Source organism: Dermacentor albipictus, chromosome 1, assembly GCF_038994185.2.
Source record: "Dermacentor albipictus isolate Rhodes 1998 colony chromosome 1, USDA_Dalb.pri_finalv2, whole genome shotgun sequence".
Taxonomy (NCBI): domain Eukaryota; kingdom Metazoa; phylum Arthropoda; class Arachnida; order Ixodida; family Ixodidae; genus Dermacentor; species Dermacentor albipictus.
In genome coordinates this window covers 433,628,547-433,916,904 of record NC_091821.1, presented here as the reverse complement: position 1 = coordinate 433,916,904, position 288,358 = coordinate 433,628,547, and the positions used below count along the sequence as shown (strand labels likewise).

Here is a 288,358-nt window from a genome sequence, read left to right as displayed (position 1 = left end):
GGTCGGCGCCCTACGGGCGGTGCTATGTTGCCAAGGTTAGGGTGGCTATTACCTTTAGTCGCGATAACTGCCACAGTAATTTTTGCTATACGACGTGCATGCGCAAAGCTTCAAATCTGTCACGTATCGCTGTACCGTATCGTGTAGCGAGCAAAAATAAATGTATCCAGTGTAGCCAATAATAAGACAGCTACGCGCGGAACTATATACCGCTGCGAAGGAATATTGCTTGTGAGACTAGTATCTTTGGCAGTGCTGCAACCTGTGGCCGAATCTTATAATGGTTCGGAAGAGGAACCGTTCCCTTGGCCTCACCCCATTGGTCAAAATTTTGGTCAGGTCACAGGTCGTCAGCGGCAGCAGGGCGGTATCGCAATTTATGAATACGTCACGCGTCTGTCAATCATCTTCAAAGCGAACCGGTTGTACGAACCGGTGAAGGGGTACTCACCTGCCGTGGCTGCTCAGTGGCTAAGGTGTTTGGGCGGCTGAGCACAAAGTTGCGGGATCGAATACCTGCCAAGGCGGCCCCATTTCGATGGGGCCGAAATGCGAAAACACCGGTGTGTTTAGATTTAGGTGCACGTTAAAGAACAGCACGTGGTCGAAATTTCCGGAGTCCTCCACTACGGCTTGCCGCATAATCAGAAAGTAGCTTTGGCACGTAAAACCCCATAACTTAGGAGGTAGTCCGCTTTGGGTTCCGATGCTGTGGCTTGGCTGTTAGCTTGCGACTATGGCCGTGCGCGCCGGGCGTGCCGCCTCCGAGACTCACGGGTGGTGTGCACGCGCGCATTGGTTATCTCTAATGCACGACAAACATGGCGGCGCCTCAAGTAGTTTGTCTCCGGATGCTCTCCCGGTCCCACCAATGACTCGACGTACGAGACGCGTTTTCACAGCTGACAGAACAGGAGCTTTGGCGTCACTATCTTCTTTCAAAGCGAACCGTCCAATGGCTGTGCGGTGAACTGGAGCAGATTGTCAGGTGCCAGCGATCTAGTGGCCTCTTCACAGAGAGTAAAGCCCTCTGCGCACTCCATTTTCTTGCCACCGGAAGCTTCCAGAAGTGTGTGGGTGTCGAAGTTTTCATAAGAATGGCGGAGTCCTCTGTAAGCGATGCTATTCACGAAGTTCCTCTTGCGATGAATGCCGTTGGCCAGCAGAAAGACTGGGTTTGTTCTCCTATGACTGCGGCTGCCAAAGCCAGCGGCAAGGCGGCGTTTGCACGCAGAGGGCGAATTGCGGATGGTGTCGCCAGCGTGGGCGGCACACTGATCGCCATCTATCAACCGAAAGGGCTTAGCCCAGGGGATACTGCGAGCTTCATGACCCGGAAAGATTACTATGCGCTCAACACCATGGTCGTATGCACTCATTGTATTTATCATTACTTGCTCGTTTTATTTCTCAGACGGGCCAGCCTTGACATCCAGCACGGCTATTTATACAGGTAAATAGCTACGAGCATATCAGTGTGCAGTCCACCAAATTTTGCTGTTTTTTTCCCAGTGTCCATATGTGTTTTCAGTGCAATTTTCATTGAACGTGTCGCATGATGTGCGCTACGTCTCGAAATCCATGTTTTCTGTTGTTTGTTTTTTAGTAGGGCAAAGTTAAAGTTTTTCATTTTTTTTCCGGTTGTGAGTAGCAATGATGGAGGCTACTTTTTGCCTACCCCAGATGGACAAGGTATAATGAACTGCCGCACCAATTTATATCACGTAGGTTTTTCGGTTACTATCGCGGCGCAAGTAGATTCATGTAGTTTTGCGTGATTTGCTATCCTTACTCCCAGTCCTTTCTTTTTCGCCACTTTGCTCTACATATGGCGCTGAAGGTGTGTGATGGCGACATGAACATCCTAGCTATCGGCCCCCGTTTCCCGGGGTCGTGCCACGACTCCTATGTCTGGCGGCACACCCCGCTGCGCAGCCGCCTTGAAACTCTCCTGAGACCTGGGGAAGTCGTTCTTGGTGAGTACTGCCAATCCACATACATATATACTCAGATATTATTTGGACATCAACAACAACCCAACATGCAACTGTAGTCGATCTTGCAGACATTACTTGCATGTGTGTGAGAGAGAGATATAATTTATTAGAAAGGCATAGAGGTCGGCCTGAGCTAGCATGCTCTAGCCTGCTGCTGTGCACAGGGAGAAAAGGAAAGCGGACAAAGAAGAGTGATTAAAAATGATGAGGACAGCAAGATATGATGTATTCATACACGAACACAGTGGCTTTCTTAACGCCTTGCGTATTGTCCAGTGATCTTCAAAGAGTACAGAGAAGCCCTTGCAGCTATTGATGCTTCTGTATGATCACACATTCCGGGCAAAGCAGTACTTTCAGACAATGTTTGCCTGCCAGTGCTTGCTAGCGTCGAAGCCAGTGTCTTCCGCTGTGATGCATAGAGCACGCTGTCGAGACAGATGTTGTCGTCTGAGACACTTGGCAGCGTTCGCAGTTTGGGCTTTCCACACCGCCGATAAACTGTGCGTAGCATTGAATGAAAGCGACGCCCAAGTCAAAAGTCCTGCCAAAGTCGATTTCCCAAAGGCGCCTGTACCGACCGTTGGTCTGGTCGAACACATTAATGTGCTGTGCAATCTTACATGAGCACAGCCAACGACGACTTGCATTGCTTCGACAGTATGGAATCTTAATGTCGACAGCTTTAGTGTTCTTGCTTGCACATCATATAGCATATTGCTGGCCAAGCCAAAGTGACAAGGTACTCATTTGGAGGTAATTGAGTGACCGCTCATTTTAACAATATAAAATAGTTGTAGGACGTCTAATGCTAGCGTGTAATAATGGCGTCTTCTCGAGGGAATGTATGGCTGGAAGAGCTGATTTTGTGTCAGAAAGTGTCGTCTATGTACGTGGTGTCAGGTAGGAGACAAAACGGACATCTTTAATGTGTGTGATGACATTAAAGATACATATTCGATGCATTCCTCAGATGCACCTATCACTGCCTTTTGCAGTTTCCAAAAATGAATATTACTTTCGCTGTAGACAGTGCACGGTAGATGCAATGTCCCACATATAGCATATACATTGTGTGCACACATAGCGTACACGTGGAAGGGCAGTGTGCCTCTCCTATTCCTCTGCTCTCTGCCAGGCACAAGTGGCACACTGAAGTAAGTTAATGGTTTGAGGTAGGTTGTGCCAGTATGGAAGCAAAGCATGCTTTACGTAGCTGTGTACATGATAGCTTCACCATATAATTTGAACATACTCGGACAGTTACCTCTCTCGAAATGAAACTCAAAACTAAGGGCTCTTGGAGGACCAGTCATATGTCGTCACTACAAGGTCTGCATGAAATAGCATAACCATGGCATGTTGGTCCAAACATTCGTGCACAATGACTCTATTTCTCCCACACACAGTCTTGTTATAAGGAATTAGTTTCTGTTACTAAATGACATTGGCACCTGTAAAATTTTCTTCTTGCAGGAGACTCCGGCTATCCTGGTGCCCTGGATACTAACACCTGTCCCGGGACACCCAGCTGCAGACACAACAAAGTGGTGGTACAATTGGGTCCATGTCTCCATGCCGGATGTTGTAGAATGGTGTACTCGGCTTCTGAAGAGCAGGTTCCGATGCCTTCAATGGTACCGGACCCTGCTCTACAGCCCTGAGAAATCAAATTTGATAGCGGCAGTCTCTGCAGCACTGCACAACATTGAGTTGGAGGCAGGCGAGCGACGTATTGTTGGTGATGATGATGACGATGTGGTGCAAGGCGTGCTGCAGCCCCATCAGAGCACGAGTATATAGTTGCCACCGGAAGTAGGTGACCCCCACCCCTACACGACTTGCTCTTGAGAGGAACACTGCAAAGGAACCTTGTGGTCAACCTTTTCAGAGGACGCCAGGGACCACACACAGCCTACCTGCATATGGTGCGGCAGCGCCTGCGCCCCTCCAGTGGCCGCCACTAGGGACCACCTACTCTTCCACGAGGCACACCTCCCATATGCTGGTAAGGTGAATTGTCTTGCTCAATTTATTCATTATAACAAATGTGAAAACAGTCCCTCCCTAAGATTTTGCCTGGTTTGGTGACAAGACTACACTAAATATGCATAAGGACCACATCACGGTGAGAGTGTCCATTTGTAGATCACATGTGGTCATAACGGGTGATTTTCACTGCAGAATCATTTTTACCCTAAAGAAGTGTATTGCCATTTTGACGGCCTATATAACATTTTGCATTCGTGCACAGTAAGCAGGCGATCAAAAGTGAATTTGGCAGGACCAATGCAGCCAAAAGTGATTGATGTAATAATTTAACTGATATTGTTAAAATTCCAATAGCCCCATGTGTATAATGTTTAGCAATTAGACTGTCATTTATAAAGCGGACAATGTGCAATGTAGAAAGTCACTACACTTTGAAACACTAGCATTAAAGGAGGAGTTGGGGTCAACTGAGGGTCCCGATTTTTATTAGTCATATTATAAGAAGCCAACGAACACTGACACCAAGGACAACATAGGGGAAATTACTTGTGCTTAATAAATGAAATAAAGTAATGATAAATTAATGGAAATTGATGTGGATGAGAAAACAACTTCCCACAGCCTTCGTACCACAACCTTCCCACCTACGGCAAGTTGTTTTTTCACCTACATTAATTTCCATTATTTATCATTTCTTGATTTCATTTATTAAGCACAAGTAATTTCCCCTATGTTGTCCTTGGTGTGAGTGTTTGCTGGCTTCTTATAATATAGCAATAAAGGAAACACACAAGGGCACGGTGGACGCTAAGTTGTGTTTATTTTCAAATAACAAGTTTGCAGGGCCGCCATTTATAACTTGCGGCAAAGTTACATCCTATGTACATGTCTTTGGAAGCTCAAACAGGAAATCAACCTTTATTCGTTGGTGGATTGCGATTATAGTGCCGTGTACCCTTTCAAATTGTTATGCACTCTACCTCTATGTCATTTACACCATTTATTTTGAAGCTTAGCAACTGCTGTCTGGCGGAGTGCTACATGCGCTCACTGGTGCATTATCACAACAACTTAGTGGTGACAACAAGCTACCTGAGGCAGCCTCACTAGTAAAGTATGACAGAACGAAGGCCAATTAGGCTCTTGTTTTAACAGTATGTAAAGCAGCTAGTGGAATTTCTTGCCCAAACACAAGGCATCGAAATTTTGAAATATTGATGTTGATAGAAAAATGAAACATGGCGCATTGCAAAGCTGCAGTTAGTGGCAGTTGGTGCTTCCTTGCCGTCATGCAGCCATTCTTTTCTGCACGATATCCTTCATGTTTGCAATAATATTGCGTATTGTAAACAACTGAAAAATGCATCCTGTAAATGGGATTGTACTTGAGAATGTGAGATGTGTGCTGGGGCCCATCACATATAGTGCTCTGTCGTACGAATGTGGGTATGACAGCGGCAATGTGGTACAACAAACATATGTAAGATGGCTGTACAGTTGGTGTGAATATATGTATAATTAGAAAAGTACATTCATTTCAATGTGTGTTTGGCTTTGACTGCAAAGTAATTTCATGTTACATAGCATTTCAACAACTTCTTTACTCCTTTGAAGCATTTATGCTCGCCTTTCTGCGTACAACAATATGTACATGTAAAGAGGTGTCACAGAGAGCCCTTTTAGAATGTATATATACCCGGCGTGGTTGCTCAGTGGCTATGGTGTCAGGCTGCTGAGCGCGAGGTCGCGAGATCGAATTCCGGCCACAGCGTTAAAAACGCGTTAAAGAACCTAAGCTGCTCGAAATTTCCGGAGCCCTCCACTACGGCGAGCCTCATGATCAGGAAGTGGTTTTGGCACGTAAAACCCCATAATGTAGTTTTTAAGATGTTTAGATGGAGATGTGCATAGATAACTTGGCAGTGGATGGCTTGAGTAGGGATCATACCCAAGTACAACAGCATCAATGTATATGACAGTAATGGTTTAAGTGAAGCAATCTGTAATGTCATATTGCAACTTTCACGGCATGTGTTAGCATTTATAAGTATGAAACACCACCTTGTCCTTCATTTTCTTTTTGTTTATCGCATATAATGACCGTGTATCATTCATCTTGAAATTGCTTCAGTTGTAATTTACACCCCTTTTGACACTGTGTGCTCATTTCTACATGCGAAGAAAATACTAAAGGCAATAAGAATATTTAGAACATCACAAACGCCTTGAAACAATTGTGATTAGACGTGGGCTCAAGTTTCGTTAAAATGTGCTATTTGCTCTAGTCATGCGATTTTTTTAGCAATACTGCAAGCCTTTACAGGCTCATACAAGAGTGGGTCATAAGCAATACAAAAGAAAACTGGAGAAAGAAATGAAATGTGGCAATTTTTACAAAACAAACAAATAAGTTGCAAACAGAAGGAACAGATCATACAAAACTGTGCAGGGCAGAGAATACAGACAAGGCGGTAGAGCTGCGAAAAGTGCAGACGTGTTGCAGACGTGACGTGAAGACAGAGCTGCGCAGCGCAACGTTGTAGCAGAGCATTTTGACGGTAAATACCTGAGTGTTCGCCCTTGCTACAAACATGTCGAGTAGCGGATCCACTTTTTTCAATGTTTTTCGCAATGCACTATGTCTACGATACATTTGAAGTGAATGGATGGGCGCTTTCCAAGTATGTAAGACGTGATACAGTCGATGCTCTTAATAAATGGTAAATTAGACATCCACACATTCATAGCAATTGCTACAAAGGAAACCCGTACGGGTTGCTCGAAAGAAAAGCTTCGCTGTAGAAGAAAAATTCATCCTGGTCCGGGACACGAACCCGGAACCACTACCTTTCCGGGGCAGCCGCTCTACCATCTGAGCTAACCAGGCTGCTAGCAGATGGCAGGGTGAAGTCGAATTTGTCAACTCGAAGCATAAGCAAGTTTGACGAAATAGTTCTGCGGAAACACTCAAGGTCGAGAGAGGTAATTGATAAAGGGAAAATTTGACATCCACGCTTTCCCAGCAACTGGTACAGAAGAAACTCATACAGGTTCCTCGAAAAAACAGCCTCGCAGTTGAAGAAAAATTTGTCCTGGTCCGGGACCACCGTCTTGCCGGGGCAGCTGCTCTACCACCTGAGCTAACTAGGTTGCTAGCACATGGCAGGGCGAAGTGAAAAATTGATGCTCTTGTATCTGACTTTCCTGGAGGTAGTTCTTGTGTGGAGTGTTGTGTAAGCTTGAGAAAACTCACTGAAATGTTGGGAATTCTTTGAAAAGCAGCATGATTTTCATTGTTCTGAAGATGCAAAAGGTCTGATGAAACTATATTTTCAAAATGGAGCGGTGGCTTATTACCCGTCGCATTAGCTGTTGCTTGGTAGGTACCCAAAAACAAACTACAGCACTCATTTTCAGTGACACAAATTACAGGCTCCAGTGATCAAATTACACCACTATAAAACATGGCATTGTCGTTTAAATGAGTGGTCATGGTAATTGCAGAAGTAGCTGCATAGGCACATTGTTCATGGTTGAAAAAGAAAACGTTCTCACCTATTACATCCTTGTGAACGCAGAAATGGACAAGAAATGAAAATAAATGAACTTATCAACTGACTAGTAGCAACCACTAGTTGCTCAGATAGCAAAAGAATGAATGAACATTTAGCGGTGCCATAACGTGAACAACATACACATTTATAAAAGAACCACACATCATGGGGACTGTTGCGAGTTTACATAAAATTGGTGTGCGTGACAATTCACATTACATTCAGCCATAAATATCAGGCTCGAACAAGAAGAAAAAAAAATGAAAACAAACATTCATCACATGACTAGAGCAACCACCAGGTGCTAAGATAGAACCAAATACCAAAGACTGAGTACACATTCAAAGTACCCATGCATGACATAAATAATGCACTGTTCATAAAACAACATGTCATATCACATTCTGATTAAACATATCATATTAACACCATTCATATGCAGCATTTCAAGTTACAATCACCTATCAAAATGAGCACACTCTGTAAGCCAAAAAATATAACATTTTTCATAATCTGTCTAGTAACGATAGCCAAGTTCTCAGATTGCAACAATGTGCACAAAATAATTGAGCCCTCATACTAGTAAGACGTATTGTTATGGCTGTCCATGGCATCAAGTTAAAAGGTGAATTGCAACAGTCTGTCTCACGTTCATCCATCAGGATAGCTTATGTGTAGGTAAGCTGTTTAAAAACCACTTAAAATCTCCCCTGGATGACATTGATAACATGCACACGAGTAGACCTCCTCTAGAAAAAAAAAACATGGGAAAAAATCCGTGGACTCCTACTTAATTTTACTGCGTTAGTAACTGTGTTATATGCGTTATATGGATCCTCCAGGTGCGATTAGTTTTTCATATATTTAGACAAAGTAGTTTTGTATAGCTGAACTTACTACACTCGAATGTATTTGTGATAAATTTTGGGGCCTACAAAATAATTGACCATACAGATCACTTCGCTGTAAATGTCGCACACCACACAGCTCACAATAGAACTGGGACAGATTAATTCTTTCGTTACACAGTTCATTGTATCGTAGAGCTGTTCGACTTTACAAAACATAAAAAAACTCCATGCTTTAGCAGTTCTTTCGTAAAGGGAGTATACGCAACAGTCAAGGGTAAAACGGACGCCGACCAGGAACATTAAAATCAAAAAAAGGCTGCACTACACTTGATGACAAATTCAGACGACAATGGAAAATAAATAAATAAATCCTAATTTTGTAGCCTTTGCTGCTCGGCAGCTGCAGCATTCCTTTCCGTAGAAGGGGCCAATTGCTGCACTGCTGGCAATAGCTGACGTAACATCTGCGGATGCATACATAGCTTGCCTGATAGCAATTTGTTATGTTTGCTTTGTCATATTTTGGTATCCACTTGTGATAAATCGAGCGTAACATTTATAAATCTAATGCGAAAGCTACACCAGTCACTACGCACTGCACAGAAATGACGTATAAACCTCCCCATGAGTAATGCTATTTCCTGGATGTTGCCACTATCAAGTTTTTTATTGTCTTGACTTTGAAGAAAATATTACACACATTTCTTAACGGCAGTAAGCACACTGCCAAAGTAGTGTCGTAATTCCATGGGCAAGACAGAATCGCTTCCCCTCTTGTATTAAAAGTACTTAAGAGGCACTGTCTAAGGCATAGGCTCCACTTTGTGCAGATGAGCTGAAAATAAAATGTGTTCTTGCTCCTAGAATCTATTTCTGTGAAACATAATAATTCATATTTCATGAAATGAAATTTGAAAATATATAACACTATATTTAGATAGGTAAGACTCCTGTACCTGACATTTCCAGAAAGAGCCTGCCGTTGATACCAGCTTCTTGCCGCCTTTCCAATATTTCCTATTGGTCCTACTACTATAACTGGGACAGGCACATAATTGATACAGAAATACATAATTTTGTTTGGTAGCAAAGAGTTAACACAATAACTGCAGTGATACTTCACAGATGTGGTGTTAATCTACGACGAGAAGTTGTGCCCTTTAAATTACCGTGCATTATGTAGCAGTGCACAAAATAATATGGAATAGTGCGCACAAAATTTTAGAACTGTACATTAATTCCAACATTTTATTACTTGCAGATATCTATGTGATAGTGCAAAATAGACATACCTGGTTATTTTCCTCAAGCAGCCTCACCGACTACACGTAGCTGTCGACGACGTCGCTCATCACCTCTTCGACGATTACACGAGCAGTTCGATTAAGACAACGTGCCTGGAGTGTAGGAACTGTGAACATGAAAATGGTACTTTCTAGAACACTCTAAAACCTTCACGCAAATACACTGACTTACAGCTAGCACAGTTAACAAAAACCTGGAAGCTTAGGAAATTGTGGATGTATATTCATTGCCCTACTATAAACCAAACAATGTCCCCATTCAGAAAACGTCTCAAGACAAATCGTCCTAAAAAGGGAACAATTTATGTATTTAGCAGCGTAGGTAACAAAGCAGTGTAGAACCAGACAACTACCACCATTTTTGATTTGTCATAAATCCTGCTGCTGAACACATACCTGACCTAAGCATTTGTGGCTAGTCTGGCTTTAGCTGAACAGATTTCTTATGGGCTTCCTAACGCAAAAAAAAATGGAGCAGCCTCAACGAATTCATTGTACCACAGTGACTTATGCTGCCATTCATGTTGCTTCACTGTTACACTGTCAGCAATTCATGTAGGGCTTTACATCAGTACGTAAGATATCTTAGGTGTGTGCAATGTAGACAGAAGGCACTACGAAAAGGGAGAATGGACACAGCCTTACTGCACATTCTTGTGAAACAAGCTTTTTGTTCAAAGCAGCGCGGATGGTAACTCCATGTATGACATGCATCCAGGACTGCTTTATAAATGCATGAGCGCACACTAGAAGAAAATAGCAACTGTTAAGCAATAATAAACAGTTTCTGGTACATAGTAATAGCACATTTTCAAGATTTCTGTGCAATATTTTCTTCAAGTATGCCTCTTCCATCCTTTCCTTGCATAGCAGTATGTACTTCATGAAAGGTTGTATGACTGCCTTGTACTTTAACAGTTATGTCTGTTGAAGGACAAGTTATTAACCTCATTTTTAGTACTAATAAATGGATAATCCGTGTGGCAAAAAGGTTTTCCTGTCGTTTTCTTTCACACCAACTTTTTTCTGCATATTGGCAGGGTGATGGCGGCTGTACCTAGAAGCGAAGAAAAATAGAACTGGCACGATACTAAGGGCCGGACAAGGCAACTTCCACGGAAGTACAACAATGCGACATCATACACTGCACTTCACCTTCACGTGCAAAGGTTATGGGCTATCCAGCGGACCCGGGCAGTGGTTGAAAGGCTATGCCTCACCGCATACAATGCCCGGGTGGCCTGAGCCCGGGCTGGCAACCTAGCAGGTAATTTTTCCATTAAAGTTTTTTCCCCCCGTAATCGCCATTTAAACAAACATTCAAAATTGACGCTACTGATGGTGATGACAATGTGACTATTGCTTTTGAATCGAGTGGTTACAATTTTTAACGCGTGGATTACCATCTGGCGACGAACAGTTAAACGAACGGTAACATTATATTTCCCAATGTGCAATAAGAAATATCTCAACGAGTGACGATACCAAAAACTTTTACGACAATAAATAACTAATAGTTCGCATTTATTGAACAAGCATAAGCATTCTGCAGTTCCTCGATTAGTTAGTCATACACACTAAAACAAACTACATGCTTTTGATTGTATCTCCCCACACAATAAACGTCATTTGTTTTGACCGCATTTTCTTGCTTTAACGCTGCGAGCCCGGTATTTCCCAGCAACGAACGCCATGGGCTTTATCAGATGACAAAGCATTCCCGACAGGAAAGAATCGGACGCAGCGTTTTCAAAAAAAGAAACGCAAGCAAGGCAGATGACGATTATCGTTGCATGGCATACATACACCCCAAAGGATGTACCTTTGTCTACACTCTAAGAAGAGTTTACACCCTTTGGAGTGCCCCTTCTGCCACACAACAATAATCATCATCTGCCTTTATGCGTTTCCTTTCTTTAACGCTGCGCGCCCGGTACTTTCCAGTAACGAACGGCATGCGCGTTATAAGCATGATAGCATTCCCGACAGGAAAGTAGTGGGCACGGCGTTTTCAAGAAAGGAAACGCGTCAAGGCAGAAGACGATTATCGTTGTGTGGCCAAAGGGGCACGCCACACTCTAAGAACAGTTTACACCCTTTGGCATGCCCCTTCTGCCACACAACGATAATCGTCATCTGCCTTGATGCGTTTCCTTTCTTTAACGCTGCGAGACTGGTACTTTCCTGTAACGAACGGCACGCGCGGTATCAGCATGATAGCGTTGCCGACAGGAAATGCTAACATGCTGATATCGGGCATGCCGTTTGTTGCTGGAAAGTACAGGGCTCGCAGCGTTAAAGAAATGAAACTCATCAAGGCAGATGATGATTATCGTTGTGTGGCAGTTCATTTCTATCTATTATCGTTCTGTCCCAGTTCTATTTAATCACAATTATTTAGACATACATATTATAGATTCATAAGTTAAGAGAAAGCAAGAAATGAATATTATGTTTACATTGATAACTATGGCTAATCCCCCCCTCGTGGGTACGTGCCATAATTGTGAAGGAGGAAGAAGAGAATATCCACGCGCGTCCTACAGCAACAACAACAACGCTGTCCTACCTTATCCAGAAGCGGCTGCATTCTAAAAATGGCATCCGCACAAGATGTGGTCAGCAACAAGAAGTTGCGAATGTTCACCCGTCTTACAGTGCTCGTCGTGATTTTCCTCGCGGGACATCTGTTGTGGACTAACGGTGAGCGACATCGAAGCGAAAGCACCCTCCTTGTGCTTTCTGACATATTTTTCATTAGATTATCAATGTTATTATCATTTTTAAGCACAGCTTTCTTTGCTTCATTCCTCGAGATTCCGCTGCTGCTGCTGCTGTGGTCCTGCATGCCGCTAACGCCGGTCGCGTCAGGACGGGGTTGAGACGTGGGTGTGTCACAATAGCATAAAAGGCATGCACTGTCGGTATTTCGTTTAGTGAAATTTCTATATGAGCTATCATTCTAAAAATTGCGAGGAGTAACTTTCTAAAGAATACTAGACAAGGTTTGCGCCACGTATGGGGTCCACGCCGTTGTGGTTATGAATGATTATTCACCAAGCGACGCTCGCGGCATGGACACCGGATTTCGCTGTGGCACAGGGCCCTTAACGCTATCGTGTTAGTACATGATAGGAGCGTGGCACGCAGGAAATAACTACATGAGTAGCTCGCGTGTCAGCATTTACGCCGCGTCGCATGTGTGCAACGTCCTCTGGACGCCGTACTGGATTTTTCGCTGGCAGAGGGCCCTTTACGCTATCGCGTTAGTTTTACAGGAGCGTGGCATGCAGGCCATACTACCCTAGAAACTCGAGTGTCAGCATTTACGCCATGTCGCATGCGCGCAATGTCCTCTGGACGCTTTAACTAGGCGTGACCCCCACAAATGCAATGCGGGAGCTGCCGCGCTTGCGTCCGTGCTCACCCGCAACAGCAACGACAGTAGAGCAAGAACGAGGGGAGAATCTTAGCGAGGAGATAGAGAGAGGGTGCGTGAGAGGATGTTGTGAGATATAACACTAGAACCCAGGATGGCGCCGAACCGTTCACGTAGGACCGAGGTGGAGGAGGCTCGCATAAAGCATCGAGCGGAGCAAGAGCAACCAACACAAGTGGAGCTGGCGAGGTAACATTTCAGATCCCGTAACGGCTGTCGTATGCCATCAGTATATTTTTATGGTGGAAAAAGAGGACAATGTCCGCGACGGTTAAGAACTTCGGGCGAACTCGAATTCCAGAAGGTGTTACGAGGCGGGGACGGCCAACGGCTCCGGCAGTGACGGTAAACGTGACCGATTAGGCCGGAGCACAAACCGATCGGCATGTCCTCAGTTTTACGCGAGTCCGATGTGTTTTGGGCAGTGTAGGGATAACGGGCACTGTAAGGTGGACTTTAATAGGACCAATGCATAGGAGCAGGGCTGGGGTCAGGACGACTCAAGGAGAAGACGATGGGAAGACTCATATCACCGAGTTCCTGGCGAACCACGGATTAAATCACGGATTCGACAGTGTAGTTCCAAGACGCCTGTTGAGGCGAGGCACGAAACGCTGCTTCGAGTGCACGGCGTAAAATGCGGGTCGCAAATGTGTAAATGGGGCGTAACTGCGTAAAAGCTATAGGTTGGTTGGTGGGGTCGGTACAAGAAGAAGTCGCTACCGTATTTGGAAGCTGTGTAACAGATTGTGTAGACGGCGACTCTTAGCCTGCTCAAAACGGCGAAATCACCTTCACAATGGCGTCGACAGACGATAGGTTTCTAAAGAACAGAAATAATGCGTCGTCCTCGATGCCTTCGATAATGTGTCCAACCTTGTGCGCTCTGGCATAAACGCGTCGATTCTATGACAAAGGGCCAGGACGACGTTTGGTGAGTGGTTGCTTGTCGACTAGCTGTCGACCGGTCGAATTGCCAAAAATGTCGGACAGCTTCTCTTTAAACAGCCCCCAGCTGGATAGCCCTTCCTCGTGTACGCAAAACCATGTTCGCGGTATTCCTTCGAGGTAGAACAGAACACTGGCTGGCATTAGGGTCAGATCACACCTGCTCACCTTGCTGACGCGCTTCTACATCCTGAACCATTCTTCTACGTAAGCACCATCAAGACCGGTGAACTCGTCGACAAATTGCGGCTGAGGTGCAGCAACGTACTTGCTATGCGTTGTCGGCAATGCAGCTCCAGACTCGGGGACTTTCGCTGGAAGCATGTTTCCAGGCTGGATGAGCTGTACGCTGCGGAGCTCCGTGGGGAACACGGGTACCCCTCAAGTCCAGCACTATGTCATGGTACAAAACCTTTTTACACGATGCATTTACAAGAGATATATAACCAGCAGCTGAGAATCCCCAGAGGCTGCTGCCACCTCGTCATATTCACCATCGTCGATCGCCTAATAACGTCAACGAACTCAAACAGCAGACAAAGCTTCGCCTACATCGATTCTCACAGTGCGTCGGATCTGCATGTTTTTTTTTGCCTACTGTAGGCATTTTGAGCATGTCTGTCTGTCTGTCTGTCTGTCTGTCTGTCTGTCTGTCTGTCTGTCTGTCTGTCTGTCTGTCTGTCTGTCTGTCTGTCTGTCTGTCTGTCTGTCTGTCTGTCTGTCTGTCTGTCTGTCTGTCTGTCTGTCTGTCTGTCTGTCTGTCTGTCTGTCTGTCTGTCTGTCTGTCTGTCTGTCTGTCTGTCTGTCTGTCTGTCTGTCTGTCTGTCTGTCTGTCTGTCTGTCTGTCTGTCTGTCTGTCTGTCTGTCTGTCTGTCTGTCTGTCTGTCTGTCTGTCTGTCTGTCTGTCTGTCTGTCTGTCTGTCTGTCTGTCTGTCTGTCTGTCTGTCTGTCTGTCTGTCTGTCTGTCTGTCTGTCTGTCTGTCTGTCTGTCTGTCTGTCTGTCTGTCTGTCTGTCTGTCTGTCTGTCTGTCTGTCTGTCTGTCTGTCTGTCTGTCTGTCTGTCTGTCTGTCTGTCTGTCTGTCTGTCTGTCTGTCTGTCTGTCTGTCTGTCTGTCTGTCTGTCTGTCTGTCTGTCTGTCTGTCTGTCTGTCTGTCTGTCTGTCTGTCTGTCTGTCTGTCTGTCTGTCTGTCTGTCTGTCTGTCTGTCTGTCTGTCTGTCTGTCTGTCTGTCTGTCTGTCTGTCTGTCTGTCTGTCTGTCTGTCTGTCTGTCTGTCTGTCTGTCTGTCTGTCTGTCTGTCTGTCTGTCTGTCTGTCTGTCTGTCTGTCTGTCTGTCTGTCTGTCTGTCTGTCTGTCTGTCTTGTCTTGTCTTGTCTTGTCTTGTCTTGTCTTGTCTTGTCTTGTCTTGTCTTGTCTTGTCTTGTCTTGTCTTGTCCAATCCAATCCAATCCAGCCTAGTCTAGTCTATTGCGCCTATCGAGCGGCCCAAGCTATAACTAGGCAAAAGCTTGTGGTCGTAATGCCACTATGGTCTTTCCATCATGGTCATTCCAGCTTCACAATGTCACTCTCGTCATGCTATTGTCATCAAACCTTTTACGAGGACCCAGTGGCCCAAACTGTCTACCATTTTGGGCCACTAGGTATAAGCTTGAGGCCGTGGTGCCGTCAGGGTTGTTGCATCGCGTGCATTTCAGCCTTTTCATCCCACTCTCGTCACGCTGTCGTCGTCAGGCCATCTTCATCATGCAACCATCATACATTCGTTGTCACATCGTGGTCGTTATGCCGTCTTGGTGATTCCATCATCCTCACTCGAGCTTCGTCATCGGTCTCTCGCCATGCCGTTTCGTCATGCTAGCCTTGGTGATACAGACGGCGTCGCACCATTGTCTTCATACATTTGTCATTATCTCATTTAGGATGCCGTCCAGGCCTCTCCATTGTCGTTCTAACTTCATTATCCAACTTACGCCATGCCATTGTCTTCACCCAGTCGTCGTCCTACCATTGTTGTCCTGACATCGTGGTCATGGTGTCGTTTAACAATTCTCCCCACTTCATTACCGTCATTAAATTGTCATGCCCTCGTCTTCAAACCGCATTCGTCAATTCATCGACGGCGTTCCATCTTCGTCATTCCATCGTAATCATGCTGTCGTCATTTAATCTGAATTATACACCGTTGACATGCCATCGTCGCCATTACGACGTCATCAGATGGTCGCGATCGCTCATCCCTTTTCAAACTGTCGTCGCCATCCCTTCGTGGTCGTGCCATCATCGTCCTTCTAGCTTTGTCATCTGGATGTCTTCTCAATCGTTCACTACCGTTCACTGCAGTCGTTCACTATCAGAAATATAAGCTCTAGGCCGGAGCTCCCAAAGTGCCTCCACGCAGAAGGCTTTATTTGAGCTACTGGAATTCCTGCAGTCCACAGACCTTCACAATACCTTTTAGGAACGCCGCCCCCCCCCCACACCTGTAACGTGTACGCGGTTTTTCTCGTCTTACTCTCACTTTCCCCTTCCACTTTCTTTCACTCATGATCCCCCTAGTCCTTCCGCCCGTGCTGGGTAGCCAACATCGGCTAGCACTGGTTAGCCTCTCCGCCTTTGTACGCATCCTTTCTCTTTCTTGATCACTTATCGCTTTCACTTATCTCTTGATCACTTATCGCTAATCGCATTTGGGCTTCCCGAAAAAGCACGCTGTGGTTCTTCCATCCGCAAGTGGTGGTCGCTGATGATGACGTCAGCCCTAGGCCTAAAGTCACGATTTACACTGATGGCATATGAGCGTGCAAGTGACGTCAGGGCCATTTATAAAAGAGCGACCCGGTCCTTCCCGTTTCAGTACGTATAAGGGCTGCACTGAGTCTCCAGTTCCTCCCATAGGACCGTTTCCTCACCAAAATCGCTCGCCCCAAGAAGTTTCTCATCTCAGCCGAATTCAATGAACGTCACCGTAAGCGCCCTTGTTATACGGCTCAAACAACTGAGGCTCGCACTGCCCTACAAAAACGAAAATGGATAGCCGAACGTGACTGGTAGAATCTATGAAATTAAGAAACCAGTGACCCAATGGACATTTCATATAAATATGTCAAAATAATGAACACGTATACTATAATGTCGCATATTTACAGAATCACCAATAGCACTTCAATGAAATCAAGCATGTTATTTGGGACAACCACTGTCTCCTGAACGGTGCACAGTCTTCCACCAGTTCTCACACATGCACGAAATTGCCGCCACCATCTCGCTCCAGATATGAACCAGGATTCGCGAGAGCCCTTTTAATAATGAGACACAACTTTTCACATCCCGTGGCGCTCAAGAGGAGCTCTGTGTAATGAATATTTGCAGTAATAATGACGTTCAGTAATGGCAATGCCACGTCATATAAATGATTTTCGTTGATAGCTATGTTAACGCCTTTCAAAATAAAGGCATTGAAAGCACTGAACAGAGGAAGTAGTCAACTTATGGCTCATTTCCGCAATTATGGGCGTGCCGAATATTTTGACCACCCTGTGATTGTGTCCCGGGATAGAGATCGCTATACGCGCGAGATCGGTGAGACAATGACGAGCGGTGATTATGACTGCGTGGACCCCTACCACAATCCAAATTTGGAGCCCAGTGGCGGCGTTCACTCGAGTCTTCTGCAAGCTTGAGGTATCTAAGCTGGCTGAACTGTGTCTAGTAACAATTCTCTCAGAAACTTGCACATTCTTCAATTTCTTTTTCTGCTAGCACGCCAGAAACATTAAAGGCGTTTTTTTTTGTCTGAATTCTAAAAGGGGCAATCGCCAAAACACTGGAAAGACAAGCCAAAAGGTTGTCCAAATCAAAGTTGAAGTGTCTGTTGAAGTGGAGTGAAAGTAACGCAACGTGGCTTGATGGCCATTTGGTCCCTGTCGATGCTCACATGGTGAGCCTGTGCGGTAGCACTGGTGTGATGAGAATAAGCAGAAGCAACGGCTGCAGCAACCTTTGTCAAACTGCTTTTAAGTACACGTCTTATATTTGCGCTCTATGTTTTGAATACGACCTAGGTGGTTAACGGTAAAGCCAATATAATATTCTTAATATTGCCGCTAGGTGTCACACGCCAGGGCTGCGAAAGAAGTGACTGGAACGCGCTCGGCAAAAGGTGGGCGCTGAAGAAGAAGTCGTAGAGGCTGAGGACGCCGGCTTGAGTTTTGTGTATGCCAACTTGTACAACTGTCTGCGGCAGCGGCAACTGCAGCGAAACAGGTATTTTTCATCCATAGATTTGAAGAGTGGATATTGGCAAATCGAAGTTGACGAACGAGATCGCGAAAAAACTGCCTTTGTTATCCCGGATGGACTGTATGAACTTAAAGTACTTCCATTCGGCCTGTGTTCTGCACCGGCCACATTCCAGAGAATTGTGGACACTGTTCTGACGGGTCTGAAGTGGCACAGTTGTTTAGTGTACTTAGATGACGTCGTCGTGTTTGCGGTGACCTTCGAAGAAAATCTGAAGCGTTTCGAGGTGGCACTTGAGGCGCTCCGCTCCGCTAACCTCACACTAAAGCCAGAAAAGTGTCACTCTGGTTCGGAAGAGTTGAAGTTTCTCGGACAGGTCGTGAATGCCGATGGCGTCCAGCCTGACCCAGACAAAACATCTGCTGTTGCTGGTTTTCCGACTCCTCGTGACAAGAAAGCAGCACATCGCTTCCTCAGTCTGTGTGCGTACTATCATCGCCTCATCGCTAACTTCTCCCGGATCGCCGAACCACTCATACGCATCACGCGAGAAGATACACCCTTCGTTTGGACGGATGAGCAGAACGCAGCTTTCACCGAGTTACGGCAGCGCCTGCAGGAATCACCCGTCCTCGCTCACTTTGACGAGGACGCTGACACGGAGGTACATACCGACGCAAGCAACATCAGTCTTTGCGCTGTACTCGTTCAACACCAGGAAGGCGTCGGGGAAGTGATCGCTTACGCCAGTCGCACCCATTCACGCACCGAAATCAACAGTTCCACTTCCGAGAAAGAGTGTCTAGCTGTTGTGTGGACCATCATGAAATTTCGGCCTAATCTCTCCGGTCACCCTTTCAAGGTGGTGACATACCACCATTCTTTGTGTTGGTTAGCCAACTTACAAGACCCGTCCGGACGACTTGCTCGAAGGAGTCTCCGTCTGCAGGAGTTCGATGTTACCATCGTCTACAAATCGGGCCGCAAACACGAAGATATGGACACGTTGTGGCGCGCTCCCGTCAAAACTTGTGATAAGGACTTGGACGAAGACGGCGCATTCCTTGGGGCCCTCACCGCGTCTGACCTGATCACACGGCAGCACGAGGACGCCGAAATACGCCCGCTCATCGATCACCTAGAAGGCAAGAATGTTACAATCCCACGACACATTTCTCGCAATCTATCCACCTTCTGCCTCCGAAAGGGTGTCCTCTACAAGAAAAACTCGAGTGCCAGCGACAAACAGTATCTATTGGTTGTACCTGCTGCACTCCGTGATGACATTCTCCTAGCCTGCCATGATGAGTCCACGTCTGGACACTTGGGATTTTCACGTACTTTGAAGAGTACGCCAGACGTACTACTGGCCCAGACTTTCTACCACGGTGAAGCGTTACGTGCAAAGCTGCCGTGAGTGTCGACGCAGGAAATCGCCGTCTTTGAAACACGGGGGGTTACTCCAACCCATCGCACCACCTAGCGCGCCGTTTGATCAAATCGGCATGGGTATTCTGGGACCCTTTCCCTTGTCAGCCAGCGGAAACAAGTGGATTATAGTCGCCACAGACTAACACGCTACGCCGAGACGAAAGCTGTACAACGTGCCACGGCCTACGAAATTGCCCAGTTCTTCATCGATCAGATAGTCCTCAGACATGGTGCCCCATCATACGTCATCACTGGCAGAGGAACTGCCTCTACAGCCCAACTAATAGAGGACATATTCGAGTTGAGCTGCACGCAGCATCCCAAGGCCACTGCCTATTATCCGCAGACCAACGGACTGACGGAACGGCTAAACAAAACCATTGCTGACATGCTGTCTATGTATGTAGATGTCCAGCACAAAATATGGGATCAAGTCCTGCCGTACGTTACATTCGCGTCCAACACCGCCATTCAGGAAACAGCACAATTCCCACCGTTCCGTCTTGTCTACGGGCGCGAGGTCCAGACCACGCTAGACGCAATGCCCCCGCACGACACCAACGCATCACTTACTTTCGACGCCGAGCAACTTACTCAACACGCAGAGGAAGCTCGTCAACTCGTGCGTATACACATCACGAAGCAGCAGAGTACAGACGCACGACACTATAACCTTCGACATCGGCAAGTTGAGTACCAGCTAGGTGACCAAATCTGGGTGTGGACTCCAATCCGTCGCCAGGGCTTATCTGAGAAGCTGCTTAGTAGATACTTTGGACCTTACAAAGTGATACGCCTCCGTTAGTGAAGTGAACTATGAGGTCATTCCCGACGGTGCCGCATCGCCTCGGCGTCGACAGCACCACTCGGAGATAGTGCATGTTATTCGCCTCAAACCGTATTTCGCGCGTTAAGGCGGCGCCAACCCGATGTGATACGACTTCCACACTTCCACTTTATTTTAGTAAGCATCGTAGTTTAGTAAGCATCGGGGTCCATGCTTTTTTTTTTGGCGGGGGAATAATGCCGCTAGGTGTCACGCGCCAGCGCTGCGAAAGAAGTGACTGGAACGCACGCTCGGCAAGAGGTGGGCGCTGAAGAAGAAGAAGTAGTAGAGACTGAGGACGTCGGCTTGAGTTTTGTGTACGCCATCTTGTACAACTGTCTGTCTCGCCTACGCCGGGTGCATCTTCATTTGTCTTTTCGTGACAATATTATTTCCCTCCGCTACGCTTGCAAACAGTACTAGTCGAACATGACATAGGACGAAAGCTTTCTAATTTAATGCCTACCCATTGGGGTAGCTGTATTATAGCACGGTTTGGCACAACACTGGAGGCCTAGCGGTTTCCTTCCATTGCAATGGCTAATATTTTTCTTAATACCGGTTGCTTTTAATGTTGGTGAGATGTTTCACTTGGTGCTGTTTGCCAATAATATCAACACTTATATTTCAGGTATACAGAAACAGCTACCAAGGTTCTTCAACGAGAAGTGGTACAACACGATACTAATTTCTGGCAAGTGAAGATTTTATGTACACACTTGAAGTCATGCCTGGTCTGAATATACTTAAACCGCATTATATATTATATTAGTTCTTGACCAGTCGGAAGAATAGCAAATAGATTGTACTATAATATGGTCAGCGCAACGTGTGATGTCATCTTCGTTTGCTCATCTGTAGATTCCACCACGTGTAAATTTTTCTCATCTGTAAACAGGAACATCCGCCCGCGTGGCGTCGTTTTCGTCGTCATAGCTCGAGCACGCTGAGAGAGAGACAAAAAAAACTTTATTTTCATGATGGTTGGTGTGATGGAAAGGCTCTCAGTCCAGAGCCTCGCTTGCGGCATTCTTCAGTGCAGCACTGAGACAATGTTGTTATGTAGAAGCGGTGCAGATTATTTCTGATACCCTTATGTGCTCTCACAGTTTCTCCGCGGCAACACACACAGACACACAGACACACATGCGCGCACGCAAACGCATATATGTATACACATATATTGGTAGATATCGTCGCGTTGCAGTGACTGTCAGGAACACCGTAGCGAAACTGTGAATGACGAGACTAACTCTTTATAGGGACTTGTGCCCCTAAATGCAAGTGACATAAAAAGACCAACGATAACGCGAACACCGTGGGGCTCGTCGAAGATCTGATCTTCGAGTCAAGCGCGTCGGCTTTTATAATTCCCTTGCCAAAGGTTCCGCCATAATCGCTTGCGGGCGCGTGCTTTCAAGAAAGTACGGCACAATTTGGGTCGCACACACAGTCTGACTACACAAGGTTTGGCGAGAACATACACAACAGGTTGAATAAAAGATAACATTAGAGTAATTTCGAAAACACGCCGTTGCGTATTGCGCATAGCCGTAACGTTAGACTGTCGGCGGGTCAAATGCAGTCCCCGGAAAAAGAATAAATAATTACACGTGTCAGTGCCCCTTGATAAGGATCGTCCACATGCTACAAACACGACATCCGAAACCATGCAAGATGCATCCTCGCGTGGTAGACATGTACCTGTCGTTTTATCCTCACCCATCATTGTCACGCGCGCCACGAATAACTTGTACAAGAGCGAGCTGGCCCACACAAACCGAATACTTGCACTCTACTGGCACAGGTCGCCTGGAAGCGCCACTTCGTTAAAGTTAACTCGCAGTAGAGTCTTCGTAGGACAAACCTTTCTTCTTTTGTCTTTTTCCTCTGCGAAACATACTGCTACGGAACCGCCGCCAATGCTGCTGCACTGAGAAGGAAGAAGACGACGTGGGCCCGCTTGATATAGTGTCGCCATTTTGGCCTTCCGTTATCTTCCCTGTAAATAATCATGTATATAGTATTGCGCTCCAGCTACACGTAACATTAATTTGGTGGAGGTGGACGTTCCCCGTACCCGTCATGGAGCTTCGCAGCGGTCGCAACGGCGACAGTGCAACTTCGGCTCCTGCTGGCGGCAGTTAATCTACGCCACCGTCTCCACCTGCAGCCCCGACCTACGTCGCTGTCCCCCCCCCCCCCTCCTAGAGATCCTGGTGTTTTAAACGGAGTCGGCAGTCCTGATGTTGCAACGAAGTCGGCAGACCCGACCTACTTGCCGCACCACCGACCGGAAAACGAGACAGTGCAGCTTCTGGAGGTGAAGCTGCAAAGACGACATTGGCACGAAATCCTCGCTTCACCTTACCCACGAACAAGAACCTTCTGGACGTTCTCGTCGACAATGTTCCTGTGTGCGCGTTGATTGACACTGGGGCGCATATGTCCATTATGAGTGCTGCTCTTCGCTGTCGGCTCAAGGAAGTTCTGACACCCGCCCCGAACCGATTTGTACAAGTCGCCGACGGAGGGACTGTCGCTATTGTTCGCATGTGCTCTGCCAGACTCACCATTGCTGAGAGACAAACCGCCGTTCTCTTCACCGTCATCGACCATTCCCTTCACGGTGTCCTTCTCGGTCTGGATTTCCTGGCCTATCATTCGTCCCTCATTGACTGTTCGGCCGGCTCACATCGCCTTGACTTGCCTCTTCTTGCCGACCCTGTGGACCCGCCTCCAAGCCGTTTCAGCTGCATGGATTTTATTCGCCTGCCGCCTCAATCTGTGACACACGTCGACTTGTTGTGCTCACCAGCTGTACCTGGTGGTAATTACGTGGTCGCACCAATTCCGGCAGTTATACTTACACATGGTGTTACCGTGCCGCACACTGTGCTGACAATTACTGGCAACCGCACCTGCCTTCCCCTTGTCAATTTCGCGCTAACCGCGCAAGTTATGGCTCAGGGGATTTCATTGTAATTAGTGCTTTGCAGGATGATGAGATCGAGTCATTCACAGTGGAAGATCGTCACAGCTCAGCCCGTACCGTGACGTCATCGCACGGTAATGACGTCGACATTGAGAAGATGGTTTCCTCTGTCCTTACACCTGTGCAAGCTGAAGCCCTTTGCCGCGTTCTTGACGGCTATCGGGACATTTTTTACTTTGACAATCCACCTTTAGGTCAAACGTCCGTCGTCATTCATCGCATAAACACTGGCGATGGGAACCCCATTCACCGATGTCCATATCGTGTTTCTGCGTCCGAATGAGCTGTTATGCAACAGGAAGTCAAAAAGATGCTTGAAAAGGACATTATCGAGCCTTCCTGTAGTCCCTGGGCTTCTCCCGTCATTCTTGTCAAAAAGAAAGATGGAACGTGGCGTTTTTGTGTAGATTATAGCCTCCTGAACAAAATCACAAAAAAGGACGTGTACCTTTTGGCACGTATTGATGACGCTCTAGACTGCTTGCACGATGCCACCTATTTTTTTTCTATCGACTTACGGTCCGGCTACTGGCAGATATCCGTCAATGACATGGACCAAGAGAAGACTTCATTTATTATCCCTGGCGGCCTTTATCAGTTCAAGGTGATGCCTTTCGGTCTCTGTAACGCGCCCGCCATGATGGACTCTTTGCTTCAGGGGTTCAAGTGGTCCACCTGTTTGTGCTATCTGGACGACGTCATCGTTTATTCGCCCACATTTGAAACACATCTAGACCGCCTTTCAGCGATTCTTGGCGTGTTTCGCCACGCCGGTCTCCAGTTGAACTCGTCAAAACGTCACTTCGCTCGCCACCAAATCACCGTCCTTGGACACCTCGTAGACGCCTGAGGCGTGCGACCTGATCCCGACAATATTCGCGCCGGTACGAACTTTCCTGTTCCGAAGTCTACCAAGGACGTTCGTAGTTTCGAATGGCTGTGATCATATTTCCGACGCTTTGTGAAGGATTTTGCGACTATCGCACGTCCCCTTACCGACCTCTTGAAGAAAGACGCCCCATTTTCTTGGGGATCTGACCATGCCGCATCTTTTTCGCAGCTCACTACTCTCCTTACCACGGCTCCAATTCTGGCCCACTTTGACCCGTCTGCCTAAATGGAAGTTCGAACTGATGCCAGTGGTTACGGCATAGGAGCAGTGTTAGCACAATGCCAGCGGGGACATGAATACGTTATAGCCTATGCCAGCCGCCTTCTATCACGCGCTGAGCGCAATTATTCAATCACAGAGCGCGAGTGCCTCGCTCTGTGTGGGCTGTTACGAAGTTTCATCCATACTTGTATGGACGGCCCTTCTGTGTTATCACTGATCACCACGCGCTCTGCTGGCTATCCTCACTCAAGGACCCCACGGAGCGACTCGCTCGCTGGGCATTACGCCTGAAAGAATATACCTTCTCCGTGGTATATAAGACGGGACGCTTGCACCAGGATGCCGGTTGTTTGTCCCGCTACCCCGTCGACGAACCCGCTGATGCGGACGCCATCGCTTGCGTTTTCGCTGTCTCCCAGTTGCTTGCAATCGGCAACGAGCAACGCCGCGATCCTTCATTACGAGCCCTCATCGACCATCTGGAGTCAACGCCTGGCGACGCCTCTCCCAGGATGTTTCTCCTTAAGGGGGGGACATTATACCGCCGCAATCTCGATCTGCACGGCCTTGACCTTCTGCTCGTAATCTCATCACACCTGCGTTCGAGTGTCCAAAAACAACTTCACGACGCTCCCTTGACTGGACACTTGGGCGTCTCGCGCACATACGACCGTGTACGCCGTCGATTCTTTTGGCCGGGTCTCGGCCACTCCGTGCGGCGCTACGTCGCCACTTGTGGGCCCTGTCAACGCCGGAAGAAGTCCTCCACACCTCCAGCTGGATGTCTCCAGCCGATCGACATCCTACCGGAACCCTTTTGCCGTGTTGGTCTAGACCTTCTTAGACCGTTTCCTCTCTCGGGCTCCGGAAATAAATGGGTCGCCGTCGCTACTGATTATGCGACGCGGTACGCAATCACCAGAGCCCTCCCGACAAGTTGTGCTACTGACGTTACTGACTTTCTGCTCTATGACATCATTTTAGTGCATGGTGCTCCGCTCCAATGACTCACTCACCATGGCCGCAGCTTTCTGTCGGCAGTCGTCGAGGACATCCTCCGCTCCTGCTCGACAAAACACAAGTTCAGCACGTCCTACCACCCACAGACCAACGGCCTCACGGAGCGCCTCAACCGGACCATCACCGAGATGCTTTCAAAGTACGTTGTGACCGACAACCACGACTTGGATCTTCACTTACCATATGTGACGTTCGCGTATAATTCATCGCGTCACGACACCGCCGGCTATTCACCATTCTAGCTCCTATATGGCCGAGAGCCCGCGTTGCCCTTGGATACATTGTTGCCCTCGACCACACGTTCAACCACTGAATACACCCACGACGCGATCGCACACGCCAACCACGCGCGCCAGCTCGCCCGCACCCGTCTCGAGGCCTCACAGGAGCACATTGCCACCATCGCGACGTGCACTTGACTCCGGGTTCTCTGTTGCTTCTCTGGTCACCCATTCAAGGTGTGGGCCTTTCAGAAAAGCTGCTGTCGCACTACACTGGTCCATACTGTGTGCTGCGACAAGTGACCGATCTCACGTGTGAAGTCATCCCCGCCGACCTGTCAGCGTCATCGTCGGCTGCAATTGACATCATTCACGTGGCGAGACTAAAGCGATACCGGACACCTTTCACCGCAGATGTGCAGATAAAGCCCCGGGACGGTGTTTCTACCACAGGGGGTGATGCTACGGAACAGCCGCCACAGTGAGGCTGCACTGAGGAGGAAGAAGACGACGTGGGCCCACTTCATATAGCGTCGCCATTATGGCCTTCGGTTACCTTCCCTGTAAATAAACTGTATACATCATTGGGCTCAAGCTAAACGTAACAATATAAAGCCACTCCGTCTGACAGCGTTCCTCACACAACACCTGGCTTTTTCTTCTGAGAGCAAAAATCTGGCACCTTATGCATAATGTTACAATCCTAACTCTCCGTCGCTACGCCACTAGGGTTTTGTGCAAGCGAAATGATAATATTTGAATTCTAATTCTTCTTCGATACTCGGAAAGTGTCAACAATGAGCAAAACAATAGTGCAACGAAAATTGTTTAATGTACACCTAGATAAGATGAACAGTGTGTACGGGCGCGATCTAGAAATCGTTAGCGGGATTACTTGCTCTGCCCTATGACATTCTTGTATAATTTCGGCTACTAATATTTCTGTCGCGTTCCTGTGTCATGATATTTCAGCGCAACTGCCAATTGCTTCGCCACGAGCTACTCGGAGCTGCCGGAGAGAACAGATTACGTTACTAAGAATAAATAATTTTCCCCAGCAGTATAACTTTGTAGCGCCCGCTCAGCACGTATACGACATCGCTCTACGAAATCTGCTGAGGATTCGGTATAGCGGCATCTTTTGTTTCTAACTCGTCGTTTCACACCGCCGCGATTTTCGACCAGCCGCCACAATCTAAGCAAGGGGAAGCGCACCAATCACAGACGTCGGCAATATTTTCCTCCAAAGTTTATCTGCTCTCACTGCGCCAGCTCAGCCCCACCGAAACCGTCTCCACTTTTATGTGCTCTTCACCTTTTGTGAGATAATTAAATAAGAAGGAGCTTTCAAAGTGGGAAATGATATTCGCGTTGAAAGCACACTAAACTAACCTCCTATTAACGAGAAGAGCGCTTGACTGGTATGTTCAAACAATGCTGTGGGCCCTCGGCTACTATTGAATGGCGTCAGGGGTTGCGTAAGTTTGACGTTAGAACATTGAAACAAAACTAAAATCAAATAGTTTCCTCATATATGGCCCCAGGATTAGCAAAATTTTACGAAAAATTCAAAGTCATGAGTATAAAAAGTACCAGGGTCCTCATTAAAATTAAGTGGGAATCTGACTACTATAAAGCGAGAAGCACCGAAGTGCTTTTCATAATGGTTAACATAAGGCTATCAATCTGTCACTGAAGCCTTTACCTTTCTTCTTGATTCTTATTGCAGAGTCTCTGAAGAACAACCAAAACCACATATGGTTCCTCGAAACATCCTATAGATGGAGACTCCACGCCAGGGAAGCCTGCAGCATTGAGTCAGCTTGCCGACACAATGCCGACTACACAGTGCATCTGCTTTCTACGGGAAACGTCAGCTCCTCTTACTGTCCTTACCATCGCCTACTTTCAAAACTGCCGAATTTTCGCTCGGCAAGGCTCAATGCCAGCAAAGAACTCGCGGGGACTCCGTTAGCCAAAATACATGCCAAAGAGGGAGCACTAAATCGGAGTCCTCATAAAGTGGAACACCTGAGTGACTTTCTGCGCTATGTCGTGCTCTGGAAGCGCGGCGGTGTATATTTGGACACGGACGTGATCGTAATGAAGTCGCTGAAAGGAATAAGAAATAGTGTCGTCTACCAGTACGAAAATGGGAGTTTGGCTAATGGTATACTATTCTTCGACAAGAAGCACCCCGTCCTCAGAGCGCTTATCGATGAATGCGCGCGCGTATACAATCCCGATGTTTGGACCTCATGCGGGCCCCTTTTGATGTCGCGGCTGCCTTCAGACGCAGTATTTTCTCGGCGCATAAATTTCCTGCACCCGTCCACCTTCTTCGGCGTTGGATTTCCATCCTGGCGGACATTGTTCGATCCCTCAAAAGTACCTGCGGTGTTCAGGGCAATAAACGGCAGCCGCGGTGTTCACATTTGGAACAAGGAAAGCGCAAAGAAACGGGTGGTAGCCGGATCTGGTTGTGCCATAGACATTCTCGCCCGTGTTCACTGTCCGCAAGTCTACAAGTTAGCCGCCTCAAAGAAATATATTTGAATAAATTTTATCCAGAAATCCTAGCCTACCTTGTGTAGGCGAAGGAATACCAAAGTAACTATTTCTTTTGATACATCCTGCCATGACGAATGCCTTCACTTGGTCCTAGCAAAAAATATTCCCCATGACCCCTTGTATGATGCTGGCAACGATTGAGTAGAAAATGTGCACATTAAAGCCTGCATTGCAATCATCCACTAATAAATGATGTCTTCTACACTAAAAAATCGCTTCTATTTTTTTTCTGGAATGTGATTTCCTGCTGATACTTGTCGTAGATACGATGCCAAAAGCGGATGATAATAAGGATTTTCATACGTTCCACAGTACACACCATAAATGCGCCTACATTATTCATTTTCTATGAAAGAAGTGGTTTCGCGAAAAGAGGTTTACTAAGTAAGCTCCTTAGTGAAGCATTGCAGGTGGCATGAGCATCGACATGTCACACGCTCCTCCAATGGACACAGCTGCTTCTGCCCTTGCAAAAATTTGTAGTAAGCTTGAATAAATGTTTTCTAGAGAAAAGTTTCTAGAAGCTACCAAAGGTTTACTAAATGTTTTCATACCGCTTTCTTAATTCCTAAATACTTCATACCAGCATTCTGTCGACTATTGGCCACCTATATTGAATAAAAAAATTATTAAGGAACGTTCTTTGAACCATGAATGAACATGCTTCAAACAATAAAAGCAGGATTTGCTTTCTTAATACGTCTTAGAAATCTTATAGCAACATCCTACCGACTTTTTATTCCTCGACCTATAGACATGCTAGTAACATTTTCTCCAACTTTATTACTAATTTTCTTTATCAAATTTCTTTATAAATTCTTTAACCATACACAATACTGATATTCAACAACAAATTCTAGCTGAACTAAATGCCATCAGGGAGGAAAAGAAACGCCTTCATGTGGAATACAAAAAACTTCGCAGGCACATTGCGGAACTATACGCCAGTCGTACTGCCACTCGGCAGTCTCCACCAATAAGCGCACTCTCAATGCCGTCATCTTCGGAACGTTCTGAACACATGATGCTCGCGGAATGTTCAAAACCGACAGAAATCGCACAAGTCGAGAAGAAAGTCGATGTACTGCAAAAGCAGCTGCTAGCAATGCAACAAAGAATCCAGCAATTGGCAAGTGTAATCGAAGAAACAGGGCTCTCAAAATACCAGCGACGTAAGAAAGTGAGAACATTGGCACAACAGGAATAAGTAGAGCAGGCACACCATGCCGATCCACCCGTAAACCCGGATGAACAGCGAAACTAACCATAGGGACAAAAACCCACTCCTCATCTGACAATGGAATTGTCGCACCTACAAACGCAAAGAAAGATCAGTGAGACAGTACATAAGTAAAGCGAAAATGACACCAAGCGTAATCGCACTGCGGGAAACGGGGGCTGGAAGCGCCAAAAACATATTCGCGAACTGAAACTACGTATAGTGAAACTCACGGCAACAGCAGAATATTAAGCTGCGGAGCTCACCCGTCACAACTGGCGACAACTATGAGAGAAGTTGCAGGGCATTCGTAGCACGGCCAAAACATGGTCGCTGCTACGCCATGTTACTTATCCCCCCCTTCCCCCAAAGCAGAGCAGGTAGCCAGCAAACAATCCAACGTATCAACCACAACCATTTGTGTTCTCATGACGCATCCTGGAGGAGTTTTGGGTGCGGTGCATAGGCCATTTCGAACCCGCACAGGGACAACCTCAAACGTACAGCGAGAGCGAGAACTACGGCCTCGGTGAGCCGATCACTCTCTCTGAGGTGCAACAAGCAGCCCATGCACTGACACGAAGCACCACCCCAGGCAAGGACAAAATATATAACAAGTTCCTGCGCAATTTGAATGACGGCACCATTCAATCTCTTACTTAGCTCTTTAATCATCTTTGGTAAGCGCGTACGCTACCAGCAAATTGGAATCATGCGAACATCTTACTCATTCCTAAGCGAGGCAAACCCTCCACCATGGAAAATAAGAGAACAATATCAGACTTCATGCCTAGGCAATATGTCATTTTGAACGGACTTCTACATTATCTATAATCCAGTGACCTCTTTCCCGAAACAATGTTTCGATTCCTGCCCTACCTTTCTAACCATGGCATCCTTCTTCAGCTGAAGGAACAAGTCCTTGAACGCATCTCGCCACACAACAACGGAGCAATTCTAGCACTCGACCTCAAAGGTGCTTTCGACAATGTGGCTCGCTATGCCATCCTTACACATCTGTCTCACGAACTGTGGTCGTAGGTCCTAAAATTACATACGCGCCTTTCTAAGCAAAGACACGGCCACAGTAGGCATTGGCTCACTCCGAACCCCGGCGTTACCTACCCGCAACAATGGAACCTCACAAGATTCGGTTCTATCACCCACCCTTTCCAACATTGCTGTGAGTAAATTTGCTGACAAACTCAACGCAATACCAGGAATCAAGCATGCAGTTTACACCGATGATATCACCATTTGGAGCACCACTGGTTCCGAAGGAGATAAATAAGACTCTCTCCAACAAGCGACCGACGTCGTCCAGCAATATGCAAAAACAAGTGGTCTCCGATGCTCCCCCGAGAAGTCGGAACTATTAGTCTTCGACAGGAATCACGATGAAAGCTCAATAAAATGCCCCACGTCACACCCACACTCGACGGCAAAGTAATACGGCAAGTAACCACACTCGACGGCAACTCACACTCCAACTCACACTCGACGGCAAGTAAGCGCGTCCGCAACCTCGGCCTCCACATGCAACAGGACGGCAGAGGCGAATACACCATCCAACCTCTCAAGCAGACCATCGTCCAAATCGTGCGAATCGTCAGCTGCCTTCAGACCTCCCAGGGAGACCTCACAGACGACGCGCGCTAGTCTGGTGCCATCTCGTAGCCATCGGCGCCTATCTTGCGCGGTACTACGCTTTTCGTATCACGCTTTCGCCATACCCTCCTCCTCAGCTTCCCGCCTCCTGGTACCGCTGCACGGTCCCCCACTGCTTTCTTCCTCGTACACTCTCCGTTTCCGGGGTATTTCATCTTCCGCGGTGCTCTGCTTTCGCTCCTTCATTCTTCGTCGTGCTCGTTCGCTTGGTAACGCCGGCACTGACGCTCGCCGCAGGAACGGGCTCCTGAGAGCTGCACTTTAAAAGACAGTCTTGCCGCCAGTGGGAGCCTAAACCGCATCTGCAACAATATGTACGAGATGCTCTATGAATTGAGCTACGGCTCAGGCTATGCTCCCGTCCACTGTCTTGGGCAATTTTGTAATCGGCACTACGTACAGTTGTCGAACGAAAGTTATGCAAGTTTATACTTCCAGGAAATACTAGATGTGATAAGCGGGCGAATTTTGAAGTTTGCGTGTTATTTATGAAGTGCGTAAAAATTGCTTCAGCATTCTTTATCGCCTATTTAGAGGGTCATATGAACCAACCAGTTTCCCACTGCCCTAGAAGGACTGAATACTGAAGGAATTTCATATTAAAAAAAGGGCAATGCACTATGAATGACGCGCAGCGAAAGTTCCATGTGTGTATGGAACTTTCGCTGCGCGTCATTCGTAGTGTAAACAAGCTTTGAAAATAATTGGTGCAGATCAAATGCACATCTTGGGCTACATTCATCTAGAGAACTATTCAAGTACGCGAATCCGATTACACTGTGCACTTACTCAAAGTGCATACTTCCTGGCAAATACCACATTGCTACTGGATATGACAGTAAGGAAAGTTGGTGTCGAAGAGGATCGTTGAAAGAGGATCGTTGAGGATCGTTGAAACGTACTCAGTGACACGTATTCAATGGCGGATAACCCGTGACCTAGGTTGGGACACACATTTTCATTCTGCAGTATCTTTGAAATCGGTCTATATAATGAGTTAGATAGATATATAGCCAGAAAAATATGTGGATGGGAATGCCGACGAATCTTTTTCGCATTAATATTGAATAAGCATTAACTCGCTATTTCAGTCCTAGCGGTGTAGCTGATCTCACAGGACTCCTTGGTTGACTATGCAGTGCAAGTTGTTTATATTTCGTTGAAGTAGAAAGTGCACGAACGATGAATGTTTAAGCTGTTTGCGTTAATTATAGCCGTCATGGAAAATTGTTTACTCAAGCATTCTCCCATGTCACACTGCCACTGTCCGTAATGTGTACCCGAGCCATAAGGCAACTGTACGAGACGCTGATATCAAATTCGGTTATAACCGCTGGCATGTTACTGAAATATATTGAGTAAATTGAGTTTTGAATGCCCATTTAGGAGTTTTGGAAGTAATCACTGAACCTTTGTTCTTTTCTTTATTTTTTTGCCATACTGAGGAATTTTGCACGTTTTCCCTTCCGCATTCTGCCGAACTTCGCTGTGTTGAAAGAGCGTAACTTGATGGGCAGCATTGTTTTGCTAAACTTTAGGTTAGCTCAATTAGTGTAATGTTGCTTATTGTGTATCCTTACCCATAATTTGGATAATGGGAATTGAACCTGCAAATTTCCATACACATGAAATTCTTGAAAATTTATCTGAATGATTGAACACAACTAAAACGTCATTACTGGATTCCAAAATGTTTTTTTGTCAAAAAGTAGGGTACACCACCTGATACTGAGCCGGAATCTGGCACTCGTTCCGTGATTTCAGCCAATTCTCAAATATAAACCTTATGCAATCAACAGATAGATTTCGCAATTTGAAACTTTATTGACAAGAGATAAATGCATCTTATTTCTAATCCCTTCACAATTCCTTCCTATGACTCAGTCAGTTCTCGACTACATAATACTACAGAGTCAATATTGGTTGGTCGCATAATTGCTTGTCTACTATGTATACGAAGAAAAGTCAACGATGGAAGCTCGTCTTCTGCCTGCCAGAAGATCAGTGCTTGAAGTCATAGTGTTCTTCCACTCTGCAAACTGTATGTTCTAAAATGTCTTCAAAGCTGCGAAATCTTTCCCGTTTTCGGAACACAGGTTATCTAATAACTTTCCGCGCCGCTTTTTTTAAAGGGAAGCTTTCGCTTCATCTTCCTTCAATATATACACTACTGCTGCTGCTGCTGTCTGGCACACCGCATCGGGGGGTGGTACAGAGTGTGTGTACACATGACAGAAGCGCGACAGAGAATAAAGGCGGTGAGAGAAACACTCTTGAACCTTTGCACCACGTCGAATGTACACAGTGTCCGGTGGAGATCCCAGGGCGTCGCCACATTAGCGTCTTGAGGGGTATATTTAACCGTGGCCTCGCAGAAATTGCAGCGCTTACCTTTCGACTAACGTGCAAGTGCAGAGTGAAGCTAGATGGAATGGTAAAGAGGAGGAGGAGAGGAAACAGAGAATGAGCAGAAGCGACGCAGTCGCGAAATGAGTGAATAACAAGCAACCTTACCCCTCTTCGCTCGCAGTTCTCATACAAGGAGGGGGGTGGTAATAGTAAAAAGATGACGTGAGAAGGCAAGGTAGCGCTACTACTATAGACACAAGAATGGTAGCAGATAAATGTGATAGATTTAGGTTGAAGGTAGAGTACGTTTCTGCTATTTATGAAAAATAAACACCATAAATATATGTCAAGCGGACAACTTACGCAGGGTGTACTAAAGCACAGCGGCATTAAAGCTCATCGTGCCGGTATAGACGACACTGTAGTAGCGGTCACACGTCAAATCAGCATTTGTGTCCTTGCAGCGACAGCTTTGCGGCTATGGCATTGCTCGGCATCGCGGGTTTCATCACGACCGTGGCAGCCGTATTTCGACGGGGGTGAAATAAAAACAACTCTGGTGCACCTAGATTTACGGACACGTTAATGAACACTAAGGTTTTAAAATTAATCCGGAGTACTCAACTACGGCTGGCCTCGCAATCCGATTGTGGTTTTGGCACATATAGCCCCATATTTCAAATAAAATTTTCAACTTTCACCACGATAAAATGTACCATGTCAGGCAACGAATATACTAAACCCTTTATGAGGTTATAAAGTACAGTGTGCTAGAACGCCTCGAGCTAACACCTCCCCCTATGTGTTTTGTGTACTGTGCAGACAATCAGCAGTGGTACACGCAAAGTAAAGTTTAACATTAACTCACCCCTCTGGGTTGGACAAAGAGCTGAATAAATTAATCATGCGCCGTGAACATCATCGCTAATTATGGCCAGTCAAAACAAACAGCAAAGAAAACTTCGCGCTCATCGAATCCCACAGCGCCTGGGATGCACATTTTTTTGGGGGGGAAACACGACCGTGTAAATAAAGCCACAAGTATGCTATCTTCGTCTGGTCGTTTCTGAGCGCTCTGGAGCGCTCTCGCGAGCGGCGTTGTCTTCGGCTGGTTGAAAGAGTGTGCGCGCCCTGCGTTCGGTTGGTTCTTCTCGTTTGCTCTCCTCCATCTTGGAGCGCTCTGAGGCGCTCCGAGCCCTGTCGTCGGAGCAGTCATCGAGATTGAAACGTCATCGCAGCGCCGCGTCGCTGCTGTTGGCGACGGTCCCCCGTAACCTTGGCAACCAAGGCCACTGCATGCTGGCGTCTCGACGAACGCTCGTCCCACCGGCACGTCCGCCGGTTCCGGCAGCGCCGGGAGCTTTGGAGAGGCGAATCATCGGACGTTGGCAGTTGTCACGTGGTTTCGCATCAGCAATTCCCTCCTCCGAGAGCGAGTCGCACTTTCGGCTTGCGCGCTTGTCCTCTACCTTTGAGCTTGGGAAACGCACGATCTACCCGACTCTGCTTCGGGGAATACAGGCGACCAGTCGAAGATAGCAGTAGTGTACTGACACGGGAACTCGTTTATCTTTTACAGGTGAGCGCTTTTGCCATCTAAGAAATGTTATCGCTCAGCGCAGGAAGCGCCACATGTATTGGAAGTTTCTAGGATGTTATCGATGCTTCTATCTGCTGTCTGTTGTCACCGAACATTGTGTAGTCTAATTGCATGTATGCTCGATGCGAATGGTGCAGAACTTTGGCGAAGGCACGCGTGTTCCAGCGATTACTCTGCAACGTTCGACGACTGATATATAAAAGCCGACGCGCTTGACCCGTTGATCAGGTTTAGATGACCGCAAACTGTGTTCGCTGCTGTCGCCGTTCTTGGAGCGTAGCCTGTTTTCGTTGGGAGAGTTTCACCCAATAAAAGTTAGTTTTGTCTTTTAAAGTATTGCTACTGTGTTCTTTAAAGTCCCTACCACGTGACATTTGGTGGAGATGCTTCGCGTTCATGTACCGGACTCCCCCACAAAGCCGTGATCCAAGCCCAAACGCGAAAGACAACACCAACGTCGCCAAGAACCAGTGAGGTGGCCGCAGGCTGCAACAACTGCCCCTCGAGCACGGACTTTTGCCTGAGACGACAAGGAACATTGTCACCAAGTCATCCCCAATGGCAGCCCTGGCATAACCCATCGTGGTAAAGATAAAGCCTCTCCATTTTTCAAAAGTAGCGCCATTCTTAGATCTTTCCCTTACCGCACTCGCCCTGGCGCCTCCTCCTCCACGCCTCCTGTGCTTACGCCTAGCCACAGCAGCTCCCTCATACAGACTCCGCAAGCCAAGAGGCCGTGGGGGCAAATGCAGGTAAGAGGTAAGAAGCAATAGCACTGGTATCGACATTCATCTAATTTCTTTCTTTTTCTTTCGTTTAGGCAGCCAGCACACGTCGAACAGCCACCTTGACTGCGGATCTGTCACCGTAGTCGCCAAGGAAACATTTGAGTGAAAGCGACAGGCAATGTGAACAGCCACTTCTCCATGTAAACGATACTCTTTCTCTCGGATGACTCCTACGCCTCGCCACGCCAGCACACTTGTGCACAAAGATGCCGCGGAGGCACGTGCAGGTCAGAGACAAGAAGCAGTGGCACTGGTGTCGACATTCACCCAATTTCTTGTTCTTACACTGAGGCAGCCAGCACACCTCGAACAGCCACCTTGACTGCGGGTGGGTCAGTAGATTCCTGTTGAACATATGCTCATAATAAACTTCAGTAAACTTGAACTTGATAATAAACTTGAAGGCAAATGGGACATTGATGCATTGTATTTTTGAACATCTATTGTTCACATAGAATATATGTTATACTTTGAAGTGCTACAGAGCGTATTTTGAAGCTTCCGCCTATATTTTGCACCTTTAATTATGTATATGTCGTGTGGCCCTCAATGCAGTTCATGTTGTAGCAGCTGCTTTGTGTATCGCACATTGGCTTAAGATCGTGATATCCACATGCTTCTCTTACATATACAAAATAGAGTTCTACGTAGTCCTCAGTGTTACAATAAAAATGAAAGTAAACAATCCGATCGTGGAATTGTTTATTACAGTGATTCCTATGACAGTTACTGATAAATTGACAACTTGAACTGGTCAATCTGTTCACAGCCTCCTCTATTTTTCAAAAATAAAGCAGGCTGTGATCCGTCATGGCAAAGAATTGTATGTATACATTAAAAAAAAGGGGGGCATGTGTTTGTGTTTGTAGTGGGGGGTATAGCATTAGGGTGGTACGAAAATATGCGCCAACACCGTCCTCTAGTACCGTAACAAAGCGTAGTATGCATATAGTTCGTACAACCAACTCTGATATTACTACACACGCCAGGCGACGCGAGCTACATTTGCAATGACGCATTCGCGACTGCACCGGATGCCCTCCATATTCTCGTTAATCGTGCTCACTGCGCCGAGGCTAAAGAAAGATCATGGGCGCAGGTGCCTTTAGAGTATCTCGACCTTGCGAGGCACTGCTGCGCGTGCCAGGGAAGCTGTCCGTGCGAACACTCCCTGGCACACACCTGCCTCGGCGGCCCCAACCTACGTACCGTTCTGCTTCGAGCTTTGATCCCCCCCACTGTCCCTTGGGTGCCCTGGAGTTCTTGCGCCGCCTGCTTTTTTATTATTTCAGGTGCTCTCCAGAGACTACCGTTTGTCGGTTACACATGCCCTACAGGTGGATCAGTACTTGTAAGAATAAAAAAAACTATCTATCGTCGCGACGATAGATCGCGAAAGCGGCTTTTGCAACATACCGCGCTCGTGCGAAGAGAATTACGGAACGCCAACGAGGAATCTGACCACATCTTCTAGCTCGTAACCTTGTCGAGTGACACTCCTGCAACAGGCGTGACCGCTAAAAACCGCATACCGCCGGAAACTTCAACAGGATCATCCCTTGCTTGCATAACTGCCACCTGTACGGCCAACATGGACAACACCCACACCGTCATAGAACAAGAATAACATAGAATAGAACATAGAATCACAACATAGAATAAAGAACCAACTTATAAAGCCCATACACACGGCTGCACGCACGCATCGCGACACAACAAGCGAGACGCCGTGCTGCTACCACTGCTACGCTGCTACGGTTGCCGGATTAAAACTGACTGCTGTCACCAAGTCTAGGAAGCGTCTCAGGAGCTGGCAACATCGGCGCGTAGCAACATGGCGGTGCTCTTGCGGTTCCCGATTTCAAAGCATGGACCCTATGGGTAGCTTGTCCTCTAGAGTCAGTATAGTAATTCTATGCTTATTTCCATAGCACTGTGGAAGGTGCAGTTTCCCTTCTCTAAGTTTGTGTAGGTGTTCTGTGGCCGCGCTTTTCTCTACACATTCTGTATATTTTTTCTTTCCAGCGCGCGCCGACCTCCATTGTTGGGCCTGCGCGACGAAACTACGGCAGGCGGACTGACGAAGTGCGTTAGCGTAATAGAATGTGTAGGGCCGAGAACTTAATTGCGATGCCATGCTGCTGCGCCTTCGGTTGCCGCAACAGACACAGCGAGGGCAAAAAGCTTTTTGTTTTGCCGTCCAGCGGGCGCAACGCAAGAAGAAGTGTGGATTCGATGGATCGGGCGGGCTGACTTCGGGGAAGTGGCAAAGAGCGCACGGCTTCGTGAAGTAAAGCCCAGGCCACACGTACGCTTGCGGACGCGCGCAAGCTCGCGTTCACGCGCCCACGCATGCGCACACGGTGCGGCATAGCTCGTACGTGTCGAAACGCGGCGTGATCTCGGGGAACAGCTCCTCTCTGTTATCGCGCGCTTGGGTTGCCTCGCGTCGGCGCGCCTGGCTACGCAGCTACGGCGCGGAGCGTTCAACTCTCAGTGAAGCAGATTTATATAGTGCAAGAATGTGCTTCTTCCTTCCTTTTTGCACTGATCTAACAGACATAAAAATATAACAATTACGTTTATAAATATCGAAGCATCTTGAAACGCTGTCAGTAACAAAGTACGAAGCGGCGCTTGCGGACGCGTATGTGGGTGAGCTACGGAGGAAGGAAACTAAGGAGAGGCCCTACCCCCTCCGCGCGCTAGGAGAAAAGTGTGGCGGAAATGACGTAGTAGGTTCTCATTTTTTGCTGCTTTCTTATTTTTTTTGCTGCATGGCCCCGCCTTTTGGGCCACAATGGCGGCGTTGTTCTGATTTTTTGAGCGCTCACACGTGTTGCTCTGGTAGGTTTCGTGCCGTGACAAAGGCGCTGTGTGGGCGGGTTTGCGTTAGTCACCGTGTCTTGTTGCGCTGTGTTACCTGCACCGTGCTCTGCCGGATGTTGCGGGAGCGCGCGCGCTCCGCGCGCGATACCACGCGCAGCGCGGCGTGGTTTCGCGAAAGATGTAAACAAGAGAGGAGGGTGGCACAAAAGGCGGAGCATCGCCATGAGCAACGCCAACTTCCGGCTTCACTTTTGCTTCACAAAGAGTGACGTCAGGGCCTCTCCTTAGTTTCCTTCCTCCGTGGGGTGAGCCCAGTGAGCGCGAGCTGTCGCGCATCTTTGTGGATGCAAACCGCCATTACTCGCGAGGCGCGGCAGGCGCTAGGCGCGCGGACGCGAGCTAGTGCGCGTCCGCAAGCGTACGTGTGGTCACGGCATAAGGGCCACGGCTACTCACAACTTCTTATTTTGAGCCTAGTTCACACCTTCCCGCTCGAAAAAGTGTGTGTTCATGCTCTGCGTGGCTTTTGGCGCGTTGTTTGACTTTATTATTTCGAATGTGCACTCTTTGTTTCATGTAGTTTCGTCTTGCGGTGAAATGCACGCATCTGCAGCTGGCCTGTGACATAAAAGCGACTTCATTCAGGGCGTGTTTTGAGCTTCACCAGAAGCTAGCACATTCTCGACGCTTTTGCAAGCCTCACTATGACTTACGATGCAGTCTTTTAGCTTCGAATGTACGCCCGCATGTATTGATTTGGTTTGTGGTGATTAACGTTTTTAACGTTCCGAAGCGACTAAAGCTAGGATGGAAGTCATAGTGGATGGCTCCGGATAACTTTCTCTAGCTCGCCTGGGGATGTTTAACGTGCACTTTGATCGTAAAGTCGTACGGGGGCAGGTAAATTCCTCGTTGGCGTTTCATAATACTCGCGCGGGCGCGCTAGCGCTGCTTTAGCAAATGGTGCCTCGGCGCGATTGTATTTCTTCAATAAATTTTATTTACTATTTGTAACAACTTGTCATTATTTCGTATTACTGACGGCGCCTCCAGGGCACCAAAGCGGCAACGGGAACACCAAAGCTTGAACCAGGGCTGGATGGGGCTCGCCGAAGCGTGTGCATGCCAAGGGGGTATAAGATCGCGGACAGTCATTTTTGTATGCGAACACGGCCTGCCACGTCTGCATTATTGTAATGTCACGTGCTCTTCAGAGGCCTTCGTTAGCCATTACCTGTGCTCTCCTGGAGCAGTACTTGTAAAAAAAAAACAATATATCGTCACGATTACCGAAGCACCCCGCAATTAAAAAAACTGCCCTGTTGCCAGGCATTGCTGACCGCACACAGCCGGAATCTCTCACTCGCCGGCCGAACAAAAGTATCCCGCAGGTCGGTAAATGAACCTACGAAACCACGTACACATACTTTTACGCTGACAACGCCTGAAACTTTGGAAATTACGCGCGTATTTGAATACACCGCGTGCTTCCGTCGTGTTTCAGCAACGCGAACTCTCAACGTCGCGCGCTTTACGCCTTAAGTACGCCTTGAATAATGGTCCTTTTCTTTATTTCTTCCGTAATTCCAACACGAAATTCTTAAGGCCAGTTACCGACTGACGAAGAAAGATGTAAGTTGAAAAAACTGCTCCGCAGGGCTCGAACAAACTTCTCTGCGGATTTCCTCCCGTAGGGTGTTAGCCGTCGTCTGCTACGGCAGGCCCACCACCAGCGGCGCCACCAACGAGGCCGAGCCGAGCGGAAGAGGAGGCAAGTGAATGGCGCTACTTTGGGAGATTGAGGGGTTTTAGGTACAGCAGCCCAGGGAGCCTCCGAACTTCCGAGGTTCAACATTCGAAGATCCGGAAAGCTGGCTTGAGACGTACGAGAGCCTCGCTACGTTTAACAACTGGAACAGCGACGACAAGCTACTCCTTGTCTTTTTCGCATTGGAAGATGCCGCCAGGACGTGGTTCGAGAATTGAGAAGCCACCTTAACGACGTGGGAGCTGTTCCGCAGCGGCTTCCTGCAGACGTCTACAAGCGTCGTCCGAAAAGAGCGAGCCCAAGTTCTACTAGAAACCAGAGCGCAGCTGCCCAAAGAGACGATCGCGATCTTCAGCGAGGAGATGGCCCGTCTATTCCGCCACGTCGACCCGGAAATGTATGAAGAGAAGAAAGTCCACCTACTCATGCGTGGTGTAAATGAGGAACATTTCGCTGGAATGCTAAGAAGCCCACCAAATACCGTTTACGAATTTCTTCGCAAGGCCACGAGCATCGAGAAGACACTGGAAATGCGCAACCGAAATTCGACCGCCGCAGCAACTCAACAAACTACGCAGGAGTTCAATCACTTGCCACCGACGACCTGCGTAAGACAATCAGGGCAGTCGTACAGGAGGAGCTTCAGAAGCTCTTCCCTTCATCGCCGGCTCAAGTGGCCTCAATCGCCTCAATCGTCAAATAAGAGGTCCAGCGATCGCTTGGAGTTCCCGAGGTGCAACCACAATCACCACAGCTCCAACCTACGCCGCCGTCGCCCGCCGTCTAGATCCCCCTCCGCGACCGCGCCACGGCCCTTCAACGCCGCGATTCCGTCGTTCACCGCCGCCGTCGTTCACCTTGCACAGCTGCGCGAGGAAGACGGACATTTGGCGCGCCCCCGACCACCGCCCGCTGTGCTACCGCTGCGGCGAAGCCGGCCACATGTATCGCCGAAGCCCATACCGCGACCTATAATCGCGAGGCTTCGCTGTCAACGCACCGCGCCTTCGTGAAGGTGAACGCCCTCGTGACATTGCCGACTACCTCGCCGCTACTGACTGTAGCGCTCGACGACCGTCCTGTTCACTGTAACCAGGCTGCTACCTGTCACCGCAGCGCCGTCCATACATTGGCCCATCCCGGGGCCGGTCCGTGAGCCCATATCAGGAAAACTAAAGGGAGCAACCGATGGAGATGCGGTTGCTGTTCGTCGAACTGATGAAGGTCCTCCGCCACCTATGAAGATTACGAAGAGACTAATTCGATGATATAACAACGACACGCCGCCGTCCCGACGAAGTCTGGAAGCAAAGAATACGCCGACGAAAGACAACCTGACGACGCCACGTACCAGGCACAGGTCAACGCGACGCAGCCTTGATCCGGCGCTAAGGCCTAACTGTAACGCAAGACAAAGAACCACCGACCTCGATGTGCTTCTCGACGGCCATGCAGTCACCGCCTTAGTAGACAAAGGAGCCGCTTACTCCGTCGTGAGTGAAAAGAAATAAGGGACTACCACGGTGGCATTTACGATGCTATTAGCCATGAACTTTCCTCCTTCCTTCATACCTTAATTCCAACCTACAATGACCAGCCCGTCGAAGAACTTTGGAATTTTTCTAGAACAAAAGCAGTTGATCGTACTAACAAATTTTTTCTTTTACGAGCTGTTTACGACAAGAACGCTTCCTGGTACAACAGATATCTCGAGCGGTTATCGAATAAAAAAAAAAAAGCAGGCTGTTTCGCAGTGGGAAGAAATAGCCGAACCCGGAGAGATAAATGGGCTGTATACAAAGCCGATTCTACGGCATATTCAGAGGCACTGAAAACGGCAAAATTGGAATTTTTCGAATCAACGCTTCCGTCCTTACTCAAAACTGACCCTAAACGCTTTTGGAATATAATGAAAAACAGCAACAACGACGTATTTCTCAACAACAATGATGAACCAGTTCCGAAGCATCTTTGCGCCTCAATCTTTAATGACACCTTTACAAACTTGTTCTGGGACCCAATATTCACTGTTCTTTCGTATCCGAGAGTACATCTTACAGAAATGGATCCCATCATGCTTAACCCAGGCGGCATACGTGCTATTATTAACAGACTAAACCGATCATCTTCATGTGGCCGGGATGGCATCAACGCTAAGTTCTTGCAAATCATTAATGACTACAGCTCTATCATTCTGAATTACATTTTCACCAAATCGCTCAGCGATGGATGCTTACCCAAAGATTGGAAAATAGCCAAGGTCGCGCCTTTCTACAAGTCTGGTGACGCACACAACCCAAGTAATTATCGTGCGAAATCGCTAACATCTGTTCCTTGCAAAATATTAGAACACGTCATCTCTACTCACTTAGTTAACTTCTTGGAGTCGAATAACTTGTTTCATCCATGCCTGGTTCTCGTAAACATTTTTCTTTTGAAACATTGCCCCTTGCATTTACTAATGACCTTCGCATTCCTTGACGCCGGCCTCATCACTGATCGCATATACTTGGATTTTGCGAAAGCCTTTGATAGTGTAAACCATGAGCTCCTTATGCTAAAACTAACCAGCCAAAACGTTAACCCTTTAGTACAACCCTGGATGCGCGACTTTCTTTTTAACCGCCTTCAATTCGTCATGGTGAATGGAACCGATTCTCTAGAGGCGTCTGTTTCCTCCGGAGTGCCATAGGGCTCAGCTTTATGCCCCTTACTATTTTTGATTTCACATAGTGATTTACCTACTACCATCGCTTCTGTCTGTCTTTTTGCTGATGATTGCGTTATCTACCACACCATTTCTAAATATACTGACACAATAATCCTTCAAGCCGACCTAAATAATATTTATGCTTGGTGCGAAATGTGGAAAATGAAACAACATTCTTAAATGTAAATCAATGAGAGTATCGCCTAATAACATGCCTTCCCCCAACTCCTTCTTCACAACGTGGCGCTTGAATCCGTAACTACATATAAATACCTCGGTGTACATATTACTAATGACCTTTCATGGAAGTACCTCATCAAGCACGTAACATCAAAGGCCAATCACCTGCTTGGTTACGCGAAAAAGAAACATGTCCCTTGCACCTTCATCATATCGGACATATCACTTATGTCCGATATAATCTCAAATATGCCTCATAAATCTGGCACCCTGGCCTTGCAACTCTCACTAATAACTTAGAGGCAATGCAGAATCGTTCAGCAGGTTTTATCCTAAGTAAATACCATCGAACTTCCCTCGTAACTAACATGAAATCGGTACTTAATCTGCCCCCGCTTGCAGATAGACGAAAACTATCTCGACTTGTTTCATAAGATCTATCATCAAAACCATGTTCTTAGGACCCGAGTAATTAAACCGCCTAATTTTGTTTCATCTCGACTTGATCACCACCATAAAGTCCATGTCCCTCACCAAAACACTAAGATAATCACAGTCTTCCTGCCCAAAAGTAGTCTTCACTGGAACCATCTTCCCGCCTCATTAGTTAGCATTACCAACTGTGAACATTTTCGTGAAACTCTTGCCAGCGCAATTTAACGCATTCCAACATTGCTTTTTTTTTTCTATGACCGTTTTCTATGTCGGTTGGAAACTTCATCTTTTAGTGTCTTAATCGGCTGCAATAGTATTTTCTTGCCATATTTATTGTACAAGCCTTGCATGACAGTGTGAATTTTATTGTTATTACAAATTACATTCGTTGGAATTTTTGAAATTTTCAATTGTGTATTTGCAAATAACTGTATATATGTTGCATGATTGACCCCTACCCTCTATGATGCTTGTATGCCTTGAGGGTATTATAAACAAACAAACAAACAAACAAACAAACAAACAAACAAACAAACAAACAAACAAACAAACAAACAAACAAACAAACAAACAAACAAACAAGCAAACAAACAAACAAACAAACAAATTAATAAATAAACAAATAATTTCTTATAGTGCTCCGCGTCCTCTACGCATCACTAATGCTAACGCAGTGGCGCCATCGAGTAAGTTGAAATCAAATCTGTTTTACGGCTCAGTGCCGTGTCGCTAGTCCTATCAGAGTGAACACAAACAGCCGATCTCAATTTGCGACAAAACATGCCAATTATATGACCTCAGCGTGAGATGAGATTTAGTGATGACAGATTTTACGGCGAAGCTAGCGGTCGGCGCCTTACGGGCGGTGCCATGCTGCCAAGGTTAGGGTGGCTATTACCTTTAGTCGCGATAACTGCCACAGTAATTTTTGCTATACGACGTGCATGCGCAAAGCTTCCAACCTGTCACGTATCGCTGTACCGTATCGTGTAGCGAGCAAAAATAAATGTATCCAGTGTAGCCAATAATCAGACAGTTACGCGCGGAACTATATACCGCTGCGAAGGAATATTGCTTGTGAGCCTAGTATCTTTGGCAGTGCTAACACCTGTGGCCGAATCTTATAATGGTTCGGAAGGGGAACCGTTCGCTTGGCCTCACCTCATTGGTCAAAATTTTGCTCAGGTCACAGGTCGTCAGCGGCAGCAGGGCGGTATCGCAATTTATGAATACGTCACGCGTCTGTCAATCTTCTTCAAAGCGAACCGGTTGTACGAACTGGTGAAGTGGTACTCACCTGCCGTGGCTGCTCAGTGGTTATGGTGTTTGGGCCGCTGAGCACAAAGTTGCGGGATCGAATCCCTGCCAAGGCGGCCGTATTTCGATGGGGGCGAAATGCGAAAACACCGGTGTGTTTAGATTTAGGTGCGCGTTAAAGAACCTAAGCTGCTAGAAATTTCCGGAGCCCTCCACTACGGCGAGCCTCATGATCAGAAAGTGGTTTTGGCACGTAAAACCCCATAATTTAGTTTTTAAAATGTTTAGATGGAGATGTGCATAGATAACTTGGTAGTGGATGGCTTGAGTGGGGATCATACCTAAGTACAACTGCATTAATGTATATGACAGTAATGGTTTAAGTGAAGCGATCTGCAATGTCTTATTGCAACTTTCACGGGATGTGTTAGCATTTATAAGTATGAAACACCACCTTGTCGTTCGTTTTCTTTTTGTTTATCGCATATAATGACCGTGTATCATTCATCTTGAAATTGCTTCAGTAGTTATTTACACCCCTTTTGACATTGTGTGCTCATTTCTGCATGCGAAGACAATACCAAAGGCAATAAGAATATTTAGAACATCACAAACGCCTTGAAACAATTGTGATTAGACGTGGGCTCAAGTTTGGTTAAAATGTGCTATTTGCTCTAGTCATGCGATTTTTTTAGCAATACTGCAAGCCTTTACAGGCTCATATAAGAGTGGGTCATAAGCAATACAAAACAAAACTGGAGAAAGCAATGAAATGTGGTAATTTTTACAAAACAAACAAATAACTTGCAAACAGAAGGAACATCTGTTCCTTCTACAAAACAAACATACATAACATACATACAGACATACAAACATACAAACAAAACATACATACATACGAAACAGTGCAGGGCAGAGAATACGGGCAAGGCGGTAGAGCTGCGAAAAGTGCAGACGTGTTGGGAAACAATGAAGACAGAGCTGCGCAGCGCAACGTTGTAGCAGAGCATTTTGACGGTATATACCTGGGTGTTCGCCCTTGTAGCGGATTCACTTTTTCAATGTTTTTCGCAATGCACTATGTCTACGATACATTTGAAGTGAATGGATGGGGGCTTTCCAAGTATTTAAGACGTGATACAGTCGATGCTCTTAATAAATGGAAAATTAGACATCCACACATTCATAGCAATTGCTACAAAGGAAACCCGTACGGGTTCCTCGAAAGAAAAGCCTCGCTGTAGAAGAAAAACTCATCCTGGTCCGGGACACGAACCCGGAACCACTACCTTTCCGGGGCAGCCGCTCTACCATCTGAGCTAACCAGGATGCTAGCAGATGGCAGGGCGAAGTCGAATTTGTCAACTCGAAGCAAAGGCAAGTTTGACAAAATAGTTCTGGGGGAACACTCAAGGTCGAGAGAGGTAATTTATAAAGGGAAAATTTGACATCCACGCTTTCCTAGCAACTGGTACAGAAGAAACTCATACAGGCTCCTCGAAAAAAAAGCCTCGCAGTTGAAGAAAAATTTGTCCTGGTCCGGGACCACCGTCTTGCCAGGGCAGCTGCTCTACCATCTGAGCTAACTAGGTTGCTAGCACATGGCAGGGCGAAGTGAAAAGTTGATGCTCTTGTATCTGACTTTCCCGCAGGTAGTTCTTGTGTGGAGTGTTATGTAAGCTTGAGAAAACTCACTGAAATGTTGGGAATTCTTTGAAAAGCAGCATGATTTTCATGGTTCTGAAGATGCAAAAGGTCTGATGAGACTATATTTTCAATGCGCAGAATGGAGCGGTGGCTTATTAGCCGTCGCATTTGCTGTTGCTTGGTAGGTACCCAAAAACAAACTACAGCACTCATTTTCAGTGACACAAATTACAGGCTCAAGTGATCACATTACACCACTATAAGACATGGCATTGTCTTGTAAATGAGTGGTCATGGTAACTGCAGAAGTTGCTGCATAGGGACATTGCTCATGGTTGAAAAAGAAAACGTTCTCACCTATTACATGGCCGAAAATGCCATTTTCGCAAAGACTCAATCGTCTACCTGGGCCATCGCATTGACAAAGACGGCTTGCATCCGCTTGAAAAGAACCTGGCAGCAATACGCGACTCGCCACGGCCTACGAATGTGGGCGAACTGCGCTGCACTGCAAGAAAACGTTCTCACCTATTACATCCTTGTGAACGCAGAAATGGACAACAAATGAAAAAAATGAACTTATCAACTGACTGAAACTGAACTTATCAACATTTAGCGGTGCCATAACGTGAACAACATACACATTCACAAATGAACCACACATCATGGAGACTGTTACGAGTTTACATAAAATTGGTGTGAGTGAGAATTCACGTTACATTCAGCCATAAATATCAGGGTCACACAGGAAGATAAAAACAAACTGAAAACAAACATTCATCATATGACTAGAGTAACCACCAGGTGCTAAGATAGAACCAAATGACAAAGAATGAGTACACATTCAAAGTACCCATGCATGATATAAATAATGCACTGTTCATAAAACAACATGTCATATCACATTCTGATTAAACATATCACATTATCACAATTCATATGAAATGGAATAGGACTATTTGATACAGCATTTAAAGTTACATTCACCTATCAAAATGAGAACACTCTGTAAGCCAAAAAATATAACATTTTTCATGACCTGTCTAGTAACGATCGCCATGTTCTCAGATTGCAACAAAGTGCACAAAATAATTGAGCCCTCATAGTAGCAAGATGTATTGTTATGGCTGTCCAGGGCATCAAGTTAAAAGGTGAATTGCAACAGTGTATCTCACGTTCATCCATCAGGATAGCTTATCTGTAGGTAAGCTGTTGAAAAACCACTTAAAATCTCCCCTGGATGACATTGATAACATGCACACGAGTAGACCTCCTCTAGAAAAAAAAAAACAAGGGAAAACATCCATGGACTCTTACTTAATTTTACTGCGTTAGTAACTGTGTTATATGCGTTATATGGATCCTCCAGGTGCGCTTAGTTTTTCATATATTTAGACAAAGTAGTTTTGTATAGCTGAACTTACTACGCTCGAATGTATTTGTGATAAATTTTGGGGCCTACAAAATAATTGACCATACAGATCACTTCGCTGTAAATGTCGTACACCACATAACTCATAATAGAACTGGGACATATTAATTCTTTCGTTACACAGGTCATTGTATCGTAGAGCTGCTCGACATTACAAAACATAAAAAAACTCCATGCTTTAGCAGTTCTTTCGTAAAGGGAGTCTAAACAACAGTCAAGGGTAAAACGGACGCCGACCAGGAACATTAAAAGAAAAAAAAGCCTGAACTACACTTGATGACAAATTGAGACGACAATGGAAAATAAATAAATAAATCATAATTTTGTAGCCTTTGCTACTCGGCAGCTGCAGCATTCCTTTCTGTAGAAGGGGCCATTTGCTGCACTGCTGGCAATAGCTGACGTAACTGATATGAAGTGCTGTGCTACACGTGTCAAACATGATTCGTTCTTTTTATGTTACGTCATAGGCAAGCAGCCTATATATATAGTTCGCTGTCACTGAAATAAAACAGTGCGGTACGTGCTCTTGGATCGTCTCCGTTACTCTGCCACCCGCTACAACAGTGGCGACGAGGATGACCACCCCGCGGAGCCCTCGCCACGAATAGCGGCATCTTGGTAGCGCTCGGAGTCGTGCTGGGTACTGAAAGTAATCGAGTCTACGGAGCATCGGCAGTCATGGCCCTGGCTACGAACCTCGGTACACCATGTAGACCAGCGGCGCATGGAAACGGTCCTGGCCGGTCTTCCAGCCGTGCAGGTGTATTTGGACGATGTATTGATAGCGGAACGTCAAGACGATAATGGCTGAGTGCTTCGGGACGTTTTGCGCAGGCTTCAAGAAAATGGTATCAAGCTGAAGGCCGAAAAATGCCATTTTCGCAAAGACTCAATCGTCTACCTGGGCCATCGCATTGACAAAGACGGCTTGCATCCGCTTGAAAAGAACCTGGCAGCAATACGCGACTCGCCACGGCCTACGAATGTGGGCGAACTGCGCTCGTTTTTGGGTCTGTTGACTTATTATCACCGGTTCTTGCCACACATGTCAACGATGCTGGCCCCGTTGCATCTTCTCCTTGAAAATGAGCGTAAATGGCACTGGGGAACGGCGCAGGAAAATTCGTATCGCAAGGCTAAACAAACACTTCTGAGTTCGCCTGTTCTGACGTATTTCGATCCCAGCCAACCAGTGCGTTTGGAATGCGATGCGTCACCTTCGGGTTTAGGTGCCGTAATCTCACACCGAATTGGAAAAGTGGATAAGCCCATTGCCTTCCGTTCACGCACGTTAACACACGCCGAAAAGAATTATTCTCAGCTCGAGAAGGAAGCGCTCGCACTGGTATTCGGAGTAACAAAGTTTCGAGACTACCTGCTGGGCCGCGAGTTTGTCTTGGTCACGGACCACCAACCCCTGGTGGGACTTCTACGAGAAGATCGACCTGTGCCCCCAATGGCGTCGGCACGTATTCAGAGATGGGCTCTGTTTCTAAGCCAATATAGCTACCGCATAGAGTACAAGGCCGGCAAGGAAAACGCCAACGCGGACGCACTCAGCCGCTTGCCCTTGCAGATAACAGACGTTTGTCGATCGGACACCTTACCAGAATACGTGTTGTCTTCAGAGACCCTTGACAGCTCGTTCGTGCCAGCGGATGCCATACGGACGCTGACGAACGGCGATGAAAACCTTAGCGTTGTGCAGCACTTTGTACTGAATGGATGGCCTAAACGCTTGTCACCGTGTCAAAATCACCTTCAACCTTATTTTTGCAGAAGACTGGAACTGTCAAGCGTAGAAGGCCTGCTCTACTGGGGTCATCGCATCGTCGTACCCCGCAAAGCACGAGTCTCCATGCTCGCTGAGCTACATCGGTCACACCAGGGTGCATCTGCGATGAAAAGACTGGCTTGGACGCTGTTCTGGTGGCCTGGGCTGGATGGTGAGATCGAAAGCCTTGCACGTTCGTGCATCTCATGTGTGCAAGCTCAGCCAATGCCCCATCGACAGGTTCCTATCTGTTGGCCAGAAACGGGAACCAAATGGTCAAGGCTTCACATTGATTACGCCGGACCGATAGAGGGGCGCATGCTGCTTCGACTCGCATACTAAATGGATTGAGGCACTTCCCGTCAAGTCGGCGACCACAGAAGTCACAATCGCGCGGCTTCGAGAATTGTTTGCGCGTTTTGGCTTGCCGCATACAGTTGTATCAGATAATGGGCCTCAGTTTGCAAGTCAGCAGTTTTCCCAGTTCATGACTGTCAACAACATAACTCATCTACGTAGTGCACCGTACCACCCACAATCTAATGGTCTGGCAGAGCGTGCGGTCCGCACAATAAAGGATGGCCTTCTTAAGCACTCGATGGTGAACGATCTCGAAACAAAACTAGGGGGGAACGACGACGACGAAGTTTCCCTGCTAAGGTGGCTGCTCACCGCTCCTGTGAAAAATCTCGCCTTCCGCGTAAATACGTTCCATACATCAAGAGATTGGGCCCCAAGACATCTGAGGACGCCCCGGACGCTCATGCGCAGTCTGGTTTTCTGACATTCAGCGAATGTCACTCCATCGGCCCTGCAGATGAATTGTACACCGGGACTAGGCCTAGTGCCTCCGGTGACGCGCTGGCGGCGGTAGATTCTCCGGCAGCGCTCGTCACGACGGCGTTACCGGCCGCACAATTGACACCTGAGCCTGAATCCCAGCTCCTGGTTCCTGCTCCAAGTCCTTCGGCTACAGCCCACCCATCGCCTTCCCAAAATGCACATCAGACCGTGAGTGATCTGCCCACAGGGCGGAGCCCCGCGATGGCTTCCCAGACACCGATCGGGAATGGGGCTCCAGTTGTTCTGCATGACGAACCGAGTACCCCTATGGACTTGTCTTCTGCGCTACCATCTGTGGCCTCGGCACCCCGTGGTTCTCAGAAGCGTCCTTCGGAGCAATCTGCACCAGATTCGTGTTCGGCCAACAGCGGCTCCCAAGGCAAGCGTTCCTGTCTAACGACTGACCACCCAGTTGTGTCGACACCGGGCTCGGCTTGCTATAAAGCAACCATTAAGGCTCTGGCCCCAACAAGCCTCACGGAAATTCCGAACAGGATTATTCAGGCGAACCTAGACGCTTGTCTTGGCACCACAGGCTTCCGCGGCTTCGCGGCCCGGAAGAAGTCAAATACCATCGCTGTGTGGCTCCCGACATTGGCTGCTGTCGAGCGTTTGCAAACGCTTCAACGTCTCTCGATAACGAGCGAGGTCACCGTGCCGGTCCAGGTGTACCTGGTAGAGGGCTCGGATCTACAGCGCTGTGTCGTTTACAACGTTGACGTTGGCGAGGACCAGACTGCTCTCCAGCGTGAGCTCTACTGTCCTACTCACCGTGTCATTCAGGCGCGTTACATGGGAAAGGGGCGCTCTTGCATCGTCACCTTGCAGGGCCCACCAACTCCTCCAGCCCGCCTGTACTACTATGGCTGCATTCTACGACCTCGGCCATATAAACCCAGTGTCGTCTATTGTTACAACTGTTTCCGACCGGGCCACATGCGCCGATCCTGTCCATTTACAGCGCCAGATGAAGCTGTATTAGCTGGCGCAGTGTCCTATCGATGTGGACTCTGCAAGACCGACGACCACGAGATCACTTCTCCAACTTGTCCCACAAAGCAAAAGGCCACTCAGAAGGTTCGTCGCGGGATCCCTAAGCAATGGCCTCAGCATGCTGCAACACAACCAGTGCCGACATCAAACAGATTTGCGGCGCTCCAGTGGGATGACGACGACTGGCCAGAGCTTTCCGAGCCCGACCCGCCTGCACCCCATTCCCAACAGACTTACAGTGACAAAGTTCGCAGAGACCGCCGTCGCCCGCTGGTTATACAGAAGCAGAGCGGGCCGGAACATCCGCGTGATAATATGGCAGCAGTTGACAATCAAATTTCCCGCCTTTTTGCGGAGGTATCCAAGCTCCGACAGCACCGTGAGCTACTTGCGCGTCGGCGACGTTCAGTGCATTCTCACACCAATACAAGTATCGATTCCGCTGCATCATCGTCTCTGTCACGCCCTGCTGTATCGGTCGCAGAGTCTACCAGATCTCCAGCTCCGTTGCCGGATAACTCTACAACATCCCTTTTGCGGTTCATGGTCAGCCAGTTATCCAACCTGACATCTGTGATTTTGCAACGCCTGGACTCGTAATCAAAATGGCGGGCACAGGTGTTTGTGGCGTGCTTCAGTGGAACTGTAGAGGGCTCTCCACGAAAGTGGGGGAGCTTAAATCCCGTCTACGTATGAACAAGCTGCAGGTGTGGGCCCTGTTACTACAGGAGACCAACGCCTTGCCTGCCATTCCGGGCTTCACTGGATACGTGTCTCCTTCGATGAGTGACCGTCGCGTGCACACAGCTGCGCCTCCAGGAAAGGCGGCAGTGTATGTTGATACGCGCTATCCTCAGGTCTGCCTTTCTCTTGAAAACTGGTGTAACTCATATCAGGAGGTAGTGGCAGTAGCTGTGAAGTTACCCAAGACAACTGTTGTGGTAGTGTCATACTACATAAGACCAGCCGGTGGCTCTGCTTCAAGAATTAATCTGGGCTGGTTAGTGAATGTCCGTCGCCAATACCCAGCTTGTCCTATTTTAGTTGGTGGTGATTTCAACGCCCCTCACCCAGATTGGGGGTACCCTACTTCTAGCCCTCGAGGTAGGCGTGTGCGGGACGCCTTCGCGGATGCGTTGTTTGTACTACTGAACCATCCCGATTCAGCAACGCGAGCTGTGCCTCAAGCTCGACGTACAGCATACGCACCGGATCTTACGTGGTCGTCGGGTCCCGGCACTCCTACTTGGCACCTGGAGCCCGATTGCTGGGGTAGTGACCACCACCCTATCATCATTGGCCTTCATCCGTCGCAGGCCCGCCGATTGCACCGCAAGTGTTCTGTGGTCAATTGGGACAAATTTCGCGCCGTTCTCCAAGACACCTCTGTGGACTCGTCATCACTACTTGTTGACCGCATACAAAGCGCGCTCAATGAAGCCACAACCATCAGCTGGGTAGACGTCAATCGACCGGCACCGGATATCGGCCTGCTCAACTTGTGGGCTGCTCGAAGACAAGCTGAGCTGGCAGCATCCCGAGACCCCACTTCTGCACAAGCACGTACAAGACTGAATTTCCTTACTGCTAAAGCGCGCAGATATGAACGCGACCTCTCGCGGAGGCACTGGCATACGTGGTGTGAACGGTTTTCATCCAAGACATCGAATGCTTCTCTCTGGCGAACCTTCCGCGCCATGGAACACGGTGGTAGCCGTCCAGACGCGGCAGCCACAGCCTGCTTTGCTGCTGGCTTGTCGCCGGATGATTTCGCCAGAGAAGCAGCCCGGAGGTTCTTCCCGCAGTACGACGTGTTGCCTCAAACAGCCAATGGTGCTTCCTTGGCAGGCATTCCGACACATATCGACAGGTTACCATCTACGGCAGACTCCGAGGGGATTGCAAGCTCTTTCACCATGCCTGAGTTGCTTGCAGCGATCGATGGTACCAGTCGCAAGACAGCACCAGGTCCAGACTCTATTACTTATGAGGCCTACAAGAACCTAAGCTCCGCTGTGCTGCCTCAACTCCTCGACACCATTAACAAGGTATGGCTAGATGGCGTTGTCCTTCCAGGCTGGAAGTCAGCTATTGTGATCCCGATTCCGAAACCAAGCAAGCCTCCGACTGACCTTGGCAACTTCCAACCCATTTCCCTAACGTCAACGTTGTGCAAGCTTGCTGAGAAAATGCTTGCCACACGAATGTCGCGGTGGCTAGAGCACCACGGTTTCTACCACCCTGCTCAAATTGGCTTCCGTCCATCCATAGGTACTGAAGATGGGCTGGCTGTCTTGGCATCCTCGGTTTTATCGTCAACTCGTAGCCACAGTGTCCGTACTGTCCTCGCTATGGACGTCGAAAAGGCGTATGATAACATCAGTCATGCTGCCATCTTGGCTTCAATTGACATGCTGCATTTTCCCCCCAGAGTACGGAATTTTGTCAAATCTTTCCTTGAAGACCGACATTTTGCAATTCGCCTCAGTGGTGACGCCGTCGGCTCATTTGTCCCTCTTCGTGGCGTACCCCAGGGATCTGTATTATCACCCACATTATTCAATATTGCTTTCATCCCGCTTGCATGGCGCTTACACGATGTACCCGACATAAAGTTCTTGTTGTACGCTGATGACATCACGGTATGGAGCACTCATCACGACCTGCTGACTCAAGCCGCTGCCCTTCAATCAGCTTTAGATATCACGGCGACTTGCGCTTCTTCGGTCGGCCTTAGGCTTTCCGTCAGCAAATCTGCTTACATGTCAGTCGCCAATCGCTGGGGCCGGCGTAAACTCTCTGCAACACCCATTCGTCTTCATCTATCCGGAACCCCTCTTCAACAATGTTCAACTATAAAAATTCTGGGTCTGACGGTACACGAGTCGGGAACCGGAACTGCTTGGCTCTCCAGCGCTAAAAAGCAGGCAATTCAAACGTTGGGTCTGATTAGGCGCATTGCTCCTAAAATGGGCGGCGCCAGCTCATATGTTGCGCGACAATTGGTAAAGGCGGTAGTGCAACCACGCCTTATTTATCAAGCCCAATTCCAGCATTTGACGAGGGCACAATGGGATCGCCTTGAGGCTGTTAATCGCGAGGCAATGAGGATCATCACTTGCCTTCCCCGCATCACCCCGATCGTGGCTCTCCAAGAAAATGCGCAGCTCAACACACTAGATGAGCTGGTGCAGCAGCGGCGTGATGCTCGCAGGCTTAAGGCCAGCCTTTCACACGCAACGAGTGCTCTCAGGGCTTACGCTTTCTCGAACTCGCTTCTACCACCACCATCGCCAGTTCTTCCTCCCTGGAGTTTTGTACAGCTGAGTGACAACAAGCCAACTGATATACATCGCCCGACATCAACTCACGCGGCGGCATCGCTTCGTGACCGAATTTTAGATCAAGATGCCCACCTGCCACTTGGCTCCATCGTCCTTTACGTTGATGCAAGCATTACGGGCTGTGAAACAACCACTGCAATTTATTGCCCATGCGCGCCTGCCCTTAATAAGACGACCCGGTTTGAAGTCCAAGAACCTCCTTCCTCCTTTTGTGCTGAGCTCCTTGCTGTCCGAGAAGCGTTGTGCTCTGTGGCCGCCTTTCCCTTGGTCCCCACGGCCCGCATCGTCATCCGCACTGATGCTCTCCAGGCGACGCGGCTTCTGCGACGCGTCAGTCGCAGCCCTGACATATGCCAACAGATCCATCTTCTGGCGGCACGCATCCCGCAGTCAATATCTGTCGAGTGGATCCCACGCGACCTTCTAAGCTTCCAAAGCCGTGCGGATTCTGCGACCCGTCTAACGACCTCTCCATCGTCACCGCCTCAACTCTTTCACCTAGATGATGCCACCCTCCTTTTAACAAGAAAGGAGCACCTCCGGCGCCGCACACGTGCTCTCATACCTCCGTGTGCGGTAAACCTTCCCCGCGGTCTTACCCGTGCAGAGGAGGTTGCGCTTCGGAGGATCCGGGTCGGGGTTGCCCTCACTCCTGCCGTGACTAGGAAGTGGCCGCACTTTCGCCCGCTATATCCTCGTCCTGAGTGCCCACTCTGCAAGTCGCCCAACGTTGAAGCCGACATCCACCACCTGCTGTGGGTTTGCCCTGCTCTGAAACCGACGAGGCTCCGGCACCTCGCAGCAGCGGGACTCTCGCCGCATAATCTGAGCCATTACACTGCTTGGACGCAGGAACCACATTATCGATCCCTCTTGGACATCATTAGGTCAGCAAATCTATTCTCAGTCATTTAATCATCCTTGTTCACCCCCATCCCATACCCTTGTATGCCCTGAGGCATTTATCCTCGCAAAAAAAAAACAAAAAAAAAACTAGCGCGAGTGCTTCTAGGATATCGACGTACCCCACTACCGTGCGGCAAGTCTCCTTCAGAGATGCTGCTGAACTACCAAATTCGTTCGCGCTTGGATACTTGCGTCCCGTCTTTACCTCGAACTTGCTCGCAGCCTCCCAGGTTCCAGTCCGGAGACCAGGTGTGGGTGCGCAACTTTGGCCAAGGGAAGCGTTGGCGTCCAGGCATCGTCAAGAGCACAGAGGGTTCACGCCTTGTAACGGTCGACACTCCAAGTGGCCTAGCCAGACGTCACTTCGACCAAATTTTCCGTCGCGTGCCTGCGTCACCCGTGACCCCAAAAGCGAAGGCTCCCGACTCGCTTCAACCCAGCCCGGACAACAATACTCGGCCCACGTCAACGCCAGAAGGCCGGTGCAGCCTGGCCACTCCAGAAGCAACTGGCGCTGCGCCTGTTCCTTGGACAACACCTCCAACGTCCCTCCCAGCCGACCAGGCTCTCTGTCCCCCAAGTCCGCCGGTCTTACGGAGGTCTACCCGACAACGAAGACCCGTGCAAAGACTTCAGTTTTAAAAGAAAGGGAAAAGTGATATGAAGTGCTGTGCTACACGTGTCAAACATGATTCGTTCTTTTTATGTTACGTCATGGGCAAGCAGCCTATATATATAATTCGCTGTCACTGAAATAAAACAGTGCGGTACGTGCTCTTGGATCGTCTCCGTTACTCTGCCACCCGCTACAACAGTAACATCTGCGGATGCATACATAGCTTGCCTGATAGCAATTTGTTATGTTTGCTTTGTCATATTTTGGTATCCACTTGTGATAAATCGAGCGTAACATTTATAAATCTAATGCGAAAGCTACACCAGTCACTAAGCACTGCACAGAAATGACGTATAAACCTCCCCATGAGTAATGCTATTTCCTGGATGTTGCCACTATCAAGTTTTTCATTGTCTTGACTTTGAAGAAAATATTAAACACATTTCTTAACGGCAGTAAGCACACTGTCAAAGTAGTGTCGTAATTCCATGGGCAAGACAGAATCGCTTCCCCTCTTGTATTAAGAGTACTTAAGAGGCACTGTCTAAGGCATAGGCTCCACTTTGTGCAGATGAGCTGAAAATAAAATGTGTTCTTGTTCCTAGAATCTATTTCTGTGAAGCATAATAATTCATATTTCATGAAATGAAATTTGAAAATATATTACACTATATTTAGATAGGTAAGACTCCTGTACCTGACATATTCAGAAACAGCTTGCCGTTGATACCGGCTTCTTGCCGCCTTTCCAATATTTCCTAATTGGTCCTACAACTATAACTGCGACAGGCACAGAATTGATAAAAAAATACATAATTTTGTTTGGTAGCAAAGGGTTAACACAATAACTGCAGTGATACTTCACAGATGTGGTGTTAATCTACGACGAGAAGTTGTGCCCTTTAAATTACCGTGGATTATGTAGCAGTGCACAAAATAAGATGGAATAGTGCGCACAAAATTGTAGAACTGTACATTAATTGCAACATTTTTTTATTGCAGATATCTATGTGATAGTGCAAAATAGACATACCTGGTTATTTTCCTCAAGCAGCCTCACCGACTACACGTAGTTGTCGACGACGTCGCTCATCACCTCTTCGATGATTACACGAGCAGTTCGATTAAGACAACGTGCCTGGAGTGTAGGAACTGTGAACATGAAAATGGTACTTTCTAGAACACCCTAAAACCTTCACGCAAATACACTGACTTACAGCAAGCACAGTTAACAAAAACCTGGAAGCTTAGGAAATTGTGGATGTATATTCATTGCCCTACTATAAACCAAACAATGTCCCCATTCAGAAAACGTCTCAAGACAAATCGTCCTAAAAAGGAAACAATTTATGTATTTAGCAGCGCAGGTAACAAAGCAGTGTAGAACCAGACAACTACCACCACTTTGTCCTTTTTGATTTGTCATAAATCCTGCTCCTGAACACATACCTGACCTAAGCATTTGTGGCTAGTCTGGCTTAAGCTGAACAGATTTCTTATGGGCTTCCTAACGCAAAAAAATGGAGCAACCTCAACCAATTCATTCTACCACAGTGACTTATGCTGCCATTCATGATGCTTCACTGTTGCACTGTCAGCACTTCATGTAGGGCTTTACATCAGTACGTAAGATATCTTAGGTGTGTGCAATGTAGACAGAAGGCACTACGAAAAGGGAGAATGGACACAGTCTAAATGCACATTCTTGTGAAACAAGCTTTTTGTTCAAAGCAGCGCGGATGGTAACTCCATGTATGACATGCATCCAGGACTGATTTATAAATGCATGAGCGCACACTAGAAGAAAATAGCAACTATTAAGCAATAATAAACAGTTTCTGGTACATAGTAATAGCACATTTTCAAGATTTCTGTGCAATATTTTCTTCAAGTATGCTTCTTACATCCTTACCTTGCATAGCAGTATGTACTTCATGAAAGGTTGTATGACTGCCTTGTACTTTAACAGTTATGTCTGTTGAAGGACAAGTTATTAACCTCATTTGTAGTACTAATAAAGGGTAAATAAGTGCGGCAAAAAGGTTTTCCTGTCGTTTTCTTTCACACCCACTTTTTTCTGCATATTGGCATGGTGATAGCGGCTGTACCTAGAAGCTAAGAAAAATAGAACTCGCACGATACTAAGGGCCGGACAAGGCGTATTCCACGGAAGTACAACAATGCGACATCATACAGTGCACTTCGCCTTCACGTGCAAAGGTTATGGGCTATCCAGCGGGCCCGGGCAGCGGTCGAAAGGCTATGCCTCACCGCACACAATGCCTGGGTGGCCTGAGCCCGGGCTGGCAACCTCGCAGGTCATTTTTCCAATAAAGTTTTTTCCGTCCGTAATCGCCGTTTAAACAAACATTCAAAATTGACGCTACTGATGGTGATGCCAATTTGACTATTGCTTTTGAATCGAGTGGTTACAATTTTTAACGCGTGGATTACCATCTGGCGACGAACAGTTAAACGAACGGTAACATTATATTTCCCAATGAGCAATGAAAAATATCTCAACGAGTGACGATACCAAAAACTTTTACGACAATAATTAACTAATAGTTCGCATTTATTGAACAAGCATAAGCATTCTGCAGTTCCTCGATTAGTTAGCCATACACACTAAAACAAACTACATGCTTTTGATTGTATCTCCCCATACAATAAACGTCATTTGTTTGGACCGCATTTTCTTGCTTTAACGCTGCGAGCCCGTTATTTCCCAGCAACGAACGCCATGGGCTTTATCAGATGACACAGCATTCCCGACAGGAAAGAACCGGACGCAGCGTTTTCAAAAAAAGAAACGCAAGCAAGGCAGATGACGATTATCGTTGCATGGCATACATACACCCCAAAGGATGTACCTTTGTCTACACTCTAAGAAGAGTTTACACCCTTTGGAGTGCCCCTTCTGCCACACAACAATAATCATCATCTGCCTTTATGCGTTTCCTTTCTTTAACGCTGCGCGCCCTGTACTTTCCAGTAACGAACGGTATGCGCGTTATCAGCATGATAGCGTTGCCGACAGGAAATGCTAACATGCTGATATCGGGCATGCCGTTTGTTGCTGGAAAGTACCGGGCTCGCTGCGTTAAAGAAAGGAAACGCGTCAAGGCAGAAGACGATTATCGTTGTGTGGCCAAAGGGGCACGCCACACTCTAAGAAGAGTTTACACGCTTTGGCGTGCCCCTTCTGCCACACAACGATAATCGTCATCAGCCTTGATGCGTTTCCTTTCTTTAACGCTGCGAGCCTGGTACTTTCCTGTAACGAACGGCACGCGCGTTATCAGCATGATAGCGTTGCCGACAGGAAATGCTAACATGCTGATATCGGGGATGCCGTTTGTTGCTGGAAAGTACCGGGCTCGCTGCGTTAAAGAAATGAAACGCATCAAGGCAGATGATGATTATCGTTGTAAGGCAGTTCAATTCTATCTATTATCGCTCTGTCCCAGTTCTATTTAATCACAATTATTTAGACATACATATTATACATTCATAATTTAAGAGAAAGCAAGAAATGAATATTATGTTTACATTGATAACTATGGCTAATCCGCCCTCGTGGGTACGTGCCATAATTGTGAAGGAGAAAGAAGAAGCTTTCTCGGTGTATATCCCACGCGCGTCCTACAGCAACAACAACAACAACGCTGTCCTACCTTATCCAGAAGCGGCTGCATTCGAAAAATGGCGTCCGCACAAGATGTGGTCAGCAACAAGAAGTTGCGAATGTTCACCTGTCTTACAGTGCTCGTCCTGATTTTCCTCGCGGGACATCTGTTGTGGACTAACGGTGAGCGACATCGAAGCGAAAGCACCCTCCTTGTGCCTTCTGACATATTTTTCATTAGTTTATCAATGTTATTATCATTTTGAAGCACAGCTTTCTTTGCCTCATTCTTTGACATTCCGCTGCTGCTGCTGCTGTGCTGTCGCGTCAGGACGGGGTTGAGACGTGGGTATGTCACAGAAACCTAAAAGGAATGCGCATTCGGTGTTTCGTTAAGTGAAACTTCTTTATGAGCGATCATTCTTAAAATTGCGAGGAATAACTTTCTAAGGAATATAAGACAAGATATGCGCCACGTATGGGGAACACGCCGTTGTGGTTATGAATGATTATTCACCAAGGGACGCCCGCGGCGTCGACACCGGATTTTGCTGTGGCACAGGGCCCTTAACGCTATCGTGTTAGTACATGATAGGAGCGTGGCACGCAGGAAATAATTAAGTGAGAAGCTCGCGTGTCAGCATTTTCGCCGCGTCGCATGTGTTCAAAGTCCCCTGGACGCCCTACTGGATTTTTCGCTATCCTTTACGCTATCGCGTTAGTGCTTTACAGGCGCGTGGCATGCAGGCCATACTACCCTAGAAACTCGAGTGTCAGCATTTACGCCACGTCGCATGCGCGCAATGTCCTCTGGACGCTGTAACTAGGCGTGACCCCCACAAATGCAGCGCGGGAGCTGCCGCGCTTGCGTCCGTGCTCACCCGCAACAGCAACGACAGTAGAGCAAGAACGTGGGGAGAATCTTAGCGAGGAGATAGAGATAGGGTGCGTGAGAGGATGTTGTGAGATATAACACTAGAACCCAGGATGGCGCCGAAGCGTTCACGTAGGACCGAGGAGGAGGAGGCTCGCATAAGGCATCGAGCGGAGCAAGAGCAACCAACACAAGTGGAGCAGGCAAGGTAACATTTCAGATCCCGTAACGGCTGTCGCATGCCGTCAGTATATTTTTACGGTGGAAAAAGAGGACAACGTCCGCGACGGTTAAGAACTTCGGGCGAACTCGAATTCCAGAAGGTGTTTCGAGGCGGGGACGGCCAACGGCTCCGGCAGTGAGGGTAAACGTGACCGATTCGGCCGGAGCACAAACACATCGGCCTGTGCTCAGTTGTATGCGAGTCCGATCTATTTTGGGCAGGGTAGGGATAACGGGCACTAAGGTGGACTTCGATAGGACCAATGCATAGGAGCAGGGCCGGTGTTAGGACGACTCAAGGAGAAGACGATGGGAAGACTCATATCACCGAGTTCCTGGCGAACCACGGATTCAATCACGGATTCAACAGTGTAGTTCCAAGACGCCTGTTGAGGCGAGGCACGAAACGCTGCTTCGAGTACACGGCGTAAAATGCAGGTCGCAAATGTGTAAATGGGGCGTAACTGCGTAAAAGCAATAGGTTGGTCGGTGGGGTCGGTACAAGAAGAAGTCGCTACAGTATTTGGAAGCTGTGTAACAGATTGTGTAGACGGCGACTCTTAGCCTGCTCAAAACGGCGAAATCACCTTCACAATGGCTTCGACAGACGATAGGTTTCTAAAGAACAGAAATAATGCGTCGTCCTCGATGCCTTCGATAATGTGTCCAACCTTGTGCGCTCTGGCATGGACGCGTCGATTCTGTGACAGAGGGCCAGGATGACGTTTGGTGAGTGGTTGCTTGTCGACTAGCTGTCGACCGGTCGAATTGCCAAAAATGTCGGACAGCTTCTCTTTAAACAAACCCCAGCTGGATAGCCCTTCCTCTTGTATGTAAAATCATGCTCGCGGTATTCCGTCGAGGTAGAACAGAACATTGGCTTGCATTAGGGTCAGATCACACCTGCTCACCTTGCTGACGCGCTTCTACATCCTGAACCATTTTTCTACGTAAGCACCATCAAGACCGGTGAACTCGTCACCACATTGCGGCTGAGGTGCAGCAACGTACTTGCTATGCGTTGTCGGCAGTGCAGCTCCAGACGCGGGGACTTTCGCTGGAAGCATGTTTCCAGGCTGAATGAGCTGTACGCTGCGGAGGTCCGTGGGGAACACGGATACCCCTCAAGTCCACCATTATGTCATGGTACAAAACCTTTTACACGATGTATTTACAAGAGATACATAACCAGCAGCTGAGAATCCCGAGAGGCTGCTGCCACCTCGTCATATTCACCATCGTCGATCGCCTAATAACGTCAACGAACTCAAACAGCACACAAAGCTTCGCCTACATCCATTCTCACAGTGCGTGGGATCTGCATGCTTTTTTTTGCCTACTCCAGGCATTTTGAGCATGTCTGTCTGTCTGTCTGTCTGTCTGTCTGTCTGTCTGTCTGTCTGTCTGTCTGTCTGTCTGTCTGTCTGTCTGTCTGTCTGTCTGTCTGTCTGTCTGTCTGTCTGTCTGTCTTGTCTTGTCTTGTCTTGCCTTGCCTTGCCTTGCCTTGCCTTGCCTTGCCTTGCCTTGCCTTGTCCAGTCCAATCCAATCCAGCCTAGTCTAGTCTATTGCGCCTATCGTGCGGCCCAAGCTACAACTAGGCAAAAGCTTGTGGTCGTAATGCCACTATGGTCTTTCCATCATGGTCATTCCAGCTTCACAATGTCACTCGCGTCATGCTATTGTCCTCAAACCTTTTACGAGGACCCAGTGGCCCAAACTGTCTACCATTTTGGGCCCCTAGGTATAAGCTTGAGGCCGTGGTGCCGTCAGGGTTGTTGCATCGCGTGCATTTCAGCCTTTTCATCCCACTCTCGTCACGCTGTCGTCGTCAGGCCATCTTCATCATGCAACCATCATACATTCGTTGTCACTTCCTGGTCGTTATGCCGTCTTGGTGATTCCATCATCCTCACTCGAGCTTCGTCATGGGTCTCTCGCCACGCCGTTTCGTCATGCTAGCCTTGGTGATACAGACGGCGTCGCACCATTTTCTTCATACACTTGTCATTATCTCATTTAGGGTGCCGTCCAGGCCTTTCCATTGTCATTCCAACTTAATTATTCATCTTACGCCATGCCGTCGTCGTCACCCAGTCGTCGTCCTACCATTGTTGTCCGGACATCGTGGTTATGGTGTCGTTTAATAATTCTCCCCACTTCATTAACGTCATTACAATGCCATGCCCTCGTCTTCAAACCGCCTTCGTCAATTTATCGACGGCTTTCCTTCTTCGTGATTTTATCGTAATCATGCTGTCGTTATTTAATCGGAATTATATACCGTTGACATGCCATCGTCGCCATTACGTCGCCGTCAGACGGTCGCGATCACTCATCCCTTTTCAAACCGTCGTCGCCATCCCTTCGTGGCCGTGCCATCATCGTCCTTCTAGCTTTGTCATCTGGATGTCTTCTCAATCGTGCACTACCGTTCACTGCAGTCGTTCACTATCAGAAATATAAGCTCTATTCCAGAGCTCCCAAAGAACCTCCACGCAGAAGGCTTTATTTGAGCTACTGGAGTTCCTGCAGTCCACAGACATTCCCAATGCCTTTTAGGAACGCCGCCCCCCACACCTGTAACGTGTACGCGGTTTTTCTCGTCTTACTCTCACTTTCCCCTTCCACTCTCTCTCACTCATGATCCCCTTAGTTATTCCGTCCGTGCTGGGTAGCCAACATCGGCTAGCACTGGTTAGCCTCTGCGCCTTTCTACGCATCCTTTCTCTCTCTTGATCACTTATCGCTTGACAAATCGCATTTCGGCATCCCGAAAAAGCACGCCGTGGTTCTTCCATACGCAAATGGCAGTCGCTGATGTTGACGTCAGCCCTAGGCGTAAAGTCACGATTTACACTGATCGCATATGAGCATGCAAGTGACATCAGGGCCATCTATAAAAAAGCGACCCGTTCCTTCCCGTTTCAGTACGTATAAGGGCTGCACTGAGTCTCCAGTTCCTCCCATAGGACCATTTCCTCACCAAAATCGCTCCCCCCAAGAAGTTTCTTATCTCAGCCGAATTCAATGAACGTCACCGTAAGCGTCCTTGTTATACGGCTCAAACAACTGAGGCTCGCGCTGCCCTACAAAAACGAAAATGGATAGCCGAACGTGAATGGTAGAATCTATGAAATTAAGAAACCAGTGACCCCATGGACATTAAATAAAAATATGTCAAAATAATGAACACGTATACTATAATGTCGCGTATTTACAGAATCAGCAATAGCACTTTAATAAAATCAAGCATGCTATTTGAGACAACCACTGTCTCCTGAACGGTGCACAGTCTCCACCAGTTCTCACACATGCACGAAATTGCGGCCACCATCTCGCTCCAGATATGAACCAGGATTCGCGAGAGCCCTTTTAATAATGAGACACAACTTTTCACATCCCGTGGCGCTCAAGAGGAGCTGTGGGTAATGAATACTTGCAGTAATAATGACGTTCAGTAATGGCATTGCCACGTCATATAAATGAATTGCGTTGATATCTATGTTAACACCGTTCAAAATAAAGGCATTGAAAGCACTGAACAGAGGAAGCACTCAACTTATGGCTCATTTCCGCAAATATGGGCGTGCCCAATATTTTGACCACCCTGTGATTGTGTCCCGGGATAGAGATCGCTATACGCGTGAGATTGGTGAGGCAATGACGAGCGGTGATTATGACTGCATGGGCCCCTACCCAGATCCAAATTTGGAGCCCAATGGCGGCGTTCCCTCGAGTCTTCTGCAAGCTTGAGGTATCTAAGCTGGCTGAACTGTGTCTAGTCTAGTAAAATTCTCTCAGAAACCTGCACATTCTTCTCTTTTTTTTTCTGCTAGCACGTCAGAAACCTTAAAGGAGTTTTTGTTGTCTGAATCCTAAAAGGGGCAGTCACCAAAACTCTGGAAAGACAAGCCCAAAGGTTGTCCACACCAAGTTAAAGTGTCTGTTGAAGTGGAGTGAAGGTAACGCAACGTGGCTTGATGGCCATTTGGACCCTGTCGATGCTCACGTGGTGAGCCTGTGCGGTAGCACTAATGTGATGAAATAAACCGAAGCAACGGCTGCAGCAAACTTTGTGAAACTGCTTTTGTGGACACGTCTTATATTTGCGCTCTGTGTTTTGAATATGACCTAGGTGGTTTACGGGAAAGCCAATTATGAAGTAGAGGGAGCATACTATAATATTCTTAATATTGCCGCTAGGTGTCACGCGCCAGCGCTGCGAAAGAAGTGACTGGAACGCGCGCTCGGCAAGAGGTGGGCGCTGAAGGAGTAGTAGTAGAGGCTGAGGACGCCGGCTTGAGTTTTGTGTATGCCATCTTGTACAACTGTCTGTCTCGCCGACGCCGGGTACATCTTCATTTGTCTTTTCGTGACAAAACTGGTGGAGGTGCGGGGTACGGTTCATCCGATGCCAGAAACCCCTCCAGGCAGCACGAGTACCAGCCCTATACTAGTGGACAGCAGGAGAATCCGAGGATTGCCTCCGGAGCTTGATCATCGCTCCGCAACAACATCGACGCCCCCACGGACCAGGATGGAAGGAACATCAACGTCTCTATCGACGATTATGCAAGGTACGGCCACAACGGCAACTCAGTACCTGCTGCAGAATCTCCGACTGCCGAAAGTCTTTCACGGGGATATCTTCAAGGATGTAGAAGACTGGTTAGCCCTATTTGAGCACGTTGCCGAGATAAACGAATGGAGTGACGTGGCGAAGTTGAGAAATGTCTACTTCAGCTTGGAGGACGGTGCTCGCACTTGGTACGAGAACCGAGAGGGGCTCAAATCGCTGCTCGAGTTCCGCCGTGCCTTGCTGGATACATACACCGATGCTGATCGGCGCGAACGAGCCGAACGGGCGCTCCGATCCCGCATTCATCTGCCGAATGAAAGCGTGACGTCGTATGTAGAGGACATGACGCGCCTCCTCCGTCGGGTGGACCCTACCATGTCAGAGGGAGAGAAGCTGCGCCCTCTAATGCGGCGAGTTAAGGAACAGCTATTTGCTGGCCTGGTTCGATGCCCGCCGAAGACCGTGGCTGAATTTTTAACCGAAGCCACCACGATGGAAAAGATACTGCACCAGCGCTCAGCTTTCTATGAAAGGCAAATGAACGCTACTTCACCTTCGGACCAGCGCTCCGCTACGTTTGACAGGCAAGCGAATGCTGCTTCACTGACGGACGCGGTTGCCTTTGGGAACCTGGACGTTCTCCAAGACATTATCCGCTCGGTGGTGCGTGATGAGCTTTAACGGTTCAGCTGCCCACCTCAGCCCATGCTGGGTTCCATTTCTGCCCTCGTGAGAATTGAAGAAGTGAAGCCTGTGACAACACAGTTGCAGCGGCCGTCATATGCGGAAGTATTGGGGCGAATCTCTGTCCGCGCTCCGACCCATTTCGTCCCCGCCACTTTTTACGCCGCGTCATACGTCCCGCTGCTCCTATCAGTGCAACCGATCTAACGTATGGAGGATCGGCGCCCGCTCGAAAGGAAATCTGACGTCTGGCGTACCGCGGACGGAAGGCCTCTGTGTTTTCACTGCGGAGAAGCCGGTCACGTATACCGGGAGTGCCCATACCGCCGCCTCGGATTGCAAGGTTTTGCCGCGGATTCCCAAAGGATCAGATATGGCGAAAGGCCTAAGGCGATTGAAGAGTACCTGAACCAGCAGGGTGTGCCACTGTTCCCGCGGCGGCAGTCGCGCTCCTAACACCTTTGGGCATGCGCAAGGTCAGAGTACAAATTCGTAGGTGTACGTTTCCAGCCAGCTGCCTTATACTCCGCCATTGTTCTCGGGACTTCAACTTGGGTCTCGACTTTCTGCGAGAGTATGGTGCCATTATAGAACTCCGGGAGCGCACAGTGACTTTTTCGACAGAGAGAGCAGCGAACATTCGCGACAACTGCCGACGTAACTCACTTCGGGTTTACGCCGAAAGTGTAACTTTACCACTACGCGCAAGTGTCCTGGTAGCGGTCGTATGCGACAATCTGCGCGACGGCGAAGCTGTTGCAGAGGGCAATTCCTCCCTTATGCTGACTCATGGTGCATGTGCAGACCGCAGTCTCATATGCTTCGAGGTGAACATTCTTCGCTCCTCGTGACGAACTTCAGCCAGGAACATCGCCACCTGTTTCGTCGTACTACAATCGCTTTTGCTGAGCCCATAGCAGACGTTCCTGAATGCTTTGCGTCTATGACAAAGGAAAACCCAGCTCAGACACTCAGCAACATCGACATCAATTCAGGCCTTTCGGAGGAAAAGCAAAAACCGCTGCGCGAATTGCTACTTCGGTTCAAGGAGGGCTTCGCATCTTCTTCCAAGGTACGCCAGACACCCATCACGATACACCGAATAATCACGTATGATTCTCGTCCAATACGACAACTGCCTTATCGCGTATCGGCGAAAGAGCGCAACGTGATTAATGCACAAGCGAAAGAAATGCTTGAAGATGACGTCATTCAACCATCCCAAAGCCCTTGGTCCTCTCCGGTGGTCCTTGTCAAAGAGAAAGACGGAACGCTTCTGTTCTGGGTTGACTATAGAAAGTTGAATAATGTCACAAAAGAAGACGTTTACCCGCTTTCGCGGATCGATGATTCATTCGGTCGACTGCGGCGAAACAGGTATTTTTCATCCATAGATTTGAAGAGTGGATATTGGCAAATTGAAGCTGACGAACGAGATCGCGAAAAAACTGCCTTTGTTACCCCGAATGGACTGTATGAATTTATAGTACTTCCATTCGGCCTGTGTTCTGCACCGGGCACATTCCAGAGAATGATGGACACTGTTCTGACGGGTCTGAAGTGGCACAGTTGTTTAGTATACTTAGATGACGTCGTCGTGTTTGCGGTGACCTTCGAAGAAAATCTGAACCGTTTAGAGGCGGTACTTGAGGCGCTCCGCTCCGCTAATCTCACACTAAAGCCAGAAAAGTGTCACTTCGGTTACGGAGAGTTGAAGTTTCTCGGACATGTCGTGAATGCCGATGGCGTCCAGCCTGACCCAGACAAAACGTCTGCTGTTGCTGCTTTTCCGACTCGTCGTGACAAGAAAGCAGTACACCGCTTCCTCGGTCTGTGTGCGTACTATCGTCGCCTCATCGCTAACTTCTCCCGGATCGCCGAACCACTCATACGCATCACGCGAGAAGATACACCCTTCGTTTGGACGGATGAGGTGGACGCAACTTTCACCGAGTTACGGCAGCGCCTGCAGGAATCACCCGTCCTCGCTCACTTTGACGAGGACGCTGACACCGAGGTACATACCGACGCAAGCAACATCGGTCTTGGCGCAGTACTCGTTCAACACCAGGAAGGCGTCGAGGAAGTGATCGCTTATGCCAGTCGCACCCTTTCACGCGCCGAAATCAACTACTCCACTTCCGAGAAAGAGTGTCTAGCGGTTGTGTGGGCCATCATGAAATTTCGGCCTTATCTCGACGGTCGCCCTTTCAAGGTGTTCACAGACCACCATTCCTTGTGTTGGTTAGCCAACACGAGACCCGTCCGGACGACTTGCTCGATGGAGTCTTCGTCTGCAGGAGTTCGATGTTACCATCGTCTACAAATCGGGCCGCAAGCACGAAGACGCGGACACGTTGTCGCGCGCTCCCGTGAAAACTTGTGATGAGGACATGGACGAAGACGGCGCATTCCTTGGGGCCCTCACCGCATCTGACCTGATCACGGCAGCGCGAGGACACCGAAATACGACCTCTCATCGATCACCTTGAAGGCAAGAATGTTACGATTCCACGACACATTTCTCGCAATCAATTGACCTTCTGCCTCCGAAAGGATGTCCGCTACATGAAAAACTTGAGTGCCAGCGACAAAGAGTATCTATTGGTTGTACCTGCTGCACTCCGTGATGACATTCTCCTAGCCTGCCATGATGAATCCACGGCTGCACACTTGGGATTTTCACGTACTTTTAAGAGTTCGCCAGACGTACTACTGGCGCAGACTTTCTACCACTGTGAAGCGTTACGTGCAATGCTGCCGTGAGTGTCAACGCAGGAAATCGCCGTCTTTGTAACACGGGGGGTTAATCCAACCCATCGCACCACCTAGCGCGCCGTTTGATCAAATCGGCAGGGATATTCTGGGAACCTTTCACTTGTCAGCCAGCGGAAACAAGTGGATTATAGTCGCCACAGACTAACACGCTACGCCGAGACGAAAGCTGTACAACGTGCCACGGCCTACGAAGTTGCCCAGTTCTTCATCGATCAGATAGTCCTCAGACATGGTGCCCCATCATACGCCATCACTGGCAGAGGAACTGTCTTTACAGCCCAACTGATAGAGGACATATTCGAGTTGAGCTGCACGCAGCATCGCAAGGCCACTGCCTATCATCCGCAGACCAACGGACTGACGGAACAGCTAAACAAAACCATTGCTGACATGCTGTCTATGTATGTAGATGTCCAGCACAAAACATGGGATCAAGTCATGCCGTACGTTACATTCGCGTACAACACCGCCATTCAGGAAACAACACAATTCCCACCGTTCCGTCTTGTCTACGGGTGCGAGATCCAGACCACGCTAGACGCAATGCCCCCGCACGACACCAACGCATCACTTACTTTCGACGGCAAGCAACTTACTCAACACGCAGAGGAAGCTCGTCAACTAGCGCGCATACACATCACGAAGAAGCAGAGTACAGACGCACGACGCTACAACCTTCGACATCGGCAAGTTGACTACCAGCCAGGTGACCAAATCTGGGTGTGGACTCCAATCCGTCGCCAGGGCTTATCTGAAAAGCTGCTTAGTAGATACTTTGGACCCTACTAAATGATACGCCGCGTTAGTGAACCATGAGGTCATTCCCAACGGTGCCGCGTCGCCTCGGCGTCGACAGCACCACTCGGAGACAGTGCATGTTATTCGCCTCAAACCGTATTTCGCGCGTTAAGGCGGCGCCAACCCGATGTCATACGACTTCCACACTTCCACTTTCGTTTAGTAAGCATCGTAGTTTAGTAAGCATCGGGGTCGATGCTTTTTTTTTTGGCGGGGGAATAATGCCGCTAGGTGTCACGCGCCAGCGCTGCGAAAGAAGTGACTGGAACGCACGCTCGGCAAGAGGTGGGCGCTGAAGAAGAAGTAGTAGAGACTGAGGACGCCGGCTTGAGTTTTGCGTACGCCATCTTGTACAACGGTCTGTCTCGCCTACGCCGGGTGCATCTTCATTTGTCTTTTCGTGACAATATTATTTCTCTCCGCTACGCTTGCAAACAGTACTAGTCGAACATGAGATAGGACGAACGCTTTCTAATTTAATGCCTACCCATTGGGGTAGCTGTATTATAGCACGGTTTGGCACAACACTGGAGGCCTAGCGGTTTCCTTCCATTGCAATGGCTAATATTTTTCTTAATACCGGTTGCTTTTAATGTTGGTGAGATGTTTCACTTGGTGCTGTTTGCCAATAATATCAACACTTATATTTCAGGTATACAGAAACAGCTACCAAGGTCCCTGTTCTTCAACGAGAAGTGGCACAACAAGATACTAACTTCTGGCAAGTGAAGATTTTATGTACACACTTGAAGTCATGCCTGGTCTGAATATACTTAAGCCGGATTAAATATTATATTAGTTCTTGACCAGTGGGAAGAATAGTAAATAGATTGTACTATAATATGGTCAGCGCAACGTGTGATGAAGTCTTCGTTTGCTCATCCGTAGATTCGACCACGCGTAAATTTTTCTCATCTGTAAAACGGAACACCCGCGCGCGCCGCGTCGTGTTCATCGTCATAGCTCGAGCACGGTGAGATAATGTGGTTATGTAGAAGGGTATGGTTATGTAGATATAGTGGTTATGAAGATGTATGTAATGTGTAATGTGTAGTTCTCCACGCACACACGCACACACACACACACACATATGCGCGCACGCACGCACACACACACGCACGCACGCACGCACACACACACACACACACACACACACACACTCACACACACACACAAACGCGCGCGCGCGCACGCACGCACGCAAACGCATATATGTATACACATATATTGGTATATATTGTCGCGTTGCAGTGACTGTCAGAAACACCGTAGTAAAACTGTGAATGACGGGACTAACTCTTTATTGGGACTTGTGCCCCTAAAAGCAAGTGACATAAAAAGACCGACGATAACGCGAACACCGTGGGGTTCGTCGAACATCTGATCTTCAAATCAAGCCCATCGGCTTTTATAATTGCCTTTCGAAAGGTTCCGCCTTAACCGCTTGCGTGCGCGTGCCTTCAAGCAAGTACTACACAATTTGGGTCGCACACACAGTCTAACTACACAAGGTGCGGCGAGAACATACACAACAGGTTGAATAAAAGATAACATTCAAGTAATTTCAAAATGATGCCGGCGCGTATTGCGCATAGCCATAACGATAGGTTGTTAGCGGGTCAAATGCAGTCCCCGGAAAAAGGATACATAATTACACCTGTCAGTGCCCCTTGATAAAAGGCATCGTCCAGATGCTACAAACACGCGATCCGAAACCATGCAAGATGGATCCTCGCGTGGTAGACATGTAGCTGTCGCTTTATCCTCATCCATCTTTGTCACACGCGCCAAGAAGAACTTGTACAATAGCGAGCTGGCCCACACAAATCGAATACTTGCACCCTACTGGCACAGGTCGCCTGGAAGCGCCATTTCCTCAAGCAAACTTAACACACAGTAGAGTCTTCGTATGATAAAGCTTTCTTCTCTTGTCTTCTTCCACTGCGAAACATATAAAGCCACTCCGTCTGACAGCGTTCCTCACACAAAACACCTGGCTTTCTCTAGTGATAGTAAAAATCTGGCACCTTATGCATAATGTTACAACCGTAACTCTCAGTAGCTACGCCTCTAGAGTTCTGTGCAAGCGAAATGATAATACTTGAATTCTAATTCTTCTTTGATACTCGGAAAGTGTCAACAATGAGCAAAACAATAGTGCCACAAAAATTGTTTAATGTACACCTAGATGAGGTGAACAGTGTCTACGGGTGCGATCTAGTAATCGCTAGCCGGATTACTTGCTCTGTCCAATGACATTCTTGTACAACCTCGGCTACTAGTATTTCTGTCGCGTTCCGGTGTCTTACTATTTTAGCGCAACTGCCAATTGCTTCGCCACGAGCTACTCGGAGCTGCCGGAGAGAATGGATTCCTTTACTAGGAATAAATCATTTTCCGTAGCAGTAAAACGTTGCAGAGCACGCTCAGCACGTATACGACATCGCTCTACGAACTCTCTGCTGAGGATTCGGTATAGCGGCACCTTTTTTTTTTCTTTTCTAACTCATCATTTCACACCGCCGCGATTTTCGACCAGCCGCCACAATCTAATCACGGGGAAGCGAACCAATCGCAGACGTCGGCACCATTTTCCTCCAAAGTTTATCTGCTCTGACTGCGCCAGCTCAGCCCCACCGAAACCATTTCCCCTTTTACGTGCTCCTCACCTTTTGTGAGATAATTAGATAAGATGAAGCTGTCAAAGTAGGCCGTGATACTCGCGTTGAAAGCACACTAAACTAACCTCCTATTAATGAGAAGGGTGCTTGCCTAATCTGTTCAAACAACGCTGTGTGCCCTCGGCTACTATTGCATCGCGTCAGGGGTTGCGTAAGTTTGACGTTAGAACATTGACACAAAATTAAAATGATATTGTTTCCTCATATATGGCCGAAGCATTAGGAAAATTTTACGAAAAGTTCAAAGTCATGGGTTTAAAAAATACCTGCGGTCCTCTATAAGATAAAGTGGGAATGTGACTGCTATAATGCGAGAAGCACCGAAGTGCTTTTCATAATAGTTAACATAAGGATATCAAGCTGTCACTGGAGCCTTTACCTTTCTTCTTTATTCTTATTGCAGAGTCTTTGAAGAACAACAAAGACCACATATGGTTCCTCGAAACATCCTACAGACGGAGACTCAAGGCCAGGGAAGCCTGCAGCATTGAGTCGGCTTGCCGACACAATGCCGACTACACGGTGCATCTGCTTTCTACAGGAAACATCAGCTCCTCTTACTGTCCTTATCATCGCCTACTTTCAAAACTGCCGAATTTTCGCTCGGCGGGGCTCAATGCGAGGAAGGAACTTGCGGCGACTCCATTAGCCAAACTGCACGCCAAAGAGGGAGCACTAAATCGGAGTCCTGATAAAGTGGAACATCTGAGTGACTTTCTGCGCTGTGTCGTGCTTTGGAAGCGCGGTGGCGTATATTTGGACATGGACGTGATCGTAATGAAGTCGCTGAAAGGAATAAGAAATAGTGTCGTCTACGAGAACGAAAACGGGAGTGTGGCTAATAGTATACTATTCTTCGACAAGAAGCACCCAGTGCTCAGAGCGCTTATCGATGAATGCGCGCGCGTATACAATCCCGGTGTTTGGACCTCATGCGGGCCCCTTTTGATGTCGCGGCTGCCTTCAGACGCAGTATTCTCTCGGCGCATAAATTTCCTGCACCCGTCCACCTTCTTCGGCGTTGGATTTCCATCCTGGCGGATATTGTTCGATCCCTCAAAAGTACCCGCGGTGTTTAGGGCAATAAACGGCAGCCACGGCGTTCACATTTGGAACAAGCTGAGCGCAAAGAAACGGGTGGTAGCCGGATCTGGTTGTGCCATAGACATTCTCGCCCATGAACACTGTCCGCAAGTCTACAAGTTAGCCGCCTTAAAGAAATATATTTGAATAAATTTTATCCAGAAATTCTAGCCTACCTTGTGTAGGCGAAGGAATGCCATAGTAATTATTTCTTTTGATACATCCTGCCATGACGAATACCTTCACTTGGTCCTAGCAAAAAATGTTTCCCATGACCGCTTGTGTGATGCTGGCAATGAGTGAGCAGAAAATGTGCACATTAAAGCCTGCATTGCAATCATCCACTAATAAATGACGTCTTCCAAACTAAAAAATCGCTTGTATTTTTTTTTCTGGAATGTGATTTCGTGCTGTTACTTGTACATACGATGCCAAAAGCGGATGATAATAAGGATTTTCAGACGTTCCACAGTACACACTATAAATGCGCCTACATTATTCATCTTCTATGAAAGAAATGGTTTCGCGGAAAGAGGTTTAATAAATAGGCTCCTTAGTGAAGTATTGCAGGTGGCATGAGCATTGGTATGTCACACGCGCGTCCATTGGACACAGCTGCTTCTGCCCTTACAAAAATTTGTAGTAAGCTAGAATAAATGTTTTCTAGAGAAACGTTTCTAGAAGCTACCAAATGTTAATAAATGTTTTCATACCGTTTTCTAAATTCCTAAAAACTTCATACCAGAATTCGGTCGACTATTGGCCACCTATATTGAATAAAAAGAAATAATAGGGAACTTTCTTTCAACCATGAATGAACATGCTTCAAGCAATAAAAGCAGGATTTACTATCTTAGTACGTAGAAATCTTGTAGCAACATCCTACCGACTTTTTGTTCCTGGACCTATAAACATGCTAGTAACATTATTTTGAACTTTATTCCTAATTCTCTTTATCTATTTCCTTTATTAATTCTTTACCCATACACAATACTGATATTCAAAAACAAATTCTAGCTGAACTAAATGCCATCAGAGAGGAAAAGAAACGCCTTCATGTGGAATACAACAAACTTCGCAGGCACATTGCGGAACTATACGCCAGTCGTACTGCCACTCGGCAGTCTACACCAATAAGCGCACCCTCAATGCCGTCATCTTCGGAACGTTCTGAACACATGTTTCTCGCGGAATGTTCAAAACCAAGAGAAATCGCACAAGTCGAGAAGAAAGTTGATGTACTGCAAAAGCAGCTGCTAGCACTGCAACAAAGAATCCAGCAATTGGCAAGTGTAATCGAAGAAACAGGGCTCGCAAAATACCCGCGACGTAAGAAAGTGGGAACATTGGCACAACAGGAATAAGTAGAGCAGGCACACCCTGCCGATCCACCCGTAAACCAGGATGAACAGCAAAACTAACCATAGGGACCAAAACCCACTCCTCATGTGACAATGGAATTGTCGCACCTACAAACGCAAGGAAAGATCAGTGAGACAGTACATAAATAAAGCCAAAATGACACCAAGCGTAATCGCACTGCTGGAAACGGGAGATGGACGCGCCAAAAACATAATCGCGTACTGAAACTACGTATAGCGATACTCAAGGCAACAGCAGAATTTTAAGCTGGGCAGCTCACCCGCCACAACTGGCGACAACTATGAAACAAGTTGCAGGACATTCGTAGCACGGCCAAAACATGGTCGCTGCTACGCTATGTTACTGATCCCCCCCCTTCCCCCAAAGCAAAGCAGGCAGCCAGCAAACAATCCAACGTATCATCCACAACCATTTGTGTTCTGATGACGCATCCTGGAGGAGTTTTGGGTGCGGTACATAGGCCATTTCGAACCCGTACAGGGACAACCTCAAACGTACAACGAGAGCGATAACTACGGCCTCGACGAGCCAATCACTCTCTCTGAGGTGCAACAAGCAACCCATGCACTGACACGAAGCACCACCCCAGGCAAGGACAAAATATAGAACAAGTTTCTGCGCAATTTGAATGACGGCACCATTCAATCTCTTACTTAGCTCTTTAATCACCTTTGGTAAGCGCGTACGCTACCAGCAAATTGGAATCATGCGGACATCCTACTCATTCCAAAGCGAGGCAAACCCTCCACCATAGAGAATATGAGAACAATATCAGACTTCATGCCTAGGCAATATGTCATTCTGAACCGACTTCTGCATTATCTATAATCCAGTGACCTCTTTCCCGAAACAATGTTTTTATTCCTGCCATACCTTTCTAACCACGACATCCTTCTTCAGCTGAAGGAACAAGTCCTTGCACGCATCTCGCCACACAACACCGGAGCAATTCTAGCACTCGACCTCAAAGATGCTTTCGACAATGTGGCTCACCATGCCATCCTTACACATCTGTCTCACGAACTGTGGTCGTAGTACCTAAAATTACATACGCACCTTTCTAAGCAAAGACACGGCCACAGTAGGCATTGGCTCACTCCGAACCCCGGCGTTACCTACCCGCCACAATAGAACCCCACAAGATGCGGTTCTATCACCCACCCTTTCCAACATTGCTGTGAGTAAATTTGCTGACAAACTCAACGCAATACCAGGAATCAAGCATGCAGTTTACACCGATGATATCACTATGTGGAGCACCACTGATTCCAAAGGAGATAAATAAGACTCTCTCCAACAAGTGACCGACGTCGTCCAGCAATATACAAAAACAAGTGGTCTCCGATGCTGCCCCGAGAAGTCGTAACTCTAAGTTGCTCGACAGAAATCACGAAGAAAGCTCAATCGAATGCCCCACATCACACTCACTCTCGACGGCAAAGAACTTCCCGCAGTAAACCGCGTCCATAACCTCGTGCTCCACACGACAGGACGGCGGAGGCGAATGCACCATCCAACGTCACAAGCAGCCCACCTTGGAAATCATGCGAATGGTCAGCTGCATCACCACCAAACAATGGGGATTGAAAGAACACGACATAACACAATTCGTCCACGCCCTGATAATCAGCCACATTCCCTACGCCTGCCTCACACCTATCTCTCACTCCGAGAGAGAAATATCAGTTAAACGTGCTTCTACAGAAAGTATACAAGCAAGCGTTCGGCCTACCACCGGGAACAGCAACACTCAAGCTCGAAGCCCTAGGAGTCCATAACATAATAAGAGAAATCATAGACCTCCACTTCATAAGCCAACGAGAACGCCTAGCCATCACACCAACTGGAAGAACAGTCCTAGCACGCCTTGGCTAACCCACACACGAAAAAGGCCACCAACAAGCGAAATATCTGGCCCCCAGCATCCGGGAGCACATCAAGATAGCCCCTTTCCCCAGAAGCATGTACCCGGAATATCATGCCGGTCGTCACCAAGCTCGGGCAAAAACTCTCCAGACAAGATATGGCAGTGGAAGAAGAAGAAGAAGCCGGAGGGAGCGGATGCACATCACGTCGGCTCCGTATTCTACGAATGTTCTTCTAGCGCAAATCGCCAAAAAGCCACCCGCTATTGCACGCCAACGGACTCAGCTCGTTCCCAGGAACAAGTGGATACCGAAAACCAGGTGGGATTCCCATTTTTCAAGCCTCTACGACAGTATTTTGGCCGGACCTCGTGGCGGCAGAGCCGCGAGGCCACGCGCCGGAGCCGGCTTCCTCAACATTTGCCGATCATTCTCTCAATGATGGAAGTCACCGTAGTGGGGCTCAGCATATCCCAGGAAGAAATGGATACAAGCAAGGGATGGAAGGAGGTCAGACACAAAAGATCAGACCGGCGAACCTCCCAACATCGCGAGAGCACCTTGTCGCCGACGCGGCTCGACAAGCGCAACAATAACCCATGGAAAGGCCGGCTAGAGCAAATACGCAAGGCAAGCAGAATGCCACATTTGCCAAGAGGTGATTACAAGGTTGTGATCAGACCACGTGGAGGACTCAAATTATCCGAGCACGGTATAGTTCCCCTCACAGCTGCGGTACAAGATGCGGCAGGTATTCCTCGAGACGAAAGGGAGGAGGACATTGTCTGCCCCAACAATTATCAAAATATCCTCATCGTCAGTACCTCGGATCAAGAGCGGGCAAACAAATATCAGGAAGTAGCACGTATCAAGATTCAAGACAAGTTTTACGAGACCAATGCTTACGAGACAGCGCCTGACATGACGGCCAAAGGAGTCATCAGAGGAATCCCACTCGACGAGGTCCCAAGAGACATCATAGCAGCGGTGGTTACGAGTAAAAACCCAACGGCGAAAGCAGCAAAAAGACTCAGTAACACTACCACAGTGATTGTGCTCTTTGAAGGACACAAAGTGCCCACGTACGTCCGATACAGGGCAGCGCTACTCCCTTGCTCCCTGTACAGGAAACAAGTGGATTTCTGTCATCAATGCAACAGACTTGGACATAGAGGAGATGTATGTCCCAACCCTGACAACAAGATTTGTGCGGGATGTGGAACATCAAACCCAGATAAAGACCACAGGTGCCAACCTAAATGTCAGTTATGCGGCGAGGACCATCCGACCGCAGACAAGACGTGCAAAGCTAAATTCAAGAAGCCCTTCATCGTTAAACAGAGACAATGGCACAGACTGCAACGAGAACGACAAGAAGAACATGAAGACGCTATCTCAAGAGAAGACAGAGCAGAGTCTCGCGGAACACTTGGCCTCCTAAACGCCAGGGAACGACGCTCCAGATCGAGAACAAGGTCTCCATCCACCACCAGATCCTTATCCCGGTCCGGCTCCAGGACACCGGGTACACGATCCAGATCCAGGTCCAGAACTAGGCCATCCTCTTCAGCAAACCAGACTAACACGGTGAGCTGGGCAGACGTGGTCGATGGCGTGCGCCCGGGGGCTGGTGAGGAGACTGCCATTAATAACGAGATCAAGCAACTAAAACACGAGAACGCACAGTTGAGGATTTTGCTAGCACGTATGAGCGATGAAATCAAAATTCTCAAGGAAGGAAAAAACCAAATAAATCAGGTAACTCCCGCTCCACAGGCGAGCACGAAAGAGCCATTTGAAATTCCGGACAATAAGATGGACGAAGGGGATGACCCCCCTCCACTCAAACGCAAGGCCCAAGCCATCAGTGATAAACAAGATAACGCAGTGGTAGATAAAGCATTAGCCGATATTCAAAAGAGCCTAGGAGAAATACAGAAGTCAAATGAAAAACGGGACGAATTGATGAATCAAATGGCTAAGGCAATAGCAGCAATTATGAGTAGATTAGACATCCTAGAGGCAAACCACTCACCAGGTAATGGACTCCCCTCCGTTGCGTCAGAAGCACCACAATCCTCACCTACTTCACAAGCACATAATTATATAAGATCAGCTTCTCTCCAACCTCCGGTCTCCCTCCCATGGTCGCACCCGAAATGAGGCGCGCTAAAGAAGGGTTCAGGATATGGCAGTGAAATTGTAGAAGTTACGAAAACAAAAACTCAGTTTTGCAACAGTATTTGAAAGACAAGGATACACCGGACGTCATAATTCTGCAGGAAACACACGGGATTGCGAAGCTAGCAGGATACAGATCTTTTGGCTATGCCGAAGGGGACACCAGGGCATTAACTACGCTGGTAAAAAGAAACATAACTTGCATGCAGCACAACACAGGAATAACGCACATTGACAATATTCTATTGGAACTCATCCCACAAAAAAAGACAGGACATAGCTTATTTATTCTCAATATTTATAGTAACCCCCTGCTACATAAGCACAAATTCAAGAACCTATTCCAGAAAACACTCAGACTTGCTGGAGAAAATCCGGTAGTTATAGGAGGAGACTTCAATGCCCCACACACCACGTGGGGATACTTATATACCAGAGCAAAAGGAAGGGACTTATGGAACGACTCGCAAGAATTAGGCCTCACGCTCGTCACAGACCCCGCCACTCCAACCAGAGTAGGCACGGCACTAAACAGGGACACAACCCCAGACCTAACCTTTACCAAGAATATTGAAAAGGCGACGTGGCACAACACACTGGAAGATTTGGGTAGTGACCACCGCATATTAGAGTTACACGTCAGAGAAGGGCCGAATAGACCCAAGGAACGACAAATTAAATTAGTAGACTGGGAACTATTTCGTAGAACGCGAGAGAAGACACAGCAACGATCAATCGCAGACATAGAACAATGGACTAAGGAGCTCAGTGATGACGTCAAAGCTGCCACAAAAATAGCACCACCTGAATCCAACTTGGATAAATGCGACAGCAGACTTCTCCACATGTGGGAAGCTAAGCAGTCGCTTCAGAATAGACTTAGCGGTCAGAAGCATAACAGAAAGTTAAGAAAGCGCATAGCACTCCTCAACAAAAAAATAGAAGAACATGCTAAGCAATTGACCAAACAACAATGGGACGAGATATGTAATTCCATGGATGGACAATCAAACACCGGCAAAACGTGGCACATGCTCAGGTTCCTGCTTGACCATGACAATAACAAGAAAAATCACATGCAAGCCATTAATAAGTTAATACACGCATATGAGGGTACAGAAGAGGAATTTCTCAATGAATTACAGCAGAAATACTTAAAACAGGCACCCCCTTGCATCTATCCTATCTACAGCGGGAATACAAACGCAAAATTAGACGAGGAACTCACGGAGGCAGAAATCCGCGCGGCCCTACAAAAGTTAAACACCAAATCCGCCCCAGGCCCAGACGGTATAACCAACAAGACTCTCAGGAACCTGGATGATGAATCGATAGCCAAACTAGCAGAATACATAAACGAGTGTTGGGTAAAGGGAGAAGTGCCAGCTCAATGGAAGAAAGCGACGATAACGCTTATTCCAAAACCTGGTAAGAAGCTTGAGATAGACAACCTCAGACCAATCTCCCTAACATCCTGCGTCGGAAAATTAATGGAACATGTCATTTTAAACAGAGTAGACAACTTCTTGGAGGATAATAACATATACCCAGATACAATGATAGGATTTCGCAAAAATCTTTCGACACAAGATGCGATGCTCCAACTTAAGCATCAGATAATCGATTATAACACGCGCTCGACAAGGGCCATCTTGGGCCTTGATCTTAAAAAAGCTTTCGATAATGCCAACCACGGGAAACCGTAAAGAAATTAGACACAAAGGTAACAAACACCATGAGATTAATCAAACGAATTACTAACAAGCACCAAGGTATGAAGGAAGAAAGTATCATACGGCTTACACAATCATTCGTAATCAGTCAGATCACATACATAGCAGCCTTCCACAATTGGTTTGCAGCTGAAAAGCGTAAAATTAACAACATGATAAAAAAAGCATACAAACTAGCTCTAGGGATTCCCATCAGTACGAGCACGGATCTCTTGCTAAAGTTAGGACTCCACAACACACTGGACGAACTCATAGAAGCACAACAAACATCTCAAGCAGAGAGACTAACCAAAACCAAAACGGGACGGCATATACTAAGCAAACTAGGAATGAATTATCACAATCTATACGGGGAAAAGAGGACGATAACGAGAGAAATTTGTGACAAACTCCTAGTACCAAATATACCCAAGAACATGCATCCAGGTTACAACGACGGCAGACGCAAGAGTAGAGCAGAGAAAATTATCCGAAGCTTTGGGTCAGACGACAGAGCAATCTTCGTAGACGCGGCTGAATACCCAGACAGAAATAGCTATGTAGCAGTAATCGTAGATCACACCCAAAAACCCCTTACAAGCGTATCAGTTAATACCAAACACTCCGAGACCGCAGAGGAGGTAGCCATTGCACTAGCATTGGTCTCCACGAATGCTCAATACATCATAGGCGATTCTCAAGCGGCCATTAGAAATTATGCAAAAGGTAGGATCTCTCCTGAGGCATGGCACATCATCAGAGTCAATGAAGCGAAGTTCTCCGATGCAGAGAAGAACGGCAGGCAATTGCTCTGGTTCCCAGCGCATACGACTCCAGACATTCCCGCAGTCAACCTCAACGAGGTAGCACACCGCGAAGCTCGAGGTCTTACTCGCCGAGCTGAGCAAAGAGTGACTTCCATCGGTCAGGAGAACGCGGAGGAGGAAATCTGGAGAGAAAAAGATATATTAACAAGATTTAGTGATATTACCAAATTCTATCAAAATCGGAGGCGAGTATTACCACCGCCTCACACTAAACTGAACAGAGCTGAGTCCGTTACTTGGAGGCGACTACAAACAGAAACTTATACGAGTCCCGTGCAGCTAAAAACTTTCTACCCCGATATATACGAGAGCGATATGTGCAAGCTATGCAAGTCTGTTAGGGCCACCCTTCAACACATGTTGTGGGGATGTGAAATATACCAAAATAAAATGGCAGTCTCCCCAGAAAATCTACGGGCGCGGTGGTCGGCCGTGCTGCTCAGCTCAGAACTCCAAGACCAACTTTGGGCCGTCCAGCGAGCCAAGGAAGCCGCACGGGAGCAGCAGCTCCCAGTGGCCATCTAGGCGGCCCCAGGCCCGGGCCTCCCAATCACCGGATTCCAAATAAATTTATCACATCATCATCAAGATATGGCAGTCCCTCCACCACACTATACACATATGCCGCGCAGTGCCCCCAAAAAGAAGCCATGACGGTCAGCGTTTTCGATCATAACCTTCGACAGGTAGTCTCGATGACGGTCCACATTGCCAGCACCCTCGAAGCAGTGGACACAGCCATCGCCTTGGCCATCACCTCTCGTCTAACCAAGGAGCACGCCACAATTATTACTGGCTCCCAGGCAGCTTGGCATAGCTACGCGAGAGGCAGAATATTTTTCATCTCCCACCGACTCCTCAAACACGCCTCCCAATTCCCGGACGTTTAAGTAGTATGGACTCCCTCCGTGAAAATCAGCGTGCGCACGCTGTAGCCCGAGCTCATGCCTCCCGGGCGCCGCAAGAGAGGGATACGGCCACATCTACAGACCATACAACACCATACAACACCATACTACAACACCACTGGTAGAACAGACGACAATACCCACCTTTACACACGACCCTATCACGCGAAGACGCCATAGCATGGCGAATATTACAAACCAACACATACGCCCATTTAAGCCGACGACACGCAATGCACCCTGCACTAAACTCATACAAATGGCCCCTTTGTTATGACTACGCCTCGCTATATCACACCACATGGGCGTGCCCTAACGTAAAGGCAGCCTCACAAATACCCCACGCCCGAGCATTGCGAAGCGGCGCTGACTAGCTTGGACACTCGTATACAGCAGCAACTGGTGCGGCGGTCTTGGAGATAGCAAGAGCCGCATGAGGCCCTGACAGAGGGCGCCTCCCCACACAAACAGAGAGACAACTACTTGTTCTTTTTTTCGCAATAAATGTAGTTCCTCCTCCTCCTGCTGTAGCTCACCCTAGAAGCATCCTTGTAACTTTCTTGTACGTTTCAGAACTATCCTGGTGGCACTTCCAGCTTTCTCCAGAATTTTTTGAAGTATTCCGGTACTATTCTGCTGTAATCTTGAACACGAATAGGATATAAGTGTATCCGTTAGCGACACACAACAATCTTTTCAAACACTGATGTTTATTTTGCAGCATTTTCATGCATGCCTTTAGAAGCCACAACTAAGCAGCGACGGTAATGCATTTGTTGGAAGCTCGCATTAATGGAGGCAAGTAATACACGTTTTGATAAGTTGAGAACTAAAAGTCGACTGGTAGCATGTTTGCCGAGTGGCTGGGGTGGCGTTCCTGTCGGGCAGCCACCTGATTTCAGGCAAGAGCAGGGGCCAATGACCCTCACGCGGAGGTTGGGCAGGGTAACTGAATTTCACAGAAGCGGGGGACAACGCACAGTGATGGACGGACGCTACACATTCTTCATGTCCCCATGGTCAAATTAGGATGCCTTGCTGTGAGCCTAAGGGAGGAAAAAATGCAGTAATAGTTATAACAATCTGATGCATCGTGTCAGCTGGTGTATGTGGAGGAGACAGTATGTAGCAGCCATGAAAAAAAAAAGAACTTCAAATGACCTACAATGAAAGTACAGATTTCAACTGACTGCTTTACCACAAATGCTTAGGATGGCATTCAAACGTATGGGGCCGAAAGCCTATTTTTGGGCAAGGTCTTTGTGGGCGTTGCGACACCGCCCAAAAAGCAAATGATGCGGTACTGCTGCACAGAATATGCACCCGTTGCATGTAGGAATCATGCAATTGTGTGAAGTAGCCCTAAATCAGTTGCAGCAAGCATATTCGGATTCTTAAGAACGCTTCATCTAGACATGCCTAACTGCCAATAAATGCGATGACATTACTTATACAGTTTACAACTTTACAGACAAACATGAAAGGTCCTTCAAACAGTCCTTGTTACTACAATTTTCTTGTATTTAGCAGCAATAAACTGATCAGTACAAAGTGCAGCCGCTTGGAATGCTCAGCTATGGAATATCAGTAATAACGGTGTGTTAAAAAGAGTATTGAGCATTGTTTTTGACAGATAATAGACAATAGGTGCCCATTCTGTTGTTTGTGTTCTTAGTCCCTGCTAAATTTGCGCTCAAAAGTGGGCCTTAATCACGAATGTGAAGGTGGTTCCGTTGCACAAATTCAGTAACACCCATTCTTCCATCAACTACAGGCCTTGCCGTTGCTAGTAAGCAAACGGCATGAGGCCAGGCAGAGTATGCAGTTTCATATCATTAGCACCATGACGAAAAAGAATATTCGGCACCTCAACATTATGAGCAGCTTGGGTGCAGGCAAACATGCTTTCTTTTTATTTTTTTCTCTAGGCAGAAATGCTACTTGAGAAATTTATTCACACATATATGTGCTCGCGCATATATGTTAACTCAGTTGTAAACCTTTTTTCATGTCTATGCCGCATGTCTTTGCAACATCTCATTGGGCACAAAATCAAATCTATAAGAACCTGGCAAGAAGCTAAATAAATCAGAGAGCAATCCCAGTGACAAACCATGCTAAACCAACGCGACAACTATCCCAATAACAAACTATCAAAAATTTTAACGCGACACGAAATTTCAGCTCGGGCCCAACTACGACGCGACCTATTAAATGCATGTAAAACGCAAACACCTTTTCTTGAGATAACCCCTGGACTGATTTTAATAAAATTTGTTGCATTTGAGAGAGAAAGTTCAATTCTAGTGATTGTTGGAAGCGTAATTTCGATTTAGCGCTTGAAGTTTGTTAAAAAGATTTTTAAAAATCTGAAAATCTGAAAAAAATATAGAAGCGCGAAGTTGACAAATTCATATCTCTGAATCAAGAATAGATATTGACACGTATACTTATCTTGATCGGGCGACCACGTTTGGCCGCCTAACAAATGTTATCGCACAGCGCGGGACGCGCCTGCATGTATCCGAACTTTCTGGAAAGTTATCGATGCTTCTATCCGCTGTCTGTTATCGCCGAACCTTGTGTTATCTGATTTCATCACTTGACGCGAATGGTGTACAACTTTGTAGAAGGCATGCGGGTCCCAACGATTAGTCTGGAACATTCGATGACTGCTGTATAAAAGCCGACGCGCTTGACCCGCTGATCAGATTTTCGACGATCGCCGACCGTGTTCGCCGCTATCGTTCTGCTATAAGTGTAGCCTCTTTTGTGGGCACAGGTTCGCCCAATAAAAGTTAGGTTTGTGCTTCACAGTATTGCTACTGTGTTCTTTGACGTCACGACCACGTGACATCTGGTGGAGGTGCTTGTGCGTTCATGTACCGCACGCCCCCGCAAAGCCGCGATCCAAGCCCGAAGCCCGACGACAAAACCAACATCGCCCAAGACCAGCGTGCTAGCCGCCTACTGCAAGGACTGCCCCCAGAGCACGGACTTCTACCTGAGACGAGCAGGAAGATTGCCACCAAGTCTACCCCAATGGCAGCCCCAACGTCCCCCATCGTGCTGCAGCAGCCCAGGGAGCCTCCAACGTTCCGCGGTTCAACTTTCGAGGACCCGGAAAGCTGGCTTGAGACGTACGAGAGGGTCGCTACGTTTAACAACTGGAGCAGCGAAGACAAACTGCGATATATGTCTTCTTCGTATTCGAAGACGCGGCCAGGACGTGGATCGAGAACCGAGAAGCCACCTTAACGACCTGGCATTTTTCCGTAGCGGCTTCTTGCAAACATTTACAAGCGTCGTGCGAAAAGAGCGAGCCCAAGCTCTACTGGAGACCAGAGCGCAGCTGCCGAATGAGACGATTGCAATCTTCACTGAGGAAATGAGCCGTCTGTTCCGCCACGCCGACCCGGAAATGTACGAGGAGAAGAAAGTCCGCCTGCTGATGCGTGGTGTAAAGGAGGAACTTTTCGGCGCAATGATACGAAGCCCACCGACGACCGTAGAAGAGTTCCTTCGCGAGGCAACGAGCATTGAGAAGACACTCGAAATGCGGAACCAGCAATTCAACCACTGCACGAGCTCGACAAACTACGCCGGAGTTCAGTCACTGGCCACCGACGACCCGCGCGAGACCATCAGGGCAGTCGTACGAGAGGAGCTTCAAAGGATATTCCCTTCATCGCAACCTCAAGTGGCCACAGTCGCCGAAATTGTCAAAGAAGAAGTTCAGCGATCACTCTGGAGTTCCCGAGTTACAACCACAATCATCGCAGCCCCAGCCAGAAGCGATGACCTACGCCACCGTCGCCCGCCGTCAAGGTCCCCCTCCATGACCGCGCCAGGGCCCCGTAACACCGCAATTCCGTCGACCACCACCGCCGCCGCCAGCACGACCACCCGTCACCGAGCGCAGCTACCCGAGGAAGACGGACATTTGGCGCGCCCCCGACCACCGCCCGCTCTGCTACCACTGCGGCGAAGCCAGCCACGTCTACCGACGATGCCCATACCGGGAGATGGGACTGCGAGGTTTCGCCGTGAACGCTCCGCGCCTGCAGCAAGGTGAACGCCCTCGCGATATCACCGACTACCTCGACGCTACTCAGTGGACCTCTCGACGACCGTCGCGTTCGCCATCACCAGGCCGTTACCTGTCGCCGCAGGGCCGACCATACACTGGCCCAGCCCGGGGCTGGTCAGCGAGCCCATATCCGGAAAATTAAAAGCAGCAACCCATGGAGGTGCGGTTGCTGTTCGTCGAACTGACGAAGACCCTCCGCCGCCGACGAAGACGCCGAAGAAACTACCTCGACGACATAACGACACGCCGCCGTCCCGACGAAGTCTGGAAGTAAAGAATACGACGACCAAAGACAACCTGACGACGCGACGTTCCAGCTTCAGTTTTACACGACGCAGCCGTGATCCGACGCCAAGACCCAACTGCAACGCCAGACAAAGAACCACCGACCTCGACGCACTTCTCGACGGCCACGCAGTCACTGCCTTAGTCGACACAGGGGCCGATTACTCCGTAATGAGTGGACACATCGCCGCCCAGTTGAAAAAGGTTAAGACTGCATGGGAAGGCCCTCAAGTTCGCACCGCTGGAGGACACCTGATTACGCCGACTGGATTCTGCACGGAAAGAATAACCATTCATGACCGTACTTACCCTGCCACCTTCGTTATCCTCCAACAGTGTTCACGAGACGTCATTCTCGGTATGGACTTCCTGAACAAACACGGCGCAATCATCGATCTGAAGTCGAAGCCAATAACGCTGTCGGAAGATAAAGCGATACCGCTAGAGAGCCTTCGTAGTCACCACGCCTTGAGTGTGCTCGAAGATCAAGTAAGCATCCCGCCTCGCTCCAGCATTGTTATTTCGGTCGGCACCGAAATACCCGCTGACGTAGAAGGCTTCATCGAAGGCGACCAACGTCTACTGCTCGACCGTGAAATATGCGTCGCAAGATGGATCGCTCGACTGCACGGAGGAAACACGAAAGTGTTATTGACAAACTTCAGCCAGGAGTTCAAGCACATCAACAAGGGCACGACGATCGCATACATCGAGGAAATTCTGGAAACGAGCAATGCGTTTGTCCTCTCGGATTCTGTCGCATCCACCCTAACGACCGTAGTTCCCGAGCCAGACTTCGACATAAATCCAAGTCTCCCCGTGATTAAGAAGCAACAGCTCAGAAGTCTGCTTCGACGATACAAAGACTGCTTTTCGACGTCATCGAGGATTCGACAAACACCAGTCGCAAAGCATCGCATAATAACCGAAGAGTGCGCTCGACCACTCCGCCAGAGCCCTTACCGAGTTTCGACGCGAGAACGCGAAGCTATAAGACACCAAGTCGACGAAATGCTGCGCGACGACATCATCCAGCCGTCGAAAAGCCCGTGGGCGTCTCCAGTTGTTTAAGTGAAGAAAAAGGACGGAACCCTACGTTTCTGCGTCGATTATCGTCGATTGAACAAAATCACGAAGAAAGACGTATACCCCCTCCCACGGATAGACGACGCATTGGATCGGCTCTGCAATGCTAAATACTTCTCATCGATGGACCTCAAGTCTGGCTACTGGCAAATAGAAGTCGACGAAAGGGATCGCGAAAAGACCGCCTTCATCACGCCAGACGGCCTCTACGAGTTCAAGGTTATGCCATTCGGACTGTGCTCGGCGCCTGCAACGTTCCAGCGCGTCATGGACACAGTATTAGCAGGATTAAAGTGGCAGACCTGTCTCGTTTACTTGGATGACGTCGTCGTCTTCGCCGCAAATTTCGACGATCACCTCAAGCGGCTTGCGACAGTACTAGAAGCCATCAAGTCGTCAGGGCTTACCCTGAAGCCGGAAAAATGCCGCTTCGCTTACGATGAGCTTCTGTTCCTGGGTCACGTAATCAGCAAATCTGGTGTCCGTCCAGACCCACAAAAGACAGCAGGAATCGCACAGTTCCCGCAACCCATCAACAAGAAGGCAGTGCGTAGATTCCTTGGCATGTGTACCTACTATAGGCGCTTTGTCAAGGACTTTTCATGCATCGCCGAGGCGTTGACACGTCTAACTAAATGTGATGTTGAGTTCAAGTGGGAAACACCGCAAGCCGACGCATTTGAAGAACTCAAACGACGCATGCAGTCGCCGCCGGTGCTTGCGCACTTCGACGAGTACGCCGATACAGAAATCCATACTAACGCCAGTAGCCTAGGCCTCGGTGCCGTTCTAGTCCAGAGGAGAAACGGAGTCGAACAGGTGATAGCTTAAGCTAGCCGGTCGCTGTCAAAAGCGGAAGGCAACTATTCTACGACCGAAAAGGAATGCCTCGCCATCGTTTGGGCTACAGCTAAATTTCGCCCTTATCTTTATGGCAGGCCATTCAAAGTCGTCAGTGACCATCACGCGTTGTGTTGGCTAGCGAATATAAAGGATCCTTCAGGACGACTCGCGAGGTGTAGCCTCAGACTAGAAGAATACGACATCACTGTCACCTACAAGTCCGGGCGAAAAAACTCCGATGCCGATTGCCTATCGCGCGCCCCCATTGACCCGCCGCCGCAAGACGACGAGAATGACGACGCCTTCCTTGGAATGATAAGCGCGGAAGACTTCGCTGCACAGCAACGGGCAGACGCGGAGCTAAAAGGCCTCGTCGAATATTTGGAAGGGCACACCGACGTTGTCCCCAGGGCATTTAAGCGCGGATTAGCTTCCTTCACGCTTCAAAGCAATCTACTCGTGAAGAACTTCTCCCCAGTCCGCGCCAACTACCTTCTTCTTATCCCGTCAGGACTTCGTCCAGAAGTATTGCACGCCCTACATCACGATCCGACCGCTGGACACCTATGATTTTCCCGGACACTATCAAGGATACAAGAAAAGTATTATTGGCCGCACCTGACCGCCGACGTCGCCCGTTATGTCAGAACATGCCGAGACTGTCAGCGACGCAAGACACCGCCGACAAGGCCAGCCGGATTACTTCAGCCAATCGAGCCTCCTTGCCGACCATTCCATCAGATCGGGATGGACTTGCTGGGACCCTTTCCGACGTCGACAACTGGAAATAAGTGGATCGTCGTGGCGACGGACTACCTCACCCGCTTCGCTGAAACTAAAGCACTGCGGTAAGGTAGCGCAGCCGAAGTGGCGAAATTCTTTGTCGAAAACATCCTGCTGCGACGTGGCGCCCCAGAAGTCCTCATCACCGACAGAGGAACGGCCTTTACAGCGGAGCTCACTCAAGCCATTCTGAACTACGGTCAGACAAGGCACAGGATGACAACGGCCTACCCCCCGCAGACGAATGGTCTTACGGAGCGGCTGAATAAGACCCTCGCCGACATGCTAGCGATATACGTCGACGTCGAACACAAGACGTGGGATGCCGTCCTGCCGTACGTAACATTCGCTTACAACACGGCGGTGCAAGAAACAACACAGATCACGCCGTTCAAGTTGGTTTACGGCAGGAACCCGACGATGACGCTCTACACCGTGTTGCCGCACGTCACTGACGAAGAGAATCTTGACGTCGCTACCTATCTCCAGCGCGCCGAAGAAGCCCGACAACTCGCCCGCCTACGGATCAAAAACCAGCAGCGTACCGACAGCCGACACTACAACCTCCGACGACGCTTCGTCGAGTACCAGCCCGGCGACCGTGTTTGGGTATGGACCCCGATACGCCGACGAGGACTGAGTGAGAAACTACTGCGACGCCATTTCGGACCCTACAAGGTCATCCGACGTATTGGCGCACTGGACTATGAGGTCGTGCCAGACGGCATTTCGCATTCACAGCGGCGCCGCGCACGACCTGAAGTGGTCCACGTGGTGCGTCTTAAACCGTTTTACGGACGCTAACGAACTTCCCTTATTTTTTGTTTTCTTTGCTACGAGTGCTTATTTATTACTTTCCTTTGTTTGCAGCATCGGGTCGATGCTTTTTAAGAGGGGGGTAATGACACGTATACTTATCTTTATCGGGCGACCACGTTTGGCCGCCTAACAAATGTTATCGCACAGCGCGGGACGCGCCTGCATGTATCCGAACTTTCTGGAAAGTTATCGATGCTTCTATCCGCTGTCTGTTGTCGCTGAACCTTGTGTTATCTGATTTCATCGCTTGACGCGAATGGTGTAGAACTTTGTAGAAATCATGCGGGTCCCAACGATTAGTCTGGAACATTCGATGATTGCTGTATAAAACCGACGCGCTTGACCCGCTGATCAGATTTTCGACGATCGCCGACCGTGTTCGCCGCTATCGTTGTGCTATAAGTGTAGCCTCTTTTGTGGGCACAGGTTCGCCCAATAAAAGTTAGGTTTGTGCTTCACAGTATTGCTACTGTGTTCTTTGACGTCACGACCACGTGACAATATCGCGGTTCCGTAAATGGAATTCACTAGACCACTGAAAGCGAACAAATGTGATATGCCGATTTATATCTTACATCAATTCGTTGCGTTCTGTACATTGGTTCCGCGAAAGCTGTTTTTCCATATTACAATTTTTTTTATATTCGCTTGTAACATCAATTTTGTCCGCTTTAGATTTACTATTAGGTGCAATTCACGTAATTGTGATATCACTTTTTATTGCTGAGTTACAGAATCCTAAACTTGATAGTTTCGTTTTCTGAAAATTTTAGATTTTTTTCCACTTTTTACTAAAATGCTGCCCCGACCTAGTCTAAATGAAAACTTCGGAACTAAGTCACTAGATTTTAAGTTTTTCTTTTAAGTGCAATAAACGTCGTCACATTTGGTGCAGTGGTTGCCAAGGAAAACGAATCCTCCTTTTACATGTTTTTAGATAGGAGTACCCAAGCTAAAGCCTCCTCTAAGCGCACCGTGTCGCAGAAAATCCGGCATCGGCGTCCGTCGCCCAGCGTCGGTAGTCGCTTCGGCTAAGATAATTTCAAGCCAAATTCCAAACCATGCATACCCAACCACTCTTATACCATCAAAATTGCTCACATCTCGACTTTTATTCTTTATAAAGCCATTCCTCGGAATTTTGAGAATGGGAGCCAACAAACAAATGTAATGAGAAAAAAGAACACCGAGAGCGCACATCCTTTATGTTAGTTCTTGTCAGAGCGAAATTTTAAAAGCATGAAACAATAGCAGGAGATTGACCCACGACAGAGGCCGCGTTTCTACCAGAAAGCTTGCCTTCGCGCACAGCGTTGACCGCCAGCATTCCTCTATAAACGTTACGGTCAGATAAGTTGCTGCTGTCGGGAAGCATGAAAATCAGTCAGGGGTCTTTTAAAGCTATCGCATTCCACTCTTAAAGGCGATGCTCAGGCGTTCTACAAATTTTACTGACATAAATTGTGAGCTTTGCGACAAAATACGTGTATACGACGCTGTCTTAATCGAGGAGATAGGCAACTCTAAACAGATACGCCAACATCAGAACGACGTGCATAAGAGAGGTATTTGATGCTTTGGCAGAGCATGCAGCAACGAATAAATACAATAGTGGCTGGTTGGATACTAGTATAATGGGCCAGGGAAGAAACTGAAAGCCCCGCCTTCACCCGCAGCCCTTAGAGGCGCAATCAACAGGAGACACGCTCAACTGAAACCAAAGAACACTCTCCCGCCTTATGCGCGGTGCTTGCGTCAAATGATAAAACCTCCTTAAATAAGCACTTATACTTTTCTTGCCCCATTGTGAACACGGCTTTTGTACGGAAGCCGAAATGCATTGATTTTCTAAATTTATTTGGTTGATCTATGTTTTTGTCACGTTTCAACCTGACCACACAGGCTTCTGTGTAACTAGCAATCATACAAATTTTGTGCGAAAGCATTGCTTCAAGCACTTTTTTCCTAGACCATGTCTTTAGGTGGTAGAACTCATTTTTCTAAACACTCTAGAACGCATTATTCGCAGTATGAAACCTCAATTCGCGGTTCTTAAAGGCGATTTGCCTATATAAATGTAGAGTATATGTGGTATATCATCTTCCTATGGGTGGGCAGTGCAACCCGGACGAAAGACGAGAGAAAGTACACGATACTACGCTTCTATCGCAGTATCGAGTATCGCAGCACACGATACCGAGTATAGTATCGCAGTACCGCAGTAGGAAGATGTTCAATCACCAACTCGTCCAGCTTGCCGTGTTAAGTCAGTAGAATATTAAGCATAATTACTTGAGCACTAATTATATTCACGTAAGTTCATTAAACTGCGAGCACTCCAGTTCACCAAATGATACAACTCGTCACCTACCACTAGAAGTTATGAAAATGGCACGCACAGTAAACTGACTGCATGTTACACAAACGTATCCTACAACTCACAAGGTAGCGAACGTTTTGTACAAACCTTTATGAAAACACGCAGATCAGATGTTTCATCGTTCTGCTGTCCAGCTTTCAGCAGTGAAACAGGTTCCTGCAGGTTGTAGGGATGCTTTTAGAACCCCGATAGCCTTCAAAATAAGAAATGTTTAATTTATTGCTCTGTCAACCTGAAAATCTGTGATTTACTAGTGTCACTGCAAAAAGAGCCCCGCAGAGAGAGCTGCACCAATCTGCATCTGGCTGTACAGATGTCTCTTAATTATTTCCCAGGAGAACACTGCTATTTTGTAACAACTAATATTCCAGGAAGGAATGAAAGCAGCAGTAAACATCCGGCTACCAGGACAATCATCAACAAAACTCAGATGTGTAGTAAAACATAAAGCATTGGATTAAGAAAAAAAATACTGAGCACATGAAAACCATTCTAAAAGCTAGGCCGCAATTTTTAGCGAAGCTATTCCTGTTCAGTTTTCGTTACTGGTCCGACCGGGGCCCCGGCCCGCCTTACGTACTGGAACAGCCGGCCCTTAACGGTGGGCAATAACGGTGCCATAGAATCGAGTGGTAGGTATCGCTACAAAATCGCAGTGCTTACTTTATTACTCTGCACCCTATCCTATGATTGCAAGAGCTGACATCATTTTCTTAAGATTATTATATATGTGTGACATAATAAAGGCCAGCGTCTGATTGAAATGTCTCGATTGAAAAGAAGCCTCCTTATCGTAATATTGGGCTGTACCTCCCTGCAATATAGAAGACAAATACGCGAAGACACCCAAGAAAATAAACAATTCAGACAGGTTCTCGCGACTTGGGCCTTCAAACTAAATTGTATACATAAAAAAAAATCTTCATGCATGCTGATATCTGCTCAAGCGTCAAACATACCGATTGTGTGCCAAAGCGCGAAGCACATGACGCATCGACGTATACATAACGCATACACTACACTTGTGGGAATGCCTATATAAGGAAGAATTGCTTCTATGAAAATTACCGAACAAACAGAAACTTTCAGTGTTTTCATAACTGCGTGCTCATTCAGTGATATCAATCAGGGCGAGTAGAATGCAAGTACGCGGTAATATTAGAGGAAGCTTTCGTGAAATTCCTTGCCAAATGTGCACAGTAACACGGACAACCTACGCTCAGAAACCGCTCTGCTCTAGTTACACAAAGCTCGTTACATGGACCGTAAGATACAAATGCGCGCAAGCACCCACACTTGCTTAGCTTTCAAGACGTATAGTCAGCAAACGCTCCTTCGTCTCGCAGGTACCGCGGCGCCGGAGCTTTTCCGGCGCAAACACTGTAGAACTTCCGATAAACTCCTACTCCACGAAAGCACAACCTTCAACAAATTCTTCCATACACTATGATTCGAAGCCCCACTACCACACTTTTCACGAGAGAGCGCGGGCAGGCAGATCGGCAGAACAAAGGCAGCTCGGCCGGGCACTGTAGTAGGAAACTGTTCACACTGGTGGATCGCACACAAGACACGGTGAACTAATGGCGTTACACGAGTCCAGTGATTTCGCAAGGGTTAATGCACACGATAAGAAGCACATTTTGTCTAGGCACTTCTAAAATATAATTCAATTACCACCTTACTGCAATAAGCACTCAGAACAAGCCAATGTAGTTTGTGGACCAAGCAATGGATGAATGGATGGATGGGTGTTATGAGCGTCCCCTTTGGAAGGGGGCGGTGGGTTGCGCTAGCAAGGTCTTGTTATTTTATTGCCTAATGTCCTACGTATGTTAAATTAGAAAAAAAGAAAAGGAAAACAAAAACCACGATGAATTCCTATGACCCCAGTTTCTGAACCCCTATTTTGAACTTTGTTTTTATACGCCTCCGTTGTTTGTCCTTTCCCTACTTTTCTTCCGCAAATCTTCCAATTGCCTCTTACTAATCTTACTAATCTCTACGGATGGATAGATGGAAGGATGGATATTATGAGCGTCCCTTTTGGAACAGGGCAGTGGGTTAAGCCACCAAGCTCTTGCTATTATACTGCCTAATGTCCTCCCTAGGTTAAAAAAAGAAAACAAAATCTTACTCTCCTACTCCAGCAGCGCCACACTGCGGTCAGCGAAGCGGGTTTTGCCTCCAAGATTCGTAACCCGATTCAGGCGCATGCAGTTTGTGAAAGCACTGCCTTCAAGACTGGCTGTTGTTACCCAAAGGAAATCGTAGCTTGGAGGAGGGCAGGTATGTAGGCCTCCCCTGTTGAGCTTACAGTACCTTAGTAGGCTTCTTTATTCCAATGGCGACCGGACAGGCCACCATTGGAGTATGAACCTGGCAACGTTTACTACTAGAACATTATCAAATGAGGCGAGTCTGGTAGTGCTATTGGAGGAGTTAGAGGGCAGTAAATGGGATATAATAAGGCTCAGTGAAGTTGGGAGGCCAAAAGAAGAATATACAGTGCTGAAAAGTGGGCACGTCCTGTGCTACCGGGGCTTAGCGGAGAGACGAGAACTAGGAGTCGGATTTCTGATTAATAAGAATATAGCTGGTAACATGCAGAAGTTCTATAGCATTCACGAGAGGGTGGCAGGTCTTGTTGTGAAACTTAATAAGAGGTACAAAATGAAGTTTGTACAGGCCTACGCCCCTACATCCAGTCATGATGGCCTGGAAGTCGAAATCTTTTATGAAGACGTGGAATCGGCCATGGGTAAAGTCAAAACAAAATACACTATACTGATGGGTGACTTCAATGCCAAGGTAGGCAAGCAACCGGCTGGAGACTAGGCAGTGGGGAATATGGCATAGGCGCTAGGAATAGCAGGGGAGAGTTATTAGTAGAGTTTGCGGAACAGAATAATATGCGTATAATGAATACCTTCTTCCGCAAGCGGGAGAGCGGAAAGTGGACGTGGAGGAGCCCGAACGGCGAGACTAGAAATGAAATAGACTTCATACTCTGCGCTAACCGTGGCATCATACAAGATGTGGACGTGCTCAGCAAGGTGCGCTGCAGTGACCATAGGATGGTAAGAACTCGAATTAGCCTAGACCTGAGGAGGGAACGAAAGAAACTGGTACATAAGAAGCTGATCAGTTAGTTAGCGGTAAGAGGGAAAATAGAGTAATTCCAGATCAAGCTACAGAACAGGTATTCGGCTTTAACTCAGGAAGAGGACTATAGTGTTGAAGCTATGAACGACAATCTTGTGGACATCATTAAGGAGTGTGCAATAGAAGTCGGTGGTAACTCCGTTAGACAGGATACCAGTAAGCTATTGCAGGAGACGCAAGATCTAATCAAGAAACGCCAACCCTACAGCTAGAATAGAACTGGCAGAACTTTCGAAGTTAATCAACAAGCGTAAGACAGCTGACATAAGGAAGTATAATATGGATAGAATTGAACATGCTCTCAGAAACGGAGGAAGCCTAAAAGCAGTGAAGAAACTAGGAATTGGCACGAATCATATGTATGCGTTAAGAGACAAAGCCGGCAATATCATTACTAATATGGATGAAATAGTTCAAGTGGCTGAGGAGTTCTATAGAGACTTATACAGTACCAGTGGCACCCACGATCATAATGGAAGAGAGAGTAGTGTAGAGGAATTCGAAATCCCGCAGGTAACGCCGGAAGAAGTAAAGAAAGCCTTGGGAGCTATGGAAAGGGGGAAGACAGCTGGGGAGAATCAGGTAACAGCAGATTTGTTGAAGGATGGTGGTCAGATTGTTCTAGAGAAACTAGCCACCCTGTATACGCAATGCCTCGTGGCTTCGAGCGTACCGGATTCTTGGAAAAACGCTAACATAATCCTAATCCATAAGAAAGGGGACTCCAAAGACTTGAAAAATTATAGACCGATCAGCTTACTGTCCGTTGTCTACGAAGTATTTACTAAGGTAATTGCGAATAGAATCAGGAACACCTTAGACTTCCGTCAACCAAACGACCAGGCAGGATTCCATAAAGGCTACTCAACAACAGACCATATTCACACTATCAATCATGTGATAGAAAAATGTGCGGAATATTACCAACCTTTCATTATAGCTTTCAATGATTACGAGAAAGCGTTTGATCCTGTCGAAACCTTAGCAGTCACCGAGGCATTGCGGAATCAGGGTGTAGACGAGCCGTATGTAAAAATACTGAAAGATTTCTATAGCGGCGCCACAGTCACCGTAGTCCTCCACAAAGAAAGCAACAAAATCCCAATAAAGAAAGGCGTCAGGCAGGGAGATACGATCTCTCCAATGCTATTCAGAGCGTGTTTACAGGAGGTATTCAGAAATCTGGACTGGGGATAATTGGGGTTAATAGTTAATGGAGAATACCTTAGTAACTTGCGATTCGCTGATGATATTGCCTTGCTTAGTAACTCAGGGGACCAAATGCAATGCATGTTCAGTGACCTGGAGAGGCAAAGCGGAAGGGTGGGTCTAAAAATTAATCTGCAGAAAACTAAAGTAATGTTTAACAGTCTCGGAAGAGAACAGCAGTTTACGATAGGTAGTGAGGCACTGGAAGTGGTAAGAGAATACATCTACTTAGGACAGGTAGTGACTGCGGATCCGGATCATGAGAATGGAATAATCAGAAAAATAAGAATGGGCCGGGGTGCGTTTGGCAGGCGTTCTCAGATCATGACCACCAGGTTGCCATTATCCCCGAAGAGAAAAGTTTATAACAGCTGTGTCTTACCAGTACTCACGTACGGGGCAGAAACCTGGACGCTTATGAAAAGGGTTCTACTTAAATTGAGCACGACGCAACGAGTTATGGAAAGAAGAATGATAGGCCTAACGTTAAGGGATAAGAAAAGAGCAGATTGGGTGAGGGAACAAACGCGAGTTAATGATATCTTAGTTGAAATCAAGAAAAGGAAATGGGTATTGGCAGGACACGTAATGAGGAGGGAAGATAACCGATGGTCATTAAGAGTTACAGAATGGATTCCAAGGAAAGGGAAGCGTAGCGGAGCACGGCAGAAAGTTAGGTGGGCGGATGAGATTAGGTTTGCAGGGACATGACCGAGGTAGTTGGAGTAGTATGGGAGAGGCCTTAGCCCAGTAGTGGGCGTAACCAGGGTGGTTATTATTATTATTATTATTATTATTATTATTATTATTATTATTATTATTATTATTATTATTATTATTATTATTATTATTATTATTATTATTATTATTATTATTATTATTATTATTATTATTATTTATAAAACATATACAGGGATTTAGGTCGAACCACGAGTGAACTTTAGTGGGCGCCCACGAGCCAATCTGTGCGCCGGCCGTGGAGCTCCGTCAGCTCGCAATGGTGGGCGGCCTACCGGGTACAAACTAGTACAGAGTACTAGGGACCTCTTGACACCCACCGAGCACAAATTAATCATCACCACACATATACACAGTTTATTGGCGCCAAGTGTCGTCTTTTTCAGAATATGCGCCCTCATCTTGAATTGGCGAGACCATATTTCCTCTTAGCGTCAGGAATAAAGACAACAAAACGTGGCGATGGCTGGTATGCTACAGCAGCTGGAGCTTCGGCCGAAGTGCAACAAGCGTACTGTTTGCACGCACGCGTAAACAAACAGATAGGGCCGTTCTAGGTGCGCAACTTTCACTACTCAGTCAGCTGACAATCATGAATCATTCACTTGTATGCCCAAGCAAGCATTTACGGAATTCGTGCTGCCGTACTTCTCTTCGACCACCAATCTAAAAGATAGCGATCACCGGCATTTATGAAAAGTACTTCTAACAGCGACCGTAGGTACTGCATTTGGAAGAGAGAGAGAGAAACAACTTTATTTGTCATTGTAGGGTAGGAAATTAGGGCAGGTAGGCCTAGTGTGGCTCCCAGGTGGGGGCGACGTCTTGGGCCCACGGGACCAGTGCGAGTTGCGTTTTCTTGTCTGCTCTTGTCAGCAGAAGACAGCCAAGATTTGTGCATAATTTGCATCGAATAGTCGAGGAAAGGTTTACCAATACGAGGTAAAAAAAATAGCATCCCGAACAAAATTCAAAAGCCTTACAATAAGTCAAAAGTCTAATAGTGCCAATGTCTTAGGCGGAGCAGAGGTAGCGTCTTTGCCTCACACGGAGAAAGGGTGCGACTCCCGATTTATAGAAGTCTCTTTTTAGAGTAGAAGAAAGGTCATAAATAGACAATTTCACTAGGGCAGCCAAATATATATTGCCCTTGCTTCTGTTGATTACATTTGCATTCGCAGAAAAAAGTATTGTGCGATTGCTTTGTTTTAAACTGCAGGAACAAATTATCACTATGACACACTAGTATTCCTACTCATCATTGTATTACTGATTTTGCATGTAAAGCTTCTTTTTCGCATTGTTAAATAAGCAACTGAATAGCAAATACAATTTTTATAATATTCTTCAAAGCAAACTACAAATGCCGCTAACCAAACTTTCTTCATACGAAAGTAGACACAGAGGCTACCAACTGTTTTAAAACTTTCTTGAAATGAAAGGAAAGACAAAGCCTACTAACCTTTTTAAAACTTTCTTTTAACAAACTTTCCTCAAACGAAAGTAAGAATGGAGCCTACCAGCTTTCTTGTAACATGCGTTAATAGGAAGTTAAACTAAATATGATGTTAATAAAGTTGATAGAAAGTTGGAAAAGTTATAAAAAAATTGAGGATGCCTTTTTGTATGAGTGGCTTCGCACGCGCTTGCAGTGAAACCTGATATTACCTATCTTGACTTTTACAAACTTAGCCTGCCAAACATATATACGACCAAAGCTTGAGTATGTAACGAATATTTGCATACCTCACAAGCAAGCCTCACCAATTATTTAGAAGCCACATTATCTTGCACTCCTTGATTCAGCGCCTCACTGAATTCCAAGGGAATGAGCGTGCCCAGAAGCAAACGCACCAGCTTGCTTCAATGGCCTACATCAAGTCGCTTCGTATAGGTCCTCTCTGTCGACTGCGTTCCTTCCATTACCCTCCAGAACCACGCCATTGTTAAATGTCCCGTAAGGATGTCACTCCGCACGAGTCGCAGTAGCCTCATGTCACGAATCAGCAGCCGCATATTAGCAATGAGTGCAGCTACTCATTGCTGTCGCGCAGCAGGTGAGAGTCAGCGTGCTCGACCAAATGGACCGCTTGATCTATGCAACATAGCCCGCAGCAAACTCGAACACATTATTCGCTGCGCAAAACTCGAAGTATTTCTCAGTTGCGTTAAATTGCACATTAATGCTTTTGCATTCGCAACTCAGAAGAAGTGATTAGGTGTCCTCGGTTGTATTTAGTTTTACACTTCTTAAATCGTTTTCTTCATCAAGTGGGATCTGCTCCCTGATTGCTTTTCATTGATTTTTCTAGCTGGCTGGCACAGGGAACTTATACATGGCGTTTTGCCTTTTTTTCCCCAGCCTTATAAGCTTTATGACTGCAAATGAAAATAAACGTAGTGTGCTCACAGTATTTTCTGCTTAACTCGTCCCGTCGTGAGCGCATTTGAGCGCAGATGGTTAGTAAATCTTCCTTTTAATGCTTCAAACTTGTTCATTCGTCGCTTAAAGAAAGTTTGTTAATAAAATTATTATTCAATATTCGGTGGCCAATAGTCAACAGGATGTTGGTATGAAGCTTGTAGGAAGTTTAAAAATGGTTTGAAAACATTCAGTAAACCGCTGGTATCTTCCAGTAACATTTGTCTAAAAAAGTTTATTCACAGTTACTAGAAATTTTTGTAAGAAAGAAAGTATTGTAAGAAATTTTGTAAATGATAATTTTTTGCATTTGACCTGCTTACAAACATCTAACATTTGCTTAGCGAAACCTGTGTCATCCAGCCCTCCTTTGCGCTGCAATGGCTGCCTTCTTCTAGCTAAGTTTCTGACGTTGTGCATCTATACTGCGCTCCTGGTCTTGCACAGAGGAACTATGCAAAGCAGGCTCCAATACATTTCTTTAAGTGTGATATGTTACCTTATCTGTCTTGTCTTGCATGTCGCTCAGTGTGTTGTCTCGACCAGCTCAAAGCAGCAATACGGACCTATTCGCACTTCTATTTCAATATGTTAATTTTACATGCAGCATGGGCCTGACCAGCGTGATCGGTCATTTCTACTCCAAATTCGATTGCATATCACAAAAAAGGGAAAAAACACATTTCACTTAAAATTCAACAGGTAGGAATACCAGTGACCTCTCTGTACAAGGTACAGCCGGCACGCACATTGAAAGCATATCTGTTAACGTCCGATTCAAGCGCTCGCTGAGCCCGCTCATCTCGAGCTGGTATGACCTGGTAATCTTGTCCTGTGTGGAGCAGCAGAGCATGATATCGTCGATGACTGTCGACATGAAGCTATGGCCTCGGTCAGTCAGAGATTGACGTGGACAACCCTGTACTAAAATTACATCATGGAGGAGAAAGTCCGCCATGTCTGTAGGACCACTGGTCGCTAGCGCTCATGTCATTTCTTTGCCGGCAGCGGCGGGAACCTATTTGTTTCCATAAGTAGATGTAGGAAAGGGTCTTAGAAGGTCCTACCCGACACGGAAGAAGCGCTCAGGTGGGCCGTCGATGGGCTGAAGATACCCAGCAGGAAGCCTGGACGGTTTCTTTCACAGTTGACAGAGCTCGCAGGCGCTGATTTTGTGCTGAGCAGCGCAACACCATAGCTACTATGGCTACTTGCTGTTCTGGGCTACTAAGCAGAGAACAGCAAACTTTAGCAATTCCTACGACTCTGAAGTAATTAGTAATTCACTGGAAAAACAGTATTAGCCCTCAGTGATAACCACTATTTCATTTTCGCTTGCATGCTTTTCCGTGGTTACTTGCGTTTGCTCACTACGAGGAACTGGACAAGAACCCAGCCATTAGAGGACGCTGTGTGCGGGGGAGGAGTACAAGTTTTTTGCGCATTTTGTAGATGCTCAGCCTGTTCTTGCTCTTAGTGCAGTGACTCCTGTTCACCTAAAGGCGTGAGTCGTCTGGGCTACACGGATGCCCGGCACCTGAGCCCGCCTACTGTCCCACGTACACTTCTATCGACGCTGAGGCCTCGGGACCTGGATGCCTGCTGCCTTCCTACCAAGTAACGAGGCCTCATATTCGAGTCATGATTTCCTTTTTTCTATGTGACGCGAGAAGAACGCAAAATCTTTCGAACTGGCCTCTTTTTCGTTCTCTTCATCCACACTGATATACTCTCCCCCTCCTCAGAAGTGAGGAGGGGGAGAGTATATTTTTTAACCATTATATAAAACATGATAGACGACGCTTAAGTTTCGCCTTTAAGAGTGGAACGTGGTAGCGTTTAAAGAACCCTGACTGCTTATCACGCTTCCCGGCCACTGAAGAATATGTAAGCGCAATGTTTACCGCGAAACGCTGGCCGCTGAGTTGAGTTGTTGCAACTCAACTCAACTCAACTAGCTGGCCGCTTTCTTTACATTTTGTAGAGAGAGAGAGGTAAAGAGAGAGAGAAGGGAGGAAAGAAAGGCGTGGAGGTTAACGCGACTTGGTCCAATTTGCTGTCCTACCCGTGGGGAGAAGGACGGGGAGTGAAAGACAGCGGATTGTGCATCGGTAACTGGAGCTTTACTCAAGGCAGCGCCGAGTCACAAATATCCACATCAAGAATCATGGTTGTCAGAAGACAGTGCAAATTGTCAGGTGAAGACTATGTCATGCTTACGTAAAGTGTGACCGGCAACTCATACTTCCAAAGCCCGTTATTAGATTACCAGATGTTGAATTACAGCATCACAGCAGCTATTGCCGGGAATGAGCAGTTTCGCTCGAAAGGCAAAGCATCGATTGCGATAGCAAACTAGTGGAAAGCTATATGAAGTAAGGATAGTAGTTTCATCGGTCGTATAAACTTGCAAACACAAGCATGTAACTAAATTAACAATCATGGTGTCACGCGCGCACATGCAAACATAACGCGTCTCACTCAATGACCGCGTTACCTTGCTGTAGAAAATGCTGGAGTGAGGAAGCACGGCAGCAGCAGCGAGCGAATACACCTTCGTGCTGCGTCTCGCATCAACGCAAACTAAGCCGGCAAATCACAGCGCGCAGCGGACTGCGTCCCCGTCGCAGATGGCATTCGATATACAGCCGCCTGCGCGGGTTCATACTGCAGCCGGCTAGATAAACCTTTGCAACCTCACCGACTACAATTCGTAAATTGCAATATGTGCCATAAAACAATTAATTTAAAAGATAATTAGTGATTCTTGTAAATTAGTTCAATATGTGTTTTGATTTCTCGTGCAAGTAATGTCCGCGTGTTTGAATTATTCAGCTCAAGAACTAAATCATGTTATGATGGAAAGGCTTTTTTTTACTCTAGAAAACTTAAAAGTTATCACCCTGCATGTAATGTACCTGATCAGCTCAAGCTGGCTAGGTGACTATGTCACCGCCACGTTTCATAGGTGAGGCCAATAAATCACCACCATCAGCATCATCATAGTTAAGTGGGCTGACATTATCAGGCTTGCAGCCTTCAACGCAAGCACATTGAAACAAGGGGGCCAGACGCGTGTCACTGGCTTGGGTTGTTTATTCTTTCGCAGCCGATGGCCGTTTGTGTCTTTAGAACTGCGCTGCTTTTCGGGACAGGGACGGCTGGGGATGGCGCACGTTCACTGCGGTATGATACGGACATCTTTCTTTCTTTCTTTCTTTCTTTCTTCCTTTCTTTCTTTCTTTCTTTCTTTCTTTCTTTCTTTCTTTCTTCATTTATTCAAGACGATCCTTACAGAAACGCCTTGGGGGACGCGACAAAAGGCACTGGGCTTCGCCACCCTTGGCAGCTGCGGTCACACAAGCACATAAATTAATAACAAAAAGTATAGAATACAATAGCCGCAATTTGAAACATGGAAAAACTTAAACATCAATAAGTGTTGTTTCGTTTTTTTTTTACATCAGTAACATAAATACAGATACAAGCAGGTAAATTGTACAGGTATGTCGAAACAGTCGTCCGGTTACAGAAAATATATCGGACTTTCACACTGAAAAGCCAAGACACACACACAGTAAGCGGAAACCAACTGCGATCAGTCCGGCACGATTTTCAGTCTGTGTTAAGAAAAAAATTTCTGGGCATTTTTCTGAAAATGTGCACTGAGGTAGCTGTAACGAGTGCTTCAGCTATTTCCGCATATTCATTGAGAAGGTCTGGTATGTTAAAACTTAGTTTTTGATCGCCATATTTTGTACGATAACGTGACCTGGGTAATAAATTCTTTCGTAGGCAGTACGGACTAGGTTTCACTTGATATTTGGTTTGGAAAGGTGTTGTTTGGTGCTGATGCAATATTTCTAGGGCCAGTTTATATTTATACAATTTAAGAATAGGCAGTATTTTATTTGATATAAATGGCTGCAGTGTCTTCCGAAAGTTCTAAATTTCCGATTGCACGCACCACCCGCTTTTGCAAGGAAAAAAGACCGTCTAGGTTTGTCTTAGTCGTTGTTGACCAAACTAAGAAACAGTAACATAACCGGGAATGAATAAGCGCGTAGTATATCTGCCTTTTCACCGCAGACGGGATATAATGTCTTACTTTATTTAAGATTCCAACACCTCGCCCTAGCTCACTTCGGAGGTTGTCAACGTGAGGCGTCCATGAGAGGTTTTCTTGAAATGTCACCCCCCAAAAATCTAGCTGATACAGATTGTTCGATGGTAACGTCCTGAAATGTTAAATCCAAGTTTGCAGTCGGGTGGTTTCCTCGCGGCCGGAAGAGTAAGTATTTCGTTTTACTGATGTTTAATTGAAGTGTATTAGATTGAAGCCACAAATCCAGACCTGTTAGCCATTCGTTAGCTCGATGAAACACCTCTCTTACATGAGCACCTGAGAACAATACATTCGTATCGTCTGCATATAAAATTAACTTTGTATTTTTGTTAATGTTTACATCTAACAGAGAAGCGCACGTAACGAGAGGCCAAGCAGCCGCCTCACCGGGCGCATGTCGCTCAACGGCATACAGGCACGACATACAGGCATGCAGGCACTGCCGTGGGTGGCGGCATTCCTGTTGCGGTGTGGGAGATACACAGTTTACGCCATCGAGCATGCGTATGTAACGGGTGGCCTGTCGGCGACGTCGCGCGTGATTACGATCCTGCAGCATGTCCGGGGTTAATGGTTCACGCGGTGATTTGTGTGTGCCATTGCACTAGGCCGGCTGCACTGAGGCGTGCGAACCTCGAGTAAAAGGACCAGGTGGCGTTCGTTTAAGTGATGTTGGTCTGCGTATTCGAAAAAAACGGACTAAAAAGGAGGGGGGGGGGGGGGGGTAGGCGGTCACAGTGTGTTGTTGATGGTCCTGCCTACTTTGAAAAAAGAAAGAAAAGAATGATTGGTTGAATTTGAGCGAGGAGACAGACCTAAAGTAGGGATGCCACCCCATTTCGCAAGGGTATTTAAAAGAGTGTGTAGAGATGAAAAGGGAAAGCGAGCGAGTCGATAATGGGCCGCCGCTAGTCGGTGTATGCGACTTTGTCTCAATAAACAGATGAATTCTTAAATTGGCCTCCCTGAGTGCAAAGAGTCGCCGGGCGGTGTCGAAGACTCTTTGAAGAATCGTCAGCAAGGCCTGGAGAAGAAACTTACCTGTCATCATGATCATCTTTAGCATCGTATCGCACCACTTGCCCTGCGAAGTGGGACGAGCGTCGCGTAGCGTCTATACGTGCGCCCTTTGCATTGCAATTGCATGTAATTAAACCAGGTGACACGCCATGTAGCAGTTATACAGGCAGCGTACAAGGTAGATAGAGAAGTATTCAGGAAGAAACAGATTATGGAGATCTATAAATACTGATGTAATGAAAAAAAATATGGCCGGCGATTACGCTTCTTGGTAATGCGATGTTTGAGCACAGCTGCTGCCTTGTTTCAACATGCAACCACATACAGAACACGTAGCGCCGAAAGGAGGCGGTTCTGCATTTCGGTTTGGGCAGCACACACCGCGATCCGCCACTATCGAGCCGGCGCTCCTCATAGTGGGTGACTGCCGCAGAGAGCGGGGACAGATTAGCAATTATTATTTAAAGTTTCTTCTGAGGTGGGATGAGGAAACGAGTGGAAACCAGTGGTATTGAGTAGAAGTCACACATTCATTCACTCATAGACAGGCCTCAGCGTGGCCGTACAAGGTTGTGGTGCGAAGTGGAAGAGGACGAAACGTTAGAACTGTCTTTCTAGTCACCAAGCAGTCTCTGCTGCTCGGATTTATTCACCATAGGAACTTTAACAGTAATTCAGTGGAACTGCTTTTTTATACTTTCAGCCGCAACAGGTTTATTATATCTTATTTCTACATATTCTCCAGATATTATTATTTTACAGGAAACTTGGCTTGCTGGTAGTCAATCTTTTCATCTAAAAAATTTCCGATGTTTTCGATTGGATCGCCCATCCCGAGGCGGTGGTTTAGTGTTGTTTGTCTCATCAAAAATCTGCCATAGAGCTAATATAGCATACCAGATAATGTCTCCAGACTGTGAAATCCTAGCACTGGATATAATACGACCTGGTTGCACACCATTTTCTATAATTAACACGTACTTCCCCGCTAGAGGACAAGATACCCGTTATCTAGATACCTCTATTGCTCGCAGTCAGAAGAACATCATACTGACACGTATACTTATCTTTATCGGGCAACCACGTTTCGCAGCCTAACAAAAGTAATCGCACAGCGTGGGACGCGCCTGTATGTAACGAAGTTTCTGGAACGTTATCGATGCTTCTATCTGCTGTCTGTTGTCGCTGAGCGTTATGTTATCTGATTGCATCACTTGACGCGAATGGTGTAGAACTTTGTGGAAGGCATGCGGGTCCGAACGATTAGTCTGGAACATTCGATGACTGCTCTATAAAAGCCGACGCGCTTGACCCGCTGATCAGATTTTCGACGATCGCCGACTGTGTTCGCCGCTTTCGTTGTGCTATAAGTGTAGCCTGTTTTGTGGGCACAAGTTCGCCCAATAAAAGCTAGTTTTGTACTCCACCGTACTGCTTCTTTCTTCGCCGTCACTACCACGTGACATCTGGTGGAGGTGCTAGTGCGTTCATGTACCGAACGCCCCCGCAAAGTCGCGATCCAAGCCCAAAGCCCGAGGACAAAACTAACATCGCCGAAGACCAGCGTGCTAGCCGCAGACTGCAAAGACTGCCCCCAGAGCACGGACTTCTGCCTGAAACGACAAAGAAGATAGTGATCAAGACAACGCAAATGGCTGCCCCAGTGTCCCCCGTTATCCTACAGCAACCTCGGGACCCACCAACTTTCCATGGAGCAGCAACTGAGGACCCGGAATACTGGCTGGAGACGTACGAGCGAATCGCGACTTTCAACAACTGGGACTCCGACGACAAGTTGCGGCACGTATACTTCGCCCTAGAAGACGCCGCCAGAACGTGGTTCGAGAACAGGGAGTCGACATTGACAACATGGGACCTGTTCCGTACCGGCTTCATGCGCACCTTTACAAGCGTCGTGCGCAAGGAAAGGGCCGAAGCCATGCTGGACGCCCGAGTGCAACTACCGAACGAGAACGTTGCCATCTTCACAGAGGAAATGAAGCGTCTCTTCCGCCACGCCGACCCGGATATGCCCGAGGAGAAGAAAGTCCGCCTTCTCATGCGTGGTGTGAAGCAAGAACTTTTCGGCGCAATGGTACGAATCCCACCGAAGACCGTAGAAGAGTTCCTTCGCGAGGCAACCAGCATCGAGAAGACACTCGAGATGCGAAACCGGCAATTCGACCGCCGCACGAACGCGACAAACTACGCCGGACTTCAGTCACTGGCCACCGACGACCTGCGCGAGACTATCCGAGTTGTCGTGCGGGAGGAGCTACAAAAGCTGTTCTCATCATCACAGCCTCAGGTGGCTTCGATTGCCGATGTCGTGCGTGAGGAACTCCAACAACAACTTGGAGTAGCCTCTGAATCGCCGCAGCCCGAGCCGCAAGCAATGACCTACGCCGCCGTCGCACGCCGTCAAGGCCCCCCTCCGCGACCGCGCCAGGGCCCTGTCACGCCGCAGTTTCGTCGTCCGCCGCCGCCGCCGCCAGCACGACCACCCATCGCCCAGCGCACCTACCCGAGGAAGACAGACGTTTGGCGCGCTCCTGACCACCGCCCGCTCTGCTACCACTGCGGGGAAGCCGGCCATGTGTACCGCCGATGCCCATACCGGGAGATGGGACTGCGAGGTTTCGCCGTTAACGCGCCGCGGCCACAGATTGGCGAACGACCTCGCGATATCGCCGACTACCTCGCCGCCACTCAGTGGAGCCATCGACGAGCTTCCCGTTCGCCGTCACCAGGCCGCTACCTGTCGCCGCAGCGCCGACCATACACTGGCCCAGCCCGCGGCCGGTCCGTCAGCCCATATCCGGAAAACTAAAAGCAGCAACCGATGGAGGTGCGGTTGCTGTTCGTCGAACTGACGAAGATCCTCCGCCGCCGACGAAGACGACGAAGCAACCATCTCGACGACCTAATGACGACACGCCGCCGTCCCGACGAAGTCAGGAAGCCAAAACTACACCGACGAAAGACGACTTGACGACGCGACGTTCAAGCTTCAGTTTAACACGACGCAGCCGTGATCCGACGCCAAGACCCAACTGCAACGCCAGACAAAGAACCACCGACCTCGACGTGCTTCTCGACGGACACGCGGTTACCGCCTTAGTGGACACAGGGGCTGATTACTCCGTCATGAGTGGACACATCGCCGCCCAGCTGAAGAAGGTTAAGACTGCATGGGAAGGCCCTCAAATTCGCACCGCAGGAGGACACCTCATCACGCCGACTGGAATCTGCACGGCAAGAATAACCATTCATGACCGAACTTACCCTGCCACTTTCGTTATCCTCCAACAGTGTTCACGAGACGTCATTCTCGGTATGGACTTCCTGAACCAACACGGCGCAATCATCGACCTGAAGTCGAAGTCAATAACGCTGTCGGAAGATCAAGCGATACCGCCGGAGAGCCCTCGTAGTCACCACGCCTTGAGGGTGCTCGAAGATCAAGTGAGCATCCCGCCTCGCTCCAGCATTGTCATTTCGGTCGTCCCCGAATCACCCGTTGACGTAGAAGGCGTCATCGAAGGCGACCAACGTCTTCTGCTCGACCGTGAAATTTGCGTCGCAAGAGGGATCGCTCGACTGCACGGAGGAAACACGAAAGTGTTGCTGACAAACTTCAGCAAGGAGTTCAAGCACATCGACAAGGGCACGACCATCGCATACATCGAGGAAATTGTGGAAACCAGCGATGCCTTTGTCCTCTCGGATTCTGTCGCATCTACCCCGACGACTGTAGTTCCCGAGCCAGACTTCGACATAAGTCCAAGTCTCCCCGTGATTAAGCAGCAACAGCTCAGAAGTCTGCTTCGACGATACAAAAGCTGCTTTTCGACGTCATCGAGGATTCGACAAACACCAGTCGCAAAGCATCGCATAATAACCGAAGAATGCGCTCGACCACTACGCCAGAGCCCTTACCGAGTTTCGACGCGGGAACGTGAAGCTATAAGAGAACAAGTCGACGAAATGCTGCGCGACGACATCATCCAGCCGTCGAAAAGCCCGTGGGCATCCCCTGTTGTCCTGGTAAAGAAAAAGGACGGAAGCCTACGTTTCTGTGTCGATTATCGTCGACTGAACAAGATCACGAAGAAGGATGTATACCCCCTCCCACGGATAGACGACGCATTGGATCGGCTCTGCAATGCTAAATACTTCTCGTCGATGGACCTCAAGTCTGGCTATTGGCAAATAGAAGTCGACGAAAGAGATCGTGAAAAGACCGCCTTCATCACCCCAGACGGCCTCTACGAGTTCAAGGTTATGCCATTTGGACTGTGCTCGGCACCTGCAACGTTCCAGCGCGTCATGGACACGGTTTTAGCAGGATTGAAGTGGCAGACCTGTCTCGTTTACTTGGATGACGTCGTTGTCTTCGCCGAAAATTTCAACGATCACCTTAGGCGGCTTGCAACAGTACTCGAGGCCATCAAGTCATCAGGGCTCACTCTGAAGCCAGAAAAGTGCCGCTTCGCCTACGATGAGCTTCTGTTCCTAGGCCACGTGATCAGCAAGTCTGGAGTCCGCCCCGACCCGCAGAAGACAGCTGCCATCGCAAAGTTCCCGCAGCCCACCGACAAGAAGGCAGTGCGTAGATTTCTTGGCATGTGTGCTTACTACAGGCGATTTGTCAAGGACTTTTCACGCATCGCTGAGCCGCTGACACAGCTAACTAAATGTGACATTGAGTTCAAGTGGGAAACGCCGCAGGCCGACGCATTTGAAGAACTCAAATGACGCATGCAGACTCCGCCCGTACTTGCGCACTTCGACGAGCACGCCGATACCGAAATTCACACTGACGCCAGTAGCCTAGGCCTCGGTGCCGTCCTAGTCCAGAGAAAAGATGGACATGAACACGTGATAGCTTACGCTAGCCGGTCGTTGTCAAAAGCGGAAGGCAATTATTCCACAACGGAAAAGGAATGCCTCGCGATCGTTTGGGCTACAGCGAAATTTCGCCCCTACCTATATGGGAGGCCATTCAGAGTGGTCAGCGACCATCACGCGTTGTGTTGGCTAGCTAACTTAAAGGACCCTTCAGGACGGCTGGCACGGTGGAGCCTCAGACTACAAGAATACGACATTACTGTAACATACAAGTCCGGACGAAAACACTCAGATGCCGATTGCCTATCACGCGCCCCCATTGACCCGCCGCCGCAAAATAACGAGGATGACGACGCCTTCCTTGGAATAATAAGCGCGGAAGACTTCGCTGATCAACAACGAGGGGACCCGGAGCTAAAAGCCCTTGTCGAGTATTTGGAAGGGCACACCGACGTTGTCCCTAGGGCATTTAAGCGTGGACTATCTTCGTTCACGCTTCAAAACAACCTACTCGTGAAGAAAAACTTTTCACCAGTCCACGCCAACTACCTTCTTGTTGTTCCGTCGGCGCTGCGTCCAGAAGTACTGCACGCCTTACACGACGATCCAACCGCTGGGCACCTCGGATTCTCCCGGACGCTGTCGAGAATACAGGAAAGGTATTACTGGCCGCGTCTGACCGCCGACGTCGCCCGTTACGTTAAGACATGCCGAGACTGTCAACGACGCAAGACACCACCGACAAGGCCAGCAGGGTTACTACAACCGATCGAACCTCCTCGTCGACCATTCGAGCAGATTGGGATGGATTTGTTGGGGCCGTTTCCGACGTCAACATCCGGGAATAAGTGGATCGTCGTGGCGACGGACTATCTCACCCGCTTCGCTGAAACAAAAGCTCTACCGAAAGGCAGCGCAGCCGAGGTGGCGAAATTTTTCGTCGAGAACATCCTGCTGCGACATGGCGCCCCAAAAGTCCTCATTACCGACAGAGGAACGGCTTTTACAGCAGAGCTCACCCAAGCCATTCTGCAATATAGCCAGACAAGCCACAGGAGGACAACTGCCTACCATCCGCAAACGAATGGTCTCACGGAGCGCCTGAATAAGACCCTCGCCGACATGCTAGCGATGTACGTCGACGTTGAGCACAAGACGTGGGACGCGGTCCTGCCGTATGTAACCATCGCTTACAACACGGTGGTGCAAGAAACAACACAGATCACGCCGTTTAAGCTGGTTTACGGCAGGAACCCGACGACGACGCTCGACGCCATGCTGCCCCACGTCACTGACGAAGAGAATGTTGACGTCGCTAGCTATCTCCAGCACGCCGAAGAAGCCCGACAGCTCGCCCGCCTGCGGATCAAGGACCAACAGAGGACCGACAGCCGATACTACAACCTCCGACGACGCTTCGTCGAGTACCAGCCCGGCGACCGTGTTTGGGTATGGACCCCGATACGCCGACGAGGGCTCAGTGAGAAACTACTCCGACGCTATTTCGGACCCTACAAGGTCATCCGACGCATTGGCGCTCTGGACTATGAGGTCGTGCCAGACGGCATTTCGCATTCACAGCGGCGCCGCGCACGATCTGAAGTGGTCCACGTGGTGCGCCTTAAACCCTTTTACGGACGCTGACAAACTTCGCCATTTTTAACGCGATAGCGTTAAGGAGCTCGTGTCGCATAAAAGCCGGTGTCGTCGGCGTCGGTGTCGGTATCGGCGTCGGGTGTCGGCGTCGGTGTCGGCGTCAGCGTTTCGCGGCGTTGACCGTGAGCGATAAATCACGGCAGGCACTCCATAAATAAAAAGCAACTTCCAAGATGGGCTGGGTGGGAATCGAACCAGGGTCTCCGGAGTGTGAGGCGGAGACGCTACCACTCAGCCACGATTTCGATGCTTCCAAACGGTACAAACGCGCCTCTAGTGAATGCGGTGTTGCCTTCGAAACGAGCCGTGGAAAGTTATACTGTGGTGTATATCGGTAATTATGAACATGTAACTTACAGAAGTCGCAATTACACGAGTAGCGAAGTGCGTTTCGCTGCATTTCTTCTGCGCTTTCCGCACACGGAGAGCCATCTTGCGGCAAACACAGAAGACCCCCTCCTCTCCATGTACGGCGCTGCCCCGACAGATGGCGCGCCACGCGCGCATTGGAGCTGTCGCGGCTCGGACTCTCTCCCCTGACAACGCCTCGCCCTCTGTAGAATCAAGCGTCCTTCCTTTCTTTAGATCACTATCTCTCTATCTCTCTGCCCGTGCCGATCACGGCGTTTGGCTGGCGTGCATCATTTCCCCCTCCGGGATACCGAGTTCTTTGGTTCGCTCCGCTTGCTCAGGCGCACGTTTCGTTGCTGCGCCGAACGCCGCGTTGCTCGACCATATGGCTCGACACTCACCGCGTCTGATGCGGGGCGCCTCGTAAGTGATGGCTGCCCTGTAGCCCATTGTCTTACACCCATTGGCGGGTCGACGGGAACGCTATCGCGTTCCACTCTTGAAGGCGAAGCTTAAGCGTCCTCCAATTTTTGTTCTTTTCTTTGCTACGAGTGCTTTTGTTCATTACCTTCGTTTCTTTGCAGCATCGGGTCGATGCTTTTTAAGAGGGGGGTATTGACACGTATACTTATCTTTATCGGGCAACCACGTTTCGCAGCCTAACAAAAGTAATCGCACAGCGTGGGACGCGCCTGTATGTACCGAAGTTTCTGGAACGTTATCGATGCTTCTATCTGCTGTCTGTTGTCGCTGAGCGTTATGTTATCTGATTGCATCACTTGACGCGAATGGTGTAGAACTTTGTGGAAGGCATGCGGGTCCGAACGATTAGTCTGGAACATTCGATGACTGCTCTATAAAAGCCGACGCGCTTGACCCGCTGATCAGATTTTTGACGATCGCCGACTGTGTTCGCCGCTTTCGTTGTGCTACAAGTGTAGCCTGTTTTGTGGGCACAAGTTCGCCCAATAAAAGCTAGTTTTGTACTCCACCGTACTGCTTCTTTCTTCGCCGTCACTACCACGTGACAATACTAGTGGGAGATTTTAATTCTCATCATGTATCGTGGGGTTTCCGAACGGACACTTGTGGCAAACGCCTGTGGGATTGGGTCTTAATGAATCATTTCTCCTGCTTAAATTCGAGAGCACATACTTTCGTGCGTGGTCAGTCGTGATCTGCCCTAGATCTTACGTCTGCTACCCCGAGCATGACAGTCACCTCCTGGAAGACCGTAGATTCCGGAACTAACAGTGATCACCTTCCTATAATTTTTGAACTCCTTACTCCGTTAACTAGTTTAAATAATAATATGCGTACTTTTGTTAACTACGAAAAATTAAAATGCTTTAAAATCAGCTTTACAAGCCCAGGAGGGCATGGAGATGGATATTAAAGCAATGAGCCTATGTTCAATACTAGAACAGTCATAAAAAAAACTAAATTTTCTGTGAAATCTTATAAGGATGGATCATATTCTCCCTGGTGGAATTCTGAGTGCGAACGAGATTTTAGACGTAGAAAAGCTGCATGGAAAAAGCTTTTATACAACCAGTGTCCTGTTAATTGGGCTGATTATACATATATAGCTACCACATTTAAACGAACAGTCTCAAAAGCTAAGGAGGATTACGATTCCAGGCACTACACATACCTTTCGAAGTCTAGCGATAAAAAAGCCCTGTTTAAATTTCTTCGATCTCGCAAAGCTATACCAGCCCCCGTGAACATCGAATCTGCCATTCTGTCAACAAAAGAATTATCAGAATCACTTGAGAAAATTGCTCAAGAACTTGCGCGACGTTTCACGCATCAATTGCCAATAGGACTAAAGAAACCTCCCTTGGTAGACGACTTTGTAGCAGTAACAGCGAGAGAGCTTGAAGGCATTGAGTTCGGCAGCAGCGCATTTAAGTGTGCACACGCTAAAGACAAATCTGCATCCTTTGCAGCCATCTCAAGAAGCAGCCGGGATAATCAGCGCTACAGGCAAGATCTGCGACCGTCAAGGCTCTACCAGCTCTACCACGTGACGAAGATAGCTGGGGGCGTCGCTGTACCTTCCCGACGGCGGACGGCTTAAATACGGTCCCACTGAGCCCAGGCGTCCAGTTCGGCAGCAGCGCATTGAAGTGTGCACACGCTAAAGACAAATCTGCATCCTTTGCAGCCATCTCAAGAAGCAGCCGGGATAATCAGCGCTACAGGCAAGATCTGCGACCGTCAAGGCTCTACCAGCTCTACCACGTGACGAAGATAGCTGGGGGCGTCGCTGTACCTTCCCGACGGCGGACGGCTTAAATACGGTCCCACTGAGCCCAGGCGTCCAGTTCGGCAGCAGCGCATTGAAGTGTGCACACGCTAAAGACAAATCTGCATCCTTTGCAGGTGAGGAATTAGTGTCGATTTGCTTCGAAATCGTCTTTGCTACTCTGCGCTGCTGCCGAACACGCCTGTTGTCGTTGTCTTTTTTGTATGAAAGTGATTAAGTTGATACCTGTGCTATCGTACAATGACGCCGGGGAAAGGGAAAGAGGGGGAAAGTGATGTAGCAGCCTTGATTGCAGAATTTAAGCGGGAAATGCGTGCTGAACTCAGGGAACTGAGAAAGTCTGTTCAGCACTGCAGTGACACGTGTGACGATGTCAAAGACGTGACCCGGGATCTAAAGGCGCTAAGAGATGAATTAAAAAGCTTGGTATCTGAGAATCAAAAACTAAAAACTGAAAACAAACAGTTAACTCTGAAATTACAAGAGTTGGAACAATATCAAAGAAGTAACAACCTTGAGATAAAGGGTGTTCCGGACGAGTGCGACTCTTTAGTGGCCGTTCGAAAGATCTGTGAAATAGTCAGAGAGGCAGTTGACGAGAGGGACATTGATATATGCCATAGAGTTCCAACTTCGAACTCAACAACCAAGAACATTGTTGTTCGTTTTGTCAGGCGTGCTAAGAGAGACTCGATATTAGCCAAGGCTAAGAAAATGAGAATTGCCGCAAAAGACGTTGGCCTGGCTGGTGTTAACAGTGCGATTTTTGTCAATGAACATTTGACACGCCACAACAAGCAGCTGCTTGGAGCAACAGTGGCAAAGAAGAAAGAGCTCAAGTGGAAGTTTGTGTGGACAGCAGGTGGCAAGATCCTAGCAAGGAAAAACGAAGATAGTCCTGTCCTGCGAATCACTTCTTCCGATGACCTTGCCAAAATGAACTAAAGATTGTATCCGCTAATTATAAACTTGCTTTCTTTTTACTATAGATGGGCACGTGTGATGTCTACACAGCAGAAGTATTTAACACCGCATTTAAGACCAAGCAAAGTAACTTCTCTCTGATTCATTTCAACACTAGAAGCATAAAAAACAAGCTTGACAGCCTACAAATTTTCTTGGAGTCTCTCGTTCTGAGATTTGACGTAATTGTTCTTACGGAGACTTGGCTGACGATTACCGATGATACACCCGACATTAATAATTACACCTGTATACGCTTGGACCGCGTAGGGAAAAGAGGAGGGGGCGTGGCGGTATATATCAGTCATAGCTATGCTTACACCATTATTGAGGAATACACAATTACAAATGCAAATGTTGAATGCTTAGTTATAAAAACATCTCAATTTCAGCTTGCTGCCATATATAGGCAACCAGCTGGTTCTAAACGCGAGTTCTTAGATTTTCTTGAGCAATTGATGCAGGTTTTTCAGACAAACAAGTTACCTCTTTTTGTTGTTGGTGATATAAATATAAACACAGCTAGTAATGACCAGTACGCGATGAATTACAAGAGCCTGATTATGTCATACGGATGTGAAAATTTGATTTCGGTTCCCACACGCATTGGCCCTAAAACAGCTACAGCCATAGACATCTGTGTTACGAATATCAGTGTATCAGAATTAATAGGTGCAGTGATAGTTTGCGATATAAGTGATCATCTACCCGTGTTCTGCGTTACTGATCAGTTCACACGCAGACATCTCGAAGTAAGCAAATATCGAGTGATAAACGACAAATCGCTTGAAAATTTTTTTTCGTTAGTGGAGGCCATAAATTGGTCTAGCGTGTATGACTGCAGTGATCCTAATAATGCTTACAAGGAATTCTACAAGAAGTTAAAAGTAAGCTATGATGACGCGTTTCCTTTACAATGTGGCCGAAAGAATAAAAAAGCAATAAGAAAACCTTGGATTAACCCTGCACTATACAGAAGAATAAGAGAAAAAAACGCGATGTATCACACTTTTATTAGTACGCGCGATGTAAACCAATTTAAAGAGTTCAAGAAGCTTCGAAATAAGCTAACTTCAGATCTAAAGAAAGCAAAAGAAAATTATTATGAAAGTTTATTTCTTCGCCATCAAACTAATGTAAAAAAGATATGGGAAACAGTAAACGGATTGACAAGCAGAAAGAATGCCATAACCAGCGTACAAGAGATTGAGATCAATGGAAATGCGATAACAGGCCAGTGTTTGGCTAACACATTCAATGAATACTTTATACAGTCAGGAAAGGCAGATACCGCAATTTTAGGTAGTCAACAACCAACAAGACACATCAGTTCTTTACCAAATTCGTTTGTTTTGTATCACGTCTCCCCGCAAGAGACTGAAGAGTTAATTAATAGAATAAAGAATGTCGCCGCTGGTTATGACGAATTTAGGGCTGAGCCAGTAAAGTATGTTTCCAAGTTGCTAAAAAACGTTCTCACTTATATTATTAACCTAATGTTCGATACTGGTATCTTCCCTGACCAACTGAAAATAGCAAGGGTTGTTCCGATATACAAATCCGGAGACAAAAACGCCCTTACAAATTATCGGCCAATATCGGTATTACCTGTTTTATCAAAAGTCTTTGAGTGGGCAATTAATGATCGCGTAACAAAGTTCTTAGAGAAATATAATATCATATCTAGTTCGCAATTCGGATTTCAAAAACACAAGTCAACTGAACAGGCACTACTTCGTGCAAAGGAGAAAATTATTCAAGGTATTGAAAATAAGGATTTTACTTTAGGTCTCTTTCTAGATTTGCGGAAAGCATTTGATTCGGTGAATCATGATATTCTACTTCTAAAACTGCAGTGTTATGGAATACGTGCCATGTCATTGAAATTAATAACCAGCTACCTTGAGAAACGCTTCCAATTTACAGATGTTAATAATTATTCCTCGACGTCGTTAAATGTAACAAATGGAGTACCCCAAGGATCAGTATTAGGTCCTACCCTGTTTTTGTTATACATTAACGACATAACTCAGATTGACATCACCCTTGATATAGTAATGTTTGCGGACGATACTAACGTATTTTTTACTTCACGGACAAAACGTGAACTTCAAGAAAAGACTAATCATTATCTACAAAACCTATCCAAATGGCTAAATGATAATTGTCTACAATTAAATGCCTCTAAAACTAAATACATCGTTTTTTCCCCACCAAATAAACGCGACCAACATGACATGCATATTACGTATAGAACCGAGATTATTCAGCAAACACCTGAGCAAAAATTCCTAGGTGTTTGGTTCCAAGAGTCTTTGGTATGGTCATGTCACGTCGACCATTTGGTAGTCGATATAGCTCGATCAATAGGATGTATTAGAAAAATTTCTACATTAATACCTCTTCGGCTAAAAAAAACTCTTTATTACACTCTAGTATATTCTAAGATTGCCTACTGTTCGCTAGTATGGGGCACCACCACTCAGCGCAACTATAATAGATTAACGGTACTACAAAAGCGCGTGCTACGTATATTTGAAAATTATGCAGGAGATATGCGTGACTTACCTACCAGGGAGTTATTTCTGAAACACAACATGCTTATGGCCAATCAAATTTATCTCTATAAATTAGTGCAACATATGCACACAACAAACATATACAAAGACTGTGATATGGTAGTTGAACATAAGTACGGGTTTAGGCAGCATAGGAGGACGCTTCCGAAGATTAGGACAAATTACGGGAAACAATCGGTAACGTATCAAGCTATACAGATTCTAAATAAACAGAAAGACATAATAAATTGGGCAGACAGCCGTAGTAAACTTAAAAGAATGTACAAAACGTTCCTTGTCAGAACAGGATGTGTATTGTAGACTGTTTTACATTACTTTCTACTATGACCATGACATTCCTGATTTTCTTTTTTTTTGTTTTGTCAGCACAATGTACTGGTGTATATAGTCGTTATCTACATATCTGTAACAGGATAAAGGGTCTCCTAGCTATATAACACATGAATCCTGTGTGACCTTTTCTGTATGTATATCTATCTGCGTGATCTATGTACACATGTATGCATTTCATACTTCTTATCTGATGTATTAGAAGTCACTTTCTTTCCTTCATCGGCTGTACATTGAGTGCAACTGTAATTTTAATATAATGTGCACGTTACTGTATATGTTATTGTACGCGTAAACGCTGTATGAACTGAACGGGGGCAGGGGCCCAGTCAGGCTATTTCAGCCTTTAGTCTCTGTCTCCGCAGGAAATACCCTGAAATAAAGCGATTTTGATTTGATTTTGATTATTAATTCTTTGCCGGCGTCAGCCCCTAGTCCAGATGAAATTACAACAGGAATGCTAAAAGTTTTATTTGATCATGCACCTCAGGACCTACTAAACATAATAAATTTCTCTCTCAAGAATTCATGGGTTCCAAGAGAGTGGAGAGTAGCTAAAATTATCCCACTATTAAAGAAAAAATCATCCGGACTTGACTTAGGAAGCATAAAACCAATTTCTCTTACCTCAAATGTGGTCAAATTAATAGAAAGGGTTCTTCACGGCCGTATAACAAATTTTATGCAGGATGATAACCTTCTCAGTCCTTGTCAGATTGGATTTCGTCCGGGCCACTCCATATGGTGCGCCCATGTAGATTTAGAGAGCCGCATTAAACTTGCTCGCCGCAAACGAGTACGCAGCTTTGGTGATGCTAGATTTAGCAAAAGCATACGACTCTGTAGAACTTTGCATTCTATTCGATAAGCTTCGCTCTACGAATTTCCCAAAATATATAACCACTTGGATCTGTGAATTTATAAGGGATAGGGAATTTTATTGTTACCAACACGGTATTTCGACGTCTAAACACAAGCAGACAAGAGGTGTACCACAGGGTTCCGTTCTCTCCCCTATATTATTTAACATTTTGCTAAGCACCATTCCTTTGTCTCCGGAAGTACATGTTTATGTTTATGCGGACGATATCGCATTTTTTACCTCCGCAAGCAATATACATTCTCGACAACAGTCGTTGCGAAATTACTTAGGAATGCTGGAGACATGGCTGGAGAGATTAAGTATGTCATTAAATATTAGCAAAAATGCGGTCTTAGTCTTCCCATTAACTGCACAAGTACATATATCTTTGCAATACCGACAGGAAATCATTCCTCAATTTGACGAAGTCAGGTACCTTGGTGTTATTTACGATGGCAAACTCACCTGGCGGAGTCACATTGAACATATTAAAACAAAGGCAGAACGAGCCGTAGCTATGCTTCACCGGCTCCGCCACCGCCACTCTGGACTACGCAGGGATACCTTACTGATTATTTATAAAATGTATGTTCGGCCCGTATTAGAATTTGGCTGCGTAATATTTTCTGGTGGCCCCGCCTACAAAATTAAACCTCTCATACTTTTAGAAAGGGAACCTCTACGGTCATGCCTCGGGCTTCCTAGATTTGTTGCCTAAGCTGTTTTATATCAGGAAGCCCATATACCCACCCTAGATTGCAGATTCCGCATGCTTACGGTTCAGACATATTTAAAAATTTATGAGTTTTCAAAAAGGCGTACGCAATATGCTTTTATCACTGCACCATCTGAGTTTTTTTTCAGGTATACCGTGGTCAAGATTCAACAGTGTTCAGATATTATTTGTGCAAGCACAGTTACAACAATTAGATGTGCCCATACGCCAAGTTTGTCATTCAAATAATGACTTAACAGACCTCGAAATTGAGTTCGAAGACATATTTCCGAATCATGTAAACTGTTACCAAGGCGAGATTTAATTAATATCTTACACGACCACCTATACCAAATAACCACTGAAATAACCACTGAAAGCCACTGACGCTTCTGTATGCAATGATAAGGCAGGAGTGGAGATCTTCTCTGAATCTCTACAATGGTCTTACTCGCTTCGCCTTCCCGATTTCACACCCATATTTCAAGCAGAATTATTAGCCATTATATTAGCGTTACGAAAACTTCCCTAAAACGACACATTAGCTGTTATTGTGACCGACTCACTATCTGTATGTGCAGCACTGACTGCATCTTTAGATACAAGAATTCAAAGAACCTTTCGTTCGATGGTACCTCCGTACTTACGGAAAGTATGTTTGCTTTGGGTACCGGGACATCATGGGTTACACTTGAATGAAATGGCCGATTCACTCGCAAGAGCATCCCTCAACGGCCCTATCACATCTGTTTTGCCGACATCAGCTTATGTCACCGCGGCTAGGTACAGAAATTTCGCTATGTCTCAAAACTCTGCAACATCCATACTAACACCGTCTTCTGATTTCCACCATCTTGGCTTCCCATGGAATACTAATTGGTGTCCTTCAAGACAATTGGAAGTTTCTTTTACAAAATTGAGATGCCGTATACCTCCTCTAAATTTTTACTTACACAGGTCTGGTCTCGCTATGTCCGCTCTGTGTTCTTTTTGCAGTACACCTGAAACTATCGAACATTATTTTCTCTCCTGCCGCCTCTTTATAAGACAAAGAAAATTGTTAGTACTCTCATTCACCAAACTTGGGCTATCGCTAACCTCACCAAACATTCTTTCTTTTTGTACGACCTCACTGGGATCTAGCCACAGGGATGCTTTTTTGCAATTTACAATTTTATTAGATATACAGAAAGAGTACCTTGCTGACTTTCTATAATTATCAATATTTTCTATTATTTCATTTATTTACGTTAACTTACTTTATCAAAATTTTTCACAATATTTTCATCACACGTTTAAATTACAGTTCTAGTCTCACGCTCCACAATTTAGATCTAGTTTGGCTTTACTTCTAAGCATACAAAAAACCGCCTGCTTCTTGGCCAATCCCCCATAGGGGATATGCGCCACTGTCTGGGACACAAGACAAGACAAGTCACCGCAACGACACTGCTCCAGGTAAGGGGAGGTATAGGGAAAGAGTTGAGGCGGGAGAAGGACAGCAATGCGCAAGCACCGCCAGAGGGGAGGGATGCCACTGATGAACGTGCCCCGCAAACGCCGTGCAGCCACGGGAGGCGGAGACGGAGGAGCGGAGACCCGTGGATCAAGCACGAGGAGACAAGGAACGCCCGCCGCCGGCACGACGGCAGTGCCGCGACAGCGGGAGTAGAGACGACGTGGGCGGAGTGGACAGTAGCGGCGAAAGTCACCGCAACGGCGCTGCGCGGAGGAAGGGGCCGAGTGGATAGGTAAGAACACGTGATGCGACTTTGGAGGACAAGGGGAGAGCAAGGCTCGTGCTGTGCGCGAGAGATGGCGCCAGGAGCGCGCGTAGCTAGAGCAGCGCGCTGGCCCCGGCTACGGAGCTCGTTATGGCGAGGCACAACGGCGAGGCCGACGGCGATGCGGAACGCGGGAAGGGGCGCCGACGAGCGGTAGTCTAAAGCGTGTGTGGCATGCTTGATTAATTTAAGCAGGCTAGGTAACTGTTTGTCACCATCCCGTTTTAAAGGGAATTCCAGTAAATAGTAATCATCGTCATTAGCATCGCATTGTGCCAGTTAACATGCGCGCTGCATAGCGTCGATACTTATAAACTTTGCATTGTAGCTCCATTATATGCCACCAATTGTCCCCGTTTCGAAGGCAATGACAATAAACCATCATTATCATAATGATGTCCATTAGTGTCAGAAGTAAATGTCATAAAAAATTAAATTATGAGGTTTTACGTGCCAAAACCATTTTCCAATTATGAGGCACGCTGAAGTGGAGAACTCCGGAAATTTTGGCCACCTGGGGTTCGCTAACGTGCAGCAAAGTCTAAGCACACCGGTGTTCTCGCATTTCGCCCACATCGCAATGCAGCCGCCGTGGCCAGGATTCGATCCCACGACCGCAAGCGCAGCAATTCCAGCCCATAGCCACTGAGCAACAACGGCAGGTTAGTATGTCAGTAGTAACTGGCACCGTTATTAAATGAAGCCCGCTTGTGTCACTCGCCCTGACGGACTCAGGGGGGATCCGTCAGTGCGAGTCAATACGCCAACTGACAGTATTAAGTAGCGACACGCTTGTATTAAGATATGTACAAATGAGGTTCGAAACTAGAAAAAAAGTTCCTGCAGTCCTAACACAAATCACTTCGCGCACAATACACATGCATGCTCTTGCGACCTGAAAGGGCTTCATCAAGAGCCTGTTTTGAGAAAAATCAATTTAGTGAAGTGGCTTTTCCCATAGAGGCGAATGTAGGCAGTGCATTTGCTGTGTGTGTTACGGAACATGCAAAATTATATTTACTTTCCTCTTTTTTTTGCGCTGTGCGATTTGTACAATAGGCACAGCTTAAAGAACACTTTTTGGAAAAGGGGGTCACGTGAACGAAGATAATTATTATTGACAAATTAGAGATCTATTACAACGGGCACACTTTGTGTGAAATCGCAAGCAGCGTGACGCAATGCCTTATTACGGGAGGAGGAGTACGTAACATTTATTTTAAATACTGTACTGGTACCTAGTCAAGTCACTTGTTCAGGCATGGTATAGCAGGGAAATTACTGCGGTGGAATTCTCTAGCGTGGACACAATGTACTCAAAAGTACCCCTCAGTGGAGGCTCGTCTGTAAACTTCGGGGCAGTGGGTGCTCGCGAGAACGTCCACAGCGCAACCAGATCCGGGCACCACTCGCGTATTCTCGCTGAGATGGTTCCACAAGTGGACACCGTAGCTGACGTTCGTCGCTCTGAGTACCACTGGCGCCTTCTCGGGTTGGAACAAGTCCGTCCAGTTTTGCCACCGAACAGGGAAAAACACCGACTCATTAAAGAACGAGATGCGGCGAGAAAATTCAGTGTCTAAAGGAAGCGACGACATTAGTGCAGGACCGCATGTTATCCGATTAACAGGATCGTACACGCGTGCGCACCTATCAATAATGGCTGCGAGTACGGGATGCCGCTTCTCGAAGAACAGTATACCATTTGCAACGGCATCGCGCTTCTTTCTGCACTGGTAGAACACGGCATTCCTTATTCCTTTCAAGGACTTCGTCACGATCAAGTCACTGTCCAAATAAATACCGCCGTGCTTCCAAAGCACGATGTATCGCAGGAAATCGCTTAGATGCACCACCTTGTGCGTACTTCGATTTAGCGCTGCTTCTACGGCACGCAACGCAGTCCCCGCTAGTTCGACGCTCACATTCAGCCTCGCCGAGCGAAAGTTTGGCAACTTTGAAAGCATGCGATGGTAAGGACAGTGAGAGGAGCTGATGTTTCCGGTAAAGAGCAGGTGCACGTTGTAGTCGCCATTGTGCCGGCAAGCTGACTCGATGCTGCAGGCTTGCCTCGCGGTGAGTTTTTGTTTATCGGATGTTTCGATGAACCATATGTCATTTTGTGTATCGTTCACGGATTCTGCGGAAAGAAATAAAAGACATAGGTCACTATTTGATTCCCGTAATTAAGTCACTCTTGAACAGCAGATATTTCTTTCTGACTCCCCAATACACTTACATCCCACTTCATCTTCAGAGTACTAACGGTGTACTCCAGGAATTAAGCTTACTTGATTCGTTCTTTGTGTACACCTTACCCAATTTCATCTTAACTGTTGATTGACTGGCTCATTCATTCATTCATTTATTCATTGACGAGATTAATGAACTATAAGAAAGCATATATATATATATACATATACATATATACATATATATATATATATATATATATATATATATATATATATATATATATATATATATATATATATATATATATATATATACAAGGGAGAGAGAGAGATGCCGTAGGTGAGGGCCCTGGATTAGGTAAGAACGCCGGGTGGTATTTAACGGCCAACTAAATCACAGTACGAGTGTTTTCGCTTATCGTCCCCATAGAAAGGCGGACTCCGCGGCTGGGAACAGCCAACTTCTCAAATCTACGTTTTGTCCGATATAATGCTTGTCTGTCCTCGAGCAGGATGTTCTAGCTGCGTCCAATACTCTGTCTTCGTTTTACGCAGGTGTACTGGAAATTGATTAAAGGACAATTTTAATTTTGCTAAATCGGAAGAGCTTGCGAACACAGAGGACGGAATTGAATTCAAGTATTATAAGTTTCCTTGCGTGAAGCCACTGCGGCGGAATGGTTTAAACGTTCGGTTTCAAACTCTCTACTCATGAAACTACCTCCTTTATTTTGAGTAAAAAAGGTGAGCTGCCTTCTGCAACAAATGCTGTTGCCAATAGAGACTCGAGGGCTTTCGACAAACGAATAATGAATGAACAGAAGGTGTGCCGAGGAGGTGGTTCCAAATCACTGTTTTAAATTACAATCTGTTCTACTGAACTTCTACGTGAGCAAGCAATTCATTTCATTATTGGCTGTTGTACTTGCACAGAATGCGCATAGTGCACCGTGAGGAAGCTGGCGAGAAGAGGGAAGTATAGGCCGACATATGGCAGCTTCTCTCTCATAATAAATGTATCTCGAACACCGAGTGGCCCCACTGAGATTGTTCTACTCAATTTCTAGGTGAGTAAGCGATTCATTTCATTATTGGCTGTTGTACTCGCACAGAATGCCCATAGTGTACCGTGAGGAAGCTGACGAGAAGAGGGAAGTATATGCCGACATATGGCATCTTCTCTCTCATAATAAATGTATCTCGACCACCGAGTGGCCCCACTGAGACTGTTCTACTTAATTTCTAGGTGAGTAAGCGATTCATTTTATTATTGCCTGTTGTACTTGCACAGAATGCGCATAGTGTACCATGAGGAAGCTGGCCAGAAGACGGAAGTATAGGCCGACATATAGTAGCTTCTCTCTCATAATAAATGTATCTCTACCACCGAGTGGCCCCACTGAGACTGTTCTACTTAATTTCTAGGTGAGTAAGCGATTCATTTTATGATTGCCTGTTGTACTTGCACAGAATGCGCATAGTGTACCGTGAGGGAGCTGGCCAGAAGACGGAAGTATAGGCCGACATATAGTAGCTTCTCTCTCATAATAAATGTATCTCGACCACCGAGTGGCCCCACTGAGACTTTGGACGTTGCCGCGATGCTAATGCGCTGTACTGTAAAAGTGAAGAGGAAACGGGCAGTGCAGCGGTATACCTTCGATTGGCGCGATGGTGCGATAACGCCAAGCGAGCAACGTGACGTCACACATGTTCAAGAAGCCCGTGGAGCAAAGTCTGAAAAGTCACTGTGCACCATCTCTATGAGCAGCCTCGCTTACTCCAGCACATCTTCATCGCTTCAGTACGGTGTGTGGCGACAGTAATAATGGCATCGCTGGCAGGATAACTAGTGCTAACTGGCATAACATGGTTCTAGTAGTGTAGGGCGGTATAATGTATTTTCAGCATGGTGGTTAGTGAAAGTTAACTCTCATTTGGTTATGCGCGTGACGCTAAGTGAAAAACGTTTTCCTAATTTTTCCACTCCAAGAATGGAGCGCTGGCCTTACACAAGGGCGGGCCTCACACGAGTAAATGAGGTATATTGACACGTGTACTAATATATGTTTTTTTTTTCTGGGGACTGCATGTCACCCACTGACAAATTCAAGTTGCCCTTCAGGGAAACAAAACGCTTGCATGATTTGGAGATCACGGGTATGTTGAATGTTACGGGAATGAACGTTGATTTTAGCTGTTGTGCATGTTGTGTTGTATGGACGGCGGCGGTAGCTGAGCCGTCAATTTCTTACAAGCGCGAAAGGTTCAAACCATGTCTGACTGATCGAAGATGGCACCACTGTAGGTTAAATGAGGCATACAGCTCCCAACTCCCTAGCGCTTAGGCTCGCTGCGTTCCCAGAAAAAACTACGAACACTACGAAACTACGGAACCCCGCCTCCTTTTCCTCCTTCTCATTAGCCCTAGTACAAGCGCTCTCCAAAGCTGTAGAAAGGATGAAGACATCACTGGGAGCTGTCAAGTTCGCATGCCTTGTGCGACGTTCAGAGCGGTATTGAGACGGCGGGGCGAATGACCATCCTGAATAGCTACCCCGGAGCGCTCGGTTCTCAGACGCTAGGGGACAAGCAGATGCAACGAGCGTATCATACGCAACACGGGGCCTCTCGGTAAGCGCTGAAAAACTTTTCCCTTTTTTATTTTTACGCACAAGTGTTAAGTGCTGTTCAAATTCAGCGAAAATATATCGTGTACCTAGGCGCGCTCAAGAGCGCGTGCATGCTTGAGATTCGGGAAACAGGAGGTTAGAGCCACCGAGAATTGACACTTGTACACGTACTTGTACCCTGGCCGGCAAGGTCACCGGATGTGACACTGATGGATTTCTTCTAGTGGGGCTACGTGAAAGATCACCCGTACAGTAGCGAAACTACCACACAGGACGCCCAAAGGGCAAAGATAAGCAGTGTGTCGCGAGATTCCAAGGTCGTTGGTCAAAACTGCAACAGCACAAGTGTTTGAAAGAAGCAAGTACTGTATTACTTCAGACAGTGAACTCTTTGAGCGCGTGCTATAAGTGCTCTGGAAAACAACCGCTAAAAACTGGAGGGAAATGCACCTTCATGATGTCGCCCTATCCTTACATTAAAAAAAAAGCTTGCGAGAAAGATAGAAATAGGGGCAAAACTGCTTCGCTTTGCCTCTTTTCCGGAGTTCAAGAGAAAGATAGGATAAATGGCTAAACCAGTTGTGCCTTTGGATGTGTCTTTGGGCCACTGAGGCGCCTGACGTGCTTATGGTTTATTCTTTGTAGAAATAAACTCCTGAGTAGCTCTTGCCGGCTCTTCTGAGAGCTACTTTTTTTTTCTTTTTTCGTGCTGTTCGGCGCGCTTTCTCTTTTTTTTTAAAGAATGGATGAATTTTTTCTTTTAGCTTTCTCTTATCATACGCGAAGGCTAAACTATCCCGAGTGCTTCATGATCGAACACAACATTCTTCCGTCTGCAGATGCTCGCGCTTATCACACCACGCTAGTTAGCTCGCAAAGCCTCTCGAGCCATCCTACACGACGAAGCCTTATACGATGCGGCGATGAAAAAGTACAGCAGTATATCTTTCAAAGGTTGCTCGGAGGTGCTTGCGTAGCGGCGTGAGTGCGCATCTTATCCATATTTCGCGTATTACGCGGGCTTTTGCTTTTTCTTAGAAAAAACAACCACGCTCAGTTCAGCACGATATATATGCTTGATTCAAAGGTTATTTCAGGTTCTCTTCAACTTTGTAATTGACATGTTTGTTATTGAAGCAATTATAAAAAAGTTCAGTAAATAAAAGCACTAAGTTAATTAATACTTCGTGATGAAAGAAATACTGGCTGTAAGTACACACCGCTGCCGCTACTATGCAGTCGGTACGATTTCTCTAGATCTCCTAGCACTTTTTTTAAAATCTTGGTTCAAGTTGACTGGGACACCCGGTATAGGTCCACATGGGCCGTGCGTTTATGAAGTGGACACAGTCTGCACTTGCCTTTAGGTAAGTTCGTGTTGTGCCACGTGACATTGAAGTACAGAAACCTTGGTGGCTGCATTGTTATGCCTGAAATAAAAGATTTACGTTTTGTCATTGCAGTGTTTACATAAAATTGAAGACACTTAATGTGACCGTTTTTAATTATTAATATAGATGCGCACCTACGTTTTCTTTCGTCTTCACTTTCTCCCACTCTTTTCGTTCCCGTTCCTCCTGACCTCAACGATTAGCGCGCATTAAAGCGGGCCAGTAGCCTTTTAATGAACCTCTCGTCGATGTTTATTTGTATACAGAGTAAAAGCTCATGATAAAAACGTTGAAGGGGCCGCCAAAGTTACTTTCTTATACGCGAAACTTCGGTATATTCATTATTGCATGTACTGCATTCTGAATGCCTAAAGAGATTTGCACGAAAATTTCACTTCCTGCATTTTATCTATTATTTCACTATAACGAAGTTTGACTTTAAACCAGGGTGCATTCGATGTCTCTAACGTGCTCTTCACAAGGATTATTTTTGTTGAAGTGACTTATATCAAGTACTGTTTTAACAATGTATATCCCCTCGTCTCTAATATGCTTACAACAATGTAAGATATGAGAGTATTGCAAATAAATAAATAAGCGAAGCGATTTTAGCACTTCGAAAAATGTGTTTAGTGGCTGTCTCCCGCAGCTGAGTCTGGAGGCGAATGGGTGCTTGCCTCGACCGAATCCTTAGACACTTATTCTTTAATTAGAGCAATCAGACATGCATTGAGAGGGCATGCGTTTTCAAGGAGATAGGTCTTTTTGCCAGTATAGCAAACGACAATACCGTGTTACAAGGGAGAATATAGAAGACAAGCCTGTACTTCGACGAAGACAAGTGCGCGAATTCGCTTCTTAAACCCTTTAGTCTGTGTACTGGTGATACTGGAGTCGTCGTCGTCATCAAAGTGTCGACTGTTCAGCGTATCTGCTGGCGAATGGCTCACGATATGTGAGCGCCGAATCTTCCTACTTTGATGGCATTTTTGATCCCACAACTCCTGCGCGCTGCTGCTCGCAAGCTGCCAAGCGGCTTATTAAATGAAGCAGGCTTGCTATTTGGTGTCTTAAAGCTGATATTGGCGCACTTTACACTTATCGCGACGCGCCCATTCATCCGTATACGTTGCGGCGTAACGTAGCGCTCTTCTTACACCTTAACAGCCTCGACATATTTTGTACCTTGAATAAGGGTTTCATCACACTGTGTTCCGATAGTTAAAGCGCGCGAGAGAGCCACTTAGGAGCCTTCAAAAATATACGAAAGTCAGCCCGGAGTTTGTTTAAATATTTTGCGACTTTTCTCTTTGTCGTTTATCGGTGTAACACTTCCCATATACGGTCATACACGCGTGAACTACTCTACTGTATGGTTGCAATTTTGACAGGCCTTAAAACATGTGGCGCATAGCTATGAGCGCTAGGTTTCAGCGTGCAGCTCTTAGGCGCCCGTTCGTAGGTTGAACGTCGGCGTCCCTCGATTGGCGTAGCCACGCGAACGCGTTCATGCCACTGCTCGCGCTTTCGTCGTCGTGCTCTACAGCAGCTGGCTCCGGTGCCGTTCATCATGCCAGCATTCCCATACTGCCCCTTCCTCTGCTAAAGCACTGACGGCACCGGCCCGATGCCAGTAGTGAGTTTGATGATTTCGGTTTCGAATTCTTTGCCTCAATATGTCACGAAATGAAAATCATGCATTTTGGAGAATCGTAATCTTCGGAAACATTTTTATACATAGAAAACTACTAGCAAGAACTGTCGAAAACAGGAGGGAGAATACTTGCTGTCAAAATAAATGATAGATAGATAGATAGATAGATAGATAGATAGATAGATAGATAGATAGATAGATAGATAGATAGATAGATAGATAGATAGATAGATAGATAGATAGATAGATAGATAGATAGATAGATAGATAGATAGATAGATAGATAGATAGATAGATAGATAGATAGATAGATAGATAGATAGATAGATAGATAGATAGATAGATAGATAGATAGATAGATAGATAGATAGATAGATAGATAGATAGATAGATAGATAGATAGATAGATAGATAGATAGATAGATAGATAGATAGATAGATAGATAGATAGATAGATAGATAGATAGATAGATAGATAGATAGATAGATAGATAGATAGATAGATAGATAGATAGATAGATAGATAGATAGATAGATAGATAGATAGATAGATAGATAGATAGATAGATAGATAGATAGATAGATAGATAGATAGATTGGTGGATGGATGGATGGATGGATGGATGGATGGATGGATGGATGGATGGATGGACGGACGGATCGTAGATGGACGAAAAGATAGAGCCCGGGAAGGAGGAGAAGGAGGATGAACAGGAAGGATAGGAAGGCAGGGAGGTCAACCAGACGCACGTTCGGTTCCCTACCCGGCAAACGGCACAATGAGGGTGCCTTCGCTTCGCTTCGATGTTACTCACCCTCAGTCAGCAGTAGATGTCCCGCGATGAAAAGAACCGAGAGCACTGAAATGCAGGCAAGCATTGTAAACTTCTTGTTGCCGAGTACATCTTGTTGGAATGCCATGCTTCCAACGCCCTCTCTCATGGAACACACAGAGGAAACTCAGCTACCTAAAATGATGATAATGATGATGATGATGATGATGATGATGATGCTGATGATGATGATGATGTGCTTTCAAGATCTGGAACGTACCCGTTGCGAGGCATGGGCCACCACTCATTTGGTTAGAACCCACTGATATGTAGGTGAACGACTGGTTCAATAATAAATTTGAGAATTTTTGGAAGAAACTCGAACGCGATGAGTTGATAATAGTGAGACTTTGCGATTTCTGTGCGGTTTGGTCTTGGAGCAAGAATTACTTGCGGCCAGAGGGCACCTGTTCATTTGGTCACATGAGCGGTCGAGCCTGCAAATGATGATGATGATGATAGCCTCATATTATGGCTCGTACCCACACTGGGGCATTGGCCAAGAATTGCGTGCTGAAGCGATTACCTATTTTTTTTTAATTGTTACTTATTCGGTGAAAAAAAATAAGAAACAAAGGTAAGGAAACATGCAAAGCCAAATAAATTATAATAGGCCAGCTCTTCTTCGCCTTCATCAAAAGTCGTTATTCGTGTCGGCGCCCATCTGGCTCCCGTATGTTTATTTTTGGCGCCGCCATCCCGGCGAGCCCTTCTCCTGTGTTTCGGCGCCGACATCACAGATAGCAACTGAGCAGAAAAGTATATCTGCTTTCTCTGCTTCTTCTTATCCTGTGACGATGGGGCTCGTGACAATTAGTTGCCTAATGCTTCGTCTTGAATGTATGCTTTTACCCCCTTTCCGTATTTCATTCGATCCATTTTTCAATCCACCTAGTGTGGCCAAACGCTCTTGTGGGTGCGAGCCATGTTTCCAGCCAACGACAACATCGTGGTTCATGCCTTATAGTGGATTGGCCAAGACACAGCTAAATAGTTCTACTTAATATATTCGTTAACCAGCACGAGTCGTAATAGAAAAGTTGAAGTCCTGTTGACGAAATACCGATGCCGAATACCCGTATTAAACTATTATCTGCATCGCTCTGGTCTGGCGCCCTCCTCCTTGTGCTGATACTGTGGGGAAGACAAAACAATAGAACACTTCTTCCTGCCATGCCGTCCTTTTTGCGCATCAAGAAAACACACTTCAGAAGGAAAATTGCACAGTGCAGGATTCAATATAGCGATTCCTGATATTATAGTATCTCTGGGAGCCTCTTTTCTGGGACATGGGGATGTTGGTGTACCTGTTGTGGGGTTTTTAATTGAATCAGGACAACTTACTCTTTAATTTCTTAAAATTGATTTGACTTCATTCCTTTAGCCCGTACAACATTTCTCAATAGTGATTCTCTTCAGACTCCGATAATCTTTCTTTTTTTTTCCCTTAAATCACGCCATTCAGGGCCAATTCGCTATAGTGGGCTTGAGGCACTCTCGAAGACAGGCAAGCAAAACAAAAGAAAAGAAGCGTGCCGCACGGGCGCCTGCTCTCGCGTCTCGCACCAGCTCGAGACGAGAGCAACCGCCGGTTCGATCCTCGTCCTCATCGTCGATCCGGCCGTCGCCATTTGCAACCGCGAACCGTCCGGCGAACGACGCGTCTCCTCGACCGTCCCCCTGAGATCCTCTACCGCACTCGCAGTTCCTGGGCCACTGTGCTCAGGCCTTACGGCAGCAGCTCTCCGTCGCAGCTTCCGTCGCGCCCTTCGGCCAACAGCGCGGCCTCTCGTCGGAAAAGCCTCCCGGCGCTCTTCCTAAGCCTCGCGTCGTAAACCATCCCCTGAAGCCTTATCGTCGGTCCATGGACGCAGCTATGCCGCCTCAGCCGCAGGTTGTGCAGGTGAGCCATGCGCATCTCCCCCTCTTTTGCCAGGGAAGTCCCACCACGCATAAGCGCGTTATATGAAACACCTGTACTTGCATTGGCACTAAAGGCGCATTGATCCCCTGCGATCCCCTTTTTTCATAGTCTTCTCGTAAGAACGAGCCAATTGTACAGTTACTATTTCTATTTTTATATAATTCTTTTTGTAACGACCAGTCGCTATACTTTAGCCTGCCCGAGTTTGTGAGTGGACTAGAGCGTTGATGGCTAGAGTGAACTCAGGAAGGCGCGTCCTTGGGGGCTCTTTAAGTTGATCTTATATACGGTTGTTTACACGAGACCTAAACGGTTGAAATTCAAAGTAAGTTGTTCGTCAACTGCTCTTAAAAGTTATAGCTATTACTTGGGAAAATTTACATATTGGGAAAAATATAGTCCACGTTGAGAGTGGTCTTTTCCGTTAGGCACGGTATATGTTGCTGGCCTAGTGCACAGCTAAAGGCACCGTTCCCGCAGCGTTTACTTTGAGCTTGCGTAAATGTAGCTGTACTTGACAATCCAAAGGAGTTTCACGACATCCTGTTCTTCATTTTGGCCTCAATAATTTTGCACACGTCGCTGTTATAGGCTATTGACTCTATAGCATAGCCTGTTGTCGGGAACATCGATCTGAACCAGTGGCGCTAGCTTTTTTCTTTATTATGACTTTAATTAGCTACATTACTTTGCTTCACACTGGTGAAAGCTAGGAACGCTAGGTTTTAGTTTAAACTTTTGTAGTTTAGGGCTAACCTTTGCTTCGCGTTCCTTCATATATTAGGACATTGTGCGTTCTTCTCATGATTTTTTTTCCGTAAGTCACAAGGAGTCGTCGTTTGCTTGCTTCGTCGAGGTTTTAACCATCTACATTCCTTAACCCTCTTAAAGGGTTGAGGCCTTCCAAAGGTGGTGGTACCACTAGTGGCCATCGGAGTAAGCGGGCAGTAAAAGCAGCCGGTGAATGAACAGATTTCGAGCCCTTTGTGACGTTCGTTTCGATGAAGTGCAGTGAAAATGGCGCCGCTAAGTTTCTCCATATATATATATATATATATATATATATATATATATATATATATAGTAGGCAAAGAGGGTTTCTTCAGGCTACCTTTCAAACGTAAAGAACTTGAGTGGTGCTACAAGGTAAACAGAACAAGTATTTAATTTCGACAGTTTCGATCGGTGGACCGATCTTCGTCAGGGTTTACAAAAAAATGGCAGTTCGGCCGTGGTAGGGAAGACACCAGACCGGGTACCCGGTCGTTCTTACATACATATATATATATATATATGTATGTATATATATATGTATGTATGTATGTATATATATATATATATATATATATATATATATATATATATATATATATATATATATATATATATATATATATATATATATAGGGGGTTTCTTCAAAGTTCAGCACCCAGGAACCGACGTAACGTACGCAGGAAGGGGACGATGCACATTTTGGAAGACATTTTAACGTTTACGGCTGGTGGACCAGCCTTCGTTATTGTACTCTGACGAAGGCTGGCCCAACCGGCCAAAACGTTAATAAATACGTCTTCCAAAAGGTTCGTCATCTCTTTCTTCGCTGTGTGTGTGTCTATATATAAAGGTATTTCTGCGGGCACGTTCACGAAATTTCAAAGATTGCCTGTGGCAGATGGCACAATTTTAGTTCGTTAACTGATCTACTCGGACAGCCGGATATTACTTGCACGTAAAATTGACATTCATAATCAACTAATTAACGAAATATTCCTAACTAAGTTTTGAACTAACTACCGCGTGGCACATATTGCAATTAACGAATGTTAGCGCGTGAGACTGCAAGACACATCCACTCCAAGAAAGAATCATGCGGATGGCGCCATTTACGAAATATGCTCCGTCCACCTTGCGGCAAAAATGCAGTGTCGTTCCACTTACTTTCTTAACGAAACGTCGTTTTACGCGCTGAAGCACAAAAGTAGCTGCAACTCCAACGCACTTATCCGCAAGTTTCGGGAACAAATACCTTGAAACTGTTGTCATCTTCAGAACTCGTTCCTAGTGGATCCGCCTTGCGAACTCCCCGGCTAGAATTCGTTAATTGCGTTAGGTGACTTATAAGCGGGCTGCGCAAGATGCCCAAGGAGAAAAGACGACAGGAAAGAGCCCAGACTACCAAGTTTATTTTATGAAACGACCGAAAGCTTTTCTATAGGCAACCTAAAATGAACGTGAAAGTCCGCTTCAAAGGTAAAAGGAATGTAGCCTTACGGCGAAGGAAAGGAATAAGAAGTCAATTCAAGTTATCACGTACGTGCACAATATCTCCCACAATTTCAAGAAGGTCGCGAATGTGTACGGCGTGAACGTGGTGCTTTCAGCGCTTTGAAAGTTAGGGCAGATTTTGCTCGATGATGCTCAAACAGAAACGCGTGTGAGTGCGCGAAGAAGCATGCAACATTTTTTCATCAATTGTGCATCCGCTGTTTACCGTATTCCTTCATCTTGTGGGGCTGTGCACATTGGGCAAACGAGGCACTGCATCAGTGATGGGACGCGCGAGCACAGTCTGGCTGCAAGGAGTAACGATGGTCGGCATTTAGCTGACCATTGCAGGAGTTGCGCGACTGCTCACCACAGTTTCACTAAATCGGGGTCATGGCATAAGCGCGTGATGAGACGGAAAGGGAAATCGCTGAAGCTTTCTTCATCAGGCAACAGAGGGACAAGTGCGTAGGCACGCCTTCGATTTCACTCTCAAACAGGGAAGTCGCTTCTCTCGATAGCGACGTATCCGTTTTATTATTTTGCATTCCTTTGGTCGTGTTGTTTTCACCATTGTCTGCTCTACTGTTATGGGCGTCAGTTATTGTTGACTTTGTATATGCTTTCCGTGAAGTGGTTCTTGTTGGTTTCCTTTCTTTTCGTTTTTACGAGGTACTCTATTGTCTTTCTTCCTTTTTTTGGTTTATTTTGATTTTGCTATTGGTGCTCTTTAAGATGGCCTTTGATCATCATCATCATCAGCAGCAGCAGCAGCAGCAGCAGCCTGTTTTGTGTCCACTCCAGGACGAAGGCCTCTTCCTGTGATTTCCAATTACCCCTGTCCTGTGCCAACCGATTTCCCTTCTCTTGGTATCCATTCTGTAACCCTAATGGTCCGGCCGTTACCTAACCGGCGCATTACATGACCTGCCCAGCTCCATTTTTTTCTCTGGATGTCAATTAGAATATCGTCTATTGGCGGCTAGGAGTTACGGAGTCGCCCTCTATCGGAAGCGCCTCGCTGGCGTACTATGAGGGATCACGTGGCGCGCTCCTCATAGGTTTTGCTGTCAGCGCTCACTGAAAACACCACGCGCGAGCTCTCCCGGACATTTCTGTAAATACTTTCGAAACAAGAGAAGTTTCTTACTGTCTAAATAATAATCTTGGGCAAACTGAAAGCACACAATCGTTTACCGCCGCTATCTCTTTACCAAATACGTACAGTGAACGCCACTGCGCGCGGTCGCCGCGATGGAGTCTCCCGAACCGGCTTGTTGCGTGAAAGGTAGATAAACGCTGAGAGCGAACCATGTGAAATATGTTCTTATAGTGTTTGTATAACTAAATGGAGCGTAACAGAACGAAGCCTCAATGCAGCGATCGCGCAGATTCGCAGCGACCGACTAGGCGTCTGCATGCTTGTCCGCGCACCGTTTCGGTTTCTCCGCGTGCGCGTTTTCGCACCGTGCCATGAGCTTTAGGCCGCAGAATATGAGCATTTGACAGTATACAAGCAACCGTTGTTCCGTGGGCGCTATCAGAGCTGTTCAAAAATAATTTCATAGCAGAGACTTCGACGCCTACGGGGACTGTGATGTGCCGTCGCGACGATTGAATCTTTTTTTTTTCTTCTAAATTCTTTGACATTTCGATACTATTTCTCGAGTTGCGTCGCACTGTATGTTTATCGGCGTTCTCAGCGTGCAATTTCCCGCTGCTCCTTTTTTGTAATCCAGTGCATTAATTCATAACATAAACATGACCATATGCCATGCTTTCTTTAAATATGCTTCTTACCGCTGCCTTTCCCCTCCACTGAACTTGCCAGTATCTATAGCATCGACAAGTTCATAGACCAAACCATCATGACATTAGTCGAGCAGCGGACTGGGGCGAGCGTCTCAGTGCGCGTTTTCAGAACATTGCAGACCGGGCGCCGTAGCAGAAATCTTCCTCGCGTCTGTGTTTGCTGCATACCCGAGTTGTAGCCGATGACTCTTTGCCGGTTTTATGTTTCACGAGCCAAGCTTCACGCAGCTTCTTGTCCTGCGGGTACGTTTGAATAAGGCTGACACCGGCCTCCGTTACGTGCGTCCGGCCCTGCGGCACCGAGCAGTAGCCTACCATGTCGCGCGCCTTCAAAAGCAGCCACTACCTATTGTAGTGCTTTCAAGCGTTGTAAAGGAGACACTCGAAGTGGGTAAATTTCGCCACTAAATGAAAACCGCAGCGTACGAGGGAATTTAAACTCGTTTTCAGCTCGCTTCGGCCCGCCCGAAGCAGCCGACGCGGCCGCTATGTCCACGTGATCCCTCCTAGCACGTCACACCGACGGTGGCGCCAGCTTTTCCAGTGGTGGAGCTCGAGGCCAATACCCGCTTGCTCTCTGGTCCAAACCGCTCTCTTTCTGTCTCTTAACGTTATACCGAGCAATCTTCGTTAGATCTATCGCTCTTTGCGTGGCTCTTAACTTGTTCTCAACCTTTTTTGTCAGTCTCCAAGCCTCTGCCCCATATGTCAGCACGGGTAACTTGTGCAACATTCGCAGAACATTTATAATTCAACTCTGAACCAACCAACCCGCTAGAGAGTATTATTGCAATGTGTGCCTAAGGTAATTAGTTAAACGAGTGAATTTTTTCTCATTATTCGATTATCCGTTCCAATTTTTCTGCGAGTGATGTCCACCTCTTCGATATACATATATAGGCTAGAATTGTACTATTTTCCAAAGGCGTTCTTTTTTTTCTCATCTTTGATAGCGTTCCCTGAAACACCCAGTATATTATCAGAGTCCTTCCATGCTTTTTTCTGGTCACGAAACTGCCGCCTCAGTTTCATATAGCGCCAGCGCCCGCCGCTAGAGGCGCAACCGTGCATGAGAGGGCATGCGAACGCCGCTACCGCTGTGGTGGTGTGTGGGGCAGCCTCGGTATTCCAGCTTTCTCAACTTCCTCAACGATCGCTTTAGTTTCACGTAACTATTTTTAACATTGAATCTAATTAAGTTACTGCCTGAGCGTGTCTTCTGCGATGATATGAGCGCACGGGACGAAAAAAAAGCCACTCATAACATGGAGCTTGCGGCGGTCTCAGACCGAAAAAAAAGAAAGATCTGGAATTTTAAGAGCCAGAACCGCAATACGATTATGAGGCACGCCGTAGTGGGGGACTCGGGATTAGTTTTGACCACCTGGGATTCTTTAAAATGCACCTAAATTTAAATAAACGGGTGTTTTGCATTTCGCCCCCGTCGAAGTGCGTCTGCTGTACACGGCCGGGCGGTCTCGGTCCGGATTTCTTCGTCATCGCCGTTCGCCTCAACGCTTCGGTGGGCTCCGCTTTTTAATATTTGCCTTAAATTAAACACCGCGCATTCGCAACAAAACGCCAGTGGTCCCACTTATCACCAGATGAGTAAGCGCCAATTCTCCGTTGCGCATAGCGCCAGATTGTTCGCCGAGCACAGCTGTTCAGTTTCTGTTAAACTGTGGCAGAGAAGGACTCTGTGGGCAGTATCTTATAACGAGATCAAAAGAATGAAATTGCTATTGCGAAGGGCTGCTACCGTAGAGTACTTAATGACAAAGAAAAGGGAACTGAGCTGCTCCATGCGCTTAAGATTTCTTGCAAAGCGATGGCATTTTCTGAATAAGATTTAGGTAGAATTAATGCAAGACTAACTTCGCTACTAAATGTCTTCGGTGCGGCTTTTAACAACGGATTAAGGCGAACCTGAAGTGTTAGGACCTGCACAGTTGAAACTAGCTGTAATTAGGCAATAGCCTTAGCAAGCAGTCGTTTAGAAGCGTCAGTAAGCCCAGCACTTATTCACGCTGCTCGTGGTTTCGACGCAGAAACGACGAGACTAGGTATTTGGGTTCTTAATTCGCAACTATATACAATATGTTAAAATGTTGCAATCACCGGTCCTGATATTCTTATCATGGTCGAAAAATGAAAAAAACAACAACTTCATAATTCGATTAAGAAAAGAAAGAAAACGTGTTGGTGCAAAAACAAAATACAAGCACCATCATTTATTTATCATGTAAAATAAGCGGAGCGAAATACAGATAGCACAGAAGCGTCCGGTCATAAATGGTCCACCATTCACAATGCAAGAAGTTTGTTAAAAGCATGACACTTATATAATACGCATAAAGAAATAAGATTAAACGTGAGAGGTATGCATTGGGAGGCAGGAAACAAACAGCAGCAAACGAATGGCAATAAGTACAGAATGCATAGTCGATTGTTTCTATAAACAAGAAAGTGTCGAACTGTCGATGAGCGGGACCGAGGTTTGGGCTTCGTCAGGTACGCTGGAAGGCCTTCAAAAATCTTTGGAACGGCGTTAGTCTTCAGCGTCGGCTTCAGCGACAGCCCAACACTCGAAAAATAGCACAGCACATGCACAGAACGCACCCTATCACTCGGCTCGCCTCGCACTGCGCACGCGTTTCGGTACGCGAACGATGCCCTCTGTGGCACAGTGGCGCCGCGTCGCGGCACCTTTGGGCAGTATATGAACCTCTCCCATAGCGTGACGGCGGAGTTTCGTGACCAGAAAAACATGGAAGGACTCTGATATTATATAGCATATATCGAGCGCATTTATGTTCTTAAGTTCAGGAGCGCATGGAACAGCATCTTGCTTTTTTTTTGTAAGACTAGCACATACGTTAATGTGGGCAGGCACGGAAGCAAGCTCTGCGTGTCCATCCCGCGTCACATGACCACTGGGAGCCGTAATGGAGCCGTGGGAAACAACAATTTTCCCTAATGAATCTGTCACGAGACTCCGCGCAGACATTTTGTTTTTGTGCACGGCGACAGCTTTGCTGAGCGTTCTAGCTTCAGAAGCCTGTCATCGCGCTTGCAACGATAAATAAGAAATGTAATTATTAAATTGCATTTATTGCCACCCACCGCGGTGGCATAGCGGATGTGGCGCTGCGCTGCTAAGCACGAGGTCGTGGGATCGAATCCCGGCCCCGGCGGCCTCATTTCCATGGGGTCGAAAAGAAAAGAAAAAAAAACGCACATGTGCACGCTGTGTATTGGTCGCACGTTAAAAATCACCAGGTCGTCAAAATAATTTAAGCAGGCTCTCCACTACGGCGTGCCTCGCATTCATATCCTATTCATATTCATAGCGGAATATTGTTACGAAAGATGTTTATTTACAGGGTAAAACGAGGTCCCGGAGGAAGCCACAGGCACGGCCCAACCGGCGCAGATTACCCCGAGCCAACGCGCGCGCCCTTTACTTCCTCTTTCGCGGCCTCAGTCGCTCAGTGTTGCTACAATATGATTAATTTGTTACTCTGATCATAAGGTAACATTTGGAATAATAATGAATGCAAATCACATCACAGAAAGAAAAATAACAATGTTGACATACATGATTTACTTATACATCTTCGCAGTGCGAAGGAAAAAAGTTAGCTCAAAAACGAGCGACTGGTCCACTTACTTCTCGCCCGCTCCGCATAAATGAAAGAGCAACAGCGAAATAAATCCGGCGTTCCAGATAGCACTTCTACAAGTGGCTTGTCCCACGTAAAAAGAACGCTTGCTCCAGATTTGGTACTAATAATGCCGCATAATCGGCCTAGTATCAGTAGTCTCAGGTGTGCTTACAAGAAAACCGCTCTTTTCAAGACTCTTTGTCAGGCCGATCGTGCGTTATGAATGGCGTCAGATGTCCTGTGTAACAGCAAAAAAATATTATAGGGTTTTACGTGCCAAAACCACTTTCTGATTATGAGGCACGCCGTAGTGGAGGACTCCGGAAATTTCGACCACCCGGGGTTCTTTAACGTGCACCTAAATCTAAGTACACGGGTGTTTTCGCATTTCGCCCCCATCGAAATGCGGCCGCCGTGGCCGGGATTCGATGCCGCGACCTCGTGCTCAGCAGCCCAACACCATAGCCACTGAGCAACCACGGCGGGTGTGTATAACAGCAAGGGTAGCGCTTAAGCTCATTGTATAGCGTCTAGGTCAATTTTCACTCACGTCAACCTTATAGCTTTATACCTAACGAAGAATAATGACAGGATGCGCAAGCCCTCGTGGCAGTTGCCGAAAGTTAAGAGCAATGGTCGCATCTAAGACGTGAAAATGCATACCTTCGCGAAAAGTATCCATAGAGTCCGATGGCAGGTGTCGTACATACCTGTCGAGAGCGGCTTCGAAAACGTTCGACAGAGGCCGCATTTCTGAGTAGCCGCTCTAGGGGCGAATGCACACCGCCTCGCGACTTCGCGTCGCGCATGATTCCAGTTTGTACGAGAAATTAACTGGCAAATTTTCTTTTGTGACCCGCTGACAGCAGCCAGGGGCGAAAGCATGGGCACCAGGGACCAGTCCGAACAAAGGCCGGTCGCCCATCTTTGTGATCCTGCTTCTCTCGCTCATTCCGGTCATGTTCGGCTGCGCTCTGGCCATCCGCTACGCAACACGGGGCCCACGGGTTGTACGCACCGAAGCGGCGCCTACCACAGTGGCGCCTACCACCGCGGCGGTCGCAATCACCACGACCCCATTACTCTGGCCATCGGCTACGTCATCGGAATCCCATGATACGGAACCCCATGTTACGGTACCCCATGTTACAGAACCCACTGTTACGCAAACCGCTGTTAAGGACGCCACTGGTACGGAAGCCACTGTTCCGGAAACCAGTGTTACGGCAACCGATGTTAAAGGGACCCTGAAACGCTTTTGACGATTTTCTACAAACATACTGAGTCGTTAGAGTAGGTCCTTCTGATCATTAATTGACACATCTAAGTGCTCTGCATAAAGCGTGTAATTTATTATAAGGTTTTAAAAATGCACATCGCTGCCGATCGCAGCGCACTGCTCGGCGGAATTTTAAGCCGCCCCTACCCATATGACCGAAATAACCCATATGACGTCAGTGGGGTGAGCTATCCGATTGGCTGACCAGGGCGCGTGATCGATAATTTTTCCAACTTTATGGTAAACAAATGATCTTCGTAATAGTTGGAATGTTAGTTAATTTGTTTTTATGGAAAGAAAGTAGCATAAAGAGAATGCACAAGAACAATTTTTCAGTACACTTCAGCACTTCCGGCACACAGCAAGTGTCGTCTGCTTGTGTTACAACGTACTCCATTTTGACGAGAACCCAGCGGTCAGAGTTGGTCTCAGTCTTTTCGCGAGCACTATGATTCGACTTTGTTGCCTTGTAGACTGCAAACGTAGCGACTGGCAATATGTCAAGCTGCGACATCGTGTCCCTCTGCAGGGCAGCGTACCAGCGAACTGGCTGCTGCGCATCGGACTGCCGCTATCCGATCGGCGCTAGGATTTGCACGTTTGTGGCCGTAACTTTACACCGGAAGATTACGAACGCACTAGCGTTTCGCGGGTCCCGTATTAGGGCAAACGTATAGCGCAAGGGGACAGGGTCTGGCCGCTTGACTGTGCCGTAACGGGATGAGCCGAGATGAGCAGAAGGGCAAAGGTGAATGGTCTGCATGGTGCAGCCACCTGGTGGCATAGAGCTCAACCATATACAGTAGCAGCAACGAAGCGCATTCTTTTTTGCAGCTGGTGCGTATTTTTCGCAGGAGTGTAATCATCAACACGTTGTTTTCATAAATGTTTAAAGTGTTTTACACTTGGTTAGAGCAATATTAGCGCTTTGTTTGGCTGGTTAAGCGCTGCGCCAACAAGTGTCTGGACCGTGCAGACCGATCAGGCCGCTCACGTACGTCTGCGCCAAAGTTCCTTCATCAGCTTGAGTTTATGCCTCCAGTCATTTGCCGATATGACCAGCTTGCCTGTGGCTAACGGAATACCAGACACGTTCGGCACTACAACAGAATGCTCGAAACGCACGTTGCTTCGATAGCTCTTGCTTGGGGTCGACAGCCAAGCGGCTAGCGAAGAGGTTTCGCGCGGGTGGGCGCGGGCTTCAAAACAACCGGAAGTGGACGATGTGACGTCGCATCGTGACGCAGGACCAGTGAAGGCGGAGCTTAGCCCCACTCGCTCGGCGAACGAGTTGAGGAGGAAAAACGTGGCTGGGGAGGAGGGTAACTTCTAATCGCTTGTAGCTCCATTAATACGTAACGCTTCACTTAAATTGTGGTGCGAATGTTCTACTTAAGCTGTACCCTACGCGTCTACAAAATTTGTCCGAACCGTTTCAGGGGCCCTTTAAGGAAACGACTGCTACGAAAGCCACTGTTCCGGAAACCAGTGTTACGGCAAGCGATGTTACGGACACCAGTACTGTTGAAGGAATCACTGTTCCGGAAACCAGTGATACGGCAACCTATGTTACGGACACCACTACTGTTGAGGGAATCACTCTTCCGGAAACCAGTGATACGTCAAGCGATGTTACGCAAACCACTACTGTTGAGGTAATCACTGTTCCGGAAACCAGTGATACGGCAACCCATGTTACGGACACCACTACTGTTGAGGGAATCACTGTTCCGGAAACCAGTGATACGTCAAGCGATGTTACGGAAACCACTACTGTTGAGGAAATCACTGTTCCGGAAACCAGTGATACGGCAAAGGCTGTTACGGACACCACTACTATTAAAGCAGCCACTGTTGAGAGATCCATTATTGACCTGACCAAGCCGTACGCGCCGAGAAGGGGCTCTGAAGTCTATCCCGAAGATCATCTGCCAAAAGACGTCACGCCGGAGGGTTATGAGCTCACGATTGCCCTGAACGGTGAGAGCAACATTCGTAATGCATAATGGCGCGGGTGGAGTTGCAGAGGCGAAATTACAAACAACCATTGCTGCGCGCGGCGGTGCTAGCGGTTAGTATGTTTGGTATTGGAAAAAACCTTCCAAAGGGAAAAAACATAACTGTGCTCGGGAGACCACATAGTTAGGCCTCGAAGGAGATGTTCCTGTCATGAGAAACCATTGTTTGTCACTCCATTGTTCAATTACAACTACACCTTGCGATGCGCGTAACGTCGCCGTCGTCTACAAGCCTTGCTGACCATTGCAGCCTCCGAAATGCTCCGACGCGCGCCCACGCTGGCTCCGTGACGCCCGAAACATTGCCCATATTGCAAAGCCCTAAACTCTGACGATAGCCTATACAATGTTTTTAAGTAGCGAGAAATGCTGGGAAAGCTAGCGAGACTTTCTGCAGAGGCTGCGTTTGTTGTTTGTGCCAGCACCTTGGTGAAACCGTTTTAACGCGAGCGGATTCCCTTCCTTACTTCAGCCCTTTTGAGTCTACCTATCTAGCCTCTTATAAGCCGACAAAGTGAGCCTTGGTGAAACCGTTTTAACGCGAGCGGCATCCTTTCCTTACTTCAGCCCTTTTGAGTCTACCTATCTAGCCTCTTATAAGCCGACAAAGTGACCCTTGTTGAAACCGTTTTAACGCGAGCGGCATCCTTTCCTTACTTCAGCCCTTTTGAGTCTACCTATCTAGCCTCTCATAAGCCGACAAAGTGAGCCTTGGTGAAACCGTTTTAACGCGAGCGGCATCCTTTCCTTACTTCAGCCCTTTTGAGTCTACCTATCTAGCCTCTTATAAGCCGACAAAGTGAGCCTTGGTGAAACCGTTTTAACGCGAGCGGCATCCTTTCCTTACTTCAGCCCTTTTGAGTCTACCTATCTAGCCTCTTATAAGCCGACAAAGTGAGCCTTGGTGAAACCGTTTTAACGCGAGCGACATCCCTTCCTTACTTCAGCCCTTTTGAGTCTACCTACCTAGCCTCTTATAAGCCGACAAAGTGACCCTTGTTGAAACCGTTTTAACGCGAGCGGCATCCTTTCCTTACTTCAGCCCTTTTGAGTCTACCTATCTAGCCTCTTATAAGCCGACAAAGTGAGCCTTGGTGAAACCGTTTTAACGCGACCGGCATCCCTTCCTTACTTCAGCCTTTTTGAGTCTACCTATCTAGCCTCTTATAAGCCGACAAAGTGAGCCTTGGTGAAACCGTTTTAACGCGAGCGGCATCCTTTCCTTACTTCAGCCCTTTTGAGTCTACCTATCTAGCCTCTTATAAGCCGACAAAGTGACCCTTGTTGAAACCGTTTTAACGCGAGCGGCATCCTTTCCTTACTTCAGCCCTTTTGAGTCTACCTATCTAGCCTCTTATAAGCCGACAAAGTGAGCCTTGGTGAAACCGTTTTAACGCGAGCGGCATCCTTTCCTTACTTCAGCCCTTTTGAGTCTACCTATCTAGCCTCTTATAAGCCGACAAAGTGAGCCTTGGTGAAACCGTTTTAACGCGAGCGGCATCCCTTCCTTACTTCAGCCTTTTTGAGTCTACCTATCTAGCCTCTTATAAGCCGACAAAGTGAGCCTTGGTGAAACCGTTTTAACGCGAGCGGCATCCTTTCCTTACTTCAGCCCTTTTGAGTCTACCTATCTAGCCTCTTATAAGCCGACAAAGTGACCCTTGTTGAAACCGTTTTAACGCGAGCGGCATCCTTTCCTTACTTCAGCCCTTTTGAGTCTACCTATCTAGCCTCTTATAAGCCGACAAAGTGACCCTTGTTGAAACCGTTTTAACGCGAGCGGCATCCTTTCCTTACTTCAGCCCTTTTGAGTCTACCTATCTAGCCTCTTATAAGCCGACAAAGTGAGCCTTGGTGAAACCGTTTTAACGCGAGCGGCATCCTTTCCTTACTTCAGCCCTTTTGAGTCTACCTATCTAGCCTCTTATAAGCCGACAAAGTGACCCTTGTTGAAACCGTTTTAACGCGAGCGGCATCCTTTCCTTACTTCAGCCCTTTTGAGTCTACCTATCTAGCCTCTTATAAGCCGACAAAGTGAGCCTTGGTGAAACCGTTTTAACGCGAGCGGCATCCCTTCCTTACTTCAGCCTTTTTGAGTCTACCTATCTAGCCTCTTATAAGCCGACAAAGTGAGCCTTGGTGAAACCGTTTTAACGCGAGCGGCATCCTTTCCTTACTTCAGCCCTTTTGAGTCTACCTATCTAGCCTCTTATAAGCCGACAAAGTGAGCCTTGGTGAAACCGTTTTAACGCGAGCGGCATCCCTTCCTTACTTCAGCCTTTTTGAGTCTACCTATCTAGCCTCTTATAAGCCGACAAAGTGAGCCTTGGTGAAACCGTTTTAACGCGAGCGGCATCCTTTCCTTACTTCAGCCCTTTTGAGTCTACCTATCTAGCCTCTTATAAGCCGACAAAGTGACCCTTGTTGAAACCGTTTTAACGCGAGCGGCATCCTTTCCTTACTTCAGCCCTTTTGAGTCTACCTATCTAGCCTCTTATAAGCCGACAAAGTGAGCCTTGGTGAAACCGTTTTAACGCGAGCGGCATCCCTTCCTTACTTCAGCCTTTTTGAGTCTACCTATCTAGCCTCTTATAAGCCGACAAAGTGAGCCTTGGTGAAACCGTTTTAACGCGAGCGGCATCCTTTCCTTACTTCAGCCCTTTTGAGTCTACCTATCTAGCCTCTTATAAGCCGACAAAGTGACCCTTGTTGAAACCGTTTTAACGCGAGCGGCATCCTTTCCTTACTTCAGCCCTTTTGAGTCTACCTATCTAGCCTCTTATAAGCCGACAAAGTGAGCCTTGGTGAAACCGTTTTAACGCGAGCGGCATCCTTTCCTTACTTCAGCCCTTTTGAGTCTACCTATCTAGCCTCTTATAAGCCGACAAAGTGAGCCTTGGTGAAACCGTTTTAACGCGAGCGGCATCCCTTCCTTACTTCAGCCTTTTTGAGTCTACCTATCTAGCCTCTTATAAGCCGACAAAGTGAGCCTTGGTGAAACCGTTTTAACGCGAGCGACATCCTTTCCTTACTTCAGCCCTTTTGAGTCTACCTATCTAGCCTCTTATAAGCCGACAAAGTGACCCTTGTTGAAACCGTTTTAACGCGAGCGGCATCCTTTCCTTACTTCAGCCCTTTTGAGTCTACCTATCTAGCCTCTTATAAGCCGACAAAGTGAGCCTTGGTGAAACCGTTTTAACGCGAGCGGCATCCTTTCCTTACTTCAGCCCTTTTGAGTCTACCTATCTAGCCTCTTATAAGCCGACAAAGTGACCCTTGTTGAAACCGTTTTAACGCGAGCGGCATCCTTTCCTTACTTCAGCCCTTTTGAGTCTACCTATCTAGCCTCTTATAAGCCGACAAAGTGAGCCTTGGTGAAACCGTTTTAACGCGAGCGGCATCCTTTCCTTACTTCAGCCCTTTTGAGTCTACCTATCTAGCCTCTTATAAGCCGACAAAGTGACCCTTGTTGAAACCGTTTTAACGCGAGCGGCATCCTTTCCTTACTTCAGCCCTTTTGAGTCTACCTATCTAGCCTCTTATAAGCCGACAAAGTGACCCTTGGTGAAACCGTTTTAACGCGAGCGACATCCCTTCCTTACTTCAGCCTTTTTGAGTCTACCTATCTAGCCTCTTATAAGCCGACAAAGTGAGCCTTGGTGAAACCGTTTTAACGCGAGCGGCATCCTTTCCTTACTTCAGCCCTTTTGAGTCTACCTATCTAGCCTCTTATAAGCCGACAAAGTGACCCTTGTTGAAACCGTTTTAACGCGAGCGGCATCCTTTCCTTACTTCAGCCCTTTTGAGTCTACCTATCTAGCCTCTTATAAGCCGACAAAGTGACCCTTGTTGAAACCGTTTTAACGCGAGCGGCATCCTTTCCTTACTTCAGCCCTTTTGAGTCTACCTATCTAGCCTCTTATAAGCCGACAAAGTGAGCCTTGGTGAAACCGTTTTAACGCGAGCGGCATCCTTTCCTTACTTCAGCCCTTTTGAGTCTACCTATCTAGCCTCTTATAAGCCGACAAAGTGACCCTTGTTGAAACCGTTTTAACGCGAGCGGCATCCTTTCCTTACTTCAGCCCTTTTGAGTCTACCTATCTAGCCTCTTATAAGCCGACAAAGTGAGCCTTGGTGAAACCGTTTTAACGCGAGCGGCATCCTTTCCTTACTTCAGCCCTTTTGAGTCTACCTATCTAGCCTCTTATAAGCCGACAAAGTGACCCTTGTTGAAACCGTTTTAACGCGAGCGGCATCCTTTCCTTACTTCAGCCCTTTTGAGTCTACCTATCTAGCCTCTTATAAGCCGACAAAGTGACCCTTGTTGAAACCGTTTTAACGCGAGCGGCATCCTTTCCTTACTTCAGCCCTTTTGAGTCTACCTATCTAGCCTCTTATAAGCCGACAAAGTGAGCCTTGGTGAAACCGTTTTAACGCGAGCGGCATCCTTTCCTTACTTCAGCCCTTTTGAGTCTACCTATCTAGCCTCTTATAAGCCGACAAAGTGACCCTTGTTGAAACCGTTTTAACGCGAGCGGCATCCTTTCCTTACTTCAGCCCTTTTGAGTCTACCTATCTAGCCTCTTATAAGCCGACAAAGTGACCCTTGTTGAAACCGTTTTAACGCGAGCGGCATCCTTTCCTTACTTCAGCCCTTTTGAGTCTACCTATCTAGCCTCTTATAAGCCGACAAAGTGACCCTTGTTGAAACCGTTTTAACGCGAGCGGCATCCTTTCCTTACTTCAGCCCTTTTGAGTCTACCTATCTAGCCTCTTATAAGCCGACAAAGTGACCCTTGTTGAAACCGTTTTAACGCGAGCGGCATCCTTTCCTTACTTCAGCCCTTTTGAGTCTACCTATCTAGCCTCTTATAAGCCGACAAAGTGACCCTTGTTGAAACCGTTTTAACGCGAGCGGCATCCTTTCCTTACTTCAGCCCTTTTGAGTCTACCTATCTAGCCTCTTATAAGCCGACAAAGTGACCCTTGTTGAAACCGTTTTAACGCGAGCGGCATCCTTTCCTTACTTCAGCCCTTTTGAGTCTACCTATCTAGCCTCTTATAAGCCGACAAAGTGAGCCTTGGTGAAACCGTTTTAACGCGAGCGGCATCCTTTCCTTACTTCAGCCCTTTTGAGTCTACCTATCTAGCCTCTTATAAGCCGACAAAGTGACCCTTGTTGAAACCGTTTTAACGCGAGCGGCATCCTTTCCTTACTTCAGCCCTTTTGAGTCTACCTATCTAGCCTCTTATAAGCCGACAAAGTGACCCTTGTTGAAACCGTTTTAACGCGAGCGGCATCCTTTCCTTACTTCAGCCCTTTTGAGTCTACCTATCTAGCCTCTTATAAGCCGACAAAGTGACCCTTGTTGAAACCGTTTTAACGCGAGCGGCATCCTTTCCTTACTTCAGCCCTTTTGAGTCTACCTATCTAGCCTCTTATAAGCCGACAAAGTGACCCTTGTTGAAACCGTTTTAACGCGAGCGGCATCCTTTCCTTACTTCAGCCCTTTTGAGTCTACCTATCTAGCCTCTTATAAGCCGACAAAGTGAGCCTTGGTGAAACCGTTTTAACGCGAGCGGCATCCTTTCCTTACTTCAGCCCTTTTGAGTCTACCTATCTAGCCTCTTATAAGCCGACAAAGTGAGCCTTGGTGAAACCGTTTTAACGCGAGCGACATCCTTTCCTTACTTCAGCCCTTTTGAGTCTACCTATCTAGCCTCTTATACGCCGACAAAGTGAGCCTTGTTGAAACCGTTTTAACGCGAGCGGCATCCTTTCCTTACTTCAGCCCTTTTGAGTCTACCTATCTAGCCTCTTATAAGCCGACAAAGTGAGCCTTGTTGAAACCGTTTTAACGCGAGCGACATCCTTTCCTTACTTCAGCCCTTTTGAGTCTACCTATCTAGCCTCTTATAAGCCGACAAAGTGACCCTTGTTGAAACCGTTTTAACGCGAGCGGCATCCTTTCCTTACTTCAGCCCTTTTGAGTCTACCTATCTAGCCTCTTATAAGCCGACAAAGTGACCCTTGTTGAAACCGTTTTAACGCGAGCGGCATCCTTTCCTTACTTCAGCCCTTTTGAGTCTACCTATCTAGCCTCTTATAAGCCGACAAAGTGAGCCTTGGTGAAACCGTTTTAACGCGAGCGGCATCCTTTCCTTACTTCAGCCCTTTTGAGTCTACCTATCTAGCCTCTTATAAGCCGACAAAGTGACCCTTGTTGAAACCGTTTTAACGCGAGCGACATCCTTTCCTTACTTCAGCCCTTTTGAGTCTACCTATCTAGCCTCTTATAAGCCGACAAAGTGACCCTTGTTGAAACCGTTTTAACGCGAGCGGCATCCTTTCCTTACTTCAGCCCTTTTGAGTCTACCTATCTAGCCTCTTATAAGCCGACAAAGTGACCCTTGTTGAAACCGTTTTAACGCGAGCGGCATCCTTTCCTTACTTCAGCCCTTTTGAGTCTACCTATCTAGCCTCTTATAAGCCGACAAAGTGAGCCTTGGTGAAACCGTTTTAACGCGAGCGGCATCCTTTCCTTACTTCAGCCCTTTTGAGTCTACCTATCTAGCCTCTTATAAGCCGACAAAGTGACCCTTGTTGAAACCGTTTTAACGCGAGCGGCATCCTTTCCTTACTTCAGCCCTTTTGAGTCTACCTATCTGGCCTCTTATAAGCCGACAAAGTGAGCCTTGGTGAAACCGTTTTTACGCGAGCGACATCCCTTCCTTACTTCAGCCTTTTTGAGTCTACCTATCTAGCCTCTTATAAGCCGACAAAGTGACCCTTGTTGAAACCGTTTTAACGCGAGCGGCATCCTTTCCTTACTTCAGCCCTTTTGAGTCTACCTATCTAGCCTCTTATAAGCCGACAAAGTGACCCTTGTTGAAACCGTTTTAACGCGAGCGGCATCCTTTCCTTACTTCAGCCCTTTTGAGTCTACCTATCTAGCCTCTTATAAGCCGACAAAGTGAGCCTTGGTGAAACCGTTTTAACGCGAGCGGCATCCTTTCCTTACTTCAGCCCTTTTGAGTCTACCTATCTAGCCTCTTATAAGCCGACAAAGTGAGCCTTGGTGAAACCGTTTTAACGCGAGCGGCATCCTTTCCTTACTTCAGCCCTTTTGAGTCTACCTATCTAGCCTCTTATAAGCCGACAAAGTGACCCTTGTTGAAACCGTTTTAACGCGAGCGGCATCCTTTCCTTACTTCAGCCCTTTTGAGTCTACCTATCTAGCCTCTTATAAGCCGACAAAGTGAGCCTTGGTGAAACCGTTTTAACGCGAGCGGCATCCTTTCCTTACTTCAGCCCTTTTGAGTCTATCTATCTAGCCTCTTATAAGCCGACAAAGTGAGCCTTGGTGAAACCGTTTTAACGCGAGCGACATCCTTTCCTTACTTCAGCCCTTTTGAGTCTACCTATCTAGCCTCTTATACGCCGACAAAGTGAGCCTTGTTGAAACCGTTTTAACGCGAGCGGCATCCTTTCCTTACTTCAGCCCTTTTGAGTCTACCTATCTAGCCTCTTATAAGCCGACAAAGTGAGCCTTGTTGAAACCGTTTTAACGCGAGCGACATCCTTTCCTTACTTCAGCCCTTTTGAGTCTACCTATCTAGCCTCTTATAAGCCGACAAAGTGAGCCTTGGTGAAACCGTCTTAACGCGAGCGGCATCCTTTCCTTACTTCAGCCCTTTTGAGTCTACCTATCTAGCCTCTTATAAGCCGACAAAGTGAGCCTTGGTGAAACCGTTTTAACGCGAGCGGCATCCTTTCCTTACTTCAGCCCTTTTGAGTCTACCTATCTAGCCTCTTATAAGCCGACAAAGTGAGCCTTGGTGAAACCGTTTTAACGCGAGCGGCATCCTTTCCTTACTTCAGCCCTTTTGAGTCTACCTATCTAGCCTCTTATAAGCCGACAAAGTGAGCCTTGTTGAAACCGTTTTAACGCGAGCGACATCCTTTCCTTACTTCAGCCCTTTTGAGTCTACCTATCTAGCCTCTTATAAGCCGACAAAGTGAGCCTTGTTGAAACCGTTTTAACGCGAGCGACATCCTTTCCTTACTTCAGCCCTTTTGAGTCTACCTATCTAGCCTCTTATAAGCCGACAAAGTGAGCCTTGGTGAAACCGTTTTAACGCGAGCGGCATCCTTTCCTTACTTCAGCCCTTTTGAGTCTACCTATCTAGCCTCTTATAAGCCGACAAAGTGAGCCTTGTTGAAACCGTTTTAACGCGAGCGGCATCCTTTCCTTACTTCAGCCCTTTTGAGTCTACCTATCTAGCCTCTTATACGCCGACAAAGTGTCCCTTGGTGAAACCGTTTTAACGCGAGCGACATCCTTTCCTTACTTCAGCCCTTTTGAGTCTACCTATCTAGCCTCTTATAAGCCGACAAAGTGACCCTTGGTGAAACCGTTTTAACGCGAGCGGCATCATTTCCTTACTTCAGCCCTTTTGAGTCTACCTATCTAGCCTCTTATAAGCCGACAAAGTGACCCTTGGTGAAACCGTTTTAACGCGAGCGGCATCATTTCCTTACTTCAGCCCTTTTGAGTCTACCCATTTAGCCTCTGATTCACCGAAAAAGTGACCCAAGTTGTCTATCTGCTTTGTCCGCTAGGTTTGGGCTCCTGGTCGTGACGAAGTCGTGGTCGTTCCATCGTCGTTAATCCAGCTTCGGTGTCTTACTCTCGTCATGCTGTCACGCTTTCTACTCGGACTATGTGACACGAGTTGTCTAATAGCTTGGTCTACTGACCGTGATGCCGTCGCGGACGTTGCATCGCCGTCATTACAGCTTCGCTATCCGACTGTAGCGTCATGCCGCCTTCATCAAGTCACAATCGTCGTAGAATCGTCATACGTCCGTTGTCTCACAACCATCGTCGTGTCGTCGTAGTCATTCGATCGTTGTCACTCTAGCTTCGCGATCTGATTTTCGTCGTGCCGTCGCTGATACGATTTCCACTCCGGCACAGTGGTCCAAGCTGTCTAAAGCTTGGGTCACTAGGTATGTGTTCAAGGTCGTGATGACGCCGTCATTGTTTCATCGTTGTCATTCCAGCTTTGTCGTCCAATCGTCGTCATGCCGTTGTCATCGCAGCTGTCCTTTTATCATTGAAGGCACGTCCATGCTAGCGGCAGACGTGCAGTAACGGCGAACCGGCCTCCAGTGCCGTAGAGCGTGTGCCGCGCGAGAGCTGCCTCCGCCACCGGCGATGACGCACATCGGCTGCAGCTTCCGTTCCAAACAAAATAACTTCCGCCCGATAAAGCGATTCGCAGATTGTCCATTTTATGAAAAACGACATCCACTGTCAAACGTTGAACACGAAAGAGAGCTCCGATACTTGTCGAGCTCGGCTGCAGATCGCGGCTACCCATTGCAGACGACCGGCTCGGCTGTGCTCGCATCGCAGCCGACGGCGTCGCTAGTAACAGCCTATTTTCTTCTCTGTGTATAACTATTACGAAGAGCGACACCAACGGTAAGAAAATATTGTGGCTTGTGAGAGTCGGTGATTCATTCTGATGCGCCGCCAGCTTTATAGCTTTGAAGTGAACCGGAGCAGGCCTAGCAACGATATCGGCGCCGCTGAGCGATCAGCGGTGGTGAGGCTGCCGTTGGTGCCAGGGTGACCACACCTCGGTCGCTGATTGGCCATTTCGTCGTACGGCTTCCGCATAAATGGGCCCCTCCCTTCCTCTCTACGGCCGGGAACTCTCGCCGTTCACTAGCAAAACTACCGTCGAAGGGCACACGGCATGCGGTGAGTTGCCGTGCCGGTAATGTGGACGGGCCTCAGCACTTAGTAACGTCATCCGATTGTCGTCATTGCACCGTCGTCATACGCCTTCGTTACATCCACACCTATCTTTCTTCGTCAATGTATTGCCATCATACTATTGTCATTCGATCATGATTATGCCAGCCATGGCATGCCGTCATCGTTAGACGGCCGCTATCGTGTATTCGTTGTCTTGCCTTTAAACCGGCAAGAAGACTGGGATGAAGCCGTCAAGAGCAACGACCTTCACGTCCAGCTTCGGGCTGTCCAAAGGGCCTGCGACAGGGCTGAAGATCACGGTCTTCCGCCCCCGGCGCAGGTGCGGCCCGCGACTACGACACGGTAGTCCCTTAGGACCAATTAAAGTTTCTTGTCTGTCTGTCTGTCTGTTGTCAGACTCTCGTCGTCATGCCGTCGCAGTGGTGTCATTGTCATCATGCAAGTTGCATGACGCAGTCAGTGTCACGCCATTGCCATCGTAGACTTGTGGTCATTGTCGCCATACATTCGAATCGATGCCATCGCTGTCGTTTAATCGTCGTTATTGTAACTTTGACATCCAACTCTCGCCAAGCTGTCGTCATGCCTTCGTTTCACCGTCGTCATCACTTGAGGAATGCGGTCTTCAGGAATGCGGTTTGTCGCTACATTGCTGGAATGTTATTCTTATTAGTGTCGACAGTCGTCGCGAGGCGAGTTCTCCCGTATTTTATTTAGATTCAGTATTTAGTGAAAAAAGAAAGAATAAGTATTTGAAGAACATTGTTCTTGTACGGCTTCTGGTACGTGGGTTGAGAAAAATTTGCTTTTCGTTCTTTTTCTTTGCGGATTTTTTTTTTTTTTTGAGGCCGTCGCGGCAACCACACGTGCGCGTGTTTTTGCTCGGGATTTTACGATTTTACGAATTTAGGAATTTAGGAATTTTACGATTTTACAGATGTTGCGTCAAGCCTTAAGGAAAATAGCTTCGCCAAAATGTTTTAGAGGTGCTAAAGGACGGGGTCGGTGCAAGATTGCCAGGAATTTATGCAAGAACGAATAATACGACGGTTCCCATGTTGCACTTTTGTGGCAGCGCAATACACCCTACCAGATGGCTGTACTTCGTTCCAGCAAGCTTATTCAGACGAGTCCTTGACACAGACGAAATCTGCAACAGAGTTAGCTGTTGCTGCATAAGTAACTGTGACGTAAAAACAACCCGTAGCTTTTTACTCTTTGTGGTTTCCGTAATTTGCTGCTGCTTGTGGGCCGTAACCATAAGTATATCATCGTAAATAAAGCGCGTTTATGTCCTACAAACGGTATGAGCACAGAAAATGAAATTCAAGCTACACGTAACTTCCCCCACCCTCTCATTGTCATATATCGGTGGCGTTTCTGCGAATTTCACTGTTCGCAGGTTGGCACGTATAACCTCGGCGCATTTTTGAGAAATTGGTAACGAGTAATGTGACGCAGCAGCATCCTATGTGCTACACCTCTATGACGAAACCATGATGTAATTCACTCTTCCCTGAAAGCTATGTTATTGTGATTACGCATAGGAACCCACCATGCGCGGGTATTTATCGTAATTCTTTGATTAAAGAGAGCAGAGATAAGGTGCACTGGCACCACCCGGATGGGTCGGTGGAAATTTATTTCTATTTACGTATAGTCCTTTTTGCTGACGCTCAGAGTAGACAGCGCTAGCAGCGTAGTAATGGTGCTGGAGAAGCTTTTTCTTGTATAGCTATTCGCCGGATGTTTAGAATATTGAGGATGTAGCCCTTCGACAACACAAGTTGATTACAGAGACGGCCGTCAGTGTACAACGGAAAGCGCGGACGGACGGTTAAAGCAGCAATCCCAGTTCTTTTTTTTATTTTCTTTCTTTTTTTTGGATGCGTGCTTCAGCAGCGAAATGGAAGCTGCTTAAGGTACCGACAACCAATCAAGTTTAGTCAGATACCGGTTTAAACCAGGATGCGCTGCATGGATGTAACAGGTTGTTAGCGGTCTTCGCTATGACACGCAGACAACTCTATCCCCGTTGAATGCGACGTTCTCTCTATTTAGCCCGTTCTGGCCTAATAATGGCAATAAATAGAAAGGCCTTTCTTCATTTTATATGTACATCTTTAGTGCTCTCCCGCAGACCACCGGCACCATCAACAAAAATGTGACGTCAACATATATATGTTTTACTCTCTCCGACAAGTCGCCGGCGCCGTCATTAACAACGCGACGTCAACGCACTAACGCTATGCGGGAGGATCTCTTTGATTTTTGCGGAATATTTAAGGATGCGTGGCCCGTGGCACATAGCATAATTCTTGTCCTTCAGCTGAATTATTCGAAGATGCGGACATAACTAGCACAAAAAATCAGTACATATTTAACTAATTAACAAAAATTACGAATGAAGTTCCTGACTAATTACTTTACGCAATATGACAATTTACAAATTGTTAGCCGGTGAGTCTGGAAGGCGTATCCACTTGGAATGAAATTATTGAGTGACACCAGTTTGGATATATCCGCCATCAAACTCGCCACAAAATTGCACCGTTGTTCCACTCAACATTTCAAGACAATGCTCTTTCATGCATTGAAGCACAAAGCTCACTGAAATGCCCATGTATTTTGTCCCACACTGGAAATAATAGTTCGAAACAAGTGTAATCCTGAAAATTCATTTCAAATGGATACGTCCTGCAAGATAACCGGCTACAATTAGTAAATTGCAACGTGTCCTGTGAAGTAATGACTTGACAAATATTAAGCGAATTTTCGTTACTAAGTTGAACATGTGTTCCGATTTTGCGCGCTAGTAATGTCCACCTCTTCAAACAATACAGCTGCAGGACAGGAATTATGCTATCTGCCATAGGTGATATTTAGAAATCTTGCGAAACTTAAATGGTCACCCTGTATACAAAACTAACTCCTTTGGGATGACACGGATGACATGGCTGGCCGATCTGACACGCCCAAGTGTACATATTCCACTGCGGGTCTCCATCGTTAGTCCACGTCGTGTGCTATTTTGTTTGTTACCCACCATGGCTGGCCGAGCAATAGCTTGGGCGTATTCTTACCTCTGGGGCCGTGGCATGTGAACATCCTTTCCTGCAGTTCTATACCCGTCTTATAAGGTAGACAACACAGGTGACAGCGAAGGCCTGTATTCATGCCAGCCAATTAGGAAATCCAACGAAAACGCCTTGCGTATTTCTAACCGAGATCACTTTGAGAGCACGCTCACTCAGACAATTTCGGTGTTTGCTCCTAATAATCTACCGCAGCTGGTGCTCGGCGATTGGGAACAGCGTCCCTGGCATCTTGTTTCCACTGCTCGTGAAGTGGCGTCCTGGCGCTGGTGTCACCATAGATGCAAAACATTTGCGAAAGGCTTTCACCTCGCCGCCGAACTACGCTATTGTACGATAACTTCAGCGCACACACTGGCTTGGACCAGGACGACATCTGCCTCACGCGCGCCTTCCGGCCTAATGCTCCATCTGGTGTGGCATGGCTGTAGCATGACAACGGCTTCCGTGGTGGCCAAGTTCTCCGTTTGTTCTGGCAAATGAAAATGAATGGGAGTGAATGGCTTTGAAAGGAGACACCGAGCTCATTTACCCTACGCCTGAGGTCGCACAGCCGCTTAATGTAACGCAGCTCTTAGGGCTCCTGCAAATACTTTTTTTTTCTTTGGCACAAACCAGGAGGCGCTGCCGGCAGTTGCGGGCAGTAAAAATTATATGTCAAGGCCGAACATGCAATGGAGCAGTAAAAATTCACCAAGGACTGAACCAAAGATGCCCTCAGTCTCCATGGTAGAGTACGTAAGCGCGACTGTACGAAGACGTAGGAAGAAACAGATACACAGACACAGCGGAGATACAGACACGTCCTCGTAGAGTCGCGCTTATACGCTCTACCATGGTATCTGACCAACTAGCCCGCCAACGTGTTTTAACCTCAGTCTCCATTGTTGCTCACACTTTATGTTAAGGGCATAGATAGGCAACTGGAAAACGGTCAACTGGGATTTTATGTATCATGCACGCTTAACGGACAAAATGGTGCAACGGCAAGCCCCCCCTTCGCCCCCTCACTTATGTATGCTGACGACGTAGTGCTACTTGCAGACAACGCAGGAGATTTACAGGCACTTGCCAATATGTGTGGCAATGCGACGACAAATCTAGGCCTAAAATTTAGCGCAGAGAAATAGGGAATGACGAGACGAGTAACTGCGCGGTGTCGATTCAGCAGGAAGTCATACCCATAGTCGTACCAATATGAGTACCTCTGTGTACACGTAAACGAAGGAAATTAACACTTACGCAACCACCAAGATAATCTGAGAATAAAAAAAAAAAAGCCGACTGCCGCAATAATGAAACATAGGGCACTTTGGGGCCATAATAAATGAGGTGGTGCTTGGAATCTGGAAAGGAGTCATGGTGCCTGCGCTGACGTTCGCAAATGCCACTCTGTGCCTAAAATGGGATGTATTGTCAGATTTGGAAGTTAGGCAACGATCGGCGGGTCGGTTCGCTTTGGGAGCCCACGGCAGAACCGCAGATGGGCCGGTGCAAGGGGAAATCGGTTGGGCCTCTTTTGAAGCGAGAGAAGCGCAGAGGAAAATTATTTTTGAAGAAAGATTCAGGAACATGGATCAAAATAAATGGGCGGCTAAAGTGCACAAGTACCTGCACTTAAAAAGCAGGGACACAGAATGGAGGAAGAGGTCAAGAAAGTTCTCAACCAAGTACAGAGTAATTGAAAGTGTGGACAGACAACCAGGAGTAATCAGAAACTGAGAGTGACAGACAGGGAGTCGGATGCAAGGAATGAAAACGAAACAGACCATGGAGATTTACAAGTACGGGAAAAAGAAATTAGAAGGAAAATCTGCACGATAACACGAAGGTAAGTGCCTTGCTGTTTGAGGCTCGAACTGGTTGCCAAAGGGCAAAAACGTACCGGAGCAAATATTCGCAACTAGACAATGCCTGTGAATGCTGCAGGAAAAATCCGGAGACCACTCAGCACGTACTAATGGAATGCGAAGGGAATCGCCCAGCGAGACCAGCGCGTAACGTACACCTTTCAGAAGAGCTTGTATTGGCAACGGTGCACATTTAGGTGCACATTAGAGAACTCCAGGTGGTCCAGGTGGTCCAAACTTCCCCCACTACGGCGCGCCTCATTATCAGATCGTGGTTGTAACACGTTAAACCCGATAAATTTATTAATACCTTATATTTAAAGTAGAAGGAAGTATCAACCGTTCAGCAGTCGAGGTAAACAAGAGACGTTTAGAGTGTTGGTGGGGAAAAAAAACGGAAGGAACTTAAACGGCGGGATCCATTACAGGCACAGGTAGTGGTACAAGGTAGAAAATAATATTAAGAAATGTATACAAGAATGCCAGAAGGGAAAACATTGAGAGCATACTTGAGTGCTTCAAACAAACTAGGTGAGGATGTGTCTCCGCCCCGTTTCAAATGGGATGCTAATAAATCATCATCATCATCATCACCATCATCATCCACTTTTCGACCTAAGAGTTTTGCTCAGAATGGTCAAGGAGAATTTGCATATATAGGGTTAATTATTAAGGGTTTATTATAACCACTAGGGGTTTTGAGTCCTTTTGTGGTCCCCTTTGTTTCCGTCTGCCCTCGGTACGAAATATTTACGCGAAAGTTCGCCTACTTTATGGCAGCACGCTCTTTGGCATTCACACACAGGGTGGCTCATGCATATCGCGTTTGCATCTTCTTTATCCGCAAAATAACAATTGCAGTGGTAACCGCTTGTACAAAATATTTAAAGGTGCGTCGTAACGGCAGAAACAAACAACTGTCGCACGTATAACGGCCATGCAATTCATGAATGCTCTTCACTCTCACAGACAGCTCAGTTTAAGTAAGTATGGCGACAACATCGGTATCCTTACGTTCACTAGAAAAATTTGTGAGGGCTTTTCAATCGCTTCATTTTGAGCCAGGAAGACTGTGATCGTATGACGCACATTTAAGGTCATTTCTTTGAAAATATCAATAAGGTGATTGCGCTAGTTACCAGGTGAATTCGAGAAACTTAGTTAAAGCATGGCTTTCAGCTTACGCGTGTATCCAAATAAGTCAAATATATAAAAATCCAATATATAACACCCGTTTTCAAACCTAATGTATTCTGCGATGCCCTGTACAGGGAATACCGAGCTTTAGTGCAACAGTTCCTGAGGCTGTCTTAGCTAGAATGTGTGTAAAGAAATTGTTCGCGACAAACAAAAAAACAGAAAAGGCTAATTACTGCAACTCCTTTATCGCGTGAGGTCCATTGCTGCGGACATAGGTAATGTGAGGCTACCGGCGTGGCGCTTTATATTCTGGATGAAGGTGTGCATCAATTTATTTTTTCTTTTTTTTTGTAGGCATATGGTTAGCGATAAACGGCGCGTAGCTTTTTTGTACTCATCTCTAGTCTCGCACGAACTATGCTAGACCCTTTCGTTCTTCTATGCATCATTCTGCGCAGCCCTGAGACCTCCTCAACCCACACACGTTCAGCCTATTTCTCGGCTTATAACGCTTAACCACACTAGAAGGTGGGCGAGTGGCAGCGGAGTAGTACTCGACAGAAAGTTACATAAGCACTCATTCTGTTTCAGACTAAGCGCAACCTTTCTTTGTGCAATATTTCCAAAATTATTGTGGACGGATGAATCCTAAGATTCTGTTAACATGAGCTAAGAATGTTCTGTTGATTTTTTTTGTCACCGCTGCTGTTGTCATACAAACAAACAAACACGAGATCTATCGCTACAAGCAGCTCTTAGCCGTTTCGCTGATGGGGTGATGGTGCGTAAGAAATATTTCCAAAGGTGGCTTAAGTCATTCATTGTGTAAATATTACACCGCCAAAAGCAGTAGCCATAGGTGTGGCTGTTGCCGCATCTACATGCTCCCCGTTTGCACAGCTACGTGTGGCCATATTGAAGGCAACCATTTTCTTAATCGCCGTCAGGAACAAGACTGGCCGACGACAAGATGCAAGTGACCGGCAAAGCAGTGGTCTCGTACAAGGTAGTCCAGGCCACCTCAAAGCTTGTCCTGAAGGCCTCGTCGACGACCATCAAGCATGTGAAATTGGCACTCCTCGAGGCTCGCCCGGCTGATGGAAAGGCCAAGGGTCTGAATATCACGACTCTGAGCTTCAGTCGCCAGTTCATGATCGCAAGGCTCGAAAAACCGTTGACAAAGAACAGCTTGTACACTTTGGTCGTGGAGTACGAGTACGACAAGGCTGCGCAAGGAGGACCGATCAAGCTGGCGGCAAGGTGAGTAAATAGATCGTTTTAGATTTATAAGCATTGTATTACATTTCACGGAAGACCTAGCTGTTAACCGCAGATGTGGACAACAGTAATGACGAGGAATGAGAAAGAGAGAAGACCCGCGCGACATCGGAGAACCACAGCCCCATTTTTTTACAGGGATGGTGTTTCAGTCGAGCAGTCGCATCAATACCGCCAAATAATTTTAAAACATTTTAACACGTTGCCCGCATATAATGCTTTCTGGAAGTTGTCACGGGAAGTCTCACAACGGCCTCGGTAACGATTTAGAGCTTTCGATAAAGAAAAATGTTGCAGTGGCCCCTTACTTGATTCACGCGCAGATGTAACTTCGTATAAGGAATTAAGCTTTTTCATAAAATTTTCAAAATGTTTCCCTTGGTGGCATATATAGCTTCCCCAGAACAGTCGAATAAATTCTGCTCTAGGCGAGTTGAATATGTAATTTTTGTGCAAGAACCGTAATTAGCCCACACACTTCCAACTTTTCTTACACGTCACACACAACAGCTCCATATTTTAACCAGATATAGACAAGGTGCGTTCTTCAGCTCAGCGAAGCAGCCGGGGAAAGTTATCGCTAAGCTACGACATGTAGAAATATGGGGGCCGGGGGGGAAGGCATGTGAGAAGTCAACAATAATAATTTTGGAAGCTTCTAACCGGAAAGAAACACTATAGGCTTCACCGCATATTATAAGCATAACATGACCGCCTTCTCGACAACTGTAAGCTCGCTGTGATATCTTCAATTAACCAATGGACCTCAGTCCCCAGCAGCTACGAAGCACCTGACCACGGCGGCGGTCAAACCTGTAACGCAGCAGGGAATGTTAAGAATCACTGGATCCGGACAGGCCGCGAATGGAAACTGACCCTTGCAACGTTTAACACCCGAACCCTCTCGAGTGAGGCTACCTTAGCAGGACTCTTCGAGGAAATATCAGACATTGTTTGGGATATTATCGGCCTTAGTGAGGTTAGAAGAATTGGTGAGGCTTACACATTGCTGAATAACGGCCATGTCCTCTGCTATAGAGGTCTCCCTGATAAGAAACAATACGGGGTACGTAGGATTCCTAATCCATAAGAACATTAGCGGGCAACATTGACGAATTCTACGAAATTAATGAGAGGGTAGCAACAGTCGTAATCAAACTTAATAAGAGGTATAGATTAAAGATCGTACAATCCTACGCTCCAACATCCAGTCATGACGATGAGAAAGTAGATCAGTTTTATGAAGATGTTGAATTATCGATGAGAAAAGTGCAAACTCGGTATACAGTAGTAATGGGTGACTTCAATGCAAGAGTGGGGAAAAAGCAGACGAGTGAACAGGAAATTGGCAACTACTGCGTCTATTCTAGAAACGCTGGAGGAGACATGCTGGTAGAATTTGCAGAAAGTAATAAGCTGTCAATAATGAACACCTTTTTCAGGAAACGTAGCAACAGAAAGTGGACCTGGAAAAGCCCTAATGGTGAAACAAGAAATGAAATTGATCTCATACTTTCTGCTGATCCCAGTATAGTGCAGGCTGTAGTAGTGATAGGTAAAGTGCAGTGATCATAGGATAGTGAGGGCTAGTATTCAGCTCAATTTGAAAGGAAAAAGAGTAAAATTGCTCAAGAAAAAACACGTCAGCTTAGAGACTGTAAGGGTAAAAGTAGACAAATTTAGGCTGGTACTAGCAAACAAATGTGCAGCCTTAGAACAGCAAGATGATGATGGTGACCTAGAGGTAATCTGTGAAACGGTGACAAGGCTAGCATCAGAGGCAGCAATTGAAGTGGGAGGCAAGGCACCAAGGCAACCAGTAGGCAAGCTCTCCCAAGTAACAAAGAATGAAAGTGTCCAACTAAAGAGAAAAATTAGAATTCGCGGAACTGTCAAAACGGATCAACAAAGCGAAGTGATATTCAAAATTATAACTTGAGAAAGACTGAAGAAGCCGTAAAGAGTGGACGTAGCCTGAAATCTGAGACAAGAAAACTTGGCATAGAGGGAACCAAGATGTATGCACTGAAAGATAAACAGGGTAATATAATCAGGAATCTCGAAGGTATAATAAAAGCAGCGGTAGAATTCTATACTCACCTGTACTATGCCCAGAGGAGTCGGGATACCTCCTTTAGAAACAGTAATGAACAGGATACAGAAACACTTCCTATAACTAGCGATGAGGTCAGAAGGGCCTTGCAAGGCATGAAATGGGGAAAGCGGCAGAAGAGGATGGAATAACAGTTGATTTAATCAAAGATGGAGGAGTCATAATTCTAGGAAAACTGGCGGCTCTATATACGATGTGTCTATTGACTGCAAGGGTCCGAGAAAACTAGAAGATCATAGTACCTTGCTGGTGAAGCAGCGCACAAACACGGACACAGTGAAGACAAGCAGGAATAGACGACACTTGCTGCACTCGCAACTATATCACTCACCAACTAGCCCAACTTTCCACGTTACATAACTAGAAGAGTGCAAACATTACACTTATCCACAAAAAGGAAGATGTTAAAGAACTAAAAAATAATAGGCCCATTAACTTAATCTCAGTATTATATAAAATATTTACCGAAATAATCTCCAATAGAATAAGGGCAACACTGGACTTTAGTCAATTAAGGTAACAGGCTGGCTTGAGGAAGGGATACTCTACAATGGATCACATCCAGGTCATTAATCAGGTTATCGAGAAATCCGCAGAGCATAATAAGCCTCTCTGTATATCTTTCGTAGATTAAGAAAAAGCATTTAATTCAGTACAAATACGATCAGTCATAGAGGCATTGCGTAATCAAGGAGTACAGAGCGCTTACATAAATGCCCTGGAAAATATATACAGAGATTCCACAGCCACCTTAATTCAACAGAAGAAAAGTAGGAAGAAGCCCATAAAGACAGGGGTCAGACAAGGATACACAATCTCTCCATTGCTATTACTGCGTGATTGGAAGAAGTATTCAATCTATTAAACTGGGTAGGTTTAGGTGTAAGGATCGACGCCGAATACCTCAGCAACCTTCGATTTGCTGATGACGTTGTTCGATTCAGCAACACTGCGGACGAGTTACAACAAATGATTGAGGGCCCTAACAGGGAGAGTGTAAAAGTGGGGTTGAAGATTAACATGCAGAAGACAAAGGTAATGATAAATAACCGTGCAAGGGAACAAGAGTTCAAGATCGCAATTCAGCCTCTAGATTCTGTGAAGGAGTACGTTTACCTTGATCAACCAAACACAGGGAACCCTGACCATGAGAAGGAAATACAGAGAAGAATAAAAATGGGTTGGATCGCATACTGCAGACATCGTGAACTCCTGACTGGGAGCTTACCGCTATCATTGAAAAGGAAAGTATACAATCTGTGCACTTTACCGGTGCTGACATATGGGGCAGAGACTTGGAGACTGACAAAGAAGCTTGAGAACAAGTTAAAGACCGTGCAAAGAGCGATGAAACGAAGGATGCTAGGCATTACTTAAGAGAGAGAAAGAGAGCGGTTTGTATCAGAGAGCAAACGGGTATAGACGATATTCTAACATGCTTTAGGAGAAAAAAAAAGGCGCTGGGCAGGTCATGTAATGCGCAGATCAGGTAACCGTGTGAACATTAGGGTGACAGCATGGATACCAAGAGAAGGGAAGCGCAGTAGAGAAAGGCAGAAGACCAGGTGGTGCGACGAAATTAGGAAATTTGCGGGTGCTAGTTGGAATCTGTTGGCGCATGACAAGGGTAATTGGAGATCGCAGGTAGAGGCCTTCGTCCTGCAGTGGACCTAAACTAGGATGATGAATATGATGATAATAATGATTATGAGGCTTGCTGTGAAGCAGAGCTTTCACGAAAGAAAGGGAAACCTGCCGGATAACGGTGGTGTTACGCTAAATGAGGTCTTGGTGGCATTTATATACGGCAGGGCAGCGGGCTAAACTCTGTGCTGTCCGTAAAACACACCTATAACGCTAAGAAGTGCTTACATAGGTATTTTCGTACCAAGGGCCGTAATTAATCCGTGCACCTTGAACTTTGCGTAAACATCACCCATGCACGCTTGCCGGTAGAAAAACGCGATTTATTTCTCTAAATTTAGCTTGAGGAGCTTGAGGCTTCAGATACGCATTTTCCTTCTTTTTGGTCGCGCCGCACAGAAATGCTGAAAAGAAAGGCTAGGGACACGGCTGGCGGTCTGTTGTCGAGGGCCCTTGCTTCACGAGTGCGTTATAAGCACATTTGGATAATTGGTTTTCAGCGGTGCGTGCTTATCGCCGTGCCCGCCGCCGAGACGGGAAAGGCGCGCAGCTCACGACACTGTCCGATTCTACCCGCCACGAGGAGCGGCGATGAGCGTTTATATGGGCCTTATAATGTAAAACTATTCGAACGTGTTTCTATTCCAATCTCCTAATGTCAAATTTCCGCAACTGCCGACGCAAGCATCGGGCGGTCACCCGCAGGGTTGTCTGAAGAGACCAATCAAAGGCTGTTTTCGTTCATAGGAGGTCAGTTTTGTTTGCTTGAACGAATAACATTGCCTACACTGAGCGGCTTGTCTTATCTAACTGGCTGACAAGGGGCGAGGAGCACGCTCAAGTGGAGGGGGATTTGATGGGGCCGAGCCACTGCAATGCAAATCGATAAGCGGGTGAAGAGGGGGGTGCCGGCGTCTGCGATTGGTCCGCTTTCCCTTACTTGGCTTGAAGCGGCTGGTCGAAAATCACCGCGGCATGCAATGGAAGGTTATTGCTGCTAAGATAAACCTGCTCAAGAACGTTACACGGCCACGCAAAAGGTTTTATTATACGCAAATGAACCCATGCTCTCCGGCAGGTGCGAGTAGCGAGTGCCTGAGCGATCGGCGGCCGCCACCTTTTATTCCTTTCTGAAGGGGGCAGCCTGCGGCTATTCAGAAGAAAATCCAGTTTTGTTCGGCATAATAATGCATCTGAAGTTGTTCCTTACTGCTTAAAAAGCTACCAATCATCTAGATTCATACTATCATAACGAATTAATCTCTTTGCAAATTATGCATGTTAGTGAAGATACAAGGTATTCGCACGTTTCACGTGACACGGCTGGAGGACTCGGCAAACGAAGCTTACGCTTTAAAAAAAGCTGCGCCAATATCTTTTTAACAGCTTCAGAGTCTGCAAACGAGCTTTGCAATAAAGAATGGCTGCTGTGCTATACTACCCTTTCTAAAATGCAATATAGTTGTCGGCAAACAAAGATGAAAAGTTGTGACAAAAAAGATGCTGAACGGCTTGTGTTTCGTAGACACATCTGAATCTGCCTGTGCAAGCTAAAATCACTGGTTTCCATTAAGGCTTCCGCAGCGAAAACTATAACAATGCTTGCACTGCCCGTGTTGTTTGTACAGTGCTTCAAAAACATTTCTCGTTGCCGCACTTTTGATGATTTCCGATACTTATTTACTAGATGGATAATAGTTAACCGGACTTAACGAGCGAAATATTTAGTTTGTTTCCAATAGTCGAAAATACCGATTCAAAAGTTCCTTTTTGAATACCGATAGAGGCAGCTAAAGTGTAGTATTCGGTACATAGAATATTCACCCATCTCAATTTACTAGTCCTAAATAAGCTGTGCAAGACAGGAAGAATAAATCTGCTAAAATGGGGGCAGGCTAAATTAAGTATGTGCTGAAAGATTTCCCGTTCCGTTCTTAATTGGAGGTGTTGCAAATAATTACTCAACCATTTGTGTGTTTGGTTTCTTTTTTTCTCTCAGTTGCGTATACGAAGTTCGTAGTGGATTTCCTCGGTGTCCTCGTTAGACAGACCAATGCACCTTTTAAGTTTCGTTGAGATTAGGCAGAGTTTACGCTAAAGTCCAAGTGTGTATTATTCACATCTCAAGAATCCGTTACTTTTGGCCATTGTTCGGTTACATGGAACACTCCATTACAACGCCTGTTCTCGCCAAGTAAAATTTTTGTGGTGGACTTACTCCCTCCGTAAAAAAAAAGTCTTTGTGGAAGCGTTTGAAAGCCTTATACGTGAGAAAGATTTCAGGTGGGCCAGTTATATGCACGCACTGCTTAAAAATGAGCGATGTAATTGCAGGGAACTGAAATTCTTATTGCAACTGTTCGAAATACACAGGGCTCATATTTGCAAAAAAAAAGCTATTGCGCTGGAAATATGCGGGAGATAAAATTCATAGCCGATCCTCCTGCTGGACATATTATTAGCGAAATGTGATGGCCGATGTGAAAGAGCCCTTACGGACGAATACCTTTGTGAATATCGGCCCAACTACGTTGGAAACGGGCTTGTGATTCTACTAAGTCGCCCCCGTCTGTTGTGTTTTTGTCAAGTATGGGAATTTTTTTCGGTGATTCCTTCCTTTTGTTTTGTTAAGTGTGTTGCTGGAGTAAATTTTCCTTAATGGCAGCTTTTAGAATTGCCTGTGTAACATTTTTTTTCTCACACCGGCAATCTTTTTGTAAATGTGGGGGTGTTTGTTTTGCCACAGCTACATTGGCCATTGTTCGGTTATATGGAACACTCCATTACAACGCCTGTTCTCGCCAAGTAAATTTTTTTGTTTCATTGAGGTATTTGATCGAGCTTAACCTTTATAGTAGTAAGGGTCTTCCTACATGAGTTTTGTCTGCTAGATTTTGCGTAAGTTTAGCACCGAAGATTCTGTCTTCTCTTGTCTCCCGCAAGTTCTAATTTTTTTTTAATACTGCTAAATCCGTCTTTTTCTCCATATTTGTAAATAATGTTGCAAGATTCGCAGCTTTTCTTGCCCGGATTGTTGCTGCTCGTGACACGTTGAAAGCGTATGTGCCATCTTTAGTTTATATTTATTTGTAGTGTTTAGTTCGGCGCTGCGGTATTATACCGCGTTCGTTAAATGTATTCTAAAAACACGCAATTTTGTGTCTAGTGTTGGTCCATTATCAACTGCATGCGGCGAACGTTTTGATTTCGTCCCGTCTTGCTCGGGGAAAGCGTCTAATTGCATTACATACCATGACTCTTCGTTCAAGTGGGTCCGACAATAACACGAACAACGGCGCCGACAACTCAGCTTTCCTCCTTTCCTCCTTACTCCTCTTGCCATCTCCTCCGGTGAGGTAGTCTTCTAATTTATAATTATATAGACATCAAATCTGGTAATCTATTGGGTCGCGTGCCTTAAGGAGTTGTTATTCTGTTGGCGTACGGTTCGGTGAGCGTGATCTCTTCGCGCACTAACGAGGGACGCCCGCGAGATGGCAAATGAAAAAAAGCCCGTTAAGCCCTTCAGACACGTGGTGGGCGCCCGGTATTTCCGATGCCGCAGGCTCCCCAACATGGTGCTGGCGAAGGGCCAGGCGCACTCCTTGTTTCCGTGCTCCGAAGAGCAAGGCTGGAATGTCCCCATTAATCTGACACTAAAGACGCCCAATGGCTTGGTGGCTGTCTCAAATGCGCCCCTGGATGGGGATCCAACAGAGTGAGTACTCCGCACTTATTACGCCTAGTGTCTTTCTTTACGTTTACCATGGTCATGGTATTACATTTATTTACTTAGTGAAATAAAACGAACACTCGCCAATGGGAAGACGTGTGTAGGAAAATAAAACTTGACGTTCCGGGTCCCGTACGGACCCTTGATTACATTAAAGGCAAATACAGTGACTGTTGTTTAAATATGTTTAAATGTGTTTAAATAAGAGCCACTGTGTTGGCTTTTATTGTGATCAAGGGTCCCGTATGAGACCCTAAACGTCAAGTTTTATTTTCCTACACACGTCTTTCCATTGGCGAGTGTTCGTTTTATTTCACTATGCTCATTCCTCGCCAGACGGGTTTCCGTGGAACTCTGGATTATGCATTTATATACTGTGTCAAGGCTTGTTTTAGTGCTTGCTTACGTAATGCTTGTTTATCTAACGACTTATTTTGTCGGAACTTGTTCATTTAATGTGACGTTTATATAGATCACTTGATTTTTAGATTTCAGTATATTTTTAACGTTGTCCTTCCCCCTTTGTGCCCTACCTCTTATTCATATTACTGAAGCGGCCTTTACGGGTACAATCAATTGATCATGATTACCATAATATTTTAATAATTGCCTGCAATAATAAATGAGCATGGCTTTTGCATGGCATTTAGTTCTATCAATATTGTTGGATGTAACGTATATATATATATATATATATATATATATATATATATATATATATATATATATATATATATATATATATATATATATATATATATATATATATATATATATATATATATATATATATATATATATATATATATAAATGAGCTCTGACACCTGTCGAAATTACTATGGAGGTCGCTTTGCGGGCTGTTCTGAGTGAAAATTTACCATAGACGCCATTTGCCAGTTCTCACCGATTCACGCGAAGGCTGCGTTGCTGGACTTCTCTATCATATTTCAGCGCCGCAGTGGTACAAACTTCTGATGGACCTACAACGTGCAGCCGCTTAAACACGATGTTAGAAACAAAAAAAAGATACAAATTACAGGCTGGAGGAAATAAAGAAGCGCGCAAGGTGTTCTTGTCTAGCCGAGTCGAGTATACGCGAGGTAGGATCAATTTTGTAATCATCATAATTACGTTTCCAGGCGAAAAATTCGGCACTTTGATGCAGGTTGTATTTCTGGCTCTTCTTTGACCTTCATACGGAGAGCACGGCCACCGCATGGCGTCGCCCCGCAAAAAACGGTTGGGGAGGTCCATTTAACATCTTCGCTACCTTGCGCAGATGCGACTCTTGCTCTATACTTCTTTGTCATATTGGGATAAGTAGTCAAAAAGAGAATATTGCCTACAGCCGATAACACAATTTTTATCTGTAAGCGGGATTGCTTGAACGAGCGGATATCACTTGCACAAAAAAAATAGAAATGAATAAATGTCTATCAGATGATCCGACATTTATTGCATTTTACAACTCGCAGCACGGGAGATCACTCAGCATATATACGTTGCAGTCATTTCCAGTCAGCAATACGTTGCAGTCATTTCCTGTTTAAATGCATAAAAAAAGCGTTTTTATTCATTAATGAAAACGCCACATTTACCCACTATTTCAGTGGGGCTTTTCTCAGGAATTGTGCTAGTTTAAAAATTCCTTTCAAGTGGATGTGCAACTCACTGGCTTGCACTCTTCGATTCCATTACCTTCCCTGAACTTTTTCGTTTAACCTTTATTACCGTAATTCTGTTAGCCGGACCAAGTCCGCATTTTCAATTCTCTCATTTTCGTGAAAGCGATGCCTCTATAGAATTGCCATCTCCCCCAAGTGACTTTTTTTAAACAACAGTATGACTTATTTTGAAGAAGACTCGCAATTCTATTACACATAGGGCATGCTTATGTGATTACGTGTACCTGTTCCTGTAGATAACAGAATTTTTAATGTCGCGCCTAACCCAACCTAACCTAAAGCAAAGGGAGGGTGATCCATTCACTGGTGTTTGTAGGGTGTAGGCTCTTTTAACGGCACCTGCGGAGTCAACGAAGCGTAGCTCCTGAGCACAGCAGTATATATACATACATATATATATATATAAATTGGCAGCATTGCGTAAGTTCACTTGCAAAGCGAGAAGGCTCGCCTGGTTTTCCAAATGCGCTACTTTGAGCTCATCTCGTGGTGAAATTACGCATACGTGTCCAGTTTTTCATGCTGCTTTCGGATTAGACTTAGTTTTGTAGAGGCCAGTAAATTGCTGAAGTTATTGAAAATGGCCTGTCATTGTTTGAGCTCTTCATTATGAGAAAATGACATTAGGAAAAACCCCAAAAGGTAGAGAATACAATGATACAAGCATTTTCTTCTTTTTTGTGGGGTCACGTAAGTGCCATTTTATTGGACTTCACTTTTTATGGCGTGGGAACAAAGTGACAAGAATAGAGTGAAATAAATTTCGAAAGCACTTATCATACATATAGGGCCAGACAATGAAATCTTCCTTACCTCAGTAAGGAAGCCTTAATGAGAGCAGCATTCCGGGCAAGTTGGTAATCCATTGCTTAAAAGATATTGCGCGACATAAAAAACGACACGGACGTGAAAGAAGACGACACACCAAGCTTCTTTCACGTCCGTGTCGTTTTTTATGTCGCGCAATATCTTTTAAGCAAAGGAAGCCTTCATTGCAGTGAGGCTACCTTGTGTCACTCTGAAAGCTTCCTTACTGAGGCGCCCTCAGTGAAGGCTTCCTTGGTACTTCCTCAGCCAAGCAATGAAATCTTCCTTACCTCACTAAGGAAGCCTTCATTGTGGTGAGGCTACCTTATGTCACTCTGAAAGCTTCCTTACTGAGGGGGCCTCGGTGAAGGCTTCCTTGGTGCTTCCTCAGCATAAGGTAGCTTCAAAGCTACCTTTATGCGTCCTTACGCCGCTCCTGGCCCTGAACGAGCGCTTCACCTCACTGCTTAACCACGTGGCATTCGCTTGCGCATGCGCACTGTCGCCCACCTGCGGAGAAGCGCGAGCACGGTACGTCTTGCCAGGCATGTTCGTTTCAGTCACGCGTGCCGCATGAAAGCATTGCTAGACGTTGCTAGGCGTTGCAAGACGCCGGCGTGCCAGCGTTGCTGGAGCACATCAAGTTTTGCACTGTAATGCGCAACTTTTTTTAAACTTTAGTAAACAAAACTAGAAGAAAGCGTCCACGCTTTTCTATATTAGCTATTCAATTTAAAGATTGTGCGACGATACAACATTTTTTAATAGAATAATGGTCTTCTCGGAAAGATTTGAAGAAATAATCTCGAACCCAGGCACGCGGCAACCGCTCCTTAGGTGAGGATGGGTGAAAGGAGCTTTCAGAGTACGCTTCCTTCCTCCATCGGTCCTTCGCTGTAAGGAGGCCTCACGTAAGGTTAGGAAGCGCTCGAAGGAAAGGAACGTTTTATTGTTTGGGCCAAGCTACCTTCATGCGTCCTTACGCCGCTCCTGGCCCTGAACGAGCGCTTCGCCTCACTGCTTAACCACGTGACGTTTGCTTGCGCATGCGCGCTGTCGCCCACCTTCGGAGAAGCGCGAGCACGGCACGTTTTGCCAGGCACGTTCGTTTCAGTCACGCGTGCGGCATGGAAGCGTTGCTAGGCGTTGCACGACGCCTGCGTACCAGCGTTGCTGGAGCACATCAAGTTTTGCACCGTAATGCGCTACTTTTTTAGGTTTAGTAAATAAAACTAGAAAAAAGCGTCCACGCTTCTCTATATTAGCTCATCAACTTGAAGATTGTGCGACGATACAACCTTTTTTATTGAATAGTGGTGTTCTGGTGTTCGCCTAAAGCTTTTAAGAGATAATCTCGAACCCAGGCATGGCGGCAACCGCTCCTTACGTGAGGACGGGTGAAGGGAGCTTTCAGAGTATGCTTGCTTCCTCCATCGGTCCTTCGCTGTAAGGAGGCCTCACGTAAGGTTAGGAAGCGCCCGAAAGAAAGGAACGTTTTATTGTTTGGGCCATAGATGAGAAAGAAGTCGAAAGGTTTATCGCAAGAAAATTGCATTTGGCTCCCATTCATCTCAGAGGCTTGCTATAGATTTTTTGGCAATATTGTTATTTCATGTAGACAGAAACATTAAGAAGTTATGAAAAGGGTTATGCATTCCGAAAACGTAACTTTACAAATTCGATTTTTTTTTCACTATTTCCGGTCTCCTGAGACACATCTTCCCACTTTATAGTATGTATATGGGCGAAGGCTTCCACCTTATTATCTGCAGGGATGGCGGGTTAACTGTCCACAAGTTCAAGCCAACGAAGGCCATGCCACCGGACATGCTTGCCTGGATTGTGTTTCCAAATACTAGGAAGCATACGCCTGCTGTTCCAAACGTAAGTGTGGAAATATTCTTTTGTGGTTGTTGAATGACACAGGAACGGTGGTTGATAACACAAGAACGGTGCGACGCGTCCTTCTTCAGCTCCGCTGTACTCAAACTGCTTAAAAGAGCAAGGGAATAGAATAACATCTACTGTATACGGAATGGTTTGTTCGAAACGAATCGTTCATATGTACATGTATACAACTGCATTTGTGGATATATGGCTCGGCGCGCGCGCTAGTACTCGACAAAACTGCGTAATCGCAATTGCTGCGCGAATATTTGTTCTGGGCACCGGTTGCACTCAATTCAAGCCTAAGTTTTTTTTCTTTCTTTTTTTTTTTAGAGCGCACTTCTTAGGCGCCCGTTCTTGGAATGAGTGTCGGCGTAACCAAGCGATCGAGCACAGCGAAGAATAAAAGAGAGAACGCGGAGCGCAACTGTGAATGAAGGATGGCGACAGCGAAAAGAGCGCGAGGAGAAATAAAACGGAGGAGGAGGGTATCGCGATAGCGTGAGAAGAAAAGCGAACATGGGCTCTGCCAACCACGGCTACGAGATGGCGCCAGAGTATAGCACGCGTCGTCTGGGGGGCGTCGCGCCCACGCGCCGCCTCACGCGATCTCCCGATTAGCGAGGCAGTCGCACCCCACTTGGCTCCGTTCGCAACGTGCCGCACGAGACAAATTGTGCCCACCGACCATATATCGTGAAATGAAAACACGCAGGGAGCAGCATTCGAATTTCGCATTAGGGCGTATCGCAATCGTCGGTCAACTTTTCCAATCCTAAGGGAATGCAATTATTTTCTTTGTCTATTAAATATTCTGGTGGCCCCGTAAGGTCTGTTCTATTGATCTACCACTAAGTGCCTCATCCTTGGCACTTAGTGGTAGGTAGGTAAGCAGAGGTAGACAGGTAATTTTCTTACCTCGCTTTATGAAATATATCTGGTGGCCTATGTGGGGATCAAGCCTCTGCCATCAAGCACAGCAGCCGTATGCTCTACGCATTAAGCCATAGAGCGCAGCTCTGAGCCGCCCGTTCCTACGGCGTGCGTCGGCGTCGGTGGCGCAACCGAACGAACGAGCGCAGCGAAACAGAAAAGAGCGCACGCGGAGCGGGAGGACGAAAGAGGCTCGTCGCGGACGGTAGAGAACCAATGAGCGCGGCCCCTTCAATGACGTGCGCGCAGGAAACTGGTGTCATGCGCACCAGCCCGACCGCTCGATGCGTACTCCTATCTGGTCTCAGCCGGACCGCTCGTTTCGTACTATTGTCGGCTCCCGTAAGCTCGCGCTCGCGCTTGTTTGGTTCGCTTGGTTTGGTACTGTTCGCGCTTGTTTCGATCATCATGGTTTGCGATTGTATTGTAATCGCGAATTGTGTGGCACTTTCTCGAAGCCGCGCGGCACCGCCCATTACGTGCGCTGGAACCTTCAACATGTCATGTATAAAAGCCTAAGCGCTTGATCGGCAGATCAGATTTGCAACGACTTCGGACTCTGCTACACCTCTCTCTCAAATTCTTTGTCTCAGTTTAAAGAAAAATCAAAACACGTGTACAGCTGCGTTCAAATTTCGCAGTAAGGATTATCGTAGTCATCGGTGATCTTATTTTTCTTGTTGTTTATTGTAGGCCACTATGGCACGCATGCTTATCTCGTTGAAAAGCCAACCAGCTCTTTGAAACACTCGGCGCCTGCAAACCGTACCACGTCATCGTCTTTCCTTGTGACAGCTCTCGCATTGAGACGCCGTGTTAGACGGTACTATCTCCGCTACCGGCCCACTTTGCCCAGTACTTTTCTCGTAACAGCTGATGCTGCGTAGAAACTGTGTGATGTTCTGCAGACTTCATGATCGGCCAAGCTAATCAAGTTTTAACATTTCTTCGCCGAAGTACAAACGCCACCTTCGTTTTAATATGCACCTCATGAAATAGTCATGTATACGTGCGATCGCATAACACGTAGTCTCTGATGATGACATCAAAATCCGTATTTCTCTCGTCTAAGCTCATCCGCTACCTATGTAGAAGCCAACAATCGCCATGTCGTGGGCTCGCGTTGAACGGCCGGTGGAGAAATGGTGCCATTGCCGTCATACGGTTGTCTACGAGTTGGTTGTCGTCGTGCTGATGTAACATACTCATATGCTGGCGACCCAGCTACACAACTACACTTAAAGGCTCACGTTGGTCCACCTGCTATCGTTTTGCGGAACCGCAAGCGATGGTATGGATAGCCAGGTACCTGCAAAAAACTTGTAACGTAGATTCCCACAGTGCGTGGAATCTGCGTAATTTTATAGTTTGTTATCGCCTGTTCTAGAGAAAATGTGTGCTCCGGGGGGTCGGCATTATGTTTGCGCCGACGTCTGAGTATCCTGTTGTTGAAAGGAAACGATGTTTCCGGTCGCTTTTCTAGCAAAGTTCTTATAATGGTATAACGGTATAATGGTATAATGGTATAAGTTCTTATAATGGTATAACGCTTCGCTCTCTGTTCAAGAGGGATATTTCTCAATCCATTTTGTAACATGTGATAGCTTCCTTCTCCCTATAATATGGTATGTTGTAAATTTTAACGCACCCCCTTCAAGAAGGCATTGGAAACTCCTTCAAATCTGGATTCTTTTTATGTCATTGTCTCACTGAGTGGTTCCTTCGCCTAGAAGTTTACGCATACATTAAGGGTGCGATCTTGTACGCGTTCCAAAATAGAACGGAGGCGGTCCGTTTTTTACGTCGCGAATTAGGTGGTCCGTTCCATTGTATTCGTCCGATAGCCGACAACACGGAATGATTGACAGCAGATATCACGGCATAATTGACGTCATAGCATTCGTCACGGCTCAAATTGACCAATCGTGTGTGGCTCGGTGGAACGGACCGCCTCCGCTCTATTTTGGAACGCGTACAAGATCGCACCCTAAACCTTTCTTTTTTGTGATTCAGCGTGCGCGGCCGCATAGTTACTAAACTTGCCATACTGTGTGCAGCTGGTTCTAAGCAAAAATTTTCCCTTAGCTGCCAGCGAAACTAGTAATTTTTCTACAACTTCGAGTTCCAACACTTGATTTTATTCTCTTGCACATTTGTTTCAATTTCATACCGTTTTCTTAAGAAGATTTTTTTTTTTCATAATTCGATGTCGGGACGCACAGTACCACGATTACATTAAGTAAATGTAGCGCGTATACATAGCTACACTCGTAAGGGACAAAAAATAATTACGGGGTTTTACGTGCCAAAACCACCAGCTGATTACGAGGCACGCCACGCCCATTAGTATTAATTTATGCCACCTGGCGTTGCTTAACGTGACCCTAAATATAAGTACACGAGTGTTTGGTGCATTTCGCCCCCATAGGAATGCGGCCGCCTGGCCTCGTACTTAGCAGCCCAACACCATAGACACTAATCAACCACGGCAGTTCTCATAACGAAGCGCAGTCCCCGAGTATTCAGGACTACTTTACTTCTATTTTTTTATTCGCATTTTCTGTTTTTGCTGCATTATTCCGCAGTGCATTTACTGCTTTCCTAAGCATCCTCCCCTCATTCATACCTACTATATGTTCCTTGGTACCAGACATATCATGAGAAGCCAACAAACACTGACAACAAGGGCAACATAGGGGAAATTACTTGTGCTGAATAAATGAAATAAAGTAACGAATAAAGTAACGTCCACCGCCAAGGTCTGTGAGTGGTGGCGCTGGCTAACTCTCCCAGGGTTCTACTAGTTCACATAAATACCCAAGAAAGTGGGTGGGGAAATGCCGCCGCGGTAGCTCAATTGGTAGAGCATCGCACGCGAAATGCGAAGGTTGTGGGTTCGGTTCCTACCTGCGGCAAGTCGTTTTTTCATCCACTTTAATTTCCAACAATTTATCGTTACTTTATTTCATTTATTCAGCACAAGTAATTTCCCCTATGTTGTCCTTGGTGCCAGTGTTTGTTGGCTTCTCATGATATGACATATAAAAATTAAAACCCTTTCTTAACCTTTCATTAAAACCCCCTTTCTCCTCGTTTGGTACCAGACATGACTTTTATCTAAGTGTTTTGTACTCAATTCTCGCGACTCTAAGGCACCGGCTATTCCTCCTGAACTGGAGTGTAAGTTAGTCCTATGATTTACCCTGCGCTTCCTAACGCCCGTCAGATCCTTCACATGAAAATACCGCGTAATAAATGGCAGTACCATATAAACCGCCGCGGTCGCTTAGTGGCTATGGTGCTGGGCTGCTAAGCACGAGGTCGCGGGATCGGATTCTGGCCACGGCGGCCGCATCTCGATGGGAGCGAAATGCGAAAACACCGATATGGACTTTGATTTAGGTTCACATTAAAGAACACCAGCTGGTAGAAAATATTTCGGAGCCCCCCTTCCATCGTTGTACCTCATAATCAAATCGTGGTTTAGGCACGTAAAACCCCATATTTCTTTAATACAATATACTTGTTAGCAATTGTGATGGGTAGTGTGGCGTTTTGTTTTCCGTAATCCAATTATCCTTCCTAGTGTTCTGTTTGCGAGTATCGCTACTTTACGCAGCTAAACCCCTTCCCTCCCCTCTCCCCCCCCCCCTGCACTCACCTTGTGCTGCTATGGCTGTCCATTATCTCATATCTAACTACCGCAGGTGACGAAAGGGAACAGTCGGTTTAACTGCAAAGTGTTCGATTAACTGCCTCCCTGATGGCGTCACTTCTAATCGTGAGCATGAAGTCAACCACTGAGAAGCCTACACAAAAGTTCTAGCGTCACGTCACCCACTTCAACAGCTTACCTTGGTCACTTTGTTTCCGCTTCGCAGAAATTGAACACATACATGAAGAAAGAGAATGCGAACCTGACGGCAGCTGCAAAGAAGGCCTTTGAGTTTCTTGAAAAGTTCTTCCAGAAGACTGGCGGAGAACACATCCCAAAGATTGGTGCGTACTAGAACTCTATCGCGCAGCAGTTTAAGTGACGCTATGTTAGCCATCCGCACGGCAGCTATTCGGAAACGACACTCGCACAGTGCGCAGCAGAGTACAATGTATACAGTGTACATAGCACAGTGTAGTCACGGCACTTCGGGGTGGGCGCCGTGTTGACGCTCAGCCAGTGGTACCAGCGCTGACTTTATCAACATAACGTAACGAAATGGGCTAATTTGTACAAGCTTTGGTAGGAAATAGCGCTAAACAGCGGACATGGAACGAAAACACACAAGTATAGGTACTGATTACGATACACGTATATATATATATATATATATATATATATATATATATATATATATATATATATATATATATATATATATATATATATATATATATATATATATATATATATATATATATATATATATATATATATATGTGTGTGTGTGTGTGTGTGTGTGTGTGTGTGTGTGTGTGTGTGTGTGTGTGTGTGTGTGTTTGTGTGTGTGTGTGTGTGTGTGCGTTATGTTTTAGGGACAGTTGCGACTAAGAATACTGAACGCACTGTAAAAAACGGTGTAGACGAAAACAGCGCGATAGGCCGTATTCGCACGTGACAAAAAAAAAGGAAGAGGGAATGAGGAGGCGAGGGCAAATCAAGCGTGGGTCATGTCAACACAAGCTGCGCAGAAAATTGTGTTCAGCATGATATAAGGCAAAAGAAGTATCACTTACGCAGTCATCGCCCTATTCCTTGATGTGAAATGCTTCTCCTCATTCCCCCTTTCTTACTTTTTTGTCACGTGGGAACATTGCCTATTGCTGTTTTCGTTCTTTCTTAGACGCAACTCTTCCTAGAACATAGCTACGCGCCAACTCGCCCAGTAAAAAGTTTTTCTGCATTAAACTGCGTGTTAGGCCGTTTACGTACCGTCAACTGGCATAAAAAAAAAGAAAACGAAAGCAGATATGAAACTCTGATTTTTCAATTAGTCTTCGATTAGTATTCCGTGCATTCTTAAGTCAGGTTTGCATCACTGTGTTCTTCCTCGCGACCTTATAATGTTTTGTAAACCGCCTTACATGTAAAAAAAAATTTCAGTTTGGTAGTTATCGCAGCGTCACTTCGCTTTCGTTGTCTCACATGTTTAGCTTTGCTGACCGTACTGAGCACATTCTAAAGAAGCGAACAAATGGCATATCAATGTGTTATCATGCACAGCCTCTCTATCTAGTAGTTCTTTTTTTTCGGCTTTTCTCCGAGCCCTAACAGTGTCTCGCACGTCGCAAGGCGTTCGTCTGCATTGAACACCGGCAACCAGTCGCGAAGGCCGCGTGCCCTTGTAATCTCTTGAAACGCAAGGGACCCCGCCCAGCCCAGCTGACCGAGAAACGACCGAATACCACGGGTAGCGATAGCGGGGATATGCTTCGCTTACCGGCTAGATGATGTAGTTGGGCCGCTGAACGGAAAAGGGCGCGCGCTATTTTGTAAGTAATCGTCTATTGTGAATCCAAGCGCTTATCCACCATGCGTAAGCGCTGTGCGGCGAGCACGCTGACACAACTGGATGACAAAGAGTGGCAAAAGATGCTGCAGTAGCTTTTGTCGACAAGCCGATACTAATCGTACAAAATCCGTGTACCAAGCATGATTCTCAAATTGGCAGAACAGCTGCAGCATCAAACTTCCGTCCAGTACTCCACGATTGCTTGCTTGTATATCTAATATATATATATATATATATATATATATATATATATATATATATATATATATTTCCTCTCGCTTTTACCACTAAATCGTCACCGAATTTTTGTTCATGAGTAGTGTGATTGTCTCAAAGCTCAATCCCGCAGTTATCCCTGTGAGCATGCATACTTGCAAAGCCTAATAGTATCCAGGCACGTACCCAGGATTTTTTTTCGGGGGGGGCCCACCACCTCTATCATCATCATCATCATCATCGTCATGTTTTATGTCCAATGCAGGATGAAGGCCTCTCCCTGCGATTTCCATTTACCCCTGTCCTGCGCCAACCGATTCCAACTAGCGCCCGCGAATTTCCTAATTTCATCGCTCCACTTAGTGTTTTGTCGTCCTCGATTTCATTTTCCTTCTCTTGGTACCCATTCTGTAACCCTAATGGTTCAACGGTTATCTAACCGGCGCATTACATGACCTGCCCAGCTACATTTTGTCCTCTTGATGTCAATTAGAATATCGTCTATACCCGTTCGCTCTCTGATCCAAACCGCTCTCTCTCTTAACGTTATGCCTAGCAATCTTCGTTCGATCGCTCTTTGCGCGGTTCTTAACTTGCTCTCAAGTCTCTGCCCCATAAGTCAGCACTGGCAAAATGCACTGATTGCACACCTTACTTTTCAATAATAATGGTAAGCTTCCAGTCAGGTGCTGGCAATGTCTGCCGTATGCGATCCAACCTATTTTTATTCTTCTGTGAATTTCCTTCTCATGATCAGGGTACCCTGTGATTAATTGACCTAGGTAAACGTACTCCTTCACAGTCTCTAGTGGCCGACTGGCGAGCCTGATCTCTTGTTCCTTTGCCCGGCTGTTTATAATTATCGTCACCTTCTGCATATTAATATTCAACCCCACTCTTACACTCTATCTGTTAAGGTCTCCAATCATTTGTTGTAACTCGTCTGCATTGTTGTTGAATAGAACAATGTCAACGGCAAACCGAAGGTTGCTGAGATAGTTGCCGTTGATCTTTACTCCTAAGCCTTCCCAGTTTAATAGCTTGAATTCTTCTAAGCACGCAGTGAATAGCTTTGGAGAAATTGTGTCTCCCTGTCTGACCCATTTCCCTATAGGTATCTCCCTGCTTTTCTTGGGTAGAGTTAAGGTAGCTGTAGAACCTCTGTATATATTCTTACGCGAAGGACGAGCCAGTAAGACGAGAAACTATTTACAGATTATATTTACAACAACGGTTGCAGCGCTGACCGGTTAGATTCACAGCGCGAGCCCAGTTCGTTCTTCCTCCTCTTTTCTGGAGTGATGGCGCCCACGCACCTCGTTCAAACAAACAAATACCACACGCATGTAGCAATATTTTTCAAGCTTTTTACGTAAGCGTTCTGTAGTCCTTGATTACGTAGTGCCTCTAGACTGCTGGTATCTCTACTGAATCAAATGCATTTTCGTAATCTATATAAGCCACATAGAGAGGCTTATTGTACTCTGCAGATTTTGCGATAACCTGATTGATGACATGGATGTGATCCATTGTAAGGTATCTCTTCCTGAAGCCAGCCTGTTCCCTTGGTTGACAAAATTCAGTGTTGCCCTTATTCTATTGGAGATTATTTTGGTAAATATCTTATATAATACTGGGAGCAAGCTAATGGTCCTATAATTTTTCAATTCTTTATCGTCAACTTTTTTGCGGATTAGTATAATATCTGCATTCTTCCAGTTTTCTGGGACCCTTGCAGTCGATATACACTTCGTATAAAGAGCCGCCAGCTTTCCAAGCATTATGTCTTCTCCATCTTTGATTAAATGGACTGTTATTCCACCTTCTCCTCCCGCTCTTCATCGTTTCGTGTCTTGCAGCGCCCTTCTGACCTCATCGCTAGTTATAGGAGAGTTTCTATATCCTGTTCATTACTGTTTCTAAGTGAGGTATCGTGACTCCTCTGGGTACTGTATACAGGTCAGCTTAGAATTTTTCCGCTGCTTTTACTGTATCTTCGAGATTGCTTATGATATTATCCCTCTTATCTTTTAGTGCATACATCATGGTTTGTCCTATGCCAGGTTTCGTTTTTACTGATTTCAGGCTGCGTTCATTTTTTTACGGCTTCTTCAGTCTTTCACATGTTATAGTTTCGAATATCAGTTATTTTCGCCTTGTGGATCAGTTTTGACAGTTTCGCGAATTGCGTAACGCTGTGCGGCCGCCAGTCCCATACAACCGCGTAGAGCGCAGGACTCTGCGATTCTAGACGTACTGCGCTCACCGAGAAAGGTTAGAAAAACACCCACATAAGCACAGGAGAGATGTGGCTACGTGAGGCGGTTCGACCGATAACTGTAGAAGCGTCATTCAAAGCAAGTAATTATTCTCCACTTCCGGCGGCGTTTTCTCTACTTCCTTTTTTTAAAAAAAGATGTTGATCCATAAATATTTTCATAAACAACGGTTAACATTTTTATCATTCGCTTTTGCTTGCAGTTTGGTTGTTGCGTTGGCTCTCTCCCTTAGTAGATCGCTTAATTTCTCAAGTCCTTGCTATTTTTGTTTCCGGTTTCCAATTTTGCACGAAAAGTGCTATACAATTAAGGAAAAACAGACGAGGTAACTGGCGACAGTCATCTTGCTTATGGGTGCAAGGGTTATTGCAGGGTTTTATGACGGACGCTCTTTCACATCATTTTATTTCCCACCTTATCTAACCCATATCACGTGTATATGGCTCCGGGCATCTGTCAGAGTCGCGGCGAGCCGTAACTCAAGGAAATAATGAAGCAAAGGGAAAAGTTAAACGCAATTGGTGTTTTCTCCGGCCGCAACTCGTTTCATGAGAGTACAGACCAGCTGAGTAACAGCCGCAACCCTCTCCTGGTCCCAGGATCAGCCTAAACAAAGAAAGTTGAACTAAGAAAAGCAACAGCTATGCGCGTGACGGTTGAATAGATGGTGACAACTGAGCGCATCTCGAGTTAATCGCGTGGGTGCGGAGTCTATGAGAAAACTGTCCTTCACATTACAAGAGATGCCGATGACTACCGCCATCTAAAAGGACTGAAAAAGGCAGCATAAGGCTGACCGATGAACAGCTGTCAAGTCTCAACATTAATCTGGCGGCGCTTTAGGAATGTGTGAGGAGTGGTGGCGTGGGTGGGGAGGGGGGGGGGGGGGGTATGCGACTTGATTTCGGGGGGGGCCCGGGCCCCCCCCGGGCCCCCCCCTGGGTACGTGCCTGATAGTATCGCTAAATATGTTGTGGGCCAGTCCCGTTAGGCCGTATTAGGCCCATTGCGTCTTGAAAGCGGTTTCAAATCCCTTTTTTTGTTCACCTTATGTTGTGCTCCAGTTGTTTTGTTGTACTAAAATAATGTTGCTCCCCAATTCATTATGCGGTGCCATGCAATGCGAAACCCACTATTGGTTGCACAGGTTGAGGAAAGAACGTTACGGGGTCAAAACGGAGCTCGCGTACGACCGTCTTTTGCGCAGCCAATGCGTTAAGAGGAAGCTTTAGCTCGGGCCTAACTCCGACGCGACCTATTCAAATACACGTAAAACGCAAAAACGTTTTTCTGAGATAACCCCTGGACCGATCTTGATTAAATTTGTTGCATCTGACGGAGAAAGTTTAATTATAGTGACTGTTGGAAGCGGAATTTCGATTTAGGGCTTGAATGTTGTTAAAAAGATTTTCAAATATTTGACCGTCTCAAAAAAATAGAAGCATGAAGTTTACAAATTCATAGCTCTGCATCGCGGTTATGTAAACGGCATCCGTTAGATCATTCAAAGCGGACAAATTTTATATGTCATTTGATATGTTACGTGAATTTGTTACGTTGGTTGCAAGGATTTTGCAAAAGCTGTATTTCCATATTGCTAAATTTTTTTGATATTCATGTGCCACATACCAATGTTGTCCGCTTTAAGTGTACTATTAGATGCAATTCACAGAATTGTATGATCATTTTAGTTGTCGAGTTACAGAGTTGTAAACATGATAGTTTCGTTCTTTTTTTGCCAATTTTTAATAAAAACATTAAGGGCTTAAATAAAAAATTCGAAACAAACAGTCACTAGCTTTTAAGTTTTTCTATTAAATGCATCAAACCTCGTCGAATTTGGTGCAGTGGTTGCCGAGGAAAACGAATTCTTCTTTTACTTGTATTTAGATAAGATCACCCGAGCTAAAGCTTCCTCTTAAGTACTGTATCTCCTCATGCCTAATGCTAACGTTAGAAAAGCGCAGTGCATTCAGCTGTAGAGGGCAGAAAGCATACTTGGTTATGTTATATTCACATTCAGGTTTCAGGTTTTGTTGCTTAGTTTTCCAAACGAATTCTTGCAGACATGGTGTTCGACGAGCATGCGGAGTCGCAGGAGAGCCTCGGCATTATTGTGCTGGCCGAAACCCTTAACGAAGAGCAAAGTTGTGCTAAAATCGCCAGACAGGTGAGCAGGAGACGCATGCCAAGTGTCATCATGTCTTTTACCAGGTGCTTTTGCGAACACTTTCAATTTTTTTTTTAATTTCCTGTGGCAGGTAGCGCAATTCTGGTCCATGAGCAGGTCTACTCGAAGAGATGTACATTACATCCACAAAGAATTGATATGCATAATCAACTAATTAACAAGCACGCACTAATTAAGTCTTAAGTTAATTATCGTATGGTATATATTGCAACTTACAAACTCTAGCCGGGGAGTCCGCAAGGCGGATCCGCTTGGAATAACACCAGTTTCGAGATATTAATTCCCGAACTTTGCGGCGTTCTAGTTACTTTTGAGCTTCAATGCAGACAACGACGTTTTGTTAGGAAAGTAAGTGGAACAACAGTGCAACGGCGCATATCTCGTAAATGGTGCCATCCGCACATTTCTTTTTTTTTTTTCAAGTGGATATGTCTTGCACCCTTACGCGCTAAAATTTGTTAATTTCAAGGTCTTTCGCATGGTAATTAGTTATAAACTTAATTAATTAATTCTTAATTAGTCGATTATGTGTTTGAATTTTTTGTGCATATCCGCCTCTTCGAGTAGTCATGGACTAGAATTGTTGTATCAGCGACAGGGGATTTACAAAGCAAATTTGAAAGTGTTCGCTGAAACACCCTGCATGTCTTCTTGCATGAGGCGCTTAGCGCCCCGGCAATGCTATGGCCACCTGCGTCCTATACCCACTTCACCACCAGTGGGCGTTGTCTGTTTGTTTACATCATGGTCGCTTAGGCGCCCTTAATAATAATAATAATAATAATAATAATAATAATAAAAGAGAAGCGTCTGTTTTGTAAGACTCCGTCTTCAATCTACGTTACAATATACATAATGTGTCGATTGAGGTGAAACACACCACTGCTTCGCTGCTCTTCCTAGTTCACAGAGTCGGAGGGCTGGTGAATTTGTTTGAAGCTTCGCATACGATTTTTCAAACTGTCTGAGCAATTATTACTGCTTTACCTTCACTCAAACACCAGTGACGAGGCTTCAAATTTTTGTATGGTAGTGTCAGTGGGGACTATTATGCCTTGAAATAAAACTTTAAAACATAAAGCAATAAAAATGGGCCCCTTCTAGGGGTAACGAAAAAGTGTCTGACAGGCCATGTTTCTTCGGGCCGAACCATTCATTTGGTGCCACATTAGCCAGCGAGGCTGTTCTGAGCAGCTAACGGCCAAACTCCGCGTCCCGAAACGAATTTGGAATTGGCCCCGGTGGAATTCGAAGGAGGTGGCAACTCACGCCTCTGCCGCTAGGACGCAGACTCGAACGACCTAGTTTGACGCTTACGAGCGGGCTCCAGTGCGCGATCTTCATCGCTAGCTTGCGCTCGACGCCGACGATTGAACTCGTGCATCTGCTCTCGCTGTAGTTCTTTGGAGGCAAAGTCACTGGTCCCATTCTCCGCTTTCGTACGGGCCCGTAGTCGATGGCTCCAGTCGCGACCCTGCTGTGGACGCCTTTCCTTGTACTCGGCTTGTTCTTCGGCCGTGCGCACAATGTGTGGTGTTCTCATTTTCCCCATTCTTGTTCGAGTGGTCTAACTCTGCAATGCGCAATCTGGTTCTTACGCATCACGGAGGCTACCGCGGCGCACTTGCCCGTGTTTTCCCGCCACATCTGCAGAGCCGTTGTATTGATGGCAGACGACAGCCTGCGCAGCCGGCAGCAACGGTAGCCAAAACGGGTGTGCTCCCCCACTCCGCAGCTACGGCGCCCCATGAAATCACCTGTCTTAAGCGTTCTTTTTTCTCCTCCGTACTGTCATCCGCTCTCCCCTATTCGGCACTCGCGCCGCCACCTATTTGGTTCACTTTACGGACGTTAGCCAGGCCAGATACCCCCCCCCCTCCTCCTCCTCCACGCTGCGCCGCCATCTTCTTTGTTGACTTTACAGAGGTTAGACACCTCCCCCCCTCCTCTATGAGAACACCCACATGGCTCATTCATACATGTCCGTCAGTATGAATGACCGTCATTCATACATGTCCGTCAGTGTCAAGTATGCACCAACACGGCCAGAAAGAAGTTTTAATGTCCGTCAGGCATCGTGATGCCTGACAAGGGTGATGCCGCGGAATAAATACTCCTCATGAACGGCTCGACAGCAGACGACGGGCTATCGTCGCCTTATGATTGGCTGGAGAGGCTTGTTCTAAACCTCTAACATCAGACCTGTGCAAAATGAGGCCACTCGTGTTTATCAGTCGCATCGTGCGATGTTCTATCTTTTCCTCCCCTCACTTAAGAAAGCCTTCATAGGCGTTTGCGAATTCGGCAGACTAATTTTCTTCCAGCCCGTGACCATCCTAGGGTCCTCCGCGCCGGCTGCGCAGTTGTCAAGTCAATGTGACTGCGTGGAAAAATCCGACCGCAGTGGCCTGGTGTCGCGAAGTGAACAATTTCAAGTGTGCACGACGCTGAGCGTGGTCGCTAAAACGCTTCGCATCAGCAAAGTCAGCATTTGCGCTGTTCAAATCATGTCGTCTTATGTGCTGTCCCACCGGCGCACAATGCCATCACATAATTCAATGTGTGTCTGTGATGTTACGACATTATTTTGTATTTAGCGGAGTAAGTGCATATTGCTTAGATTTTACTGAAGGACCGGAAGAACTTGACATTATTGAGGCGAAGCTTGCAGCATTAGGCTGACAAATAAAAAAAAAATGTTGCATTTATGCGGTCTTTCTGTCTTCGCGAAAATTGCTGATCATGTAATTAATAGAAGACTTTGTGAGTTTCTAAACACGTATAAAATAATAGCTCAGGAGCAATATGGTTTCTGCAAGACTAAGTCTTCGGAAACCGCTTTACTTGAAATAAAACAACAAATCCTTGACAACATAGAAAACGCAATGTTAACTCTAGCTATCTTTCTAGATTTTAGGAAGGCTTTCGATTGCGTGCAACATGATGTCCTTTTGAAAAAGCTACCTCTTTATGGAATTCGTGGTGTCGCATTATCCTTAATAAATAGCTATCTCACCTCTAGAACACAGTACACAACAATAAATGGAGTTAGTTCAGAATTCAGCACATTATTTACGGCGTGCCGCAAGGATCCGTCTTGGGGCCTGTTTTATTTTTACTCTATATTAATGATATTATCGATATTCAAGGCTGTTCCAATATTATATGATACGCGGATAATACTAACGTGTTCTTCTCAGGAAGGGGAATAGGAAAGCTTTTTGAGCAAGCTAACATCTGGCTACAGCAACTAAGCTTGTGACTAAATACAAATAAGCTCCAAATAAACATAACTAAAACTAAGTATCTAGTGTTTAAATCAAAAGGAACAATAATACACCCTCAGCTAACACTCCAATTTCAGAGGTCAACCTCGAACAGGCACCAATAGCCAGATTTTTAGGAATTATATTCCATGAAACTATGTCCTGGTCACTGCACGTAGATGTTATCAGAAAGATATTGCTCGTGCTGTCGGTGTGCTAAACAGGTTGCGATATTTGCTACCAATAAATGTGAAGCGCAATGTTTACAACGCGCTTATACATTCTCGATTAACTTATTGTTGTCTAGTTTGGTCAACCACTACACAAACAAACTTAAGATCAATTCAAACACTCCAAATCCGCGCACGGCGCGCGATAGGTAACTTAGAACGTACTCATACCACTAAACCATACTATAAAAAATATGAAATATTAACAGCATCAAAACTTCACACTTACAAATTATTCCTCGAAATTTCACGGCAATTCTGGGAAGACAAATGTTCCTTCCAAAGTAAATACCATGGCCGAATGACAATCTATAACCTCAGAAAAACTCTGATAAGAAAGCCACGTCGCAGAACAAAATACGGTGATCAAAAACTAGCAGTTCAACTTCCTAACCTTCTAAAGGACTACCCCTTGGTATTGGACCTGCTAAATTCTGGAATTTCAAAGCAAAGCTTTAAGAAAATGGTAAAAGAATTGTTACTATCCGAAGACTAATAGAAATGTTAAGCTGCAGGTATAAAAAATTTCGTACATGTTTTTTTTTTTCTTGTTGTTGTTCTTAGAAAACTGGATAAACTTTAACCTTTAAACTACAGGTATGGAACATTTCATACGTTTTTCTTTTTGTTGTTGTTATTGTGCTTCAAGCGTTTAGAAAACTGTGCAAACTTTAACCTTTCTTTTCTTTCTTTTTACGTGAATTGTCCTTAATCCTCCTTAAAGCCTGCCACTGCCATTTTGCTGCCAATGTACAGGTGGCACGGCCTATTCAGGCAAATGTTTGCATTTAGCCGTGTCCCCTAAGACAATCGGTTCATTGTCTTAAATAAATCAATAAAGAAAAAAAAAGAACTGCCATATTTACCTTAAACCACAACACAAGTATACGCAAATCCTCAAACTCGCTTCGACTCTGCTTCAGTGATAGTTCCAGCTTCACAAGTTTCAATTCCCCACTGGAAGAGTGGAAAGATTCTTCTCTATAAAGAGGTCAGGCAAGGAGACACAATCTGTGCAATGCTATTCATGCTTAGAAGAAGTATTCAAGCTATTAGGCTATGAAGGCTTAGGAGGGAGGATCAACGGCGAAAATCTCAACAACCTGTGTTTGCAGACACAGAATCTATCCAGTGCTATTCACTGCAAGCTTAGAAATATTCATGTTATTAGACTATGAAGACTTAGGAGGGAGGATCAACTGCGAATACCTCAACAACCTTGGTTTTCAGATGACATTATCCTGTTGAGCAACACTGGGGATGAATTGCAACAAACGATTGAGGACCTTGACGGAGAATGTCGAAGAGTAGGGTACAAGGCTAATATGCAGGAAAGAACGGCAATGTGCTATAGCCTGTAAAGCGCACAGAAATTCATGATCAACATTCAGTCTCTGTGCGAAAGAGTACGTTTATCTAGGTCTGTTACTTACAGGGGGCCCTGGTCATAAGAAAATTACATGACGAGAATAGGTTGGAACGCATATGGGAGGAACTACCAAATCATGACGTTGAGCTTACCACGGTCATTGAAAAGCAAAAACGTGCAAACATTGAGTTAATTGGTAGAAGCATATCAGGCAGAAACTTGGAGGTTCCCAAAGAAGCTGGATAACAAATTAAGCACCGCGCAACGAGCGATGGAAAGATGTTAGGCTTAAATCTGAGAGCAAACGGGTGTAGTCGGATGTTCTAGGTTACATTAAGAGGAAAATGTGGAGCTGAGCAAGCTATGTGATTCGTGGGGCAGATAATCGGTGGTCCACTGGACATACAAAGCGGATGCTGATGGAAAGGAAGCGCAGTCGAGGGCGGCAGAAAATTAGGTGGGGTGATGAAATTAGAAAATTTGCAGGTAAAACTTTGAATCGGCTAGCGCAGGTCAGGGGTAATATCGTATCACCGATAAAGGCCATAGTCCTGTAGTGGACACAAAAAAGGCTTTATGACGTTTTACAACATGCTAAATTAGTCCGAAATTTCAACACACTGTTCCTCTTGAGATGCAGTTCGCTTCTGTGAGGCTGCATTCGCATGCTTACAAGACGGCGTCTGTCGCCGCTTGGATAAAATCAACCCAACCTTGGCCTCACACTATTTGTGCAGAGGCTCGATCCGGACAAAGTGCGTCAGTGTAGCAAGATCGACGATTCGAACCGATTTGATGCGAAACCATCTCGAATGTAGAACCGTTGTGTGCTTTGCATGCGCTGCTGCACCGTATTCTGACGTGCACTTGAACGGGCGTTCTGGAAAAGCTGGTAAATTTAAGGAAACGTTGGCGTTGGTCATTATTGTTACGTTGACCGATTCGCGTTGAGTTCTGTAAGGTACCATTTTGGCTGTAACGGACACCCTAGTTAGGGGCTGCACGCGTTGACGTAACCAACCAATGATTTGTTATGGTGCTGCAAGATTGCAGCGGTCGCGCCTTTGTGCGTTTCGCCTCTGTCAGAATGCGACCGCCTGAGTCTTCAAAACGAACTGATTGCTTGGCGCCAGGCATGATTGCTTGGCGCCAGGCAGCTGAGGAGAAGGCATGGAAAAGCGGCCATCGCTGATACAGCGTCAAAGTATGATAAGCAGCAAAACTTATTACGAAGGGATATCACGCAGCCAAATTTTCTTTCAAGAGTTTGGCAGTGTTGGTAGCCACGGTTTCTTTCGGCATGTCTTTCATGGCTGCTTTCATAGCTCTCCGCCTCGATAGGGATAATATGCGAAGGGAGCGCGCCTTTCGTCGTCGGTTGTTGCTCGACGAGATCGTTAATTAAATAATAGAGTTTTACGTGCCGAAACCACTTTCTGATTATGAGGCGCGCCGTAATGGAGAAATCCGGCAATTTTGACCCCCCGGGGATCTTTAACGCGCACCTAAATCCAAGTACACGGGTGTTTTCGCATTTCGCCCGCACCTTAGACGGTACCGGTGGTGGAGAGGATATTGAGCCTAGACGCCGCATTAGAACCGCACCTGCTACCGTGTGCAGCGCGACCACATGCCGTCCCGATATACATGCGAGTGCTGCTAGTTTTGCCTTGAGGTTGTAGGAACTCTTTAAATATACAGTTTAATTATACATTTTCCCTAATCAGCATCAAAATAACGACACTTTGTAGTATGGCGGTGGTGATGTTGCTACCGGCGGGGTTAGCCTGGCAGACCTGGTCAGCTATTGCTCCGCTTGTGTGTCTATTTCTGCACCAAATATGACTGTGTGTCTACCAGTCTTCTCTCTTTCTCAGAAATGCGAGGAGAACGGTGAACACTTCCACTGCCATTCTTTTGACGGCAATTCGGCCAACGGGCGAGCGCGATTGCTCTCGACTGCCCTTTAGCAGACGCCCGGAAAAGGAATGCTGTCGAAGAGTTGGGCTTGCAGCGATTTGGCCGGGCGAATGCAGCTTCAAATACAGTCGCGTGCTGTGCGATCATGCGTGCTATCAGTTGACCGTGCTGAACTCACTGTAAATCACATTTTATTCTCGTGCACACAACTCGAATGGCTAAGGAAAAAACATTTTACTGTATTTTACAATGAACGCATTCCCTTCCATCCCAGTCTGCTTTTAGGAGATAACCCACTAGTAGAAACTTCATCTGTTTTTAGTTTTTTGAAAGACGCAGCGATCCTAAACGCAATATAATATATCACAGAACTACTAATTGTAAAATTTATTACCCGGTTTTTACACGCATCTTATGATGCACCTCACCCATTTTCTTAGTCCTGAGGAGAAGGCTGAGGTCTTCAATTGGTTTGTTGGGCTCCTCAGAGTCCTTGTCTGGACAAGGACCTCGCCAAGGATACCCAATTTTTGAAATAAGTTATACCATGTGTTTGGCGCGTGATAGCGTAAGTTGCTTATGCGCCATAAAACCCAATACAATACAATACAGTTGACCGTGCTTCTTTCTTTTCTTGTTGTTTAGGCCGCGCGTTGCTTCCTTCTCGATCTCATAAGTCTCGTATAGGTCTCGTATAGATCTCATATAAGTCTCATATATATGTCTCATATAAGTATAAGCTCTCATATAGCGCAGATCACTCTCATATATAAACGAGCTGCCACTTCAGTTGCACCCTTATCGCAGCGTAATTATTTTTCGGCTAAGAAAGTGCATGCGGCAGGCGCGGCTTAGTGAATTCCACCCCTGGTTCCTTAATTTTTTGTTGCGACAAGGCGCACCGTAGCAGGTCATCCCTCTTTTTTCGCGTGCTTCCATGTACGGAGATCTGCAAGCGATTGTACCTAAACTTAGTACCCTTAACAAATACTGATGCGTGCATAATCAAGGACTGCGGTAACAAATGCCCCGAGACGCGGCATCTGGTAGCACACGCGTCTCTGCAAACGCGGTGAATCGTATTTAACCGATTCGAGAAAACTAATCGGCTTATATATAGGCATTATCCCTACTCCCTTCCTCGCTCTTTTGCCTGCCCGTTGTCCGCACGGCCTCTGGAGTCGACGCCGAATTTCTCGCCGGGCAGCCCAACATATACGATAGCGCAAAATTCTGTATATGACAAGTCTGCGTAATCGTGAATAATATATCCTTCGCTTGTACCCCGACAAATGTGCCGGAGATAGCTTCGTTCCTCTACTGGGTTACGCAGTGAAGGAGCAAACAACTTATATTCTCGCCTCAACAAATACAGATTTTCAAGGGCATAATACAATGATTAACGCTGTGCTCTCTCCTTATTTTGTTGGTTGTTTTTCTCCCTTCCGTCACACCGGGTCTGAAGCGTGTGCTCGTTCGGTTTCCCACCGAGTAAACCATGAAATAGCGTGAAGTAAAGCAGGACGATCTCAGAAACATTGTAATCCGCTGTCGCGTGGTGTGCGTCTCCGCGTCTTGCCGTCTACTCGGACACACACATGTTCGCTATGCATCAAAACGCCTTGCAGAACACCAACAGTTCTAGTTACGTGCGTGTGTATACACAACTGCGTGCGTGGGTGGGTCGAGATGAAACCGACATTTAACTTCGGAACTTACGTCGCAGTGGACACACAAACTGATGAGCCAGCCAAACGATCCCACTTGGCTAGGTTCCGCAGGCGTCGCCTACCTGTGCCTGCTGGCGGTAACGGAGGAAAGCGCGTTGGTGAGTGTTCCTCGTCTGGTTGTTTTGCTGGGAAAGCCACACAGTGTACTGCTGGGATTAGCCGGGTGCGCGTTTTATCGTGCTTTGCAGGACCAAATAAAAGTTTATTCACTCACTCACTCACAGTTAACAGCGTCGCCTACGCGACGCACTAGCTACGAGCCTACGGCGTCGGCTCCGTTTAGAGTGGGAGGCGACGCTGGAGGCTCGTACTTGCTGCTATATATATATATATATATATATATATATATATATATATATATATATATATATATATATATATATATATATCAAATTAGGTGGCGTGATGAAATGAGCAAATTTGCAGGGACAACTTGGAATCGGCTAGCGCAGGTCAGGGGTAATATAGGATCGCCGAGAGCGGCCTCCGTCCTGCAGTGGACACAATAATAGCCTGATTCCGTGTTACGACATGCTAAATTCGTCCAGAATTTAACGCACTGTTCAAACGGTCTTCTTCAAATATGAAGAAGACCGTTTGTAACCCTTACAGATGACGGGGACCATTTACTTTAAGTCGCGAAGGTGAGCGCAAGAGCGGTCAGCTGGTTTTTCAACTGAGCGTCGTCCTCTTCTTCCTTCCTCCACTCGGGACCGCAAGCACGTTCACTGGTCTTCGTTTTCTTCTTGCGTAACATTCCTCTCGTCGCAGACGAAGCCCGCCGGGCGAGTCAATCCATGTGTCTTGACGTGAACAATTTCAAGCGGGCGACATGGACCACTTGTGTCTTGGCAGCTCTTCTACCACTCGCCATGAGGCGAGCTATGTTATACGTGACTTCCGTGAGTCTGTTAATAATCACAAACGGTCCATCGTAGGAGGCCAAAAGCTTTTGGCATAACCCGCGTTTCCGTACTGGAGTCCACAGCCAGACTAAATCACCAGGGCGATAGGTTACCGGGCGGTGGCGAATGTCGTAGCGTGCTTTTGATCTGTCCTGCGATGCCAAAGTGCGCAAATGAGCAATACGACGAGCTTCTTCGGCGAGGCAGAGAGTCTCGGCGACAGTGGGATTTTCGTGACTGCAGAAGAGGAAAACAGTGTCGATTGTGTACCGGGGTGGCCGTGCGTACAGCAGGAAGAAAGGGCTATAGCCGGTGGTCTCGTGCTTGGCGGTGTTGAACGCGTACGTGATAAAAGGCAGTACGTCATCCCAGTTCTTGTGGTCGGATGAAACGTACATAGATAGCATGTTTACAATTGTTCGGTTGGTGCGCTCCGTAAGCCCATTCGTTTGTGGATGGTATGGTGTCGAGTGATGCAAGTGGGAATCACACAAACGAAGCAGCTCCTCTACGACGTCTGCTGTGAATTGTCGTCCACGGTCGCTGATGATCACGCGAGGCGGACCATGTCGCAGGATCACATATTGCAGCAGGAATGTTGAAACGTCAGTGGCAGTTGCGGAGGGCACGGCCGCCGTCTCGCAGTAGCGTGTGAGGTAATCGACGCAAACAACTATCCAACGGTTTCCCTTGGCTGATTTTGGAAATGGGCCTACGAAGTCAATGCCCACTTGTTGGAAAGGCGTGCTTGGAGGCGGGATCGGCTGCAGAAGACCTGCTGGAGCAGTAGATGGCCGTTTGTGGCGCTGACACTGCATGCAGCTGGCCACATACGTCTCAAGAGATTGTCGCATTCCAGGCCAATAAAAGCGTTCCTGAATCCGGTAGAGCGTCCTCGCCGAACCTAGATGGCCAGACGTAGGGTCGTCGTGCATAGCATTCAGAATCGCTGTGCGAAGGCTCTCCGGCACCACTAGGAGAAAACGTGCGCCAGTGCTGGAAAAGTTCTTTTTATAGAGGAGTCCATCACGTACACAGAAATGGTTTGCTGTCGTCGAGGCGGTCGTAGCGGTGAAGAGCGGTGTTAATTTATCGTCTTTTCGCTGTTCGGTTTTGCAGCAGTCGACGTCTGGAAAACGCGGCGACACAGAAGCCACGAGGTGATCGAAGTCGTCGGCGTCACAGTCCGTAGTACTAAGTGGCATACGCGAGAGACAGTCCGCATCAGCGTGTCGTCGACCACTCTTATAAGAGACGGTGAAGCTGTATTCTTGCAGTCGGAGCGCCCAGCGCGCAAGGCGGCCACAAGGGTCACGAAGATTCACAAGCCAACACAATGAGTGGTGGTCGGTGACCACTGTAAAGGGGCGTCCATACAGGTAAGAACGAAACCGCTGAACCGCAAATATTACCGCGAGGCATTCTTGTTCCGTCACAGTGTAATTCTGCTCGGGCCTACTTAATGAGCGGCTTGCATATGCGATCACGTGTTCGCGGTCACCGTAGCGTTGAACTAGGACGGCACCAATACCTATGCCACAGGCATCCGTATGGAGTTCTGCCGGAGCTGAAGGACTGAAGTGTTGAAGAACCGGTCGTGACGTCAGCAGGAACTTCAACTGAAGAAAAGAAGAGTCGCACTCCGGAGTCCACTCAAAGGGGGTGTCCTTTCGTAGCAGGCATATCAGCGGATACGCAACGTCGGCGAATTTAGGAATAAATCGGCGGAAATAGGAACAAAGCCCCAGAAAACTACGGAGCTCCTTGACACAGCGCGGAGCACTGAACGCTTCAACGGCTGCTGTTTTCTGGGGATCAGGGCGGATGCCATCCTTGTCGACGAGGTGCCCAAGCACAAGGGTTTGGCGGTCTCCGAAGTGGCATTTCTTAGAGTTTAAAACTAGACCAGCGTTTCTGATGCAGTTCAGGACAATATCTAGACGCGAGTTGTGTTCGCTGAAGGTGTGGCCAAAGATGACGACGTCGTCGAGGTAGCACATGCTACCTCGACGACGGCGGATGTCCACATGCAGATGTTCCACTTCAAGCCACGCAATACAGTGTCCATAAATCTCTCGAAAGTTGCCGGAGCGTTGCACAATCCAAATGGCATCACATTAAATTCGAAGAGCCCGTCAGGGGTTACAAAGGCAGTCTTCTCCTTGTCGTCAGGATGCATCGGAATTTGCCAATAGCCGGATCGTAAATCTACTGAGGAAAAGTAAGAGGCGGAATGAAGGCAGTCTATTGCGTCATCAATACGTGGGAGTGGGTACACGTCCTTTTTTGTTACAGCATTCAAACGGCGATAGTCGACGCAAAATCTCCAAGATCCATCTTTTTTTTTTAACAAGAATCACTGGAGCTGCCCATGGACTTGCTGACTCTTGTACGACTCCCTTTTTCATCATTTCGTGCACTTGTTCGTTGATAATCTGGCGCTCTGATGGTGAAACACGATATGGCTTTTGTCTAATCGGATTTGCCGAACCCGTGTTGATGGTATCGCGCGTTCGAGACGCAGGGGTTGCAGGTATATTGTCCTTCTGCGCAAAGTCGAATACCGAAACGTGCTTCGAAAGCACACCCACTAACGTTCGGCGTTCACTCGTGCTGAGCGATTTATTTGCCATCGACAAAAGGGCCGTTTCCGAACTGTGGCCATCGGGTTCTTCGGGCACATCTGTAAGTTCAGCCACTGATAAGGACGCGTGTTCCCTGGCGAAGGCTAATTTCATGCCATCTGATAGTATAACGGGCTCCTTAGAACAGTTTACGGTCCATAAGCCAGTGCCTCCGCCTTTGATCGACACCACACAATGTGGCACCAACACATTCTTCTTCATACAGTTAAAGTGCATCGGTTCTACGGTAGCTTCGAAGCAGTCGGAATCGGCGCCGCAACAGACAACGGGAACGCAAACGGTAGATGATGCAGGTATGACCGTATCACCACAAACACACAGTGTAGTTTCGCGATCTACAGGGTTCTCCAGGAGTCCTGATGGAATCCTACCACTTAAGAATACTTTTCCTGTGCGGCAGTCGACAGTAGCACCACACTCCCGCGAGAAGTCCATACCGAGAATAACATCATGAGTCGACCGAGGAATAATTACAAACTCTGTCGTAATAACATGGCCTCCTAAAAATACGTCAGCATTATACACACCAATAGGTCGCAACGGCTCACCACTCACTCCACAGAACTTTGAATCTTCGTCCCATCTAAACAAAACCTTTCGCCCTAACACGTGTTTAAAAGAGACACTCATGACCGAAATTGTTGCGCCTGTGTCCACCAGAGCCATCACAGGGACATTATCTACAAGCACGTGCACTTTGTTTTTCAGCATCAACAAGCGAGGTATTTCTGTCAGCAGCACGTCTCCAGCGACCTCACCTCCATCGGCCGCGCTAGCTAGTTTTCCGGTGACGAAGGGGACGCGGTGCGACGCAGCGGTGAGGGAGAACGGGGAGCACGACGTTGCGGTGGGGGTGTCAAACTTCTGTCAGATGCTGGGGAGCGATTCCGGGAGCTGCTCGGCCAATGCTCGTCGCCAGATGATACGTGAGCTGGCCAAGGGGCACCGTATGGCCGTTCGGAGGGCCAAGAAAACTCTGATGGCTGGCCATACCACGTGGTCATACGCTGGTTGCAAAACCGCGATATATGACCCGGGACGCCACAGGAATAACACACCGGGAGAGGTCGAAACCTTGGTCGTTCGTCGATGAAGCGGATATTATCATTTTCCCGCGTGTAGTGGGTTGGTTCGTGGCGTGTGTCACGAGGATACATCGGGCGTCGAGAAGGCGTGCACTGAGTGCGTTGGTCATAGCGCGGAGTCGGCGGGCGTGTTGTCATCCTCGACTGTGGGGCTGCGCTGTACTCCACGGCCGCTGCGGTAACCATCGGTTGCCAAGGGGCCGAATGTGGCGCCGTCATAGCCTCTCGCGACGTGTACATGCCATGGTGGTCAACAGTTGAATGCAACAACCCTTCGCGGCGGGAAAGTTCCTCGCGGACAATCTGTCGGATGGTCGAAGGAAGGTCGAGGCAAGGACTCGTGTCCACACTGGCAACCGTCGTAACGTTTGCCAATCGACCAAACTTTGGCGCAATCCGACGCATCTTGAGCGTTTCAAAAGTTCTGCAGTGCCGAATGACGTCGGACACAGAACTGAGGCTCTCCTTTCCAATTAAAAAATTGTAGACATCCTCAGCCACTCCTTTCAGCAAATGTCCAACTTTATCTTCTTCCGACATGCGAGCATTGACCACCTTGCACAGCTTTAACACTTCTTCGATGTATGTTGTGCATGTCTCACCTGGTAGCTGCGCCCGTTGCGACAGTGTCTGCTCCGCACGCTTCTTTTTGGCGACTGAGTCCCCAAAACACGCCTTTAACTCGTCAACAAAATGGTCCCACGTCGTAAGCGCGTCCTCGTGGTTCTCATACCACACGAGGGCGGCATCGGTCAGGGAGAACACCACATTGGTGAGCTGAGCGGTTGGATCCCACCCGTTGGATTTGCTCACTCGTTTGTAGTGGACGAGCCACTCGTCGGCATCTTCCCCCGCTTTGCCTCCGAAGGTGGGTGGAACTCGGTAGTTTGGCAGTGGACTGCTAGGCGCTGCCCTCGGAGTGGCTTCTTCTTCTGGCATGTCGAAGATGGTCACGGCTGATGGCGGGAGGCCGGCAAGTCGACGGCTTCGACGAAGCTGCGGCAATGACGGTTCCGTTGTTGTGAGCGGTACCCCGCACCTCCACCACTTTGTTGCGCGCGAAGAAGACCGTTTGTAACCCTTACTACGGATGAAGGGGACCGTTTACTTTTAAGTCGCGAAGGTGAGCGCAAGAGCGGTCAGCTGGTTTTTCAACTGAGCGTCGTCCTCTTCTTCCTTCCTCCACTCGGGACCGCAAGCACGTTCACTGGTCTTCGTTTTCTTCATGCGTCACAGTATATATATATATATATATATATATATATATATATATATATATATATGATTATCGGCCAGGGGAGGACATCGCAAAACCAGACAATGGGCGCCAGAAGAAAAAAAGGGTACTGGGGGGATTTGGACGAGCGGCGAGTCCTCTCCTGGCTGATAATTACGTATATATATATATATATATATATATATATATATATATATATATATATATATATTCGCGCGCTGCAGTAGGGCTTGTGAGACCGGGTAGTTGGTGGTTCATGTTTGTAAACATCGCAAAACCAGACGACGGGCGTCAGAAGAAAAAAAGGACCCCCCAGTACCCTCCTTTTTTTCTTCTGACGCCCGTTGTCTGGTTTTGCGATCTTTACACACATGAACCAGCAACTACCCGGTCTCACAAGCCCTACTGCAGTGCGCGAAAACCGATGCTACGGCACCGTATAATGTTGGTCGAACCTTCCATTTCTCGACAGTGTGAGGTAACAAACGTGATCAACGGTAGGTGCATGTTGATAAAATCGCGCGTAAGGTGGTGTCAAAGATTGATGGTGGGGTAATTCGCACTCTCCGAACCGGAGGGGATGGGGCGACAACAAACCCACCCCGCGTGCGTTTAGTGAGGGTTCGACTGCTGACCGGCGATAAGGTCCACGCCTGATCGACCGTGAACCAGAGGCATGAGACGGGAGGCGACGTAAAACATACACATTCAATTTAATAAGATAAAATCATGCACGAGACATAATGGTAAAAAAAACATGCAAACTTCCAGTAGTGGGTCCTAGCTCACGGAAGGCGTGCGGGTCACACAACACACGCCCTGACGCCACTCGCGCGACACTAAGCCCACAACGTGGGAACCATTAACACTCGCGAAATAACAAATAAAACACGCGACACAAATGAAAAATATACGAGACAATAAATACGGCAAACACTACACTAACAGAACATACAAAAATTAACACGCGATGGATAAACAAATGAAAGATTAAACGCGTTTAGAAAAGAGAGTCCGGCGGAAAGTTCTGAGAGCGGGCTTGAACACGAGGCTTATCTGGGGCGTGCTTGCCGAGGTCCCGATCTGAAGAGCGTCGGGCTGCTGCAACCTCGCTGCCGAAGATCCTGACGAACTTGCACTGTCTGTCGCTTGACCGGCGAAGACTTCGGCCTGGAGATCTCAAGCTGCCGACCACATCTTCAGCTGTCCCCCGGTGCCCGACCAACCTGCTCCGTCTTCCAAGCCGCTCTGCTGCTCGCCGAGCCGCCTCGTCCCTCCGCCGCGCTGAGGCGACACACGTGACCAAACAGGTCGTGCGAGCTCGGGACAATGGGAAGCTCTCTTCCCCATCGCCGTGCAAGCGGCGTTGCTTCTGCTGTGGCAATGGCGGCCATCTTGAGAGGGGCGCGGGCATGCACTCTGTGACAGGTGGTAATGGTGATAAACTTCTGCTACTTATAGGAGAGGTGTCAGCTGAGCCCTAAGCGCCCAACCCTTACCAAGTCTAAAGGGGGAGGGGGGTCCCTAGTCCGGGACCCCCGTAGCTTCTGCAGCGGCTTCGGCTCGGGCCACCAGGGCAGGTTGGTCCTGGAGGGTTGAGCAGCCGAGCAGGGCGGCCTCTCAGTCCTCTCGGGTAGGGCGGGGGTTTGCGAGGAAAGCAGGGTTGGACGGGCATGCCCACACCACGTGGTATGTGTCCGCAAACACCTCCCCACAGAGCGGGCACTCGCCCGAAAATGCCGGGTTGAAGTGTTTCAGCACCGCCGGGCACAGTACTGTATTTGTGTAGAGACGGAGAAGCCAGCGCGCCCCCGTCTTTTTGAGGCCTTTGCAAGGGGGGAAGCATCGGCCGTGATTAGGCTGATACAGCTGTGTGATTTCTTTAAAGGTGATTGCCGGCTTGAATTCAGGGGCCTCGTCGACGGGAGATAGAGGCGACGCCCGGAAATAACGCGTGCGGGCTGTAACGTCGGCTATTTCGTTCCCCTCTATTCCCTGATGAGCTGGAGCCCACCCAAATGATGGAGCGCCGAGGTTGGAATCCCTGGTTTTCACATTTTTTAAGTATTTGGAAGGCACGATATGGGGTTTGGCCTTGTTCTATATTGCAGCAAGCACCCCTCGAATAAGTAATGATGACTCGAGACGCTGGATCTGCGGCAGCAAGCGCGATAGCCACCTGCACAGCGTGAGTAATATTGGGGACCCGGAAGATGACGCCATTAACGGGTGTGTTTTGATAGACGAGTGCCGCCGTAAACCAACCCCCGTGGTGAGGGCCGGCAGTGTCCGTATAGAATACTCCCGGGCGATCTACATATGTTCAGGGTGATCCTTGTAGCGCGCGCTTGGCGGCGGCGCTCGTGAGTATCTCTTGTCACGTTATTAGGGAGAGGGTGTGCCTGTAAGGTGAGACGCCAAGCGTGTGGCAGGGAGACTGTGGGTTCCGTGTGGGTTATATGTCGGATGTGCAAGCGGGACAAGAGGCAGCTTCCCGCTGGTGTTTTGCTCAACCGCCAGAATTGATTGTTAAGGTGAGCCGCGTGTAGTTCCCCAAAACAATTAGTCATCCCCAGTTCGAGGAGATGTTTGTTGGACGTAACGCCTCGATGCCTGCGAAGCACCGCGCTGGCACGGTGTGCGGGTACCATGTGGCGCACCATTGCTTAATTGTAGTTTTATACGATGTGCGTACATGTGTGTGTACCTTGCCGTGAGTCTCGGTCTTTCAGACTTGCTGCGCTTACTTCCCTTATCATTCCTCTATTTCGACACAGCCAGCCAAGATCCTGGAACAAGTGAAACACTGCACGGAGGCTACCCCGAATAATGACATAAGGGTGAGTTCGCCGTTCGCTGTACACGTATATTTGTCGCGGCTGCTCGGCTAAGATAGATTACTCGTTCTGTAGTTATACCGTGTAAGCTAGGCGACGGACATCGGTATAGCTCGGTGAATGGAAATACGCAGATTCTTAGAGAATCAGTATATCGTGAATTTGTCATTGTCGACTGCTCGTGAGTGGGCCAAAGCCCAAAGAAGAGTTTGGCGGCCTTTGGGGAAACTAGCTAATTTCGTAACACATATTTAGAGCGCACATCGAAACTGGAGCTGGATTCCCGTAAGCAGGCGTGACTTCGCGAATGCTATGCTTTTGTTTCGTAATTTCATCATGTTTTGTAAAGCGAATAGCTAGAAACGTAATTAGTGTTCTTTTTCTTATCTATTTGCACAATGCTATTTGTGCTTTTACTAATGTGTGCCTGTTAGGGAATCCACCTGAAGAGGACGAATTGTGGTATACACTCAATGCAAACGAAAAAAAAAAGAAACACATACACACACTCGCGGTATGAATAACCTAAAAAGATTTAACTTGTCGTTAAATTGACCACGACGCAAGCGCTTTAACGCGGTTGGCATTAGTGTCTACCATATCTCAGCGCGCAGCGCAGGCCTCTCGAAAAAATTTGGAGCCCTTCCATTATATGAAGATGGAAGACCAGTGAAGCTGCATTGTGCAACAGCTGTATTAAGTTCTATATGGTGGTTGTGCTATATTCGTTGAATAAAGGCACAAACACATAACTTCGTTGTTTGTTTTGTCTTTCTGAATTATTTATTTTACATATATTTTATTTTATTTTTACTTCATACATATGCGCTGACGTTTCGACACCCATCGTCATAGACTAGCATTTGGGCAACAGCTTTCATCACTCCGGCGCTTTGTTTTTGTCAACATCTCGGATACATATTCTTCCACACCCCAGCCATAGAAAGCTGCGCTTTAAAACACAACGGGTGCGACAGCCCTAACATCACGTCTCGACGAAGACTGTAAATGCATAAATTGCAATAAACAGCCCGGGTTTATCAAGCTTTTTGGCGCGGGGGGGGAGGAGGAGGGAGGGAGGGGGAGGAGGAGGGAGGGAGGGGGAGTATATTCACAGAGTGATTGCCAAGGAAGTTGGACAAGGTACGCTTTGCTTGAAATTTGCGTCTAACGAAACACGTTAAGCCGATTCCGCAGAGCGCAGGGTCGCGTCTTGAGCCGACTTTTGGATGCGTGCGGAAAGATGAAGAGACTTCACGGAGCGTTGCCTCACGAAGGCTCGCCGAGTGACGCCTCAATTGCTCCTTATTCGCTTGTTTCTTTTCTCCATGGTAGTTCGATCAATGTAAGACAGCATGACTGGAAATGAGGACGGAGGTAACAATGCTGGTGGCGGCCTCGTGTGACATTTTGCCCTGCGACAGCATGTTAGAAATGTCTTTCTTTTTATGCGCGGATATTCTCGTTGAAGAAAAAAATTACCGACGATTACGTTACTTCCTAATGCGAAATTTGAGCGCAGCAAATAAGCTGTTTCACCTTTTCGATAGATTGAGGCAAAGAAATCGAGCAACACATGTATGCGCTATCACAGAATTTTTTTTTTATTTTTCACACGTATTCCTTTAACAAAGACTCCACTAACAGTTCTTGACAGTCATGAAGGAAGCTTTGTGGTCGGAGAAATAGACTGATATATGTTCGACTTGGTACACCAATGCTTGATTCTCAAAGACGTTCACAAAGACGTTCACAACTGGGCCCTTAATGCCATATTGGCCTCCGCCGTGCATCAGTCGTCGCACTTGCATGAATGGGATTCGCGGAGATACGAGTCTTACACTCACCGCATTAAGTTGTGGAAGGTGCGCTGGCCTCGAGGGATATTTGTAACCGTTTGTTGTCGAAATAACAACCAAAACAAGCGCGAACGAGACCGACCCAACAGAACCAAACAGGCACGGGCGAGAGCTGTGGCGCGAGCAGACGATAGTACGAAACGAGCGGATCGGCTGAGACCAGACACGAGTGCGCATCGAGCCGTAAGGAGGGTCCGCATGACACCAGCATCGCGCGCGCACGTCACTGAAGGGGCCGCTCTCATTGGTCTCCGCCATTCGCGGCTCGCGTCCTTCGTCTCCCACTCCAGCAAAGGGGGATGGAGCTGGTTACGAGGCCGACGACGACGCGAAACCCAGGAACGGACGCCAAAGAGCTGCGCTCTAAAATATTCAATTGGCTATTGTCTCGCCGGCAATGTCTTACTGCATGAAGCTGCAATAGTTACATTACATGGTTCGGCTCTGTAATGAAGATGAGATGTTCTTTGTTCACGCTCTGCGCCACGCCGTGGTGACGCAGACTTCGACTGCACACGTCTGTCTGCTGGGACCCCGTATTCCGCAAACATTTTTGTTTGCCGTCATGGTGTAACCCCCAATTGACATTTCACGTCCTGTTTTCTTCAAATATTTCTTCATTAATTGAAGCTTATAAGGTTTCCATAGCCTCCAATTTTAATTTCTTTGCAAGTGTTTGGGCAAAACGTGCGGCCTGGATGATCAGGATACTACTGCCTGGGTTGAACCTACATGCTTGGACGAACAGAGTCTGCCTCCTCGCTTTAGTTCAACTTCTGGATAGAACCATTACTTCCAGAAAAAACGGCGTTCGTCCTAATCGCGTCCTCGCGGTCACCACAGACGAGCTGAACTGCGGCTATCTTGAAACAACCGTAGCTCTCTTCTCTGCAGGACCTACTGGCGTTCCGCATGGTGCACATCATTCTCGGTGACGCAGCCACCCAGACTGCTATACAGGTATCCTGCACCTATAAAATCCCCATCTGCTACTGTTCTGTTGTCGAACTGTAACACAAGTGCACTTCGCTGCTGCTTATATCCGCAGGCATACGTCACCGCACATCTCTTTAATGACACGACCAGTGAAAAAGAAATGGCTGCTTTCAGCCCGGTAAGTGCGCTTCCCTAGCACGAGCGTTCTCGTGGTCCCATTACGCATTCCTTACCGGAAAAATTCTAGAAAAACCTATGTCGCTAGAGCCTAGGGGAAGTTCGACTATGCCGTTTCAGCCAACGTGAGAATGACGGACATCACGAACCTTCGTCCTTGTGGCTTCAAAGATCTTTCGAACTTAATAATATTTAGCAATATATTGCTGTAAATGTAACCAGGCCTCGCTTTGAAAACTTTAATTCCTGGAAATTTATCTAAAAACATTGGGAAAAAGCTGACGCCATGAGCGACGCCTGTAAAGAACGGCGGGTTGCACAACAAGACTGCCACCTTGCCACCTGATTACGACAAGGGGTGCAAGACGCGCACCTGCACCTCTCCGTGCTGCAGCTGCGAGGCGTTCAAAGAAGCGACCTTTGCGCTGGAACCCGCCGCCTTCCTCCAGCCCCTTCGACATGGTGACGGGACGAATTCGGTGTGTGGACAATGATTCCAGAGTTCCTCAACGCGGAGCTGATTTGACACGCCTGGAGAAGCTACCGCGGGAAGACTTATTTTTGTGCTTCTCAAGGTTTGGAGTGGCTCGGAACAATGAGCGACGCGCGATCGACAACGTCGATTTTCCGGAACGGCACCACCTTCAACACCGTCGCTTGGGCTTCGGAATGTGTGTGCCTTTGTGTCTGTAAACTGGTCTTCAGAGCAGCTGCGAGTTGGTGATGTGTAAACGAACAGCCGCCGCGTCGTGGACGGGCGGATCGAGTGTATAAAAACTGTGGTTGTGCGATTGTTGGACACACTTCTCTTGAGCAGTCATGTTAGACTGGTTCACTTCTCTCATGCAGTCCTGTTGGACTAATACTATTTTTCTCAAGCAGTCATGTTAGACTGAGTTAATTTCTGTAAATAAACCCCTTTTTCCTCGTTCTCGATGAGAAGCAGTTCTTCACTTCATCAACGATCTCAGCGTAAATAAGTTGGACGACGGCATGGGCCAGCTACCTTCGAATTCATGCCGTACTCCAATCTTGGCAAAGGACCACGGACGAAGGGATTGAGCCCCCAATCCTGACAACTGGCTGACAGCGGTGAGATGGACTTTGCGACATGGTGCTGTATCTGCGGTGAGTGCTTGGTTTTTGCTTTGACTCTCTAGGCTTCATTTTGTGGTTGTTCTGTTTAGAACAGTAGGGAAGCTAGATTGTTGTGTGTTAGCTAGGTTGTGTTTTCCTAGCTAAATTTAGAGAGCAGAATCAAGGCAGTAAAGCAGCAGTCATGGAGTTAAGGACACTGCTGAGAGACGAGTTGTTGATTGTTGGTGAGGAACTGGGCCTAAATGTACGCAAGGAAATGCTCAAATCGGAATTATTGGAGCTAATTTCCAATCAGGCCAGTGAGCAAGATATTGAAATGGGATTGGAACTTCTCAAAAAGAGAGAGAAACGGGAAAAAGAAAGAGAAGAACGGGACAGAGAAAAACGAGAGAGAGAGGAACGGGATAGAGAGAGAGAGGAACGCGATAAAGATCGCGAGATAACAAAAATGCAACTTGAACTTGAAAACAGACGTTTGGAGTTGTCTCAAGGAAGTGAAGGAGCTCTGGGTCGATCAAGTGAGGCAGAATCGTACCGCATGGACAGGCTATTAAAGCCATATGAGGTCGGGACCGACATAGGCTTGTTCCTAAGCAATTTTGAAAGGACTTGCGAAAAGATGAACTTCGGTCCGAGTACATGGCCACAGCGGTTGCTGTCTATGTTGCCGTGTGAGGCGGCGGAAGTAATCGCCAGATTGAGTGTGCAGGATGCATATGATTATGCAAAAGTTAAGGCTAGTCTCCTGAAGAAATACCGCCTTTCAGCCGAAGCTTTTCGGCAAAGGTTTAGGAGCACAGGCAAGAAAGATAGCGAGGGCTATCCGGAGTTTGCATATAGCTTAAAGGCCAACCTAGTCGAGTGGCTTAAAAGCGCGGAAGCGTACGACAGCAGAGACATGATCATTGAATGCATGTGTCTAGAGCAGTTTTACAAAACCATTCCCCAAGCTGTGAAACTGTGGGTGCAAGATAGAGGTAATGTAAACACTGTGGAAAGGGCGGCTGAATTAGCCGAAGAGTACGCAACCCGTAGAAAGTTGAACGCCGAGGAGGGAAACTGGGACGGTCGAAATGGACCGCGGAAGCCATTTCCGTTCAAAAAGGGTGCGCAAGCTAGACGATCCGAGCCTGTAGACATGGCGGAAAAGCCCGCAGAAAAGAGCGAGGAGAAAGTTAACGGAGAAACCGCACAAAAAGAACAGAAAAGAAAATTCGAATCTGTCAGACCAATTCGCTGTTACAAATGCCACAAACTGGGACATATAGCTGTAAACTGCGAGAAGCCAAGCGTAGTTTTTTCCTACGTGGAGGAAAAGGATGAGAATATGGAACTTTTAAGTCCATATCTCCACGACCTGCAAGTTAATGGAAAACCATGCCGAGTGCTAAGAGACAGTGCCGCCACGCTGGACATTGTCCATCCGTCTTACGTGATGGTAGAGGACTTCACCGGAGAAGTAGCATGGATAAAACAGGTTGTAGAAGAACACAGCGTGTGTCTGCCCATGGCCAAAGTCAAAATCAGTGGACCATTCGGGGAGCTAGAGACTGAGGCTGCAGTTTCCAAATTTTTGTCACTGCAGTATCCCTACATCTTTTCGAATCGTTCGAATCAGTTACTGCGTGACAGAGGGCTCAAACTGGGAGAGGGCATAGTACAGGCATTGACCCGAGGCCAAGCTCGTAAGATCGCGGCGCTTTCGGCTGAAAATGCTCAAGCTCCTCCAGCTGAAGCAGAAAAGGGGATAGCTTCAATACCCGAATCCGAGCTAGGCCCGAGGGACAAAAGAACAGTTGAGGAGAGCCTGCCAGTCGACCAGCTCAATGAGAGCGTAGCACTAGAGTGTCAGAGTTCTAGCCTGCAGGAAGAGCATGCAGACGCGCTCCCAAGCGAGACAGGGTCGTTGTTATCACCGGCCTCAAAGAACTTTGATCAACTCTTACGCGTGGATAGAGAGTCACTGGCAGCTGAGCAAAAGAATGATGAGAGCTTAGCTAAATTACGTGACACAGCTAAAGAAGGCATTGCTAGGCGCAACGTAACGATACATGAGAGAGGAGGATTGTTGTATCGGCATTACAGAGATCGAAAGGGTAAGATTTTAGATCAGTTAGTCATACCTACTAAGTATAGGGAGGACCTTTTGAGTCTTTGTCATGGAAATGGGTGGTCCGGCCACCTAGGCATAAACAAATCAAAGGAAAGATTGCTTATGGAGTACTACTGGCCTGGCTGTTTCAAAGATGTAGAAAACTTTGTAAGATCATGCGACGCCTGCCAGCGTTCTGGTAAACCAGGAGAGACTTGGAAAGCTCCACTGAAGGTAGTGCCCTTAATAACAGAGCCTTTCAGACGACTTGTAATAGACACGGTAGGGCCTCTTCCAAAAACAAAATCAGGCTACAGGTACTTGTTTACCATGCTGTGTCCGGCCACCAAGTTTCCAGAAGCAATCCCTTTGAAAGAGCTCAGCTCCACTGAAGTAGTAGACGCGCTTTTGACAGTGTTTGCACGAGTTGGGTTTCCAGCCGAAATTCAGGCAGATCAAGGGTCAGTATTCACGAGCGCACTGACTTCCACATTCTTGCAAAAGTGCGGGGTAAAGTTAATACACAGTTCTGTCTATCACCCTCAGTCGAACAGTGTAGAGAGGTGGCATTCGGTGCTTAAGCGAGTTTTGCGTGCGCTCTGTTACGAGCACAAGGAGGACTGGGAGAACTGTCTGCCGGCAACTTTGTTTGCTTTGCGAACGGTTCCACATGAAGCGACAGGGTTCTCACCAGCAGAACTAGTGTATGGGAGGACACTCCGGTCTCCACTGAGAATGTTAAGAGAGATGTGGGAGGAAAGAGGGGAGAGTCCAACCGTGGTTGAATACGTGCTAAATTTACTGGAGCGGCTAAGCGCAACCCAAGAACTAGTCGGAAAGAACATGGCACTAGCTCAAAAGAACGCCAAATTCTATTATGACAAGAATGCGAGGCTTCGTACGTTTAACGCCGGAGACCAGGTAATGATCCTCAAACCTTCAAGAAAGAACAAGCTTGAAGTTCACTGGGACGGGCCCGTTAAAGTGTTGCACAAACTTTCAGAAACTAACTATGCTTTGAGAATGCCCGGTCGCAGGAAGGAAGTGAGGATATATCACTGTAATTTGATGAAGCCGTATGTAGAGCGGAGCGGAGTCGTTAACTATACTGTCAAAGAGCCGGATGACATCGGTACCAAGTTTAAGGAGTATAGGGCAACCTCCAACTCTGAAATCGGCCTAGAAGAAGTAGTAGAACACTCGGTAAGCTCGCATGCTCTAAGACCCGAGCAGCTAGATGAGCTAAAAGGGGTGTTAGGGGAATATCTCGACAGATTCAGCGATCGGCCGGGTAGAACCGAACTGATAACGCATGAAATTGAGCTGACCTCTACCGAACCAGTAAGATCAAAACCTTACAGGGTGTCTCCAAGACAGAGAGAGATTATGGAGGCAGAGATACAGCGCATGCTAGAGTTGGGAGTTATTGAGCCCGCTGAGAGTGACTACACGTCACCGCTAATACTCGTAGAAACCCCTAACAAGGACCCTCGTCCGTGTGTTGACTACAGGAAGTTAAATGCGATCACTAGGGATCAGCTGTACCCGATACCCAACATTGAGGAACGAATTGAAAGAGTTAGCGCTGCTAAATACATTTCAACTATAGATCTCGTGCGGGGGTACTGGCAAGTTCCCCTTTCAGAAAGTGCCAGCCGCTATGCTGCATTCATCTCGCCTGTGGGCACTTTTCGCCCTCTCGCACTCAGCTTCGGGCTGAAGAACGCGCCGTTTAGCTTCTCTAAGTTAATGGATATTGTCCTAAAAGACTTGCAGGAGTTCGCCTTACCTTATCTTGATGATGTAGCCATTTTTTCGGACAGCTGGGAACAACACGTATCGCACCTCAAACAGGTGTTCTCACGGTTGAGGGAAGCCGGCTTAACGATGAAAGCGGAAAAGTGTAGGTTTGGTTGTTCGCAGGTTACTTATCTGGGCCATGTTGTTGGTCAGGGCATGAGACGGCCGGCTGAGCTGAAAATAGCTACGATTAGAGATTTTTCTCAGCCGCGCACGAAAACGGACGTTCGTTCATTTTTGGGACTTGTGGGGTACTATCAACGGTACATTCCGAATTACTCGCAATTGGCAAGTCCATTAACAGACGCCCTCCGGAAGGGAGCACCGAGTAACGTACTCTGGGATAAGGACAAAGAGAACGCTTTCCAAAGTTTGAAAACGCTATTGGTTTCTCGCCCTGTGCTTCGCGCGCCAGACTACACTAAGGAATTCATAGTTCAATGCGACGCAAGCGACAGAGGTATGGGCGTGGTACTTAGTCAAGTCGGCGACGATAACGAGGAGCATCCTATCCTCTACGCCAGCCGTAAACTAAATGTAAGAGAGGAAGCCTACAGCGCTTCAGAGAAGGAATGCGCTTGTTTGGTTTGGGCCGCCCAGAAGTTGTCGTGTTATTTGTACGGAGCGAAGTTCATCTTCGAGACCGACCACTGTCCTCTGACGTGGCTCAATCAAATGTCACACAAAAACGGCCGCTTGCTCCGATGGAGCCTCACTCTCCAAGAGTACAACTTCTCCGTTAGATATAAGAAGGGAAAGTTGCATAGCAATGCGGATGGTTTGAGCAGGCTAATTTGAATTCTGCGTTTGGGGGTCCCGCCTAAATTTTAGGGTTACTAGTGTTAATTTTATTAAGCGAAGAAGATCCCCTCTCGTTTAGCAGGATTCCCTCCATGATTGCTGAATTTGTCAGCAGGAATTTGCTTCAGAAATTGGCATAGTGAAATGCAGCATTTTTTTTGTTTCTGCACTTATGTTGTTGTTGTTTTTTTTGAAGCCTAGCGAGTCTAAAGTGAGAGCCAATGCACGTCATCTCGGCGCAGAGCCGTGTTGTGGGGTTCATTTTGCAGTTGCCTGTCCTTGTTGGATGTTTTGGGGCGGTGACATCAATGCACAGGTGGTCGCTGCGAGCCAAGACATCAATCCCCCCCTGACCAGCAGCCATTCTCTTCCTGCCTAGCGGTTGTCAGCGCTAGACAGTCGAGACTTTTGGGGCCATGGAGGCGCTGTAAAGAACGGCGGGTTGCACAACAAGACTGCCACCTTGCCACCTGATTACGACAAGGGGTGCAAGACGCGCACCTGCACCTCTCCGTGCTGCAGCTGCGAGGCGTTCAAAGAAGCGACCTTTGCGCTGGAACCCGCCGCCTTCCTCCAGCCCCTTCGACATGGTGACGGGACGAATTCGGTGTGTGGACAATGATTCCAGAGTTCCTCAACGCGGGGCTGATTTGACACGCCTGGAGAAGCTACCGCGGGAAGACTTATTTTTGTGCTTCTCAAGGTTTGGAGTGGCTCGGAACAATGAGCGACGCGCGATCGACAACGTCGATTTTCCGGAACGGCACCACCTTCAACACCGTCGCTTGGGCTTCGGAATGTGTGTGCCTTTGTGTCTGTAAACTGGTCTTCAGAGCAGCTGCGAGTTGGTGATGTGTAAACGAACAGCCGCCGCGTCGTGGACGGGCGGATCGAGTGTATAAAAACTGTGGTTGTGCGATTGTTGGACACACTTCTCTTGAGCAGTCATGTTAGACTGGTTCACTTCTCTCATGCAGTCCTGTTGGACTAATACTATTTTTCTCAAGCAGTCATGTTAGACTGAGTTAATTTCTGTAAATAAACCCCTTTTTCCTCGTTCTCGATGAGAAGCAGTTCTTCACTTCATCAACGATCTCAGCGTAAATAAGTTGGACGACGGCATGGGCCAGCTACCTTCGAATTCATGCCGTACTCCAATCTTGGCAAAGGACCACGGACGAAGGGATTGAGCCCCCAATCCTGACACGCCGCTGAAGCCGCAAGCACGAACATTTTGACAAATCCAGTCACTTCCCATCGTTCCCAAGTATGTATGTATGTATGTATGTATGGATGGATGGATGGATGGATGGATGGATGGATGGATGGATGGATGGATGGATGGATGGATGGATGGATGAATGGATGGATGGATGGATGGATGGATGGATGGATGGATGGATGGATGGATGGATGGATGGATGGACGGACGGACGGACGGACGGACGCATGGAGGAAAATTTCCCAATCGAATTTATTTTTAAGAGACTAAGCTCTACGAAACAGCTACGACCATAGTTAAGTTTAAATTGCACATTAACTGTCACGAGCATGTTATGTGCTTTACGCACTTTAGCGCTACGCGAACACACAATGTGGAGGATCTAGACACTGCTTCTTACGTGTTCCGGTTGTAGTATGCATTTTATCAACTAGCTCATCAGTTCGGTGTGTTACATTTCTTCGCATGTAATATCGCTTTGTAAGAAATTGTGTCCAACAGTAACAGTTCACTTTTTGTCGCGTTCGGAAGAAGTATATTTGATGTTGACCAGCAACTGTCACTCATGCAAGGTACACGAAGAAAGGCTAAACTTAAAAAGCATGATCATCGTACGCTACAGAACGTTGTTTGCTCACACAACGTTTACACCTTCGCAGATTACTGCAGAAAACATCGATCACTGGCGCAAGGAAACTTTCAAGACAAAGAAGCTGAAAAGGCTGTTGGGAGCCACAAAAAAGATCACATGGGAGGAACCGTAAGCGAACCTTTGCGTGTCTGCGTGAACACCAGGCTCGGTGCAGGCAGCATTTTCCCTTTCACTGCTTGCAACAAGTTGTTCAAAAGCCGATTGTCGGCCAGCATGGTCGCTATTTCCTACAGTCTCCGACGTCTGGAGTGTCTTCGTCCTCCACCTTGCTGGTCTTCTAGGCCTGTTGGATGCATTGCGTGCTGCGGCCAAGATGCGTGGCCTATCAGTCAATGCGAGCGTTACCCTCGTATTCATAAGTGTGTCTTAGCTTGTTTAGAAAACTCAGAATACTTGGAATGCTTGAAAGATAAGTACCAAAAAAATGGCACCATGACGATCAGACAAAGAGCTTTGTTCTAGACATTCCGTCATTTTCTTCGAGGCGTGACGTAGGCGCTACACTTATAAAATCGCGTAGATGGCCTCGTTTCGCTCTCGTTACGGGACGCAAACTTGACCTTTTGGTTAAGAAACTGAAAAAAGGTACTGAACGTATCTCTCCTGGTAAAGCAATACAGTTTGCCTCCTCAGTAAAAAAAACAAAAGTCTCAACTTCGCACAAAAGGCGAAGAGTCGATAGTGATATCAAACTAGTGGACAGCTATACGAAGTTAGGATAGTAGTTTTAGTTGGCGTCATCATCATCATCATCATCATCACCATCCGCCTGGCTACGCCCACTGCAGGGCGAAGGCCTCTCCCATATTTCTCCAACTACCCCATTCATGTACTAATTGTGACCATGTCGTCCCTGCAAACTTCTTAATCTCATCCGCCCACCTAACTTTCTGCCGCCCTCTGCTACGTTTCCCTTCCCTTGGAATCCGATGTTCATTCCCTTGGAATGAACATCGGTTATCTTCCCTCCTCATTACATGTGCTGCCCATACCCATTTCTTTTCCTTGATTTCAACTAAGATGTCATTAACTCGCGTTTGTTCCCTCACCCAATCCGCTCTTTTCCTGTCCCTTAACGTTACACCCATCATTCTTCTTTCCATAGCTCGTTGCGTCGTCCCCTATTATTTGCCGTACAAACGTGTAAATACAGGCGCACTAACTAAACAAGCATGATGTCACGCGTGCACAAACAAACATGAACACATCCGACTCGATGACCGTAGATACTAGTGAAGTGACATTCGTGCTGTCCATCGCTTCAGCGAAAAGTGAGCGCCGAGAACACACAGCACTCGCAAAGCTACGAGCCGCCGACGCGCCTAAACTCTGTCCCCAACGCAGATCGCTCTCAAGATAGCGGGCGGGAGACCGCGAGCAGCCGGCACCCGCTCAGATGCAGCCGTAGTGGAACGCCGTCCCAACTTCTCTCCCCTCGGTGCCTCGCACACGACGGGAGACGGCGCGCTTCCTGCCCGATTTCGTCTCTTTCGAGCGGGCGAGATTCGGCCGCCATCGTCGGCTCCCTGTAGCAAGCCTTCGCTCGCACATACAGCGTAGGGCGCGCGGCGTCGGTGTTGTTGCCCTTAGACTTGATACGAAACCTCACAGCGACGCCGACAACGGAAATGCGCTTCAAGTGTCCGTAATCGTTGCTCTCGGAATAATAAAGCACCCAGCTCAAAGCTTGCGACCACCCGCCGTGGTTACTTAGTAACTATGGTGTTATGCTGCTAAGCACGAGATCGCGGGATGGAATGCCAGCCGCGGCAGCCGCATATCGATGGCGGCGAAATTCGAAAACACCCGTGTGCTTAGATTTAGGTGTACATTAAAGAACCCCAGGTGGTCCAAATTTCCGGCGTCCCCCACTATAGCGTGCCTCATAATCCGATCGTGGTTTTGGCGCGTAAATACCCATTATTTTTTAAAGCTTACGAGTATCCCGTCAAAAGCGTCTCTCGCTTCCGTCGTCGGCTGCATTGAAGACGTCGTCTGGTTCATTGACAAGAATGGGTGTCACCAAGAAGCGGAAGTAGTCAACGTATATTGGCGCCAACGTGTTTGTTTTCTGCTTTGAGACAGCATACGCAGCCGACCAATGGTAATGAGCGCACGTTCTAGGCCGCGTTATCGCTATCTCGTGAAATAGAAGTGACTCAGCCCTACTCAGCTGGCTGAGAAGCGGCCGACGCGCCTGCGCGACGGAAGCGCCAGTGCTGCCATCTCTCGTTCACTTTGCTGCTGACTCGCACCACATGAGGCAGTTCAAGGCACCGCCTTGCCTAAATTTGCTTTCATAAATTACAAGGTCGCCGTTTATTGTCTTGCCATCTGATCTTGATTGCGATAGGAACGCAACAGTGAACAGTGCAAAATGTCGCAGGTTTGTAATGTCCAACGAATAATATTTTAAATGTACGCGTATGTCTAAAAACAAGGTGCGATCAACGCACAGATTAAATTACACAACGCCTCCGTATGTACTACTCAGTCAGCTCCCATAGTATTGACTCCAGCATAACTTTAGGATTCCCTCAACATGATGAGCTGGAGGACAGATCTCGCCTTATTTACCGTGGACACTTCTCAGCTGCTACAAATAATCAGACGTCGTCATCCCGCCCAATGCAAAGTCATCCTGCTAGGCGAATGCTGCGTAGAGGCGCGGCTGAACGACACCTCATAAATCACGCTCCTCTTACCTTTCAGCTTTCTCACCTTTCTTACCTTTCAGTTCACCCCATTCCCGCGTAGACCTTGAAACCATCCGCTCCCAACGAATTTTTTCAATACTGCTATTTAACTTCATGCGAAAAATTCGCCCTATACGACTCTTAATGGAGGTATGCAAGATTTCGGGCCATCATAGCATATTGCAGCTTGATGTGGCGTCAGGTCAAGGAATACATCCATCCTATCGACTGCAACGTCAGGTTCTAGAAAATGGAGGAAGAGGGGTTTATTGGCTTAGTTACACGGCTTCAGTACGGATGCCCACTCCACGCGGGAGCAAGTTAAACGTCCGAGTTCACATCAGGACGCTCTTTGCACTGCTCGATATGTATCCGCTTTTCATACCATCGTCTTCCTTAGGCAAGTCAACTAGGGAATCTGAAAACTGTCCAACAACAAATCACAATCGTCAAATCCGTTGCGATACCACGCCCATGCTTGCAACACTACGCAGTAACCCCACCTCCGAAGCCCGATGCTTGGGAATATGCGGCAAGAAAGCAACCGGCCAATGCGAGGTCGCCGTCGTTGTTTGGTAGCATTTAATGGGACCCCCCTTAGTGTGGGGTTGGTTGCTTTTCGTGGACCACCACGTTGCGTTGACCTCTGGATAGACGCTGATGGATGGATGGGTGGTGGTTCTGCCTCGTGGCAAACGTCTAACTGCGAATCCTAGGTCGCCGTCGTTGTTTGATAGCATTAGGAAAAACGCAAAGTGACCCGTCTCGCGCGTTGCACTCGCTACAAAACATGGCATTCTGTGGACCTCTAAGACAGGAGATTACATTTTTTTCTCTTCGAGGACCAGGCAGGCGCGAGTGAACTTTCCTGAAACTCATCGCGCAGACCTCGGCCGTAGAGGCATGCAGTTCTCCAAAAAAGTTACTTGAAGGTATCTCTTGCGTTAGTGTCTAAAAGAGATGCGCATGTGTGGCGGTGTAGCCGGTGTTGGAACGACTGCATAGATGTGCCACTTGGTTTTTGTGGCTTCACAAGGATTTGCGACTATGTTTCTTGTTCCTTCTGGGACAAGGTATTGCGTTAGAAAATACAATTCGCGATGATTACGCATGTGCGCGGCAGGGTCTTGCTGTATTTGGTAATCGCTGCTTGAATATTTAAACATGTAAAGCGTGTAACGGATAACGCCGCTAAAAGGTATGACGAATGCACGAGCATGCAAATTGGACAGCTCCATGTACATACAAACCATCATTCCCGTGGCATTTGAGACATCGCAAAGCCAGAGTTAAATCTAGGATTTTTTTTTTTTTTGTAGGAATCTCTACGTCGAGGCAGGGCTACGCAGTAGCCTAATAATGTGCTGAACTGTGCGAGTTCCGTCCGCGTTTTTGTCTTCGTGCACACTAAACATTCTGGCACCTTTATGGAGCGCATAAAGGGTGTTTGGTTGTTCCAAGGCAAGCACGCTCACTTTGAAGGTGAAAGACAGAATTCTTTTTAGGGCCCAACGAAGTGCCTTGCTTGCCGATTGGCGATTTTCTCAGGCAAGTATATAGTTAAAATAACTGCAATAGACGACCGAAAAGAGAACTAAATACACTTTCAAAGCGATCGTTGTCAAAATCTCTTCTCAGGTATTTCTGTGCGTCCAAGGTTGTCAGAATTATTAGACTATTTTCAACTACGTCTTTTCTGATCTCGCGTCCAGTTAAAATGACACTAAAGCAAAACAATAAATCAATTTCTACTGATATAGCATTCTATGAGAACTATATTGTCGTTAATTAGACAATTATGTCATTTGTTAAAAGACAAAGTGAAACTCACAGCTTCATTTTTTTTTTTTCGCGCCGAAACACCAAAGGCGGCACGTTAGTGTGAGGTCACGTATTTTGAAGTATATTCTGTTTTGGGATGCGTTGACTCAGTAAAAGTTCGCGAAGCTTGTCATATTCAGCCTATGGCTCCTTTAGGGCACAATGACCAGGAAGTCGAAAGCTTTTATGAAGACATGAAATCGGCGATGGGTAAAGTCAAAACAAAATACACTATACTGATGGGCGACTTCAATGCCAGGGTAGGCAAGAAGCAGGCTGGAGACAAGTCAGTGGGGAAATATGGCATAGGCTCTAGGAATAGCAGAGGAGAGTTATTAGTAGAGTTTGCAGAACAGAATAATATGCGGACAATGAATACCTTTTTCCGCAAGCGGGTTAGTCGAAAGTGGACGTGGAGGAGCCCGAATGGTGAGACTAGAAATGAAATCGACTTCATACTCTGCGCGAACCCTGGCATCATACAAGATGTAGACGTGCTCGGCAAGGTACGCTGCAGTGACCATAGGATGGTAAGAATTTGAATTAGCCTAGACTTGAGGAGGGAATGGAAGAAACTGGTACACAAGAAGCCAATCAATGAGTTAGCGGTAAGAGGGAAACTAGAGGAATTCCGGATCAAGCTACAGAACAGGTATTCGGCTTCAACTCAGGAAGAGCACCTTAGTGTTGAAGCAATGAACGACAATCTCATGGGCATCATTAAGGAGTGCGCAATAGAAGTCGGTGGTAATGCCGTTAGACAGGAAACCAGTAAGCTATCGCAGGAGACGAAAGATCTGATCAAGAAACGCCAATGTATGAAAGCCTCTAACCCTACAGCTAGAATATAACTGGCAGAACTTTCTAAGTTAATCAACAAGCGTAAGACAGCGGACATCAGGAACTATAATATGGATAGAATGGAACAGGTTCTCAGGAACGGAGGAAGCCTAAAAACACTGAAGAAGAAACTAGGAATTGGCAAGAATCAGATGTATGCGTTAAGAGACAAAGCCGGCAATATCTTTACTAATATGGATGAGATAGTACAAGTGGCTGAGGAGTTCTATAGAGATTTATACAGTATCAGTGGCACCCACGACGATAGTGGAAGAGAGAATAGCCTAGAGGAATTCGAAATCCCACAGGTAACGCCAGAAGAAGTAAAGAAAGCCTTAGGAGCTATGCAAAGGGGGAAGGCAGCTGGGGAGGATCAGGTAACAGCAGATTTGTTGAAGGATGGTGGTCAGATTGTTCTAGAGAAACTGGCCACCCTGTATACGCAATGCCTCATAACGTCGAGCATACCGGAATCTTGGAAAAACGCTAACATAATCCTAATCTATAAGAAACGGGACGCCAAAGACTTTAAAACTTATAGACCGATCAGCTTACTGTCCGTTGCCTACAAAGTATTTACTAAGGTAATCGCAAATAGAATCGGGAACACCTTAGAGTTCTGTCAACCAAAAAACCAGGCAGGATTCCATATAGGCTACTCAACAATAGACCATATTCACACTATCAATCAAGTGATAGAGAAATGGGCAGAATACAACCAACCCTTATATATAGCTTTCATTGATTGATTCATTGAAGCGTTTGATTCAGTCGAAACCTCAGCAGTCATGGAGGCATTACGGAATCAGGGTGTAGATGAGCCATATGTAAAAATACTGGAAGATATCTATAGCGGCTCCACAGCCACCGTAGTCCTCCACAAAGAAAGCAAAACCCTTATAAAGAAAGGCGTCAGACAGGGAGATACGATATCTCCAATGCTATTCACAGCATGTTTACAGGATGTATTCAGAGGCCTGGAGTGGGAAGAATTGGTGATAAAAGTTGATGGAGAATACCTTAGCAACTTGCGATTCGCTGATGATATTGCCTTGCTTAGTAACTCTGGAGACCAATTGCAATGCATGCTCACTGACCTGGAGAGGCAAAGCAGAAGGGTGGGTCTGAAAATTATTCTGCAGAAAACTAAAGTATTGTTTAACAGTCTCGGAAGAGAACAGCAGTTTACGATAGGTAGCCAAGCCCTGGAAGTGGTAAGGGAATACATCTACTTAGGGCAGGTAGTGACCAAGGATCCGGATCATGAGACTGACATAACTAGAAGAATAAGAATGGGTTAGGGTGCGTTTGGCAGGCATTCTCAAATCATGTACAGCGGGTTGCCATTATCCCTCAAGAGAAAAGTGTATAATAGCTGTGTCTTACCAGTGCTCACCTACGGGGCAGAAACCTGGAGGCTTACGAAAAGGGTCCTGCTGAAATTGAGGACGACGCAACGAGCTATGGAAAGAAGAATGATGGGTGTAACGTTAAGGGATTAGAAAAGAGCAGATTGGGTGAGGCAACAAACGCGGGTAAACGACATCTTAGTTGAAATCAAGAAAAAGAAATGGGCATGGGCCGGACATGTAATGAGGAGTGAAGATAACCGATGGTCACTAAGGGTTACGGACTGGATTCCAAGGGAAGGGAAGCGTAGCAGGGGGCGGCAGAAAGTTAGGTGGGCGGATGACATAAAGACGTTTGCAGGGACAACATGGCCACAATTAGTACATGACCGTGGTAGTTGGAGAAGTATGGGAGAGGCCTTTGCCCTGCAGTGGGCGTAACTAGGCTGATGATGATGATGTAGTCAGTCTTTACCGCTAAAAGATTAACTGGAATCTAGCAGACGCTGTCACACTCCATGACGTCACAGCGGCGAGCTGGTGCGGGAATTTCAAGGTGGCGTCGCCACCCGTCTATTGTATTTCTCGTTTTTCCTTTTTTTTCTACCTACCAAGCGGCTTCTCTCGGTAGAAGTGGAGTTTTCGGTACTGTGCAAAAGTGATTCGTGGATTCAGAAATGATTTTACTCTTCAGTGTCCCTTTAAAGCTCGTTGTCGTTCGCTATAAGTAATTTTTAAAGCCCTAAATGTAGGGGGCGCTGCCCGTGTGAGTGGCGAACACCTTTAAGAGTGTAACGCATTGGTTGAGTGTGTGTGAATGTGAATTCCTGCGCAGGTTCGCTAATATGGGTAGGCAGTAACTGACGGCATGCATGGAGGGGATGCGCACAAACTCCTTGCCGGATGCTGCACTATGTAGAGCTAAAAATTACGGTTGCTTTCGGCAGGACCACCGATGCCACACCCTTCGCCAAGAACGCCACGACGGGTGCCGTAAATGCTCGCGCTCCCACTGCTGTCGCCGTTGCCTGGCTGAACAAGACCCATGGTAAGCACATGCCTCTGCTGGGACGAGGTCCCTCGAATTTTGGAAAAGCATTAAGCCAATCAAGTCAGCTACGTAGCTCAGCTTAGACCCATCGTATCTCACGGTTGGCGATCACAGCGCTCACACCATGGTGCGTGTTTCAGCCGCGATATGGCAGTGTAGTTATTCACGAGGTGCGGAATGGACACACCGATGCGTCGCAAATGTGCTCCGTTTAAAGGTGAGCCTCCCTATATGTTTCCAATACTAGCCCGGCCTTATATGTGCATGTCAACGTTTCGCGTACATGCTTACATGTCTGTAGATAAGAATGCCTCAGCGCTGTAACCCTACCTCCCTTCCTCCCGCCAAAAACATTTTCCTTTCTTTCTTTATTCTTTTCATAAAAATATTTGATGACGTTAGGGAAGAAAGCAGCAAGACCGGTTTGAAGGAACCCTAACCCCCGACAATGTGGAGTTTACAACAATATTCACCGAGTCACACGGTTACATCAAAATTTTATAACTAAAGTGTCGCATTATCAGAAAAAAGCAACACTAAATGTGGCATCTTCAGTGTTTTTAAGTATATTCGTAACAGAAATAAATAGTAACATGCAATCACCAAATAATGAAGGAACACACTCGTGAATCTTTGTACACTGTGCACACAAATTGAAACTAAAATCCCAGATAACTCTGAAAAGACCACCATTCGAGTGGTGAAAAGAACTATGCATAATGTCTAAATGAACTCGAACTAAATAACAATAAATCAAAGAAAACATGAAAGCAAAAACAATCTATCTACAATATCTACAACCGGTTTAAATCACAATAGAGTTAACGTCACCGGAAAAGAGAGCGCATATATATATATATATATATATATATTGTAACGAAGAAGAGTAGCCGCCTGCGCCACAGCACCATCGCTACCGGCATGAGCTCGTGGTTGCTGTCTTTCGCCGAACGCTTGTGACAGCTACCCGTTCGCGCCCGTTGCTAATAAATCTCTTAGCAAGTGGTGGACGTGCTGGGTTTCGACCACCCTGGAACTTCGGAGTCGCACTCTACCCCCCATCATGCCCGACGACGCACGCACTCCTCCAGCTCCTCCAACGGCGCCGGCCACCTTGGTTTGTGCCGGTGCCTTGCGTCAGCGAGATCCCCCTATCTTCTCCGGCACAGATGACAAAGACGTTGAAGATTGGATCTCGTCTTATGAGCGAGTGAGTGCCCATAACCAGTGGGACGACGTTACCAAGTTGAGAAACGTCGCCTTTTATCTTACGGACGTTGCGAAACTATGGTTTCTCAACCATGAAGCCGACCTCACTTCGTGGTTGGTCTTCAAGACCAACTTTACCCAAGTTTTTGGTCGGCCTGCAGTAAGAAAGCTTCGTGCAGAACAACGTTAGCGCACACGTTCCCAAGAGACCGGAGAAAACTTCACGAGCTACATTGAGGACATTGTCGACCTTTGCAAACGGGTGAATGCGTCAATGTCAGAGGAGGAGAAGATCAAACATATAATGAAGGGTATTCAGGACGACGCATTTCAAATGTTATTATCGAAGAGTCCTCACTCTGTCGCTGAAGTCATCGAATTGTGCCAGAGTTACGACGAGTTGCGCAGGCAACGGCTTCACACCCGACGTCCCACCCCGCCCGCCGACTCTCTATCCAGCCTTGGGGTCGACGACTACAACCATGCTACTCTCTTCATAAAAATCCAGGAATTCGTTCGCGCAGAGGTCGCCCGCCAGCTATCGTTGATATCTTCTGTCCAGGAACCACCCCCTGCTTTGCATCCTACGATCCGCGACTTCATTCAAGAACAAGTCTCTCAAGCCGTTCCTCCAGCCGTTGAGCAGCCACCAGTCACGGCTCCTCTCACTTACGCTGAAGCAGTTTCCCGATCTCGTCCACAAGCGCCCCTGCCGCCCTCTATGCATCGACCACCGACATTTTTGCCGCCATCTATGCCGCTTCACGACCGCCGGCATTTTCCTCCTATGCCGCTGCCCGACCGACAGCCTTTTCCGAATCCTCAACCGCGACTCGGACCTTACCCCCACCAGTGGCGCACCTTCGATGACCGCCCAATATGTTTTGCTTGCGGTGGTGCTGGTCACGTGGCGCGCCATTGTCGTCGTGGCATGCCTCCTCTTCAGAACATCCGGCGGGCGCCACCTTTCCCCACTCCGTTTTCCTCGTCGCCTTCCAGCCTTCCTACTTCTTCCTTTTCCCCTGACCGCCCAACCGCCTCTACTCGCCGCTCACCATCTCCCCGCCGTCGCTCGCTTTCTCCGATGCGGCGTCGTCCCGTGTCCACCGAGCAGGAAAACTGATGGCCGCAGTTCCCGAGGCACGAACTGCGTCCACGTCGCAATGCCCAAGTCCTCGTCCCTCTCCAGCCAACGTCATCGAAGTCTCTGTCGAAGGAATCGCCGTCCTGGCGCTTGTAGATACAGGAGCCGCCGTATCCGTAATTTCCGCCGAACTCTGCCGCACACTACGAAAGGTTTTGACGCCTCTCTCCGACTTCTCCCTTCGAACCGCGAACGCTCAAAATATAACGCCTCTCGCTGCCTGTACTGCTCGCGTCTTCATTCAAGGTCTACTGTATACCGTCGAATTCGTCGTGCTGCCCACTTGTTCCCATGACATCATATTAGGCTGGGACTTCCTTGCAAATAATAACGCCATTATTGACTGTTGTCACGCCGAACTCGAACTTTCTGCACTTCCAGACGTCGAGCCTATCGACAACGACCCTTCCAGTGTTAAACTGTTTGTTTCCGAAGACAATTCCGTCCCTCCACGCTCTTCCGTGCTTGTGCCTGTGTCGTGCGCCGCTATTTCTGATGCCACTGTTTTCTTTACGCCCTCTGAGCTGTTCATTCGCCGCCGATGTTCTCCGCTGCCCTTTGCTCTCCTTACTCTTCGCAATGGCGTCACGAAAATGGTCGTCGACAATCCCACAGCCTGCCCTTTAGCTTTATCTCATGGTGAATGCATAGGCCTTGTTCAACCAGTCGACACCTTTTGCATCTTTGACACTCCTGCCGTTTCTACTTCTGCGGGCCTTGGCGCACTTACTTGTGACTCTGCGGTCGATCAGTCACTCCTCGCCGCTTTCCACTGCTCCATCGACGATGGCACGTCATCTTCAGAACGAAGCCAGCTTATTGCTCTCCTGCAGAGGTTCCGCGCTTCTTTCGACAGCCATGCTTCCGGTTTGGGCCGCACATCGACCGTTTTTCACCAAATAGATACCGGCAGTCACGCACCTTTTCGGCAGCGCCCTTACCGAGTTTCCGCCTCTGAGCGCCGTGTCATTGACCACCAGGTTGCTGACATGCTCAAGCGTGGCGTTGTGCAGCCTTCCAACAGTCCCTGGGCATCACCGGTCGTCCTCGTTAAGAAAAAGGATGGCTCTATTCGATTCTGCGTCGACTACCGACGTCTGAACAAGATAACGCGCAAGGACGTTTACCCGTTACCGCGCATCGACGACGCCCTCGACTGTTTGCAGGGAGCTGAATTCTTTTCTTCGCTGGATTTACGTTCCGGATACTGGCAAGTCCCCTTGGCACCATCTGATCGACCTAAAACAGCATTTGTGACACCTGACGGATTGTACGAATTCATCGTAATGCCTTTCGGCCTGTGCAATGCTCCCGCCACTTTTGAGAGAATGATGGATAATATTTTACGCGGCCTCAAATGGAACACATGTTTATGCTACCTGGATGACGTAGTTGTCTTTTCAGCTGATTTCCAAACCCATCTCAGCCGTCTCGAGCAAGTTCTCAAATGCCTTACTGTCGCGGGACTTCAACTTAACTTAAAAAAATGTCGTTTTGGTGCCCGAAAGCTCCCTATTCTTGGCCATGTTGTATCACGAGACGGCGTCCTTCCGGATCCAGCCAAGCTCCGCGCTGTCACCGACTTTCCGCAACCAAAGAAGTTAAAAGAGCTTCAAAGTTTTCTTGGTTTATGCTCGTACTTCCGACGTTTCATTCGAAATTTCGCTTCCATAAGTGCACCCCTGACAGCCCTTCTAAGTGGCGACAAAGAACTTTCCGCTTGGTCGCCCGCCTGTGATGACGCCTTCACGAAATTACGCCGACTGCTAACCTCGCCACCTATCCTCCGCCACTTCGATCCTGCAGCGCCCACAGAGGTCCACACCGATGCCAGCGGCATCGGACTTGGCGCCGTACTCGCACAACGAAAAGCGGGCTTTGATGAATATGTCGTTGCCTACGCGAGCCGAACTCTAACAAAGGCCGAGGCTAATTACTCTGTTACAGAGAAAGAGTGTTTAGCCATTATTTGGGCCCTTGGGAAATTCCGTCCTTATTTGTATGGTCACCCTTTCGATGTCATCACTGACCATCACGCCCTTTGTTGGCTGTCTACCCTTAAGGACCCATCTGGCCGACTTGCTCGCTGGGCCCTTAAGCTACAGGAGTACGACATCCGCGTCCTCTACCGTTCGGGCCGCAAACACACGGACGCTGACGCCCTTTCTCGCTCACCGGTCTCCGCTGACTGCGCTTGCCTATCCGCCCTTGAGCCCACAGTTCCATCTCATGCACTGCGCAACATGCCGTCGGAGCAGCGCAAGGATCCCTGGATCAGTGCTCTCATCAGCATCCTTTCTGATCCATCCACCTCATCACCATCGCGCGCTCTTCGCCGCCAGGCTACCCACTTCTGCATTCGCGACGGCCTTCTTTATCGTCGTAATTACCTCTCTGACGGTCGCAAGTGGCTTCTCGTGATACCCCGCCATCTCCGTGACCTTATCTGCGACGCTTTCCACGCAGACCCTCAGTGCGCACATGCCGGCCTCTTCAAGACCTATGCTCGACTACGCATCCGATTTTATTGGCGAGGCATGTATAACTACGTCAGAAAGTTCATTCGCTCCTGCGCTCCATGCCAACGCCGAAAATTACCTCCCGGACAAGTCTACCCGTCACAACCCCTTCCCTGCCCTCGCCGGCCTTTTGATCGTGTTGGCATAGACATCTACGGACCGCTACCCTCCACACCAGCAGGCAACCGCTGGATTATTGTTGCAGTGGATCACTTAACCCGCTATGCTGAAACAGCTGCTCTGCCGACTGCCACCGCCCGCGACGTTGCCTCGTTTCTGTTACGACATTTCGTTCTGCGCCACGGTGCCCCTCGCGAACTTCTGAGCGACAGAGGCCGCGCCTTTCTTTCCGATGCTTTGAAGGCACTACTCGACGAATGCCGAATCGTTCACCGCACCAGTACAGCGTACCATCCGCAAACTAACGGCATGACCGAGCGCTTCAACCGTACTCTTGGCGATATGCTCTCCATGTACGTCGCCTCTGATCATTCAAACTGGGACCCAGTTCTCCCTTTCGTGACGTATGCGTACAATACTGCGACCCAAGCAACTACTGGTTTTTCCCCTTACTTTCTCCTATACGGACGAGAACCTTCTACTACTCTCGATACTATTCTGTCATATACACCTGACGCGTCCGAAAGTACTCCGCTATCTGAAGCTGCTCGTCATGCTGAGGAATGCCGCCAGCTTGCCCGCTCTTTTTCCACCGAGGACCAGTGGCAGCAGCAATCCCGTCAACCTGCCGGCCGTTCTGCACCAACTTTTTTGCCTGGCTCTCTCGTATGGCTTCGAATACCCGCTACTACACCCGGCCTCTCCTCAAAACTTGTCGCAAAGTACCTAGGACCCTACCGCGTTCTCGAGCAAACGTCCTCCGTCAATTACATCGTAGAGCCCCTCACGCCATCGACGGACCTACGCCATCGCGGCCGCGAACTTGTCCACGTCTCTCGCCTTAAGCCGTACTACGACCCAATAGTAGTCTCTTCGCCTTAAGCCGCCAGGATGGCGCCTTTTTCTGCGGAGGGCGATTGTAACGAAGAAGAGTAGCCGCCTGCGCCACAGCACCATCGCTACCGGCATGAGCTCGTGGTTGCTGTCTTTCGCCGAACGCTTGTGACAGCTACCCGTTCGCGCCCGTTGCTAATAAATCTCTTAGCAATATATATATATATATATATATATATATATATATATATATATATATATATAGTCATATAATGAGAAGCCAACAAACACTGACACCAAGTCTGACACCAAGTTCTTGGTGTCAGTGTTTGTTGGCTTCTCATTATATGACTAATAAATATCGGGTCCCTCGGTTAACCCCCTTTCTTCTCGTTTATTACATAGGTAGTGACTACAGTGACGGGGCCCGGCACTTTAACATCTGCGCTACAGTGACGGGGCCTGGTACTTTAACATCCACACTACGGTGACGGGGCCCGTCGCTTTAACAACAACACTACACCGACGGGGCCGTCACTATAACAATGTCGGTATTGGGGGCGAGGACGACTTACGGAGTCGCCATCTGTCGGAAGCGCCTCACATGCGTCGGCGTTAAATAAACATACTACGCGGCAGCCCTCATGAACAATTTTGCAATTACTCTCGAAATGGCAGTATTTTACCTTTAAAATAATCATGTTGGACAAACAGGAAGCACAGAATGGTTTACAAACGCTATCTCTTTGCCTACTACGTACAGTAAGCTGGGACACTGCGAGCGGTCGCCGCAATCGATTCCACCGAACCGGTTTGCGTGAAACGTAAGCAATCGCTGAGAAAACTATGTGAAATACGTTCTTATAGTGGGATGGCTGTCTGTGTAACTAAATGCAGCATAACAGAATGAAGCTGCAATGCAGCGATCGCACGGGTTCGCGGTGACCGACTTCGCGTCTGCATGCATGTCCTCGTTTCGCTTTCGCTCCGAGCACGTTTTCGCACCGTGCCGTGAGCTTTATGCCGCAGCATACGAGCATTTGACAGTACGCAAGCAACCATTGTTGCATGGACACTATCGGAGCTGTTCAAACATAATTTCGCTATAGCTAGGGTCTTCGACGCCTACCGCGACTTGTGATGTTCCGTCGCGATGATTCAGTCTTAATTTTCTTTTTCTTTTCTTCTAAAGTCTTGGAAGCTTCAATATCATTATTTCTCAAATTTCATCGAACTTCATGTTATCGGTCTTCTAAGCGAGCAATTACCCGCTGCTGCTTTTTCTTAATTCAGTAGAATATTCATTGTCTGGTGCTACACAAGCAGGAACATGTGCCATGCCTTTTTTAATGTGTTTTCACCGTTCCCCTTCCATTAGAGTGAACTTTCTTTTTTTATTATAATCATCATAGGTGTTACAGTGCATACGCAAAAGATTGTACAATCGTGGACAAGTACCCATTGTGGTTTTTCGATCCGTATGTGTGCAATCAATGTATTCCGTTACTGCACGGAAGTTGCTGACATCGTGAAATTCACGTGGTGTGGACAGTACTGGAATACAATACCGCGGTCCGTGAAGTGCTCGGCATCCCCATAGGCGCCAGCACCGAGAAGCTCATGCAGCTGGGGGTCCACACCTTCGATGAGGTTGGGTCACAGAAGTTAGTCCAGGTTGTCAGGCTCGCTTTCTCGCCTGCGGGAAGGCGGATCCTGGAGGCGCTGGAAGGCGGTGCGTGCTCGACGCGTTGTCGCGGGAGGCCGTCACGGTCTCGCCGTTCCCGCGCAACGTGCACCCGCAACGCAATGTAGGCACATGCCGGGCCCGAGCGGCCGCACTTCTCGGACCCGTCGCCGACGATCCACGATCGGTCGCGTTCGTCGACGTCGCCCAATACGGTTCGTCCGACCGGTTCGCGGCGGCCGTGGTAGATCACAGGGGCAACCTAACGCCGCGTCCGTGCGGGGCAGGTGTCCGGATTGCGGAGATCCATTCTGCACTTCAGAACACATGCTCTGGTGGTGTCCCTCGTTACGGGACCACGGTCATCTCACCACGGAAGAAGAGTGGGAGGAGGCGGTCAGGCACGGCCTGCCCGTCCCAACGTCGGAACGGCTCGCGGCGGCCCCCTCCCTCATAAGAGGGTTTCGGAGTCGATCGCTCCTCAGGACCTCAATAAAGTTCACTGCCTGCCGTGAAGTGCGCGAAGTTGTTTGCATAGAATGTTTGAAAGAAGTGCGGCCATTGACGTCGCCGGTCCCGTCTCTGGTTAAGGAGACGGGCCCCGTCACTGTAGTGTATATGTTAAAGTACCGGGCCCCGTCACTGTACTACAGATGTTAAAGTGCCGGGCCCCGTCACTGTAGTACAGATGTTAAAGTGCCGGGCCCCGTCACTGTAGTCACTACCTATTACATAACGAGGGTCTCGAATCCGGCAACATTGATGCCTTCAGGTAGCATATGTGGGTTTATTGACCAGTTTCCTTCACCCGAAAAGATCACGTTCTCGTGACGCCTGCGGCAAAAAAGACGTTCCACGTCCGCCGCCAAGGTCTGTGAGTGGGGGCGCTGGCTAACACTCCCAGGGTTCTACTAGTGCGCATAAATACCCAAGAAAGTGGATGGGGAAACGCCGCCGCGGTAGCTCGATTGGTAGAGCATCGCACGCGACATGCGAAGGTTGTGGGTTCGGTTCCCACCTGCGGCAAGTTGTTTTTTCATCCACTTTAATTTCCATTAATTTATCATTACTTTATTTCATTTATTAAGCACATGCAATTTCCCCTATGTTGATCTTGGCGTCAGTGTTTGTTGGCTTCTCATTATATGACTAATAAATATCGGGTCCCTCGGTTAACCCCCTTTCTTCTCGTTTATATATATATATATATAATTCGCTGTATTTCTTCGCACGTGACCGTTTTGGCGGGTGGCTCTTGTACCATTTTGTGAGCGCTGTCTGAGCCATCCTCAAGGTGAATATCGCAGAGTGCGTATTCAAAATTTGTACTGCTGTTATGTCATACCACCACTGTGATTATCTCGCTATAATGCCTACCGCTATCGTTATGAGTGACTGAGGCCCGAAAGTCAGTCGGCGTGAAATAGTTTATCCAAAAACAAATGTCAGTTTCGCCATAAGGGCGGAGCAGTGAATGCGATAGCAACATGTTAACATACTACAGGAAGTGCAAGACTCGCTTGTGTAATGGCAGCATGAATTAAAGTAAAACGCATGCGCAGTCGGTATTTTGTTTCTGTGGGCTGCCATTCTCAAATTTCCGAGGAATAATTTTGTAAAAAATGTAATACCTGGTGTGAGCAACTTTAGTAATATAATCGTGTGGCAATATAACCGGCATAGACCGCATGTCATTTAAGCCAGACATGGCATATAGCATAAATATACCTCAATTTATACGGGACCTCATGGGCGACGATGAGCGCGAAAATTTTGTTGGAGTGTCCATATAGTTAACATCACAATAAAAAGTTCATCCTACTTAATGATACTGATTAAACAGCAAAAAGTACGTTAAGTTCACGGCTATATACACTTGTATAAGGAAATCTTGCTTATTTAACGTCGTATTGAAAGAAGTTGCGCTTTAGCGAGTTGATTGATACTTGGCGAAGCCTTCCATTTTAGCGCAAGTAAAACACTGCAGATACAAAGGCGACAAGACAGGACACCATAGGCGCTTAAGTTCTGTGGAGAAATCATTTGAAAAATAAAAATGCCGGTAGCATCCCTTACTGACGCTCTGTGCAGCTTAACACCGTAGGCGTAATGGGCTATATTACTCTCCTAATTAGCCTGTATCGAATGTGCACTGAAGTGATTCCTTTACGTAATCTAAGTGGAGTAATTGCGCAGCTCACTGTTAAGGGGAACAAAGAAGTGTTAAGCTCGCGCATGGGAGCACATGCGTTTGCCCTCTCGCAAATAAACAGTCGTTTGGTCTTGCAGTAGATAAGTTATTGGCCCAGGCAGGTGTCTGGGCCAATAGCTTATTTGCTGCTGCGTTCACCTGCGGTGGGGAATTGGAGTAGCTTGAGCCGTCACTGCAGAGCGCCACAAGAGCTCGTTTCCTGCGCCAGTGAGAATCAGTGTACGTCATCGAACTCTAAGGAGGGAAAAAGAAGCAGTTCCCGACAATTTCGGCGTGAGACGTTTCCCAAATCGTCCATGCAGCTTCTTTCGAGGTGACTGCCGAGGACACACAGCCCCTGTACGTGAACCCCTCCGTGATGGCGTGCTACAGAATCCATCTCGACTCGGAGTGGTGGAAACTCATTGGCAAAGACATGGAGAAGGTGAGAACACCTTTACTTCACACATAAGGGCCGCATCACTGATGCTTGCAGGTGCGCCTCATATATGGTGGCAAAAAGGAAATAATGGCAATGAAACATCTGAAACACAGTTTTCCGTCGGTTACGTATTGGTGTGACACTGGCGCGTGGCACGGCGTGTTGGCATACCGAACAGTTGAGCCAGCGTGGTTTCCATTTATGGGCGCCGTTTTGTGCCCAACCGATCGGCGCTTCGCCACCAAAGCTTACTTTGGCGCAAAGTTACGGCCTCGCTATGTATTCATTACGTGCGAGGGTACACCGTGACACCGCGGCCGCCAAAAGCTACGCTTACATAAGGGACACGTGTGGGATCACACGTGTCACTTATTCAATTATGCAAGTGTAGCTCTTTTGCAGTAGCTTAAGGCTATTTGTAAAACATGTAGCGTGCGCAAAAAGTACTCCAAAAGCGCATAATTAACAAAACTGGTATACTGAGGCAAGTTCATCTTGTTGGATGTTTTTCTGTTGAACTTCAGCCGAGCTTGCGAAACATTAATTTTCGTAAGCGCTGATACGGTAATCATGACGAAATGGCACCTACGACTGTTCTAAATGAGGAACACGTATATAACTGATGGTTCACAAGAACGAACAGTTGTAGCGAAGTATTATTTTTCTAGATACATTCACCTCGCACTCTGAGCCCGGAATGTCGACGCGATCACGAGCTTCACCTGTTCGCTCGTTCCTACGAACGAACAGTTGTACCGTAAGTTTGTTTGTTTTTTCTAAATATTTGCCTTGGCCTTCTGAGCCGGGAATGTTGGCGCGAAGGCGCGCCAAAGAACGATGCAACTTGTTGCGCATTGCACGCCGACATCAAATCGAAAAGGAGATGCTTTCAGAGTGGCACTCAGTAATCGTGAAACGAGTAAACCACGTCGCAATGGTTTGGCGTTACTGTGGCGCGTCTGTATTATGCAAGTGAAACTTGTTTCAGTAGCCTTAGGCCACTTGGAAGACGCACGGCTCAGGGGCATTTTCATCTGAGAGTGAGAAATCAGTCGCACTGAGGACATCAATTCGGGATAAATAGGTGGAAACGTCAGGCTTGCGAGAAGAAGAAATGCTTACACGACGTAATCTCTTGCCCAACATAAGTGTATCGGTTCGAGCTAATGTTCACTGCTGCGTTTTCAGACACCACCAGATGCCATCAACGCGTGGTACCTTCTGGGCGAGGCGGCAAAGCAGTTCGCAACAATGTAAGTGATATACCGAGTTGCTGTTGGAGTTATGCCATTCCGTTTAACTGTAACAGGGCTCACCGCTTCATACCGTTCTCTCAAAATATTTCCTGGGCAACTCTAGGATAAGCGTTGTACTCCTTGAGAATTAGGAATGCGTGCCAGAGGGTGAGGTGCAATTATCGAAAATAACGATAAAGACATTTTTTTTTTCTCTGATGCGTGCAACCCAGCTTAAATCATTGAACGCGTTTTACTAAAGTGTAAATCCTCTGAGAAATGAAAAAAAAGCTAGGACGGATGGTTAGCCCACGCTGCCAGTATTTGCGAGCCAACTCTGCGTGAACGCGCCATCGCCGCCTCTTCTCTTTTTCCGTTTCCCCAAAAAATATCGGCCTAACAAGTGGCCATGCGCTCGCAGAGCGCCACCCATAGGTTTCGTTCGGGTGCTTCGATAACCAGCCTGGGCACCTTTTCTTCCGCTAGGCTCGCACGAGTTCAGTCGCTTCTTGCTACGCGTGCACTTATCTTTGCCTCATAACGAGTGTGGCAGCAGCGCGCTGCTATCGGCGGCTGTGGTCTTTTAGGAAGAGTGCGCGCTGAGATTGCCGAGAAAGGCGGTGCGACACCTTGACGTCGAGACGTGGTAAGGGGCTGGGCCGATTTTTTTCGCATTCGGCTGTATCGTGTCAAGCTCCGTCCTAATCTCTTTCTTTATACTTCGTCCATGTGTATATCTCTAGTCCCCAAGCAGACGAGGCAAGCAACAGAGATCCAACATGCCCCATAGGATCGCCTGATATCGCCACGTAAAAATTTAACGTGTAAGTACTTCGGTACCAGGCTGCAGAATTAGTGGAGCTCTGACAACTATACCGACTGACACCTGTCACCGCTTTGATGCGAAGAGGCAGCCTCTGAATATCCTGGCTACCTAGATTTTGTTTCCCCGATGTGCCACACAACGCCACCAGTGCTCATGAGTCTGACACAACCGCTAGCTTGCTCACGCGAACAAAAAGGTTTAAATTGCGCACTTTGGTTAAACATCGCGTCACAAGATCTCGCCAAGCACACCTGTTGCATATGTGTAACAAGTATGTAACTGCTATGTGTGTAACTGTTATGTGCCGGCATATGCGTAATGGCTATAGTGTGTATGGTAAGCCAAAGATTTACAACCGCGTCCCACACGGTATCAGCGTAAGATCGCCTCGTCTCTCCCGCCCATTCGTGCCTTGAAGGTACCGACAAATCATATCTACGGTGCTCATTTTCTTTTGAACGCTGCAGAAAGCTTACCGGTCAGAATGTCAAGTACTACGGTAATAAGAAGGATACCGTCGTAAAACATGTTTAATCGGACTTTCTTCCACCGGAAATAGCGGTCACGTTGATGCATCCATGTGCTTGAAACGGCGAGGGGTAAGCGCGATAGCGATTGTACGCCGAAACGGTCGGGAAGCAGACAAATACTGCCTGTTAGAAATACGCGTTATTTATCAATAACAGCTAGGTGCTTTCCTGGTTTCCGGTTCGAGTGAAACTATCCTTTTTTTTCTTCGTCCTTCTTTATCCAAGGCAAGCCAAGATTTATAACGTCAAACGACGTCTTTACTACAGTGGAATATATTTTTTACACGTCACGCGCAGTTCAATGCGTTGCCGTTCTTACGCAGGTAGTCTCTTGAAAACATCAGTGGGCGGTAGCGAAAATAATGTGAGCTTGAATGTGTCGTCAACGTGACGTGCGCCGTCCTGCAGGCAGTGGTGGACGTCACAGCTCCGCTGTTTCACTCGTTCCCGCGAAGGTAGCGACACTTGCGAGCAATAACATTGATTGGACCATAATGCACATAAAATAAAGCTCAAATGCCTGCAAAATACAGAGATTGCAACTATAAACAAGACATATGATGAACTCAACATCAATCGACTTAGATACAGCCGACAGTAAAAGCTGCGGCCGCGTATATAGTGGAAATTCATGCCGATATAGCACCAAATTTATGGCGCAAGGTGTCGTGACGTGTTATGTCCCGCGACTATACGCCAATTTAAAGTTATAACTCCTGCTTAACAACAAACAGCGTGCTCGATTATATCATTGTAACTCATGGCATTTTTCATTCCAACCAAAATTTCGGGACACTTTCCATGCGCTTGTCAGTGTCTTCAACTTTCTCTACAGTACCGCTCAGTGTAAGGACCGGCAAAAATGTTGATACACTCGATAACTATGCGACTTGAAAATGATGCTGATGGGGAGGTAAGATCAATCGAAAATACACACACACACCGGTTCTGCCATTGTTTTTGTCCTGGCAAACCTCGTTCTGTAGCTCAAGAATACAAAAGTGTTCGTTAGTAACTAGGCTTTACAATAACGCATGATTTTACAAGGGGTCTTCGTGTTACTAACATTACACCTGCCGCACTGAAATAGTGGTTCTTTATTAACAGACGTCTTAGGCAGGCACCACATAAAAAAAAACTCATAGCGCACATAACATTCGTCAGGTCTACTCTGGAATACGTTAGCTCAATTTGGTTTCCGTACTTTGAGCGACTGATGGAGAAAGTAGAGGATCTGCAGAGAAAGAGACACACACATACACAAACTTTAATGAAGTGCAGAGAAAAGCAGTGGTGTCCATATGCAATAAAAACAGATCAACAGATTCCCCCGCAGCATCACTACACCAGGCGGGAATTCTTATCCTGCACAATAGAGGCGAGCTAGCACGCCTTAAAGTTCTGCACCAACTTTTGTCTAATCAATTAAACATTTACACTTCAATATACTGAAATATATCATAAGCATTCTCTAGCTTTAATTACCGTTCCACACGAACTGTTTTTAGTTCTCATTTTTCCGACAGATAATCCGCGATTGGAATAATTTGAGCGAAAATACCCTTCGTAGTACGGCATTCGACGTTTTCGCAGCGTTTCTTGAGCGTGAGTTCTATACACCACAATTGTAAACACTTTCTTTCACTAGACGTTTCTCTCGTAAAATTCTTGTTTCATATTCCCACTGGTATTGTATTCAAGGTTGTATTGAATGAATAATACTTCACCCTATTTAGACAGGGCTTGCCACTCGCGTTTTCCAGTATAATTTATTATATTGAACTGTTCATACTGTGTACATATATTTTTTATCTTTCTGAAATCATTAGTATGTATAGTTTTCTGGCTGTTATTTTTTAATAATGCAAACTATTTACTTTCTACTTACGTGGATTGTCCTAGCCTTATATTGTGTGCATCTTATTTATCTTATTCTATTTTTCTTTAACTTTGGCACATTGACGGTACACATTGATTATCCTACGAAGGTGCTCTTACTGTTACGGTCTGTTATGGGGACTGAAAGTATTGACAAATAAATAAAGAAATGTGTCGTAAAAAATAGGCGATTCCTTGAAGCGCCGCAAACAAGTCCAGCTTAGACCTAGCTTGATCAATGCTACGATCTATCCTCAAAGTCTAGTTTCACGTATAGTTTAAGCAGGCGCACATAGCGGGTGACATGGCAAAAAAATAAACTTTCATCAGATGTACTTTCATATTTTTACGATGCAGTGTAGTGGTCCTAAGCATGGTTCTTGAATGCCATTGTACAACTCTTGCTCGACAAATCCAGGCAGTGCCATTGATTTTAGTTAGCTTATTATTTAAACTTTGCGTCCCTAATCAGCACACTTTTCTTTCATTTAACTTCATGGTTTAAACATGGTTCTTGTTTGTGTTGCACAGCGTGAGCACCTGATCCCACCAACTAAGCCAGAACGCATTGTATTCACCCCCGCCGTGCCAATTGTTGTGCGCCACGCAGCAAGCGGGAAGCAGACTTCAGCGGCTTCGTGTGGATGTGGGCTGCCCTGAAGTCCGGCGACACAGACTTGTGGGACGAGCACGTCAAGAAGTTTGTCGAAGCCGAGAGGGTGGTCTACTCCCTGCTCGACACGGAAAGGGCCGAGACCAATTTCACGGTGCGTTCTTGTGCGTGTCGGAAGCCCAAATTTTTATTCGGCGGCCTCTCGCCGGGGTTGCGCATTGCAAACACAAACGCATACACACGGTGTTAGATCACGTGGCAACGATGGTTCCTGAAAATTACCGCATTTTCCGAACTATAGTCCGCACCCGGTCTAAAGGCGACAGGGGCCGATTAGGGTATATAAAATGTTTTTTTTTCTGTTTTTTGTTGTCCACACCCGCTGTATACAAAGGCTGCAGGGAGGAACCAGTACGCACTAGAGAAGCAAATATTTTATTCTCAACCAGTAAAAGCCTGGATAGCAGTCAATAAGTAGTAGCAGCAGTAGTCAATTCTGAACCTGTCAATCACCGTCGTCGGCTTTGTCAGAAGAAAGCAAGTTGAGCAGTACACCAATGCTCACCGCGAAATCGTGTGACGGGCTCCCGGGAGAGTACTCAACGTCACGCGCATAGCATGTGGGTGTCGCGCGCACTGCACGAGTAGCCGGCGGCGCAAATAACTCCAGTGTATTTCAGTGAAACGCAAAGAGCGCAGAACCACTGCTGTGCCGCTTGGAAATAAAAGAAGGGAAAGGGAGAAGCGGTGGTTTTGAAATAAAAGGTGGTGGGCTCTCGGCTTCGATATGGTGGAAGGCATGCGAGAGAAGTCTGCTGGAGGTGTGCCAGGCGGACTAGCTTAAATATTTGAAAAGTTTTGGGTCCTCTTCTGCGCAATAAGACGAACTCTGTATGATTTGCTCGCAAGATTAATAAACAATGGAACCACTTCCTCGCCTCCATCGTCCCCATGTATAGATATAGTCCGCACTATACAAACATCTGTACTTAAACTAAGCAGATATTAACAAGGTTTTTACTGATTTTTTATTGTCAAACTGTGCTTAGTTGCTTTATAACACTTAAACAAATCAAAGTGGTGCTGCCCCTACGTACTGGTCAAAGCAACTGCAGAGAGCCTACGATGCGAGGAGCAAGCAAAGACACCCCGCATCCTTTCAGGACGCAAGCGTTAAGAGTCGTAGCCCATATCGAGTGGCGTTGCCTGAAATTCTGAATATGTGCCCTGCGGTATATGCTATGGAACCTGGTGCCCTGGAATGCTTAGAATGCGAGTTCTTCATTTTTGTTCGTGCAGGCACGCATCAAGGCCGTGATAGCAGCCAGGGTCAAAGCCATCACAGCGAAAGAAATAACAGCCGCAAACGCGTGAGTACAAGACGATGTCGGTGAGATCTGCCCATCTATAACGCTGCATTAGCAAAGTTACTGATCTACTGAGACCTTGACACATCTAAATCGTGGCGCATGTTATCTGGAGTGTCTCAGTCGCTTGAACAGTTTCTTCTGTTGTGTTCTTTCTTTTTGCTGGCTACGCGCATTTACATGATTCGAACTTAATACGAGCCGAATCTCACGTGGGTTGCGCAATGTCGACGCATTGTCGTTCTGACGACGAGGGTTCTCCCTTTTGGTAAATTATCATTTGTTCTTATTTTTTTGTTCTTATTTTTAATCGGACAACCGTGTATTAGTGTTCCAAGTCAGTCGACGATTGCTATTGAATTGCGGCATAGCATGCATCGTCTGGCTGACGTGCGACACAAAGCGTTGGCGCAAGGCGCACACGATGCCGTTGACGTTATTAAGGCGAAAGCCTTGTCTGTTTCGTTGGGAGGTGTCCTCGAACGACCTTTTGGCCAGGAAACGTAGAAGCACGACCGTACAGTCAGGACCGCACAAAAAACTTGGTGCCCTTCCACTCTGTGAAGGACGACCAGCGAACTGTTGTGTTCTTCTAAAATGACGCAATGATATATATATATATATATATATATATATATATATATATATATATATATATATATATATATATATATATAAATGCAATTAAAGCTTCAAGACAAAGACGCCCTAATTCACCTTAGTACACCTTGACGCGCCCTAATGAATGTTAATAAACCCTAATTCTATTTAATAAGCCTTAATTCAGCATAATCGACCGTAATGAAACCTAATCCACCGTAATCCTCCTTCATCCACCTTAATTGGTGGATGGAGCACCTCCGCCGCAGGTCGGCCCTGTATTGCACAATCTTCGGGACCGGCCCACCATTTTCGGTGTCGACGCGACTTTTTTCTACCCACCCTGTGGACGCACGCACTTTTGATAAGAACTATTCCTTGGTCAGAACCTAGCTATATACAGCTTTGCTATAAAAGTATCACATGGTCACAGAGACGCGCTCGTGCAACTGCTCGAGCGTTCGTCGTCGTCGTCATTTTCATCCACAGCTGGCTTTCGCCTTTGCGTCTCATAGGCGATACCTAAGGACGCCAGGGAGTTTTCAGCCAAGCTGTATATAGCTACCCTCCGGCTGGCGTCGATGTTCGTCCGTCTATTCGTTGCGTCGGCACAAAATATTTTCGTCTCCAGTTTTGGAAGCTTTGCAACTGCCGACCTCGGTCAGTAGTTATGCGCAAAGGGCAACTATACCGCGACACCCTCGTAGCAACAAATGCTTCCGCCACTGTTTGGGCCATGATGTCTAGTAGAGGGGTCACCGCAGTCGAACTTGTGTACCGGTTGACACACGCTAGGAGGTACTTGAAACCTTGGCAGGGCAAAAGAGGCCCCGGCTGCATGAGATCGAAACAGCTCTCTGGTGGTCGAAACTGCTGCACCACTGAACGCGTGTGCCAGGTCACTTTAACGGCTTCACAGACTTGGCAGCTTCTTCCCCAGCTTCGAACAACTTCGTTTATGCCTGACCAGGCGAAGCGGTCTGTGATAAACCTCTGTGTCGCTCTGATGCCGGGATGGCTTAGCCCGTATCGAATATCGAATATCGGCCGCTGAAGGTGATGTGGAACGAACGGGCCAGGAGCTGCCTGCGATATGTGTCGCACGTGGCCAATGTCGTTGCGTGAAGCGGCATCTCCGCAATCTGGAGCGACAATCCTTTTTCCCGCAATGGACGCCACCCAGGGTCGTTTGGCTGGGCGTAGGCTAGAGCTTGTAAATGCACAGGGCCAACAGGCACTGCGTCGATTCGTGACAGTGCGTCAGCTGCCTGATTTTCGGTCCCAGAGATATGGCGGATGTCCGTAGAAAATTCGGAGATAAAAGAAAGTTGCCGAAGCTCACGTTCTGGATACGAAGAACTGTTGTTCTTGAAAACGATCATTAATGGTTTGTGGTCGGTCAGAATACAAAAGCTACAACCTTCGATAAAGAAACTGAAATGCTTGACAGCGCAATAGATGGCGATCATCTTCCTCCCGAAGGTACTGTAGCGAGCTTCTGTAGGTTTAAAGCTCTTTGAGAAGTAGCCCAGCGGCCTCAAGTCTGTGCCATCGTGCTGCTGCAGTGCTGAACCCACTGCCATAAGGCGAGTTGGCGCGTCGGGCAACGGATGATTCACCAGCACTGTAGTCGTCAACCACGTTTTGGCTTCCTGGAAGGAGTGTGCGTGCTCCGAGGACGACTGGAAAGTAGGCGCTTCTTTAAGGTCGCGACGCAGCAGGTAGGTAAGCGGCTGAAGAACTTGCAGACAGCATGGTATGAAGCACCTGTGAAAATTCATGAGCCGCAGAAGCTCGAGCAACTTTCGGAAGGAGGCTAGAGAGGGGAAGTCCTCGATTACCCGCACCCGTGGTTCCGGCGACTTGATGCGTTGGGGTGAAATGTGATGGCCGCGAAAATCCAGGGCTTCAACTGTGAAAGTACATTTCTGTGGCTTCAGGACCAGGCCGTGTTCATCCAGTTGCTCAAACAGATGGCGAAGGTGCTCTTTGTGCTCTTCGTCTGTGCGACTCGCCTTGAGAATGTCATCAAGGTAGACAGAAATGGATGCGAGTCCGCGCGTAACCACGTCCACGAACCTTTGAAATGTCGCGCCACATTCCTCGAACCGTAAGGGATACGGGAAAACCCAAATCGGCCAAATGGAATAGTCATTGCTGTCTCCGGAAAGTCGCTGGGTTCGACAGGAATTTCGTCGTACGCGCTCACCAAATCAGTCGTGCTGAATATTTTGGTTGCTGCGAGACGAGCGCCGAAGTCATGTGCGTGGGAAAGGGGATATTGATCTGAAGTAGCGACGGCATTCAAAGCTCGGAAATCGCCGCAAGACCGCCAGTCGCCGCTGCCATGCTTCGAAGCCAGATGGTGAAATGATGACCAATTGCTACGGGAAGGACCAATAACGCTGAGCTGAATCATGTGTTAGAGCTCACGCCTGGTGACTTCAACCTCTGTCCAGCAAGCCTCCCTGCCGCGCGGCAACAGGTGGGCCGGTAGTGGTGATATGATGCGTCACTTTGTGTTTCACGGGCAGCGCGCCGTTTCAGGGCTTCATGAGTTGCGGGTACTCAGCAATTATATTGTTGTACGTTGAGAGCGGCCGAAACGTACAGATGCCAGATGAGGTGATGTTGGACTGCAGGTTCAGTAATTAGACGTTCTTTGGCCAAACCTGGCCCTTGGGCCACAAAAAACCACACATCATCATCATAATTAGACGTCATCATTTCGGTGGCGATCGCGAACGCTCACATCTGAGTTGAAATGGCTGAGAACGTCCGCTCCCTGTATGACAAAGCTTACGTCGGCGATCACATACACCCATCTTTGCAAGCGCCGGAGTCCGATGTCTAGCGTTATTGCCCGGAGCCCATACGATGTGATGGCAGTGTTGTTCACTGCGTGGAGCGTGGGCGCGGACTTGCCGCGTCGGCGATCAGCGGCCGTGGAGGGAATGATAGACAGCCCGGCTCCGGTGTCGACAAGGAGGCGGGTGCCGGAGATGCGGTCGACTATGAAAAATATATGGGCGGCTTGCGCGAGGGCCGATGTCGCATGCCGTCGTTAGCGACTGGCCGGTGCGTTTCCCGTCCGCGAACAGGGCTGAGTGCAGCGAGTTGCTTGTTCGCGAAAGCGACGGTCGTACCAACGCAACTGCCGCGCCGAGTCTCTAGGTGCGCTGCGAGACCGTGAAGACGAATGGTTGCGCCCAAGTTGGCCGCCAATGTTACCACTCGTCATCAGCTTCTCCAGTCCACTGGTAAGGCGGTCGATTAATTCTTTCCCCCAGGCGCGAGAGTCGGTCTCCTGGCTCTGAGACTCTCGCAGTGGTGATAGGTAGCTGTAACGCAGACGAGCAGTCGCATATGCGCTCAGCTAGTGCAGCTAAGCCGATCGACACTAGTCTCGTCGGAACCCGCCATCACCATACGTGTGGGCCGTGCCGTAAGAAAAGCTCACGCAAAATTGGAAACTGGCTCTTTGTGGAGTGGCCGCCCACAAACACTGACGCGACCCGTGCAAAAGTTGTGACGGTCGTTGGTCGCCGAGTTTATCGGAGAGGAGCTGTTGGGGCCTTGCTCGGTTGCGATGGCTCGAGGCGCTGCAGGGCCGTGCGTTTCAGGTCGTCGTATGCTATGGCCGAAGGCGTACCCGCTAGCAAGTCGTCTGTGGCATCGGCGTTGTCGGAGGGTAATGCGACGACGACTTGCAGGTACCTTGCTGTCTGTGATGTGCTGGAGTTGAAAACGGGCCTCTACTTGCTTCAACCAAGCTCGAGGATTCTTGGGCCAAAGGCTGAGAAGCTGAAGCTCTGCGGCGATGACAGGAGACGTAATTGTGGTTCCATCTCTGTCAGCAGGAGTACACAAATGCGCCGCGTACATTGCGTTTATTTTCAAGCTGTAGAATTATGTAGTACTTTTATTCTAACAATATGGACTCGACTGACTCGTATTTAACGAAGCCAAATTTCTCTTTCGCTAATGTATGTCTATGTATAAAATCTGATATCCGACAGTGCAGAATATTCTTTGGAAGCTCTCGAAAAAATGGAGTAATTCCACTGTTAAGGTGGGTGACCAGCGAAGCTGATTAGGGCACGACACAGAGGTGACACAGAGTTTTGAACAAAAGTACGAATATTTATCGACTTAATCTGTGGTCATCGTGACGATACAGGTACGCACACACATTCGCGTATCACCTCTGTTAATAAAGCTCGTATGTCACTAGGACAGGGAATGGCTCATACCCCCACAAACGCGGCCTCCCAATTAGGACAAGTTAAATTCCACGCTGGAATAATAAGCGCCATCGTACACAGCTATGGAAGAAGACAACGAGGACGAAGGCGTGAGCAGTGGCACCTGCGCGTTCGCGTGGTTGACGCCGAGAATTTTAGAGGTCCTTTTTGAAAAACTACTACAAACCATGTCTTTCTTCAAAAATATCTGTCCTTACCCTTTCGTCTGGGACCTCTTTGGGTCCCAGGTGTGATAGGGTGGTTAAAGGGCGCGTTACAGTTCCCGAGCCAGCAGGGATTTGCGCCACTGAGCTTGGACCGTTTCTGCACTATGAGTAGGATCGGACCACGCGCTGATAGTTTCTGCTACGCGCCGAAACTGCGGATCTGAGCCGCATACTGCTTCGCTGCAAAAACTGCGGCAATAACCCATCTCACGATGACTGTCTACGGTAATGCAGAAGCATTGAATCAGTATAGCGACGCCACGCTTTGCCGCCGTCGAAACGAGCCACACATGAGGCGTGTACTGCAGGCGGAATTCCTCCTTCACGCTTCTCTAGGAACACTCGGGGCCATCTAGCACCGCGGCCGCCCTGAAGCCTGCTCGCGGCCACCGAAATGCATGGTGCGCGGGTGCGTGCGAAGCCTGAGAAACGCGTCATGCTGCAACCGCCCTCCTCTATCGCGCTCCTGTTTTTTTTTTTCTGGACACACTGCGCCATCTAGTAGCACTGCCGAGAAGCCCGCGCGTAGCCTCCGAGACGAGAAGCGTGGCGCGTCGGTGTCTGCGAACGCTGAGAATTGGTGAGAGGTTCATTGACGAGTGACACGTACCCGGAGCGTTAATGGCGCAGCTCCTTAAAGCGCTGGCGGGAAAATCCTTTATTAAAAAGCGCCATACACAGAGTGCATTTGTGGTGCAGCCTGGTAATGCACCGAGTTGCCGTCCTTAAGGAACCCTTGTGGCGTGGGCTTGTTTCCACTCAGCATCGGAGAAATTTAAGGGATATGTTTTAGTGTTTTAGTGCCACGTTCCCAGAGGCACATACCCAGGTACCCTAGTTGGCGACAAAGGCGTTCATTGAAGAGCGTCACACACCTGCGGGTACATAACCAGGGACCCAATTTGGCATCGTAGAGGTTCATTGGAGACCAGCACAGGCCGAGTGGCCTATATTTATGTTCCCATATGAACGCACGCATGCACCCAGTGACCCATATATAACCACATGTACATACTTGAGCTCTGAAAATATTTTCGTAGTTGATAAGTGATAGTAACTATTCAATTAGGCGAAAAAAATTGTCTGACTTTATTCAAGCGAATGCAAACATTACGTTGGTTTTGTCCAGCTAAGTGGCACTTGCATATTTATATTTTGGCACAAGTCACATGAACACATAGTACGGCGTAATTATTTTAAAGTTTCATAAAATTTTGAAAAATAGCTTGTTGCAGATCCCATAATTCTAGTCATTGAACTGGATTATTCGGAGAGGTGCAGATTACTTGTATGAGAAATCGAAACACATATTTAACTAATGAACAAACATTCGCTAATTATATTTCGAATTTATTACTTTACGGCGTATTGCAATTTACCAATTGTAACCGGTGAGTTTGGAAGGTGTGTCGACATAGAATGAATTTACTGAACGATGCCAATTTGGAGATAGGTGCCATAAGCTTGCAGTAAAAATGCGCTCTGCCACTTAATTTTTTAAACCAGACGCTCTTTTATGGATCAAATCCCATAAGTAACTGCAACGCCCATGTATCTCATTCCTCACTTTGGGGAAAACTGGTGCTCGATAATACAGCTCAAGGACAAGAATTATGTCACCGGAGGGTTTCAAAATTTTCGGAAAACCTAAAATGTGTCACCTTGTATATGAATCGACAGATGAACAAGAAAACTCGTGTATTTCAGCCGAAAGGCGAAGCACTGATTGCGACAGCAATTATTAGACGGCTATACGAAGTAAGGGCATTAGCTTTATCGGCCGTATAAACTTGTAAACATTCGCTTACTAACTAAATTACCAAGCATGGTACCACGATCTCGCAATCATGAACGCATCTCACTCGATGACCGCGGACACCCGCTGTCAGCACGACGGTGAGATGAATTCCCATTCGCGCTGCCTCTCGCTTTAAGGCGACCCAGGCACGTGACAACACAGCACCCGCGAACCCATGAGCTTTCTAAGATCGGCTAGCCTGCGAACCCAACGCACATTACCTCCAAGATAAAAGCGTGCCGCAGGTCTATGCGTAGCTGCGGTAGAAGTGGAATCGCGCCCCGCTACCTTGCAGGTAGCTGCATGACAGTTGGGAGACCTAATAATTGCATTAGCACTAATGAATCATTCAGTTTCTCAAATATTAAAATTTGATGGAAGAGTCAGTGAGAAAATTGTAGAGCAACGTGACAAATTACAGGATACAGCTTTCTGTTTTGCTCAATACGTGCTACATAAACGTGTTTTTCAGAGCGTGAAAGAAGCCCGCGAACACACACGCAAAGTGGCCCCGAGGGGGCGGTCGCCTGGTAGGTCTCCTCAGCGTGCTGTTTAAGCTCAGGCCTCACGTGCTGCCTATCGCTGCGATTGCTTCGCGCGAAAGTGAACATAAGAAATAGTGCACATTTATGGCTGTGCATTTAAAATGTCTCTGCTTCCTAGGATACACGTTTCACTTTCGTGCTATGGCCAGTTGCTCGAAACAAGGAATCAATGATTGTTTCCTCTTTTGTTTCACAATGATCATGTGTGTGTGAGTGTGTGTGTGTGTGTGTGTGTGTGTGTGCGTGCGTGCGTGCGTGCGTGCGTGCGTGCGTGCGTGCGTGTGTGTGTGTGTGCGTGCGTGCGTGCGTGCGTGCGTGCGTGTGTGTGTGTGTGTGTGTGCGTGCGTGTGTGTGTGTGTGTGCGTGCGTGCGTGCGTGCGTGTGCGTGTGTGTGTGTGTGTGTGTGTGTGTGTGTGTGTGTGTGTGTGTGTGTGTGTGTGTGTGTGTGTGTGTGTGTGTGTGTAGTGCAGCGCAACGTGCTTCAGTTTCTCCCGATGGCCTAATTTCAACTCGTTTTTCTCTTCTACAGTAAGAAGGCACCTGTCCTGCTCGCCAACCTGGCGTGCGAGATCGGGATGAAGGAATGTAGCGAGCTTGTCCCCGTTGCCGTCAGTGCCAAAGCACTTGACAAAGACTTCGATTCGTGAGTAGCAAATACCATAATAGATTACACTCGGAGTAGAACTGGCCTTACTCCCAATTTCTGTCTCCCTTGGAATGCGCTTGAAGAAAACTTTTTTTTTTTCAAGAGCACATCGCATCTTTGCTGTGCAAGAATCGCAAGCTGAGCATCACCTTAGCTTCCAAGGGCTTCAGAACTCCCATGGGGAATCAGCGCTGGAGCTTTTACGACGCCTGCAGCGCCACCCTGGCGGTCAGAACGGGCACAATGCAGCCGCTCCCGCGGACGAAAATAGCTACTGGTAACGGCGTTGCGTGCGCTGAAAGTCGAAGGAAATCAAAAGGACGCCGACGGTACTGTTGCGTATACAAGTGTCACAACTACATCGGAATGAGGAAGGATGTATCCTGCGTTTTTTCTTCTAAACCCTACGAACAAGAATGGAGGCGGCGTTGCATCCAAGCTGTCAGGCGAGCGGAGTAAGTTCCCCTCTTGTCGCCCTGTCAAGCGATGTCGGGCTGGCTTCTAAATCGAATTTCGCGTGTGTGCTTGGTTTATTCGATAGTGAAGACGGTCAGCCGTGGCAGCCAGTGCCAAATAGCAGAATCTGCAGTCGGCATTTCGTCGGAAACAAAATGAGCAATAGCATGCACCATCCGGCATGTGTACCAACCATTTTTCCTTCGCAATGCCACTGCCAAGCTCCTTCCAGTGCCACCACACCAAGCGAACGATACGAAAGGTAAATAGTTTGCATTCATTGCCAAGAATTAAGTGGCAAGGAAGCTGCCTTGCAATACGAGTGGTGTGTGCATACTGCTCGCGCACGCATGACTAAGCCACCTATGTGTTTTTAAAAATGCGCATGCGGATGAGGACTCGGCGCTGAGATACATCCGGTAAATTTATGTAATTAGTACTAAATGTAGCTAGGGTTGTTACGGATCGAGCAGCGGAGCACTCAAACGTTTGCTTGCCCGAGTCAGCTGATGCGATAAAGCGTTCTTCTCCATTTTCTGCTGTGGCCAAGTAACATCAGAATTTCTTATGTCTAGCCAGAGAAGTATGGAATGTCCTCAGGCCAACTAATACTTCCGAAACCATAGCGCAGCAAGACCGGCGCCATAGCTACTAGATTTGCGAGGCAGGCTGCCACGCAAGCATGGGCACGGCACACGGCGCAACCGTTAAATAAACGCACGTGCTCTCCGCGACACACTGAAAAATATATAACGCTTAAAAAGCTTCTTTCGTCATTTCTTCACTTGATGGCGCTAACTTCTTTACGAAAACTGTCCACTTGAAGCGGCGCGAAAACGGAAACATGCGAACCGTATTTGCGAACTATGAAACGGCCGCGGACGTGTCGTCTGGTCGAGAGGCTTGAGTATGCCGCGTTTCGTCGCCAGGGCGGCGTGCAACGCACGCTTTTCGACGCGCCGCCTATCCAGCGCTGGTTCACCATAGAGCAACTGTTATGTATCGAGTATCGCAAATGCCCACTTGAACGTGAGCCATCACTACGTATCGGTTTTTTGGCGCCACGTGTTTCTTGAAACGATACCTACAACACAACTTAGCACGAGAGACATGAGAGCAAGTAACATGCGCATATACTAGCTTGAAATACTTGAATACTTGAAAGTATTCAGGGCTAGTGTACCTGAATCCCAAGTATCCTGAGTCACAATAGGGCGATTAAATGCAAAGTCGTGGCAGCGCTTTCCACTTGCCTGCTATTTCATCGGCACTCGTGTTCACAAGAACGTCCTTAATACGCTAAAAGCCTTCGTAAGTGCAGATCACAGGTAAGGGCAGATCACAGCCTGTCCTCGCGTTGGGTGTTTTCTTAGTGAAGGCAGCTGGCCACTGACAAACGGCGCTTACGAACTAATAGCTTTGTGAGTTTCGCCCCTAGATTTCTTATATCTGTATCTGTGTGTCTCGTAATGCGATCCCCTGTTCTTTCGGAGCGCTGTGCCTCGAATCGTAGTCGGCGGAATCGGTTCATTGCAGTGTTTGCGGAGAAGCCTATCTAATTATGCTGACCCTACCTAGTGATCTTTGCACTAGTGTGTAGTGCCTGCCGAGAAACCGGTTCGATAACTTCGTATTGTTAATGTTATGACGCTCGCTAATAATACCGCTGGCGTCTGAACATCGCGATTCATAAATGCGCGCCATTTTCGCGCTGTTTGTTTTCCGAGTTCTGAAAAATACAATCGCTCTTTGTTATTCGTCCTCAGCCCGCGCGTGCTCGTGGAAGATGTTGCGTTTGCAGGCCTACGTGAAGCAGCTTTTCCAATTACACCGCCGGTTTATGCAATGCGGACAAAGTGCCCCGCTTGTGGTCGGGTGTCATATAGGTTGAGGTGTCCTCCTGTGAGAGACAGTTACGGAACTGCACTTATCTCTTCCATTTCTCTTTAAAAATCACTTCACACACACATATAGGTGGCGAACCAAACGCGCGTGACGTGCGTTCGGTGCGTCACATACAGGCTTTAGATTGCTATACCGACAACAACGGGAAGCCAATGCTAGACCTTTATGAGCAACATAACCTGGTTATCCTGAATACAGGGCCTAAGTGGGAAGGGTAGATCACGTGGGAAGTGGGAAACCGGCAATCGACCATTGATTACTGTCTGATGACAGAACGAATCCATGTTAAGTTGAGAGAAATGGTCATTGACGAGAAAGGGTATAGCAGCATAGGGAGTGACCATAAACGCATCATTTTGAAAATGGGATATGTAGTTGGGAAAGAGAGCAAGCAGTGCAAGATGGCCAGTCCACATTTGAACGCTGAACAAATAACAAATATTTAGTCACTAGAGTTGAGGAAGAACTTGGCAGATGGTAAAGAGTGGGAATAAACGGAGTTTCCAAGTGTAATAACAGCAGAAATACGGAAAGAGAGCCAACATGTTCGTTGGAAAGGAAAAAAGAAACCGAAAAGATGGTGGAACAGGGAGTTACGAGAAGCGATCGCTGAACGATAGAAAGCATCCCGATAGCACAGGCAGGGAAAGAAGGCGCAGTTTCCGCAGGATGAAGTAGCCAGTAAATTGCAAATATACCGGGACAAAAAGTCTATGGTTCAAATACTGGCGCAAGCAAATATAAAACGGGGAAGTGAACGTTGGTTGTCAGAAATACGTGAGAAAAAAAAGGCCCCCCGTAGAATACTTTGGAACCACATAGAATTATTAGGCATGACGTCAACAAAAATAAAACAGCCTATCCAAGACGAAGATGGAAACACTGGAACAAGAAGCGGCAATAAATTACATCCGAAAAATAACAGCCAAATCTTTCCAAGGCAATGACGAGGTTGTATTTGCAGAAAAAAAGAGCACGAAGGAGAACCAGATGGAAAAGGAGCTGGGGCTAACAAATTTCACCTGGAAGAAAGCCGCAGAAAAGATTCCCTATTGCAAAGCCATAGGGCTAGATGAGGTTCACTTTGTGCTGATTAATGAACTAGGACCAACAAGTAAGGAAACTCTGGTGAAAGCAGTGGAAAAACTTTAGAACAGGAGAAAAGATAGATGAATACCACACAGTTGGTGACAAAGTAGAATGAATTTACTTTATAAAGGTAAGGGGGGGAGAAAGAAGTAACTCGTATAGATTGTTGACCATTACATCGGTAATATACAGGCTAGGAATGCAGACAGGCCAAATTAAAGCTGCAAGCATGGACAGAGAATAATGGAATTTTGGGAGAACTTCAGAATGGCTTCAGAATAGGTAGGCGTTTAGATGATAACATATTTGTTCTTACTCAGTATATTGAAATATCAAAAGTAGAAAGCAGATCGTTATATGTGACTTTTTAGACATTACAGGAGCCTATGACAATGTAGACCACAACATCTTGTGGAATATTCGCGAAGGTGGAAGTTTCGGTGACGATTGTCTACAGCTATTGAGAGAGATTTACCTAGAAACTACCGCTTGCGTTGAATGGGAAGGGATGAGGAGCGAGGAGAAAGTTGATATCAACAAGGGACTGAGGCAGGGGTGCCCTCTATCCCCATTGCTGTTTATGATGTACATGGTGAGGATGGAGAGGGCGCTAGAAGGAAGCAATATCGGATTTAATCTCTAATACGAACAGGCGGGTACAGTAGTAGAGCAGCAGCTTCCAGGTTTATTTTATGCGGACGACATTGTGTTGCTAGCTAACAAGCAAAGTGATTGCAACGTCTGGCTAATATCTGCGGGCAGGAAGCCAACAATTTAGGTTTGAAATTGAGTGTTAGAAAATTAGGTGTCATGGTATTGAGTGAAAATAGTGAAGGGGGGGGGGGGGGAGTCAGTGGCAATACAGGGCCAGGAAATACCTCGGGTAACAGAATGTGAATACTTTGGTATATCGATATACAAAGGCATTAGATATATGGAAACACAGGAAAAAAACAATAACAGTGAAGGTGAAGAGAAATGCAGCCATAATGAAGCACAGTGCGCTATGGCGATACAATATGTACGATGTGATACGAGGTATGTGGAAAGATGTACTGGTTCCAGGACATACTTTTGAAAGTGCGGTTGTTTGCTTTAAATCAGGTGTACAATCAGGACTCGCTGGGAACCAAAGGTCAGAGGGACGCCTCATGTTGGGTGCTCACGGGAAGGCTACAAATGAAGCTGTACAGGGTGATATGGCCTAGACTAGTTTTGAAGTGGAGAGAAGCTCGCAGTAAAATTGAGTATGAAGAACTATTGAGCAATATGGAAGGCAGTAAATGGGCTGGGAGAGCGTTGAGGTGTCTGTACAGGAAAAACATTGGTTCACAGTGGAGGAACAGAACTAGGAAGCTTACCAGCAAGTATGCGGCCTGTAGGGTGGTCAACGAAGCAACAAAGAGCGTCAAGCGGCAAGTCAGAGCCTGAAATAATCTTATGGGTGGCGGCAATGGAAAAGAAACCTGCCATAAGTAACTACTTAAGAGGAAAAAATCGAAATCAGGAAAGAAACAGTTTATGGTAACTCAAAGGGAAGCTCATTACTTTTCGAAGCGACATCGGGATGCCTTAGAACACGCACCTATAAAACGAGATATAAGAAGCAAGAAGCATGTACTTGCTGCGGTAAAGCTAGGGAAACTATTGAGCATGTTTTCTTAGAATGTGAAGACGTCTACCGAGCGGTTGATTCAGGCACCGCTGGCCTCCTTGAAGCCCTTGGGCTCCCTGAGAGCAGTGGAAAAGTAAACATATCCACAATAGGGATTAGTGAGAGGCGATTGGAGGATTGGTGGAAGAAAAGTAGGGCAACGACAGAAAACGCAGACGTACAAAAGCGAAGTTCGCAATAGGGGAACAGAAAATTTGGTTGTGAGAGTTCATAGTGTTTTTCCTTTTTTCTCACTTAACCTATAGGTGGGACATTAGGCAGTATAATAGCAAGAGATTAGTGGCGCAACCCACTGCCCCGTACCAAAGGGGATGCTCATAACATCCATCCATCCATCCATCCATCCATCCATCCTTCCATCCATCCATCCATCCATCCATCCATCCATCCATCCATCCATCCATCCATCCATCCATCCATCCATCCATCCATCCATCCACCCATCCATCATTCCATCCATCCATCCACCCATCCATCATTCCATCAATCCATCCATCAATCCATTCATCAATCCATCCATCCACAAGCGCGCGTTATGACCAACTTCACCTCGCGACATTTTAACAGACTCGGGCGACCTTGACTCAGCTCTGCCTCTTCATTAGAAGCACATTCACGGATAGTAATGAAATCAAACTATTAGCGCCCCGTACTAGCGCTCCCCTAATGACCAGACAGCCACGTTTACCTCGAGACGAAGCACCCTAGGGGAACTCAAAAAATGCGCAACGACTCGGTTTCACAATGACACCAGCTGGCACCACCAAAATGACACCAGCTCGCGGAGGGGCTATAAATTTTCCAATTTCGTAAGTAAACCTCGCATTCAACCTACTAGCATTCAAAAGCATTTTATGCGCCAAAGTGGCAGATGGAAAATACTTTGAAAACCCTAACGCCTCACTGGCACTGATGTTTGAGCGTTATAAAGGCACCTTTTACTCGCATTTCCTTTAACATTAACAACACTTTTTTTATAATGTGAGGTAAACTATAGTTATGAAAATAAAGTTCATAGGTACTAACTTATTTTGTGTTCGTCATTTGCTGTCCGTCGGTGGTACACTGGGATATGGGCATTGAAGTCTGCGCCGTCATCACATGTCCACGAATATAGTGACGCCACGTTGCGGCCGCTTGCTGCAGCGCACCTCTGGCCCAGGAGGCGGTAGCCTGCTCTTTCGGCTCTGCTGTGACGAACGAAACAGAGTTCGACGCCAAGATGCCGCTGGCGACGGGCCACAAGCCGCCCTGGCCTGTACGCTTGGCCTTCTGCGGTTGCATTCCCATTCCGAGCGAGTCGGACAAGCTGACCGATAAGGTCAACGCGTAAGTGCGCTGCTGCGATTCCACTCTTTTGTGTACAGAATTCTTGTCGAACGTTAACGTTATTCTTAACGGCTTGGCAAGGGGTGGAAAAAAGCCCCGGAGACATTTCATAGGCGAAATTTATAGAGAAGCAAGCATTGATGTGCAGCCCTGCCGGGCGCTGTGTTTAACGTGCGCGAGAGTAACACGTTGCCTCATGCCGCATTAAACCGATATTGCTGCTGCTAGACGACCTAGTAGAGAGGAGTGCCGGTGAAATACCGAAAAGGGCAGAACACGCGTGCCTTCCGCCATAGAGGTTTAGTGCTTTTTTTTCGTTGCCGGCACAGCCACTGTACATTACCAAAATATATAGACCCCAAGTCGTGGGCTCGGATAAGACTCGCCCCTTGAAATGCCGTCCTTTAAGCGCCTTCTAGATGTCTAAATAATTGAGCGCACCTCCTCACGAGACCTACGGAGATTGACAGGGTGCATATTCAATCAAATGTGAAACGAGCCTTCGTTCACTCGGGTCTGTGAAGAGCACGAGTGAACAATTGAGTGAACCATTGGCTGACTCATCATCAACGGGTCAGCCTATAGGCAGAGAGCGAGTCAGTACAAGACGCGGTGACACCAAATCGTTCGTTTCTGTTTTTGCCTGTGCATAAAGTGTGCTGGCACCGATCTGTACGTGGGTCATAAAGCCAGCAATGGTGTTCATGAACGCACATGGCGCCAGCGGCTGTGACTTTCTGAGGAAGTTCATAGCGATCGTCAGAAACAATTACCACTCTGCCAGCGGCCAGTATAACATGGGCGTGGCATCAAATAATTTCGTGCGCACTAGCGAGTACCGGCGTCGGTGTTGAAAAAGAATCACTGGCCACGTAGCGGTAAACGCGAGAGAACTGATTTAGTTATACATCGACCTTCTTTGAGCTCGCGGGTCTATGACGTCAACCACGTTCAGCTCATTGCAACGTGTTGTTCAGGAACTCATCGAAACACGTCCAGCCTCTTCGAGGAGCGAAGGGCAACTTCGCTTATTGATTACATAGGTAATTCTGCCAACATCCTTGACGAGCTCGTCTTTACCACATCTCCTGATTCAATTTCTTCATTATCAATTATACCTGGTTTAAGCGATCATTCCGTGTTTCATGTTGCAATCCCCTTACGCTCGCCCCAGCGTCCAAAATACTGTAAGAAGATTTGTTACTACAGTCGAGCAGGTTTTTCCTCGATCAATACCGAATAACAAAGTTCTGCCAATTTCTTTTTTCCGCAGTTCTGGGAAAGGACTATCGCAGAAAACTGGCTCCTTTTCAAAAACAAGTTTGAAACACTAACTGAAGAATATATTCCGACTCGCCTATTATCTCCATGCAATCGGGCTCCTTGGTTCAACTTGAGTTTAAAACGGCTTCTTAACAAGAAAAAACGCATTTTTCACGCTTTAAGCTGTTTAGGAAAACCAAAGCAAAAGCAACCTACGTAGCTATCACATATGAATATTAAATGGCCATCCGCTCAGCCAAGAATAACTTTTTTTCTGAAACACTACCTCATCTTCTCACAACTAATCCTAAGAATTTTTGGAACTTTATCAACGTACGTAAACCTAAAGAAATTGTTCTGAAAATTGACTATGCATTTCCTGTCCCCCGTGAGCTTTGCTGAACGGTTTTTAACAACACATTCTCGCTATATTTTTCTGACGCTCTAATAGATACTTCACCGTCCGCACGTGCCTTTACGTACCCTGAGATGGAGCCGATTTCGATCGACTTAGATGGCATATGCAATTTGATTAAAAAAGCTACACTTCCTTCATCCGCATGTTTTGATACCATAAATTACAAATTCCTTAAGAGTACTGTAGCATATTCATCTGCTTTCTTGTCATATATTTTTATACAGTCTTTACAGAGTTCAACATTTCCGGACGACTGTAGGACGGCGAAGGTGATTCCAGTCCACAAATCTAGTGATACACGTAACCCCTTAAAGTACAGGCCGATCATCTCCTTAACTTCTATATCATGCAAGCTATTAAAGCACATAATCTACTGCAGCCTGATTGGTTTTCTGGAGTGTAATAATTTTTTTGCGTCAAAGCAGCATGGTTTTTGGTAAAAATTATTCTTGTAAGACTCAAATACTAACCTTTACTAATGATTTGTCTTCCGCTTCAGATCGAGCTTCAGTTATTGACTGCATCTTCCTTGACTTCGCGAAAGTTTTAAACATCGACTGCAATTACTGAAACATAGCACACTTCATCTTTATTGTAAGTTGCTTAAGTGTATCGAATGTTTCTTGCAGAATAGAACACATTACGTTTCTGTTAATGATCATGACTCCAAATCATGCAAGGTAACATCCGGTGTTCCTCAGGGGTCAGTCCTAGGGCCTATTCTTTTTCTAATTTATATTAATGACCTGCCTGGTTCTTTTACTTCTAACGTAAGGCTCTTTGCAGACGACTGCGTTCGGTACCGCATAATTTCTCATGAGTCTGACTTCTCCATTCTTCAATCTGACCTAAATAAAATTTCTTCTTGTGTGATACATGGCTTATGAAACTAAACATTACCAATGTAAAGCAATGAGGGTGTCTCGAAATATTAACCAGTCCATTCCTCAGGGCTATGATCTTAACGGTTGCCCTATTCAGTTCGTCGACAGCTACAAGTATCTAGGCATCCATATCACTAATAATCTCATGGCAGAAGCATATCCACCATGTTATTAAAAAAGCTAACAGTTCCCTTGGTTTTCTTTGCCTGAATTTCCGCCTCACTCCCGCTCCCGTATAAAACACTCGTTCGTTCCAAACTCGAGTACGCTTCATCGATATGGGACCCCCGTACACTAGCTCGTTAACACAGTCCATAGAATTAGTTCAGAACCGCTCAGTTAGGTTTATCCTCTCTAACTATTATCGCTTAGCCAGCGTTTCTCGCATGAAGCGAAAGCTTGACCTACCTCTCCTTTCTACTAGACGTCCAATTTCCCGCTTATGCCTGTCTCATAAAATACACTACACTTATAGTGACCTAAACATGACACTTCTTTCGCCACCGAGCCATTTGTTATTCTGTATTGATCGCCTAATGAAGGTTGAGGTGCCTCAGTGTAACAGCAATGTATACCTCGAAGCCTTTATCCCGAAAACAAGCCAAGACTTGAATCGCCTTCCCGCATCCATCGTCACCATCACAGATCATGATGTGTTCAAGTCGGCTATCTGTGACCATGTGCTGCCTCATTAGCCTTTCTTTTTTTCTTTTTCTATTGCCACTCCTCTCTGTAATGCCTGCACGGCCTTGAGAGTAACTAAATGAAATGAAATAAGTGAAATGATGATCATTTTTAAATTGTATGGCAGTTTTCACAAACGCCAGTGACAGATAGTATAATTCTTGTCCTTGAGCTGGATTATTCAAAGTGACAGATTATTAGCCCGCAAAATCGAAACGCATACTCAACTATTTAACAAATTCGCTAATTAATATTGCAATATGCGAATTGTAGCCGGTGATCTTGAATCTACTTGAACTGAATATCAGGATGACAACAATTTTAAAATATTATTTCCCAAAGTGTGTAACCAAATACATGGGCGTTCGAGTTACATAAGGGCTTGAATGCACAAAAAGCGCTTTAATAAAAAAGTAAGTGGAACCACAGTGCACTTTTACGGCAAGTTTGATGACGCATACCTCCCAGCTGCCGTCATTCTAGAAATTCATTTCAATTGGATACGCCTTTCAAACTCACCGTCTGCAAATAGTAAATTGCAATACGTGCCGTGAAGTAAACTCAAAAGATGATTAGTATTTTCTTGTGAATTATTCGAATATGTGTTGCGATTTCTCGTGCAAATAATCTCCGTCGCTTTGAATAGTCTGCTCAAGGACTAGAATTACGATATCACCCCGTGTAACAGTAATGGTAAGAAGCACCCAAGAGGCTGACGCTCCGAACGCCTTCTTTATTTCACCCTCGTCTTTGTTGTTCCCTCCGTTCCTTTCCCTTGAGCGCGCTGCCTTGCGTACTTCGCCTTCACACACGGCCACGCTGCAAGTTTCCGGCGCGGCTTGCACCATGGTACGCGCTAACTTGGCATGTGGTGTCGGCGACGTTGACTCTTACGGCTGTAAGGGTGCGCGGGCGATGAAGACCAGCCGCCAAGTCTGGACGCGTCATCGCCGTTGAGGCCACGGGGAAGTGTGTCGTCGTCGTGGAGCCGTCCAGCGCACAAACAGCTTCTCTGGCTGTTGGCACTGGCTCCTGCGCTCCGGCCAAGGCTTTTGGAGACGCCTACTTGCCCGAACAGCGGCCGGAGTAGCTGACATCGCACAGGACACCATCGAAAGCGCTGCGTGATGTCATTGTGCTGCCGTGAGAGAATATTTATTCACGTGTCTTCTTCCTTGGTCCCTGATCGGGAATGGTTTGGGCAGCGCTCGCCGACGCATACAGTAGTAACGTAGGTGGTTCCGAGTGGCCACTGACGCCGCGCGCACCTTTTGTTGGTCTAGACGCGAGCTCACGGCACTTCAGTTGACGCGCAGAGCACTGGCTCCGCGTGTGCGGCACCGCCGACCATGCCCGCTCGCATTGTCGGCACTGTCTTCGGCTGACAACACCAGCAGCATGTGGTCACTCTAGCAAGCGACAGGCTTCCCACACTTCAGGCACAGACATCTTCCTTTTTTTTTACTTTTAAACTCCCAGTGCTGACACAATAAAAAACATATTTGGCCTTCACTTGGAATAAGACAATGAAAGGATGGTTGTTACCTTAAGGACTAGGTGCTTGTACCTCTGCAAGTCAGTCCGTGCTAAAGTTGGTCGGTGTTAAAGAGGACGTGCAGTTCCCCGCCTGAAGCACTGAAGTCTCGAGATAGCTAGCAGCATGCTAGGTTATGTAAGTGGTGCTAAATTAGAATCCTGATGTCGGTGCACTCGCAGGCAGTACAGACGGGCGCTCAGGAAACACTGGACAGTCGACGAGGCCGCGCCCATTCGTGTTCCACACGGCCTGCGTAAATTGGCACTCGATACCTTGACTTCTACGACTAAGGAGTAAGTGACTGTTTCCGTCTTTGAGCCTACATGCATGCTCACATGCGCTCTCGACCGTCCTTTCCGTATGGCTCGCTTTAGCGCATCTGCGGCCAGCCTTGCATTTCGTGTACGTCCCGTGCAAGTGTGCCCGTTTAATCGTTTCCCAAGTGTCGCAGCACTCGGCAAACCGTGGGGAGTCGTCAGAAGATCGTCGTCACCATGAATTCCTTTCGCAACTCTTCTGACGTGAACCATGTTGTCCTCTCCTTTATATGGGTCTGCGCAACTGTCTCCCATGTTTTTTCTTTTTTTTTTATGGCGAAGCTGTCTATGGCTTACTTTCATGCTTCAATGCATGAAACAGCGGTTTTTTAAAAGATAACTGAAACGCCAAAGCATTTCGTCGAACACTTTGAATATTGATATCTCGGAAATGGTGCTGTCCAGAGTATTCGTTCTAAGCGGATGCGCCGCGAGAACTCGGCGATTATAATTCATATATTCAAATATGTTGCGTAAAGTAATTAGAAAGTTCATTAGAGTGATTGCGCTAATTCTGCAATTGAACATTTTCATTTCCCTTAGAAGTAATGGCCGCCTCATGGAGTAATTTAGATGAAGGGTTAGAATTGTGCTGCTTTTTAGAAATTTCATCCATATCATATATATATATATATATATATATATATATATATATATATATATATATATATATATATATATATATATATATATATATATATATATATATATATATATATATATATTCCTATGTACATATGTATGTATATATATATGTACATAGGAATGTATATGTATATATATATTCCTATGTACAAAGTCATCAGCAATCATCGGCTCGTGTTCGTTTTTGCATCGGTGCCATTTTTCCTTCTTGGAATAAAGCGTCGTCTCGACCGTGGTATTTGAAGTGGTGGAGGTGCTTTAGGATCCCTTCGACCTCAATCCACTTCAAGATCTCTCATGGAGCTACGTTCGGGACGCCGCTTACGCCAAGAGGCCGCCATGTCGTAATACCAGACCGCAGCATCCACCATCTCGGTTCAAGTGCCAGCCACCCCCACTCCCAGCCCTTCCAACAGCCGGTATCGCGTTCCTGAAATCTTCTCTGGCTTGCCTGGTGGGGACGTTGAAGACTGGCTCGACAACTACGATCGTGTCAGCGAATACAACTGGAACGAGACATCGAGAATAAACAACGTGCCATTTTACGTCTCTCAAGTAGCCAAGACATGGTTCCTGAATCATGAGAGAGAATTCCGTGATTGGTCGTCTTTCAGGGAGCAGCTACGGTGGATTTTCGTCACACCCACGGTTCGTTCGGAAGTTGCGAAAAAGAGGCTGTCTGAGCGCGTCCAGCATTATGGCGAGTCGTATACCTCGTACATTGAGGACATCCTCGCGCTTTGCCGCCGTGTCGACAGTGCCATGCCAGAACCTGATCGCGTGCGACACCTTCTTAAGGGTATCGTATCTACTGCCTTCAACGCACTCACCGCTCAAAACCCTTCGACGGTGTCAGACGTCGTCTCCGTCTGTCAGCGCCTCGACGCCCTGCAATCAATTCGCTTGCAACCGGACTTTTCCGACAACCCCCTGGCAAACAGTATTGAGCTCCGGTCTATCATTCGAGCCATAATTCATGAGGAATTGCAAGCGCATGGCTCACCCCCTTGCAGCAGCGCTCACATCCAACTAGCTTCTACTGACCTGCGCGGTATCATCAAGGAGGAATTGGCCTCCCTGCAGCACGCCCAGCATACCAACGCTTTTCCTTGCCCACAACCGGCTTCTTAGACCAGGGTTGCTGCACTGCCAGCCGCGCCGTCTCCTATCACACCACCTGCGCCTGTTCACGATCACCTGGCACCTTTAGTCGCCCGAGCTCCGAACCCGCCTTACTACTCTGCCTGGCGTTCGTCGAGGCCTGTGTGCTATTACTGCGGCTTTCGAGGACATATTTCCCGGTTTTGCCGACGCCGCCAGCAAGGCGAACGTCGTGATTACGCGGCCTTTGAACGCGATGAGCCACCTCCTTGCCTACCGCACTTATGACGATAATCCTCCCGTTCGCCGATCACCATCTCCGGCCGACTTCTCCAACACCGGACACAACACACGTGCCTCGAGACGCCGCTCCCCATCGCCGCTCCGACGTTCTGTTTCTCCACTTCAACCTGTCTCCCAACTCCATGTCCAGCGACTGGAAAACTAACCAGTGCAGGTTTTTGAGGGATAAATGCATCGCCGCGAAGTGCTCCAAGTCCTCCTGAACGTCCTTCGAACATGTTATTGGTGTCTGTGGAGGGTGTGCCTTTGTTAGCTCTGATTGACACGGGAGCTACTATATCTGTTATGCGTGCGGACCTGTGCTCTCGTCTGCGGAAAGTGAAGACGCCTTGTATTGGATCATCCCTGACAGGGGCTAATGGAGCAATCGTTCGACCATCAGCCCAATGTACAGCACACGTCTTCATTGATGGTATCCGTCATCACATTAAGTTCGCGATTTTATTCCCGTGCGCTTATGAACTAATTTTAGGTTGGGTCTTTCTCTCGTCACCATCCGCTTTAATCTCTTGCCGTCAACGTGTAGTCCATATGACCGAGACAGTTCATTGCAGCGGGAGTGCCGATGAGCCACGACTGCGTTTTCTCACTGCTGCCGATTCTGTACTGCCTCCCGGCCACGAGCAAGTCATAAGTCTCTCCTCTACGGACATCACCAATGGCGACGTGCTCGTCACTCCTTACGGTGGGATTGTCTTCGCTTCCTGCCTGGTGCGTTTCAAAGAAAGCTCTGCGTTAATCATCGCTTTAAACGCGACCACTGAGACAATCCTCCTACCTCAAGGCTCCGCAGTGACCTGTTATGTGGATACCCAACCAGTCTCCCTGCTTCCTCTTGCCGCCTCGTAAGCTCTTCCTCAACAGGACAAATCTGCTTCATCTGCCCTTGCTTCCGTGATAAGTCCTCACCTTACAGCTGCTCAAAGTGAAGCGTTGCTAAAATTGCTCATGAAGCACCGGGCCTCCTTTGATATTGACACGTGTACTTACCTTTATCGGGCGACCACGTTTCGCCGCTTAACAACTGCAATCGCACAGCGAGGGACGCATCCGACGTTTCTGGAAAGTTATCGATGCTTCTACCCGGCTGTCTGTTGTCGCCGAACCTTGTGTTATCTGATTTCATCGCGTAACGCGAATGGTGTAAAACTTTGTGGAAGGCACGCGGGTCTGAACGATTAGTCTGGAACATTCGACGACTTCTCTATTAGCCCCGAGAACGAACACGAGCGGCGCTGCGAGCGCCGCTCGCGTGACGTCAGGGCACGGACTCGCGCCTGCCGTCTGCTACAGTTCGGGCGTTGTCCGGGCGCTTTCTGCGGTGTTTTCGTTTGTTCACCCTCGTTCTCTCTGCTTGTATACTTATGGTGGTCGTCTCAAATATATTTTTACGACGTCTTCCTTTGCGAACATTTATTCAAAGAGCTAATTTCTTAGACAACAATGTAGCTCTCGAAGGCAACGCTACAGTGCCAGCCGAAGCGACGCAGACCAGCCCATTGCGGCTTTTTCATACGCGCATAGACAATAGCAAAAGCATAGCCTATAGGAATCCAGTTATGATACCATACCTGCCGCGCTGCAACAAGTATGTCACAAAGTTGGCTATATATGACTTCTACAGCAGTCACGTTGATTTTATTCCGCTAAAACAGGTTTGCTCACGACGAGTACTCATGGTATAATATCGAATTTTTGCATTTCCTCACAGAAACGCTCGGCAGTAGCACGGGGACTTAACTAATACTGGAGCTTAGATTATACACGCCTCACTTGCTTCTTTACCTGCTTGTCAACATTAGGCGGTTCTTCACGTGTTTATTTTTTTTAAGCGGCGGAAACTTGAAGTAAAGTTAATGAAGGCTTACAGCTATTTACAGAGTACAATTAGGAATGTACCAATATATATTCCCTTTTCCGTGCTACACGTTCAACTCACCTCTTTAGAGAGCGTTTGTTAATGATTAATAATGTATGTTATGTTCCTCTTTTTTTGTCTATGTTACCTAGTGTATATCATTTATTTATTTCAATGCCGCAGTGTGTTTTGCATTGTTATTGTGGAAATATTTTACTTTTAACGCGATAGCGTTAAGGAGCTCGTGTCGCAGAAAAGCCGGTGTCGTCGGCGTCGGGTGTCGGCGTCGGCGGCGTTGACCGTGAGCGATAAATCACGGCAGGCGCTTCATAAATAAAAAGCAACTTCCAAGATTGGCCCGGTGGGAATCGAACCCGGGTCTCCGGAGTCTGAGACAGAGACGCTACCACTCAGCCACGAGTTCGATGCTTCCAAGCGGTGCAAACGCGCCTCTAGTGAATGCGGTGTTGCCTTCGAAACCAGCCGTGGAAAGTTATACTGCGGTGTATATCGGTAATTATGAACATGTAACGTACAGAAGTCACAATTACACGAGTTGCGAAGTGCGTTTCCGCTGCATTTCTTTTGCGCTTTCCGCACACGCAGAGCCATCTTGCGGCAAACACAGAAGACCCCCTCCTCTCAATGTACGGCGCTGCCCCGACAGGAGGCGCGCCGCGCGCGCATTGGGACCGCTGCCAGGCGCGTCGCGGGACTCCCTCTCCCCTGACGACGCTTCGCCGTGCTTCCGGTTTAGATTACTATCTCTCTGCCCGTGCCGATCACGACGTTTGGCTGGCGTAGATCGTTTCCCCTCCGAGACACCGAGTTCTTTGGTTCGTTTCGTTCGCTCAGGCGCACGTTTCGTTGTCGCGCCGAACGCTGCGTTGCTCGACGTTCACCGCGTGATAGGTGGGCGCTAAGTCCGATGCGGGGCGCATCGTAAGTGATTGCTGTGCCGTAGCGCATTGTCTTATACCCCTTGGCGGGTCGACGGGAACGCTGTCGCGTCCCACTCTTGAAGGCGAAGCTTAAGCGTCCTCCAATTTTTCTTTCATATATTGTATAACTGCAATGTTTTATGGCCACTATATAAATGTAATTTATATGGCGTTTGATGTGTTACCCCATGCAGCCATATTGTACCTAAGGGGGTGAGGTTACCTCAGGCCGCGTCTGTGCGGCTTTTTTCCCTCATCCACCTCCATTTACCACTCCTCTGCACATGTGCGTGTGTAAATTAAAATTAATAAATCAAACAAATCAAACTCACTTGAGAAATTTACTGGTGCTTGTTGCTTGAGGAATATACATGACGAAACTGTTTGGCGAACTGACACAGGCTGCTCGGCCCAATTTTTTTTATTGAAGCATGCCTGCTGGACCGCATAGCTGCAGCCAGAAAGACGTCGAAGCGGCAATGACTAGTAGTATGGAACATATTCAAGATATCGAAATTCCCCCGGTGGAGGGTCAGAAATCAAGCGAAAGTATGTGCAAGGCTTGTGGTGCTTTCTTTATGAATGTTTGCGGCTGGATTGGAGCAAACTTAATTTAGTCTTAATTTATGTACCGACGAAGCGAATTGTTATCCGTTTGTATAATTAAATAACGCTGGATCGAGACATCGTGAGACAGAAGGTGCTTGAATTTTCCTTTTGTAGGCAATCTAAGCTGCGGTGTAGTAGCTCGAGAATACTTTAGCCATTCCAGTTGGCGCTGTAAAAAATGCTTTATGGTTTTAATTCGAAGTTGTCGTGAACTGATGGGTTTCGGTGAACTGATGCCTCGCCATACGGACAGTCGATTGTACCGTTACGTGATCAGGGGTGTGCCATATTGTCGATAAAGGCTACTGAGGGCCACTATGAAACATTTCATCACTTTCAATTGAGTGGCTCTCGATCTTAACAACGAAACTTTTCTCTCAGGTGATTGCTACTATGGTGTTTGTGAATTAACTATGTAAATACTCTACATGACGCGCCGTCGTGTTAGCAGCCATGAGCAATTCGTTTTTTCGAGGCCTGTTTCAGAGGGGGATGAAAGTAGCAGCAAACTTTTTCATAAGAAATGCGCACCTAACTATTTTTTTACGCAACAATGAATGGCCATATTTGAATAGAACAACACACCAGAGTAATAGGAATCGTGATGACAGCTTCGCTGGGCAGTGTCTTTCTAACATCGGATAACATGTTGACGCCAATTACCAAATTTTTCTTCCACGTAAAATGCAATGTCTCTCATAGCTAAATACTAAAGGAATGTTAAGTGTTTAGCGAAGCATCATACACAACTTCGCGCGTTGAATTTGCAGATATTCTTTTTTTAGTCAAAATTTACCGATAGACACGGAGCATATATGCATTGCAAGACCTATATAGTAGACCCCTTTAACGCTACTTAGCTTGCGATATCCAAGCCGCAAAGTTTCTCAACTCACACGCTTTTGAAGAGGAAACTGTGGTTAAGGTATGGCAGCTGAAAGAAGCCGACGTAGTCTTCAATACGTACTGCTCGAGCCACCCATACCCCAAGCGTACACGAAGGGAACGAGCGCGCGCGGCAGCCGTGCGAGCCGGAGCGAGCGGCGTCCTGGCCGTGACGTCACTCGCGAGAGGGCGCCACTCTTAATTCTCGGGGCTAATAAAAGCCGACGCGCTTAACCCGCTGATCAGATTTTCGACGATCGCCGAGCGTGTTCGCCGCTATCGTTGTGCTATAAGTGTAGCCTGTTTTGTGGGCACAGGTTCGCCCAATAAAAGTTAGTTTTGTCGTTCACAGTATTGCTACTGTGTTATTCAACGTCACCACCACGTGACATCTGGTGGAGGTGCTTGTGCGTTCATGTACCGAATGCCCCCACAAAGCCGCGATCCAAGCCCGAAGCCCGACGACAAAACCAACGTCGCCCAAGACCAGCGTGCTAGCCGCCGACTGCAAGGACTGCCCCGGAGTACGGACTTCTACCTGAGAAGACCAAAAAGATTATGGACAAGGCAACCCCAATGGCAGCCCCAGCGTCCCCCATCGTGCTGCAGCAGCCCAGGGACCCTCCGACGTTCAGCGGATCAACATTCGAGGACCCGGAAACCTGGCTCGAGACGTATGAGAGGGTCGCTACGTTTAACAGTTGGGACAGCGACGACAAGCTGCGGCATGTCTATTTCGCACTGGAAGACGCCGCCAGGACCTGGTTCGAGAATCGAGAAGCCACTTTAACGACATGGGACCTGTTCCGAAGCAGCTTCTTACAAATGTTTACAAGCGTCGTACGAAAAGAGCGAGCCCATGCACTACTAGAAACCAGAGTGCAGCTGCCAAACGAGACGATCGCGATCTTCACGGAGGAGATGGCCCTGTGATGTTATTGGGGCCGGATCACTCCAGACAAAGGGAGAAGCAGCACGCCAAAGCAAAAACACACATCAGACATGTATTGGCGTACACAGTACGGATAACGGCAATCACGCGTCACAATGTCCCAAAATGCCTCATAGGCGACATGCACTATATGTATCGGTGGATTACGATCGGCCTACAGTTCCGACGGCAGCTTGTGTCGCCGTGTCTTAGACCTCGTTGAACCGATGCCGGCCAGCGGGGACGGACAACAGTGTCGGCCGGCGGGTCGGACAGCCGTGTAGGACGGCCGGGTCGGACAGCTGGGTCGGACGGCCGGGACGGTCGGCCGGGTCGGACGCCCGGGTTTGGACGGCCGGGTCGGACCGCCTCGCGGCGCTCAGGTAGCCGGCCGCAGTCACCGGGTCGCGTCCACAGCTGGCGGGGTAGCCCTGTGGCCGCTCACCCGAACGCTCGAGTGCCCTGGTTCCGGACCGCCAGCCCTCCTGGACCAGTGCCCAGCGGAAGAGCGGGGCGAGGTAGCCTCCCAGCGGGCGACAGTGTTGTTTCAGGTGTGGCGTATTGGCGCGGTCGGCGATAGCTCCTATGGGCCAGACGCCCAGCGAGGAAGCTGCTTTTCGGCGACCGCCGAATCTCGCGCACTGCTCACGCCACGAGCCACGGGCCACACTCTCGCGCCACGCTTTTTGAGGCGCCACTGCCGGCGCTCCCAAATCGGTGTCGATGATGATGATGGTCCTCTTCGCCACCGCACGGCGCACCGTCTTCATATGTTTAGGCTTCGCACTCCCGCGTACCATATATTATGACAGGCCCGTCTTTTCCGGCACGCCGACCTGGAAATGTCAGAGGAGAAAAATGTCCGCTTCCTCATGCGGGGCGTCAAGCAAGAACTTTTCGCAGGACTTATTCGTCACCCGCCGAAGACGTAGCTGAGCTTTCTGCAGAGGCATCAACGATCGAGAAAACTCTGGAGATGCGCACCCGGCAATATAACCGCCAGGGGCTCACGCCACAGTACGCCATCCAAGGACTGGATTCCGGCGACCTTAAGGAGACCATCAGGGCCATTGTGCGCGAAGAACTGCGCAAGGTCCTCACTTCGTCGCAGCCCCAAGTGGCTTCGATCGCCGACATCGTGAAAGAAGAAGTTCAGCGATCGCTCGGAGTTCCCGAGTTACAACCACAATCATCGCAGCCCCAGCCAGAAGCGATGAACTACGCCGCCGTCGCCCGCCGTCAAGGTCCCCCTCCACGACCGCGCCAGGGCCCTGCAACGCCGCAATTCCGCCGACCACCGCCGCCGCCGCCATCACGCCCACCCGTCGCCCAGCGCAGCTACCCGAGAAAGGAAGACATTTGGCGAGCCCCCGACCACCGGCCGCTCTGCTATCATTGCGGAGAAGCCGGCCATGTGTATCGCCGATGCCCATACCGCGACATGGGACTGAGAGGGTTCACCGTCAACGCGCCGCGTCCAAAGCTTGGAGAGCGCCCACGTGACATCGCCGACTACCCCGCCGCTACTCAATGAAGCCCTCGACGACCGTCCCGTTCGCCGTCACCAGACCGCTACCTGTCGCCGCAGCGCCGACCATACACCGGCCCAGCCCGGGGCCGCTCTGCGAGCCCATATCCGGAAAACTAAAAGCAGCAACCGATGGAGGTGCGGTTCCTGTTCGTCGAACTGACGAAGATCCTCCGCCGTCGACGAACACGACGAAGAAACCATCTCGACGACCTAATGACGACACACCGTCGTCCCGAAGAAGTCGCGAAGCCAAGACTACACCGACGAAAGACGACTTGACGACGCAACGTTCCAGCTTCAGTTCAACACGACGCAGCCGTGATCCGACGCCAAGACACAACTGCAACGCCAGACAAAGAACCACCGACCTCGACGTACTTCTAGACGGCCACGCAGTCACTGCCTTAGTCGACACAGGGGCCGATTACTCTGTAATGAGTGGACACATCGCCGCCCAGTTAAAGAAAATTAAGACTGCATGGGAGGGTCCTCAAATTCGGACCGCTGGAGGACACCTGATTACGCCGACAGGGATCTGCACGGCAAGAATTGCCGTTCATGACCGGACTTACCCTGCCACCTTCGTTGTCCTCCAACAGTGTTCACGAGACGTCATTCTCGGCATGGACTTCTTGAATCAACATGACGCGGTCATCGACCTGAAGTCGAGATTGATAACGCTGTCACAAGATCAAGCGATCCCTCCGGAGACCTGGCGTAGTCAACACGCCTTGAGTGTGCTCGAAGATCAAGTGAGCATCCCGCCGCGCTCCAGCATTATTATTTCCGTCGGCACTGAAACACCCGCTTACGTAGAAGGCGTCATCGAGGGCGACCAACATCGATTGCTCGATCGTGAAATTTGCGTCGCAAGAGGAATCGCTCAACTCCACGGAGGGCAAGTGGAAGTTATGCTAACCAACTTCAGCCAAAAGTTCAAGCACATCAATAAGGGCACGACAATCGCATACATCGAGGAAATTGCGGAAACCAGCAATGCCTTTGTCCTCTCGGATTCAGCCGCATCTACCCCGATGAGAATTGTCCCCGAACCAGACTTCGACGTGAATCCAAGTCTTCCTATGAGTAAGCAGCAACACATCAGAAGTCTTCTCCGACGATACAAAGACTGCTTTTCGACGTCATCGAGGATTTGACAAACACCAGTTGCAAAGCATCGCATAATAACCGAAGAGAGCGCTCGACCACTCCGCCAGAGCCCTTACCGAGTTTCGACTCGAGAACGTGAAGCTATTAGGCAACAAGTCGACGAAATGCTGCACGACGACATCATCCAGCCGTCGAAAAGCCCATGGGCCTCTCCTGTAGTCCTGGTAAAGAAAAAGGACGGAACCCTACGCTTCTGCGTCGATTATCGTCGACTGAACAAGATCACGAAGAAGGATGTGTACCCCCTTCCGCGGGTAGACGACGCATTGGATCGGCTCTGCAACGCTAAATACTTCTCGTCGATGGACCTCAAGTCTGGCTACTGGCAAATAGAAGTCGACGAGAGACATCGTGAAAAGACTGCCTTCATCACGCCAGACGGCCTCTACGAGTTCAAGGTCATGCCATTCGGACTGTGCTCGGCGCCTGCAACGTTTCAGCGCGTCATGGATACGGTGTTAGCCGGACTGAAGTGGCAGACGTGCCTTGTTTACCTGGATGACGTCGTTGTCTTCGCCGGAAATTTCGACGATCACCTTAGGCGGCTTGCGACAGTGTTAGAAGTCAAGTATTCAGGGCTCACTCTAAAGCGAGAAAAGTGCCGTTTCGCTTACGATGAGCTTTTGTTCCTAGGCCACGTGATCAGCAAATCAGGAGTACGCCCCGACCCACAGAAGACAGCTGCCATCGCAAAGTTCCCGCAGCCAACCGAAAAGAAGGCAGTGCGCAGATTCCTTGGCATGTGTGCCTCCCACAGGCGATTTGTCAAGGACTTTTCACGTATCGCTGAGCCGCTGACACAGCTAACTAAATCTGACGTCGAGTTCAAGTGGGAAACGCCGCAGGCCGACGCATTTCAAGAACTCAAACGACGCATGCAGTCGCCGCCCGTACTTGCGCACTTCGACGAGCACGCCGATACCGAAATCCACACTGACGCCAGTAGCCTAGGCCTCGGTGCCGTGCTAGTCCAGACAAAAGATGGTCATGAACACGTGATAGCTTACGCTAGCCGGTCGTTGTCAAAAGCGAAAGGCAATTATTCTACAACCGAAAAGGAATGCCTCGCCATCGTTTGGGTTACAGCGAAATTTCGCCCGTACCTATATGGCAGGCCATTCAAAGTCGTCAGCGACCATCACGCTTTGTGTTGGCTAGCGAATATAAAGGATCCTTCAGGACGGCTGGCGCGGTGGAGCCTAAGACTGCAAGAATATGATATCACTGTAACCTATAAGTCCGGACGAAAACACTCTGATGCCGATTGCCTATCACGCGCCCCCATTGACTCGCCGCCGCAAGATGACGAGGATGACGACTCCTTCCTCGGCATTTTAAGCGCAGAAGACTTCGCTCAACAGCAGCGAGCAGACCCGGAGTTGAAAACCCTCATCGAGTATTTGGAAGGGCACACCGACGTTGTCCCTAGGGCATTTAGGCGAGGGTTATCTTCGTTCTCGCTTCAAAACAACCTACTCGTAAAGAAGAACTTTCACCAGTGCGCGCCAACTACCTTCTTGTTGTCCCGTCAGGACTGCGTCCAGAAGTATTGCACGCCCTACACGACGATCCAACCGCTGGGCACCTTGGATTCTCTCGGACGCTGACGAGGATACAGGAAAGGTATTATTGGCCGCGTCTGACCGCCGACGTCGCCCGTTACGTCAAGACATGCCGGGACTGTCAACGACTCAAAACACCACCGACAAGGCCAGCAGGATTACTACAGCCGATCGAACCTCCTCGCCGACCATTCCAGCAGATTGGGATGGATTTGTTGGGGCTGTTTCCGATATCAACATCCGGTAATAAGTGGATCGTCGTGGCGACGGACTATCTCACCCGTTTTGCTGAAACTAAAGCTCTACCAAAAAATAGCGCAGCCGAAGTGGCGAAATGTTTCGCCGAGAACATCCTGCTGCGACATGGTTCCCCAGAAGTCCTCATCACCGACAGAGGAACGGCTTTTACAGCAGAGCTCACAGAAGCCATTCTGCAGTACAGCCAGACAAGCCACAGGAGGACAACTGCCTACCATCCTCAGACGAATGGTCTCACGGAGCGCCTGAACAAGACGCTTGCCGACATGCTAGCAATGTACGTCGACGTCGAACACAAGACCTGGGACGCGGTCCTGCCGTACGTAACCTTTGCGTACAACACGGCGGTGCAAGAAACAACACACATTACGCCATTTAAGCTGGTTTACGGCAGGAACCCGACGACGACGTTTGACGCCATGCTGCCGCACGTAACTGACGAAGAGAATGTTGACGTTGCTAGCTATCTCCAGAGCGCCGAAGAAGCCCGACAGCTCGCCCGCCTGGGGATCAAGAGCCAGCAGAGGACCGACAGCCGACACTACAACCTCCGACGACGCTTCGTCGAGTACCAGCCTGGCGACCGTGTTTGGGTCTGGACCCCGATGCGCCGACAAGGACTCAGTGAGAAACTACTCCGACGCTATTTCGGACCCTACAAGGTCATCCGATGTATTGGCGCTCTGGACTATGAGGTCGTGCCAGACGGCATTTCGCATTCACAGCGGCGCCGCGCACGATCTGAAGTGGTCCACGTGGTGCGCCTTAAAACCTTTTACGGACGCTGACAAACTTCGCCATTTTAGAGCGCAGCTCTTTGGCGTCCGTTCCTGGGTTTCGCGTCGTCGTCGTCGTTGTCGTCGGCGTTGTCGGCGTTGTCGTCGGCCTCGTAACCAGCTCGCCGACGAATCTGCTGCTCCGCCGCCGCGCATGCGCGCTGTCGGCTCTCCGGGCGAGGGAGGATGATGGAAGGGAGGAGGAGAGACTGTGCAGGAGGGCTGGCTACACAAATGGCTCTTTGGCGTCCGTTCCTGGGTTTCGCGTCGTCGTCGGCGTCGTCGTCGGCGTTGTCGTCGGCCTCGTAACCAGCTCGCCGACGAATCTGCTCCGCCGCCGCGCATGCGCGCTGTCGGCTCTCCGGGCGAGGGAGGATGATGGAAGGGAGGAGGAGAGACTGTGGAGGAGGGCTGGCTACACAAATGGCTCTTTGGCGTCCGTTCCTGGGTTTCGCGTCGTCGTCGGCGTTATCGTCGGCCTCTTAACCAGCTCCGCCCCCCTTTCATCCCCCCAGCGCTAGCAGCGACCGACTGATACCGCTTTCATGAGTCGGCTACCGCACTCACGAAAGACGTCGCGCACTTCCTGCAACTCGCATTAACCGTCCATCGATCCACACCGATGTTAGTAGTGGGGGACTTTAATGTTGACACAAAGACAAACAGCAATTTCCTAACACTTATGCGGGAGAACATCCCGTTCCTCTCGCTCGTAACGCGTCCCACGGCTGTGACAACCTCGCGAGGCACTTGTATAGATCTCGTCTTTGAGAATCAAGCATTGGTGTACCAAGTCAAACATATATCAGTCTATTTCTCCGACCACAAAGCTTCCTTCATGACTGTCAAGAACTGTTAGTGGAGTCTTTGTTAAAGGAATACGTGTGAAAAATAAAAAAAAATTCTGTGATAGCGCATACATGTGTTCCTCGATTTCTTTGCCTCAATCTATCGAAAAGGTGAAACAGCTTATTTGCTGCGCTCAAATTTCGCATTAGGAAGTAACGTAATCGTCGGTAATTTTTTTTGTTCTTTTCTTTGCTACGAGTGCTTTTGTTTATTACCTTCGTTTGTTTGCAGCATCGGGTCGATGCTTTTTAAGAGGGGGGTATTGACACGTGTACTTATCTTTATCGGGCGACCACGTTTCGCCGCTTAACAACTGTAATCGCACAGCGAGGCACGCATCCGACGTTTCTGGAAAGTTATCGATGCTTCTACCCGGCTGTCTGTTGTCGCCGAACCTTGTGTTATCTGATTTCATCGCGTAACGCGAATGCTGTAGAACTTTGTGGAAGGCACGCGGGTCCGAACGATTAGTGTGGAACATTCGACGACTGCTCTATAAAAGCCGACGCGCTTGACCCGCTGATCAGATTTTCGACGATCGCCGAGCGTGTTCGCTGCTATCGTTGTGCTATAAGTGTAGCCTGTTTTGTGGGCACAGGTTCGCCCAATAAAAGTTAGTTTTGTTGTTCACAGTATTGCTACTGTGTTATTCAACGTCACCACCACGTGACAATATGGATAATGCGTCACTCGGACAGACTTCCGTTGCCTTCCATCGTATCAACGCAGATGGCCAGACTATTGTACGCCGTCGTCCCTACCGAGTCTCTTTAGCCGAACGCGAAATCATCGAGGAGAACGTCGCCGATATGCTGAAAAGAAACGCCATACGTCCCTCCGCCAGACTCTTGGTCATAACCCGTCGTTTTAGTGCATGAGAAGGATGAATTGGTACAATTTTGTGTTGACTACCATGCGCTAAACAAGATCACCCGTAAGGATGTATATCCGATGCCCCGTATCGATGACGCCCTTGATTCGTTGCAAGGCGCGCAATACTTTTGCAGCCTTGATCTTCGCTCCGGATATTGGCAAATTCCAATGCACGAAGCGGGCAAAGAAAAGACCGCCTTTTCTACTCTATGCAATTTTCCCGCCACATTTGAAAGAATGATCGACACTGTTCTTCGCAGTCTCAAGTGGAAAACTTCTCTTTGTTACCTCGACGACATCATCGTGTTTTCTTCGACTTTCACTGACCATCTGCAACGCTTAGACGAAGTGCTCACACATGCCTCTCTAATGCCGGACTTCAGTTAAACACGAGGAAGTGCGGTTTCGCTAGCACAACTATTAAAGTCCTGGGTCATCTCGTTAGCAAAGACGGCATCCAGCCCGATCCGGATAAAATTTCCGCGGCGCTCAGCTTTCCACGCCCACTTCGTGCAAAAGAACTGCGCAGCTTCATTGGACTCGCCTCATACTTTCGACGTTTTATCCGAAACCTTGCCAGCATTGCCTCACCCCTCCACAAGCTCCTTGCTAGTTCCAGTTCCTTCGATTGGAACGATCAGTGTGAAGCCGTGTTCCAAGAACTCAAGCGCGCACAAACATCCCCACCTGTTCTTTGTCATTTTGATGATAAGGCGCCCACACTACTCCGTACTGACGCCAGCGGTCAAGGAATTGTTGCCGTACTGCTGCAGCGTGACCACGAATTTTCCGAAAAGGTTGCATACGCAAGCCGCACTATCACTTCCGCGGAAAAGAAGTACTCGATAACCGAACAAGAGTGTTTGGCTGTTGTCTGGTCCATTCAGAAATTTCGTTCATATCTCCACGGTCGAGATTTCATGGTTGTGACCGACCACCAAGCCCTATGTTGGTTGTCGACGATCAAAAACTTGTCTGGGCGCCTTGGCCGCTGGATACTCCGATTACAAGCATATGATTTCGATGTCATATATAAGTCCGGAAGGAAGCACCAAGATGCCGATGCTCTTTCACGATGCCCATTACCACCATCATCGGACCACATCACACCACCTTGTCAAATTGGCCGCACGGAGGACGCTTCGTCTATTAAATCGATTTCTTCCTTGACTCCATCAAACCGCCCTTCAGTCCTTTCTTCTCACCAGCGCGCCGATTCCTACTGCAATGGTATCATCAATCACCTTAGCGGTGTTTCATCTCCACTCAATGCCAGGCTACGGAAACAGCTCAAACTGTTCAAGTTTGAAGACAACGTGCTCTACCGGTACATTTTTCACCCAGAAGGCCATCGATGGGTTCCCGTTCTACCGCGCTCTCTGCAGTTCTGCAGGCCTCACACGATGACCCTACGTCAGGCTACTTGGGTTACCACAAAACACACGAGCGCATACGCAGCCGATTCTATTGGCCAGGCCTTTCCACGAGCATAGCTAGATATGTTGCCTCGTGCACGCTTTGCCAACACCGTAAGCGACCTACTACTGCTTCGGTCGGGACGCTACAACCACTTCCTTGTCCAGCAGAACCCTTCTCTGTCGTTGGCATTGACCTTTTCGGGCCACTGCCACCTACTGCAGACGGCAACAGATGGATCGTCACTGCTGTTGACCATTTGATCCGGTACGCTCAAACAGCCTCAATACGCTCAGAAGCTGCCTCAGAAGTAGCAGCCTTCTTCTTGCAGGCTGTCTACTTACGTCACGGGGCGCCTCATGTTCTTTTGAGTGGCGACGGAAGCAAGGCATTTCTTTCAAGCACCCTTAATCAAGTTCTGCAAGCGTCCAACACCGTGCACAAGACAACGTCTAGCTACTACCCTCAAACCAATGGCTTAACAGAGCGATTTCATCGCACGCTGTGCGACATGCTGTCCACTTATATTCAACCTGATCATCGTAACTGGGATGCGATTCTCCCACTTGTAACATTTGCGTACAACACGTCTGTTCAACGGACCACCGGATACTCTCCGTTTTTCTTTGTATACGGCCGCCGTCCAACCTTATCACTCGACGTTTTTTTTTTTTTCTTCTCTAGCCCCGTCAACGCTTCACCATTCATTTGCGACCAGTTTGTGTCTCGTCTTGCCCAATGTCGTCGTCGCGCACGTATGAACACTGCAGCCAGCCAAGACGATCGCAAGCGTCGGTACGATGCCTCTCACCGCGTCGTTTTCTACCGCCCTGGTGACGATGTGCTCCTATGGACACCTGAACGAACACCCGGTTTATGTGAGAAGCTTGAGTCTCGATATATTGGCCCCTACAAAGTCATAGAGAAGACCTCGCTGGTGAATTATCGCGTTACACCTGCTGATGCCCCAACGGACCGACGCTGCCGCGGAACAGAGATCGTGCACGTTTATCGGCTGAAGCCATTTCATCTCCGTTCCACTGTCTAATGTTTGGCCAGGCTGGCCGCTTCCGTCCACGGGGGAAATTAGTGTAAGCATTTATGCGGACTTCATCTGCATCTGTACAAAGTCATCATCAATCATCGGCTCGTGTTCGTTTTTACATCGGCGCCATGTTTCCTTCTTGGAATAAAGCGTCGTCTCAACCGTGGTTGAGACGACGCTTTATATATATATATATATATATATATATATATATATATATATATATATATATATATATATATATATATATATATATATATATATATATATATATATATCGAGAGAGAGAGAGATAAAGATGAGGATTGGTCAGTGTAGGGTGATGATAAGATCAATTCTTCATCTGTATATTATCATCATCATGTGTGTGCCCCTTCTTCATCGTGCATGTAGGAGCATCATCATAGTTGACTGTGTCGAGGGTCCTTCGCCGCATCTCTAGGGCTCAATAAACGTCGCAAGTGGTGAAGGTGTTTCTTGGTCAGCCGTCCTGTGCATGCCTGACCTACATCCTGGAGCTTCGTTCCGGTTAGGGCTTGTGCCCACTGTTCGCCAGCATGCCGCAGGACAAGGAGCCTGGCACTTCTACCCTAACACCGCAAGCCGCACCTTATTGATCATCAGTAGCCACCAGCATGTGCCCCACCCGTTCGCTTCGCAGTGAAGATCTTCGGGTTGAACACGTTGAGGGATGGTCGCACGATTACGAGCGCGTAAGCTCTGCTAAGCGATTGTATGATCTCTTCAAGCTCCGGCATGTGTCGTTTTATCTGCTGGGTGTGGCGAAGACTTGGTTTTTCAACAATGAGATTGATTTCTCCGATTGAACAACCTTCAAACAGCAGCTTCGGCAAGTATTTGGAACGCCGGTGGTTCGCTCCGCCCTTGCGAAGAAAACTCTAGATGGTCGCAAACAACACTCCGGTGAGTTTACACATCGTACATGGAGGATGTGCTTGCACTCTGGCGCCGTGTCAGAGATGATATGGCATAGTCGGACAGGGTGCGTCATATTCTTCAAGGTATTGGGACTGTGGCCTTCAACGCGTTCGCCGTGAGGCACCCGACTACTGTTGCTGATATCGGCTTGACGTGCCAGCGCCTCGACGAGCTCGAGTCCGTACGCTTGCAGCCGGACTGCGAACCCTGACCTGCACGTAATCATTCGGGCGATCATCTGCGAGGAACTTCATTCACCCAGCTTTTCATCTGCGTTCGACCTTCCTCCTCAGCCTTCTGGCGCAGCTTTGCGCGACGTCATCAAACGCTCGCGTCCATGACTTGCTCTGTACATGCGGATCCTCCTGCTTCTCGCCTCCAACCGGCGTCCGTTCAATGCTGCCTCTGCCCACATACGCCCAGGTACGTGGGTAGAGGCACTTGAGCTTCCGTCGCCCCATCTTACCGCACTATCTTCCAACACAACGAGAGCCCCCTACTAGCCGCCTTGACGATCATCTCGTCCGCTCTTACTGTGGTTGTCGCGGCCTTATATCGTGTTTTTGCAGCAAGCGCCAACAATATCAGCGTCGCCGGTACGACACGTGTGCACGCGATGCGGATTCTGGTGGGGTCCCTTCTCAAAGCCAGCGTTACGCGTCCCCTCGGCATCATTCCACATCTCCGCCCGCAACGATCGAGACACTGTTAGGTTACCACAGCAACAGACGCCGCTCACCTTCGCCCTTCCGCGGCTGCTCGTCACCGCTCCGGCATACCTTGTTCACCTCTGACCGCCGCCCAGAAAACTAAGTAATGCAGTTTTCGGAGGGAAAACTGCATTTACCGACAGGGCTACGATTCCTCCAACGCGCCCTTGTAATATTGCTACGGAACAGTATTTGCAGTGACGAAGAGGCGAGCAGTACGAAGACGATGACGACGATTGGATGCTAGCGCGGGCTGTTGCCTCTTGGCCAAGTGGGGCGTATTCCCCTGTATAGTTGTATATAGCTTTTCGCCTGCGTCTTCCTACGTAACATATCTGGTGGAGGTGGACGTTCCCTGTACGTCGTCACGGAGCTTCGCAGTGGACGGTACGTCGAGCTTTCCATCATGGCTCCCGGCGATGGAAACTCGACTCAGCCGCCTCCGACACCTGCGGCCACTTCGACGACCTACATCATTCTCCCCGTAATCATGGCGTATTCTCCGGCATAGATGGGGAAGAAGTCGAGGACTAGATCAGCCTGTATGAACACGTCAGCCGCAATAACCAATGGGACCCTACTATCATGCTCGCCAACGTAGTCTTTTACCTCGGTGGCCCACCTAGAGTTTGGTTTCGGACGCATGAAGATGAGCTCACCAGTTGGGATTCGCTTAAGGAAAAGCTCAGAGTCTTGTTCGGCAACCCATACGGTCACCAACTTGCCGCACAGAAGGGGTTATCCAGCCGTGTGCAGACGTCAACGGAGCTCTACGTCACGTACATTCAGGACGTCTTGGCTCTGTGCCGCAAACTTGGTGCAGATATGACTGATTCTGACAAGGTTTCCCACATCCTCCAAGGCATTGCCGATGACGCCTTAAACTGCCTCGTTTTCAACAACGTGGCGACGGTGGATGCAGTTATAGAAGAGCGCCACCGCCTGGAACTCGCTAAAAGCCGACTTATCAATCAGCAGTTTGCCCGTGTGCCCAATACCCCAGCGACATCTTCCTGTGCCGACGATCCTCGTACCAACAACACTGGCGATGTTACCAGGATCGTCCGGCGTGAGCTCGAGGCCACCTATCCGGCTGCCTTCGACTCCAGCCCCACCAACGCACCTTCAATCACGGCGTCCCTTATCCAGGCAGTTGTCCGCCACGAGTTCGAGAGCATGGATCTTCACACCATCTGCTCGGCCCACCACCCTGATACCCACCCTGCTTCTTCGATTCCGCCCCGTCCCGCATCTTCTTACCCACAACGTTTCCGCAACCCATCTGAATGGCGCGCTGCTGACGACAAGCCGATTTGGTTTCACTGCCATCGAATCGGGCACATTTCTCGGCACTGTCCAAGTCGCTGGAGTTCCCCGACGTGGTCTATTTATACTGCCTACTCTCGTCCCCCAGGTGGCCCTTCTCGTCCCTATGCGTGGCGATAATGCCGCCACTGATTCTCCTGCGCCCAACCGCCCCTATTCTCATTCGCCTTCGCCCCAACGACGACTATCTCGCTCTCCCCAGCCCCGTCGCTCCTATTCGCCGACTCCCTTCGGACGCCGCTTCCAGCCGGAAAACTAGAGGATGCAGCGCTTCGAGGTGACGCTGCATTGTTCCCTACACCACCAAATCCTCTACTGACGTTGCTTACTCATCTGAACCTTCTTGTCGGGCAAGTCGACGGTGTTTCTGCATCTGCTCTTATAGCCACTGGGGCGCATCTGTCGGTAATGAGCGCTGGTCTTCGTAACCGCTTGAAGAAAATAATCACGCCCGCCACGACGCCTGTTGTCCGTGTCGGCCATGGTGGAACAGCCCCCGTAATTGGTATGTGTGCCGCCCGTGTCTCCTTCGCTGATCGCTCCACTATCGTGCAATTCAGTCATCGCCCACTGTCCCCACGACATCATCCTCGGCTTAGACTTCCTCTCCGCACATTCTGCTCTCAACGATTGTTCCGCCAGTACTCCCCGCCTTGACCTGCCAGTTCTTGATCCCGCTGAACCACACCCCAGTCGCCTCAGTTCCGTCGACTTCGTTCGCTTGCCACCTACGGAACTGACTTACGTTGACGTCGTGTCATCCCCACCTGTGCCCGACGGTCACTACATCGCGGCTCCGATGCAACACGTCCTACTTACACACGGGGTCGCAGTACCTCATACAGTTTTATCTATTACGGCGAATTTCGTCTGCCTGCCAGTGGTGAATTTCGGCTTGACGACACAAGTGCTGTCACGCGGGATGTCTCTGGCCCAGCTTTGCTCATTCGAGGATCACTCTGTAGCATCTATTGCAGTCGACGACGATTCCACCGATCCTCATCTACCATCGCAGTCGGCAACTTGTACCATCGCCGACTTACAGAATATGATTTCGCCTCACATGCCGTCCGAGCACGCTTATAAGCTTTACCGCGTGCTGTTTTCCTACCACGATATTTTTTACTTTAACGATCGTCCTTTGGCCCAAACTACAGCTGTTAAGCATCGCATCAATACCGGCGATGCCCCTGCTGTCCATTGCCGCCCGTATCAAGTGTCACCGGCTGAGCGTCGAGTTATTCACGCAGAAGTTCGCAAAATGCTTGCCAAGAACATTATTCAACCATCATGTAGTCCATGGGCGTCACCTGTTGTACTGGTAAGAAAGAAGGACGGCTCATGGCGCTTTTGCGTGGATTATCAGCACCTTAACAGGGTTACCAAAAAGGACGTGTATCCCCTACCTCGGATTGATGACGCCCTTGACTTCCTCCATGGTGCTCGCTACTTCTCCTTTATTGACCTTCGCTCCGGCTAGTGGCAGATTGCCGTGGATGATCTCGACTGCGAGAAGACTGCTTTTGTAACACCCGACGGTCTTTATCAATTCAAAGTGATGCCGTTTGGTCTATGTAACGCTCCTGCCACTTTTGAACGCATGACGGGCACCCTTCTTCACGGTTTCAAATGGTCCACGTGCCTGTGCTACTTGGACGACGTTATAATATTCTCCCCAACGTTCGCTACCCACCTCGAGCGCCTCTCAGCACTCCTGGACGTTTTTCGTCGAGCTCGTCTGCAACTCAAGACATCGAAGTGCCAATTCGACCGTCGCCAGATTATCGTCCTTGGACACCTCGTTGAAGCGAACGGAGTGCAACCGGACCCAGGCAAGATCCATGCTATTACGCAATTCCCTGTTCTAAAGTGTGTCAAGGATGTGCGCAGCTTCATCGGCCTTTGCTCGTACTTCCGCCCTTTCGTGAAAAACTTCGCGGCCATAGCACGACCACTAACCGAGCTTTTGAAGAAAGACGCCCTTTCCAGTGGGGCGATAACTAGGCCTCTGCATTCTCACTTCTAATCGACTTTCTCACAACTCCTCCCGTTCTGGCCCATTTCGATCCTTCTGCGCCTACCGAAGTCCGTACTGATGCCAGCGGTCACGGAATTGGCGCAGTACTGGCACAACGCCAGCGCGGCAACGACCGTGTTATCGCTTACGTCAGCAGGCTACTCTCACCCTCGGAGCGCAACTATTTCATCCCTGAGAGTGAGTGTCTGGCCCTAGTTTGGGCGGTTGCGATGTTCCGCCCATAATTATATGGCCAACCCTTTTCCGTTGTCACAGACCACCACGCGCTTTGCTGGTCATGCTCACTGAAAGATCCTACAGGAAGACTTGGTCGCTGGGCCTTACGCCTCCAAGAATATTCGTATGCTCTCACCTACAAATCTGGTCGACTACACAAGGACGCTGATTGTCTTTCTCGCTACCCGGTAGATGAGCCTGACGACGCCAGCAGTAGTACCGCCAATGTCATTTTCTGTGTCTGCCGTCGCTAACATCGCCGATGAGCAGTACCGAGACCTATCGCTGCGAACACTCATCGAACGTCTGCGCTCTACACGTACCGACGCATCCGTTCGCCGATATGTCGGTCCTCCAGGGCGGGATTCTGTACTGAAGGAACTTCCTCCCTGACGGATCTGATCTTCTTCTTGTCATGCCAAAACATCTGTGACAGACTGCTCTTTGAGATGCATGACGCACCCACTGCAGGACATCTTGGGGTAACCCGCACGTACGACCGCATCCGCCGCCGCTTCTATTGGCCTGGTCTCGCTCGCTCCGTCCTACGCTATGTTGCTGCCTTTGATCCCTGCCAGCGACGGAAAACACCTCAGGTGCTACATGCCGGTCATCTCCAGCCGATCACCGTCCCTGTGGAACCGTTCTTTCGCGTTGGATTGGACCTCCTCGGTCCCTTTCCCACGTCATCCTCTGGGAACAAATGGGTAGCCGTCGCAACTGATTACGCCACCCGATACGCTATCACGCGGGCTCTCCCTACCAGTTGCGCCACTGACGTCGCGGACTTTCTTTTGCGTGACATTATCTTACTTCATGGGGCCCCACGACAGCTGCTTACTGACCGTGGTCGTAACTTCCTCTCGATAGTTTTCGCCGACATTGTGCGTACCTGCTCCACTCAACACAAGCTGACTACCTCATATCATCCTGAAACGAATGGTCTGACAGAGCGGTCAAACCGTACTCTTACCGATAATGATGACCAAGTACGTTTCCAAGGGCCACCACGACTGGGACATTGCCCTTCCTTACGTCACATTTGCGTATAATTCTTCCCCGCACGACACCACCGGAGTTTCTCCATTTTACCTACTGTACGGCCGCGAACCGACCTTGCCCCTTGACATGGCACTTCCTCCTGCTGCGATCTCAACAAGCGGGTATGCGCGCGACCCCATCACCCTCGCCGACCATGCACGCCAGCTTGCCCATGCCTGACTGACGGCCTCGCAAACCACTCAGCAGCGTCACCGTCACGTAGTGTTCGCGTGGTGCGCTCGTGCTCCTGTGGTCGCCCTCTCGTCACGTCGGACTTTCACAGAAGCTCCATTCGCGATACACAGGGCCCTACCGCATGCAGCGCCAGGTGACGCCTGTGACGTACGAAATTGCTCCTGTGAGTTCAACCTCGTCGTCTACTCTGGCATCTAGTGATGTCGTGCACGTCAGTAGGCTCAAGGCCTGCTGCACTGCTTCCGAGTCCGGTGTTTAGTCGCTCCAGGGCGGCGCTTTTGCCGCCGGGGGTAGTTCTACGGAACAGTATTTGCAATGACGAAGAGGCGAGCAGTGTGAAGATGAATACGACGATTGGAGGTTAGCGCGGGATGTTGCCTCTTGGCCAAGTGCGGCGTATTCCCGTGTAAATATACTTGTATATAGCTTTTCACCTGCGTCTTCCTACGTAACAATATGATATCTGTGTTCGTTGAATGTGTGCAAGTTGAAGCTTTGGTGGACACCGGTGCGAAATTATCTGTCATGCATGCTGATTTGTGTAGGCGTCTCAGGAAAGCTACAACGCCTTACGATAGACCGCCGCTGGTTGCAGCTCAAGGGGCACTATCCGGCCTTCCGCGTTTTGTACTGTGCATGTAATGATCTACAGCGTTATACAGTTTGCTGTGCTGTCGCCAAGGATGAGATTTCCTTGCTTCTGATTTTGCTACTATATGTTCTGGACAACGTGTGCATATGATCGGCACCGGTTATTCTTTTGGCGACGAAAAATGCAAGCCACTTCGTCTGCCGCTGCAGAAGATGCCGAGCAATCTCCAGGCTCCAGGCAAATTCTGACCATCACATCTGACGTCATCGACCATGGCGATGCGTTAATGGTATCTTCTGTGCATTGTTTCACAAAGGGGATAGCCATTGTATCTGGCCTAGTTAGATTTGACAATGGGTCTGCGCTTTTCGCCACAAGGAACACAACGCGTGAGAAAATTCGTCTTTCTAAAGGCGCCACTTTGGCTTGCGTTGTTGGTTTCGAGCCTCTCTCTGTCGTTCCCCTTTGGGCTGCTTCCTCTGAAATCTCGTCTACTGGACATTCTCTCTCTACCTCCGCTCTTGCAGCCGTAATCGACATCGACAGCTGACACAATTGAAGCTGATTCCGTGCTGTACCACCGTATCCATCATCCTGACGTACTACCTCGTTGCCTTTGTGCTTGTGTCCTTCAGGCCTTTCATGATGATTTGATTTCGGGCCACCTTGGCATCCAGAAAACTTACGACCGCATAAGAAGTCGTTTCTACTCGCTTGACCTGTCTATCAGTGTGGCGAGATTCGTCGCTTCCTGTGGCGTTTGCCAGCGTCGAAAGCGGCCAACGTCCGGTGCTGCCGGGCAGCTACTAACCGTCTCGTGTCCTACGGAACCGTTCGACGTTGTTTGCATTGATCTATACGGGCACTTCCCATGACTTCCGCCGGTAGTCGATGGAAAGTTACAGCCGTCAACCCCTTACGCGCTATGCCGAAACAGCTTGTGTCAGTTCTACATCTGCTTCCGAGGTTGCTGCCTTCATCCTTCAAGCGATAATCCTACGACACGGCGCCCATCATGTCCTTCTGAGCGACCGGGGAAAGACATTTCTATCAGAAATGTTAGGCGAAGGGTTCCCCCCCCCCCCCCAGTGCCTCTGGCACAACTCACAAGACTACTTCAAGTTACCATCCTCAGACCAACGACCTGACTGAGCGATTTCATTGTACGCTCTCTGGCATGATAGCCACCTATATTCAGCCACATCAAATTGGGACGCAATTTTCCCAATCACCACATTCGCATATAACGCCGCCGTTCAACGCACAACCACACGTTGAACGTTACTCGCCGAGAAGACAAGTCCACTTGTCGAAACTTTGGCTGCTGCTTTCACCTTGTTCTCATTTTGTTCATCCTCTTGAATTTCCATCTCCCGCCTTCCCCGTGTTTTCGCCATTCTGTATGTTACTCACTCGCCATTGTGGCTTATGACCGTTCGCCCAGGTCATGCTTTTGCTCCGCGTCTATGGGGAAGTGGTGACTGCCGATAACAGGTTTTAATGCAGCGATTCTAAGTAATGCTTTAACACCACTGATAATTAATTATTTCCATGTCACTGTGCAGGCCTCACGTGTACCAACAATATCTGAAGAGCGCTGCAGCCTTGAAACTTGTACGAAGCACGGATGAGCTGAAAAAGGTTAGTACCTCTACACAGACATGCGAAATGCATGCTCCGCCAGAAAGCTTACTGTGAGATATTTTGATGTAACCATGAACAGTTTGAGCGCAGGAATGCTTGTGATTTATGTGACTTCTGAAATCAAGAATAAACAAGCGGCCAGAGCTTGCGCAGCAATTTACTAAAATAAGACGTATATCCCTTATACAGAAAATATTTAGAATTTGGCTTAATCGCTTTAACTGAAATTCCCTCGGTGCATTTTAACTTCACGCTAGAGTTAGGTGAGTCCTGAAATGTTAAGTCGAGCCAATATGAATAAATGGTTTAAACAATGCGAGTTGCATATTTTATGTGCGAAATTCAGAATTTAGAACAAGCCAACCGCGACAAGTTTTGGAGAACTTTACAAACACGCGGCATCACTCACAAAGCTGGTCATTCTGGCGCGGACACGCGAGCTTTTACGTAAAGCGGTCATTTTCCGGCTAACATCTTGGAATATTCTGTAGTTGGTTCATCGTGGGCGAAGGCTTTCAACAGAAACAAGAACAGGATATAAACAACTACACATTAGCTTCCATGCTGATAGTCGAGGTAATATGTGCGATTCAAGTGCACCTTTATGGTTGCCAGCGACAGCTATCAAGCTAACACGTGCATCATCACAAGGACAAACGGAAGGCAGATTGAGTTGGTAAAGAATACCAACTCAATCTCTAGTACCCGAAATAAGCAGCACCAGAGCATGCGGTACGCGTTCATGGCACGACAACGGCAAAGGGACTTTTCGTGCACAGCAACAGAATCCATAATGGTTTGGCTTCATTCCTCCGCCTTTCACCCTCAACCGTGTGTCACGTGTATGGCTGTCGAAAATTGACGGTGCTAAATTCCAAAAGAAAGTATCGTATATTCGCAGAGACTGTGGGTGTGTAAAGACCCTAGCTCTTGCCCTAGCCCCAGGACTGCGTCTTTTTTGTTCTATTACCCGCGCCTTGCTCTTCTTCTTTCTCTTATCTTCTCCCTGTCGCCGCCTGTCGGCAATGATCTTCAACATGTTCCCAAGGAGCCAAGGTGATCACTCGGTATCTGGTTTTTGGTAGTTCGCTTCAGGAACGCACACCTTCCGAACGGGTCTTTTGATCGTCTGTGTAGAAGCTAGCAGAAATGCACAAACGCGCGCAATGCCGACAATGCCACTGACAGAACTCTGCCCAGCTTCCACAGCAGCGCATTTGCGCTGTCGTCGTGCACAAGCACCACGTCACCTTCGCGTAACCAAGGTAGTTGACAAAGAGCAAGTACGGCCACTTCAATCGGATTCGTAGCTGCGGTGTCAGACGCTCACAACAGACCGCATAGGGTGAACGGGACGCTCACAACAGTTCTACATAGAGCGAACGGGACGGTGTATCAATCAGAGGCCGATGGAACATAAAAGGTTAACCGGTGGATCGCCTTCTAATCTTTCCCTACATTGTCAAGATTGTAACTGCACGCCAGAGTTAGATGAATGCGCGATATTGTACAGGCATAAGAATGAAGATACGCGTCTTATGGTAGAGGCATGGCATATATATAATGGTGGAAGTGCGTGCGTGAGTCAGCCTTCGATTACTTTACATAAGGAAGAGACTAAGGCCCGTATTCACAAACCAACCTTATCTTAACGCTATAAGGCGCCCTTTTATAAGGATGAGGAAAGTATAAGGTTGAGAAAAGGCCAAGGTATGATTCAGAAGCGTCCCTTATTGCGTGAAAAGGCGTCCTTATCGAAGGCGGCCTTATCGTCATAAGAGATGCGCATGGGTGCGAGGCTATGAACTTTTCTTGGCCTTAAACCGCTCAGTTATTAAAAAGGAAACACATTTTTGTCGCTGAGAACAATAAATATAAAAATTGGATGGCGCATTATTACGCGTTGTGAAAAAAACAATGTGAAAAGGGTGAGTTCTAGCTGTTGCGCGTCTCATCTGCAGATGAGAGACGCGCAAAAAAACGGCAACGCGTGTTGCCATGGCAACACGCGTTGCCGCTTTTTTTTTTTCATTTGCGGTGCTTCATTTTCCATTTCCATTTTGTGGTGCTCCAGCGCAGTTCCTTCACTTTTTCTCTTGTATGTTAGCTATAACTTGCGTTAGATGCTGTAAATATTGCGCGTATTTATGTATTTATTTCCTTATTTGTTCATTTATTTGTGTTTTGAAGTGTTCGTTTGCTTATTGTAAGATCTGTTGTGGGAATGGCCACTGAGAGGAAAAAAATCAACTTTACGGAGGAGGAGCGGGGAATTTTGATTGACTTGGTGACGAGAGAGAGCAACGTGCTGGAGAACAAGCGTACTGACGCGGTGTCCCTGAGCGAGAAGAAAAAGAAATGGCAACAGATAGAACAACAGTTCAACAGTAAGAACGGAGTCCACCCGCGCACGGAGCATTAGCTACGCAAGTGTTGGGACAACTTGAAAGAGAAGTGGCGGCACGGGCGAACCGCGATCGTCTGGGCTCGGAACAAGTGGCAGGATGGAGAGAAGGTGTACCATCGCTCGTTTTGAAAAGCGGAACCTGCCAAGAAACTCGCCGTCGTTGTACATCTCCATGACATTCTGACGGTCCCTGAGTACGCGCCGGATGAGCTTTACATAAGGAAGAGCTTCGCGAACATCGGCTTCCCTTAATAGGGCGGCAAAATCGACTAGCTCCGAAAAGCTGCTTGCGTGGTGGGCCATAATAAGTGGCGCCTTAAGGTAGCTGCCGGGCTACCTTAAGGAACGCTCCTTTTCCGAGCCCGTAAGGTTAAGGAAAGGTTCGACTTAAGCATAAGGTTTGTTTATGAAACGCGTTAAGGCGCTGAAAAGGTAAGGAAGGCAAAAGATAAGTATAAGGTTGGTTTATGAATACGGGCCTAACTGCCTTAACAGTTATCTATCAGTTGTGTACCCGACTGACACGTGGTGATACCATTCCTGAGCTTGCGCAGATGAGTTCAGTGTCTTTCTTTTTTCGGCTCAGTGCTCCCTTCAGTTGATAGTCGGCGTTCGTGTTGTCCGCTTCTCTACTCTTGTGTCCTGTCTGCACGCCTCACCTCTTTTTTGCATAATAAACCCTTTATCACCACTGCTGGTTTAATATCGGGTTTAATATCGGGTTTAATCTCGCATACAAACAGGTGAGTATAGTTGTAAAGCAGCAGTATCCAGGTTTGTTTTATGCGGACGACATTGTACTGCTAGCTGACAAGGAAAGTGATATGCAACGTCTGTCTAATATCTGTGGACTGGAAGGCGATAAGTTAGGTCTGAAGTTCAGCGTTAAGAAATCAGGTGTTATGGTATTCAGTAAAAACAGCTAACAGACAGTGACAATACAGGGCCGGGAAATGCCTCGCGTAAGAAAAAATATAAAGCGAGATATCAGAACCTTGGTATATGGACAAACGGAAGTAATACATTTATGGAAACAGAGGAAAGAACAGTTAGGGTTAAGGGAAGATAAATGCGGTCCTAATGAAACACAGAGCGCTATGGGGATACAATTGGTTGAAGGTGCTCCGGGATATCTGGTAAGGTGTAACGGTTCCAGGATTTACATTTGGAAATGCGGTTGTTTGCTTGAAATCAGTGGTACAATCAGGACTCCATGGCAACCAATGGTCAGTGGGATGCCTCGCATTGGGAGCTCATAGGAAGACTGCAAATGAAGCAGTGCAGGGATCACTGATACGGACTGCGCAAGTTTTTGAAGTGAGGGAAGTCGCATTGAAATTAATTATGAAAAACGACTGAGGGATATGGAAGAAAGTAAATTGTCTGGCAGAGTGGTTAGGTATTTCTACAGGAATAACATTAATTTGCAGTGGAAGAAAAGAACTAGGAAGTTTACCAGCAAGTCCGCGGCCTGTATGCTGACCAAAACAGCAACACAGAGCGTCAAGCGGGAAGTCAGAGAGGCTGAGATAACCTCATGGGTGACGGCAATGGAGAAGAAACCTGACATGAGCAACTACTTAAGGGGTAATAAACGAAATCAGGAAGGAAACAATTTAAGCTAACTCAAAGGGAAGCTAATTACTTTCCGAAGCGAGGTCAGGATGCCTTAGAACACGCACTTATAAAGCGACATAGAAGAAGGAAAAAGAAACACGTGCTTGATGCGGTAAAGCTAGGGAAACGATGGAGTATGTTGTACTAGAATGTGAAGAATATCTGCCCAGCACTCAATTTAGTAATAACTGGCCTCCTTGAAGCCCTTGGGTTCAGAGAGAGTAGGGGGAAGGTAAACATGTCCGAAATAGAAATAGAACTAGAAATAGAAATAGAAATAGTAAACATGTCCGAAATAGAAATAAGCGGCGATTGGAAGATTGGTGGAAGAAAAGTCGGCAAACGACAATGTAGGCGTACAAAAACAAAGCTCACAACAGGTGTTCAAAAAGTTTGGTTATGAGAATTCATCGTGTTTGTTTTTATATTTTTTTTGTTTAACATGGAGTTGGACATTAGGCAATAAAATAAAGGCTTGGAGTCGCAGCCCACCACCCTGCTTCAAAGGGGACGCTCATAACAGCCATCTATCCATACATCCATTCCATTTGATGTTGCCATCAGCAACGTACCTTGGAGAGCCGGCAGAATGGCCTTAAACATTCGCGCACAGCTGTGGAAATAGAGTGCTTTATCCGAGTATATGGTGTCGGAGATGCATCGCCGCAATATAAAACGACGGAAGGCCAAAAGTGTGGAACAACTCTCTTCTTTCGTCTTATTGATCGTCATTTCTAAATTAATGGCGTGGGTGACGGCACACGAGCAGATCAGGATGTCCGCCCTCATGCTGGTAGAAGCCGTATGACGCGTGTAGTGGGGCCCGCATTAACGCAAGCCAACGACAAAGAACGAGCTTGCTTCGATGATTCTCTTTCCTGGCAATGGAGTAAGCGGTGCGGTCTCGGCAGCAGGCGTATGGCGTTTGCAAGACACAGAACTTGTTAGCACCCTTTTAATGGTCGTTCACAACCCAAGCCCTCTGTCGAAGCTCGCAAAGCGTGTTGTTAACTTCGCCATGGAGGTTAGGAAGGTTACAGTCTGCACTGTCACTTATCAAGGCGTGTTTCTGCGGCATTCGGATTGCCTACCTTTCCTGCGGGCGCCATGTCGTCCACAGTGAAGGTGAAAGTGCCACAGTCAATCCAGCATGGTGCACCACGGCGAAGCTGCCGCACTGAGTGGACAAAGCTCCTCACACACAGACTTCCATTGAAACATGAAATGCCAGTTTTGTGCGTGCTGTTCTTACGAGTAGTCGCATAGGGCCAGCAACCAATGACAGGAAAAACTTGCCGAAGCTACAAGGGAAATTTAACACAGGTTTCTCACGAAATAAAGGGTCGCATGTTAATAAAATTCGTCCTATAGCCCAGGAATTCAACCCGGGACCAACACATGTTCGAGAAGGTCACTCTACCATCTGAACAAACCAGCAGGCAAGGCGATAGCAGAGCGAGGGTAATTTAATCGACAAATCAAGTGCGATAACTAGAAACCCTTATTGGCTTTCCGTTGCAGGTTCGGCTACTGTAAGGTGCATGACAACGGTCCTTTTTTTCTTCAAGATTCTTCCTACCTTGAGGGCTCCCGCAGAATCGATTTACGATACATACTAGCTACAAGTGAAATGCAAAATTGAAACGCGAGGAGTGGAGCGTGTGCTCGAAGCATAACTCAAGGTACACAGTGTCAGTCGCTAACTATAGACAGGCGCGTGCATCAGTTTTGACTGCTACAAGCCAGGATGGTGGTCTTACTGCGATTGTTTGTCTCCTGCTTTCCTTGACCTTGTCCTTTCTCCCTTCTTGAAAGCAACGGAACAAAAAGCTCCAAGAAATCAAAAGGAAAGCTCGCAGTAGACGAGTATCGTCGCATCCTGCGGATAAACAGCCAGGGCTCCCCAGCCTCTAGCGATGACCGGTCAACGGCGCGCTGCGTATCGTTAATTTATGCTTCGGGCACACCCTCCATTTCTATTTTTTACTGTTAGCGCCACTGCTCTAACTGCTATACATCAAGTTTTATCAACTTGTCAGCTTGCTGCGCCCTCCTTGCGGCCACGTTCGTAGACACGCTTATGGGCAAACATATTAAAGTCGTCGTTGATAATATCCCGGAGTTGGATTTATTTACACTCTTCAAAGTTGCAGAGCAGATATTTAACTGAACGCCTTATGCGCCTATGGAAGCTGGTATTTCCGGCCCGACCAGCCACACGCTAATTAACTCGCAAGCGTGCTTCGATTGCGTTATTCGTGCTCCCTGTGTCTTTAACGGGTTGTCATTTTATCCTAAAATTACAGATACGGGAAGCAGCATCCAAACGGGGTATTTCGGATGCTGACTTGAAAGAAGTCCAGGACAGCGTCGTACAGGTGAATGCGTCCCTCCTGGAATGGATCAACTACTCACCGCCGACGCCTTAAGTGCGCCAGCGCAAAGAGTACCCAACTGCGTGGTGCCAGCCACTCCCCGATATGGAGCCACCTCCAAATAAATTGGTTTGGCCCTCCCAGGCCTGTGAACATACTAGATTGAACAGTGGGCGTTGCGAATGACGACTTTCTTCGAATGGTGATGCTCAATAGAGCTTATTTGCCTTTTGTTTTTTTTTTGCAATCGTACTCGCCTGCTGAACTGCCTGCCCAGTGGCTTCAATCTTTTTAATGTGGCGGCCGCATTTCGATGGGCGCGAAATGCGACAACACCCGTGTACTTAGATTTAGGTGCACGTTAATGAACCCCAGGTGGTCCGAATTTCCCGAGTACCCCACGGCGGCGTGCCTCATAATCAGAAAGTGGTTTTGGCACGTAAAATCCCATAGTTTATTT

At 47.5% G+C, this 288,358-nt stretch overlaps 4 protein-coding genes across 6 annotated transcripts; 3 read left to right on the top strand and 1 right to left on the bottom strand.

The window, feature by feature from the left end:
• Positions 1-12,228: 12,228 nt before the first annotated feature.
• On the top strand, positions 12,229-28,698 carry LOC135908304 (lactosylceramide 4-alpha-galactosyltransferase-like). Of its 2 annotated transcripts, XM_065440069.1 has the most exons (3): positions 12,229-12,401; positions 21,215-21,277; positions 27,663-28,698. In XM_065440069.1, exons 1-3 carry the CDS (start codon positions 12,296-12,298, stop codon positions 28,487-28,489), a joined length of 996 nt encoding a protein of 331 aa, XP_065296141.1. In that variant the 5' UTR covers positions 12,229-12,295; the 3' UTR covers positions 28,490-28,698. The 2 variants fall into 2 exon arrangements, with proteins under 2 accessions (XP_065296141.1, XP_065296149.1); XM_065440077.1 differs by lacking the exon at positions 21,215-21,277.
• A 31,804-nt stretch (positions 28,699-60,502) lies between these two features.
• Positions 60,503-74,550, top strand: LOC139046642 (lactosylceramide 4-alpha-galactosyltransferase-like). Its single transcript, XM_065440060.2, has 3 exons — positions 60,503-60,676; positions 71,082-71,150; positions 73,514-74,550. Exons 1-3 carry the CDS (start codon positions 60,571-60,573, stop codon positions 74,338-74,340), a joined length of 1,002 nt encoding a protein of 333 aa, XP_065296132.1. The 5' UTR covers positions 60,503-60,570; the 3' UTR covers positions 74,341-74,550.
• Positions 74,551-123,499: 48,949 nt separating this feature from the next.
• On the bottom strand, positions 123,500-131,234 carry LOC135907311 (lactosylceramide 4-alpha-galactosyltransferase-like). The gene is made up of 3 exons (XM_065438998.1): positions 131,087-131,234; positions 128,588-128,656; positions 123,500-124,538 (listed from the first exon to the last, which is right to left on the bottom strand). Exons 1-3 carry the CDS (start codon positions 131,211-131,213, stop codon positions 123,715-123,717), a joined length of 1,020 nt encoding a protein of 339 aa, XP_065295070.1. The 5' UTR covers positions 131,214-131,234; the 3' UTR covers positions 123,500-123,714.
• Positions 131,235-132,635: 1,401 nt separating this feature from the next.
• Positions 132,636-288,063, top strand: LOC135908338 (uncharacterized). 2 transcript variants are annotated; one of them, XM_065440102.2, is made up of 23 exons: positions 132,636-133,007; positions 141,641-141,907; positions 143,490-144,030; positions 160,892-161,204; positions 168,545-168,697; positions 172,978-173,089; positions 177,907-178,024; positions 184,094-184,197; positions 192,730-192,831; positions 201,383-201,445; positions 204,196-204,261; positions 204,350-204,415; positions 212,087-212,187; positions 219,733-219,833; positions 229,861-229,982; positions 231,168-231,232; positions 235,059-235,215; positions 236,361-236,431; positions 244,372-244,485; positions 250,760-250,942; positions 255,908-256,021; positions 281,421-281,496; positions 287,830-288,063. In XM_065440102.2, the coding sequence occupies exons 1-23, from the start codon at positions 132,969-132,971 to the stop codon at positions 287,950-287,952; spliced, it is 3,171 nt and encodes a 1,056-aa protein (XP_065296174.1). In that variant the 5' UTR covers positions 132,636-132,968; the 3' UTR covers positions 287,953-288,063. The 2 variants fall into 2 exon arrangements, with proteins under 2 accessions (XP_065296174.1, XP_065296167.1); XM_065440095.2 differs by having other exon boundaries at positions 141,638-141,907.
• Positions 288,064-288,358: the final 295 nt, after the last annotated feature.

Excerpts from the sequence above, each read along its gene's own strand:
- LOC135907311 (XM_065438998.1), bottom strand. The coding sequence starts at position 131,213 with ATGAGAGAGGGCGTTGGAAGCATGGCATTCCAACAAGATGTACTCGGC. Across the intron at positions 128,657-131,086 it reads ACATCTACTGCTGACTGAGG|GCATAACAATGCAGCCACCA; the intron begins GTGAGTAACATC and ends CTTTTATTTCAG. Across the intron at positions 124,539-128,587 it reads CAACACGAACTTACCTAAAG|AATCCGTGAACGATACACAA; the intron begins GCAAGTGCAGAC and ends TTCTTTCCGCAG.
- LOC135908338 (XM_065440095.2), top strand. The coding sequence starts at position 132,969 with ATGGACGCAGCTATGCCGCCTCAGCCGCAGGTTGTGCAG. Across the intron at positions 204,416-212,086 it reads AAATGGCTGCTTTCAGCCCG|ATTACTGCAGAAAACATCGA; the intron begins GTAAGTGCGCTT and ends ACACCTTCGCAG. Across the intron at positions 281,497-287,829 it reads GCACGGATGAGCTGAAAAAG|ATACGGGAAGCAGCATCCAA; the intron begins GTTAGTACCTCT and ends CTAAAATTACAG.
- LOC135908304 (XM_065440069.1), top strand. The coding sequence starts at position 12,296 with ATGGCATCCGCACAAGATGTGGTCAGCAACAAGAAGTTGCGAATGTTC. Across the intron at positions 12,402-21,214 it reads ACATCTGTTGTGGACTAACG|GTATACAGAAACAGCTACCA; the intron begins GTGAGCGACATC and ends CTTATATTTCAG. Across the intron at positions 21,278-27,662 it reads CAACACGATACTAATTTCTG|AGTCTCTGAAGAACAACCAA; the intron begins GCAAGTGAAGAT and ends TTCTTATTGCAG.
- LOC139046642 (XM_065440060.2), top strand. The coding sequence starts at position 60,571 with ATGGCGTCCGCACAAGATGTGGTCAGCAACAAGAAGTTGCGAATGTTC. Across the intron at positions 60,677-71,081 it reads ACATCTGTTGTGGACTAACG|GTATACAGAAACAGCTACCA; the intron begins GTGAGCGACATC and ends CTTATATTTCAG. Across the intron at positions 71,151-73,513 it reads CAACAAGATACTAACTTCTG|AGTCTTTGAAGAACAACAAA; the intron begins GCAAGTGAAGAT and ends TTCTTATTGCAG.